The sequence below is a fragment of the Mustela putorius genome, unplaced genomic scaffold (genome assembly GCF_011764305.1).
Source record: "Mustela putorius furo isolate JIRA1106 unplaced genomic scaffold, ASM1176430v1.1 tig00000129_pilon_pilon_pilon, whole genome shotgun sequence".
Lineage (NCBI taxonomy): Eukaryota > Metazoa > Chordata > Mammalia > Carnivora > Mustelidae > Mustela > Mustela putorius.
This window is the reverse complement of record NW_025421290.1, coordinates 47,845,780-48,103,163: the sequence shown is the minus strand read 5'-3', so window position 1 is coordinate 48,103,163 and position 257,384 is coordinate 47,845,780. Positions and strand designations below refer to the sequence as shown.

The 257,384-nt window shown below is 53.5% G+C and overlaps 3 protein-coding genes across 19 annotated transcripts; 2 read left to right on the top strand and 1 right to left on the bottom strand.

Moving 5' to 3' along the window:
* Positions 1 to 29,540: 29,540 nt before the first annotated feature.
* On the top strand, positions 29,541 to 103,426 carry CCDC85C (coiled-coil domain containing 85C). Of its 8 annotated transcripts, none has more exons than XM_045073528.1 (7): positions 29,541 to 30,615; positions 86,114 to 86,187; positions 87,606 to 87,692; positions 95,058 to 95,165; positions 98,419 to 98,514; positions 99,268 to 99,366; positions 100,066 to 103,426. In XM_045073528.1, the coding sequence occupies exons 1-7, from the start codon at positions 29,823 to 29,825 to the stop codon at positions 100,153 to 100,155; spliced, it is 1,347 nt and encodes a 448-aa protein (XP_044929463.1). In that variant the 5' UTR covers positions 29,541 to 29,822; the 3' UTR covers positions 100,156 to 103,426. The 8 variants fall into 8 exon arrangements, with proteins under 8 accessions (XP_044929463.1, XP_044929479.1, XP_044929473.1 ...); XM_045073544.1 differs by having other exon boundaries at positions 29,542 to 30,615; positions 86,114 to 86,151; XM_045073538.1 differs by having other exon boundaries at positions 29,542 to 30,615; positions 87,606 to 87,680; positions 95,061 to 95,165.
* A 440-nt stretch (positions 103,427 to 103,866) lies between these two features.
* On the bottom strand, positions 103,867 to 131,509 carry CCNK (cyclin K). Of its 3 annotated transcripts, XM_004754866.3 has the most exons (12): positions 131,393 to 131,480; positions 129,917 to 130,021; positions 120,665 to 120,913; positions 119,910 to 119,991; positions 118,370 to 118,501; positions 113,536 to 113,641; positions 112,972 to 113,029; positions 112,065 to 112,234; positions 111,485 to 111,756; positions 110,710 to 110,743; positions 107,974 to 108,045; positions 103,867 to 105,219 (listed from the first exon to the last, which is right to left on the bottom strand). In XM_004754866.3, the coding sequence occupies exons 3-12, from the start codon at positions 120,859 to 120,861 to the stop codon at positions 104,594 to 104,596; spliced, it is 1,749 nt and encodes a 582-aa protein (XP_004754923.3). In that variant the 5' UTR covers positions 120,862 to 120,913; positions 129,917 to 130,021; positions 131,393 to 131,480; the 3' UTR covers positions 103,867 to 104,593. The 3 variants fall into 3 exon arrangements, with proteins under 3 accessions (XP_004754923.3, XP_044929451.1, XP_044929455.1); XM_045073516.1 differs by lacking the exon at positions 129,917 to 130,021 and having other exon boundaries at positions 131,393 to 131,509; XM_045073520.1 differs by lacking the exon at positions 129,917 to 130,021 and having other exon boundaries at positions 131,330 to 131,460.
* Positions 131,510 to 131,961: 452 nt separating this feature from the next.
* Positions 131,962 to 212,202, top strand: SETD3 (SET domain containing 3, actin histidine methyltransferase). Of its 8 annotated transcripts, none has more exons than XM_045073492.1 (14): positions 131,963 to 132,116; positions 144,247 to 144,305; positions 146,554 to 146,663; positions 148,454 to 148,546; positions 152,050 to 152,198; positions 154,823 to 154,895; positions 155,196 to 155,452; positions 194,810 to 194,868; positions 196,115 to 196,229; positions 200,953 to 201,027; positions 202,051 to 202,217; positions 203,605 to 203,690; positions 210,027 to 210,187; positions 210,868 to 212,202. In XM_045073492.1, exons 3-14 carry the CDS (start codon positions 146,561 to 146,563, stop codon positions 211,297 to 211,299), a joined length of 1,770 nt encoding a protein of 589 aa, XP_044929427.1. In that variant the 5' UTR covers positions 131,963 to 132,116; positions 144,247 to 144,305; positions 146,554 to 146,560; the 3' UTR covers positions 211,300 to 212,202. The 8 variants fall into 8 exon arrangements, 7 of the variants coding, with proteins under 7 accessions (XP_044929421.1, XP_044929427.1, XP_044929444.1 ...); XM_004754716.3 differs by lacking the exons at positions 131,963 to 132,116; positions 144,247 to 144,305 and adding exons at positions 133,015 to 133,154; positions 134,009 to 134,115; XM_004754717.3 differs by lacking the exon at positions 131,963 to 132,116 and adding an exon at positions 134,012 to 134,115.
* The last annotated feature ends 45,182 nt before the right edge of the window (positions 212,203 to 257,384 follow it).

Here is a 257,384-nt window from a genome sequence, read left to right as displayed (position 1 = left end):
AGATGCGGAGACTCCGTCCTGCCGAGTGGGCCGGGGAGGGACACAAGGGAGCCAGTGGCCGGGAATTCTCACCGAATCACTTAAAAATAGGAGTGCGACAGGGGAAGGGGCAGGCGTCCCTAGAAGTGAAACCGAGACCTAGATTGGGGAGGGAGGATGGGGCCGCTCCCCACCCCAGGCTTCTTCCCTTTCTCCCTGCCTGAGCCAGCAGATTTCCCTACAGCTGTGTCCTACTGGGCACCTCGCTCTCTGTCCTGCAGCCCCTGCCCCTGCTCCTGCCCTACATCACCCGCCTGGGTTATGGGTCCGGCCATACAGATGAAAGAGCACAGGCTCCAGAAGCTTGGAGAGCTCACCAGCCTCACACAGCAAGCTTGTCCAGGAGAGCCTTCCGCGGACCTGGAGAGTCACAGAGAGATCTGCTCACCTGCAGCCAAAGTCTTGGAAGCCAGAAACTCCTAGGATGGCTTGAATGGTCATTTTTGGGAACCGTGGGGGGCTGAGTATGGACTAGTGCCAAGTGAGAGGCTCCTGGGGGGAGGGCCACAGTCCGAAGGAGGAGGCTACAGTTTCGGGATTTGATCTCCAGAAAACTCTGCAGAGGACAAGTTACCCCCGTGAACCGTGAACCGTAGCTTCAGAGTTCTCGGTATCAAAGACTTGCTTTCCAGGGGAAAAGGCAGTACCAGAGACTTATTCACCCTGGGGGGTGGCATTTTCCCAACTCCGACCCCCTCTAAACTTGGAGGCTTACTAAGAAACACTAGTGAGTGTTACAGCCCAAGGACATAAGAAATGTTACAGAACATTTCTCCTCTCTCTTTACCGCCACCGAACAGTCTCCCAGTGTAGTAACAATGGTCACACACTTGATCTAAGGGAATCATAGGATCTCAGGGTCTTAGGAAGTCTCAAAGACAACAGGGGAGACCCAAACAAGGCCAGCAGGGGAATTTGAAGCTGAGAGTTCCTACAGCTATGCCAAACAGAGCCCAAAATGCAACCCCAGCCAAGAAAAGACACAGTCTGAAGAGAAAAAGCATTCAGAGCCAGACTCGGGTTAAGACACAGAATTTGGAACCATCAGAGAATTTAAAATAAGTATGATTAATATGTTATGGCTCTAATGGAAAAAGTTGACAGCGTGCAGGAACAGATGGGAAAGGGAAGCGGAGAGATGAAAACTTGATGAAAAAAACTTAAAAGAAACTATTTCAAAAGGAATCAAAAACACTGAAACAGAAATGAAGAATGCCTCTGATGAGATCATCAGAGGACCCGTCGCTGTCAAGGGGAGACTCAAGTTGCTCACGGAAGACGTGTCAGTAGGAACTTCCTAAACTAACATACAAAGAGGGGAAAAATGTTAAAGAGGCAAACAGAGCAGAACATCCAAGATCTACGGGACCATTTCAAAAGGTGAAACACATGCGTGATTGGAAAACCAGGAAGTGAAGAAAGAGACAATGTAGCAGAAGAAAAATTTGAAGTAACAAGGGCTGAAAATGAAAGTTAATGGCAAATACCTAACAACAGATCTGGGAATCTAAGAAAATGTAAGGCAGGATGAACACCGAACAAATTGACACCTAGGTGTCTCATATTCAGAACCAATGACAAGAAAAGCTTCAAAGAAGCCAGATGGGGGGGTTTGGGGGGAAACACCAACTCCTTACCTACAGAGGGACAAAGGAGCTCCATACCACATCGCTGATGCAAGCAGGAAGAGCACAGAGCAGAAGCTTTTCAGAAACAATAGAAAAAAAAACAAACCAAAATCCACCCAAAATTCCTCACCAGTAGACCTGCCCTACAAAAAAAATGTTAAAGAAATTCTTCATGGAGAAGAAAAATGATAAGAGTCAGAAACTCAATGTATCAGATGATGATAGCATATGGTTGGGTAAATGTGTGACGGCAGGACTGCTGGGCGCAAAGCAGGACATGGAATACTTCTTTACAAGGTACCTGCACCATGCAGGGAACAGAACGGTATCCATTGAAGGTGGACTTACATTAGATAAAAATGTCTATGTCCTACAGGGGAAAATTCTCTGCTGGACTTTTTCTATAAGTCTAAAATTGTTCTGAAATAAAGTCATAAGTAAAATGTAAATTGCATACTCTAGACCAACCACTAAGGTCATCCTAAAAAAGAAGCACAACTGATATTCTTTGAAAGGAAGTAAAATGAAATCATAGTAGTAGATGCTCAATTAAAATCAGGGAAGGCAGAGAAAAAGGGGGAAACCAAGAACATGTGTAATCATTAGAGAACAGTTTGGATGGGCGCCTGGGTGGCACAGTGGATTAAGCTGCTGCCTTCCGCTCGGGTCATGATCTCAGGGTCCAGGGATCGAGCCCTGCATCGGGCTCTCTGCTCAGCGGGGAGCCTGCTTCCCCCTCTGTCTCTGCCTGCCTCTCTGCCTACTTGTGGTCTCTCTCTCTGTCAAATAAAATAAATAAAATCTTAAAAAAAAAAAAGAAAGAAAGAAAAGAGTTTGGAATGGTAGTGTGTTAAGATATTAATCACTTTAAATGTGAATCGTTGATATAAAGCAATTAAAGTTCATAGATTGTCAGAGTGGATTAAAAAACAAGGTGCAGGCACCCTTGGGTGGCTCGGTCATTAAGCGTCTGACTTAAGCTCCAGTCGTGATTCAGGGTCTCAGATCAAGCCCTGAGACAGGCTTCCGCTCATCAGGGAGTCTGCTAAAGGTTGTCCTTCTCTCTCCCCGTTTTACCACTCCTCCCACTCATGCTCTGTCTCTCTCTCTGTCTAAATAAATAAATAGTAAATCAATCTAAAAAAACAAACAAAAAAACGAGGCCCAGCTGTTGGTTATGTACAAGAAACCCAATTTAAATGTAGAGACTCAGACAGGTTGCAAATAAAGGGGTTGAGAAAGATACTACACACTATCATTAATCAAAAGAAACCCAAGTCGCTATGTTAGCTTCAGACAAAGCAAACGTCAGTATTAGATCTGGGTTCTAGGGGCGTCTGGGGGGCTCAGCCGTTAGGCGTCTGCCTTCGGCTCAGGTCATGATCCTGGTGTCCTGGGATTGAGGCCCGCAGCAGGCTCCCTGCTCAGTGGGGAATCTGTTTCTCCCTCTCCCTCCGCTGCTCTCCCTGCTCATTCTCACTCTCTCTCTCTCTCAAATAAATAAAGTCTTAAAAAAAAAAAAAAAAAGCCTGCGTCCTCTGGGGGCGCCTGGGCGGCTCAGTGCTTAAGCATCTGCCTTCGGCTCAGGCCATGATCTCAGGGGCCTGGGATGGAGCCCTGAGTCAGACTCCACGCTGTGCAGAGTCTGTTTCTCTCTCTCTCGGCCCTCCCCCACCACCCCTCATGCTCTCTCTCACAAATAAATAAAATCTTAAAAAAAGAAAAGAAAAGAACTGGATCTTCTAGTCCCTGCTAGACTCACCTCCCCGAGGGCAGGTGTCGTGGCTGTTGACCCCCCCGGGTGGAGCATCTGGCTTGTGCCGAGCATTCTGTCAATTTTATGGACTCATCGGCACACGGGTTGGATGAAGGAAGGAGTGAGCAAGTGAATGAGCGAATGAATGAATGAATGAATGAATGCTCAGACTTTGCTGTCTCCGTGAGGCTTGAGCTCCTCCCACAGCCTTGGGTCAGGTGGACTGGACAATTCCACCCAATGCCTTCTGGGAGTGAAGGATGTTATGGGGACACAGGGAGAGGACACTGCCTGGGAGCAGGGACAAAGCTGGTCCTTTGAGCCTGTGTGTTCGCAAACCCCAGGAAACAACCATGGGAGCCAGCCCCGTGGCTGAGGAAAGCCTCTAGATTTCCCTCCCCCGATACAGGCTTTATGCTGTCAGCAAATGATTCAGGGCCCCTTGGTGCCCATCCAGAGGTAGTGTGGCATGAAGGGGACACAGCTCTGCTGTGGACTCCCCCGCCGACCCCATGCAGGACCGGACTCAGCCCTAGTTTTCCCGCCTCTTGCGTGAGCCCAGGCCACTGCTAGCCTCTCTGGGTCCCAGCCCTTCGGTCCTGAGAGCTGCCTGAGGGTCCAGGAGCTTTGTCCACATTTCCAGAAACCTAGTGGGCACTGTTGGCTGCCCAAACCAGGACACTCAGGCCAGCAGGACACCCACTTCTGTCCAGACTGGGTCAGTTGGGACAGCTATGCCATCAGCTCCTGGCGACCAGACCTCTGTTAATTACGTGGTCATTAGTTCCTTCTCCAGAATGATCAGAAGGCCATGGGCAGCCTGTTCGTCCACTGGGCGACCTGCCCTCCCAGTCTCAAGCCCTGTGTTGAATAGTCCTTTTCTTCCAGGCCCCAGGCCTCCTGTGGCCATCCGCTGCAGCAGAAGAACATGCTAGGAGGCACCTGGCGAGCCCTGGAAATGAGTCGGTCATTGCCACTCTGGCAACTGGACAGACTAGCCTGTGTGGTGTGGATTATGGCTGGACAAGACCTGTGGCCAGCAGAGGTCTCAGACCAGAGCTTAAGGGCTTTTGTAAACATTTCACACCTACAGAAAACTATAAAGAAGAGAGGAAAGAACACCCAAGATCACACCACCAGACTTTGCCAAAGTGACTACTTCGCTGCCTTTGCTCCAGAGGTCCTCGGTCATTTTAAGACATGAGGGTACTGTGAGCCACAGGCGGGAAGCCGTGTGAGTTAATAACCAAGAGCAATGCGCTCGAGCCCTGACTTGGCTTACTGTGACCTTGGACAGGCCATTTAACCTCTCTGTGCCTCGGTTTACTCATCTGTGAAATGGGGAAGGTGGGCGAGGCTGTCAGAAGAGAGCATGGCACAGAGTGTGTCCTCAGTGAGTGGGAGCAATTACAGACCCACGCCCGCGCCCTCCCACCAGCCTCATGGCCTGTTCCTCTGCCCGCACTGGAAGGTTCTCCTGAAGGTGCAGACCACAGGCTACACAGGTCACCTGCTATGTTCTTAAACTTTGTATAAATGATCTCTTGCTGCACTTTTCCTTTTGTGACTCGCTTCTTTGCCCTCCGTCCGGTGTTTGGGATCTGTCCCCACCAGTCAGGGCACCCTCTCTAACTGCTGTCTGCAGTGTCCGTCTTCGTACATGCCGCCTTCTACGGATGTCACAAATCCCCGAAAGGCAGCTCAGACTGTGCCTGAAGACCGGCCTGCTAGCCAATCTGCTGGTTTCTCAGAACCTCTATTTTTAAGTTTAAACCTGGAAAAAGAGGGGCGCCTGGGTGGCTCAGCGGGTTAAAGCCTCTGCCTTCAGCCCAGGTCATGATCCCAGGGTTCTGGGATCGAGCCCCGCATCGGGCTCTCTGCTCAGTGCAGAGCCTGCTTCTCTCTCTCTCTCTGCCTACTTGTGTTCTCTGTCAAATAAGTAAATAAAATCTTTAAAAACAAACAAACAAACAAATAAATAAATAAACCTGGAAAAAGAAAAGCAGAAGACAGAACTAGTGTTTACCACAGACTGTGGCTTGCCGGGGCCTCTGCCCAGACCACCTCCTGCCGGCCTCACACCCGTACTACACACTGTACGGGGGAGCTGCCGGGGACACAGATCAGCCCTCAGGTCCCAGTGGGGCCACAGAAACGGGGATCGTCCTCCCCCCAGATGCTACCCCACCCCCACCCATGGGCTGGCAGGACCCCCCTGGGTCTCCCTTGTTCTTCTGAACTTCAGGGGTCTCACAAGAACTTGGGGGCACATCTGCTGGTGTGCTGTGGCCCCACCATCTCCCTCCCTGCCCCACCCACACCGGGCTGGGTTGCCCCTGCTTTCTTCACCATGTGCAGATGGGGAAACTGAGGCACAGCTTGCTGACAACAAGGAATTGTAGTGGGGTCAGGAAGTGGAGAGGTCGGAATCTGAACCCGGGCTCAGTGGCACGACCCTTCCCTGAGGCCCCTAGGGTGAAAGCCCAGGTGGAGTCACAGAGGGCTGTCACTGGGGCCTGCTGGGTCCTCCCGCTCGCCACCAGCGTGGGGACTCAGGGCTCCAGCCCTCCGTGACACCTCTCAGGACTCAGGCTGGCCAGCATCCGCTGCTTCTTCACTGCTCCCTGTGGCTTTGACCGAGTGGCTGGTTCAGTTACGAGCACACAGGAGGTCTTGGCGCCAGCACTCTCGTCTTCCTTCAGAGTGGGCACTGCCTGCTGATTGTCCAGGGCCCTGGCTCCCCCAGGAAAGTGGCCCGGACACCAGATAGCCCTGAGCTTCGATCTGCACTCTGTTTCTGCCTTGACCTTGGGGGAGTCCCACCCTAAACCTCAGTGTCCACATCCGCACCACCAGACAGCCCAGATGTTCTGGGGAATTGAGATTTCTAGGGTTCTCCTTTGACATTTCCTGTGCTCTGTTCTGCGGACCAAGGGTTCTGGGTCTTCTTATCAGGGGTCGGGGCTGTATAGGGTGTCGCGGTCAGGTAAGTTGGGAATCGCCCCATTCCAAGCACCTTCGCAAGATTCAAGACATACCTCTGCATGCTAAAGGCTCTGAAAAGTCCTGCAGCCAAAGCCTTGTTCTTACATTTATTCAAGTAAGACATCTGATTCCCAGCATACCTATTAATACTCTTCTTCTCCATTGCCTTCATACACAACTAAGGCAGAACTCTCAGAGCTGTGTTTCCTTGTCTGTAAAAAGGAATTTTTGCCTGGCAGGAGCAGAGAAGAGTTAGGTGGAAGATGCCATGGCAGGGGCCCCAGAAGGGGCTGACTGGTGCTGCCTGCCCCCGGCATCTTGAGAGCAGAGGCACCTCCACCCTTTGCCCCAGACAGAGGCCCACCCTCGTTCCTGCACAGAAGCCCCGGGGGAGACCTAATGCAAACTCTGTGTCCTGCTCCATGGGCTTAGGGCTGGGAGAGTTTTTTGGAGGCTACCATGAGAGCTCCTGCCTCCTGGGAAGCCGCGTGCAGACTCCCCATCCTCATCCCCAGGTCCCAAGAGGAGTAAACACCAGTTTTGCTCCTGTCCTGTCAAGGTCCCAGACCTGGGAGCTACGGCCTTGCCCTACTTTGTGCCCAGTGCTCTTCTCACACACTGTGCATGGTTTGCTCAATCCTGTCCTGGGCATGCCGGGGAGGGGGAATCCCAACCAGAAAATAGCAGAGTACTTGTTTCACAACCAAAGTTCCAGGGAAAATCCATGGACATCAGCGCTGGAAAACAGGCTATTAGTCTAAACTTTTTAATTAAGATTTATTTATCTATTTATTTATTTGAGAGAGAGAGGAGGACCATGGGAGGAGGAGCAGAGACCGTTTCAAGCACTGAACGCAGAGCCCAACGTGGGGCTTGATCTCACTACCCTGAGATCACAACCCTGAGATTCCAACCTGAGCCGAAACCAAGAGTTTGACACTTTCTTCTTCTTCTTTTTTTTTTTAAAGATTTTATTTATTTATTTGACAGAGATCACAAGTAGGCAGAGAGACAGGCCGAGAGAGAGGGAAGCAGGCACCCTGCTCAGCAGGGAGCCTGATGCGGGGCTCGATCCCAGGACCCTGAGATCATGACCTGATCTGAAGGCAGCGGCTTAACCCACTGAACCACCCAGGTGCCCCCAAGAGTTGGGCTCTTAACGGGACTGCGCCGCCTAGGCGCCCCCAGGCTACCATTTTAAAGACAGGAACGGGAGGCTGCCTCTTCCCTCCTCTGCTTTCTCTCAGTCTCCCACAAGGACGGGAGCCCCGAGTCCGTGGAGACAGCTCTCCTTACCTGATGATTCAATAAGTGGGAGAGGGAAACCTATTTTAGGACATTTGTCAAGTCTCATCGGATTGTCACACCTCTGCCCAGAACCCTTCCACAGCGACCCATGGGGCTTCCCAAAAGCAGTTTGCATCATAATCCTCGCTGCAGAGAGCCCCTGGCTGGTCTCAGATCAGGCTCACCCCCACAGCCCTGGAGGGCGAGGCGATGCGACACCACAAACTAAGGAGACAGGGGTTTTGGGCAATAAGGCTTCCTCTCCATTGTTACAAACAGGGACCTGCCCCATGTGGGGAGGGTGAGTCCTACTTTGGCCTCAGAGTCCTGGCCATTCCTAAAATTCCAAAAACTGATCTCTGAGTTTGCTGAGAGCTGGAAACATGTCCCCTGACACCCAGAGAGTGCTCAGCTAATAGCAGACAGCTTACAGAGAGCCAGAAGTTCATCCCAGAAGAGGGAGTTTTGAGCAGAGAGATCTGTTCCAGCCCACAGAGAAAGGATCTCTCCAGACCGGGAGTTGCCCAAGTAAGGGGTAAGCTCCCCACCACCAGAGGCATGCAAGTAGTTGCTGAGCAGCCTCCTGTCCGTGCTACTATAACTGGGAGGAAATTCAGTCCCTCCCAAGGTTCTTTTTGTCACTGAAGATCCACGAATGTTCAAATCTTGCATGCATTTTTAAGTACAGGCAATATTTCCATATAGTTCAAAAATCAAAAAGCACAAACTAAACCCAGTGAAAATGGTTCATTCCCACATGTACTCCAGCCCCCCAGCTTGCCCTCCAGAAGCCCGTGGTGATGCCAGCTTCTTGCATGGTCTTCTAGAGTTTATGCAAGCATCTGCATGCTTGATCATTATTTTAAAAATAAATACACTTTCAGGGTGCCTGGGTGGCTCAGTGGTTAAGCGTCTGCCTTCGGCTCAGGTCATGATCCCAGGGTCCTGAGATCGAGCCCCACATTGGCAGCCCGCTCAGCAGGGAGTCTGCTGCTCCCTCCACCCCTCCCCCCTGCTTGTGCACGTGCGCTCTCTCTCTCTCTCTCATGGTCTCTCTCTCAAATAAATAAATACAATCTTTTCTTTTTTTTTTTTTCTAAAGATTTTATTTACTTACTTGACAGAGACAGAGAGATCACAAGTAGGCAGAGAGGCAGGCAGAGAGAGAGGAGGAAGCAGGCTCTCTGCTGAGCAGAGAGCCCGATGCGGGGCTTGATCCCAGGACCCTGAGATCATGACCTGAGCCGAAGGCAGAGGCTTTAACCCACTGAGCTACCCAGGTGCCCCAATAAATACAATCTTTAAGAAATAATAAAAATAAAAGTAAATACACTTCTTTCCTTGACAATGGATTTTGGGCAGCAGCCTGCTAACCCAGTCTCCTCCAGGGGTCCGCGTCTATAACATGGGGTAATGCCCACCTCACAGGGCTGCCGACGATGATGTTTCCCTGGTGGCACCCAGCCAGCTGCCTGGCACAGCGCTGGGTCCTGAGAAAGGTCCCACATCAGGGGATGTCCAGGAGCGAGAGCCTGTGCCCATGTGGCTGCAGAAACTTCTTGGGCCACCAGGGGGCTCCTTGGAGCTGCCCGGTTGTGCTAGTGGCCACACAACCACCGGAGATGGACAACCCGGGAGACTCCTTGAGGGAGGGAGGCACCCCGGCAGGCACCTGGGCTGGGCCTTGGCGTCTCCAATTCCCAGAAGAGTTGCCCTGTCCTCCTCCACCCTCCTGCCGTCTTCCTTGTCCATGAATACGGGGACGAGCCACTGAGGTCCCCTGGGACCCCCTCACTTCTCCTGAAAAGAAGTTCTCAAGCAATCGATTCTGTTGTTGCTTTCATTCAGAGAGACGAAGAAGAACAGGTGGTCTTACCCACACAGCCAGAGCCACCGCCTTGCCCTGTCCTATCCCCTCTGCGACACCTGGACCTCAGGCCCAGCGCTAGCGACACTCCCTGGGGGACCTCATGGCCTCGGCTCTGGCCCTTTGCCTATTCCTGAAACCTCCCTGCAAATCTACCTCTCCTGCTCCTGCTGGTGCTGGTGCCTCTGTCTGGGCGCCCCTGTCCCTCCCAACCCCATGCCTGCCGAGATGTCCCCATCCTGAGGCTGTAGACTCTGCCTCCAAGCCCAGAGCTGAGGCAGGGGAGTGGGCCGTGTCCCAGAGGCCAGGACAGGATCATGTGCTATTCGCATCTCTTTCCCTTAGCAGAACAAGATCAAGCTGGAGCCCTGAAGCCAGGAAGCTGGGAACCTGTTCTGTGGGCTCTGCTATGGCCTTGGGGGATCACAAAGCATGGGCCTGGGTCCCCACGGCCAGCAAGCCCCCCTGTACCCCCGCTTCCCCTAGTCAGAGCCAACACCTGCTGGGGCCGCGGGACTGTCCCCGCCTCATCAGGTACACGGGAAGCCAGCCATTCCAGAGTCAAACTCAGCCACAAAGTCGATCTACAGTCACATCCCAGGGAGCCCCGTGTCCCTCCAGCAGCAGGCCAACAGCTGCTTCAGGGGTACGGCCTGGAGGGGTCCAGATGTATGTCCTTCCTGGACACCAACCAGGCTGGGGCAGGCACAGTTTGAGCTCACCCAGTCCACCTAGGGGCTTTGGGGTGTGTACTGTTGTGCTAGGGCGAGAGGCAGCAAAGTGAGTCACTTGTCCAGGCACACACAGGGAGTGAGCAGAAGCCCCAGGACTTGAGGCCAGGCCAACTGGGCCTTGGTCCATACTCTTAACCAGCAGGAAGCACCGTCTTTGGGAGCAGGGGTGCTAAGTGTGTGCAGAGGGAGGGAGCGGTGCTTTATAAAAACAGTGATTGCCTCTGCTTGACTTTTCCTTCTTCCCACTCACAGATCTCCGCTGGTCTGTCACCAGACACATCCAGGGGCAGGTGGGTAGGAGCGGCTGCCTGGGTGCAGGGTCTGATGGGGGGCGGGGAGAACCCCATGCCGTGACCCAGGCTGCATGGCGGGGACCTCTGATCCTCAGCATCGTCCTGGGGCCGGCTGGGACTGGACGCTGCCCAGTTCTAGGCACTGGCCCAGGACGCGGCCCCAGTGATGCAGTCACCCAGATCTGCCTGCCTGCGGCACTGCCCTCAGCAATAATGCTAATTAGGGCCATCATTAACATTCTATTGGGATGATGGTAGTAACCACGGAGACAGTTTGGCGTCGTGGTCAGGAGACCAGACTCTGTGTCAGGCAGACGTGGCACACCTACCGCTGAAGGATCCTGGACCAGTGATTGGGCCTCCCTCTGCCTCAGTTTCCTCCTCTGCAAGGTGGGATGAACTTGCCGGGGGCGTTTGTTTCTGTGGACCGCCTGGGGCTCCCGGCCAGCCTGTCAGGGACAGAGCCTGAGCAAGGGAGGCCCTGCAACCCCCACTTTGGGCTTTCAGAGTGAGCCCCCTGCATCCCACAGAAATTGCAGTCTCAGAGTTCCCACAGCCTCCGCAGCTGCCGTCATCACCCGATAAGCAATTTCGGGCCCTGAGACGACAGCCCTCGGGCTGATGGCTTACATACTTCATCCTCAAGGCACCTTGCAATTTTAATTAGGTCAGATCTCATTATTTCTCCAGATCCCTTTCCTTCAAGAAGATAGGAATCGGACAGGCTGCCCATGTTAGAGATAGGGTGCCTGAGGCCCACAGGAGGCCAGTCCCTTGCATTTAGCCTTAGGGGCAAAAGCTCAGGGTTCCTGTAAGGATTCTGAACTTGGCCTCCCTAATGTAGTTCCTGAATTAGGCTCCCAGAGAAAGAATGGGACACAGAGAGTGCTCGCACACAGGATCATGGGTGGCTGTCGGGGGTCAGGGAGCTTCCAGAGCCATCCATCCCATGAACAAGGTCCCACTCCAGGCCTGTAGCTCCCACCGTCACCTGCTTTCTCTGCACAGATCCCAAGGTGATCCCACAGGGGACTCCTGCTGCTGCCCGAGTCTGAGAAGGGGCAGGGGTATCCCTGGGCTGGGGGCTGGGGCTGTACATTCCTGAACCTGTGTGAGCTGGTAAGAATACACAGGCTGGGGCTCCTGGGTGGCTCAGTCGTTAAGCATCTGCCTTCGGCTCAGGTCATGCTCACGGGGTCCTGGGATTGGGTCCCGCTTGGGGCTCCCCGCTCAGCGGGAAGCCTCCTTCTCCCTCTGTTTGTGTTCCCTCTCTCGCTGTCTCTCTCTTTGCCAAACAAACAAAAATATAAGCACACCATCCTTGACTTTACCAAGCCTCAGTGCAGACAGGGTGTCACCAACTCTGCATATCTCCTTCGGTCCCCACAATAGCCTGGGGCTGGAGCTCAGCGTCGGTGCCCTGACCATGCCATCTGCCATCCGCAGGTGGGGAAAAGCCCAGGAGGTGAAGGTTGTTCAAGATGCAGCTGGTGGGAGGCAGCCCCACCCAGGAACCCAGGGCTGGATGCCCCCAGAACCCTCGCGCTGCCCTGTCTCGTCTCCTCCTACAGGGAGCCGCGTGCCAAGAAGGCTGGGCCGGGGCTGTCCGCACTCTGGCCCTGCCGGGCGCCTGCCTGCACGCTGACCCTCCGCGTCCTGTCCTACCTCCTGCAGGGGCGGGGGTACCTCTCCCCTCACCAGGTTGCCCCGTGGATCCTAACGGCGGTGTGGCCCGTGCCCATCTCCCGCAGCGGGCACGCCGTAAATCAGTTCCATCTTCCTTTCCCTCAGTCGTCGAGCAAAGCGTTCCCTCTCCCAGACAAAATATTTACGTGTTCAGAGAAGCGCCTGTCCTAAGAAGGGGCAGGCGTGCTGGTGGGATTTGGGGCATGTCTGGCCAGGCGGCAGCTGGGAAAACCGCTCTCTGCTCCTCAGATCCCAGGGGCAGTAGCGCCCCCCCCCCCCCCCCCCCCGGGCCAGGCTCGGGTCCCTGGCCCCTCCCCCCATCAAGGGTGGCCTTTTCATCTCAGAAGGACCACTTCCCCCAAATCAGCCACATTCTCCTGGGCTGAGCTCATGTCACAATTCTGAGCTAATGAAGGACTTCTCTTGACTCATTCCCTAAGGGATTAGAGTTCTCAGACCCAGCCTTAAAGGGAAACAGATGCTCAGAGAAAGGCAGTTAGGTGTTCCAACACCCTTATACCGCTCTGAAATCGGACCCGCAGGGGCGCACACCAGTAAAACGACGGACATCCGCACTGGTGGGGCCGCAGGAAACAGCACATCCCCCAGGCTCTCCTCCTGATTTCTTCTTCCCCAGCTCCGTGACCTGTAAAACGGGGGAGCCCCGCTCAGGCTCAGCCACGCTTCTCCGTGACTGTGAAGCCCTTTCAGCCCCTGTCAGAATCACTGTGCCCTCCCAGAGGTTCCCGGAGGACATTGGCGTGTCCCTCTGCCTGCCCCCCACTCCAGCCACTCTCAGCCATTCATCGGCCGGTGAACACCGAGGTTGTGTGCTGAACACTTCATCGGTCCAGGGTCCTTCCCATAACCCCTCACGTGGTGAGGATCGTCCTGTGACAGAGGAAGAATCCGAGGGTCACTTGCCCAAGCCTTGGTGGGCCCCCACCTCGAGCACTGTGCCTTCTTTCCAGGGGCCTGACCCTGGGGGCACTCAGGAGACCCCGGGATGCCAGGGTGTAGACAGGGGTGGGGCGGGGAGGCAGACGGGGCCCGGCACAGCCCAGCAGTACCGCAGTCGGGGAACCCAGGGGCCTGCGGGAGCCGGACGGGCTGCCAGGGAGCCAGGGAGCAGAACTCGACAAACCTTTGTCCTGATGTGGGAGTCAGCCAGGTGCGGAAGAGGCACAGGATGCCCGGGACAAAGCGAACCCTGTAGGCCGAGTCCTGGAGGTGTGACAGATAATAGTGTGTCTGGGGAACAAGCTCTTTATGTTGTCCTTTCGGCAGAGTGGAAAGTGCAGGCTGGAGAGCGGGGCGGTTAGGAGCAGGTCAGCTCCCTGGACAGGACAGCCAGAGATGATGCTTTGTAAGTCACCGCAGCTCAACCGAGAGTCTCCAAGGGTCGGCCACCGGGCTCAGCCTTCGGGCCTGCCTGCTTCAGTCAAGCATCTGGACCGGGCCGTGGAGGCTTGCTGTGCTGATGTGCCGATGGACGCTTTGCATGGGAACATGGCATTTCCAGGAACCTCAGCAAACGGAACTAGGGACTGACACGGTCACAGTTGAAGAGGGAAAACCAGAATAACCTGCATTTGGGTGCAAATGGCCAATTGCCCAGACTGACAAGTTCCTGCCCAGACTTCTTTCTGGCCCCCATCGTCTTTAAAACGTGCATCTCCCGAGGCTAAGGGGTTTCCTGGCCCTGTGCACAGAAGGTCTTCTATAAAAAGTCTGTGGTCACAGGGTACCTGGGGGGGAATCAGTCGGTTAAGTGTCTGGCTTCAGTTCGGGTCATGATCCCAGGGTCACGGGATCGAGCCCCGCATCAGGCCGGCTCCCTGCTCAGCGGGGCGTCTACTCCTCTGTCTGCCTCTGCCTCTGCTCTCACGCTCTGCATCACTGGGTGTCCTGGCCTCGGGAGAATCCTTCAGAGAAGGTGGCCAACGCCTTCCAGCAGGGGTCCTGCCCAGCAGAGCTAGTGAGGCTCCCGCAGCTCGCAACGGCTGGGGCCCCCCGAGCCCACATACAGGCCCCCACCCCACCCAGGAGGGCATGCGGGCTGTCCCGAGACCTGGCAGCACCTCGGCTGGGTGAACAGCAGCTTTGGGGGTGGGTGTCGGGGGTGACTCCCTTCCTGCGGGAGCGGGCGGAGGGCAGCCACTTTTGCCTGTGATGGACTAGGAGCAGCGGCTGGACGGGCTGGTCAAGGGAGACTCGGGAAGCAAGAAGGCCTGGCACACAGCGGGCGCCGGGTGAACAGCTGATGATTCACGAGGAGCCCACCTGCTCTAGAGCTCCAGGCCTTTCCAGCCCCTGTGCCTGTTTGCTCAGCTGTAAGGGGGCATAAGTACTGGCCAAATGGTGGCGTAGGCTGGGCACTCAGCCCACGGGAACCCCCACCCAGCCAGCAAGCCGTCCCTCTCTGCTTCTGAGACATGTCCACACCATAGCTGTTTTACCTCCAGAGACGGAGAACTCACTCCCTGGAGTCTGAAACACCGCAGACACGGGTCCTGCCTTCAGAGCATTCCCAATCTTGTGCAGGAAGCAAACTGCATCAGGCTCCGTCAGGATGACCTCACAGGGCTGACTCCTCTCGTCTTGATAGGGGGTGTTCCCAGGAGAAGGTCCCGTCTCCCATGGAGAGGCCCTGGGGGAGGGGCCCTCCATGCTCAGGCGATTGCCCAGAGCCTGCAAAGGCTGGGCCCCCAACCCTCCTGTGGGGAGCCAGGGAGCCAGAGCCCCCCAGTGGGACTGTTCCACAACTCACCGTACCCCACCTTCACGTGCCGCTCCCTCAGGAGAGAGCGGACTCTGGGGACCCCCTTCCCCGGGGTGACCAACTAAAGGCATGTTTCAGGGACAGCAGTCAGGGGCTACTCCTGCCCTGCCCTGCCCCGCCAGTGGGGGGAAGGGACGGCCTTGGGGAGAAACCGAAGTGTTGGGACACCTGCCCCCAAGCTGAGGCCACGCTAACCTGGAAGGGGAGGCGGTGGAAGGCCACGGGGCCAGGGGCCCGGGTCAGTGCAGGGGCCTCCTTAACCCTCAGCCCCGGGGCCATCTCCTCCTCTGGGAACAGCAGGTCATTCCTGTCAGGCAGGTCAGAGGGGCCGGGGCCAGAGCCCTTTGTTGTCAGAAAGCACCAAAAATGATCTGCCCACCGGATTTCCAAATCTCCTTTCTGGCCTTTCCCGAAGCTGCCGACAGACAGACACGCTTCCCCAGGGAGCGAGGCACCCTTTCCTCGCTGGCCGTGACCGCCACAGGAGAGCCCATCCCGGCTGGTGAGCGGCCTGGGCGGGCCCCAGGAAGCAGGCGCTGAGTCACCTGGGCCCGAATCGCATCGCCGGAGCCCTTCCAGGAATCGGTCGGTCGTTTCCTCTGGAAGCACCAGGTGGGACGTGCTGGCAGCCCCTCCTTGAAAGCACGGGAAGGCCGATCCCCGTCCTGGGGCTGGGCTACTTTAGGTTTGGGGCTTAGGAGTGGGAAAAAGGCCATCTTCCACTCAGGAATCCCACTTCTGGGAACTTATCCCAAGGAAACAATCCAACAGGAAAACCATGCTGTGCACAAACATGTCCCACACAGGAGTTATTTATAATGGTCCAGCCCCGGAAATAACCCCCGTGTCCAGCGGCGGGGGAGCCGCCAAGCTCTTCAGCTGCTTAAAAACCACAGGGTTAGGAGATAGGGTGAGCTGGGCGGGAAGGGGGGCTTGGAGGCTCTGGATCAGCCCCGCTGTGAATCCTGAAGTCCCCCCTACCCCCCGCATCTCCACCCCTCCCTCACCCCCACTCTGGCACTCCTTGAAGAGCCCTCCCCCACCCCCAACCCGGCACTCCTTGAAGAGACCCCTCCCCTCCCGGGATTCACCCGGAGGGGGTGGGTCTGAACCTCCAGGAAAGGAATCTGGCTGACAAGCATCCCACAAGATTCTTATCACCAGGTATGTGTGAGAAACCCTGGTCCTGGCTCAAATCAAAGCTTCAGGGATGCCATTTGCTTAAGCCTTGTGAAGCCTTGGTGGTTGCATCTGTGAAATGGGCCTAGCTCCACAGCCTGCCCCTGGGGTGGGGACAGGGTTAGCGATGGCCCCAATGAGGCTGGGCTCTGGCAGCTTTTGTCACCACTCACTGAGCCTGTGTCTCCCTCTCTCCTTCCCCCTCCCCCCTCCCTTTCCTGGGGCTCAGTCTCCCTTCTCTCCCTGTCCTGGGACTGCCAAAGAATTTACATCAGTGGGGCGCCTGTGTGGCTCAGTGGGTTAAGCCTCTGCCTTCAGCTCAGGTCATGATCTCAGGGTCTTGGGATCGAGCCCCACATCGGGCTCTCTGCTCAGCGGGGAGCCTGCTTTCCCCTCTCTCTCTGCCTACTTGTGATCTCTCTGTCAAATAAATAAAATCTCAAAAAAAAAAAAAAAGAATTTACATCAATCCAGTCCACCCAGGCCACATGGACTTCTTTGAGGACATCAAATACCCCGGAGCTGTGGGGATGTTTCTGTGGGGATCTCCACCATGCTGAGAGCCCCTGGACCACGAGGGGTGACTCCATGTCTGAAATTCCTGTGTGCCGCCTCTCCCTGGCTCTTGGACAGGTTCTCCACCTGCGTTCATAGGAGGGTGCACCTGCCATGGGAGGGACCCACCACGGACCCCCAAATATGCGCCTGAACCTCAGCTTCTGGGGGTCAAATAGGCATGATGACTCCTGCCTCCCTAGCAGGCTTGCTGGGAGGACAGAAGGAGAAAATGGCCCAGGAGACAATGGCTCTGTGAACTGGACAGCCTCTGGGTCACATGGGGCTCGGTAGGGGCCCTCCAGCAGGCGAGACCCTGTGGCCTGGGGGCCGCCGAGGGGGCGGTCAGGTCTGGAGGCACCCATCAGGGAGCTCTCCTGCTGCTGCCCCTCCCTTGGTCCACATCCCACTGCCCTGAGGTATGTCTTTTTTTTTTTTTTTTTAATATTTTATTTATTTATTTGACAGAGATCACAAGCAGGCAGAGAGAGGAGGGGAAGCAGGCTCCCCGCTGAGCAGAGAGCCCGATGTGGGGCTCAACCCCAGGATTCTGGGATCACGGCCTGCGCCAAAGGCAGAGGCTTAACCCACTGAGCCACCCAGGCGCGCCCTGAGGTATGTCTTTTTGATAACTTAGAGAAATTATATTTATATTGTAAACGAAGTAATGCATGCAGTTAGGTTAAAAACTAAGTCAAAGGACACCAACATGATCAGAAGGAAATGAAACGCTTCCCTAGCACTTCCCTTTCTTTTCTGTGTTGTTGTTGTTTTTTTTAATGTGTTTCCTTTTTTTTTTTTGAAGATTTCTTTATTTGTTTGAAGAGCGAGAGGATGAGCAGGGCTGGGAGTGGGAGGGGAGGAAAGAGGATCCTAGGAGGGCTCCACCCCAGCACGGAGCCCGGGGCCCTGGAGCTCAGTCCCACTCCCCTGAGATCAAGACCTGAGCTGAAACCGAGAGAAGATGAACCAACGGAGCCCCCAGGAGTCCCCCCCCCGTCCCCCTCCCGCCACCTTCCTTCCCTTTCCTGCTCCCGGGAATAGCAGTTTCCACGCATACTTGTTCCCTCTGGTTTTGGCCTCCATGTTTCTCAGGAAGGCATTTCCATTGCTGCTTCTTGATTTTTCGATTCTAGTCATTTCGGTTGCCTCGCGGTCAGGACAAATGAGGCTTAGCTCTCTTCAGCGACCCATCTTCCCCCTCTCCCTCGCAGCCCCTGGAGGGCTCTACCCGCTTCTTCCTTAACCACTAGTCAAGGGTTTTATTAGGATTATGTAAATGTTAACTGGAGGTGGGGGAGTCACCAAGTGGCCCGTGACAGTTCCTTTTCTTGTAGTTCTGTTTGTGTGTGCCCTGCCATTAACGCATGAAAAACAAAACAGAACAACCTCGTAAGGCATTTAAATGTGTCTTAATTTTTCCAGCTGATGCAGCATACTCCTAGAGACAGTGGTGTTAAATGCTCAGGCATGTGGCTATCTCTCTCTCTCTCTCTCTTTTTTTTTCCTTTAAAGATTTTATTTATTTATTTGACAGATCACAAGTGGGCAGAGAGGTAGGCAGAGAGAGAGGAGGAAGCAGGATACCCTCTGAGCAGAGAGGATCCCCGCTGAGCGGAGAGCCCAATGCAGAGTTAGGGTTAGATGCAGGGCTCGATGCAGGGCTCAATGCCGGGACTCTAAGACCATGACCTGAGCTGAAGGCAGAGGCTTAACCACTGAGCCCCCCAGGCGCCCCAGGCATGTGGCTATCTTATCTAGTCTTCACCAGGGGCCCATGCAAGCTGAGGGCTCCTTTCTCTGCTCTGGGGCCTCTGAGCGCTGGGGGCTAGAGCCCAGCTAGCCTTGGGAAGCCCCCCTACCCCCACCCCAGGTTAGCTGTCCTGTTCCAGGGTCTGTTCTCAGAGTCTATGAGGGCATGTGCTCCAAAAGCTTCCTGGAAGATATACAGTAGTGACTTTCTTCTTCTTCTTCTTTTTTTGCGACCTTGCATTTCTGAAAAAGTTTATATCCAGCCTCACACTTGGCTGATTCTCTCTGTGGGCATAGAATCCAGGCAGGAGATCCTTTATCCCTCAGACCTTTAAGGCAAACTGATTGCTCTGGGACCTTCTAGCTTGCAGAGTTTTTAATGAGAAGTCCAATGCCGGGCTTCTTAAATATTTTATTAATTTAAAAACATATGCGCAGAGTTTCAAAAATCAAATAAAATTATATGACTTTAAAGGAAGAAACCAAAATAACCTAGTCCCCTGCCTCCTGTCTCCACCCCGATGTGTGCTTTCCAGAGGCAACTAGATCCTTCTGTGACTTACCCGCATATTTGCAAACAACACACACTGCTCTTCACGGGCTCTCCAGTACAGTGTTAGCACTGCCTTTCTCTTAGGGACCAGGAGGGTTTAGTCAATGCAGGCACTTGCTGTGCCCTCCCCTGTCCTCCTAGGATAGCTATATTGCCATTTTGTCTATGTAGTATACTCTACATATAAACATTATGGCCAACAGAGCCACCAGATGTCCTATGACTGCATATCTTTCCTTGCAGGACTTTCGGGTTTTCCAGGGGATTAATAATTGCCTCCTTGTTTGACTTGCTTGGTTTACTTTTGTGCTTATCACTAATACAACCACCAAACTCCGGCAGCGCTCTAATATTCCTTCTAAGACAGCCAAGCTCTGGGGGGAGCCCATGAGTTGTGCTCCCTTGCTTGGCCAGCTCCTCGGAGAGCCCTCACTCTCTGTCCCACTCTGCAGTGATTGCTCTGGGTTCCAGCACTTTCACAGTCTGGCTTCTCCTGCCCCATGGCTTGGGGATTTCCTGTTTCCTAAATTTCATTTCCTTGAGTCTTCTTATTTCTTGGTTTCATTCCTAATTTTGGAGAAAGGTTGTCCGGGAAAATTTTTCTTTTCTTTTTTCAGGTTTTATTTATTCATTTGAGAGAGAGAGAGTGAGTGAGCAAGAGAAAGAAAGGGAGAGAAAGAACATGAGCAGGGCAGAGGGAGAGGGAGAAGCAGACTTGGGACCTGGGAGTCTGACATGGGGCTCGATCCCAGGACCCCAGGATCATGACCTGAGCTAAAGGCAGATGTCTAATTGGCTGAGCCACCCAGGCGCCCCTTTTCTTTTCTTTTTTAATCTGAGAATGTCTTACCCTACCCCTTTGATGGCGTGGGTACTGACGTATTTTCCTCTGGACACCGAAGGCATCACTCTGTGATCTTCCAGCTCCTGGAGTTGCCTTGAGACTGTCCACGTTACTACGATTCCTGATCTTCTGTGTGTGGCCTCCTCTCTCCATCTCTCTTTCTGGATGCTTTTATTTTATTTTATTTATTTTATTATTTTTTTTTAAAAGATTTTATTTATTTATTTGACAGAGAGAGATTACAAGTAGGCAGAGAGGCAGGCAGAGAGAGAGAGGAGGAAGCAGGCTCCCTGCTGAGCAGAGAGCCCGATGTGGGACTCGATCCCAGTACCCTGAGATCATGACCTGAGCCGAAAGCAGCGGCTTAACCCACTGAGCCACCCAGGCGTCCCTTTATTTTATTTTTTAAAAAGATTTTATTTATTTATTTGACAGAGAGAGATCACAAGTAGGCAGAGACGCAGGTAGAGAGATCCGGGGAAGCAGGCTCCCCGCTGAGCAGAGAGCCCGATGTGGGGCTTGATCCCAGGACTCTGAGATCATGACCTGAGCTGAAGGCAGAGGCTTAACCCACTGAGCCACCCAGGCGCCCCTCTGGATGCTTTTAGGATCCCCTCAGTCTTGGTGTTCTGAAATTTCACAAGGGTTGTCCAGTATGGTCATCCCCCTGCCCCCCCGCCACCCAATTCTATGCTGGCCTTTTGTGTCCAGCAGTCCCTGATACTTGTTTGGTATTATATCTTTAAGACTTCCCTTCCCTCCATTGTCTCCCATTAGATACAGGACAAAGAGTAGGGGGTGTTAAGTGAACACCACAGAGACTCCAGAATCCCTAGCCCCCTTCCCTATCCTAGGCAGCACATTTGAGGATTATGTGGGGGAATTTGGGTAATCTTAGAGAACTATCTCTATATCCACCCCCTCCCCCACCTGAAGTAAGGATGTCTCCTGGTGCAGCCTGATGCCAATACACAAGACCTTGAACCTACGCAGTGCTTCTCCGCCCTGCCCACCAGGCTTCCCTCCTCTAGATATTCTTTTTTTTTTTAAGATTTTATTTATTGATTTGACAGACGGAGATTACAAGTAGGGATAGAGGCAGGCAGAGAGAGAGGAGGAGGAAGCAGGCTCCCCACTGAGCAGAGAGCCCAATGCGGGGCTCAATCCCAGGACCCTGAGATCATGACCTGAGCTGAAGGTGGAGGCTTTAACCCACTGAGCCACCCAGGCACCCCGTCCTCTAGATATTCTGATTGAATTGGTGGGAGGTGGGGCAAGGGCCGGGGACCAAGAACCACTGGGTTGACCCACTGGCCTTGTTTACAGAACCTGACCAGCTGCCTCATTAGGGCCTGACTTGCCTGCAGGGGCTCTGAACATGCAGGATGCTAAGGTGGTGATTTTCCATTGCAAAGCTGGGTCCTGGTGTTGGCTCTTAGCCAGGTTGAGGCTCTTCTTGAGAGAGGGTGCAGCTCTTCTGCTAGTTTTTCTGAGTCTCAAGATGCTCGTCCCATGTGGACTCCGGTGTATTCCCAGGCTTGTCAGCTATTTCCCCCAGCAAAACAGCAACCCACCTGCCTCACTGTGCGGCTTAGGGCTCCCAACAGCCCTTTCTTGTGCATTTGAATTGACTCCAACTCCAGGTGAGATCCGGAGGCTTGGAGAGGGGTGTGACTTGCCCAGGGCCATCTGCCAGCAAGTATCAGACCAGAGACCAGACTCTGAGTCTGGGCTTTTCTATTTAACCCAACTTACCCTCTCAACATTCACTCATTCAATGAACACTCAATGAATTCCCAGGCTCTATGCTGAGAGGGCCCTGAGAAGAGCGGTGACCAAATGGTGGCCCGATAGGACGGGACGGTTGTTAGAGTGACTCATCTCCCATCTTCTCTCTGCCCAGCAGTGGGCTCAACTGGAGGTGGGGGTGGAGGGAATTACTGTTACTGATGGGATTGTATCAGACAGGATGGGGGGGCAGCCTGGAGGGGGCTGGGATGCCGGCCCCGCAGCAGCAGAAGCTGCGGTAACAGTTAAGGTCTTTGCCAACTTCTGTTCCACACTCGGCACTGAAACATTCAGAGGAGATTGGTCCCTGATCTTTGCAGCGGGGAGCATTGCTGCTTGTAGACCCGGGGTGAAGGCAACACCCCCTGTCTGGTGTGCAGGGCACTTGGGGGGATGGGGGCGGGCAGGTGTGGTCCAGAGGTCTCTGACACAGATGGCGCGCCTGCAGACACCGCGGCTATTCCCGGAGGGTCTCAGAGAAGGGCCAGGTTTGTCTTCAAGGAGTGAGCATAGAGTTGGGGGAGGCAAGCAGAAACCACCCATCACGGGGGGACATGCCAACCTGGGCTTCACCCTTCCCAGGACGGTGGTGACAGTCACAGGGATACACAGCTGGGCTCAGAAACCCAGTGTCTGGGACCTGGAACTTACCACAGGCAGTAAACCCTCTAATTACCCTACAGTGTTGCATTGCACCTGCATCAATTCGATCAAAACAAACATTTCAAGTAAGTTACAAGTGTTCAAACCTGCTCTACTGTTTCCTCTTCTGTTGTTTTTGGTTTGTTTTGTTTTGTTTCCTAATATAGTGGGCACGTGGAGTGTGAAATTGAACTGGGCTTCTCATGTGCCCTGACAGCCCGAGGGAGGCGGAGTGGGTGTGGAAAGCACACGAAGGTTCGTCCACCAGAGTGACAACATTCAAGACCCTGCTGGGCGGGCTGTGGAGATGTTTGGCCTCAGCCAGTTGGACAGAAGCCGTGTGCCGTACGACCCAGCCACTCTGGGCCTAGGTCTAGGGTCCAAGTTCGAGCTCACGTACGTCGGACTGTACCAGAATGTCTACGGCGGCGTTGGTGTTTATAGCGAAACACGGGAAACGAATGTCCTTTAAGAGAAAGGTAAAAGTGACATAGGTATGCAGCAGATATTAGAAGAGATTTCCAGCTGGGGGCGATTTTTCCCCGGGCCATTTGGCAAGACCTGGAGGTCATTTCTGCCCCAGTGACCAGAGGCAGCGGCGTTACTACCACCCAAGGGATAGAGGCCAGGGATGCTGGTAGACATTTGAGGATGCACAAGACAGCTCCTCTCTGTCCCTACGCCAAAGACATAAAGTCTAAGATGTCGGCCTTGCTACACAGCCAAGCAAGTGAGCGAACTACAGCTTCTGTGTACCAGGGAAATAATGAGGGAGAAGCACGTGGCCAAAGAACACAGAGAGCACAATACAGTTTAAATAAGGTTCAAAAGCATGAACATCAAGCGGTCTATTATAAGGGGGAAATATAGGATGCTGACGGAATAATTAATGCAACGTTCAGACTCGTGGGGTCAGGTGGGCTGGGGCATGTGACCAGGAGGAGCCCCAGGGGCCTTCAAAAGTGGCAGTGGCTTCCTACGCGGGGCCGCGGCTGCCCGGCTCCTGCTGTGTCTCTGTTTGTTAGAATATAAAATAGTTCTTTTTTATTTTAATGTTAAGATTTTATTTTTAAAAATTATCACTTATTTTTTTAAAGATTTGATTTTTAAGTAATCTCTACGCCCAACAATGGGGCTCGATCTCACGATCCTGAGATCAAGAGTGGTACCAACTGAGCCAGCGAAGACCTTCTGAGATAGCTCCTAGTAAGAATAATGTGGGTTTTTAAAAAAATATTTTATTTGTTTATTTGAGACAGAGAGAGAGAGTGAGAGAGAGCATGAGCAGGGGTGCAGGGGCAGAAGCAAGCTGAGCAGGGAGCCGACGTAGGGCTGGATCCCAGGACCCTGCGATCATGACCTGAGCTGAGGGCAAACGCTTAACTGACTGAGCCACTCAGGCACCCCAAGAATAACATTTTTAAGTGTGTTAAGGTAAGAGGTAGTCCTGCAACGAGCTCCCTGACTCAGTTTCCCTTGTGGTGGAGCCTCCTTCCTGCCTTGCTCCTCAGGGCAATGCTATGAGGGGATGTCGGCAGCTGAAGGGGGAGGGGGGAGTTTCAGGGGCTCTAGCTGGGAAGGGAGGGGTGCCGATGGGGACACCTCCCAGTTGGTCCCTATTAGGGCCTTCCACCCCAGGAACCCAAGGGGATCCCTCTGTGCTGTCTCTGGCTGGCCTGGTTTTGCAGCCTAGCAGCCTGAGCTGACCCTCTCTGATCTGTGCCTCCCAACACACCTGTCACGCACTCTCTACCAAACAAAAGTCTGGCCGGGTTTCTGCTCTAGGACCCTGTGCCTCCCAGGGCCCTCTCCTGGGTTAAGCTGCAGGGTTTTGCCTGCCTGTGGTCCTGTGGCTTCAGCTCCTCCTGTCGCACCGAGAGGTCAGCGCTTCTAGGCATCGGTCCTGTGCCCTGCGGGCCTCCTGCCCCCTGTGGGCACACTGGTCAGCCGTGTGAGTGAAGGAGCCCACCTCCCCCAGACCTCCCACGGCTGCTCTCCAGGGACCAACATCCAAGCACTCTTTGAGTGGTGGCCCCACTTTCTGCGCAGTTTACTCACCTAGAAACGTGGGAGCTGAGACCCTTGATCACAAACTCTTATGTTCTTGAGGTTTCCCCTTTTCTGGGCTGCTCCCATCCTCAAAGGAGGCTGGTGGCAGCCCAGGGCCCCCCCGACATCCTTTGTAGCCTAGTTTGCCAGGGGCAAGCACTAGGTTCCTGGACTGCCCTTGTTTTATTGTACCTCAGTGTTGGCCTCTGGAAAATGGGTGCAAACGTCCGTATCCGAAGACTGTGCTGGTCCAGAGGATGGGAAGAACATGCAGGGGGCAGGGGCATTTTTCACCTTTCCAGGGCTTTGCAAGAGCTCTGCTAGGTGCTTGACACTGGCCCTGCTGGGAAGGGCTTAGAGGAGGAAGCCATGGCTCAGAGAGGTTATGTAAAGGAGTGGCCTGAGGTCACCCAGCAAATGAGCAGTGGAGGAGCCAGGACATGGCGCTCCAAACCTGCAGTGATTTGTCAGCAGGAATAGCTGGGAAGCTCGGACTCTGGCTGCCATCCAGAGGCTTGGGGAGTCTCTGTGGCTTGGTTACAACACGGAAGGCCTGCAGCAGGAGGAAGCGGTGTGGGGGGCCGTGGGCCTGGCACAGTGCAGGCTCCCAACATGGTAGGACCACAGTCACAGTGCGGGATGCCCAAAGCATGTGGCCCACTTGCCTCTCTGAGAAGAGGCAGTAGTGTGTGAGGTCAGGGGCACCCTTGGGCTCAGGTGGTCCTGGGTTCAAACCCCAGCTCACCAGCTTGCAAGCTGTGTCACCTTGGACAAGTGACTCACCTAGGTTAACCTCAGTTTCCCCTCTTGTAAAAGGGGGATCGAGGGCTCCCACCTAATGGGGCTGTAGTTAGGACTCAGTCACATAATCCGCGCAAAGCTGTATAAAACCCTAGCAATGCCGGTACATGGAAAGTGCTCAGTCACTTTATTAATAATAATTATGATCATGGGTGGCTGGGTGCCTTGGTGAAGCGTCTGCCTTCAGTGATCTCAGGGTCCTGGGATGGAGTACCTCTTCGCTTCAGGCTCCCAGCTCAGCCATAGGTCTGCTTCTCCCTCTCCTGCTGCCCTTCCCCTCCCCAGGCTCTTTCTCAAATAAATACATAGAGTCTTTTTTTTTTTTTTCCTTAAAGATTTATTTATTTATTTATTTATTTATTTATTTATTTGACAGAGAGAGAAAGATCACAAGTAGGCAGAGAGGCAGGCAGAGAGAGGGGGAAGCAGGCTCCCCGCTGAGCAGAGAGCCCGTTGCGGGGCTCGATCCCAGGACCCTGGGATCACGACTTGAGCCAAAGGCAGAGGCTTAACCCACTGAGCAACCCAGGCGCCTTACACAGAGGCTTCTAATAAAAAGCAATTATGGCCACTATTCCATGGGCCCTGATTTCTTAGGCACGGAGGCCTTTCAGCCCTACGTGGTGACTCCCTGCTTTCAGGGTCCCCCAGGGTGAGCAGAGAAGAAAGAAACAATCAGCCATCGGGTAACCTTCCCCTGGCTGTCTGTACCAGAGTCCTTGTGCGTACACACGCCTCTGAACATTGCCCATAAGTTCACATGGTCATCGGAACTCGTGGAGACAAGCAAGACAAGACAAAGGACACGGAATCCTAGAAGGACTCACTAGCATCTTAGCGGGTTGCTCTGATCAGCGCATGTGGGCTGGCCTAGCATCCCTGGCTCGTTCTGGGTGCTGGGTAAGTGGTAGGTGGTTTGTTAATATTGCTATTGACTATTGGCCCCCTGTGGGAGAGGCCACACAGGTGTCCCCCTGCAGCTCCCAGAACCCGCTGCACCCCGCTCTACTGCCTCACCTCACGCTGATGCCCCCCACCCCGATCACTGTCACCTACCTTTGGGGTCTGGGCTTGTGTATTTTCCTCCATTTGGACTATCCCAGTGCTCTCCGCCCCCCTCCAAAATCTCACAAACTCCTACTCAGTGTTCAAGATTCCACTCAGGGGGCGCCCGGCTGCCTCAGTCAGGAGAGCGTTAGACTCTTGGTCTCGGGGTCATTGAGTTTGAGCCTCCTGTTGGGAGGAGAGATTACTTAAAAACAAAAAAGTTTCAACTCAGGTGTCACCGCCTCCAGGAAGCCCAGCCCGGTGCTTCAGAATGCTGCCTTGATTGTATGTCCTACCCGTCTCTCTGGGGTACTCACCGCAACGCAGCCAAGAGCATTTTCCATATATGCCGAAGCATATGTCGATGCGTGCATATACTTTCATGGAGACATACTACCGGATCATGCTATGTTTGCGTGTTCAGTAAGCCAATGAAGGGAAGTGACCTTGAGCAAGTCATTTCCCTTCTGTGGCCCAGTTGCCTCAACTTCAAAATGAGGCGCTCGGATTGAATCGGTCACGTGCCGAAGGGTCGTGCATTCACCCTGCAAACATCAGATGGCCTCTGCTCTGGGCTCTGTGCTCCCTTCCCAGTGGGGAGACAGGCTGCTTACCGCCGTAGTGTGGTCTTACTAGCAGTTCCCAGGGGCACAGACCCTGTGTTTTGAAATAGTTTGTCTATTATGTGTCCGTATACTGGCTCTCCAGAATAATTATGTGCTTTTAAATGGACACGCACTGGGAGATTTTGAAGGAAAATAAAATAGGAGAGTCAGGGGTATATCTCTATTATTTAAAAGACCCCCAACTATTTATATGGGGCATCGAGAGAATTCCTGTGCTAGAGAGCCATGATTCGGTTTTACCGTTTTCATGACAAAGCTGAGCTTCTCATGACCGGGAAGCTAGACACCAAGACATAGGACATTTCTGAGCTCATGGCTTGGAGTACAAGGTCTGTTGGACTGAGAATGTTCTAGGGAACTTGGCACCTTTTGCTGGACCGTGAGGGACACTGGGCCTTAGGGAGGGGGCCTGGCTTGACCAGTCCCTCTTGCTTCAGGACTCTGTCTTAGCTTGGCCCTCCCAAGCTCAGCTCAGGGTTACCCATCTCCACCACTTCCCTAGTGAGTCCACACATGCTCTTCTCACCGATCCCAGAAGCAGCTCTGTGCACAGCCTTCAGGATCTGTTTGATCTGGCTTCCTGGGCTAAGACAGGCTTGCAGCCTCCCAGATGTGAGCTGAAGCCCTCTCCAAACCCGGATTCATCCGGGCTGGGCTGGGCCTATGGAGAACTGGGGCTCACCTGGGCCAAGTCATGGGAACCCTGAACACTTCTGGGGCTTCACCCTCAGAGCTCTGCTCCTCCCACTTGTCCCCTCCCTACCACACCCTCCTGAACAACCACCTGGAAAGAGGGGCGCATGGGTGGGGAATGAGGTACTGAATAGTGACCTCTCTGTGCACCTCCCCATCCCTTCACTAGCTGGCCAGAGTGAGCCTCTTAAAAGGCAAATCAGGTCAGGTTGCTCCGCGCTAACCCCCTACTGCTTTCCCAGCTGCCTTAGACTCATGCAGTGTCTCATCTCTCAGCCCTTCCAGGCCCATTCCCAGCCCCACCTGCCTTCTTTGTAAGGGCGACTAACAGGCCAACCCTAGGGCCTCTGCACTCTCCCCCTTCACCTGGAGGGCCCTTCCCCCCTCATCTTTGTCCTTTCTGCTCAGGTCTCAGCTTAGATGCACCTCCTGAGTGGTCCTCCTTGACCACAGGATCTAAAGTAACTGATTATCACTTTCTGTGACAGCAGCTTGTCTTAATCCCCTGCACCGGCACTTAGGAGCCGCCTCCTGCTTATCTAGCGTTTATCATCGCCCTCTCCTCCTCCCAGGAGACTGCAACGTCCCCCCCAGAGGGTAGTGACCTCTGCTGTCCTGCCCTGTGGAATCTCCCGGGGGTTTGGAACAGGGCCGGTGTAGAGAAGGTGCTGGGTGCGCAGTTGGCCAGCGCATGGTTGAGCAACTGGAAATGGGGCCATCAGCTGCTGCGCGGGCGCGCGCTCCAGGCCGTGGTGGCTCCCAGTCGAGGGCGCGCGGGTTTTATCTTATTGCGGGTCTCGGGGGAGGGACGCCCCCCTCGGACCAGCCAGCAGCAGGCGCGCTGTAAACACGCTTCGGGGGACTCGAGGATAATGAGACAGACTCCCAGGCTGGGGGGCAACACCCCGGGTGCCCGGCGAGGCTGCCGGTGGGACGGGGTTTCTGCTGGTGGGTCGGCGACCCCCGGCCCTGCCGTTAAGGCCCCGGTGGGGAGACCTTCCTCCATCCCCTCCAGGGATCTCCTCCTCCGAATCCCTGACTCTCCCTCGAAGCCCGGGGACTAGCGGTCGGGTGAGCGGGGGAGCAGTGCTCTGTACGCGGCTCCGGCCTGGGGGCAAGTTCCCTGTGCCCTCGCCCCCCTGGGACAGGGGAGAGGGTACAGACCGTGCTCGGAGACACGTCTGGCGAGGCCCTGGCCCTCCCGGGCGCAGACGCAGGAGCCACAGCGCTGGGCTGGGGTGGAAACGCAGCCCTTCCGCGTGCTCAGGCAAGGGACGGGAGTGGAGATGGGGGCGGAGGAGTCGGGGACAAGGAAGGGGACAAAGAGCCGCCCTGCCTCCGGGGACAGCGACCCCCGAGTCAGAGTCCCATTGTTCGTCGTGTCTCTCACTACGCCGGGCTCGGGTGTCCGCGGGAGGGAGAAGCGGCGCTGTCCTTCGGCTCCCGGGTATTCGTTTATTTGGGGCGGAGGAGGGTGCGCGGGGGACGCAGGCCGGGGAGGGGGCTCGGCGTCCATTTCCGCGCGTCTCCTTTAAGGAAAGCCCTGCCCTACCTTTCCCACCGTCCCCCTCCCCGCAGCCGTACCTGCATTTTAAAAGCGCCCTGTAGCCCAGGGATTGGCCAAGGCCGCGTCCTCCGGGCGCAGAAACTTGAACCGCCCGGAGGGGGGTTGGAAGCCGGGTGGCTGGACTGTACCATCTCCTCGGCGTCCCCCGCGTGCGCCCCGCCCCTCCCACACACCCCCGAAGAGGCCCAATCGGATGGGCGAGGGGGCGGGACCGAGGCTCGAATGCGCCTCTGGCAGGGCGCCGGGCGGGCGGGCGCACGGCGCTGGGGGACGTCGGGGGCCGGCCGCGCCTCTGCCCAGCCCCTCGCTCCCCCCCGGAGGCGGAGCCGGCCGAGGCGCCCCGCCCCCTCCCCGCCCGGAGTGGGCGGGGCGGCCGGGGCTCCGGGAGCTGGGCCGGGGGCGGGCCTCCGCCTGCTTCGCCCGAACCCGGAGAGCGCCCGGCACGGCGGCCGCCGACGCAGCAGCGGTCCCAGCTCGCCGAGCCCCGAGACCCGCGGTTCCCGGGCGGCCCCGGGCGGACGCTGCGTGAGGGCGCGCGAGGAGGCGCGGGGCGGCCCGCACGCGCCCCCGGCCGCCCCCTGCCCGTGAGCGCACCGGCCCAGCGCCGCCCCGGCGCGGAGAGCGCCGGCCGGGCGAGGGCGCGGGCGATGCCGCGGTGACGGCCCCGCCATGGCGAAGCCCCCGGCGGCGGCGGCGGCGGCGGCGGCGGCGTCGGAGGAGCTGAGCCAGGTGCCGGACGAGGAGCTGCTGCGCTGGAGCAAGGAGGAGCTGGCGCGGCGGCTGCGGCGCGCAGAGGGCGAGAAGGTGGGCCTCATGCTGGAGCACGGCGGCCTGATGCGCGACGTGAACCGGCGGCTGCAGCAGCACCTGCTGGAGATCCGCGGCCTCAAGGACGTGAACCAGCGGCTGCAGGACGACAACCAGGAGCTACGCGAGCTCTGCTGCTTCCTCGACGACGACCGGCAGAAGGGGCGCAAGCTGGCGCGCGAGTGGCAGCGCTTCGGGCGACACGCGGCCGGCGCCGTGTGGCACGAGGTGGCCCGCTCGCAGCAGAAACTGCGCGAGCTCGAGGCGCGCCAGGAGGCCCTGCTGCGCGAGAACCTGGAGCTCAAGGAGCTGGTGCTGATGCTGGACGAGGAGCGCGCGGCGCTGGCGGGGGGTGGGGGCGGCGGGGGCGGCGGCGGCGGCGCCGGCTCCCGCAGCTCCATCGACAGCCAGGCCAGTCTGAGCGGGCCGCTGGCTGGCGGCGCGGCGGGCGCTGGGGCCCGCGACGTGGGCGACGGCAGCAGCACGTCGAGCGCGGGTAGCGGAGGCAGCCCGGACCACCACCACCACATCCCGCCCCCGCTGCTGCCCCCGGGGCCGCACAAGGCCTCCGATGGCAAGGCAGTAGCCACGCGCAGATCCCTGGACGACCTGTCGGCGCCACCGCACCACCGAAGCATCCCCAACGGCCTGCACGGTAAGGACGGCTCCGGTTCGGGAGCGCGGGTCTCAGGACCACGGCCCCTTCCTCCGGGGCGGTCGCCACTCCAGACCCCTCCTCCAGCTGGCATCCAGACCCAAGGGCTGGGGGATCCCGCGCCCACCCGCAGTGGGGTTTTGGGTGACGTTTTTCTGGTCAAGTGATGGAGGCGTGACCCTGCCCAGCTCCAAGTCCGCAGCCGGGCCGGAGACCCACTGGACCCCAGAAAAGTTTCTCTTCTGTGGAATTATCAGCATTCGTGTCGGCACTGCAAGGCCGGCTGGGGAGCCTCATCCCAACCTGGAAATCCTGGTTCTGGAGTGGACAGTTCTTGCGTGGGGGAGGTGCGTGGGGGCGGGGGAAGAAAGGCCATTTGAGTACAGGCGAATTTCCCTCTTATTTGGAGCAACAGGCAACCCCAAACCTGGGCCGCGTCGGTGCGTGTGGGGGGCTGGAATTTCACCTGCGGTTCTCTGTGCCGCCTGCGGGCTGAGACTGCCAGGCAGCCCCGCCAGAGGAACGCGGCCAGGAGCCTCCAGTTTGCTATCAGTCCTGAACTTCTCAGGGTAGACGGACCTTTCTCAGCCGAGGCTCTAAGACTTTCCAGAGGAATATGTGCTTGGAATGGGTCCTGGCTTTTCTTCTCTGCCTGCCTCAGTTTCCTTGATCTGTAGAGCGGAGTTGATCCCTGCCTTGTGGATTTGAGGGGGAGATAAAAATTCTCCCAAGGGACCTGTAAACTGTTGGTCGCCTTAGAGGAAGTGTGGTGGTGGTAGGTGGCCTGGGTGTGGGTGGAGGACCTTTGGCCTCAGGAAAGCTTGGCTAGTGTCTTCCACGCCCATGTGACCTGTGTGGCCCCAGCTTCGGTCTGTAGAGCAGAACCTCCGCTGCCATTCCCAGCCCCCGATCCGTGGCTCCGCCACTCGTGCCTCTCCCTACCTCCCTGTTCTTCCACATTTTTGGTGGCTTGGCTCCCAGTTCTAGTGGCAGTTGCTACTCCCTGAGCTATTTGCCTGAAGGTGGAGATTAAACAGCCCTTCCTGGTTCTCTTTAAAGGCTTTCCTGGTTCAGAGAAAAATGTGTCTAGGCTTTAAATGACTGTTCTTCCCCAGAGTGATGCCTGAGCAGAGGAGGGACTCTGTCTCTCTGGTTTGGTGGCTGAGTGGCCTATGTGGGGTGTTGGGGTAGGAATCGGACCCATGCAGGTGGGGTGCTCCACCAGCCGCAATTTTTCCTTTATTTACCTTCCCAGCCTCTGAGTTCAGAGCAGGACTGGGTTGAGAGGGATATTTTGTTACCGATTAGCAATCTACCACTAGCACTCGGGTTTCCCATTGTAACTCTGTATCTGACCCTACCTCCCACCACAGGCGGCTGGAGGCCAGAGGAAGCAGCTCAGAGTTTGGTGGTTTCATTTGTGGGGGTTTCTAGGCCTGGGGAGTCAGGAGTCCCTGTCCCAGCCCCTCTGGCCTCGCCTTCTTGCAGGCCTCGTGAGGGGCCAGGTTCTGGGCCTCAGTTTCTCCCAAGGGCCAGGAGGGATTGCTGCAGTCCTTGGCTAGGAAATGTTGCTAGTTTTTGGCTGCGTCATCAGTGACACTTGCCGCGAGTGACTCTTGGCACTGGAGTGCCCAGCGTCGCAGTGTCTTTGCAGGGAACTTCTGTCTTGCTTTGGACACAGAGACGTGGCCCCTGTGTGGCTCAGTGTTGGGCCACAGCAGGGGATGGTGCCCAGGGCAGGGGACCAGGGGGTGACTGGGACTTGAGGTGTCCAGTTTTCCTGCAGAGGCTGTGGCCACCCCATAGCCCCCTGTGCTCACTTGGGGTCCCGTGCTCACTCAGAACAGGCCTGCCACCGGTCTAGTGGTGGTCAAGCTTGACGTTAGGAGAGAGCCCTGTTTTCACCAATTTCAGTTACAGGCAGCTTGGTGTTTAGTGTGGTCTCTTCAAGTCGTGCATGGCCCTGAGCTCGTCTCCCAGCAATGTGAACAGGATGGCCAGAAACAAGGAGAGGCCCTTCTCTTAAAAATGCCTTTTAGGTAGTTTTGAGTAGAGGGAGGAGGGGGTTGGAGGTGGGAAAGATATTGCACCTCAGTCTGGGTGATGGGGAAAGTGGGGTCAGATGCTGGGTGCCTGCCCCCTCACCCCCCAGCTGGTCTCAGTTTGTCGTCCCAGGAACCTGGGAGGTAGTAGTAGTCCCATTTTCAGACAAAGCAAGTGGAGGCTAAGGAAGGGTCTGAGCCTTGCCTGGGGAAACCATGGACACGGGCAGTGTCTCCACTCCCCATTGCCTGGGTGGGGTTGCAGCGTGAGCCTGGGGGTGTGTGGGGGGGTCCCCCAGGGTGGGGCTGCTGGGCGTTGGGGGCATTCCTACATGGCGCAGGCTGACAGCTGCCTTACATCTCTGGCCTCTGTCACTGTCTAACACTTAGTCAGCGGACAGCACTGGTGACTCCCTATTCTGGGTTCCTGACCCAGGTTTGCTCTGGTTCGCGCATTCTGGGAAATGTCATTTCCTTATCGGTGACCACTGAGCAGATGTTTGATAACCCTGTCACCCGGAGAGGTCACACCATCTTGCGTGGGAATCCACCTCCTGCTTTTCTCTGGGGACAGGTTTCTTCTCTGGGCCTCCGCCTGCTCTTCTGCAAAGTGGGGCCAAACCCGGCGTTGCCCCCTTCAGCTGCCATGGCCAAGGGCAGTCAGGGTCTGCACGCAGTAAGTCTCAGTAGTTGTCAGAATCTTCGTCATGCTTGTGAAAAAGCAAGAGGGACCACTTTGGGGGCTTGCCAGGCAGACTTTGGTGTTGTCTTCAGAACTCTGCTGTTTAGACAGCTCGCCTGAGTGTTTGTGACCACAGCACCTGCTGATGAGCTGGGGGCCTGTGGCCTGCTAGTCCTCTTGGAATCTGTGGGGTGTGCCTGCAGCCACGGGTTGGGGAGGGAGGTAAGGAGGGAGGGGGTGGGGGTGTGAGGGGAGGTTCCCTGAGGCTGCGGTGGGAGGGGTCCATCTGTATTCTGGGCAGTCCTGGGCTGGGCTGGGCCTGGCCAGCGAGAATGCATATGCAAATGACCTCCCCCTCCCTTGTTTTTGACCAAGCTCTGGGCTGTGCTGACCCAAGGCCTGGACTAGAGTGCTCTTCGCCGTGGTTCTGGTGGGGCAGACTGAGGCAGGCCAACCCCAAACTCTCGAAAGTCAGGTTTGCCCCCTTGAACTGCCAGTTTTCAAACAAAAGCATTTTCAACAAGGTCTCTCCTGCCCTTCCCCCACCCTCCCCTCCCCCCCCGCCCAAGTCCCTGTGTCTGCATCCTGTCCTCCCCCCATTGCCGTGGCCCCGTCCCCTTTAGCTAGCGCAGAGAAACTAGGACCTCCAGCAAGCCTTTGTATGGGCCCTGTTTACTTTTAAAAGTTTGGATTAAAAATTTGAGCTTCTCCAAATAAGACGGTTTTGTCCTCCTGCTTGTGTTTTTGTTGGTTTAAAGGGAGGATGGAGCGAGGGTGGTCTGGACCTTTAAAAAAAGACAGCGGGAGTCGGCATGCTGGCCCTGAATAGGTCTTTCATTAGGGGCCTCCCAGCTCAGCGCCCCAGGGGCAGGATCACTAATAAGGCGGCTTTTCCTAAACCCAGTCAGGCCTGGGAGCAAAGGTCAGTGAAGACAATGGAGGTGGTTTAGAGAAGCCTTTCCCCCTCTCTCCCCAACCTGACCCTGACCTTCCATCCGGGCCCTTGGGGTGTTGGACCCCCGGAGCCATCACAAAAGGAAGACAGGCCTGGAGGGACTCACTGGCTCATCAGCCTGGGGAGGGCCAGGACATCCCCAGCACTTCACACTTATCAGACAGAGCCTCCTAGTCCCCGCTCCATTGTGGTCCAAGTTCCTAAATGGTCCCATATTGTAGATGGGGAAACCGAGGCTTGGAGAGAGCAGTGACTTGCTCTGGGTCCGGTGGGACTGCATGGGGGACCTGGGCTTGGTGTTGGGTCTCCTGTGTCGGAGTCTGGGCCTGCCACCCTGGGCCTGCTGCCCCTCTGGGGGAGGATAGGCTGGGTCTGTTGGGTTTGGGGAGACTCCCGGGGAAGCCCCATGAGCAACAGAAGACCTTCCAGAGCTTGGTCCTTGGCAGGGCCCCGGTGACCTGCACATGGACACGGGGACAGTTGGGGGTTTTGGGGGCTCCAGAGGCTGGACCTGTGTAGCAAGGGTATGGCTCCTTCTTTCCTGGGGAAGCCAGACCCGTGCCTCGTTCCTGCGTTCGCGCGTTCTGGCTTGAGCCAACGTGGCTCATCTGTAGAACCGGGAACGTGGGCTCCGGGCAGGCTTCTGTTCACAGGGAGTCCTTCCTTCCGGTATTTCATTCTCTCACTTCTGCCCAGGCTGGCTTCCCTCCTCCTCCTCCATGGCGCCGCCACCCAACACCTCACCACGGCCTGGCCTCTGAGCTCCTGGGGCACAACTTCATTTATAACCTTGTCCCCGGAACAGCATGATTAAAAGGAAATCCTCTGCTGCTTATAATCTGTGTTTTCCATCCACGGGGATTTTCTGCCCTATGCTTGTCGACGTCCTCAGCACAGAGAATTGAGCACTGTGGTCAGCACTGAGACCTCCGGGGAGTTCCAGAACCTTTGTGGGCCTCTGTTTTCTCCTCTGCACAGAGTGGGAGACTATTACCGGCCTTTGGGTTGAGGGAGAGAAGTGGGGACTGTCTCCCACAGGCCAGTCCCCCGCCCCCTCGAGAACTGGGCGTGGGGGTGGGGAGTGTGGTGAACCTGACCATTCACCTGTTGGGTGGGTGTGGCAGCATACTGAACCTGTAAGCCTCAGTTTCTGCACCTGTCCTAAGGATGTCACCAGAGTCACGTGGACGCCCTGCAGACCGGCCTCCTGTCACATGCTTGCAAGGGCAGCCTGTGCCTGCCCTGTGTCCGAGCCAGGTGAGCCCGTGTCTAGTTGACCAGAAGGGAGGCAGCGTTTCAGCAGGAATAAGGCAGAGGAAGGTCTGCACGAGGGTCTGACCACCGTTGCTGAGGGCACCAGGCCTGTGAGGTGTTCTCATGATGTGCGGGGAGCTGGGGTGGCCCCGGGCCTGGACCTGTGAACAGAAAGAACTGGGAAGAACTGTGGAGCCCCGAGAAGGAAAGCCTTGGGGCCAGGGAGCAGGCTGTCAGCCCAGGGGTTGTGTCCAGCCCCTGGTGCGGGTGGGGAGCCCTGGAGTGGCAGAGACCGTCCTTCAGGGACCATCAAGAAGAGGTCCTGGATGGAGGACCAGGTTGGCTCTGGAGGCGAGCAGCAGCCCGGGCAGCTGGAGAAGGGAGGGCTTTTTCATGCCCATGGCGTTGGGACAGCACAGACAGCTCTGCCAGGGTAGTGGTGCAAGCCGAGGGCGGAGAGGCAGGCGGCGGCGGGCGGGCCCGGTTTTTGGAGTTTGCCCTTCGAGCCGGAAGGGCCGCATCAGCGCGCGTTTATTGAGGTTACTCTGTCTGAGCTGTGGGCGCCACGCACAGTGATTCATGTGGCCTGGCTTGGGGAGTGGCCCGGTCAGGAGCATTTGTCCCCGGCTGTCAGGGTGAGGCCCGGCTGGGAGCAGCAGGGCAGGAAGCTTGGGGCTCCCAGATGGCCATGGTGGTCCTTGCCATGGGACAGAACCTTCTCTGCAGGTTCTCAGATCCAGTGAGGTGGCGAAGCTGTGTCCCCAGCCCCTGTTGGCTTCCTCGTGACTTCTGAGCTCTGGGCTCAGGCTGCCCTGCACTGCTAGGGGCTCTCGCAGTCTGGCTGCAGCCTCTTTCCACATCGACTCACACCTGCTGGCACTCTCTGTCCCCGCCTACAACCTGCGTGCCTGGGACCCGGGCAGGGAATGACTCTGGGATTTCCCAGCGGAGAACTAGGCAGTTCCAGCTTCCCGGAGCAGGATGACAAGGCAACCTAGGTGGCGTCCCCAGAGGTTTGGTGACCGGAACAAGCTTGCCTGCTGAAGGGACGTGCTGCTCCTTCGATCCTGAAAAGTCAGGAACGGTCCCATTCCTAGCAAGCACCTAGAGCTTGTCACGGCCACATATTCCCCTGCCACCGTCCCCTGCCCCTGAAGGGTTCTGGGGCAGATTTGGAGCTGGGCTACTTAGTGGGGGATACCTGTTTTGAACAAGTCACTTATTCAAGTGATGGACTCCAGCTTTCCAGGGAGCAGGGCAGAAAGCTCAGGACCGTTATTGTCTCTCCTCTAAGTGTTCTCGGGCTCACCCGGTGTGTGATGTTTAAATAAAGGTATATTCGTTAAGTGGGAAGTGGGGGTGGGGTGGGGGAAGGGAGGGATGTTGCTGTGTGAAGGTTTGTAAGCTGACCGCTAGCAGAGATCTCTGGATCCCCTAGGGAAGCCCATCAGAAGAGGTCGTAGCTGGAACTGCCTAGGGCCTGAGGAGAAGCCCTACCAGGGACTTGGGGGGGGGGGCGGTGGCAGGTGCAGTGGGAGGGGCTTCACAGATCCCACCTGGCCGGGCCTGTCCACCACGCAACCCCCAGTCCTGCATTCCGCACTGAACCAGATGTGCCAGACAAAGGCCTGCCTCGTGCCTGGGGGCCCCCAGCTGTTCCTTCTGCTGTGCCCGGCCTCTCCCCGGGTCTGTTTTGCCTGCACAAACCTGCTGTGCCTTTGAGGTTCATCTCATCTCCCGATTTTAGCCACCCTGTCTGAGCTGAGCTCCAAGCACCCCGAAGAGGGAGTGGAAGGGACATGACGAATAATCACACCCGCCAAGAGGGCCACCTGGGCATGCGGCCGGGAAGGTTCCAGAGTCTTGCGGACTGGACCTTCTCACCTCACCCCACCCCATACCCCCACGTGACCTAGTGGGACTTGCCTCACTGCTCTGAGCCTTTTCTTGGGCAAAGCTTCGATCTCCGTGGGGCCCAGCAGGACTTGTCCCTGCCATGGGAGCCAGGAAGCGCCCAGCACTGCTCCGGGCATGTCTGGTGCCCATCAAAAGTCATTTTTTGGAAGCTGCCCCTCTGTGCCGAGGCTGTGCGTCAAGAGGACCAGGGCTGCGGGCACACAAGCTCAGAGGTAGATGAGGGATGGAGGGCCCCCGGCAGGGCGGCCAGGAAGGGCTCCAGCTCCCACGGGGCCAAGCCCGGGGCGGGTCCTCTTTCCTTCCAGCTCTCCCCGGTGCCTTACGACTCCGGTCCGTTGGCTCAGGAGTTTCCGGCTTTCCCAGGCACGGCATTTCCTCCACCGCGAGATACCATCAGTCACAGATGCCCTGCGCACTTCCCAGCAGCTCCTGCCGGGAGGGGAAGACCCCACAGTGAGCGGCCGCATGGAGAGAGGCGCCCCACATTGTAACTGGAGGGAAGATGCTTGTTTTTGAATCCAGGAAATAACAAATGGCAGATGGCCAAGGGCAAAGGCCCCCGGTTGATGGGGCAGCCAGAAGGGAGGGAAACAGACCCTCCTCTACTCCCAGGGCCCCTGGGCTCCCTGCTCGGGCTGACACTGGCCCCATCAGCTGACACACTCCCCACATCTAGGGGTTTGAGGACACAGTGTGCCGCCCGGCGCTGTTCTGTGCGTTGGACAACACAGGCGGAGCCAGCGGCTTCGGCGCACTCCCGACCCCACTGTGTGCAAGTGCCCTCCTCTCTCCAGGCCCTCACGTTCTGGTCCGTAGGCTGGGGAGCGTGGGTGGGCTGTGCTGAGGCTGCCAGAGACCCTAGCCTTCTCTGGCCCCTTGACTCCCGAGTTTCCACAATGCACAGAGCCACGAGGAAGGAGCCTCCTGTCCTACCCTCCTGCCTCTCCGTGGTCATCGGTCATATCGTAGCTTCGTGTCTTGCCCAGTGGTTGGTCCTCAGCTTGGGCCAGGCCTCCCAGTTTTGCTTCTGGGGTGATGGAGGTGACCCGTCCAGCGCTGGCTCAGGCAGGCTCCTGCCTGGCCAGCCTGTCCTCATGAAGGGCTGATGGAATTACCTGCTTCTGCCATCTGATCTGCTCTTACGGGACTAGGTAACAGGTTTGGCACTTGGAGAGTATGTGGGGCTCCGGTGCCTGGTGTGGGGTCTCCCTGGGACAGAGCTGCCTGTCTTGGACTTGAGGTTCCCCTACGTGCAGTCCTGTTTCTGCCTGGTTCATCAGCTTCACAGGGACGTCTTCCTGGCATGCAGTAGGCTCTCAGTGTACATGGGGAGAGGGTCGGGGCGGTGGAAGGCACTGCATGTGGTGCTCCTTCTTGTTGCTTTTTTTTTTTTTTTTTTTTTTAAGATTTTATTTATTTATTTGAGAGAGAGAGCAGGAGCAGGGTGAAGGGCAGAGGGAGAAGCAGACTTCCTGCCGAGCAGAGAGCCCGATGTGGGGCTCGATCCCAGGACCCTGGGACCGTGACCTGAGCTGAAGGTAGATGCCTCGCTAGCGGAGCCACGCAGGCGCCCCCTCTCTTGTTGCTCTATACCGACAGTGGTCAACCCACTTGGGCCACCTGCCCCCCCCCCCGCCCCCTTTTCTCCATTTGCTCCATTTGGTGCCAAATGGCCTGTAGTTTCTTTAGGAAAAAAAAAAAAAAAAGCAACTCAGGCCTCCCCCCTGAGGGTGGGGGTTGCTTGTTTCCCCTTGCCTGTTTCTCCAAACAATTACTACCAACTACACGCTTGCGTTTACCAGTCGTTCCTAACCATGGCTGCATATTAGGTATCACTCGGGGAACTTTAGACAATGCCAGTGCCAGGATGGGCACCCCTAGGGATGGGCCCCACTGGTTCTGGAGGCTTCAGTGGCTGCAGAAGCTTCCTGGGGGTTCTGCTGGGCAGCTGGAGCCTCAGAGCCACGGTGGGAGCCACCGTGGGAAGCTTGGGAGAAAAGCCACTGGGCCTGCTGGGGCCACCCAAGCTTGAGATGGCCCGTCAGCAGGTGAGCGGGAGGTGGACGCCGCCCCACGCTGAGGCATGGAAGAGCCCAGCCGGTGGGACTGAGGCTAGTGTCAGCTCCTATTAGCGGTAGGGGAGAAAGGGGCCTGTTTGTGTCTCCCCTCGCTAACCTGGGCTGCGTGGCCTGGAGGGAGTGGAAAGCAAGGATTGAATGGGGATGAGTGTGTCCTGAGTACCTAGCCTGGCCCTGGTTCCCGACACCCCCCCCCCCCCCCCCCCCCCCGCCACTGTCACACTGCCAGGCGCCGCCTTCCCCACCCCCACTGGGGGGTGCTGGCCCGCCCCAGACAGAGTAGGGGCCTTTTCAGGCTGCATTCGAGGGGACAGATGCAGGCAAGGCCGGTGGCACCGAGACAGCAGCTACTGAGAAGAGTCGACCCATTTCCAAAAATAGCCCATCTACTGTCAGGGGAAGCGTCTCTTTGTCTCCCCAAATCAGTCTTTCCGTCTCCCGTCTCCCAGGTTGTAAGGTGGTAAGGAGGCACACTCTTGTCTTGGAATCAGAAGCTCCCCGAGCACCCGCCCCCCGCCCCCCACAAGGGCCCGATTGTGTGCGGGCCCTGAATGTGCCCGCCTGTCCCGTCCTCTGCCTAATGAGCCCGCTCTGGGAGTGGCCCTTTGTGATGGGTTCCGGCCTCGCTGCCTGAGCCAGGGCTCCAGAAGGCTCCATTTCCCCGCTGCCCAGCGTCCCTCGGAGCTCGTGGGACAATGGGAAGCTCCTGGCCTGCCCTTTTTCCTTTTTCTGTGTTTTCTGGAATACACACACACCACTTTTATACCTGGACCGAAAGTGAAGCAGCGAGTTTCTCCCTTGCGTAGCGCCTTCTGTCCTGGTTGGCCAGGGGGGTGCCTCCCCTCTCCGTCCCCCAGCCCCTCCTGCGGGACCTCCCAACACCATTGTCTCCTTCCTCTTGTGCTTCTTCCCCTGCAAACAGGCTCATGTTTCCTCGTCCAAAGCAGTAAACAAAATCCTGTCCCTTCTGTCCTGTCCCCCTCCCCCTCCCCAGACCAGCCTGCCTCTTTCCCACCTGCTGCTGCTTGCTGCTGGGCAGGCCCGGCCTGGAAAAGGTCCGGTGGCCTCTTGTCCTGGCCTCAGGTGGTGTTTGATGCCCACTCTGGGCTTGTCTTCTAGAACCAGGCAGTGTGCTGGTTACTTCTGTCTTCTCTGATGAGCTTCTGGCTCTTTCTCTGACGCTCCTGCCCTGAGCCCTCAGTCTGTCTCACTTGTTGCTGCCGACCTTCAGCCCAGGCTTCCAGTGGCCCACGGGTCGCCATCCTGAGTCGCTGACTCTGCTCTTTGAATTTGTGTCCCTTCCTCTCTCACCTGTGTGCGCATACCCTCTCCCTCACTGGTGGCCGCCCTGCTTCAAGGTTTCCCAGCTTAGGCCGTCCACGAGCCACAAGTGGCTGCTTCAGTTCCACTTAATTAAGATTCAGTAACACGGAAAGTTTCACTTCCTGAGTCACACTGGCCCCTTGCACGTGCTTTGCACCTGCTGACAAAGCACAAACAGAACATTCCCGTCGTTCTGGAGAGTTCTGTTGGGCGGTGCTGATCCAGGTAACTCCTTGCTGGGTCCTGCCACGTCTGCTTGTCCACAGAAGAAAGCTCTGATGCCTGAGCATGGGGTCAGGCGTTCCTCCTGTCCCCCCTCCTGTGGGCTTCAGGCACACAGCAGACCCTTAGGGCTGATCCCCCCCCCCAAATCCCAAGCTTCCTTTGAGGCTTGGGTTAGCCTCTGGAGGTGGACAGTCATGGGGTGCATGGGGTGCTCTTGTCCACTCGGAAGCCTCGAGCCCCAGTAGCTACAGATGCCACCTCTGCTGGTGGCCTTGTGTGGGGGTCCATGTGTATGCAGGGAAACCCAAGTCCAGAGAGGCTACCCGCCCTCCAGGAGGCTCTGAGCCCAGCCACCAGCTCCTGATCCTCCAAACCAGGCCAAGAGGCCTGCAGAATCAGAAAACAAAGAAAAAGAAAAAGAAAATGACTTTTTAATGCAGTAGAGTGCGGTGGGGTGGGGCAGGCGGGGGAATGTACCCAGGCCAGCCTGTGCTCCCCGCCAGCCCCCAAGTGGAAGCATTCTGGAGGGGCTGCGCACCCACCCTGGCCCAGGGGTGACCAAATTTGAGCATGGCTCCCCTCCTTTTGTTTAATTCAAGATTTTTATTTATTTTTTTATTTAGTTATTTCGAGTGCGAGCAGGGGGAGGGGCAGAGGGAGAGAGAGGCTCTCAAGCAGGCTCCGTGCGGAGCCCAGAGATCTTGCTTGACCTGAGCCGAAATCAAGAGTCGGACTCAGACGCTCACACTCACCCAGCTGAGCCACCCCTCCCCTCCCCGCCTGCCCTTCCAGATTCCCGGGCTGTGACTGTGCCAGGTAGTGGGCGGCCTCGCCGCCTCAACTCGGGTTGACGTGAGCTTCCTGTGTCCAGCAGTGGGCCCTTCCTGCAGCCCGTCTCTGGCAGATGTGACTGTGTGTGCCACACCTGGGGCTCTGGGCGTGGCCCCCTGGCTTGCTGTGCCTCCTTGTGTCCTAGTTACTGAGCCCGCTCTGTGTGTGTGTGTGTGTGTGTGTGTAGGGGGGTGTGTGGCCAGGGGGATATCTGTGAGATCACAGCGGGATGGAGCTCTCTGCCCTCTCCCCTGCCAGGTCCTGGGAAAAGGGGCTGATGTTCTGGCTTCGATGACCTTGGGGGCTGGGAAGGTCAGGGGAGAGCCCTTATCTTACTGTGGTAATTCGGACAGTGTCCATGGTGGGAGGAGTTCCGGTGGGTGGAGGACCCTTGACGTCCTGCCTTGGAGGTTCCCCCTACAAGGCTGTGTGAGGGGGTGGGCATTCTCCTGCTGCTGCTCCCTTCCCCGGCACGTCCTGCCCAGCTGCCTCTGCTGCCCAGCCTCAGCATCCCTCCTGCCCACCAGGGGCAGAGAGTGTGATCAGGACACCCTGGGGATGCCCCCGGCCCTCCCACCACCCAGGTCCCCACCCCAAGGGTGGCCTGATGCCTCTTTCATCTCGCCTTTCCCCCTGCAGAGTCCTTAATCCCGGTCTTTGGAGTTAAGCCCTTGCTCCTGTGCAGGAGGGCCTGGCCGTGGACAACGTGATCCGCTCCCCAGTGTGTGGAGCCGACCACACGCCCTGGGAAACGCCTATGATAAGACCCCTCGTTTTTTGGTGCAGCCCCGGGGAGAGCAGAGGCGGAGCAGCCAGACCCCTGGCTCTGCCCTCCTGTCCTGCAGCTCTTTGGCACAAGCTGGGGCCCTGGAACGTCCTAACCTGGGGCTTTATTTTAGGAGGGAGATGCCTGGGCCAGCTCAGAGCCTCATTCTGGCCCCTCAGCAGACCCCAGCTGCCTTCAGGGCAGCTTTGCCCTCCCCTCCATGTGCACCTGTCAGCGGGTGCGGTCACCGACTGGAGTCGTGCGTTTTTCCTGGGACATCACGGCCCAGCTCTGACTGGACTTCTGGTGCTCCGTGGCCTGGGAAAGGCCAGCAACCTCCGTAGGAGGGTTCCTGAGCTCCCTCCCCGCAGCCTTTCCTCCCCGCCTGCCCTCCCTCAGGAGAGTCCCCTCGGGTCCCACATGCAGCGGGGGAGGTGTGTGCAGGTCTCTTCCCTTCAGCTCTCTGGGCCTCCTGGACACGGGTGCTGGTGGCTGGCTGCCTGTCATCTGGCAGGTTTGGAGGACCAGGTCTGTGCCTGCCCCCGGCCGCCCCGTCTTTAGGGGAATCTGCTGATGTTTTCGTGTAAACGTTTGCTTCCTGGACTTCTCACTCCTTGTTTCCGTTTGGCCTTGATTTCTGCCCATTTTCCTGGAGCCTCAGTTTTTCCGTCTGTGAGATGAGGCCGTTGGACCGGGTCCTCAGAGACTCAGAGACGCTGGAAGGACTTGCTGGTGAAGTTCTAGATGCCTTAGCCTTCCCTTGGCATCAGCCTCGTCCCGTCCGTGAGGCTGCTCCCAGCCTGGCCCCTTCCCGTGAGGCCGAACCAGTATCTCTTGGGTTGGGTTGTGGGTTTTTTTTTCTTTTTTCTAGCCCCTCCCCCAATACACCTGTTGCTCTGCAGCGTTCAGAATCGATCGTGGCCCAGTTTCTAACCTCAGGCCCTCTCCATGCAAGTGCTTGCCCGGGTGGGGGAGTGATCTGACCCAGAATTAGAGCCAGCAGCCAGAAGGGGTCACTTGCCACCCTCCCCCCACCAAGGCTTCTCCCTCCCAGCCTGTCCTCTCGCTGGTCTCCCATGCCGCTGCCAGCAGGAGCAGAATAAAAATGGAAAAGTCTTCTCATTTTCTTCTTTTCAACGCGACCTTGATCCCTCCCTCCTCCTCCTCCAGACCGGCCCTCCGGTGACTTTTGAATAGTCCCGCATGGCTCCCTTTTCTCTGGCTAAACACACCCGCGTTGGTGTCTTGTTTGCCTTCATGAAAATGGCAGGCTTGGGAGCATCCAAGGGAGGCCCCGGAGTGTGGAGGAGGCGATCTGGGCGCTGGACTGACCCAGCCAAGGACGTTTGACTTTGAAAGGTGCTAATTTACTCCCATGCTGGCTGGTGTTTTCTGCATCCTGGGTACCGGGGCGGGGTGGGGGTGGGGTGGGGTGGGCAGGCGGGCTCTGTGGGGAGGGAGGAGCCCTGTATCCGCCTGAGATGCCTGTCTCCCCAGCCTCATCCCCGTGTGCCCCTCGGTGGTTTGCCGACTGTCCGCTGGAAGAAGCAGGAAGGAGAGTCCCCATGGGCGAATGCCGCTGGGCAGCCTGGGCGGCCGCAAGGTGGGCAGGGAGGGCTCAGTGAAGGGCGGCCAGGAGAGTGGGGAGGGCCGGGGGGAGATGGAAGCGGTGCTGAAATGGGCTTGCCCGGTCCTCCCTGCCCGCGAGGAAGCTGAGGCTTGGCTCGCGTGTGCTGTGGCTCTGCTCATGGGTGTAGCACACATTTCTGAGTCAGCTTAGGGCCTGGGGCTGCAGGCCGGCGGGACCGCCCGCTGCCCTGTCCTGCACCTGGGAGTGAGGTTTTGGGAGAGGTGGGCTCAGCCCACCGCCACGGCAGGGCCATGGGCGTGGGCAGGGAGACTCTCAGGGCACATGGAGGGGTAGTTCTGATGCAGGGGCACCTGCTCGGCCAGGACCACCTCCCACCAGGCAAGGCGCCTTCTGGCCCGTGGTTCCCCACCACACCAGGCTCACAACTGGTCCAGTTTGGTTGGGGACTCCCTCAGAGGGAGTGGCGAGTGGCAGTCTGGTTTGTGGAGGCCCTCGGAGGGGACGAGCCCGCCTTTCCTCCCCCCTGCCGCCGCCCCACTCCTGATTCTACTTTGTCACCTGTGAAGCAGACCCTTGGGTTGGGGACCCCTAAGGGCCACCTCACAGCATCAGACTAAATCCATTTTTTTTTTTTCTAATACATAAGGAAATTAACAAACGGTCTCCATCAGAGACCTTGAATGGGACTTAGTGCTGACCATTCACATCACTCGCTGAAGCTGTTTTTGGTCATGATTTGTAGAGGATGAGCCAGAAGGTCTTGGAAGGGAGTGACCGACCACAGTAGGGCAATCACACACCCCAGTGCCCTTTCCTCCTGTCCCTAGATTGTATCCTTCTGGTCCCGTGATGATTGGGCTACCTGGCCGGCACCTGAGCAGGTCCTGAGGAAGGGTCCTCACGCCTGAACTCTGATCGCGGGTCCACTGCTGCGATCCTAGACAAGGTAAACCCCCGGGTGCCGAAGTGGCATTTTCCTGGCCATAGCTTCCCTTCTTCCCAAATGACCACCCATTTGTTCTAGAGAACTTATAGAAACAGGCACCTTGGGCCCCAGCCCCGACGCGGCCTCTGTGAGCCACTGAGCTGCAGCCAGTGGGGATACTGTCAGTAACTGGTGTACTGGTGTGTTTCCTCGCTTCCCCTGGTGGACGGCCGTAGAAATGGGCGTGTCCAGGAGATGATCAGGGACATTCTCGTATCTGGTGCAACTTCCCTCCTCTCCGTGGGCTGGGGGGCAGGTGCGGGGACATGGATATTGAGTTCGGGTGAGCTCAGGCTCTGGGGATTTCTTCGCTCTGGGGACATGCTGGGTTTACTTTTGCCACATGACAGATTTCTACTGGCATGTCACGCCTGGGTGTCGTCTCTGTCTTTGGTTTGATGTGAGATGTGTAGTGCTGCTGATTGGTCCAGGGATCCCCTGACAGGGGTTCCACGAGGCCAGATGTCTGCTATGGGAACCCCGCTGGGGGTGGGAGGGGGGTGAGGATGCTCCCGGCTCCAGGCTCCAGGTGTCTCTCCAACAGACATCTGCCCCGCTGGGGGCGGGGGGCCCTCCTGCAGCTGCTCGCTCACCTGGTCCTTCCAGGCTGCAGGCTCCAGTTCCCCCCCACCCCACCCTGTGATTTATCACTGCTGGAGAGGCAGAGCAGCCGTCCCCCCTAAACAATCCATTGCTCACTGTGGAGAGCTTGGAAGACACCGGGAGTCTGAAAATTGAAATTTAAAAATCATCTATAATCCTCCCCTCTGGAGAGAAGTGATGTTAGCGTTTTGCTCTGTTTCCAGATCAGGGAATGCTGGGTCCAAAGGGAGCGCTACACACGTCTTTCTTTAGCTTTTTATTTTGAAATCACTACAACTTCTCAAGAGGTTGGTTGCAGAAGTGGTAGACAGGGCTCCTGTGTACCCTTCAGCCCGCATCCCCCCAGGGGCAACCTCTTAGCGTGGGATCCAACCTGGACCGTGACATCGGCAAGACACAATGGCTAGACGCAGATCTTAACTCGGATGGCATGGAGCTCTCCCTGCGTGTAGTGTGCAGAGTTTCATGAGACCTTGTCACATGTATGGCGTTATCTTGCTCTTTTAAAAATTAACTTTGCTGTTTGCAACTGTTTTTAGATTCACAGAATCCTTGAGAGGATAGGTGGGGCTCCCAGAAGCCTGCACGAGCGTCCCCGCCGGGACCTTCCCGCGGGGCTGTTGCACCTTGGTTGCGATGAATGAACTGATACTGACACATTAGTAGGAAGAGAATCCACCTTCCTTTCAGGTTTCCGTAGCTTTTACCTAATGTCATCTTTCTGTTTCGCATCCTATCTGAGACACACTTCTTATTTTTAAATTTTGTAAAGATTTTATTTATTTATTTGACACAGAGAGAGAGAGAGAGGAGGGCAGAGGGAGAGGGAGAAGCAGGCTCCCCGCTGAGCAGGGAGCCCGATGCGGGGCTCACTTCCAAGATCCTGGGATCATGACTTGAGCCGAAGGCAGACGCTTAATGACAGAGCCACCCAGGCACCCCCAAGACACACGTTTTAAAAGAACAGTTTGCCACATAATATCCCTGCAGTTGGTAATCTCGCCTTTTTTCCATGAGATGTTGAGCATATCTCACCACGTCACTAACTGTTCTTTGAACACGTCTTTGCTTGCTCCTTCCGTCGCGTGCACAGACCCCGCTCCTCTCCCCCTGCCAGGGGAGCTTCCCAAGGGGGGCCGAGCTGCATCTTGGCTTCTTTGGTCATGATAGCCTGTCCTGACAGGGTGGTCCTAGGGGCCAGGTCTGGCACAGCCTTCCTGGTGAGGAGGGGATAGCTTTGGAGGCACACAAGCCCCCTGCCCCCCGGAAGCCCCTGGGCCCCCTCCTGGAACGGCTGAACGTGTGTGAACATGAGGACATGCGTCTGTGACCGAATCTGGTCACTTGGGTGTGGAGCGAGGCGGTCGGGTGGGGTAGGGTGGAGGAAGAGGTCATCAGTGTACGGCTTTGCCCGCACCGGCCCCACCATCTGGGTGTGTCCCGTCGCCTCTGTGAGCCTCAGTTTCCCCCAGGGAAACCGGGCACACTCAGATGTCCTAAACAGCCTGTGGAAAGAGAAGCCCAGGCTGGTTTGTTGGCCGGGGGCGGGGACTTGCCGAGATGGGGTAACAGCTAGGACCGCAGATTTTAAGAGTCGGAGACAGAGCAGCCTCGTCTGTGACCAGCTCCCGAGTACTGCTGCACAGCCCGGAGATTGCTGGGTTTAGAATAGCTACTCCGATGAGGGCCATTTCCAAGGGGTCGTTGACCCTACCCCTTTGTGGCCTTTGAGGGCTGGGCCACGAGCAGCAGGTCCCGCCGACAGGATGTTTCAACGCCAGCCCATTGAGCGATCCCTCTGGAAATCCTCCTTTGGCTCTGGGGCAGGCAGGCGAGAGAATTGAGCACAATGGGGACCACAAGACAAAAGGCCCAGTTGTCGCCCGTCTGGTCAGGGTCAGTGGGTGCCCCGGGCCAGGGTAGGCAGAGCCAGTGGGCAGCTTGTTGGATTTCTGCCCACCAGTGGTGTGGCCACGAACATGCTCCAAAGGAGGAGCAGGCCAGATGGAGGCCAGACCCTGGGCCCGAGGTGCCGTGCTCCGTCCTTGCCTGGCAGCGCCGTCCTGTGACGTGGGGCTTGGCGTGTGACTTCTGGGGCTGTGTCCTTTGCCGGTGGGGTCCAGACCCACTTGGCGTGGCATAACGGGCGGTCTGCTCACAGGGCCCGGTGCACCCCGCCTTGCCCCGGTCCTCACTCTGCCGAGCACAGTGGTGTATGTGGACCTGTGCCGTGGGACTGGGGGGATCTTAGTTGTTGGGCTCACTTCCTCTCTCTGTCCATCTTGGTGCTGGGGTTTCGCCCTCCTGCTCCCATCCTCTGCTCCAGGATTGTTCCCTCCAGCTCTCACTCTGCCCTTCTGGAATATTCTTCTTGAAACATAGTCCCTGCCCTGCCCCCGACCCTGCAGGGACCCTCTCCTCAGCACCGAGTTCCGGCTCCTGGGAGGTGCTCTGGGCTCTGACCCACACTCCTTTTCCACACCCTCTCCGGTCTCTTCCTGAAGCTTCTGAGACCCCAGGCCAGTCCCTGAATACCATCCCGGCATTTCCACACCCTGGGCTTGGTCTGGCCTTGGCTGTCTTCTCCCTGACCTCCAGTTCCCGCCCCCTTCCTTGCTGCTCTCCCTTCCGCTGGAAGATCCAGCTTGTTTTCCAGCTGCGGCTGAAATGCCACCCCCCTTTCCGGATTTCCCCTCCCCCAGTGTCCACACGGTCCTCTTTCCTTTGGCCCCCATGCTCAGGATGGATCTCGGAGATGTATTTCACTCTGTCTGGGTTGTGACTGTTTCAACACGGGCCTCTGCCATGGATTCCGAGGTCGGTGCTGGTCCTGGGGACCCAGGGGTCTGGGCTTGCCATTTCCTGACCCAGTGGCTCTGGCCAACTGGATGGCCAGAGTTCCTGGAAGTGTGGCTCTCCAGTGGTGGCCTTGGGAATGTGAGGCTGGGGCGGGGGCTGGGTGGGTGACTCGCCCCAGCTGCACAGGGGGGTCTGGCCTCAGGCCACTTCGGGGCACACAGCCTGAGAGCCCTCTGTGCCTTCCTTAGTCAGGTGCCGGTGGTGATGTCAGGAGGGGCGAGAGCAGGGGGAGGCTGGTGCCTGAGCCTCACCCCGGCTGCCCTCCCTCTAGTCAGGGCCCCTCAGTGGGGGGGTGGGCGGGGCTTGAGAATCCCCCCCCCCCCCCCAGTCAACCTCTGTCCTACCCTGGCCTGCCTTCAGTGATCCCAAACCTGCCTCCTTGCCTTTTGGGCCTACACCGTTCGCTGTTTCTTGCCTGGGCTGTTTGGGGCTCGGTTCTGGGAAGGCTCAGAGGGGACAGGGGCTGGCTTGCTGCCCCTGGACGTCTGGAACACTCTGGGCCCTTATTGAGTGCGCTGTGGGTCCTGTGGGATGAGCTCGTAGGAGCCTGGGGGTGGGGGGGGGCTCCCCTGCCTGTCCCAAGCCCTGGTTCTCCTCACCTGTGGTGGCGGCCACCAGCTACTCAGAAACGATGAACTGAGCAGCCGACAATGACCGAGGAAGCCGAGGCGAGGGCTGCGTGGCCGCTCAGTGTTCTTGACCAGGCTCCCCGAGAGCAGGGCCCCAGCTTGTCTCCCGCCTGCCCTGTGCCCAGTGCCCGGCCTGGGGCAGGAACCGGGAACGGGTCCCTGGGTGGTAGGGGAGCTGAGGAGGTTGGCTTGGGGCAGACGAGGGGTGGGACAAGGCGTGTGTGTGTGTGTGAGAGAGAGATGCTGTGTGTGAGTGTGTGTTTACATGAGTGTGAGTGTCTGTGAGTGTGTAAGTGTATGTATGAGTGTGTGTCTACGTGAGAATGTGAGAGTGTGTCTGCATAAAGTGTGAGTGTGTCTACATCACTGAGTGTGAGAGAGCATGCCTGTGAGTGTGTGTGTGAGATCACGTTTATGTGTGTAAGTGTATGTCTGTACGAGTGTGTGAGAGGATGTCTACGTAAGTGTATGTGCGTGAGTGCGTGTGTAAGTGGATGTACTAGTGTCAGAGCATGTCTACGTGAGTGTATAAGCATGTGTGAGTGTCTACAGGAGTGTGCACGTGTCTATGTAAGTGTGTAAGTGTATGCATGTATAGAGAGCGTTTTTTTGAGTGTGCAGGTATATGCATGAGTCTGTGAAAGCGTATCTACATGAATAAGACTGTGCCTGTGGGTGTGTGTCTACGTGTGTGAGTATATGTGAGTGCGTGTCTGAGAGCATGTCTCCGTGAGTGTGTGAGTGTGTGTGTTAGTGTGTCTACACGGTGTGTCTGCGTGAGTGGACGTGTATGGCCACATCACAGCTTCTGGTTTTGCTTCCCCCTTCGGTGGACGGCTTGCCACCACTGGGCTGCTGGTGTGTGGCCTTTAGCATGGGAAATGGGAGAGAGCCCCATTCCATTTCTTTTCATATCAACGCTGCTTCTGTCACCTCCTCCCAAGAGCAGAACCGGCCTCCCTGAGCTCTTTCCCCACTGGGCGGTGTGACTGCACCCATGGAAGGGTCTAGGTGACATGTGGTGCTCATGGTGCCCCCCCTTTGTCCACGTGGAGGGTGACCCTCTGCCCAGCGCCCGGGCGGGTGCTGGAAGCAGCACTGAGAACATGCAGCCCTGTCCTCTCTCGTGCTTACAAAGCCTCATTGCAGGTGAGGAAACTGAGGCACGGAGCATGGCGGAAGCTGCCCAGGTCACGCCCAAGGAGCCCTGAGATGCCCCCGGGTTCCAGCGTGTGTGTTTCCCCAGTGAGATGGAGCCCAGGGGGATCCTGGACCAACATGTTGGAGACATGGGGGGTGGGGGCGCCCACCGTGGTGGGCACCATCCTCACTGCCGTGTCCCTGGGGCACAGTCTGGACCCCTCAGCCAGTGGAGGAGGAGGTGCCCTGGGGGTGTGCGGGGGAGGCCGGGGGTGCAGTGCAGATCGGGGTCACACCCCTGCACACAGTAGATTCTCAGATGGTTGTGTGTTCATTCCGTTTACTGAGGGCCTCGCACAGGAGTGACGGCAGGACGCAGGTTGGGAACCACACGGCAGGTGGGCTGGGAGTGTTGCTTCTGGGGAGGTTGGATCCGGCCTGGCTGGGGGCAGGTGCAACCACTTCCCTGGCTGATGTCTTCTTGGGCTCCCCGATGGGGGAGCGGACTCCCTGGGGCATCTGGTCCTTGGTGCCCCCTGTGCCCCCAGGCGGCCTGGGTGTGGTTGGAGAGCGCGTCCGTCAGTGTGGGTAGGGGCTCTGACGAAGGCATCTGGGGTGGTGGAGTGGGGAAGGTGGCATGGGAAGAGTTGCTGACTCGGGCATGTGGCCTGCCGTCTCTGAGCCCTGATTTCCTGCAGAGGGACTGACAGGGCCCCCGCCCCTGAGTCCTCAGTGTGCGGTAATCCCAGAAGAGGCCATGCAGGGAAATGTTCGGTGCTTTCCAGGCAGCCCTCCACGGAGCCTCTGAGGTTGGGTGGGACGGGGTGTGGGCGAATGGGAGGCTCTGCGGGGAGCTGCGGGCAGACTCGGGAAGCGCTCCCACCTGTCCTGGGATCCCATGTGGATATGGATGTGGACTGGGCTGCTTTTTGATAGTCCTCGGTCTCACAGGTTCTTGAAGGTGAGGCTGTCGTGGACAGAGGGACAGGGCCCACGGTGGGGTTCGTGGCATGTGTGTGGCCCTCCCAGGGACTGTGTATTACCAGGCCGAGGTGGGGGTGAGCCCCCCGGGGGCTCCTCCTGGGCCAGCTTCGTCCTGTTCAGAGCAGTTGGGGACGCTATGTGCTGTTTGGCCAGCTCACCTGACTTGCAGTGACCCTGCGACCATGTTTGCTGTCTCGGGGCTTCTGGCCCTAGGTTTCAGATGTGCTCAGTGGGGAGGGCTAGTAGCCACACTCTGAGTTTACTAAGGCGACTGAGCCTCCTCACCAAACATCACAGCTTGACTTAGTGATCCTTCAAGCCCCTTTGATGTGCCCTCATCCCCCTCTGTGGGATCACGGTGTTTGTGCGGGGGTGGGAAGGAGAAGGGACCATCCGTCTAGCCATCCCCACGAGAGGTGCAGGGACGGGGGAGGCCTGTGGGTGAGCGGGGATGACACTGGTTTTCCACTGCTCCTTGCGTTTGGGTGGGAGTGGGGGATCACCTCTGCTCACAGGTATCTGATTTGGCCCAGAGGGTGGCTCGCCTTCCTAATGTCTGTCCTGGTCCCCTGGCCCCTCAGCCATCAGCCGAGACCCATACACTGTCTGTGAGGGTCAGCCCGTGGGGCAGCATCAGACCATCAGTCCCGGTGTCCCAGCGTGCGCTTGTTCTAGAAGCTGCCTTCCCGTTGGCTCTGTGTTACCTTGAAGGCCTGTGAGGGTCCAGGCCAATCAAGGCAAGGCCAGGGAAGCCTGGAGTGGGGCGATCTCTTCTGCACGGTCCTGGCAGCCCGCTGTCGGGCCTGGAACTTAGATGTTTGCTGTGTGCCGAGCCCGGCTCAGAGGGCCTGCAGCAGGCCCGTCTGCCACTTTGTTGTCCAATTTGAGGGGAAGAAAGCCTCCCGCACAAACATTTGTGAGAGATTTCCTCTGATGTTGCCAGCAGGCATTTTTGTAATGCTTTGAGCTCTCCTGAGTGATCACTAGGTGCTGGAGCCTGCCGAGCCCTGCTCCGGTGGTACCCTCGCGACGGAAAGGAGCGGCCAGGGCCCCGCGTGAACAGTGGGGCCCTGATAGCAGAGAGGGGCCCCCAGGATCCGTGCTCCTGAGTCCCGGGGCCTCTGTGTCTCCCGAGGTCTTGGTCATGCCCCTTGCAGCCTGGGCTAACGCCCCTGGAACATCCTAATCCCGGAGTGCTGGCCGAGGGGCAGGAAGCAGGCCCCACCCCGCAGCTCCTGAGTCAGGGAGCTTGGGCAGAACAGGACGGATCCTGGGGCGGTGCCAGTTGAACAGGAAGGAGGAGGCACCGACCGTCCCTGCAGAGGCTGGGACCTGGCCCGATTCCGGGTGAGCTCCGCCGGGCCACCCTCTGGCTGTAGTCCCCACCCCCCAGGAAGCCTTTCCTCCCTGAATCTAGTTGAAGCCATTTGCTAAGTGCCCTTGATGGGCACCCACTTCTTGTTGGGGGGGCTCTGGGTGTTAAAAGTGGAATGACCCACGGGATGGCCAGTGCCCCCCTGAGCGGCTCCCATGGCCCGTCCCTGGGGGAGGACCTGACCTGTGAGCCCATTACCCTCCAGATTCCCCCGCTGCCGACCCTCTGTCGGTCCTGCTCTGCGGAAGTGGAAGTGGGAGCGGGCTTAGGAACGGGCCCAGGTTGCAGAGCTGGGAGTGGTAGGGCCAACAGGCCAGCTGACCCGGCCTGCCAACCAGTACAGCCCTTGGGACAGGCATGAGGACGAACCGGATCACTGCTTGCAGACGAGGCCCCCACGCTGTGCTTGGCACACCGACCGCGTCCGTTCCGGGCTCTCCGCTCCGCGTCCCTCGTGGTCCGTGTCTGTGCCCGGTGGACCTCCCGGGCCTCCTTCAGCTTCCTCTCTTCACTGCCCTGGGTCTGGATCGAGCTTTGCACGGTTCTCTGGGCCTCGGCCAGGGAGGGACAGGGAGACCCTGCCGGGCGTGGGTCCGGTCCTGGTGGGGAGGAAACGCGCTGCGGTGAGATGCTGCCCAGCCGTATCTCTGCCTCCCGGTCCAGGCAGGCTTCCTGCCAAGAGCCCCGCAGAGAGTCCCCAGAGCGGTTTCACTTCATCGAGCCGCCCCGGGGCAGGGCCCTGTAGTCGTCCTCCGAGGCCGTGGGGTGGGGAGAAGTCAGAGAGCGCAGCCGGGGCCGGGATTAAAGAGCAGGATTTCACCGAGGATTTGTCTGAGAATTTAACCCCTGCACAAAGCAGGCAGCCGGGGTGTCCTTTCTCAGTGAGGGTGTCTGGTCAGGATCTGGGGTTTCACGGGACGGCTCCTGCCGGTGGCTGGCGCATCTACCCTTCAGACACCAGGATGAGAGCCTAATTCTAGGGAGGCAGGATCTGGGAGAAGCCCTGGGGCAGCACCCTTGTACCTCCCAGCTTTTTTTTTTTTCCCCAAAGATTTTATTTATTTATTTGACAGAGAGAGATCACAAGTAAGCAGAGAGGCAGGCAGAGAGAGAGAGAGAGAGAGAGAGAGAGGAGGAAGGGGCTCCCCGCTGAGCAGAGAGCCCGATGTGGGGCCCGATCCCAGGAACCTGGGACCCTGACCCGAGCTGAAGGCAGAGGCTTAACCCACTGAGCCCCCAGGTGTGCCTCGCAGCTTCTGAGAGCGTGTGGCATCCTGGGATGCTCTGCAGGTTGGGTCTGATGTGGGTCCGAGGCAGGCATCCGCATTTCCAGAAATCTGAAGCTCAGAGACACCAGGAGTCCTGCTCACTCACTGAGAGGTGCAGGGGGCCCTGCCTGGGTGTGCCCGTCTCTCACCCCTCTGTGGGGGAGACACAAGGGGTGTGGAGGGTCTTGGGCGGGGGGTGGTGGGTGTAAGCACTGAGCTCCCCTGGAGGGCTGCCCTCCCCGCCCCCGCCCCCGAGCAGCCAGGCACAGGGCCTCCTCCCTGGCCACCTGCTGCCAGCAAGGCCCGCGTGGCCCTCGCCTCCGTGGGGATCAGGCCCAGATCTGGGGCGGGGCACCTGACGTGGACGCTGTGGCCTCTGCGGCTGCTTGCACGGCCCTGGCAGCTGACGCTCCCGGTGGTCGGGTGGCTCAGGACTGTCCTCTGTAACAGCTGAGGGTCTGGCGCTGCTTTGTGGGGGACTCAGTAACCTTCAATGGCGCTCCAAGTTGACTTCCCTAAGGTGCGGCCTCAGAGGCAGCACCCTTCTTAGTCTGCTTGTGTTGTGACAAAGCAGCACAGACCCGCGGGCTCACGAGGAACAGAAATGTACTGCTCACAGCTCTGGGGGCTGGGAGTCCAAGGTCAAGGCGCCAGCTCAGTTGACTTCTGGCGAGGGCCCGCTCCCCCCACAAGCCGGGGCCTTCCTGCAGTGTCCGTGCCGTGGCCGGGGCTGGGACCTGTCTGGATCTCATTTATGAGAGAACATCTCTTTTATGAGAGAACGTCCTCCTGGCCTGAGCGTCTGCCCGAGGCCCACCACCTCCGGATTTCGTGGGAACACACAGACCGTTGGGACACCAGCCCACGAGCCCGGCAGAGCCCCATCCTGGGCTCTCCCTTTCTTTGTGGTGTCTTGGCTTCCCGTGCCTCCTTACCCGGCAGGGAGCCCCCAGGATGTCCCATTCTCTGCCCTCGTCTCTGCACCTCTGGTGTTGGCTGATGGATGGCGCTGGGGACATGTTGCACGGTGGCAGCAGGGCCACGATGGGGATGTGGTAGCCAGCTCTGCCTGGCTTCTGGGTGCCCCCAGAAATGACAACGGCTTTGCTTGTCCCCTTCGCCAGCAGGCCGCATCCTTGGGCCTTCCCATGTTGTGTCTCCCACGGTCACCCTGATGCCCTGGGTCTGAGGTCGCCATCATCCCCTCTCACGCGCAGGGATGGGAGGCTCAGAGGTCCAGTAGCCTGGTCGGGGTGGTCTAGATGCCGCAAGAGAAACAGAACGGTAACCTGGCCTCAGTGCCCCTCCCTCCATGGTGTTTGGGGTGTGTGTTCTTTGTCGAGCACGCCTTTCCTGTGGGCTCCATTTCTATGCTGGGATCCTTCCAGAAGCAAGACAGACAGTGGTCTTGTTGGGGAGACAGATGAGCTAGCACTGAGTCTGCGGAGGGACAGCTTTGTACCCTGGTGAGAGCTGTCAGGGACGCGTCGGTGGAAGTGTCTGGAAGGGGAGGAGGGATGAGCAGGGTGAAGGCTGTCATGGCCGGACTCTGGTGACCGCGGGGACGGAGTGGATGGAGCTGTGGGAGTTAGGACCCCATCTAGAGGTGGGCCGCAGGGACACCCCCCCATTGACCCTTCTTGGGGCTCTGTGATTTCCCAGGGGAGCATGGGTATGGGATAGGATGTGCGGTGCCTTATTGGAGGCCTGTGACTTCCTGGTGACGAGGGCACAGCTGTCAGCCCCTTGGACAAGCTCTGAGGAGGAGATGGCCATGGCGGCATGAACACACCCAGCGTTTTGACCTTCGGACTTTCATGTCATTTCTTGCAAAAAACAGTTCATTTTCAGGGTGCTTGGGGGGCTCAGTCATTAAGCGGCTGCCTTCGGCTCAGGTCCTGATCCCAGGGTCCTGGGATCGAGCCCCCTATGGGGCTCCCTGCTCAGCAGGAAGCTTGCTTCTCCCTCTCCCACTCCCCCTGCTTGTGTTCTCTCTCTCTCTGTGTCAAATAAATAAAAAATCTTAAAACAAAACAAAACAAAACACCAGTTCATTTTTGAAGGAGGTGCCGCTGTCTCGCAGGAGCAGAGGCATTGGTTCCCAGGGCGGGCCGCAGGGTGGCCATTCACAAGCCGTCCCCGAGGCACCTGCAGGCTGGCTGGGGTGGCGCCGGGGTCGCAGGAGGTGTCCTCCAGTCCTTGCGGGGCCCACTGCCCTGCGGTCATGAGCCAGCAGGCTTAGGAGGGGATGTGGGGGATCTGACCCAGGCTTCTGACTTCCAGAGACTTCCAGGGGCTGGCTTAAGTTTAGGGCTATAAGGCACTGTGTGGGGAGGCTCTGGGCTCTGGCTTCTGGAGTCACCCCTGTGAGGGTAGGACGCCCATGCCCAGCGATTTCTAGTCTTGTTGCCTGTGTCCCTTCCCCTGCCCCCGTCAGCCCCTCTTGTGGCTCCAGGCCAAGATAAAGGGGCAGGAGGCTGGGCAGGTGTGATGCTCCCAGTGCCAAGAGGCGGGACAGAGGGAGTGGTGGGATCTGTTCTTCTCATCAGCCTGGTGGAGCTGCGCTCACGAACGCAGTCATGGGGCTTAGAACCTCCGCCAGCTCGAAATACTTACATCCGTCAGGTCCCTGGACAGGCCAGAAATTACTGTGTGCTGGGATTCCATTTCCCGCTCACCTTTTTCTCTCTAAGGAGCTCCGGGCATCATAAATCCTGCTGCCAGTGGTGGGGGAGGACAAGAATCTGAGGGGCTGCGGGCTGTTCGACCGGCCACGGCGGGGTCTGGCCCTCTTGGAGCTCAAGGCCTCAGCCTGTTCCCCTCCCGAACTTCTCTGCCCAGGGACACCCCCCGACCCCTGCCTTCCTTGGTCCCCGTGGCTCTGAGCCTCCGTGTCTCAGATGGGCCATGGGTGCCGCTGTCTTGTGCACATTTGGCGCCACATGTATGCATACATAAGGCACTTGGTCACCCCAGCAGGTGGAGCTGGGGTGTGTGTTATAAATTAGCAGCCGTGATTATTATGGGGTGTTGCGGCTGCAGTTGTGAAACGTTGTCATAGTGGCTCCTGGCCGCAGACCTCAGCGAGAGGTCCAGGGGCTGGGGGAGGCTGGCAAGTAGTTCTGGAAAGGCTGGTCTTTGGTGTCCCAGCCCCCTCCCTGGGGCCATATCTCTGGTGGCCTCCATGCCTGGGCTTCCTCTGTCTTCATCCCTCCTCTGTGCAGTTGCTGTCCTGGTGGAGTGGTTTGCTGTGGGGGGGGGCATGCTGCTGCTGTGGGGGGCTGCCTGGGCACAGGTGGGCATGGTGCTGGTGGGAACCTTCCAGAAGGGCCTTGCTGCTTGGAATCTGGGAGGTGGGGGAGGAGGAGTCCCTGTGTGTCCTTCTGGGACCACCCAGACAGCTAGCAGCCTCGCCTAGAGGCGTGTATGCCCACCACGCCGGGCCCTGCCCTGCTCTCCTTTTTGGCTTTTGTCACTCTGTTTGTGTTCAGCCTGGGTCTTCCTGCTCCTCCAGAGCTCCATACGCCCCGGAAGGTCTGTGTTTCCTGCGATGGGTGTCTGGGAAGGTTAATGTTAAGGACCAGATAAGGTGCCACTGGCTCCAGGAGCAGCGCTATCCCGGGCGCCTGCAAGCTGTCTCTCGGGGTCCTGGAATGCGCTGTGTGTCTCTGGACCAGCCTGGTAGGTTAGAGCTCGGTGCATTCCCTCTGACCCTCCCCTCCTGATGAGTTGTCACCTTCCAAGCCTCAGTCTGGTATGACGATCCCCAGCCCCACCCCCACTGCCCGGGGCTCTGCGTGGGCCCCTCTAGTTCCTGCTGTGGTTCCTTATTTCTAAAGCTGAATCAGTAGGAGACCAGTGTCATCGGGTCTGGGCACAGGCAGGGGCCAGGCACGCGGAAGCCCCTACTTTTCTCATTGTTCTGATCCTGCTGGGAGGAAGCTCTGTCCGGGGCCCAACCAGGCTCTCAGCAGGCTCCAAGACTGGCTGCTGTGTGGCCTTGGGCTTGCTGGTTAGCCTCTATGTGCCTCTTTCCTCATAGTTCAGTGGGTGAATGCTAGAACCTTCCTTACGGCAGGGGTGTGGTTAGGCTGCATAGAATGAGTGTGTTAGAGGCTTAGGTGTGTAAGGAGCGAGGCCACGGTGGCCGTGCGTGGACGTCACTGCAGGGCTGGCTGGGTCTCAGGAAGGCGCACTGCCAGCTTTACGTCAGAAATTCCCTCCTGGGAGCCGTCTCTGGGCCCAGATCCTTTTCTCCTTGTGGAGGCCGGCCGTGGGCTCAGGATGGCTCTCGCTGCCTCCAGCGTTAACACACCTCCCGAGTCTGCTTGTGGGTTCTGAGCCCCGCCCTGGGACTCTGATCTTCGGGGCGATGTCGCCCCATCTTCTGTGTGGGTACGCCACGCTTGGCACTTGGAGCTGGCGGGGAGCTGTCTCCGGCTCTGATGAGGCTGCCTGGGTTGCCGGTGCCCCCAGTGTGTGGCCGGATGTGTCTGCATTCGGACGTGGGCTCTGGAGTGTCCTGGCTTTCCCGCCTCGGATGGCCGGGTCCCTGTCACTTATCTTTTTGGAGGCCCTCTGGATAGACAGTGTTGGTCCCCCCGGCTGCGGGTTTGTCCCAGCCCCCGGGGCCAGCCTGTCCCTGCTTATAGGCACCAGGCAGGAGGGAGTGGTGTGGTGCCCTGGGACACGGATGACATTTTGGAAAACTTCCCGGTTCTGCTCAGCGCAGACCTGCTGGCCGGGCGGCTTGTGTGCTCAGGGACAGGAGCACTCCAGAATCCACAATGCTGTGCTGCGTGATCCCCAGGTTCCCGGTTTTTACCTCCTTGCCAGAGGGCCACCCCTGGCACTTAGCATTTGGATCATCCTTCATGATACCTGAGGCCTGGCTCTTGGTTGCGTGGCTGCGTTTGGGGACAGGGGCCAGATGGTCAGGCTGCGTGTTGGGATCTGACCTTCCATGTGTGCCCCCTGCCTCCCTGTGACAGCCTCTCTGCAGCTGCCCCCCTCCTGGAATCCCTGGGACCACCCCCCAGCCCCGTCCCCTGGGTCAGCCCACCTGTGTTTCTGAGGCCCACGTTCCCGCTTCTGTGCCAGGCACCAGCCTCCCCAGAGCCCCAGAGAGAGGATCCCGCCTGCCTTCAAGGACTGAGTTGGTGGGGGGGGCAGCGAGGGCGGGAACTCTGCGGAAGCCCGACGGCTCCCTCCCCCACCCTCATCGGCTCCAGTGCTGGGGATGACAGGGTAATCCTCCCCTTTGTTGCCAGCCTGACTGAAGTCAGGATTTATCTGCCCTTTTCTCGGAGCCTGTGTCTGGATTTTGGCCAAACCACTAATAACGCACCACACAGTAATTCTTCCATTTGTGGGATGTGTGGCCTGGCCTGCCCTGTCCCTGGCCCCAGGAAGGCCCAGGTTCGTCCTCCCAGAGGGCCCTGCCCGTGTCCTCCTCAGCTCCCTTGGTGTTGACACAGGGTCCTGCGGCCGCTTCTCTCCTGAGCAGCGTCCTCATGTCCTTTTAGGGTGCGCCTGCTAGCCCGTCAGCCGGGTGCTGTCTTCTGAATGTTTGCGTGTGTCCAGGGGTTCGTGGAGGAGGCCCCTGGGACTTGCCCCCCGCCCCACAGGGGAGCTGGGGTTTCGGGATATGCCTTGAGATGCCTCAGGCAGAGGTTCCGGTGTGAGGAGGTGCAGAGGAGGTCGGAGAAGCTGGCCTGGGCTCAGCCCATGGCCAGGCGCACACCTGGCCAGCAGCCCCCCACCTTGGGGCCAGAGACCCAGATTGCTCTTCGAGGCCACAGGCCCGTCCTGCAGCTGCACAGCTGTACAGCCGTGGACCTTCCCAGGAGCAGAAGACTGGCCCTCCACTCCCAGAAAATGGCTAAAAGCCCCCCAGTGGCAGAAGCAGAACTAGGCCCTGGACTTTGGCCCCCTGGTCCTAGACAGGCCCTCCTCTGGCAGAGGCATGAGGGGACGGAGGCAGCTCCGTGCACTGATGTGGGCAGGTCTGATCCAGTGGCCCTGCACAGATTTAGTCCCAGGCTAGTGGGCAGCAGGGGAAGGTCACAGACTCAAGCCCTTGAGGTTTCCCATCTCTATCCTAAATGAGCTTGGATCTCTCTGTCCCCGGCCAGGGGTCCCTTCTGCTGTAAGGAAGGCTCTTCCGGAGCTCTCTTGGAAAGCCCTATGAGCCTTAACCGGGCCTTAGCATGGGTGGTTTCTCTTCTGGCCACCCTCCCCCCAACCTGGAGAATGTCTGTCATTGCTGGGGTTCCCCAGGATGAACCCGGGTCCCCTTGGCCATGCTCCCATAGATCCTGTGGGCAGCTCTCCCTTAGCCGTCACCGTGCCGTGCTCCAGTGCGCCCAGAGCCTCCCATGACAGGACTGTGAACGTGCAGGGAACAGATGCCCTCCTCCAGAGAGCCCCACGCCAGCTCCTGTCCCTTCCTCCATATGTCAGCCTGGACGAGGATCTGGGGCACAGCTACCGTTCCTGCTTCTTGGGTGAGGGAGCCACGTAGAGGCCCAGGGATAGGCTGAGCTAGCCAGGTAGGCGGGCACCAGCAGCTCCAGTTCTTGGGGCAGCCGTCTGCGTGGCCTTGGCCTACCTCATGGTATTCTATCTGCGTTGGATGGTTCTGCGGCCCCTGACCTTGGGAGGCCGGGGGGGTGGGGGACGTCTTCTGCTGCTGCCGCCATCTGGGCCCTTCCCTTCAGTGGGGAAGTGACTGAGGACTTGGCCCCCAGGAGTCTCCCATCACCTGCAGGAGGCAAGCACCCTGCCTGGAAGGGACTCCTGTCCAGGTGCCAAGGCGGCCCCTGGGCACGGGCCAAGGTTTGCTCTGAGGCCTTTCCAGGCGGTAGCTGCCCAGCTAGAGGCGGGTGCCGGTGCAGATACCGTGAGGCTTTCTTGATATGCGTGGGTATGGAGTTAATCGGCCAGGCAGGGGAAAGGGCTTTTGTGTCTTGGGGGGCCGAGGGGTCTTGGCCCCTTGCTTACTCTTCAGGAGTGTGTAAAGGCTATCCCCCACCCTGGATTGGGAGAGAGAGGTGAGGAGGGACCCCGTGTGTTCATGCTGAAGAAGAACCTGGCTCTGGGTGGGGCAGTCCTGGATTCAAAATCTTAGGTCTACCAGCTGCCCTTGTGGGTGATGTGGGCAGGTTATCCACTGTCCAGAGCCTCAGTGTCCTCATCTGTGAAACGGGGCACCAAGAGTGCTACCTCAGAGGTCCGAGACAGTTGTTTGGCCGAGTGCCTGGCGTGGAGTCATCAGGTGTGGACTTTAGTGGTCGAGATGGGTGTGGCAAGTTTGGTGCTCAGGAAAGACCAGTTTCCTTTTATTTTTATTTTTTTAAAGATTTTATTATTTGACAGACTGACAGAGGGAACACAAGCAGGGAGAGTGGGAGAGGGGGAAGCAGGCTCCCCGCTGAGCAGAGAGCCCGATGCGGGTCTCGATCCCAGGACCCTGGGACCATGACCTGAGCCGAAGGCAGCTGCCTGACGACTGAGCCACGTGGGCGCCCCGAGACCAGTTTCCTCTTAAGGAACACGCTGCACGGGCGCCCGGCTGGGAGAGTGCGGACTCCCTTTTGCAGCTTCCTGTCTGGCTCTTCCGTGGTTGTGGGCACAGCCGTCTGTCCGCTGTTAGAGCCGTCTCCTCGGCCGAGTGCGGCTGCCTTCCCCGGCCTGGGGCTGGGACCGCCAAGCGTGCCCCTCGAGCATCCTTTTGCCTTTACTTTGGGGTCTGCCTTGGCCTGTCGGGTGCCTGTTTCTGTTTGTGTCTGCTCTGGTATCTTTTCTACCTGAGTTGGGATGTTCAGAGCAGACCCTCTGTTAATGGAAGAGCCAGACAATGGGTTATTAATCAGCAGGGGCTGGCGGGTGCTGGCGTCGCACTGGGCTCCCACGTCCATCGCGTGGCGGGAGGAGGCGGTGGAGGCAGCTGCCCGCTACAGCCTGGGCCGATGCACTCACAGCCCTCTCCCGTGGCCCTGTGAGTCATGGGACCCACGGTGCCCCTGGGTCTGTGAGTGTGGAGTGTGCCACCAGAGTGAATCGGAGGCCTTCAGTTATGCTAGAACTCGCCTTTGTCCCTGGTTAGTATTTCTCGGGTTTTGGATCCGCCCTCATAGGTGTCCTTGGTTGTCCGACTTTTAGGGAGTGATTGAAGTACCTTCTGCCTGTTTCTGCTCTTAGCCCAGTGCTGGGCCTCGTGTGCCAGGGAGGGTGCCCGCAGTACCCGGGGTCAGAGCTTCCCGGCACGTGAGTGCTCCGTGACCCGGGAGGTTGTTGTAGAGCTCGCGTCCTGGCCACAAGAAAGTGGCTGCGGTGGCCACAAGGAGGGGCCAGCATGTCAAGACACATGAATGAGCATAGAGGCCATCTCACTGGGTGGCTGGTGCGGGAAGGGAGGGTTGCTTAGGCTGCTTCCCAAGGCTCCTGGAGGCCCCTGGTGCCTGGTGCAGCCCTTGTTAGCTGAGATTTCAAATCAGTCACTGCCTGCTTGCAGGAAGGTCTTGGGAATGCAGAGGGAGCCCCTAGCTCAGCCCGAGAGCTGGACTCAGCTGCCTTTTTGCCCTCAGTTTCCAGGAGGAAACCCTGGGCTGCCTACAGTCCCATCACCCGTTGGGCTGCTCTGTCCCCATGTGCCAGGGACCCTGGCCTGGGAGCCGGCGTCCAGGGCTTGCTTGAGACCACTCCTGTTTTTAACTTCCGGGTGTTCAGTGAGGACAGAGCTGTACTCTGCTGTGCCATGTGGGCGGTGGTGCTCAGGTGCCCCCAGTCCCCTGTTTTACAGTGATGTTCACTCCAGTTGGCAGGTGGGTGTCTGTACCAGGCCGGGTGATCCTCTCGAGAGGGTCAGTCAGCCTCTCGATGGGGCACGGAGCTGCGCTGGGCCAGCAGGCAGATAGTCTGGGCACAAATCCTGGTGCTCCTGTTCATGCAGTAAACTCGGTGAGTCATGGCCTCTCTCTGAACGTCAGTTTCTTCATCTGGAAGATGGGGGAACATAATAGCAGCCGGTCAGTGGGCTTGTTGTGAGGCTCAAGCATCACGAGGGGGTAAGTGAGCCTTGTCTGTAAGTCCCGACCTTCAAGAGCCATGGAGCGTGCCTGCTGGGCTTCATGTTGTCAGGGGCGTGCACTCCTGCCCCTGTGACGGTGAGGTGCCGAGGGCTGGAGCCATGGGGCCTCGTCCCCAAATGAGGCCCAGGAAAGGTGGGGGTGCATGCTCGTCTCATGACCCCCGATGCCCTCCATGACCCCCCTAGTCACTGCCAGCCCAGACCTGCCCTGCCCCTCGGCTCTCCTGTGCTGTGGGGGCTCCCTTGCCAGCTGAGTCACAAGTCAGCTCCCCCTCGGTGATGTACCTGCACGCTCTGCCTCTCGGGGACCAGGTCTGGTCCTGCACCTGCCACCTTCCTGCAGGGTGACCCTGGGGAGCTAGTGCTAGTTCCTTCCCACCAGATGCGGCATCTTAAGCTGGGCTGTCGGAGGGAACCGGGTGGCAGTGGTTCATGTAGCGTGAGGTGACCAGGGACCTGGGAATAGGGTCCCCAAGTGGCTCTGTTTTAGTGTGGGCTGACTCTCGTTGGCAAAGCCGGCTGGGGGACAGTGTGCTCAGTGGCCTGTGACTAAGCCCAGGCACAGCCGCTTGGCTGCATGCTCAGAGGCCGGAGGCCGCCGGGGGAGGGTCTGGTTTCCCTTTTTTAAAGGGACTGCTTGTCTCCGGTGGCCGCTGCTGCCGCGCAGATTCCTGGTCGTTCCAGAGCATTCTGTGGATGAACGCACGTTCATCACTGACTGTTTTCTCCTGCATCTGCCCCCCTCCCCCTCTGGCTCCCCCTAAGCCGGCCCGATCTGTCCAGAAGGTCTCAGATTGGCTGGATGCCCATCTTTCTGTAAGGATGATTTAATTTGGACAGTCACTGAGGGGACTTAACAGGCTGGACATTGTTCCTGGTATCGTGAGATCGGCCTGAGTGAACCAACCACCAGCCCCCCGCTTTAGCTTTCTAACGGTCTTAACCAGGCACCTCCCACCCTGGGGACCCGTGCCAGGCACCATGCCAGACCTGGGGAATGCAACACACCTCAGAAGAAGAGTTCCTGCCCTCAGGGAGCTCAAGTCAGGGCGAGGAGGCTGATTTGGGGGTGGGAAAACATTACAGGAGGAGGTAAGAATCAAAAAAAGCTTAGCATTGCAGAGGGCAGGTAGAACACATGGCCTCTCGGGGCAATCCTGGAAGGCTCCGTGGAGGAGGGGCCTCAGAGGAGCACTGACTCTGTCCTGCTGAGCCTGACCCTGGGATGCACCTGCTCAGCTGCAAGGCAGGCCCGGGGGAGGTGGGTATGTCCTGGGGTCAGCTGGGTCTTGCTCCCCTGTCCAGCGACTCCAGTCACACTGCGTGATGGGGGAACAAGGAACAGAGGAAGAGGCACTTCCTGGCTTAAAAGACCAGAAAGCGATGAGAGGCAGCATGTAGAGCTCAAAGACCTCTAACTGGCTACCTCCTTTTCCACAAAGAACAAAGGACAACACAGAAAACTTTTCTCATTACATGCTAATGGGAGATGGACGCTCTCATTCACGCTAATGGGAGTGTGAATTCAGTGATTTTTAGAAAATTGCAAAGGCATGTCCTCTTTGGCCCAGCACTCCCGCTGCTGGGAACTTATCCTGCAGGTGAACTGGTACGTGTGCAAGTGGCACATGCCCCGGCCACTCACTGCCAGCAAGTCTGGAGACAGCCCTGGGGTCCCTGCCGAGAGCCAGTGCCCCCCCGCCCGGCATGCGCTCTGGGGGACATCCTCCGAGGGAAGGGGGCTCTGCCAGTCTGGTCTGGCTCTCGCCCAGGAGCAGCACAGCCCACCTGCTCTCTCGTGTGCCGTTCACAGGACCCCTTGTGCGCAGAGAAGTGTGAGGGGGGTGCTGGCCCCCGGAGGCTGGGCGGCCCACGGGAGGGAGTGATTTATTCACGTCTGCCTGTTGGCAAGCACCGCACCGTGTCTTCTGCCAGCGCTGGGGGAGAGCGGTGCCTGGCACGTCCCTGCCTGCTCTCCTGCCCTCCTGCTTCATCCTGATGTCGAACAGAGGCAGAGACACCACTGAGTCACTCGGTCTTTCGGCCTGCTCCCCTGGTGCACCTAGGTGCAGGTCAGCAGTGGCCCTAAGCCACTGGTGCCTGTGAGCGGGGGCCTGGGAGGCAGACAGGGCAGGGGGAGTGTGGTGCAGGCCGTGGCTTGGGCCGGTGCCCAGGTGTCCTGCCCGCAACCCTGCTGGGTCCCGACAGGATGAGCGATTGGCTGGAAGAGGCGGCTCGCCACGCCGCGCCATCTGGCGGGGCCATTGTGGAGAGCATAAAGGAGGGAGCATGGTGGGCCGGGGCCGGGGCCGGGGCTGGGGCGGGCGTGGTCCAGCCGCAGGGGGGAGGACACCAGCCTCGGAGAGCGCACACCGGCCGCACACCGGCCGCACACCGGCCGCAGGAGCCAGGCGAGGCCACCGCTGCAGAGCTGAGGTCTGGGTCATCGCTTCTTGGGGGGTGACGGATGACTCCCTGTCCCCCTGAATCTCAGCGAGAATGCTTTAAACAACTCTGGTTCTGAGCTGATTTATCGCTCTGCTAAGATGCAAAGGCAGTTTTATGTACTAGGTAATTAAGTGGCATTATGGACGGCTCGAGAATAAGTGGCTGCCGTTTTAATAATTAAAATAAATGACCCTTTGACTGCTCTCGACTCGATGGTGTTTTCCCTCAGTGTCGAGACCCTAGAGAAAGAGACGGCATGAGTGTGTGAGTGTGGGCACCTGTGTGTAGGTGCACACGTGGGTGTGACTGCATGTGAGCATACATGTGTGTGCATATCTGTGTTTGTTATGTGCGTGGGTGTGCGTGAGTGTGGCTATACATACCCGTGTATGCATAACCCCGCGTGTGCGTATGTGGGTGTGCAGTGCTGTGATTGTGCATAGTCATGTGCATGCACACGTGAGTGTGAGCACATGCGTGTATGCCTGAGTGTGCGTGCACAAATGGTATGAGTGTATATATGCATGTGTGTGCAGGTGCGCATGTGTGTGTACATGGGTGTGAATGTGTGAATAGGTGTGTGCATGTGTGCCTATGCAGGGGGTTGCCGGAGGGGACTCCTCTCGGATCTCTGCTTTCCAGGACCGCTCCTGTGGCACACACATCACCCCGGGCGGGCAGGGCCCTGTCACCGGCTAGCTTTTGGATGTGGTCTCCTGTGTGAGGGGTGGCCCTGATTCCGACCTCAGCTCTTGGTAACGTGTGGCAGTGGCCGGGCTCGGTCTCAGCACCTGGATAAAGAGGGGACCACGCCTGTCCCACTGGGGGCTGGGCACCCGGGGCACATCAGCTGTCCTTTGCTGATTGAGAGGCGTGCGGACTCCAAGTCTGTGGATGACCCTGGCCCCCCACTGCCCTTGAGGTCTGAGTGACCAGGAGGGGTGCTATGAGGGGACAAGGTCATGGGCAGCAGAGATAAAAGGGGGAGCAGGACTGGAGGCCTGTGGGGGGCGATCTTACCCCCATCCAGCCAAGGCATCTCCACCTGCCAGGGTCGCGGGAATCAGCCTGCGGGAGAATGTCATTGTTTTCTGCCCCAGACTGTCCTCCTGTTTGGAGGAAGGGTGGCCTTCCTCAGACCGTGCGGACCGTGGCACAGCGTGTTGTGCTGGCTGGCCATTTCTGGGCAAGGGTGCCGTTGAAGGCAGCTGGAGCCCCAGTTGGTGGATCTGCACCAAGGCGCGACACGGGTGGCCCCGGGAAGCGGGGTGAGGATGGAGGGGACGCACGGACTGCTGGGGCGCAGGCCTGGTGCTAGGCCCCGCACATGGACCGGCATCTCACCAGCGCTGCTGCGGAGAGGTCTTCCTCTGACAGCTGAGCAAGTGGCAGCTCAGTGACCTTCAGGTGCCCCAGTCACGAGGCGAGGCCGGGCACAATGTGCTCTTTTCCCCACTCTGCCTTCTGGATCCCAGTCCGAGCCTCCCCAGTCCTCCTTCCCAGTGAGGTTTCCTAGGCCCCAGCCCCAGCCGGACCTGGTGCCAGGACCTTGTGGGTCCCCAGGCTGGGCTGACCCTGCATCCTCCCCTCACGTCCCGTGCCCCCTCCCCCCGACCCGGCCGGGCGCCCTGACGGTGAGCTTAGCACCCAGGCTGCCGTTCTCCCGAGCTGTGCCTGCGTGACCAGACAGGCCCCTCCCATGTCCCCGGCCTGGGCTGTGCTTTCTGAAGGCCCCTGGGAGTGTCTGAGACAGCTTCTCGCCTTTGTTGGGCCCAGCCACGGCCATGCTGTGTTTGTGGAGGAGTGTGGCACGTGACGGGCCCCGCCAGGCCTTTGGAAGCTGCTTCTGTCTGTGGGGCCACCCCTTCCTGTGGATGCCTCAGCCTGGTGCCTCCCCTACCCCCCCCCCCCCCGCCTTGGCTGCTGTGAGCTCCTGGGACAGACCCTTGTCTTCCGAGTTTGTGACGCCAGGGCCTGGCACGGAGGAGGCAGCCACGAGCATCTGGGCCTGGGTCTGTGCCCCTGAGATAGCTGTGGGTCCCCGGGCTCCTCCCTGTGACCCTGCCTCTCCGGGGGGGCCCGTCTGGCCCCCAGTGCAGTTTGCCTGAGCGAGTCTCTTTCCAGGCTGGGGACGTGGAGTCATGCCAGCGCCGATCGGCTGCCGGAGTAACTTCCCCAAGCTCACGCTGTCCCCATGCTCAGATCCCAACACGTGGAGGCTTAATTTTGCCTGTCATGTTAGTGGCGCCGTGAGACCGTTGCCCTGGGGTGCTCCGGTTTGCTGAGGCCCCTGGGGTCCGGGGGAGATGGACCTCCGGTGGGCACAGCCCCTGATGCCGCCTGGTGAGCGCTCCTCCCCACAGAGCTGCAGGCTTGGGTCCTCTTCCCCCGGGAGGAAGGGAGGCACCTGCTGGCCCAGGACGGAGGCTGGGGTAGGGGGCTGACCCGACCAGGGCCGCCTCGCACTGTGGCTCCCTGTGGACTTGCTGCCTGTTCTGCTCTGCCCCATCTCTGTGATCCCTGAAGTGGAGAGGCTGGAGGTAGTGGTGGGCCTGGGGAGGTGGGCCCCCGTGGATTGTCCGGAGGATCTAGGACCATGTCCAGTGCCAGGAAATGTATACTGAGCCTTCTCTTCTCTCCCCTCTGAGCCCACGACAAGCAACCATGCTGCTCGAGGCTTCTCTCCCATGGTTGGGTGGGCTCGGGCCCAGGCAGCATTTAGGGGTAAGTGGTTGGCTGCGGGTGGACCCCCAGAAGCCCCTGGGTGGTCCTCGCTTGGTGAGGGGGCAGAGCAGAGGCTGGGATACTCTCAGGGCTGTGGGTCTGTGACCGTGGAGGACCCCACCTCACGTGGGCCTCTCACTGGCTCCCTCTCTGGGAGCTCCCTGTGCTCGTGCAGGCCCTGTGCTTCCGGGCACCAGGGAGGGGACCCCAGCAGTCACACACATCAAACGTGTCACCGCAGGCTTCTATCCAGTGGACGCAGGTCACGTCTCCAAGTGACCGACTGGGGACACCATAGTGGGCAGCCTCGGGAGGCCCGAGGGTCGGGATCCCCCAACGCCCTCTTGACCGGGTGTGGCTGGGCAGGCAGACGGGGCCCCTGCACGCTTGTGGGGGCTCTTTCCTCGTCTACGAACTGAGGACTTTGGGGTCTGCCTGGTTGTAGTGAAGTCTCATCGGGTAGCAACGAAGGTGTCCCAGCCCCTGCGTCCAGGCTAGGTACCGAAGCTTCATGCTGCCCTGATTTTTCCAGTGGGAGGGCCCCGGCCACCCCCTGAGCCACTGGCCACGTGCCGAGCTCCACCGAGGCCACTGGCGGGGTGAGGGGCCTGCTGGTCTCCCTAAGGCCTCCGGGTCAGGGAACATGGGTCTCCCTGCCTCTGCGCTGGGCCTGGGTTGCGTCTTTTCATATCTGTCCTTTCAGAGGCTCTTCTGGCCTTGGGTCCCAAGGGACCATAGAGTCGCCCGTTCGGGGGGTAACTGCCCATTTCTGGCCCCCACCTTGGTCTCATGGTTAAGGTCGATCTCGTTGTTTGTTATGTGATAGAGCAGCTCCTCAGCACCAAGGTGACAGTGACAGTGGCTCCTGGGCTGCGCGGAAAAGAGCAGCAGAGCCCCCTTCCACAGTGCATCCCACCCCTGGGGAACGCTCGGTGCTTATCCCAGTGCCCAGTCCAGGTTTGGGCAGCCCTCCCGGGGCCAGGCCGTTGGGGGCCAGGCCTTGTAGTAGGAGGATCTCGGCCAGGAGTGGAGAACCACAGCAGAGGTCACCTGGTCCAGCCCATGTGCTGGCTGGGGCCACACGGCGAGGGGCGGCAGGCCAGGGCTCAGCTGGCCTAGTGCCGAGAGGCTGCCGATGCTCTTCGGGGACCATGCCAGGGAGCTGGACGGAGGGCTCTGGCCTGTGGCTGCAGTGGGATGTGACCCTGGCCAAGCTGGGTAGCTCTCCAGAACACGGCTCTCTCCCTGGTAGGCTCTTTGGCCGTGGGTTGGGGGTAGTAGCTCTTTGGCCTGCTCCATACAGCTAGAATCCCCCTGAGGTGGGGGCTTGATTTCTCTTTCTGGCTCTGTGACTCCCAGGGAGGCTCAGCTCCTTTCCTGACTTTGGTTTCTTCTTGTAGAAGGGATTTCTCAGGTTCCCATGGGCTCTGGCATTGGGGTAGAGCTGGGCCATGGCTATTGATTAACCAAACTGTGCCCTTGTGGGGTATGTGACCAGCGTGGCCCTTTCTCTCTCTGGGCCATGGGGCTGGTGGTGGAACGGGGCGTGCTTGAGTCCCTGAGCTCCCTCCTGGGCCTTCCAAGAACGCTTCTCCTCTGTATCTTCATGTGATGGGTTTAAATGGCCACATGGAAGGGGCTTGGGCAGGACCCCTGGATGTCCTGAGAGGCAGAATTAGGAGTGCTGGGGGCCGGTCTGGCAGCTGGTGTGATGGAAGACTCTGGAATTGTAACAGGAAGCTTAGTTCCTTACGGCGATCCCACCGTGTGTGTGTGTGTGTGTGTGTGTGTGTGTGTGTGTGTGTGATCATCACTGTTTCACTGATGGGAGAATTGAGACTCAGTGGGTTCATGGGCCATCCTTCCCTAGGCCTGACCTTGGCTGCCTATCTGAGCTGAGACCCCTCCCACGCTGCACGCGTGAGCAGATGTGCAGACCGCGTGTGCCAGCCACCCCCGTGCGCCCGTCTGCTGCCGGGACAGGAGGGCAGCGTCCAGCCATGTCTGCAGAGAGGCTGCTCTTCCCCCAGAGCCCCCGGGACCCCGTCCCCGGGATGGCGGCGGCAGCTGGCGCGAGCGGCTCCTGCAAGGGGAGAAGAGCAGCTCCATGCCGTGCGCCCAGGAGGCCCGAGGCATTTCCTTGCTTCTGAGAGGATGTGCGTTCGCTAGAGACAGGAGGGTTTGGAGGAGTAGCAAGAAAACCAAAACACACACCTAGCGCCGTCCCCCAGCTCCTGCTCTGAGGTTTCCCTCTCTGGTTGAGCTGTTGTTCTCTCCGTGATGGTGTGTTTGGGCTGCTGGGTATCTCGCCACAGGTTTAATGTGGAGCCTGAGTTTTTGTGCTCAATGTGGCACAGACCCTTTCCTCCCTTGGTCTTCGTAAAAGCTTCGGGTGGGCCAGCCAGAACTTACGGACCCTCACCTGTTGTGGGACAAACACGGATGGTCGCCTGATGTACTGGCTGCTCCCTGGTGTCCCCCGGACTGGTTTCCATGCTGGGCCGTCCGCCTCAGGCTGGGCGCAGGTGTGGCTGGCGTCGGGGCTCTTGCCGGGGCTCCCAGGTACCTCCGGGGACGTGGCCATGTGGTGCTAAAGATCGTCGTGGCTGGGTGCGTGCACTGCTTTTCCCGAACAAACGCTTGCGTTCACTCCCGGGGCGACCTCCCGGGGGTCCTCGCCAGCAGGAGGAGCGCCCGCGCTGCTTGCCGGACGCGGAGCTCTGCGGATCCGGCCCCGTCCCAAGCCGCACACCGCGTGCTCTCTTCAGCCTCTTCCCCGCGGAGCCGTCCTGTGACGTTTCCTCCGAGGTTTTGAGGAGCGGGGACCTGCCGGGTGTTTGGTGTGTCTCATGTTGCCTTGCGATTGGAGTCGGAGTGTGTGGGTTTGGGGCAGAAACCACGGGTGGGGACACCGAGGGATGACACGTCCGGTCGGGACGCACCTGGCCTGTGCCGTCACCGGTCCCAGTGGACTTGGTCCATCGGGTTCTGAGGTTTCCAGACGGTCTCCGCACTGCGAGGCGAGCACAGTAGATCTTTGAGACTCATCGGTAACCCATGGGGGCGCGTTGAGACGGCGGTGCCTGGTCCTCACCGGACCCTCGCGTGCCTGCACTGGGTGCCGCTCTGGCTTGTGAGGGGTGACTTCTGGCTCCCCCTTCCCCTCTCTACTTAGCTGTCGGCACTCTGCCAGGAGGGCCTCCCCCCTCTCCACACGGGCGTGTGTGCATGTCGTTTTTATCAGTGTGGACACAGGGATTCTATTTTATCCAACGTGGTTGTAGTCCCCAGCGCTCATTAGGATTGTCATGGTCACCTTGCCTGGGACAGACCGCTGGCTGCCGGCCAGAGAGGAGAGGGAGTTGGAATGTGACGTGTCCTCATAGGGTCACTGTGGGGCCTGGGGTGCCTGTTCTTGTCCTGGCCGTGCCACGGATGGCTTGTGACCTCAGACACGTGGGGTGGATAGTTTGGGGTCCCTGGTTCACCCTGACGTCAGAAGGGGAGGTTGGACAGGCTGACCTTGAAGGCCTCCTTGTCCTGACCCCGCCCCCAACCAAGTTCCCGTCGGGGTCCCCTGCCAGGCCTTGTGCTGTTCTTCTGCTGAGACCTGGAGTTGGTTGTGGGGCAGTTCCTGGTGGCCAGCTGTCCCCTGTCACCGGTGGGAGTGATGACATATTCCTTCGTGCCCCACCCCGCTGCCTGCCTTCCTCCTGGCGCTTCCCCAGCTGAGGGGAGGGAGGCTGGCCTGGAGGGGGTGGAGCTTCCTCTGCAAGACGGAGGCATGCTTATTCTAGTGAGTAACCAAACATTGACCTCACCCTGGCACCTGGTCTCCTGACCTTCGGGTCTGTTCTTTTCCCAATCGTCCTTCAAGAAACACAGCTGCGCGGGCAGGTGGCGTGCAGCAGTGGCCTCCACCGTGCCCGCCACGCCCCCCCCGTGCCTACCTGCGTTCGAAGGGCCCTTGAAGGCTTTCACCGTCCTGGTTGTCCAGAGGGGTGTTCCGGGTCCCAGGGAGGGCAGGGGCCCACCCAGGGCCACACAGCAAGTGGGAACACAGCCGGAACTGGAGCTTAGGCCCCCAGTGCTCTGAGTGCATCCCTGACGGCAGGTGCCTGGGTGTCTGTGTGCCCTTCTTACAGCGACAAGCCTCCCTGGGCACCCTGGTGGGTGTTGGACCCTGCGGAAAAGGCTGATGATTTCCACTTTGTCTCGGGGCGGGGCTTCGAGGATCAAGAGCAGGTTGCAAGGGGGTGAGGTTTGCTGACAGTCCCCAGACCCCAGGAGGCTTGGTGTGTGACGCTGCCCTGCTTTGGACTCTGCCTGGGCTCTGCATGTTTAGGTGGGGTCTGGCCTGCCGAGGCTGGGGGGCCTGGGGGTCTCTCCAGAGTTGTGTGGGAGGGCTGTCGTGTGGGGCCGAGCAGCCCTCCAGGAAGGGGTAGAGGAGGAGCAGCGCCACTGGGTGGAAAGCAGTAGGACAGCTCCATGGGGCAACAGGAGCAAGACTGCCCCTGGGGTCCCAGGTCAGTGGGGGGGGGCGGGGGAGTTGGGGTCTGCCTACAGGTGCTCAGCCCACAGTCCCAGAATCACCAGGTGCCACCCTGGTGGGACCCCCAGTGTGGGCTTCCTCCAAAGGATAGCTCTGAGAACGGGGTGTCCCTCTGAGATGGTGACCCCCAGACCTCAGTGGATGTCCCTTGCTTAAGTGCCATGAGGGGACTCGAACTCCAAGCTTGTGCTTGGAAAGGCTGTGGAAGGACCTGTGAGGAGATTGCCAACCGCCCTCCAAGTTCCCGAGCTGCCATGGTGTGGCCCGCATATTCCAGAGTCCTCCTGGCAGCCCGTGGGGGGCATCACTCCTTCCTTAACAGAGGACGGTGCAGAGGCTCAGAGACGTTGATGCCTTAGTGCGAGGTCACACAGCTGTGATTACAGAGAGGCCCAGCTGGCCCCCCTCCTCTCCTGACCTTTGTCTCTGCGTCTGCCAGGGTAGATCACTCTTCCACTGAGGAGCCCACCCCTGGCCTGTGCTCAGCGACCTGGGGTGACCAGGTGCCTGGCAGGCAGGATGGTTGGCTTTATAACCAAAGAGGACTCTGCTTCAAATATCCTAGGAGGGTCCCAGGGCTAAATCGGATTCATACCCCACTTTCTAAGGTTTGTGGTGACACCCCAGCCTGGCTGAGATCTGGGAACAAGGCTGTAGGCCTGGGTGAGCCCGTGGAGGTGGGCGTGGCCCCAGGTGGCACCACTGTCCCCAGGCTCATCCTGGCTCATCGTGGAGGCGGGGAAGCTTCTGCTCGCCCCTCCTTCCCATCAAGGTCACGCTGTCTGCCTGTGGGGCGTGGAGCTGACACTGAGTGTCTGCTCTGCGCCCGGCCCTGTCCCAGGAGCTTTCCGACCCTTTCCTCTCTCAGACCTCACAAGCCTCCCAAGCTTGGTTTTTATCCTATTTTTAAGTGACACGTGGAGTCCGTGGGCCTGGGTGAATCAGCGAGTCACAGTCGCGACTCTCGGCTCCTGGGGCTGTTGTCACAGACACCCCACGTTGGTGTCTTCACACAGACGTGTTGTCTTCGGTTCCAGAGGTCGCCAGGGCTGAGGTGGGGGTGTCGGCGGGGGCCGTGCTCTTCCTGGAGGCCCGAGCAGGGCTCTGCTTTCCTGCCTTTCCCTCCAGTCCTCGCTCGGGGCCCCTTCCGCACCCTCCGGGCCCACAGCCGGCCTCCCTCCCCGCTCTGTGCGTGGTCACACCACCCTGGGACCACTGCGGGGAGGGCTCTGTCTCCGCTTAAACATTTGGCCCCCAGAATGGGCCAGGCGGTCCCCCCACCTTGGGTTCTGCAGCCTTCGTCCCCTCTGTCAAGTCCCTGCTGCTGGGGGAGGTCACTCCCAGGCTCCCAGGCTCCAGGGTTCAGGTGTGGGCACCTTTGTGGGGACGCTTGTCTGCTGAGTACACGTCACTAGTCCGGGCTGCGATCTCCATCCCAAACAAGTCCCCGGGACGTCACATGGGGAAGTCAAGGCCACGTGGACGGAGCTCCTGGGGACGGGCCCCTCTGCGGTCCTCCGCGCACCACTCTGCCTCGCCCCTGCAGGGCCCTCGGCGGCCGAGGCCACGGCACACGGTGCCTGTTGTTGGCGTCGCCCGCCTGGGTCTTTCTCTGCGACAGACTCCAGGCTCGGAAGGGGTTTGTTTGGTCCTCCGGTGGCAGGAGGGGCGCCGCCTCCCCAGAACTTGGGGGAGCGGTGATGGCCTTGAGCCTGTGACCCTCCCGTCAGTTGTTGTCCTGCTGGGGGTCGTATGTGGAATGGGAGTACGGTCTGCTGTCCCCCGTGCCAGCTCTGTGTCATTGAACTGGACGGCTCCTTGTTGCCCCACCTAATTGTAGGGACGCCGTCTTTGAGGGCTTCTGAGTCACCCCTGTCCTGCCAGGGAGCCCCCAGGACATCTGGGACTCCTGCTCCACTTCTCAGGGGCCTAGGAGGAAGGGGCCTCTCTGAGACGGCAGAGCAGGTGGGACAAAGGGGTCTGCTTTTGTCCCCCAACTAGGCACAGGAGGGCGACTTCCACCTGTCAGCCTCTCCATCCTGGGGACCCCTCCCCTCCCGATGGGCTCCTGACCTGCTGAGGTTGGACTGCTCCCATGGGGTGGGGATGGCCCCCAAGGAGCCCAGGGCCGGGGGCGTTTGGGGGTCTTCTGAGACAGCCTGGTCACCAGGAGCCGGGGAGGGAGATGTGCTGAGCCCAGGAGTTTGTGTGCTGCCCTTTTTCCATTTTACTTAAAAAGCATTATTTATTATTATTTTTTTTTTTTTTGGTTAGGAATTCTACAAAAAGCAAGAAGCTTGGACAATAATGAGGCAACTATTTTTTCCACTGCCTACCTTCCTCAGGTTGTTAAAGAATACATGTCCGCTCCAGAGCCTTTCCTTGCAGGAAACAAGTGCCACAGGTGTCGATGAGGGGCTCCTGTGTCCCCGCCATCCCCCCGAGAGACCCTCAGCCTGGAATTCAGTGCCTATCACTCTCCTGCAGAGCTTTCTACTTCTCGTCCGTCACAGGTCCATGAACCACGTGTGACGGGGAGACTTTGTAGGAACGAGGTCCTTTCTGCACACGGCCTTTCGCTACTTGCGCCCACTGTGCTTCGGAGACCTGTCCCCGTTGGTACCTCTAGCTCTTTGTTTCTACCTCTACTGTTTTGTTGTTGGTTGAAACCAGTTTTTCCTGTTTCCTGGGAAGACATTTAGGTGGTTTCCAATTTTTTGCCGTGGTAGTGGGTGCTGGGGATATGCTCTTCTACCTGTGTCCTCCCGCACCCGTGCCGGGCTTCGCTGGGGGCGTGTGCGGCGTCTAGAGCCCGCAGCCACGCCGGGCGGCTCTCCGATCTGCCGCGCCGGGGGGTACCCTGCGTCCCCTGGTTCTTCAGCGCTCGCCGAATTCCCACGGTAACACTCTCTGCTGCTCCCTTGGCTGCAGTGGCATCTTCCTGTCTTCATTTGCATTTCTCTGATGAGGTGCTGTCAGGTGTCCTGCCGCTTGTTTCCCCTTGTGACTCACCTTCTGTGGAGACTTTGCTCCCAGTACCCGCGGACTCCCGTACTGATCCGCAGGAGCATTGTGTGTCGTCCGTGCGACCCTCCGTCCGCTCTGCACCCGACTTGCACGCAGCCCTTCCCGGACGGCCGCTGCCCTCCTGACGGTGCTCACGGATCTGTTTGCTGTCGGGAGCGGCTGTGATGCTCCCGCAACACAGGCTGACAGCACTTCCTTTGATGGTTTGTGCTTTTGTTTCTTTCTTTTCTTTTCTTTTTTCTTTTTTTTTTAAAGATTTTATTTATTTATTTGATAGATAGAGATCACAGGTAGGTAGAGAGAGAGAGAGAAGGAAGCAGGCTCCCTGCTGAGCAGAGAGCCCGATGTGGGGCTCGATCTCAGGACCCTGAGATCATGACCTGAGCCATAGGCAGAGGCTTAACCCACTGAGCCACCCAGGCGCCCCTGTTCTTTTTGCTTCTTGACGGAGAAAGCCTTTTTACCTGGAAGCAGAAGTTGTCCTTTTTAATAACTGCTGCACTGACACAGAATTCACACAGTTTGTATATATATGACAGTTGAGCATTGTTGAGTATAATCACAGAGATGCGCAACCATCGGAACTAGTTCCAGAGGGTTTTTATCACTCCAGAAAGAGGCTGTACCCGATCGTTGTCACTCCCCAGTGCCCCTTCCCCTCGGCCCCTGGCAGCCGCCGACCGACTCTCTGTCTCTGTGAACTTGCCTATTCTGGACATTTCAGACACATGGAATCGTACCAAATGGGGTCTTCTGGGACCGACTTCTTTCCTAGAGCATCAGGTTGTTAAGGTCCGTTCCGCATGTTGCAGACTGTGTCAGAAAAGCCCCAGTTGTCCCTCTGTCCTTCACGTAGCCCGCTCTGACCCAGCTGGAGCTGCTTTCTGTGTGTGGTGTGAGGTTGGGATCCAATTTTGTTCTCGATGGTGGCCGGGCAGCGGCTGGAGCTCCGCTCACGAGACACTCCGTCTTTCCCCCGCGGGCGCAGAGTGCCGCATGGGCCACATGGCAGGTTGCGAGCTTCTCTGGGTTCCTGTCTGCCCCTCCCCTCCCTCCCCGCCCCCACCACGGGGGTTTGGCGTCTTTCCACGGAGTCCGTTCCGCATGGAGCTCTCCGGACGGTCACCGCTCCTGCAGCCCCACCACCTGGCTCGTGATAATTTATTCTTGTTTTCACTGAATCACGGAAGCCCTGTCCGGAGGGGATGCTGCTGCCTGAGGTCACCGCCGGGAGCCCCCACCTTCTCTTGCTCCCTAGCCTTGGAGCCCCAGTGTTGCTTCTCATGCACGGGGTCACAGCTCTCAGCCTTACCTCTGGCTCCCCAGTGTCTGGGAACAGGGACCTCCTGGCTCTGATGACCCTGCCCCACCTAGATTTTCCCAGTTTCCTGGGCTGGCCCCGTGGGCCACACGTTGCCTCCTCTGCCCATGACTGGAGTCCCCTGGTGTCCTGCCCCCGCCAGCGCCTCCCCCACTGTTCCTGTCTCCTCTGAAGGACAGTTGGCCCCATCATGCAGGGCCTGGCACTCAGGAGACACCTGCTTGACAACGAATGATGAAAACAAAGCCCCTCCTTTCCCCCCAAACTAGTTGAGGTCTCCCTTTCTTGTTACCAAGGGGCTTGGTGTGTAGATGTGGGGCTCAGTAAATATTCATCTCCCCACCCCACTTCAGATGTGAGTCCTGCGTACCTTAGCCCTATCCAAATCCCTGCATTTCGGCGGTGTTTGCAGGGGTTTTTAGGGCCCCCCCCCCAGTTAATAATCAGGGCCCGACGGGGTCCCTCAGAGATGGAGCTGAGAGGCGGACGGTTTCAGCAGTCACCGCTCAGCATAGATCATGGATCAGGGGCTCTCGGCCTCACTTGTGTGTTAGAATTACCTGGAGGGCATCTAAAATGCATATGGACATCCAGGAGCCTCCCCTGGAGTCTAATACGGTCGGTCTCACGGGGGAAGAGATCAGATGTTAGAAAGTCCCCAGGGAGGGTACGTGCAGCTATGCCAGGAGCCACTGGCTGCATGTGCCTCGACCTGTGTGGCTCGGCGACCCTGCCGGACAGGCTGGTAGACTTCGATTCTTGGCCTCTCTCAGTAACTTCCAGTCATTCAGCGTGGAATTGGGGTTGCTGGGAGAGGAGACTCACAGTGCCCGCCACGGGCACACACAGGTTAATTTCTGGGCATGAAATTAACAGGAAGGGGATTCTTTTTTTCCTCTTCTCCTCTGGCTGGAAATAATGGCACGGTTTCATTTGGAACGACCAGGTTTCCCAAGCACTAGACGGAGAGATGAGGTTGAATGTTTGGGCCAAGAACACCAGAGGCTATCAAGCAGATCCAAAGTGGTCACGTTTCCCATCAGCTAAGCTGGGCACAGCCCCCTTGACCTTGCAGTATGGTGGTGGGGGTGGGGGTTGTAGTTTTCCCTGGAGTTAAACGCCAGGCACTCCTGAGGTCCTGAAAAGCAGGGTGCTGATCCACCGGGGTCCCTGGGACTTCGCATGGAGCCAGCAAAGGGGCAGGTAGGTAGCCAGGGGACGGCCATGGGTTTCAGGAGAGGCTGAGAGCTCCCCGTTTTCATTAATGCAATTGTTTTTCACAGCCCCCCCCCCCCCGTTCATTTTCTTTCCTTCGTGGATGGAGAGGGTGGGGCTCCTGTTGTGGTCATTCCCTTTCATCTCTTGCGTTGGGGGAATCTAAGGTTTCCGTGATCCTGCCTGTCTTGGCATGGACGGGTCGGGTACCAGCCTGTTGGCCAGAGGCTGCTGGGCAGTGTTTTTACTGTGTGACTTGGGGCTTGGTACTTAACCTCTCTCTGATAACAGGGCCCAGCCCATCGGCTTGCTGTGAGGATCAGGGGCGACTGTCGGGGTTTTGCTCGGTGCCTGCTGGCATCCGGTAGATGCTCAGTAGAATTTGTGGGTGCCCAGGGGAGGACGGGTTCCCTTCTCAAAGCCCCGCGTGGGCGAGAGAACTCTTAACTGCGTCTAGGGCCCTGCAAGTCCATGCTGAGCTTGTGACTGGCTGTCTCGGCCCAGGCGCCTCTGTATGGGTCTGAGGCAGCTCGGGTGGGCGGCCCAGCAGAGGAGGGGGCAGTGGGGGCCAAGGTGCCCGGCTCGGTACAGCCACTCCTGGAGGCATCCTCCTGGGAATCTGATGTCCCCCTGATATGCCTCCCTCAGCCCCCTTGTCTTCATCCATAAATAATACATGTCTCACGTTCAGCCCACATCTCCAGGGCCGCAGCGCGTGCCAGGAAGCAGACGCTAACGAGGTCGGCTCTGAGGCTCCTGCGCCTGCCTGCCACGGTCCTACCCCTGTGCCTTTGCTTCTGCTGTGCCCTGCTCAGACTTGCCTTCCACCCCACTGTCTGGACCTGCCTGTCAGAGTCCTGTGTGCTCTTCAAGGCTCAGCTCAGATGCCTCCTCCTACAGGATGGAGCCCCTGATTTCTCCTGGTCAGCTCCTCCTTGCCCTCTGCCCCCTCCCCCGCCTGTACCTCTGCTCTCTGCCCTGGAGCACATGTGGTTATTCCTGCGGCTCCTTCACTGGGCGGAGGCATCCTCACAGAGGGGGACCATGCCCCTGGACCAGCAGGTGTGACTGCTGGGCCTGCCGGGGACCGGCTCTATGAGCTTGGGCAGACCCATTCCCTCTGTGAGCCTCTGTTCCCTCCTCTGGAGGCCAGGCTTTCTGCCACCCTCCTGGCAGAGTTCCTGGGAGGGGCAGAGCGAGCCCACTGCCCTGGGGTCGGAAGTGGCTTCTCCTGCCTCCTCACCTGTGTCTGGAGCCTTCAGCGTTCTAGGGGCTTCTGTCCAGCAGAGGCCCAGGGAGTTGCTGGGGTTAGAACATCCTCGGAGTCCTTTAAGGAGATGGACCATTTCCAGCTTCTGCGGGATCCGTGTCTGGGGCCTTGCTGAGGGACACCTAGAAGTGCCCTGGGTCAGGGGCAAGGGCAGCTGGAGCAGGCGGCTCCAAGACCTGTTGAATGTGGTCTGTGGTCAAGGTTGGGGGGACAGAAGCCACTTGGGGACCGAGCACCCGCCAGCAGGACCAGGTGCAGCAGGAAGTGTGGCCTTTGCTGCTGTCTAGAGCCCGGGGCTGCCCTGAGCCCCTGAGCCGGAGGGAAGGCGAGGCCCCTGCGTGGTCTCTGACCTTCCCCTCCCCTGGACTCGCTTACCTCGTCTGGAAGTTGCCCCACCGCCCGGGCCTGCTGTGACGTTTTGACTTCCGCGACCTGACCTGCGGGTACCGGTGGACACTTGCCTTCCCCCTGGGGCTGAGTCCTGGCTGGGGGCTCCGGAGGAGAAGGGAGCAAGCGAAGAAGCCGGCTTTCAGGAGTCACGAAGATGCTTTCAGGAATCCTATCCGTCCTCTGGGGACAGAGATGGAAGCCGGGAATGATGAGGGGGCCTTGTCCGAGGAGGCGTGTCTGCCCCCATGGAGCCCCCGGCCTGAGCCGACCCCTCTTAACGAAGTGGAAGGAGAAGGGAATTGAATCACCGAGTGGCGGCCGGGAAGTGTCAGCCACTCCCACGGAGGAGGCCCGAGGCCGGGTGCGGCTGGCTGTCCTGCTGATGACCTACCACAAAGCCTGCCTGTCCCCAAGACCCTGTGGGCAGCCTCGTTACCAGGAGGAGGCTTAGAAGGGGAAGCAGCTAGAGGGTCAGGCCCTGTGTGTCACCATGCGTCATTGTGCGCCCCCCCCTCCGGCCCCCACTTCTTCCTCTGGTGGGGTTGGGGGCGGTCCTACTTTCTCCTAAGGAGCGACAGACATGGTTGGCACTCTGCCCAGATCCCCGTGGCACTTCCTGCTTCTGTGTCCACGGCCCGCGGCACCTGCTGGAACTTGCTGGCACCTGCCACTCTGGGAGCTCATCCTGTCCACTGCCCAATGGGGCAGTGCTGGGAATTAGCCCCTCTGTCCCCTGTGAGCAGCGCCTCCCCCACCAGTGAGCCCTGGTGCAGGGGGTAACGCTGAGCCCCGCAAACTCCCCAGCAGAATGGAATTACTTTCATCCGCTCCTTCTGGTCCCTGCCTTGTCTCCCACTCCTGCCCCTGGGCTTTCCGGGGTCACCTTCCCCATTCCCTGTGGACCCAAACCTCCGCCTCACCCCGACGGAGACGTGGGCTCCTGGTGTGGCCACTGTTGCTGCCGAGGGACATTTTGAGTGACACTTGCCCTTCGCACCCAGGATGCTGTGCCGTCTGTGTCTCTGGCAGTGCCGTGTCGGGGTGCTCTGTGCGGGCCGTGGGTGCTGTTTCAGGCTGGGCACCTGCTGCCGGCCGGAACCTATAGGCTAGGAGCCTGACCCCTGGCACGATGCCTTCCTATTAGGTCTTCAGGCTTTTCCCACACAAGAGGCTACTACGTGCCTAGAGCGGAGTTGACAAGGAGGGTTTCCGGGGCTAATGGGATGGCGTGACCCGCTCTGGCTGCCAAGTTCTTACCATGAGGACTAACAGGGAGGCTGTGACCATGCTGCCTACCTGAGGAGGCCATCAGGATATCAGAGTGGGGAGCGATGGGACCTGGCCCCAGACTCAGCCTCTGAGAGGGCAGGGGGACTGGGGAGCTCGCAGACCTGCGGGCTCCATGAGTCCCTCCCATCCGTGGGCTGCACGGCCCTCCTCCTTCCCCGGGGAACACAGGATCCTCTAGGAGGCCGAAGCGAGGGCTGACGTTCCGGCGCTTTAAGCAAGAGCATCGCCTGCCCCGGCCCCTTGCTGCCACCCTCTTCCCCCGCCCAGATGGAAGCTGGATTGTGACTCCTCCAGAATTGGTGCAGGGGGGCCTGGGGAGGGTCTGAGGGGACACATTGGCCAGCCCATCCTGGGGTCCCTTCTGTAGTCTCCTCCTTCATTTTCCCTGCAAGCAGCCAAGCCGGGAAATGACACATGCCTCCCTTGGGGCCCCGTTCCTCGCCACTGCAAACCCTGGGATTAATTTAATTACACGCTCATCTCTGAGAGGCTGGGGCTCCGAGGCGCCCCGCGGGATCACGAGTTGCCCAAGGCTGCTGGGAAGGATCATCCTCCCAGGGAGAAGCCCTCGGGGGCCTCCCACCCCTGCCCCAGAAGGCCCGTCTTGCAGCCACCCTGCCCTGCCGCAGGACACCTGCTCTGACCCACGGGTAGCCCGGGATCTGGCTCCTGGGCCCCGGGCAGGGGTCAGAGCCTGGTCTGGGGAGCTGCATGTGGCAGAAGGAGAGGAGGCCCCTCTAGGACATGGGGACACGGGGAGGCAGCCCCGAATCTTCTTCACCTCCCCGGGAATGGGCACACCCGGCTGTCCCTGGGCCTCGGGAGGGGCCCCCAGAGCGGAGCTGGGAGAATTCTGATGGGCTGACTCCGGCCACCCTTCCGCTTCCGTGGTGTCACCGGGGGGCCCTGCACCACGCCATTGCCGTAATTTAATCTTTTCTCCTTTTCTATAAAAGAAAGACTTTCCGCCTATATTGGAAATAGATTATTTGAAAATTAACGAGAAGGGGTGTGAATAAATAAAAACCCCCTTGTTCCCTCCTGTGAGCACCACCGGCCACATGTCCACGCGCCTCCTTCTGGAATTCACTTCAACGCAGAGGTATCTGTACACGTTGAGAGCAGTTCTACCTCTCGCTTTGGGTCCGGAGCTTTCCACCGGCGTGTGAAGGCTTTTCTGTGTTGTCGAGCAGAGAACCTTCCCGAACATCTTCTGAGTGACGGCTGGACCCTCCGCTGCTCCCAGACAAACAGTTATTTCCATTTCTGGCCGCAGCCGTTACACCGTCTTTATTATTAGAATTCGTTCTTTAGGATGGTTGCCATTGGAAGCACCGGGTGATTTAAGATGTTTCCAGACTGCCCCTGTGGTTTGGAAAGCCCACCAAAGCCCGACGGTCTCAAGTGGACTTGGTTCTCTGAAGCTGCTTGGGGTTCGGGGCTGACAGAAGCCGGCGGGTTAGGGACAGCCCCTCAGCTGGTGCCCGCATGTGGCCTGTGAGTGAGGACAGCCGGCCCGTGGGCCCTGGCGGCCGTGGGTGGGCAGGTGGGCTGATGTGGGGTCATTTGTCCCCCACGGTGTTGCCTCTGCCCCTTCCCCTTGCTCCGGCCCTTGGCCTCCCCTCTTCTGTCCTCACTGCCATCCTGGGGAGTGTGGTGGACCCTGCTGGGGCCGGGGGACCCCCTTGCTCTGATGGGACCCGCGGTGTGTCAGACCCGCCTGCTGCCCAGCGAGGGTGCCGGGGCCGGTTGGTGCATCTGCTGACTCCGGCCTGGTCCACGACTGTGGCTGCAGTCCGACCGAGAAAGGAAGTGCTGGGAGCTCCCTGTTGACCCCAGAGGAATTGGCAGCGGATAGCTAGAACTGTCCCTGTATCAGGGAACTGGGGGCAGGGGCAGCGGGCCCCTCTTCCAGTGGCTCAGTGTCCGCACAGGGCAGTGAGTGAGTGGCCGGGGTGCACACAGGGGATGGGTCCTGTCCTGTCCTGGGTCCTCTCCCGTGCCTGGCAGCGTGGGCCCACGGTGGGGGCTGCGGAGAGCGGGGTGGCGGGGGGCGGCTTGTCGTGGCGCCCGAGGACTGGGCAGTCGTGCAGCGTCCCGGAGAGAGGCGTGCACAGGAACCTGTCTTCTTTCTGGGACCAGTGTCTCTCAATGGCTCGATGCTGTCAGCTCCGCTCAGAGCGGCCAGACCCTTGGGGTCCTGAGCACTGACCCACAGGGGGGTTGGGGGCGGAGCTGGATGGTGGGGAGAGGGTCTGGCAGGCTGGGCCCGGGGCTCCCCGGCTCACCTGGCAGCAGGTGGGGGACACTGTCCTCTTAGCCCCCTCCTCTGGAGAATGGGGAGGTCTGCTGGACCCTTGCCAGGTGGGTGGTGGGTCTCCCCTCCCCCACTGGGCCCACCGGAGGGAGACCACGCAGGGGTCTGCTAGGTATTTGGGTCTCCTTGTCTTAACGAGTGAAAGTGAGAGAGCTAGGGATCTTGGTCGTTTTTGTCCTTTTTCCCAGTGGGTGTTCCAGGGAACCCTTCTTGCGGACAGCACGCAGAGGAGCCAGAAAGGTGGGGAACCCAGGCTGCACCCATCTCCCTCCCAGGGCCCGGGGGGGCCTGGCACACCGAGCGATGAGGCCTTTCCCATCAGGCGCGTTCTCATGGGAGCGATGTGGGAAGAAGTGTTTGTCCGTCCCGGCTGGCTGAGTGAACGGAGGCCCTGGGGTGGGCAGGGGAGGCAGGCACGGGGCATGGACTGGGGACCGCCGGCTGGAGAAGGGTGCGAGGAAGGCCTGGCCAGGGTCCCCTGCCTGGTCAGGTGGGATCGCCGATTGCCAGGCATGCACGCAGGGTCCACGCGCGGAGGCCCTTGGGGTCACCCTCCTGCTGCCCTGAGTTGTGCCGTGAACAAGCCCCTTCAGCTCTAGAACCGTGATTTCCTGGCTGTCAGCGGGAGCTCTGTAGAGCTGGGGGCTCAGCGAGGTGGTTTGGGGGGCACAGCCCCCTGCTGTGGGAGGTTCCCCAGCCCAGCTGCCAGATCCTTACCAGTGCCGTCCCCGAGGCTGAGGGTGGCAGGCCTGGTGGGGAGTGGCCCTTCTCCCTCTCAAGAAGGCCCGGCATTCCTGAGTGCTGACTGGTGCTGACCTGGGGCAGGAGGAGCCGGTTGTGTAATTCCCCAGCAGCTAGTGGGTGGGCCCGGCCGCCCCCAATTCCTGTCCCAGGCTGGGCTGCTGCTCCTGGGCCTGGTCCAGCGCTGGGTGGGCGGAGCTCCTGAGGGGCCTTGGATAACAGAGTGCCCCATAGCAGGTCGCTCACTGGGCGGAGGGGCACCTGTGTGCAAAAGCAGGGGTGCCCTCAGAGAATGGCCTTCCCGATGGGCAGGAGCTCTGAGGCCCAGGCCGAGCCCCCGTGGAGTGAGGTCATGGCATTCTGGGCAGGGGGCCGCCAGGTGAGCACCAGTGGGAAGGGCATGACATCCGTGTCCCCAAGGGCCCGGGCTCAATGGCTGTGCCAGCTGTGTGCTCGGGATGGACAGAGTCTTCATTTTCCCGCCACTGCATGATAGCCCAGCGCGTCCTAGCACAGCGCTCATCCCCTGGCCCAGGCCCACCCCGGTGTGTTCAAAGTCCTGTAGGGTCCATCTCCCCAGGCTGCGGTGTAAAGAGGTGGCTTTGGTCGAAATTCTGGTGACTTCTGAGCTAAAAGGCTGGTGTAATGGGCTCTGTGTCCTGTCGGGTGGAGGTGGGTGCAGGAGTGGAGCCGTGACTGGCCCAGTGGACGGGAGTGTAGGCCGTGTGAGCTCCAGTGAGGTGTTGGTATGGACGAGAGGTGCCTAGCCTGTCCCATGCTGGGTGGCTGCAGACCAGGTGCGGAGGTGCCCCGTGCCTCTGGCTTGGGACCTGATGCCCCACCTGCACGACTGCACCTGCCGAGATGGTCTGGTCGCCTCGCCTTCCCTGCGCCATGGTCCGCATCCATCCCTGGGCCCCTCTGTTTCTGGTTGCCCTCGGGTCCCAGCCCAGTCGTCCCCCTCACCCAGCCTGGCTTGGAGCGACTCAGTCCTTGCTTTTCTCCTCTGCCGGCCGAGCTGATCTGGGAGTTAGGGTGGTGGAGTTTTGCCTGCCTGTCTGATGGGATTGGAAAACTGGTCAGTGTGGTGAGGGAGGGTGGATTTCAGGAACCCTGCCGCATTCCGAAACTGGGGCTGCGTGGTTGGGGAGTGCGTCACTGGCTTGGCCCGGGCCCCGGCCCCTGGCTCCTCTCGTTCTTAGAGTCCGTCAGGAAGGATGGCATCTCACCTGCACTACGGACAGCCCCTCCGGCTGCAGGTTGTTGAGACGCTCCTGTGTGTCAGGTGTGGGGGGAGCAGAGGAACCCCGGATACTGACCCAGTATGCTCAGCAGACTCATTTTCCCCACCGTGCTGGGGAGGGGGCTCCCTGGACCCCATGCCCTGCTGGGCGCTGCCCCCTGGCTGTGAGGGTCCCGTCAGGGGATGCTGGGGAGTACTTTCTGGATGTGAAGCAGCACAGAGGCCAAGGGAACAGGCAGGGAACCCCGTCTTTCCTGCAGGTCCTGGAAACCCTGGCCGGGAGGCTTCAGGCAGGCGTGTGGGTGTCTCAGTGGAGACCGAGTTGGCCGCGACTGATGTGCTCCCCACTTGTGTCGTTACAGATCCCTCGTCCACCTACATCAGGCAGCTGGAGACCAAGGTGAGGCTGCTGGAGGGGGACAAGCCCCTCGTACAGGTAGGCCGGCTGGGGGGAGACTGCAGGCGAGAGTGCTTACTGCACCCGGACGTCCAGCATGAGCCCTGCCCCCCGCCCCCACTCCAGGGCCCACCCCTGTCCCAGCTGACCGGGGCCTTCCTTCCCCCCCAACTCCCATAAATGCCCACCTGACCCGCAGCCATCCGAGGCATCCCCTGGAACTTGGGGGTCATGGACCTAATCCTCCCTCCATGGCCTTGGGGTGTCCCCTGGTGGTCTGTGAGCTCTTGGGGCCAGCACTGGGCCTGTCCCAGAGATGGTGTGGAATGCACAGTTGCTGAACAAGGGGCTGTTTTGGCCCTCAGGCAGGCAGATTGAGGCTGGGAAGCGGGTGGCACACCCCCACTGTCACCCACACGGAGACCTCCCTGCTCCCGCCACGCTGATCCTGTCCCGTCTGGGGCGCACCTTGTTCCCTCCTGGGCCTGGCCGGTGCCCACAGGCAGATGAGGCTTTGTCTCATCCCCAGCACGTCTGCAGCACAGGGACGGCGGGTTAGAGGCCGGAGGATGAGGGCAGTGCAGCGGGGGGGCTGGGCGGGGGGACAGCCTGCACGGGGGACAGGCGGCTGTAGTCCTGCTGAGTGTGGCTGGCACAGAGAGGGGTCGCGGCCGTTAGGACGAGGGCCTTCTGTGGTGTGGGTGAGGCGGGGATGGGAGGCTGCAGTCAGCCCTGCACAGGTCCGGGGGCCCAGCTGGCTCGGCCAGCCCCTCCAGCCTCCCTCTCCCTTGTACCCATCCTGGGCTTAATCTCCCCTCCCCCTCCCCTGCCATACCCCCCACCCCCCCATATGTGGCGGCCAGAATGCCCAGAGCGTTTCTCTGGGAACCAACCCTAGGGAGGGCTCAGCTGCCTGGCCCTGTTGCTAGGCGACCGGCAGGCTTGGCGCCGCTGTCCTGGCTGTCCTGCTCGGAAGCCCGCGGCACCCTGTCTGCCCGCTGGGCGGCTGCTGGGAGGCTCGGGGCCCCGGCACGGAGCACGGCCCCCACCACTGCTGCCCCGTGTCTCGCCCCTGCCTGGGCCTTGGGGGCAGTTCCCAGAGCCTAGCAGGATGGGGCAGAGTGCATGGTTCACCCCCGACCCCCACATCCCCGCGGCCGCCGCGCCCTCGCTCAGGTGTAGAGCCAGGCATCGAATTGCAAGGCTGGTTTGGGAACTTTATATGGTTTTCAGTCCTGTGTGGCAGAAGGGCTTGGCCATTGGCATGCTGGCTCCCTTGGCTCCTGGGGGCTGGGGTCTCACCCGGCTGGGGTCTGGGGTACCATTCCACAGGGGCCTGGCATGGGTTGGGGACGGGGTGTGGACTGGGCTGCAGGAGCAGAGGCCGAAGTGGCGCCAGGAGGAGTGGGGGTGGTGGGGGCTGTTGTTAAGGCTCAGGGGCCTTTGCTTTGGAGTAGGTGCCCATCCTGCTCGCTGCAGCCACTGGACAGCAGAGTGGAAGCCAGGACCACGATCTGGACCCGAAGCCTCGGGTCAGTGGCCTTGTGAGTCTTTCCCTGTTGTTTCACGGTTCCCTTGTAGAAGCGGGGTGAGCACCCGAGCCCTGGGTTCAGGGTGCTATTTGCCATGTTGTTCTGTGGTCCAACTGGGCCTTGCTTGTGGCCTCTTTTCCACGAAGACCGGAGTGTCCCTGACCCCGTGGCCCCCGCTGTCCTGGTCACATTGTCCCATTGGGAAAATACACCCCAGTTACCAGTGGTGGACCTGGCCGTGGACTTGGGGGAAATGTGCCCATGCTCAGGCCACAGAGGGGTGGCCCTTCTACTCCATCCTGCCTAGGGGCACCCCAGGGTCACAAGGGAGGCCCCCCATAGCTGTGTCCACTGGTCCCATGCCCACATGTATGGAGGGGGAGGTTGTCAGGGTGCCTGTGTGGGCATCTGGGGGCTGGCAGCTACCTGGGCAGTGGGTTTCCTGCCCGCCCCCCTCCCCCTCCCCCATGCCTGCTCAGACCTGCTCCCAGGGGTCAGATGTGGGGTCGTGGCCCCGAGGCAGCCGCAGAAGTTCTGTCGGCCTCCTGTGCCCACGCCTGGCCTGCTGGGGAAAGATGTCTATCAGACGGAGGGATGCAGGCCCTCGCCGGGATCCCGGCTTGCTGCTGCAGGCTGTTGGGATTCGGCACAAGAACGAGCTTTTCCCTGGCTTACGGCCATGCGCAGGCGAATGCTGGGAGCTCAGACCCACCACATGGGCCCCAAGTCTCTTATTTCCCTGATAGAACTTTCCTTTCTCCTGAATGAACGGAAACTCTCGAAGGCAGGCTGCCGTGATGGTAGTTATGTGGGCTTGTGTGGGTCCTGGGGGGCGGGGCACCCAGGGCCCTTCTCCGGCCTCTTCCTCCGTGGGGCCTCTGCTCCCAGTGAGAGGGGTCAGGGCCACACCCAGCACCCCAAGAAGGGGGCAGCCTCGTGGTGCTGGGGCCTCGGCGCCCCACTCCCCTCCCAGGGCCTTGTGCACCTGTCCCCTTCTTGCTGTGGAAGTGTTGGCCCTCCACCTACAGTCTGCAAAAGCTCCCAGGAGCCATGACCATTGGCAGGATGTCGGTCCCTGTCACCTGCTGTCACCAGAGCTTGGCCTTAAGGGTGGGTCGGTGGAGCTGGCTGCAGAAGCAGGCGCCGCTGTTCTGAGCCATGCAGGAGAGATGAGAGAGAGCGACACGGACAGCGGGGGGCCCCCAGGCCTGCTCCTGGCTTCCTGGTGGCACTCAAATGTCACTTGCTTCTGTATTCCTGTGGCAGCTTAGATGGCACCGCTCTGCTTCCTCACCTGGAAAATGGGCGTGCACATGTTACGTGTAACTGATGGTCCTAGGGGCATGGGGGTGACCAGGCCCAGGCCTGCCCACCTCCTTCCCCAGCTAGCAGGACTTGTGTGCACAGGGGGCTGCTGCAGGCCCACGGTGACAGTCCTGGCCCCATTTTAGGAGAGTCCAGAGAAGAAGGGGTTTACTTTTTCTTCTTTCTCCTGGCCTCTAGCTCAGGCATGGCTTCCTACCGACAGCCTCCCCAACCACCTGCAGGGGGCTCGGCACTTAGTCTGGGTTCTCAGCCCTGTGAGCTGCTAGTTGTTGAGATTCTCCCTTGGGGAGCCCAGCGCCCAGGTCTGCTCGGCTGTCAGCCACTCAAGTACTGGGATGCTGGCTCTCAGTGGTCACATCGGCCTCTCCAGTGCTTAGCACAGCTAGACTGGGGTGGCTACATCTTGGGGAGGCCCTGGCCACTACCCACACAGAGTCCTAGGCAGGAGGGGAGGCTGGCTCTTGCCCAAAATAAGGAAGTTCTGCTTCACTAAGGTAGTGAGTATGCCATCTTTGGAGGTAATCAAGGGATTGATTTGGGAATCCTGGAGAGAGATTTCTGCCTGGACCTCATGGGCCCTGGCTTGTCTGACTTGATGATGCTGGCACATAAGTCTCCTCACCGAAATCAAATTGCTCAGAAACCTCCAGCTCTGCAAAGAGCCGAGAGCACCTCCCTTTTGGGGAAAAGCGGGAGAGAGCAGGATTCGTCTTCGAACCACCTTCAGGGGGCGTGGCTTCAGGGTTTGGGCCAGAGGGCGGAGATCCTCTGGGGGCCCCCACTTCCCACTGCCCCCGCCCCTCCCCTCATGGCCTCTATTTAACTCTAAAATAGCTTTAATTAAAAATGTGCCGGCGTGTTCACAGAACTAAATTACTATATTGCAGTTCGTGTTTTCCTTCTCGCGTTGGCTTTAAAATTTCATCAACACAGCTGCTTCCTCTGTGATGATTCATCTCGAGCCCCCTGCACACGTTATTATTTTTCTGGGGGATTCTGTGCCCGGCTGGGTTGGGGTGGGGGCGGCTGGCATTGATGCTGGGGCTTGGCTCTTGGTTCCCTCGGCCCCCCCCCACCCCAACTGGGCTGATGAATGAAGCCTCCCCGTTTGCCCAGAGGCCGAGAAAACGTGAGCTGCCATGGAAGGGAGTGGAGGCGGCCGCGCGGGTCCACCCCCTTCCTCCTCACCCCTGTGTCCCTAAATGAATGGCTCCTCCATGGCCCTTGTCTGCGTTTTGAGCCATCTGGGCTGGGGGACAGGGGAATAGTCTGCCACCATCTCAGCCTGTGCTGGGACCTACCTTGCTTCTGTCATCTGAGTCCCCGAGGAGGACGGGTGATCCCGAGGGCGGGTTACCTTGCCCAGGCCCTCCAGGGAAGCTGGCCTCCGGCATTTCCGCGGTCGCTGGCTATCCGGCTCTGAGCCGTCCCCGCTCTGCCTGTTTGCCGTCGAGGGTGGTGGCCACGTCCTGTTCCCTCTGTTGGGGTGGGGTGGTCTCTGCACCCCTGGAGGGCTCTCATTACTTTGTTAGCAGAACCTTCCAGCTGGTCCGGCCTCTCCCTGAGCCAGAGAGGAAACCCCTTCTTTCTGGCCTCCGAGCACATGGTCTGCTAGCAGCGTGGGCAGAAAGAGACGGGGAGTTCTACCTCTGTCCCCGAGGCTTAATCATTGTCCACTGTGAGCCCCATGCTGGGTGGCAGAGCCACAGGGCCAGGTTCACATCACCAAAGTGCTGCCTCACCAGCTGGGTGGTGTGGGGCCCGGGGCTTCACCTCTCTGGGCCTCAGTTTTCTCGTCTGTCAGATGGGACACTAAGAGCACCTGCCCCGGGTGTAAAGAGACGGCGATCCCGCAACGCCCGAGGACCAGGGCTGGCCAGCGGTGGGAGCCGTGGGCCACCCGGTGGCCGGGTTCCCTTCTTGACCCTAATTTCCGTGCAAACAACAGAGCCCTGGAAAGCTGAGGAGTTGCCCTGACTCCCCCAGCCCGGGTGGGATTGGGTTTTCATGAGTCTTTGCCCCCCAAATCCCTCACTCCTTCTTGCGGGGTCCTGCGCCTGTCCCTCGCTCACCTTATTGGAACAAGTACTGGGCTGTCATGGGGACCCGTGAGGGCCGATGATGACTGTGGCGGGTGAGACCACACGCTGTCCCGTCAGCCGCAGCCACGAGGTCCTGGCAGCAAACACACCCCTAGGGCCAGAAATGGTGTGGGGCGTTGGGATGTGGTGCCATCTCCCTGCAGAGAAGTCCTATTAGCCACACATGGGACCTCCCCGGCTCGCTCGGAGCACTCTCGAGGCAGAACTTTCGGGGCCCCCAGCCACGTAGCAGCCACGTCCTTGATGGTCTGCAGACGGGTTCTCTGAAAGCTAAGGGAGATTGAGTCCGGCTGGTAGGTAGTAGCAGGTGCCCTTGTGAGCAGCCTCGCAGTGCCCCTTCCTAGCCTCTGCCGGCTGCCATGCCGGGATCTTGGGGCCCCTCCAGGCCAGTGTAGTGGGCTGGCCTCTCGGGTCTGCGGGGTCCCCGCGTGAGCCCTGGGAGGGCTGGGAGGGGGCCAGGTTCCCGGTCAGCCCTTGGAGACACGGGGGTTTCTAAAAACATGGGGGCTCTCCGGAGGTGCCCACCCCGGCCCAACTGAGGTCCCGGCAGCTTTGGGTGAACAGGTATCCGGGGAGGGGAATGGGGAATGGCGGGGAGGGGGGTCGTGGCTGGCATCTGCTGGGTGACACCGCTCCTCTTCCTTCCAGCTGCCCCGTCCCTACGGCCGCCCGAGAAGCTGGCTTCAGGTAGAGCTGCCTGGCGGGACATGTTTGCAGTGGTGTTTGGCGTGGGGACTGCTTTGAGTGCTGTGTGCTTCTCTGTCTTCTGCGGGTCCCCTGCTGTCCCTTCCTGGGAGCTGGCCACCACCAGGGTGCCTTGGTTCTGCCCTCTCCGAGCTGGCATTCACGGGCAGCTTTGCACATAATGGCAGTAGAGCGGGGACCCCCGGCCTCCCATGGCCCTTCTCACCCAGCTCTCCCAGCCCGTGCCCGGGGGTCTGAGTGGTCTCCGGATGTCCCTGCATCAGGGCTCACCCCGGATACCCCACGGCAGTCCCCGTGTCCCCTGTCAGACACTGCCTCCCTGTTGGGTGCACAGTGGAAGTGCTCTTGCGGCACGTGGTCCCACGGGGACCCAAGCCGTTTGGGGGCAGGAAGGAGAGGTGAGGCTAGCTGCCCGGAGTGAGCCCGCCCGCAGCTGCTGCCCAGACAGGAAGCCCCAAGTAGACAGGTGGGGGAGGTGGGCAGGGCCCTTCCCAGGAGTCCTCTGGAAGGCGATGGCTGGGAAGCTCGCTGCAGGACCCCGGGGGTTCAGAGAGGCTGGGGTAGCCAGAGTGCACGGCGGCCCGGAGCCTGGCGGCGGTGCAGTGACAGCCCTGGACAGAGGCTCTGTGTCCTTAAGTGGAGTTGGGAGCCCTGCGGCCACCTGGGTCTCTCCCTCCCTGCCAGAGGGGGCAAGTCTGTCCGCACGTGATGCTTCTTTTACTTTCAAGGATGTGGGAGTCCCGCCACTCTGTGTGACAGATCCTTTCTCCCTGTGTCCTGAGGGACCCATGTTGGGGACTGTGGCGGGGCAGACCTCCTCTCCCTGCTTCCTGAACCACCCTGAGCCCCCCGCAGGTGCAGGCCCAACCACCCCAGAAGGCCCTTTCAGCTCCACTGCCCCTCCGCGTTAAAAACCTCGGGATTTCATTCTTCTAGGGCACCGACAGGCGCATCCCAGGATTTTTAATTTGGGTTTAAGTGCAATTATGGTCCCTCATTTTGATGCATCATTAGTCACATTGCCCCTAATGAGAGAGATTGTGTGTTTTTCCCGCCAGCTTTTTGGGTCGCTAATAAAGTTCTGTGGACGTGCGATATTTATAGATGATCGCTGAAGGCAGGGGTGGGAATTGCACGCGCTGATTTAAACCCTCCCCCCGCCCCCCTGTGCACACACATCCTCCCCAGGAATTTATCTGGTGTGGAGGGAGGAGGCCGCACAAACCTGTTTTGTTTTCAGTAACAGCACGTGAGTTGCTTCTGAACCTACTGGGTCCTGGGCCAGAGGAGCTGTGTGGGAGGTGAGACTGAGCACAGAGAAGGATCTAGACGGCGAGGGGGAAGGGCAGGGCAACGTCCAGCTGTCCCGGTGCCAGGGGCCGGTCGGAGAGAGCGGTGGCTCAAATCCTTGGCCATGTGGCCAAATGTCAATGTGTGTGCGCTGGGCTGAGCCTTGCGCCTGGTCCCTTTCTGCCGGCCTGGTGAGGCCAGTGAGGCGTGTTCCCGCAGAATAGGGTCAGAAGGCCTGACAAGGACCTGGTGGCACTGGACGCTGATGCGCAGTGTCATTGGGTTCAGAACACACACCGCTGGAGAAGAGTTTAGAACTGTCGCAGACGCCTGGCCAGGGAGAGAATTGCCTTCGCCTGAAGCTGGGTTGACGCCCCTGCCCACGGTGGGCGAGTCAGGGAGGCACAGGTGCTCTGATGGGCAGAGGAGCCCCCCAGGGTGGGCAGTGAGGGTCAGCACTGTGGCCTCTTTCTGGTGCCTGGTGATGGGGCGCTGCTAGATCGGACCGCTGGCTGGGCCGGGGAGGGCTAACATGGCTCTGGCTAGAAGCCGTAACCCCGGGGTGGGGGGCAATCACATATCAGGGGTTCTTGGGGATACCCTGCCACACTTCAGGGGCCATCCTTGGAGGGGGCGTCTCCACTTCTGTCTTGTGCCTCTTGGTGACCTCTGTTCACACTCAGGTTCTCCCGGAGGCCATGGGAATCCTTCCGCTCTGGCCAGGGTGCCTGGGTGGGGGTGGAGAGCAGGCGGTGAGGGCTTGGATCTGCTGTTGGCTGTTTGCTCTGGAAGCTTCCAGAGCAAGGGGCACCTGCCTGCCTTGCATTTTTACTCCAGTCTCCCAGACCCTTACAGGGAGCTGCTCTGTGCCCTCTGACCTGGCCCCTGGGACCGAGGGGTCGGGCCTGGGGCTGATGGGGACAGGAGAGCAGATCGCAGGGAGTCGGTGAGGCTGGAGACTCGTGAGACCCGGGTCAGGGTCTGGCAGTTGGCAGGAGGGGAGCAGGCGGGGAGTGCGGCGGAGCGTCTTCGGGGGGAGCTGGTGTGTAGGAGGAAGTGACCCCCCCCCGGGGCGTGGCTGCTGAGCTGTCCTGCTCGCCACCCACCCCTGCCCTCCAGGCTTTGTTTGGGGACTTCCAGGACCTTCTGTGTGTTTTGTCTGCCCCCCAGCATGCCCTCTGATCCTTTGAAGTCGAAAAGGATGTCTGGGCCAGAAACACCCCCTGGGCTCTGAGTGATGCGGAGGGCCCAAGAGGCCATGATGGCTCCTTCTCAGAGGGCCTGTGTCGGATTAAGCGTGACCCCTGGGTCCCCTCCCTCTGCCGATCCCGGCTTCCAGCTCCTGGGGGCATTTGCTTTGCCCTGAGGGAAATCCCGTGGCCAAATAGATGTCCGTGCACTCCTGCCTTCTGTGCCTCCCCGCTTCCTAAGCAGGCCCTGGTTCCTGTGGACATAGAGGGGAGGACGCAGGGCTCACATTTGGGAGCTCCTGTCCGAGGGCAGAGGCTGAGGGCAGCCTGAGCACCTCACAGGGACAGACTCACCTGTGAGAGGCGGGAGCACCCCCACCCCCGCCGGGGCTGGAGGGAGTGTTCCCCAGGCCAGGCGCGGGGGGCCCAGTGCAGGATGCTGGAGCAGAGGAAGGAGGCGGCCGTGGGAGGCCACACTCATTCATTCGTTTCCTCTGTTCGAGAAACCTTGATAAAGCACGCACTGGGGGGCAGCTTGAAGCCCTCCGGCCTTGTGGCACCAACACAGGGTGGCCGTGAGGACCGATGGGGCAGGGAGAGGGGAGGGAGGGTGTAGCCCACTGCCGGTGCTGGGGGAGGGGCAGGCAGGAGCAGCTGACCATGTCCTGACAGGGCAAGGCCGTGGCCCCCTTGGCACAGCCACTCCCCTCTAACTTGTCCCTCGGCACAGCCACTCCCCTCTAACCTGTCCCCTTCCCTCGCAGCAGGCAGGCCCTGGAGAGTTCCGGACGCTGCGGAAAGGCTTCTCCCCGTACCACTCGGAGTCCCAGCTGGCAAGCCTCCCGCCCACCTACCAGGACTCCCTGCAGAACGTAAGAGCCCCTCCCTAGGGCCGCACCACTCACTTGGGGACCCCGTGCCTCCAGGGTCCTTGGTCCACATTGTAGGGCAGGCGAGAGGCTCAGCCCTTCTCGTGACCTGCCGGGGCCAGGGGAGGCCCAGAGGTTCTATAGGAACACTCTTGGGGAGCTGCTAGGGCAGCAAGCCCTTGCTGGGCCCTGGAGGGACCCTCCATGCCTGACGCTGCTGGGGGCCCAGATCTCCCGCACCTGGTGTGTCTTCTGTGAGGTCCTGGGCGTTGGGGGACAGATAGCCCACAGGTCGGAGGATCCCATGGTGAAACGGGTGACCCTGTGGGGAGGGACCTGGACCCCCTTTCTTCACCAGGCTTACCCCGCCCTCTCTACCTCTGTCTCTGTCTACTCTCCCTCCTCCCTGCCCACTTGAGTCAGAGGCTGCATGTCGGCCCAGGGTCCCCGAGCTTTTCCCTGATGGGGGTCACTGGCCAGGGTGCCGTGGGGCAGGGTCCAGCAGGCCCTGGGACTCCAGGCCCCGTGGAAGGAGCTGGCCGCGGGAGGGGGCTGAGTACCAGTCTCCCGGCAGCAGGGGCAAGGCTGTTGACAGTCCCTGGGGGGAGACTGGTCGTCTGCCTTTCTTCTTTTCGAGTCAGTTGACTTTATTTATTTATTTTTAAAACATTTTAAAATTTATTTATTTTGACAGAGGGACAGCAAGAGAGGGAACACAAGCTGGACGAGCGGTAGGAAGGGGGAGAGGGAGAAGCAGGCTTCCCGCTGAGCAAGGAGCCCAGCGCAGGGGTTGATCCCAGGACTCTGGGATCATGACCTGAGCCGAAGGCAGACGCTTAACCTACTGAGCCACCCAGGCGCCCCATCAGTTGACTTCATTTTTGAGGACTCACTTAACTGGTTTTTAGCATATTTGCAGATTGCTGTAGTTATCACAATAGAACATCTCCTTACCCTACAGAGGAACTCTGCCCCCTTTAGCCACCCCTCCCCACTCTCCCCTGCCTTGGCGGGGCGACCCCTGGTGTGCTCCTGCCTCTGCAGACTTGCCCATTCTGGACATTTCTTAGCAACAGAGCCCTGTAACAGGCCACCCTCTGTGACTGCCCGCATCCGCAGGGTGCTGTGTTTTGGAGGCGATGCCGTGGGCTCGAACCTCCCTTTGTGTTGTCGAGCGATATTCCATGGGTGCGGGCACCCCCTCCCCCACCCCTGCTCAGCGGCTGGACGTCTGGGCGGTGTCCACGCTTTGCCCGGCATGGGGAGCACCGTTGCGAATGCTCTGGACAAGTGGTCGTGTGGTCGTGTGGCTTCTGTTCTCTTGGGGACACACTCGGCTCCCCACTTTGGCCACCAGCTCTGGAACCCCAGACCCCGTTTGAGCCCTGCTGTGAGCCTTCTGTCAGACCCATGGTCCTGCCCTCATCTGTCACATGGGGGTGCAGGAAGATAGCAAGTCAGGGGGGTTCTCGGGTGGGGGGGGTGGGTGCTGAGAAAGTGGGAGGTGTCGCCGGGCTGGCCCTCCCGCCGCAGCCGGAGAGGCCTTTGGGAGAAGCTGTCTGTGGGGAGCGCCCCCCGCAAGCTCCAGCCCCACGGCGTTGACCTCTGACCCGTTACCCTTCCGGTGTGGGCTTCGTGGGCAGGACCTGCAGCCACGTGCTCATTGGCGGCCTGGTGAGGCGGGTCAGGGAAAGGCTGTCCGGGCCACTCCTGGCTTCCTTCCTGCCTTTGCTCTGGGAAGCAGCCCCCGGTGCCCTTACGGAGGGAGCAGGCTGTTCAGGGAACCCTACACACAGATTGGGACAGGAGGCGGGAGGTGCCAGGGGCCAGGCATCTGGTACCTCCCAGGGCTGAGCGCGTGTGGCTGTTGCCCCCTGCTGGCCAACGGTGGAGGGCGCCCAGCCTTCACCTCAGACTGTGCACCTGCTTTCCAGCAGGCATGTGCGTGCACGTGTGTGTGTGTGTGTGTGTGTGTGTGTGTGTTTTGCACCCATCGGACAGCGTGCCAGAGCTCTGCACACAACCTGGGACACCGGAACCCTTTCCATCATCCAGATGAGGAAACTGAGGCATGAAGTGGGTTGGGCCCTACTTCAGAGCCTTGCCCAAGCCCACACAGCATGGCTGGGCTGAGCAGGCTCCCCGGGTGATGGCCCCAGAAACCAGTTCACCAAGTCCACCTGGTCACTGGGATTCAGTGACTGAGAAAGAAACTGAGACTCAGAGGAGGGATGGATGTGCAGGGCACCCCGGCTCCCCGGCCTCTCCCCGGCTGCTTGCACCCACGCTTCCCAGGGCGCTTGCCACTTTCTGTCTGGCCTCCCGCACTTGCTGGCTCCCGTTAGACCCACTCCCGGGTCTTCTGACTTCCCGGCTTGTGTTGGCCCCAGGGAGCTCCATCCTCCAGTCCTCCTCCACTGGGGCCCGAAGTCGGGGCCCCCCTACCGCTTGAGGCACACCAACGCGTCCAGTAATTCCATTGAAAAGCAGCTAGGGGCCCTGGGCAGACACAGGTGGGGCCTCTGACACAGGTGCGCCTGACTCCAGAAGGCGGACTCCCCTCTTCACCTGGCCTTGTCCCCTGCTCCCCGGGCTGTGCGGAGCTGGGCGCCGGGTTGCCATCTGCAGTGCTTGCTGAGGGGCGCCTGGGTGGTTGAGTAGGTTAAGTGTCTGCCTTCGGCTCAGGTGGTGATCCCAGGGTCCTAGGATCGAGCCCCACCTCGGGCTCCTGCTCAGCTTCTCCCTCGGCCCCTCTCCTCCCACTGCTTATGCTCTCTGCTCTCTCTCTCTCTAAAATAAATAAACGCACTCATTATTTTATTTTATTAAAAAAAAATGCTTGCTGAATTTGGTGGCACACCTCAGGTGGCCAGACGGGCGGGAAGCTCAGGGCTAGAAGAGTGTCCCCGCGGGGGGAGGAGTCTAGCCCACTCACCTGGAGTCGGGGGAAGGGGGCAAGCCCTGGGGTTTGCTGGGAGATCTTTGCCAGCCCCCGCCCTTCTCTGAGCTGCCCTCACTTCCTCTGGCAAACAGAGAACAGACCCTGCACGTGGGCTGCGGAGAGGAGCCTGCGAGTTGTGGTGGGGTTTGGGGCGGCCCCCTGTCCTCTGCCCCGCACCCCGTCTCCTCACCAGCAGCACTCGGCCCCCAGCTTCTCCGGCGTTAGTCAGGGACCTCTCCCTGCCGCCGGGTGCCCCTCTGGCCACCCCCCGGGGGCCGCTGGGGCCCAGCTAAGCCCCGCGATTCCTCCCCACAGGGCCCAGCTTGCACGGTACCTGAGCTGTCCTCGCCCCCCTCCGCCGGCTACAGCTCTGCGGGACAGAAGCCCGAGGCTGTTGTGCACGCCATGAAGGTGAGGGCCAGGCCCCGCCCAGGTCCCTAGTGCAGTGCGGACCCCAGACCTTCCACACTGCATGTGCTCTGAGTCCGCGCGTGGCGGAGCAGCGGGGCGGTGGGGAGGGGCCCTGAGCCGGGAACACCTTGGGGGAGGGAGTTGGAGGTGTCGGTTGGCAGTAGGTTGTCACCCATCTGCCATCCCAGTGACAGAAACGAACTTGGGCCAGGTAGGGGAGGGCGGGCACCCCCTCTAAGTCAGAGAGGTGGGGGCAGGGTTGGGGTGGGACTAGGCTCCGGCCTCCGAGGCCCGTCCTCGCTCGCAGGTACAGCTCCCGGGGGGGCTGGCTCACTGGGCCACACCCGCCGTGGCCGTGCCCCCCGCCCCTCACCCGCGGGATGCCCCGGGTGTGCAGGCCTGTCTGCACAGATAACAGCATTCTTAAACTGGTGCGGACAGTGACTGGGACACATACACACACACTCACCCTGTGTGTGCAAGTGGGTGCTTGCTGGGGGCCCTCGGCTGGCATGAGCGCACCTGTCTGAGGGTAGTCCCCTCCCCCCAGCCTGTCCTCCCTGCCCCGGGACGGGACGGCTTCAGCTTCACCCCCAGCTGTGATGTTATCTTGGGGGAGGGTCGCTAGGGTGAGGGAGGAGGACCCCCCCATGGGTCTCTCTAGGCCCCTCATGCTGGCTGGGACCCAGTGGCTCGGGATCCTTGGCGTCTGTGGGCAGCCTTCCCCCTGACCCTGGGGCCGGTTCCCCGCAGGTCCTGGAGGTGCACGAGAACCTGGACCGGCAGCTCCAGGACAGCTGTGAGGAGGACCTGAGTGAGAAGGAGAAGGCCATCGTCCGTGAGATGTGCAACGTGAGACACTTCCCCGGGGCCTGGTGGCGGGGCTCTGGGGTCTGGGGCCCGGGGCCCGGGGGGCGGGGCTGTGAGCAGGGCGGGTCCCGGAGTGACCTGGAGGCCTGGGGGAAGGCACCGGAGCCTGGACAGCCCTGGCCAGTCCTCCCCCCATTGCCTGTCCCACTTCCTCCTGAGAGTGGGGGCCCTGACCTCTCCAGGCCTGTCCGTTCCCGGGGCTCTGCCCCCAGCCCCCTTGGACTGGGTCCGTTCACCCTGCATGTCCCATCCCGTGGCCCACAGCGGCCCTCAGTGCCTGCTGGCCACACAGGTGGTGTCTAGACCAGCGGTGCGGGCCGGACCCTCTGCTCTGAGAGCCTGCAAGGCTGGGGCCGCATTTGCTTCTGGAAGCTGGGCTTTCTGTGGCTGCCCGGAACGGGGAGCTCAGCCCTGACCTGCCTGCCTGGGGTGTGTTATCTCTGGACCCTTTTAGGAGGCAGCAGGGGCAGAACCTGGGCCTCACCTGCGGCCAGGTGTTCTGTACCCACCTCCTCTGCTGTCTCCTGCTTCTCTGGGCCTCACGTGGCCTCAGTTTCCCCTCCGGGCCCCACGGCTGTGGGGACTTTTTGGGTGATTTTGAGGGGCCCGAGGCAGTGTGGGTGCCTGGGTCAGCAGGTGGGCTCGGGTGGGCTCTGCAGTCACAGCTTACCCCATCCACAGGTGGTCTGGCGAAAGCTAGGAGACGCGGCCAGCTCCAAGCCCTCCATCCGGCAGCACCTGTCTGGGAACCAGTTCAAGGGGCCTTTGTAGGGCTGCTTCTCTGTGGACGTGGACTGGCCCTGCAGGGCTCCCAGGATGAGTCACAGGCCCCCGTGTTTGTTTCCTGTGGTGAATTGTACATAGGACACTGCCCGCCGTGCCCCGGCTCCCGTGGGTCCAGCGCGATAACAGCCGGGCCTCCGTCTCCCTCCTCACGCACCAGCACACGAAGACAAGAGGCTGCGGCCACGCCCCATGGCAGAGCGGCCCAAACCGCCTCCTCCCTGTTCTGGGGCCCCGCTGCCGGGAGGCTGAAGGCTGTGTGGGGACTCAGGGCCTGGCATCCCAGGCTGGGCCCGGCCTTGGCCAAGGGGCACCTCATCGAGCCTTCTACCCGCTGGCTGCTACCCACGCTGGACAGAGGCCACCGGCAGCTGGACCTGACACAAGGGGCACCCCTTCTCACCCGTCTGCGGCCTGAAGCCCAGCTCACTGAGCCCGCGTCCGATCGTGGACAGGGAAGCTCATGGTGTCTGTGGCCGGCTGGAGGCCCTGAGGCCCTTCCTCTGGCACTGCTGCCCCCCTGCCCTGCCCCGCACCCAGCTCCCTGCTACAAGCTGCTGCTTGGTTTCAGGGTGCTTCCCCCAGCCCCGAACACATCACTCGCTGCAGAGTCTCCTCTCCCACTCCGGGGCAGGTCATGCCCTAGCTTTTTGGGTCCCTCCTGCCCAGGACCCGAGGCATCTCCATCTCTGTGGTTTCACATGATGGGCCAGGGAGTTAGGAGGCTGTGTGGAGAGTCTCTGGGCCGAGCCCCACGCTCTCTCTCCAGGTGGGCAGCACCGGGCCGAGCTGGGCCTCTGGTATCCCCCAGAGCCCGTCCCCAGCCAGGGTCACTGTGGACGGAGCTGCACGGGCTGGCCGGTGGGGGACTTCTGCCCTTTCTGGAAGGAGCCCGACCTGGCTCTGGCTTTAACTGGCTGTGTGACCTTCAGCAAGTCACTCAGCTTCTCCAGGCCCCTGGTGGGAAGACGAGGTCTCAGGTTCTTTGGGCCATGCTCACCACCCGAGGCCACCAGCTGGGTTCAGCCCGGGCCTCCGTCGTGGCCCGCACGCCCGGGTGCTCCCACTGCTGCAGAAGCCGCTGCTGGCTGGGCCGGACGGAGCCGGGGACCGAGTGGGGTCCACTGCCTTGCTGCCTCTTCACAGGTGCTGCCACCTCGCTCTCTGAGCCTCAGTGTCCTCCACTGGGAAGGGACAAACTCAGGCCCTCTTCGTGGGGCTCGGGATCAAACGAGACCTTCCGTGTAAATGACCATATACAAATACAGATGAGATAGAGAAATGTTGAAATTGCTGAGGAAGGTGAGGCCCAGAGGGTGGGTGGTTGGGGCACATTACAGACGAGCTCACAGATGCTGGGAAGTGGTGGGGGGCACCGGCCGTGATGGCTGCTCGCTCCCGCCACCTCTGCTGGCTGGTGGGGCTTGGCTCCATGCCTCAAGCACTCGAAGAGCCCAGGAGGCCACTTTTGCAGCGGGCAGGCCTCATCCAGGCCCGCACAAGGGACGGGGGCCAGGCGAGGGGATGGGGGAGGCCACCCTGTTCCTAGAGCCCCAGGGGGGACTTTGCGCCATTCCCACCGCCTGTCGGCCATCGGTGCCCGTGGGGGAGTTGTACACTCTCAGGGGAAAGGCTTATAGCCCCCCTTGTGCCCAGGAATGCTAAGTGGGTGTGGTGACAGCAACAGGCACGTTCCTCTCACCCTGGGTGTTACAGGGGGCTCTGGGTTCTCCCTGAAGGGAGCTTGCCCGCAGGTCAGGTGGTGAGTGCCCTCTCACTAGGGTGTGCATCGAAAGCTAGGGAACATCCTTGGTCATGGTACCAAGTAGTTCTTGCCCTAGTGGGCAGTGAGCTGGGGGACAGAGGCTCCCCTCTGGATCTTGGGAGTCCAAAGAACCACAGAGCGGCCCGAGGTGGGGGGTGGGTCCATTTTGGGTGGAACCCACATCTGGCAGCCCATCTGTCATGTCTGGATCAGGCCGGCCTGGCCACCACTGAACATAAGCAATAAGTCAGGGCCCTGGTGTCTGTAGGTCTCCTGCACACTGGCCCAGAGAACAGCTTCGAAGGGACCGTCCCCGCCTCAGGGAGGTGACCCTGTCCATCATGCTGTGGGGTACCTGGGGGGTCAGGTGGGGCGTTTCTGCCTGGATCCTCCTGTGCGCCACACAGGCAGCAGAGCCGGGCGCAGACCTCTCCTTCCCACCGCTGCTCGTGTTCCTGAGCCAAGTGCATGGGGATGGCTTTCAAGGACAGAACTGTACCTGTGACAGTCATCTGACGTAATAAGCTGTTAAAAAATTAAATAAAATAAAAAGCCAGCAGCACTTCTGCCTGGCCCCACAGGGCAGGGGTTGGGTGGATGCAGTGGGAGCCCACAGGCTGGAGGGGATCAGAGGAGCCTCACCGCAGGGACAGCCAGGGGCCAGGCAAGCACGAGTCCCAGCCCTGCCAGCAGCTCGGACATGCATCAGGTGATGTGGGGTGATCTCCCCTCTGGAGCCTTAGCTGTCGAAGCTCGTGGTGGGGGACGGGGGTTGCTGAATTCGGTGCCCTTTCACAAAGGTCCCTTTACGTTTCATACTGATTCTAGATCTTGAAGCCCCGTGTGACATCTGGACTGGGGCTTCAGTTCCCACTGTGATGGATGTCACCCTTCCAGCCTCGCCCCAGGTGGCCAAGCCCTTCCTGGGATCAGAATCTGCTGAGCACATTTTTTTAGGGTGGCACATTTTTATCCAAAAGTTATTAGCTACACTACACATCAGTGTTTAAACAGAAAAAGTGACCTTTCATTTTTTTTTTCTTGGAAACTTGAGAAGAAACAAAATACATACTACTGATTTTTTTTTTTTTTAAAGGAAACAAGCGAAATGCATGAGCGGAGCGGTAGAGGTGTATATTTTTCATACTGTGGGTGGGTGGGTGGGGGGTATTTGTGCTGCTTTCTGGAATCGGGCTGGAACGTCTGGTTCCCGGCCCCGGGCCGTCAGCCATGCTGTTTTCTGTGGTGGGTGCCCGCCGTGAGAACCGGGGCCGGCCCCTCGCCCGGCTCCAGGTGGAGCTGGGAGCTATGGACCCCTGTGCCCGTTTCTACCTTCCTTCCACTGAACCACTTTGATTTGGGGAGAGAAAAAGCGCTAGAACTTTTGATAGTGTGGTAAAAACACTGATTTGAACTATTTTAGTAAAAGGAGTAACAGAAGATTGTGATAGTGTATACTTTGCGCTAGATAAATAAAGGCTCTTTGTAAGCCTCTGTGGTGGGTGCGCAGTGCTTTTCTCGGGTTGGGGAGCCGCTGGGTAGAGGGCCATAGCCCTGGGGAGCACCTTGGGCATGGGGGTTCTGCCCAGTGTTGGAGACCACAAACGGCTACTCGGATGGTGCGAGTGGAAAGAAATTTCCAATCCGAGCCCCCGTGGGACCCAGGAGCCCATCTGCATGGGTGCATGTGAGAGCTCCAGGCTGGTTCGGAACCACCCAGGTTCCTCTGAGGGGAGCCCATGCAGGCATGGGGCGGGTCTAAGAGCTCGTCTGTGAGGGCAGACCCCTGGGGGCGCTGCCTTGGGTGACATGGGGTCAGGTCTGGGGCTTGCGAGGCCAATGTCCCTCTGCTGCCCGCCCCTCAGCCCCCAGGGCCAAGGGCAAGAACTGCCTCTTGGGGCCCCACCTTCTGTGCGGAAGAAACAAAACGGTCGTTTCACAACAGGTTTATTTGGATAACTGACCAAAGGAGCCGCGTCTGTAACCAAGATGGAATTCACAGTATGTTGTTGCATTCACACTTAAAAAATATATCTCTATGTACAGGAATTTGCAAATTGATGTAAACATACATTACTTTCCAAGTACATTTCTCCCTTTCTCTCTGGAAGAAAAAGAACAAAGCCATCCAACAAGGCAACCCCTTCAAAATAAGATTAATACAAAGGACGTAAATATCTCTAAATCAAAACTGTGGTTCGTCTGACCTACTGGGTGTTGGGAAAAAACGTCACAGAATGAACGTGATGACAACAGTGTGACTTCAGATGGGACTGGACTATTTAAAATGGATTTTCCAGGAAAAATAGGCACTGATTTCTAGAAGGAAATTCACTCCTTACTGAAGCTATTTCTTGAGCCAATATGGCTGGTTAACGTTTCCATGAGTACAAAGAACCCAGTGCAGGACTCCACCAGCTGAGACCAAATGTGCGGTGGGATCGAGACTGGCGCTGCCCAGGCTACGCTGAAAGCCGCTGGCCCCATTCTCCAGATGTGGAGGACCAGCCCAATTTCATGTCAGCTCCGGTCCGTTTCTTCCCATACTGCAGCTCTCTAGCAATAGATAAGGTACCCTGCTGCTTACCCACTTAAACTACTCTTCAAGTTGGTTAGAAAAACATTTGTTAAAAAAACAAAGGGAAAAAAAAAGGCATCACGTTATCTCATCCAGGCTGCCCGCCCCAGCCCCCCAACGGGAGGCATGCCAGGTGGGGGGATGGGTGGGGGCACAGGTGGCTGTCCTCCTGGGGGGACAGCTGGAGGTGGGTAGCTAGCAGGTGGCAGGCCCAGGCCTGGAGGAGGGTGAGGGGGGACTGCGTGGGTGGGGGGCAGGCGTGGGGGCGGGGGTGGGAAGTTGGGGTTGTAGGTGGGGGGAGGCGGGGGATAGCCAGGAGTTGGGGGAGGAATGGCAGGTGGAGGGAAGGAGGCTGGGGGAGGGGGCACTGGTGGCGGGGGTGGGTTGGGGGGGTAGACATGGGGGTGGTAGGGCAGGTGAGCTGGCGGGCCGTAGGCTGGGGGCAGGGCGCCGTAGGAGGGGCCCTCGGTCTTCATCATGGACTGCAGGCTCTGGTAACCCTCTCCGGACATGTAGGAGCTGGTGGTAGACATCCCGGTCATGTAGCTGGAGGGTGGCGGCGGCGGCGGCCGGTGTGGCAGCGGTGGCGGCTGGTGCACGGGGGCTGGGTGGGCCGGAGGAGGAATCTGGACTTTGGGAAGGTCACTGGCATCCACGGGGCCCGGGGGCTCTGCCTCACCTAAGGGAGCTGAGAGGGGAGGCTTCCGGTCTGCAGAGAAGAGACAAGTTACTGCCTGGCCCTGGGCTGGCTCCTGGGTCTGCTTGTGCAGGGGACGTGTCCACTGATGACCTCAGGGTGGGGAAGGCCGCCCCGGAAGCCAGGAGCTCCACATAGCAGTTCTCGTGCTCTCCCCGACCCTCCCCCACTTTCTTGCCCCCATTATAGCACTGGCAGGGCTGCTGCTCTTCCCCCATGGCCAACTGCACAGAGAACAGCAAGCAGCCGTCCCCTCTGTGGCCGGTGCCTGATCCCATTGCAAAGGACCCCCTCCACGCAGCATGGCCGGGTCTCCCTCCCTTGGTCCTCACCACTCGGGCCAAGGCAGTGCCTGCAGTGCATGGAGCCCCCCTGCTAGTACAGATGGGAGCGGGGCCCTGTGCCTGCCTGTCTCTGCCTCTAGAGACCACGAGGCCGGGGCCGCGTCACCTCCCTGTCTGCAGCACCGGCAGCAAGCGCAGAGCCTGCGAGCTGGTCAAGTGAATGAGGCGACATTTAAAAAACACAATGAGCAAGTCTCTGACATTCCCGATGAAGCCACCAAAGGAGGAATTCTGGTTCGAGTTCACTAAGAGAAGGGACATCAGCCCCCAGTGCGTACTGTCAGGGAGCACTGCCAGGGAGCACTGCCGAGCTCTGGGGGGCTGCCCTCCCATGGCGCTTCCCAGCGCAGCCCCGCTCCCTCCGTCCGCAGCCTCCCTGCACACATTCCCCCTGCGATTCCCCTCTGCATTCACGACCAGACACCTGGACAAGGACACTGGAGACATCCCACCAGGGGAGGCCAATCACTGCGGAAGTGTGTTCTTTGGGTAATTCCTACGGCAGCCCAGAGTCAAAGACAAATCACAGGAGCCAAGATCTCAGGGTCCAGAGAACACAAGAAAGTGAGGGCCATGAAGGGGGTTTTGGGTCTCTTAGCACTTGGCCTCATGTGCTCCCTGGAGCTCGGAGCAGCCCCGGCTGCACAGACACAGATGTGTCACGTGCCCAGGGCGGCGCTGCGGTGTCTGCGGGACCCTCCCTGCTCTCGCCCCGTGCGTGAGGGCAGCGGTTCCGGCTGGCTAGCGCATCTCTCAGCACCAGCCACGGCCCTGGGGCCCGGCCTGAATGAACCAGCACGCCCAGCCAAGTCGGAAGGTCGGGTAAGCCTATGGAGAACTGTGTCTGGGCTCCAGGGCAGGGCCAGTGGCCTCTTAGTTCCGAAGCTGATGAAGGAACAGAGTGTGAACTGGAGGCCTGTGGACAAAGGGTCCACCACCTTGAATTCCTCCTGTGTCAGTCTAGGGCGCCTGGGTCCACGAACACGCTTGTCCATCTTTGAGATGTCACTTCCTGTCACACCGTGCCGCCGCCACAAGTCACCTGTTCACTCGCCTGTCCTCTGTAACCGAACCCGGAACAGTGGTCTGGGCAGGCACCTGCGTGCTCTTCTCCTCGCTCTGATGCCTGCCGCCACCCGCCGCCCTCTGAGACATCCCTGGGGAGGATGTGCCTCCTGCGCCTCATCAGGACCTGTGGCTCCCCGAACCACAGACCCCTGCTCCTCCTGAGTCTTCTTTTCCATCTGCCTCCCCTCGGCCACAGGCCCCTATGAAGCAGTGATGGGACCTTGCGGGAATGAGCCCCTGCGGCCTGGCGCACCGACCCCTCCGCTTCCACCTCCGCCTTCAGCACCTGCAGCTGCCAGACTCCACCGCGGCCCTTCCGGCTGCCGAGCAGGCTCCCACCACCTGCCACCAGTGCCTTCACCCCTCCTGCCAGCTTTGTGCATTCTGCGGGGCTCCCGACACCATGCTCAGGCCACCCCCGCCCCACAGTGTGCAGCTCTCCCTACCTTGGGCTTCCCAGGACCCCACACCCCTTCTCAGCCACACCCCTGGCACAGGGGATGCGGGTCCGTGCCTGCTTGTGGCGGAGACGCCACGGAAGTATAGAAATGACCCACTGTAGGTGTCTTTTTAAGCAGGCTTCATCCTAGACTGAGGACTATAGGATTTGTCCCAAAGTAGCAAATGATGCCCCTACTTTCCCCAATCTTCTCAAGTGCTAGGACTGACCATAAGCAGAAAGAAAGAGAATGCGTGGTACCTCTGCCACAGGCACGTGGCGAGCCCCTGGGTGAGGCAGGCTGGCCCAGCAATGCTCAGAACACACACGACTCCTGCCCACCCCACGGCCTGCTCCATCCTCCAGAGCGCTGTCCCAGGAAGAGAATGCTACATCCCTCACAGGGCTTCTCCTCCAGGCTTACGTGGCACCAAGGAAGCTTCCTGGTTCCCTGAGTCCGGGTGGGAACTCCTCACGCTTTATTCTCCGCTCGACTCCGAGCAATTGCTCCTTCCTCCAAATGCCCCCGGACGGCACCCCGCCCCCAGGAAGCAGAGCGAGGGAGACTGGGGTCTAAGACCCACAGCGATCCTGCCGGGTCAATGTTCCTAAGTTGCCAGGGCTTTGTCTTCCTGAAGCTGATTCTACATTTATCCTGCGTAGCTTAGCCCTTCTACACATGACAGGCCAGAGAATATCCAGATATACCTGGAATTTATAACATCCTCAAAAGATCTGGTTTGTGAAAGACAAACACACACCATTTTTTGAAAGATACTTGGTCACTATCTTCTTTTAAAATTTTGGCTTACCAAGTCTCCCTTCGGTGGACTTGTCCCAGGCCTCCCCAAGTCAGCCCTCTGGAAGAGCAGACGGGAAGGCCGGCCTCCCACACTGCTTTGAGCAGCCACTCACCTGGAGGAGGGTGGGCCGGAGGCAACGGAGGGTGAGCGGTCTCCATCTTGGGGATTTTAGGTGGCGGTGGTTCTAAAAAAGGAAAAGGATATTGACAAACTTACTTCTTCATGAGAATAAACGTGGCATAGAAGACAAAAAGGAAGAAGAAAAAGGGAAATGTGCCATTCAGAAGTGTCTTTGGGGAAACAGAACCAATGTAACCAAGGCTTCAGCAAAGTGAGGGAGGCCTCAGCCTAACCGTGAGCTGCGAATCCTTTCACCAGAACCAAACAAGTCTAACACACATCCTCCAGCCCAAATAATCAGGCCGCTGGCTTCTCACAGCTCTTTCCACATCTACCCAACTCCCTTGCGGACGGTCCTGGACAAGGCCTTCCAACAAGGAGAGAAGCAGAGCACCATCTCAGTTATGGGGAGTATGTCTGTCCGTCTGTCTACCGGGTCTACAGGATTAGAGCACAGCCCTATCACCCAGCCCCGAGGGCTCACGGGAGAAGCCACCACCTTTGTATTCTTCATTGTGCACACTTTAAGTCTATTTTCTTCCTCACAGACACATGCTCCCGATGGCAGCATGTCAGAAGCAGGACATTAAGGACGCCAGGAGAGACCCAGAGGCTGCAGGCCACCAGCACCCACAGCGACAACACTAAGCCAGGCTATACCAAGCCCAGTAGCTGGGGTTTATGAGGGTAGGGAGCAGGGAAGGCACACCTCATGGAAAAAGAACTCTCGTCTTTGTGCTAGCTTGTATGTTTTGATGCTTTCTTCCAGAAGCTCACATTATTCTGGCTTCTACACTGTTCTGAGGGGATTCTGCTCTAGCGTCGCTGAGCCTGTCCTGCTTCCTGTTCCAAACAGGCCAAATATTCAAAGTTCGGGGATATGTCTGTATTCGCTTTCTGGGGGATCAAGTCCCCTCTCCTCTAGGTGGATAAACTGTAAATCTATGCCTCAAGCTGCTCTCTCTCCTAGAGCCGTGGACCTGACTTCTGAGCTCCACCCAGCAGCTCACATGACGCCTTCCCCACCTCTGCTGTGACTGCCGTCACTGTCACATCAGATGCCTACCTGCGACCCTGCCCTCCAGCCAAGCTGAAGCTGTCTAGATCAGTGCTGCCCCCAAAGAGAAGAGCCACACTTGTGATTTTAAATTTTCTGGGAGTCACCTTAAAAAAGATGTGAATTAATTTAATATTTAACCTAATGTATAAAAATTTGATCACTGCAGTGTGTAATCAACATAAATATTCATCAGTAAGAGTTTTTACACTTCTTTTCTTAGTAACGCTTAGAAATTTGGTGTGTATTTTGCACAAAGGGCACACCATGATTTGGGATGGCTACACTTCCAGGGCCCGAAAGCCACCTGCAGCTAGTCACACAGGGCAGACAGCCTGCTCAAGGTCCTACCTGCAGGCTGTGTCCACACCCTCCGTTTGCGGGCCCCAGGCCGTTACCCTGACTGCCCTCACCACGTCTCACTCAGAGACCTGCGAGCGCCTCCGCATTCCCAACCATCTGTCCTATAACTGCCGCCAGCAAATTTTTTAAAATGAACTCAGACTTTGCCATTCTCCTGCTCAAACATCTTCAGTGGCTCCCGCTGCCTATGCAAACATCCACACTCCCCCACATGGACTCTGGCTCCAGTCTGGTTCCAGTCACACTTTAAGTCCCCGCAGAGCTCCTCGCTTTTACCTCTTCATAGAGTAAGACCTCCTGCCCACCTGTCCCGCTCCTGTGCCCACGTGCATCCTTCCACTTACAGGCTCAACCCCCCAGCTCAGCCCCAGGTGCTCAAAGGCCCGTCTTCCTCCAAGGTCGCCACTGGCTTGTTTCTGCCTTATACCGCACACCAGCTCAGCTCAGTTTATATCCACATGGCAAGCAGCACAGCCCGATCTTGGGTCTCACACTTACTTTCTGCCCAGATGGAGCAGAAGAAAAATTCACCTGTACTGAACTCAGCACTTCCCCAAAGACCCTGAGAGAAATGTAGCTTTATTGTAACTTGGAGATCTCACAACAGTTCAATAAATCATTCACTGAACTCCCACCCTGGAACTAAGCAAAAGAGAAACAGAAATGAGTAAACACTGTCCTGTCTTCCAAGAGTTCAGCACATCAGGGCCCAAGACACATGGACAAATGCTTCTAAATTTCTGTTCTGTGATCTTCTAGATTTTACTTGCCCTTTCCATTTGTTTCCGATGTAGAAACAAATTAACCAACTTTGGGCTCTACAAAAAAACCCCAAACCTAAACCTAAGCTGTATTTAAAAGAGGTCTGGCCCACATAAGCAGCAGGGCTGGCACACAGGGTGGTTCTCTGGGCACCAGCATTGCCTGTCACTGCCATCCTGTCCACCCCCCACTCTGCCACTTGGTGTTCAAGATGGGGACCCCAGGCCCCCATCAGTCTACTGCGGTGGGCTGAACCAAACCTCCAGTAAGGAATGCTGCTGCATCCCCGCTCCCTCGCTCGTGGCCACATGTGTACACAGGCTGCGAAGTACACTTTTATCGCTGCTCCTGTTTTTTGATAACTTTGGTCCGAATACAATCTGAACACACAGGGCACTTTTTCTGGCAGGCAGGGTGAAGTTTTGGATGGACCATAATGATAAATTTTAAGGGCAATCTAAATCTTGCAGAAATGTTAACTAAGAATCTGAAGTTTTGATAAACGGACATAGAAACTAAAAAAGCCCCCTTAGAACGGGAAGTTACCTGCTGCTTTGTTCTCTTCTTTGGGAGAAACGACCTGTTACAAGAGATAATACACGCGTGTCAACCAAGACTGGGGGCACAGGGAGGACGAACAGATGACCCAGGACCGAACGGACTCACAGCAACAGCCGCTCCGGCTCCACGCCAGAACCAGCTCCGGCTTAGGGCCGCAGGGCAGAGACCCCTGAGAAACCACCCTCTGCTTCCTCCCTCCTTCCCTTTCCCGGGTCTGATGGGACCCCCGAGGATTTCCAACAGTGGCTTCCGACCAACACTAAGTTTCAGGGCCTCTAATGTGCTGGCCTAAATTCGATCAGTGGTTTGCTGACATGTGTTTGTCCCTCATGGTCTCTCCTACTGGCTGGGCTGTTGCTGGGGGAAGAAACTTCCACAAACTCTCCATATCACTCAGAGCACCAAACAGAAAAGCCAGAGAGACTGGAGAGACTGATGTTAGCAGGTAGCACACAGATGTGATACCCTGCCGGTTAGTGGGACACGCATGCACACACGCAAACACGCACACAAACACGCAGGCAGTGATGGCTGGAGGGGGATGGAGCTCTCCTCGGCTGCCTGTGCCCCGCCCCCCCTCTGACCGCAGTTCTCAGGCTCCTTGTGGATGCGCAGCCAGAAGGAGAGGTCGGGGTGCCCCTGGCTCAGTGTCCTGTATGAGTCCTCAGAAGATCAGAAGAGGGGCTGTGCTCGGTTGTGGGGTTGGCCACTCCCCCACCCCGGAGAGCCGGTTGCTCCCGGGGCCGCCTGGCCCACTCACCACGGCTCGCTTCGCTGGGCGGGGAGGACTGGGCTGTGGGGACGGCTTCTTGGGCTGTGGGGCCTGTTGCGGCGGGGGCTGTGGGGCAGGCGGCTGTGCATCCTTCTGCTGTGGTGGGGGCGGGTCGGAGCCTTGAGGCGGCTGGGGCGGTGGCACTTGTGGCACTTGTGGTGTAGACTGGAGAGGTGGGGGCTGCTGCAGCTGGTGGGGTGTGTGATGAGGCATCTGTTGTTTTCCTTGTGAGTACAGATCCAGGATTTGGTGGCAGATGTCTGAATGGTGGACAACAATTACATTTGTCACAAATTCATCTGCCTAGGGAAAAATCAGCCCATTTCCCTTTCAGCTAGGATTCCCCTACAGGGACCAATGAGAGGGGATCACCTCTGCAATTCTCCCAAACTCTGCTGTGCACAGTGTGGGCAGAGCAGGTGTTAGGAGAGAACTGAACTAATAAAGGTGCTTCTGAAGAATGGCTTACATTTACCTATGTGGGGAATTCCCTTCCTGGGACTTGAGGCTGACAGAGAAGGATCCCCCAAACGTGGAAGCCCCTTAGGAAAGTCCAGCATGCCAGTACCTTCCAGAACATCCACAGGGACATCCTGCACAAACTGCTCCCACCATCTCCTATACATGGGTTTGGAGGTCCATTCTTGTATTTCGAATTTGCACAAACGTCCTGCGAGATACATCACTGCCACTGCTATAATCTCTGGTTCCCACTGCAGTGACAAGGTCGTGCAGAGACTAGTTCAACAAGAAAAAGAGGTGACGTGACTTGGAGCAAACAGCTATGTTATCCAATGAATGGAGAGCAGATGCCACACGTAATGTCGGTTTGCTCACTCCTCTCTAAATGACCACATAAAGAATTAGAAATAAAAGCAGCAAGTTTTAAGTCTTCTAAAGGTACCAAAATAAGTTACTGGCCCACTCACCACTCACCAGTTACTAATACGTTCTTTGAAGAATCAGAATGCTAGTACGTTAAAAAATTGCTGTACCACAAAATACAAATGAACAAGCTTATGTCCGTTAAACTTGAAATCCTCGTCACTGAACTGTGATTTCAGATGACAGCAGCTCCACGCAGAGGCCTTCTGTCCGCACACACCACCTCATTGGACCCCTGGCTCTAAGAACAGCAAGGCTCTAAAACCATTTACAAGGCATTCTATTTGTGCAGAACCAAACGGGTTCTAAGTATTTAGCTGTCACAATTCTCTGGTGTTCTGGACTATGTTTTAAACTGGGGATGACATTTTTGCTTCTTCTATCCAGACATGGCCATGCATCCCTCTGCTGGGAAGCCAAATTCCCGGACGCTGGCCCCATCTCTGCCATTAGCTGGCCCTTCAGGCTGGGTGAGTCAGAGTCCTTGACACAGAGTCCTTGACACAAACTAGGGAGCCTGGATCCAATCAGCCATACAGTCCCTGCCTATTTTAAGAACTACAGTTAGATCGACACTTGAACACACGTACCTGTCATTTACAAATGTCCATGCCATTTGAACCAACTTTTGAATTTTGTTTTTATCACCTAGAAACAGGAAGAAAAAGGCAAATTAGTAGTGATAGCAACAGTGAGAAAGTGCATAAAAAGCAGCATTTAGTTCAAACCCACGCTGCGCTCCGCACCGCCCCAACACACAGCAAAGGGCTGCTGCCTGGGAACAGAGGGCACACGGGTGGGTCTGAGTTCTGTCTACTCTCTTCCCACACGACCTGCGCCGAACCACCGTTTATGGGAAGCCTGCTCCAAGGCAGATTTTATTAGGCTATTTAAAAAACTCTGACTCATTTTCCTGCCTCCTATCACTTGGCAACTGAATCGCAGAATCTGTCTGTAGCTGACAGGAAGCGGTACTAACAGTTACAGTAATACCGGGCTGTCTGGGAGCCTGATGTCCCAGGCGCGCACACGCACACTCACAGACCCAGCTCTTCTGCTTTCGAACTCTTTTGAGAAGCATGATCTGAACGCCATCAAATCATAAAGACTTGATTTCACAGTGAAAAGTTCTTTAAGTAACTTCTCCCCCTTACCTTTGAGTTGTTTTGCATATTTGAGGAGGAACTGGTACGGGTGTTCCACCTGTAGGTCAAACTTTATGGTCTGGAGTAGGATTCTCTCCAGGACCATCACTTCTTCCTAAAAATAAAATAACAACTGTTGGGATAGGATTTCCATCTCAGGTCTGAAGCCGCATTCGGCTTTCCCACTTCCTCTCTTCTAGCGCCGGCTGAGCATCTCTTTTTCATCCCTTCTCTCCTCGGCCCTCCCAGGCTTTCACCTTGCTCAGAGACAAAGAGAAATTCTGAAAAGAACTAAAAGGAGGAAGATGAAACAATCGAAGCTGGTTTTTTAAAAACACTGGAAACATTCTTAGGAATATTATATATAATCTCTAAAAGATTTTTTTAAAAAAAGATTTTATTTATTTGACAGACAGAGATCACAAGTAGGCAGAGAGGCAGGCAGAGAGAGAGGGGGAAGCAGGCTCCCCGCTGAGCACAGAGCCCGATGTGGGACTCGATCCCAGGACCCTGGGATCACGACCTGAGCCAAAAGCAGAGGCTTTAACCCACTGAGCCACCCAGGTGCCCCCAAAGATTCCAATAAATAAATTAATTAATTAATCAATCACTTTTAAAAGATTATTTATTTATTTATTTGACAGACAGAGATCACAAGTAGGCAGAGAGGCAGGCAGAGAGAGGAGGAAGCAGGCTCCCTGCTGAGCAGAGAGCCCGATGCAGGGCTCGATCCCAGGACCCTGGGATCATGACCTGAGCCGAAGGCAGAGGCTTTAACCCACTGAGCCACCCAGGCGCCCCCAAAAGATTTTATTTTTTAAAGTCATCTCTGCACCCAGGATGGGGCTCAAACCAAGAGTCATAGGCTCCCCCAACTGAGCTTGCCAGGCACCCTGGAAATGTCATTGTTCTGCATATACGAGCCCCTCTTTACAAAACAGACCTTCACTTTATAGACAATTTAACTTTAGTTTCTTTCCAGACTTCCATCAAAAACCACAATCCTTCAGGGATTTCTACTGAAAACTTAAAAGCAAACAAGCAATGACGATGAAGCAGATTCACGCAAACTCAGACTCAGTATCTGATACATCCATACATAGCACGTGTGTTTTTACAGAGTATGTCGTCACTTGCTCTTCTAGCAAACTACATTCTTAACCTGTCCATACACACAAAACCTTTTCTGACTACTCGTATGTTTGTCTCCTTCTGTCCGAGGATCAAAGGAATGTCATGTTTGGAAGGGAGGGTGTAATCATTACTCCTTGTTTCGCATGTCACCCCCCTACCTACTTTTTAAGTATAATTTTCCTTTTCCTGTTTCCAGAGGACAGTTTTTCTTCAGTCTTAATAATATCTTGCTTGGCTCTCACATGGGCTTTGGTGGAGGTTGGGGGCCAGCACCTGAGGGTCTACACGGGGTGGAGGCACTTGGTCCTTCCAGGAGTCACGAGAACGATGCCTGTCTCACATAGAAAAGGAGCTTCCTATACAGCACGGGTGGGACAAAGGCACTGAAATCAATCATTTTGGAAATGTCCCTGACAGTGGCAGCCACTACTTTGGTTCCAATAATGAACTTCATTTTTTTTATTTTTAGAGAGGGAAAGAGAGTGTTTGTGCATAAGTGCAGGGAGGGGCAGAGGGAAAGACGGAGTCTTAAGCAGGCTCCATGCTCAGCGAGGAGCTGATGCAGGGCTTGATCCCGCAACCCGGAGATCATGACCTGAGCTGAAATCAAGAGTTGGACGCCTAGCTGACTGAGCCAACCAGGCGCCCTTCCAATAATGAATTTCTTGATGGCACTGTCCCTGGGCACACAATGGGTGCAGTTGGTGTGGTGAACAGGCTGCACGTGGCCACGGTGCTTTTTGGAACAACACTTTCCTTCTTTTGTTGGTCATCTTGGCAGTAATGACTCGTGGCGGTCCCCCACACTTCATTTTGGTATTGTTTCACTTAGTGTCAGTCCAGAAGAAAAGGAAGCTATCAGTGTTCTGACTGGGAACTCATCAAGTCCTAGGACAATTTAGGGAAAATGGAGATTTTTAACTTTGAATCTTCTTATCAAATATTTATTTATTGGAATTTTTTCATTCCTTCAGTGCTTTTAAGTTCCTTCCCTCAGCTCCCATGTTTCCACAGTTTCTTACAAGGCTTCATTCCGGACATTTTATTTTACTGTTGCTGTTGTAAATGGAATCTCCCCTTTCACTGTGCTTGGGAACTAGTTAACACCCACAATTAGGTACCTCCTGAGCCCAGCCTCTGTGCAGCCTGGCCACACCCGGCACTGAAAGACAAGGGGCATCCCAGTCAATGCGGTCTGCGCTGACAATGACTTGTTTACACCTGGGAAGACAGGGCTTGGTAGAGGCCTGAAATCCCATCACCAACAGATGCACAAGTCCATTAACTTCAGAAAGAGAAGAGGATCCGGGAATGGCTTTCACACTGAGGTTGGCCTCACTTGACAGAACACAGACGGTTCTCTCAGATTAACTATTCCAAGCAGCATGGCAGGACAAAGGTTCTTCTACCCTAGCACTGCAAGCATTCTCTCAAGAAAGCTTTCTACCACCTCACAAATTTCCCCACAATATAAAACATCCTGCTAACCTTGGCGTGTTTTTGCCTGGTTTTGTCACCACCTGTTTCCCAGAAGTCTCACCATGACTTCTAAATTAGGAACAGCCTTTCACCAAGTGCACCTACAGGTTTGGAGGCTGTGGCCCATACAGTATTACAGGATAGCCCGAGGCCTGGCCTCCCTTTATGTTTCCCATATTCAAGTAATGGGGTAATGATAGGTCTGTGTGCAGCATCCTTCCTCGGGGAATCTGCCCTCAGCCCCACAACACTTGTCTGGGGGGACCTGTCCAGGTTCCCAGGTTGAACGCCCTCGCTACACTATTAAATAATCTTTTTATAGCATTCACCACAGCTCATAATCAGATAGTTATAGGATTATTTCATTAAAATCTATCTCAACTCCACTACAAAATGCTCAAGAATGGCAAAGGCCACGTCTATTTTGCCACCTCTTTTAGGTCTAGGGCCTCACACAGCGGCTGGAATAAGTATTTGCTGAACACACGAGAAATTAATATGATGGGGGGGGAACCACACAGTTGAAGCAAAGCTAATCAAGGCAAAAATGACCCACACGAGCCCCGATCTTCTTTTTCCTAACCGCTCGCACTGCCTCCCCACGTTCACGGGCCGGCTCACTCTCCTCTCAGGCAAAGGAGACCTCCTCCACGGCGGCTTCACTGCTCCCAGGTCCAGGGTACTTTCGTGTGGCCTTGTACTCCAGATCGTTTCTGGGGAGACTGTGCATGATAGGGAAGAGGGGCAGGTTTCAAAGCCCCTTCGTCCACTTGGGACAGGCTAGGTCCTGCTGTAAAGGTCTGAACCGCACGGCCATCCCCCTTCCCAACCTCTGGGGCCCTGGAGCCGCAGGCCCTCTAGCTCACTCTGTATGACCAGGCCCTAGTTTCTGCGTCTGAAAGTGGAGCGGGCGGGTAAAGGCTGAAGTCAGAGGGGCTTCTCCAAAGGCACCGAGCGTGCTGCACGTGCCCGTGACGCATTCCCACAGCGGTCTGCTATGGCGTCAGAATCAGACACCCACAGGGAACCGATGGTTACATTACTTCTATTAAACTGCATTTTGATCATTGTTAGCAAGAATTCCTAACAGACTCACATTTTCATAAACAGGTGAACAGATTTATAAATCGGTACAAGGAACAGAGTTAGGCATATGGACAATACTTATAGAGTTGTTAGTACTCATCGCAGCCACAATATATGCAAAAGCATTCTGAGCCTCTGTAACCTCCTTGAAGCAAGGAGAATGAACATGTGTTAATACACACACCTATCAGCACTGCTCGGCAGACAGCGGTGTCTACTGTGGCGGGCAACAGCAGCGCGGTAGGAAAAGCAGGAGCGGACGGCGTCGGACCTCCCTGCCCTGGTCAGGTCTGCCCTACCTGCGCCTTTGAGTTTCTCATCGTTCAACAAGCAGCTGCTGAGTGCCCACCCTGCCCAGCCTCTGTGCCAGGCGCCAGGCAAAACAGACATGGTCTTCGCTCTCTCAGATCTTACAGTCGACAAGCGGGCAGTTCTCGGCACAATTATCTGATTAACATCTACCCCACCACCAGCTGCAATCACTGTTGTGAAACATGACGCACAGGAGCCGAAGGGTTACAATGGGGGGACCCTGGCAAGAGTCAAGGATGGAGGAAAGCTGCCCCTGGGCTCTGACACTGGCCTTCTTACACCTAATGACAGTATGTGTACAGCTATCTCAGTGCCATCTCCTGACGCTGTCAGGGACTGTGGGGAAGGGACAGGATGGATGGTATGTTCAACAGCGGTGTCTCGGTGTCTGAAAATAGCAGCAAATGTTAATATTTGCCAATATTCTTAGAAAGCAAAAAGACACACAGCATAGGCAGACCCAAGTGCATGTCCATCTATCATGTGTACTTTCTGCCTGCCCAGAGGCTGGCTGGAGACTGGGCCCCTGCCATCATTGCTGAACTGAAGAAACCAAACCACTTCTGGATCTAGGAGAGCCAGTGGTCATGAGGGGACTTTTGTGCATATCCAATGTGCTCTGGCCCCCCCAAAGTACCCAGCACGGTGCATTAGCAAGTGCTTTAAATGTAGGCCCATTATCTTCCTCCCTCTGACAGAAGCAAGCATGAGCACCCTCTGCATAGGGCCCCAGGGCTCAGGGGAATGGCAGATCCAGGGGCCACACAAGGAACTTTACCACAATGCCGCTACGAGAAATCAAGATTTGAAGGCAAGAAGTTAAGATTCTTACCTTTGGGTCATCTCCAAACTGGCCAAACTGCACATCATTTAATAAACTACGAGCTGTTTTGATGATATCTTTACATTTTTTTGGCGTTTCTTCTACTTTCCCAGCCAGAAAGAGACAACAGGCTCCCGTCACCTAAAATGGAGACAGAATCTCTTGAGATATTGTTAACAAAACTCACAGAGAAATAGAAGCAAGAATTTTTGGCCTTCCCCATTTGACTTCATAAATTATTTTAAATCTAATTTTTTAAAGAAAACAACACGTAAACAAAGTAGATGCCAGGAAGGAGAAGACTCACAGGAACAAACTGTCATTTTATATCACAGTCTTAAAGATAATGGCTCCCTGAATAGTGAGCTTGGCTGCAGAGAAAGAGCACAACGAATGCGTGTCCTGTGGGACCCATCTGGACAGCACTGCCCACACTTGCTCCCCCTGCTGCGGCGGCCCGGACCCCCACGCCGGCCCTACACCGCCGGCCTCTCGCTGCGCGGCTTCTGGCTGTTCTCCGCCTGCGCCAGCCTCCTCGGCACGCCCCTGTCCACGGGACCCTGAGCGCAGTGGGCGTCAGACGCTGCGCGGGGCAGCAAGCTGATTCTGCTACAGGCTCCTTCCTCTAGAACTTCACAAACTAGTATGGCAGACGTACACAAAACTCGGTAAAACTGTAAGAGGAAGGATCTCCAACAGACCAATTTCCCGGTAAGACTTCTGTTGTCTTCCTCCTGAAATCCTTCGATACCTTCCCAGTCTACCTACTAAGGTCGGATTTCCCTGGTCCAGCTTCCAAGGCTCACTACGGGCGGCTCCATCTTCCCTCGCCACCGTTCGCCTCCTGCCAGGCGGACCCCTGGCTGGGCCGACACTGAACAGCATCCTGCTGTCGAGGCTCACGCCAGCTGCTGTTGGACTAACTGCTCTGCCCCATTTCAGCACGTCTACGCCCTACTTGCAGTCAAGGCTTACCTAACTGCCGGCAACTTCTCACTGGCGTTTCCCCCTAATCCCTCTAAAATGTAATTAACCTCTCCTTTGAACGCGCCAACCTTCCTTCCTTCCCTCTCCTGTGGCTTCACTACTGACCGTGTGTTCTGTACATGTCATACTATGCGTGCTGGCTACAGGTTCCCTGTCTGACTCTCCAAAGAGTACGAGACATACAACGTTTTTAAGGAGTAACTGAAGAATGAGTGATACAGCATAAAGAACTTCTCTTCCATCTTAGCCTTTTTTGGGGTGTGTGTGTGTGTGTGTTAATTATAAGCCCAAATTTATCTTGTGAAAGGTAAGAAGGAAGTAAATCCCACACAAAGTACAATATGATTATGGTCCACAGTGGCCTAAATAAAAAAAGATTTAAATATAGTTAATTGGAAAAAAACAAAAAACTCCCAACTTGATTGCTTATAGATAGCACGTATTATATAAAAATAAATACCTTCTGGGAAAATAGAATAAAAAGAGACTACTATAACCAGTCCACTAAACTGTGAAAATAATAACATGTGATAGAAAATTATAATAAAACTCAAACACTTACATATCTTGGGAATTGCTTGAAGGAATGAAACATATAGAAGCGATGAAAATAAATTATTCCAGTTGCCAGAGTATCATAGTGACTGTTGTTCTGGTTAAGTACTTTACCAAGAATTTTTATTGGTTATGTTTTTAGTTAAAAGTAGAAAAATAAAGACAAATAATAAAAACAAACTCAGTGTTAAAGTACATACTACCTGTGGCCAAGTGGGCCGAGGGGGATCTTAGGGTGTCAGACACAGCTATCGTCAAGCTGAAGTTTATACTTACAACAAGGCCGGGCTTCACCTTCCTTTAGGTACCATTTCTACTATAGTCACTGGGCCCGGTGGCCATTCACTCAACGGCTAACTCTACACATTTAAATGATGAATGGCAAACAGAAAACCCCTGAAGAGCCAAGTAAATGAGAAGTAACATTTAAATAAAAATATTTAAGGACACCTGGGTGGCTCAGTCGTTACGTGTCTGTCTTCGGCTCAGGACATGATCCCAGGATCCTGGGACAGAGCCCACACTGGGCTCCCAGCTCTGCAGGAGGCCTGCTTTACCCTCTCCCACTCCCCCTGCTTGTGTTCCCTCTCTGGCTGGCTGTCTCTATCAAATAAATAAAATCTTAATAAATAAATAAAAATTGAAGAACTGTTTCAGTACAGAGACAGTACTATATACTTTGTCTATAATATCTAATTTAATTCTTGGTGGTGGTGCGGTGGGGAGCCTGTCTATAACACATTCCAGGGAGACTCAGGATACAGTCCCAAGCGTGTGCCCACATCGAAGATGAACCGAGCACCCTCTCGGCGGTAGCGGGCCTCAGTGGCCGGATCGAGTCCTTCCAGCTGTGAGGGTGTGTGAGCCAAGTCTTTCTTATCCCAGTACCAACATGGTTTTGTGTGGTCCAGGTTTGCTGAGGTTACTGAAGGGCTTGAGTTTTCTTTATTCTCCTTCATTTATTGAAGTAGACTTGTTCTTTCCAAAAGATTTTCTGAAAATGTTAGAACCCTAAAAGAGAAGCAACAGCAAAGCAGGAAAGGAACTTTTCATATTAAACAATCCTGATTATTATAAACAGTCTGCAGTCACAGATTATACTTAATTTTGGAACAAAATTTCCCAGAGAGGCAACACTACTGAGTGACTGATAGAGAAGCCCAGGTTCACCTCCAAAGCCAACTTAACACCTAAGTGACCCACACCATAATAAATTCCAAATTTCATGGTAGCTTATAAGGAAAAGCATTTCTGTCTCATGTACCTTTCTGCCTTTCTTCAGTAGCTCCAATCCCCTCAACACTGGTCTAGTTCTGTTCTTCAGTAAAATCTGGGCCTGTCTTACCCCACTAAAAAGACTTAGGCTTTAAAATTATCCATCTCTTCCATTTACCACCCAATCAAAATTCTGCTTTTTTGGTTTACTTCATTTCACTTAGAAAAGCCACCCGAGGGGCGCCTGGGTGCTCAGTCATTAAGCATCTGCTTTCTCAGGTCATGGTCTCAGGTCCTGGGATGGAGCCCCACATCAGGCTCCCTGCTTGGCGGGAAGCCTGCTTTTCCCCCTGCTTGTGTTCTCTCTCTCGCTGTGTCTCTCTCTGTCAAATAAATAAAATCTTTAAAAAAGAAAAAGAAAAAGAAAGCCACCAGATTGGATGATTTCAGATCTGCATGAATCAGTGAACTGAGCAGCACAACTCAGGTATGGGTGCAGGGATTCTGAGGGAGCGGGAGGAAAGAGGTGGCCCACAAGGGAAGGAGGAGTTCCTTTAGTATGTTCTAGCTTTCTCATCCTCTTTTTCTCTAAAAGTGTCAGCTGGGGTGCCTGGGTGGCTCAGTGGATTAAGCGTCCGACTCTTGCTTTTATCTTAGGTAGTGATCTTGGGTCATGAGATCGAGCTCTGTGTCTGGCTCCATGCTCAGCAGAGAGTCTGCTTGAGATTCTCTTTCTCTTTCTGTCCCTCATCCAGCTTGTGTGCACACATGCGTGTGCGCTCTCGTGCATGCAAATGGGTAAATCTTAAAAAAAAAAAAAAAAAAAAAAGGGACCCATTGAGAAAAGAAAAGAAAAAATAAGGACTTTCATCAACAGGCTACTGGAATATGTAAACTGTAAATGTGATCAGAGAATAGCAATCTTGAAATAGGCCAGTGGAAGGATTTTAGAGGCCATTAGATCCAGGTTGGTCCGCTCAGCAAGAACGTATCTGTTCCCTACCTTGGGTCTGGGCCAGAGGCATCAGTTAATCTGGAAGCCTAACCTCTTCTGTGTGCTCCCTCATTTCTGCCTCATTTCAGCAGGTTGAGTACATCCCTCCTCTTCCTTGTACTTGGGAACCCTAAAAATCTGATTGTTCCCCCAAAAGGAAGAAATTAAGTTTAAGGAGAAGTACAATCTTCTTCAACTAACATGTACTTGTGTGTGTGACAGAACTGGGCAATGACTGGGGGTTGAGGGGGGTCAGTTAGCCTAGGTAAATATGCAAAGGGCACAGAGAGTTGATCAGTACATATGAAGAGTTCACAGTCAGATGTCATACTGGGATACACTTCTCAACTCGTAGCTGGCAGAAAATCTAAAAGCGTGACTACTCTGTTGGCAAGGCCAGGGAGAAGCAGGCAATCTCATATAGCGCTGGTGGGAACACAAAATGCACCAACTCTCACAGAGGGGAATTTGGCACTACTTAACAAACTTGCATAAGCGTTTGCTCTTTTACTTAGTAATCCCACTTCGAAGAATCCACTCTGGAAATACCATTACAAGTATGAAACAACATATGCACAAGATTCTTCACAAAAATGTCATTTATAATAGCAAAAACTGTAAACAACCCAAATGTCCCTCAATACGGCACTGGCTGAATAAAATACAGTTAACATCAACACTAATGGTGTACCAGGCAGGTATTAAGAGACTGAAAAGGATCTTTCTTTAAGTACTGGTAAGGAAACATTTCCAGGAGCAGCCAGACACAAGACAGTGTAGAGAGTATACATGTAAGAAAAGAGAAGAAATTAGAATAAATATCTCTATTTTTTTTTTTAACTCATTACAAAGAAAAGATTACTCTAGGGAACAGAGAAGAACAGAATGGAAGAGTACTTCTCTGGGTATACATTTTTAGACAGTTTTGACTTTTTAAGGTATCTTTTATTTGAAAATAATTATAGATTTACAGAAGAGCTGTAAAGACAGGAAAGAATTCTTGTATACCCTTCACTCTGTTCCCTCCAATGTTAGTATCTTAAGCAGCCATAGTACATTTACCACAACTACGACATTAATTTTGGTACATTATCAACTACAGCCTTGATGCAAACTTTGAGTTTTTCCAAAAATCCCTTTTCCATTCCGGGATCTAATCCAGGATGCCACACAGCATTTAGGAGCTGTATTAGCATCTTCTGGTAAGAGTTTCTCAGTCTTTCCTGGTTTTTCATGAGCTCACCAGTTCTGAAGAGAACCTAGGGTGACTGAACTGTCTCTGGTTTAGGTCTGTCTGACGTTTCCCAGGAACAGCCTGGAGTTCCGAGGAAGACTGGCACAGATCTGAAGTGCCCGTCACCTCACCTCACATCCCCCTGCTGATATGAAGTTGGGGTTGTGCCCAGTTTCTCACTGTAAGCCACTGCTTTCTCCTTATTGCCATTTTTGATTCCTTACAAATGAATCATAAGATCTAGCCCGGCCTAGAGGGCAGGGAATTAGGCTACATCTCCTGGAAGGAGGGGTATCAAAGAATGTGGGGACACAGACTATCATTACCACAGTAATTAGTAAGCATTTTAGAGAAAACATTTTGCAATGCAAAATACTAAGCAAATTACCTGTTTTTCTTAAAGTTTTGCCTATTAATTTTAGCATCCCTTGGAGGATCTTGCCTGCAACAATTACCACGGTGCTCTAATGATGCCTGCCTTTCTATTTCCTTTCGTACTTCAACATTATTTGGTTTCTTTTTAAAGAAAGATCTGTTCCTTCTCCCTCATTTATTTATTCAATCATTTACTTATATTAGTATGGACTCAATACTATCTGTTTCATTCTTTGAGTTATAATCCAGTATGGTCATTATTTATTTTGCTGCCCAAACAATTCCAGCTACAGCCCCTGGAAGCAGCTCTTACAGGCTGGGTTAGGAGTCCTTCTGCAACTTTGTTTTCAAATCATGTAAATACTGAACATATTCTTGAACTTAACTAAAAAGAAAAAAGCAAACCCTAAAACTCAAAATAAACCCAGTGTATAACAAATTGGAAACAAAACCACCAGAAAATCATCGTAATTCCTGATCTCGTTCCATCCTAAGTGAGATATATTCTAAGGACTAAAGAACTGCAAAGAAATCCTAAACTTTCCCGTAAGTATGTGTGTGTGTGTGTGTGTGTGTGTGTGTGTCTATTGTAGGATAAAGCAAAGATATATAAATGTTAATGTTGTTAGGAATCAAGATTTTCAGCTCAAAGGAAACATATATGCACAAGATCAAAGGTTAAGGGATAATCTGTAAGGTCAAATATTAATTGAAAATATCACAATAAATCATGGCTAAAATACACACACACACACACACACACAGATAGCGATATCTATATCTATATCTTAGCCCTGTCCACTGGAAGTATCTAGAAGCAATGACACTCCCATAGTCAGAAACACATCAGGGCCCACATCTTGTTACCCTCTAAAAGGAACCACGTCTCTGCTCTCCTTTCTGGTTCGGGGTAGGGGTCTGCCTGGGATGAGTTCAGAATAATGGAAGCTTACGGAAAGACACAGGAGTCAGCCATCAGCTCTCACTGGACAAACTCAGGGAATGTGAATATTAAAAAGAAAAACTGCAAGGATTGATTGTAAAAGATCCAAGAGTCTTCTTTGCTAGCACTGGTATTAGTTATTGTGGAAAAAAGTACCTTTACCTCAACAAAAACAATCAAGCTTGGCAAATATCAACCACCTGTGGATTCTTACCTCCAGAAAGCTCAAGCTATATCCAAACAAGCTACCTTGGTTAAACCTAACTTCTAGTTTACCGTAAATGCTGGGAGTAGAAGAACAAGTTAAATGGCACAAGGAAACTATTAGTCACATCCAGAAATGGGACACGACCACATGACTGACCTGGTCGGTTCAAAAGAGTCATGAAAAAGCAAGAAGATGGGAGGAACTGTCCTAGATCTGGAAAGACTACAGAAGCGTAATGTTCAAACTTATATGTGAATCTTGATTGGATCCTTATTTTTTAAAGAAAAAAGAAAGCTATAAAAGGAATTTTGAACAAGTAGGGAAATTTTAATATGGACTGTATATTAGAGGCTATTAGGGACTGTTAACTTTCTCAGGTGTAATAATGATATTGTGATTATATACAAAAATGACTGTTCTCAGGCCGGATGAAGTATTTAGGGGTAAAGTATCATGTCTGCAATTTACTCACAAAAAGTTCAGCGACAACGCAGGCCTGCACAGTAAAGGTAGTAAAGCCTGACCAGGTTTCTGGTCTAGACCACAGGTAAACAAGGAGTCCCTGTACTCTTCTTTCCCTTCATAAAAAGTGGGAGAGACTCAGGTCAGACGGCTTACCAGACCAGGTCCTCCTTATCCCCTCTGGATCAGACTCTCTCAGCAGCCAAAGAATGCTTGCTTATGAATTTATAAATTCAAACAATGTGTAACTGCATTACATTTTACAGAAAGAAAATTTTAAGTGTATGGTTTACTAATGTTCACAAAGTGAACACAATTGTGTAACACCATCCTGCTGAGAAGCAGAATACTGCCAACACCCCGGGCATTCTCTTTACTTCTCTTCTAATCCCGGGTCCCCCAAAGATAACCACTATCTTGATGTCTATTCCCAGCAACTAGTCTTGCAGGTTTCTGAAAGACTGTGGAATGGCAGGGTATCACTCTGTCTCAACTGTTTCCTTTCGATCAACATTATGTTTACCCTCATTGCATAAAGCACACCATTCATTCATTCTGATTTTCAAGGGCAATTTGTTCCCCAAGGACATTTGTCAATATCTGGAGACAGTTTTGGTTGTCATAACTAGGGAGTTGCCGCAGGCATCCAGTGGGTAGAGGCCAGGAATGTTGCCAAACATTCTCCAAGGCAAGAAACAACCCTCCAAAAAGAATGAAATGATCCAAAATATCAAGTGTTGAAGTTGAGAAACTCTGTTGTACAGTATTCATTCTATGAATAAAACACAATTTACCTATCCATTCTACTGTGAATGAAGACTTAAGGTATTTCCAGTTTTTCATTATTAACAGTAACAAACATTCATGCACACTCTTGTGGAGCAGAAAGCAAGTGGCCAAGTGGCTTGAGGGAATCAACATCTCAAACTATCTGTAACTTATTCATAGTACACAAGTAGGGAATACTATGTTAGGATACATTAACCCAACAGTTCTGCATGTAGTTACTCATTCAACTATTTACTGAGTGTTTACTACAAGCCAGGCCTCAAAGACACAGCAGGAAATAAGAGGCAAGGTCTCTGCCCTACCACAAGTTTATGCTGTCGTGGTAGAAACAGAGAGAAAACAACTATGTTATTACTTGTCAGGGAGTAGCAAGTGCCATGAAAAATAATAAGGTATGGTAAGGGGAGAGATGGATGAAGCAGAGGCTGTTTGGAGATTTGCAGGAAGAAAACCAGTTAGGAGACTCGAGCAGCTGTAGGAGAAATGATGAAGGCTTTGTCCTCACAAGATGGTGTTGAAGAAAAGAGGAAGCGCCACAACCGGCTGTGGGGCAAAAAAAGTGGCAAGAGATGATTTCAAGTTTGTTTGCCTGACGGAAAAGGTAATACTAAAAACACACACACACACACACACAAAAACGGGAAGAGAAAGAGTTAGCTTTGATGGTTTTGATGGGGGGACCTGGGGCAGGGAGAAGTCTGTTTCCAAAAATATTAGGTTTGAAGAACCCATAAGACATTTGTGTGGAAACACCCATCAGACAGATAAATGGGACCGTTGAAATCTGAAAGAACACATCTATTTGGGATTCATCTATATAGAGTCGACAACTAAAGTCATGATGACAGGTGGAGGGCTGGAGAGTGAACACAGATGGGTCTGGAACAGAACCGGAGAAAGCAGAAGAATCAGTAAAGGAAAGAAAGGAAAGGAATGGTCAAAGAGGTGGGAAATCTGCGACTTCAACTGCAAGAGAAACCAAGGGATACTGGCCATAAGCCAGATGTGGTAGTCAACAGTGACGATTGCTTAAAAAAATGTTAAAGAACCAAGAATTAAGGAAAGGTTACTTTGGTGATTAGTTTAGAGACAGTGAAAGTAATGGCCGCACAACTCTGTACTAAAGACCACTGACTTACACACTACTTCAAACAGGTGATTTGTATGGTATGTGAACCATCTCAATAATTATAGCAGAAATATACACATGCACAAATAGAATCTTTACAGAAGTGCAATGGGGGAGAAGGAAGACTCCAAGGGCAAGGAATGAATAGGCTATGAAACAGGTTATTCTTGTTTATTCAGCATAAAGTAGAAGGAAGAGTCTGAATCAAGAAGGGAAAGAGCCACTAGGTAGAGGCTGAATAAGCCACTGAGGGCTTCACTCGCTAAGGAATCATGGAAAGCATAGTTAAAAAAAAGTTAACCTTAGGAAGGAAGCTCTGAACCAGAGGGAAGGAAAAGTTTGAGGAAGATACTGGAAAAAACTCAGTTAAGGGGGAGGAAATAAATCATAAAACTCCACTGGGAAGTAGAGTGCCAAGTCACCCACTGAGACGACAGAGGCAGAGTGAGGATGAGGGCTGGGACCCAGTGCGGATGAAACATGGATGGAAGATAATCCCAGTCCCAGCAGATAAACCACAAACAGATTTCAAGCCTGTTGTGCCTGCTGTCAGTGGCCAAACCCCATGCTAATGATCCCGTGTAGGTGCCTTTAGACTCTGGGGCCAAACCAACCAATACCTGAGAGGAAGTGAAAATAAATGTACACAAACAGAATAAAAACAGCCCTCTGAATCATTCATCCCCTGAAAAAGTTCTTACATCAGTTCTATAGCACTGTTCCAGGTTACTCTTTATTTTTTCATGAGACCCTAAAGTTATAGGTTTTCTCATTAGCAGTTCATGATTACCATGAAAATGACAGAGAAGTTTATGAGCTCCACAAAGTAAAAATCTCTCAATAAACAAGTAGCGTGTCAAAGCATTTTGGCAACACTTTTCAGGAATGTGCTTTGGATGTATCATTTTACAAGATGAAAGAATAAATGCATTTTTAAATTTAAAATTATGGACACTTACAATTTGGAAACAACAGTGTAAGTCACTAATCAATCTTCTTACTTAGTACGGAAATTCTCTCTAAAGTAACAGTAATACGGGAAGGCTCCATAGCTCAGGGGTAGAGCACTACTCTTGTAAAATAACAGTAAAATTTGGTCACTAACCTTCATCTGGCCACTTTTATTAATGGGATGTTAATTGTTTAGCAGGCAGCCTATAGCACTGCACCTTAATTCTTGTATTTATCTTGTATTGATCTTTCTACCTTTCAACAATGCTCTGAAGCTCCTACCTTGCTCTCTAAGCCTTGAAAATACCTTTCCCTTATCTGATTGCCTTTTGAATATGTGAAGAGAATTTTTTCATTCCCTTCTCTTCTCCAGGGTAAACAAACATCTCCATTTTCTCAACATGGTTTTTAGTGTTTCAAGATAACCCCTAAACGTTAGCAACCAAAATGGAAAACAGCACTTTTTATATGATCTTCATAGCAAATGGGGGAAGGGAGTTACTAATATTCAGCACCATGTCCACTGTGTGCCCACTGAGACACAGCATGCCTGCAAGCTCTATTTTCTTATTCTCATAATTTATCGCGGAGAAAACAGAACTGAAGAGACAAGAAGCAACTTGCCTAATTCACAAAGGTCTTAAATGGCAGAGCCACAATTTGTCATTAGATCCTTCAATCTGGGGAAAGTCTACACTTCCCTTCCACATATGGAACATTACATCCTAGAATCCTTTTTTTCAAGGCAAGTCTTCCTTATCTCAAATTCATGTAATTGAGTTTCTGTAAATTCAACTTGGCAAATGCACATCTTATTAGTTTTGGTCTATTGTTTCAACTTTTAAGGATTCTTTATAGCTACAAGTTTTGGGTGCATTGATTATAGAAGCATGCCTCATATATTTTAAGTTGGTAATAAGAAAGCATAAGACCAGAGCCCTGTAGGTCATCTCTGAAGACCTCTCTTAAGGCTGACATCAAACCATTAATCAACATTTTGGGTTCAGTAATTGGAAAGGATATAAATCTATCCAAAAAGGCCTTACCCAGGGCACATTTATCTCTTGTGCCTACTAGGAAAGAAAGAGAGATTACGTTCAAGATCCTAAAGAAAATTGAATGGATCCGTGTCTAACAATCCCTCATTCACCACCAGGGTACAGTAAACTTCTAAGAAAAGTAATTAGATGCCAGTTTGAGGGAATCAGCTCTCCTCTCCTAAGTATTCACAAACTCTTTTTGCTCTCCCCAAAATAATCCCCCAAATTTTAACAAGTTCTAGCACCCAAGAGCCATCCATCTAACTGTTCTCTGCAAACACTGAGACATTTACCAGACTCTGGTCTTCTCACTAACTGTGTTTTTTTGATTCCTCAAAACCTATGAATAACAATTTTACAATTTTACCTGCGAATACTCTGGAATATAATTTATCTGACCCTAAAAATATGAACTGGATTTAACCCAGCTTAATATCTTTTTAAAAGATTTTATTTATTTATTTGACAGACAGAGATCACAAACAGGCAGAGAGAGAGAGAGGAGGAAGCAGGCTTCCCGCTGAGCAGAGAGCCCGATGTGGGGCTCGATCCCAGGACCCTGAGATCATGACCTGAGCTGAAGGCAGAGGCTTAACTCACTGAGCCACCCAGGTGCACCCCCCTCCCCCCCCCCCCCGCCCCAGCTTAATATTCTTTCTAATCTCCTAAATTACCTTGAACTTAATTCCTTTTGGTTGGTTGTCCTTACTCCGTTTTTAGAGAAAGCAAACAAAACGTTTTTCTTCCTCAGTGAACTCCATGCTTTTGAACATAATCTCCTGAAGTAAAGTAGTTAATTTAGTAGGCCAGAACCATGACCAGTCTTTTCTTCAGGACATTAAATTTCAGAAGTGGCATTTAAGGACCTTATTAGCAACTAGAACGTTTCTTTATTGCTTGTTGGCGCAAACTACATTTTCAAAATGAAACAAATGTTAAGTATATTTTATGCAAGAATCAACTAAAAAAAATCAACTAATATGTTTGAATAATGCATCCCAATATAATCAAAATGAGACAACAACCTCCCCCACTTAAAAGTAGGTATCAGTAGTTCTCACTGTGAAGAAAGTAAAATAATCCAGGATCACTCTTACATTTATACTCGAGATTATTTAACACGCAAGATCCCAAGGACACTAACGATCTTGACAAAATGTCTACCAATACCGGCACCACCACCGTCATCCAGCGATCCAGAAAACTTACTACAGCTCCCGCGGCGTTCTAGGTGCTCCCGGAGCTTTCGTTCTAACAACATCATGCCCACAAACCTGTAATGAGCGTCTGCAACTGAAAGGCACTAGGCTAGATACCTCTAAAGAGCGATTTAGAGCAAGACACACGAGCTTCATCAAGTTTCCCTTAAAAACACAGAAGACCACCCACCACTCTCGAGCAACTGCTCTTAGAAACCGAGCCTGAAGTCGGATGATTTAGCGAAGGCTCGGTGTACCTGGCGGTCCAAATTTAGGGAGCTCTACCCACCACGCTTTCGTGCTGGTGGTAGTCTAAGAGCTTCTCGACGAGCTCCGGACTTCGGCCTCAACTGGCTCAAGGACAGTTCCTTTATAACAAACCCAACCCAGGCAAGGATCGGTTAAGGGCCGCGTCTCGGCGAGAACGAATCTGAGCGCGGAAGTGCCTTTGCCTTATCCCCAGTCCCGCCCTGCTCCAGGGTCCTCCGGCTCCCAAAGTCGGAGCGCCCCGGATGCGGAATAATTCGCGAAGTCCCAGGCCTCAGCACCACAGGGACCCGCACGCGGCCGAAGAACTGGTGGGAAGCCGCGGGTGGTCCGCGCTAGCGCGGCTCCGAGCGTGCCTGCGCGTGCGGAAAGACCCCCGCCCCTCCTCCCCACCTGCTAGAACGTCCCCGAACCCTAGCCGCCCCTCAGTCCGAGGGTCGCTCTCTGTCGTGAGGGTCCGCGCCGGCCTCCCTGCCTCGCGCCCGAGCCTCAGACCCTCTCCCGAAGCCCGTCCCGCAGCCCCGCCGTCGCCCGCTAACTTCGATTTGCACGGGGGATAGCGGAGCGAGGCGGAATCCGAGAAAAGCGACTCTGCCAGTGGATGGAGGAAAGAGGTCATACCCTACTCCGACCTCCAAGGAAGCGGAGGGGAGCGGCGCCGCCCGCGGTCCGTCGGTCACTCACCCCTCGCCTCAGGCAAGCCCCTTAGCGACGTCTCTCCTCGCCGACTGTGGCCATTTTGGACATGGAATGTCGGGGAAGCACGTCATCGCGCTGCGTCCGCGTCGAAAAACAAGCGACCGGGCGCAGCCCCGCCCCGCCCCCCCCAACGGTTCGGCTAGGCTTCCTCCCCAGCCATTGGGCCTGCGGGCCAGAGCGGTCTCGGCCCCCCCGCCCCCGCCAGCTTCGGGGCCACAATTGGCTGGGCTGCACCCATTCCAGGCGCTGATTGGGGAACGGGCGGCTCAGGCCCCGCCTCCCGTATCTAAGTTCCGTTAGCATGTTCGGTTGCTCCCGAATTCCCTCTCGCCCCGGGGGGCGGGACCGACAGGTTGGACCCCTTGACTGGCTCCTCCTCCGGCCCGCGGCGACCGCAGACCCGCGGGGAGGGGCCTGGGAGAGACTGGCGACACTTTCCTCTTTGGAGAGCTCTATTTTCTCCTGATTGGCTGACGGGCGCCCCCATGCGTCGGCGCCGCGGGCCAATGGGCGGCGGCGGCGGCGGCCCGGGGGCGGGGCCCGGGGGCGGGCGGAGCCGGGTTGGGCCGCGGCGGCAGGGCCGTCTCAGGCCGCCGTCCCGCCCCTCCCGTCCGGCCGCCGCCGCCGCCTGGGGCTTGGTTGAGGCGGACGGTGGGTCCGGGCCCGAGTGTGGCGCCGCCGCCGCTGCGCGAAGGGGGCCACCGGGCAGGTGAGTGCCGGCGGCGGCCCCTCGGCGCGCGCGGCCCGCGGGCAGACTCGCGCGGGGAGGCGGCCCCTCGCCCCGGCCCGCGCCCCTCGGCCAGGGTCCTGCGCGCGCCCCGCCGGCCGCCCGGCCCGAGGTGCGAGGTGCGGGGGGCGGTGTGCGCTCCGGGGGCCGGGCGGGAGGGCTGGGTGCGGGGGCCCGGCGGGTCGGGGGCGCCGCTCGGCCTCTGGTTCCCGGCTCTGCCGGCGCGGGGGGCGCGCTGGCCCCGGCCCCGCGGCCCCTCGGGGCGCCCGGCCCGGAGGCGGAGGCAGGTGCAGGGAGCGGCGGCTGCTGGACGGCCGCCGGGTGGGGCCCGGGCCGCTCTGGCTGGCGCTGGGCGGCGGGCGGCGGGCGGCGGGCGGCGGGGCGGCCGGGCTGTGCGTGCGGCCGCCCGCCTCGCGCTCCCTTCCTTCCTCCCTGCCTGCCCTCGCCGCGGTCCCCCGCGGGAAGGCTGTGGCTTCTGTGCTCAGCTCCCCAGACCTCAGGTGCGCGCCGGGGCGCCGGGGACCCGTCCCTGCTTCTCTGCTCACTTCCCAGTTATAAAAACAGGCGTTGAAAATAGGTCATCTTTCTTCCCACGCGCCCTGGCCGTGGTCCACACGCTCGGCGCCCTGCTAGGGAGAAGAATTCGGGGCTGTGGAGTTTGTCATTCTGGCCGTCAGCTCTTCCTCCTCGCGGCTCCGGCGCTGCAACTCTGCCTTTGCCCGGCTTGTGCTCGGGGGACGCGAGCCGCCGGGCAGCCGGGCCCCTCGCTGCGCGGCCTCGCCCCCGCCGCGCGCCGACACGTGTGGGATCGCTTGCGGGGTGTTGCTTTGCTTTTCCAAAGGAAGGAGGGGGTGTTTCGAAAGCAAACGTACGTGCGAAGTGTGTTGACAGATACTTGTGCGTTGGGAAACCCTCCGAAGAGTTAAACGTTGAGCGATGAACCTGCTCGTCGCTTGATTGCGGTGCACGATTACACAGCTGTGTGCGTGTGTCACCCCGTGTAGACGTGGACACCGAAAAGTGAGTTTTACCTTTTCCTCTCCTATTTCTCTTCTCAGTGGCCCCACTGGTATTTCAAAATTGGAATAACCAGTAATAATCTTGGGGAGGTTTTTCTTGTTATTTTAGGTGAATGCATTTAACTCAAGAATATAGCAAAATAAAAGCAGCTTTCCCCTGTTAGAGTTTGCAGGACTTTTGCTGGAACCATGATGTATTATGTCTATACGGGCTACCATGTATGCAGTCCCGCCTTACCAACTTAGTCCCAGGGACTGCTGTGATTGATATTCTGGTCAAGTTCCAGCAATTTAAGGAGGAGGTTTTTCGCTGGCGGGAGAAAGCAGTTTGCAAAGCCAAGTTCTCAAACGGCTACAGAACCTCTTCATTGGAATTCCAAACAACCTCAGTTTTTAGCCTTCTGCTACCCCTTCCTGTCTGCCCTCCTTTCTCTCCGTGGAATTGGAAGTTAATGTCTGAAGTGCAGCTCTAGCCCCAGAGGGTAAAAGGGTTGCTGCTTCTCATCTCTTCCGTTTGCTGACATCTCTTGGTGCTTTTGCTCCTGGTGGGGGAATGGTGTTGGCTTTGAAGACTGAAACATTTATGCTATGGAAATGAAAGTTTCTGTTCAGTTCTGTCAATGAGTGCAGTAAATCGTCAATAAGAAAGTAACATTTACTGAACTTCTCTTCCATGTGGTGAACGTTAGGCCATGTTTTAAGTAGGTAAATCTTTGCTTTAGAAGCTCCTGGAAAGTGAGGGAAATGTAAAGGTTGTACTCAGACATCTTCCCGTTCTAAAGTTCAACCACTGGGAAACTTGTGGTTATGAGCACTCGCAACGGCCTCCTAAAAACTTGATGCTTTCCTGTCTAGAAGAGCGTGACAGATGACCGCTAGAGGAAAGCGTCAGCATCAGCACAACAGAGGCCTGCTGGTCCTGGAAATGTTTAGCAGACAATGACTGAATTCAGTAAAACCAGGTATGCAGTTTGTACCATGTGGAATTTTAGCAGAAATAGTAAAAATCTTACTAGCAGAGGGCTATTCTGGATACTAGATGTCCATTTACTTTGAGGTTTTCCAGTTTCTTAAAATGTTCGAATTACATGGTCTCCTTTTTTTCTTATCTTTAATCTGAAGTAGCTTTTAGAAATGTAACTAATCATAGTGTATCTTTTTTTGTGTGTGTAGTTTGGGGACTGTCTTGGACTGGGAGGTTTTTTCTTTAGAAACTGGTTTTCTTGTCTCTGGCCGCTGTGCGTGGTGCTTCTGTAGGGACGAAGAGTTTCAAGTGTGTCTCCTCTCCTTGTACCTAAGTCCTGGGAATAAAGCCATGATTTTGTTCCCCTATTAGAGGAGCAGAAGTCATTTATTACTATGGCATTAAACATTTTTAACGAGACAGCGAATATATCTTTGTTCTTACGTCACCCTGGAAGTTGCTTGTGGCCAGTTATTTTCGCAGTTAGCTAACACTGTATTTGGGCCAGTTATTTTACCATTGAAGAGTGTTTTGATTTGCCCTGCAACCTTTTTCTCTTGCTACAGTCGTGGATGCGTTTATCTTGGACATCAGTTCATTCTGAGTTCTCTTTAACCAGTTAAGAGTAATGAACTAAGGGTTCCTTGCTTTCACATGTTTCTAGGTTTCGTTCTTGTTGTGGTCATAGGTGTACCTTACTTGGCAAAAGTGTCTTCTGTACATTGGCATGCCTGACATCTTGTATTCCTATTCCTAAAATTGGGGATGTTAAATGTTTTGATGTGGAAATAGAATTAATTTGCTTCGTGTTTATTAAGGTAAAAATGATTTTTTCACCAAATATTAATACATATATAATCTTTCTACTATAATGGAATTGAGCTTTTTTTTTTTTTTTTAGTCACTTACTAGTATTATGTAAAGAAAGCTTAGTTAGCGGAACTGGCAAGATTAGAAGTCCTACTTTTGTTGTTAAATTTATCCAGTAACTCAAGCCAGAGATTAGCTGTCTCAAGTCTATTTCCATTTGGGGGTTTCCTCTAGGTTTTAGAAATAAACAGCTTTAAAACAAGAGGTATAAACACAAGTATTGACAGTTTGCTACTAAAATATATTTGAATGGAAGAAAAATAATTTCAAATGATTATAAATTCAAATACCAAAGTTAAGACCTTGAAATTCTTTCTTATTTTAGTACTTTCTAAGTAGAAGTTAATTAATAATCAGGATAAGTCCAAGTGGATGACAAGTCCAACCCTGAAGTTAAGATTTTGAAAGGCATCTGAGTGATAACTGATCACCAAGCCACGTAAGACCCTAACCTGTCACTTGTCTAGCTTCAGTGATGGGGATGTGGAGGGGGGGCAGGGAAGAGGGACAAAGCGGAACAGCCGTTCTCATTCTTTTTCAGAGAATGTGATCAGGTGTCCACACAGAACTCTTAATAAATACGCAGGGTTCTAGGCTTATTACCTACCTACGATCCTGACTTTCACTTTTCACTGTTTTTTTTTTTTTTTAAAGATTTTTACTTATTTGTTTGACAGAGAGAGACACAGTGAGAGAGGGAACACAAGCAAGGGGAGGGGGAGGGGAAGAGGGAGAGGGAGAAGCAGACTTCTCTCCAAGCAGGGAGCCTGATGTGGGGCTCGATCCCAGGACCCTGGGATCATGATCTGAGCCGAAGGCAGAGGCTTTAACCCACTGAGCCACTCAGGCGCCCCCACTTTTCACTTTTTTAAGGATATATTTTGTTAGACCATAGCAAGGTCTAAAAAAACTGTATGACAAAGTGATTTAAAGGTTTCAGTCTCAGAAAATAGGCTTGACTCTTCAATATCAATGCTTTTCCAGTGAGTACAGTTAAAAGAAAGTAAGGATTAGTGTTGCAAAATAATCATTAAAGTTTCTTCTGCCATACTTACTAATGATTAACAAAGTTTTCCATTTATGGATTGTAATGACTTAGCATTGCTACATGTCATAGTCACCTAAGAGGTTACTAAGAGGTTACTGCAGTTTCTTTCTTTCTTTCTTTTTTTTTTTTTAAATACTTTATTTATTTATTTGACAGAGATCACAAGTAGGCAGAGAGAGAGGAAGAAGCAGGTTCCCCCACTGAGCAGAGAGCCCGATGTGGGGCTGGATCCCAGAACCTTGGGCTCATGACCTGAGCTGAAGGCAGAGGCTTGAACCCACTGAGCCCCCCAGGTGCCCCTGCTGCGGTTTCTTGATCGACGACAAGAGTGGAGCGTTGCAGATCTCAGCGTGGGCTATGTGGTCTCGGGCAGAAGTTTATTTGGAAGTTTTGCTCATAGTTTCACATTTAAGCTGAGGCCACTCCTGTTTATTTGGACAAGGCCAGCAAGATGGCTCTATACTTTTCAAAGGCCAAGGGGATAAAACCTTTGTGAAGCATGTTTTACAGCTGTAAAGGGAATACTGTTATGTTGAACTTCAGAGCCTTCACAAGTGGGTTGATTTTGAGCTGAATCCATGAAACACTATTGAGTATCAGTAAAGTTTGCCATCAAGGTGTGCTGGTGAGGCTCTATCACCAACTGAGTCTTCATTTTGCATAGAATTTATTAACTTCTCTAAACTTCAGCTTGCTCATCTGCAGAGTGGGTATGACAGCTATCTGTTGTGTAGAACGCTTACCTTCGGTCCCGTTGTAGTGGCTGACTGATGCAGTTATGGTGAAGAAGATCAAGTTCGGTCCTGCCATAGGACTCTGTGTGGCAGGGACGATGGCTTCAGTAGCCTGGAAACAAGCAACATAATAGCATGAAAAATTGCATTTGGGTTCAGACACTGGTTTGATAGAGCATGTCTGTCTTGCTGAAGATAGCTTAGGTGACAAAGGTCTTAGCTGATTACCGTCTTACCCTAAAGGCTGTAGGACATGCACGCATGTGTCACTCATCTGTGCATTTCAGATCAGATGCTTGAGAAGTGTGCACTGAAATGACGCACTCCTTTGTTTACCTGACTCGTGGGAAAGCTAGGGCAGTCTCCGAGTATTATCCCCTTGATAATATCCCTTGATTATCCCTTACCCCTTCGAGTAAGATCCCCTTGGTTTGAGCTCCGGGAGGCGATTCCCGTGAGCTGTGTCCCTCTCAGAGTTCATCTGAAGGGTTTTGTTGCCTTGGGAAAAAGCTATTCACCACAGTGGTTTTGTCCACTTTTGAGAAAGGATACGCTAGGCCTGGAGAAGAGAAGACTTTGTTGGGGGGACAGAGCTGTCTTCTGAAATTTGAAGTTGTTTTGAGAGGCGGAATTGGGAGGTGTCAGGATGATGAACCTTCCGACTATGTGCCGGAGCAGCTCACCATGTGGAGGTGCACCAGCGGCAGCTCGCAGTCAGCGGCGCCACGTGTGGGGGAGCAGGGGGCGCTGCCAGGACCGCTCAGCAGCAGCAGGCCTCCGGGGGTGCACTTCTTGCCCTTGGCCGTGACATTGCTCCTCCCTGCCTCTCCCAGGGGCTTTCAGACTGGAGTTTGCTAGTGGAGAGCAGGGTGCTCTGACACCTGTCATTGCTTCCTGCCTTAGGTGTTGTTATTTTAAACATGTGCGAGCTGGAGGGTTAACACAGCTTACCCCGAAAGTCTCTTCCGAACCTGGTATTCCACAGTCCTAGAATCTCGAATCCTTATGGGAGGAATGTGGGTGGTTTGAAGGTAATTTCTTGACAGATTACAGCTGTTTCTTCCCTTAACATTTTTCTTTTTTCTTTTTCAAAGAGATAATAGGAAATGATTATTCATGATAGCAAATGATTCTTTGCTTTATGAGAGGTTTTCTTTTTTCAACTTCCTTTAAACAGGAGCCTCATTTTAAGTGTATTTACAATTTAATTGAACAGCAGTTTAAACTGAAACTATTATGTATTGAAAAGTCAATCAGAAATAGCTTAAGCGCTTCTAAAATTACCATGTAAGTTAGTGGAAAATTAGCAAAAAACCCTATAGAAAGCAAGAAACATCTGTATTTTGTTAAATCTCAAACTTGTATGTATCTTTCTATCCTTATTCGTCTATCTACCTATTTATATGACAGCCCAAATTGTTCTGTATAGAGATGGAACTGTTACTTAGAGGCAACTTACAGCTTTATTCATCCCCCTACTTAAGTAGCTACTGACTTGAAATTAATTCCACCTTCTTGCCTGCCTGCTTGCCCTGACTTCTTGGTACTTTTGAGTTGTGGCACATCAGCACCTCCTTTGATAGGGACTGGGATGAAGGATGCTAGGTATCTACTTAAAATGGTGAAGTTAGTATGGCTTGAGTTCACTATTAGGCTCTGCTACCGTGTAGAGAGTACATGTTTCTCCTGCATTCTAGTTCCAGTTAACATGGCCGCAGGAGCACAGGTCTGTGGATGCCTTGTCAGTTTCTGTAGGACAGAAAACACTGCAAAAATACTTTTCAGTTTAAGAGTGCTTTCGTTTTCCTAAGCCATCATCCTGTAATTGGTATATTTAATTCAGAGTGTAGTGATCTTATTCTAATGGCCTGCCAGATATTTTAGTGAGATTCTTTTCTTCCTGCACAAAAATTAGGCAGGCTCTCATACTCCCTTCAAGTACTTTTACAGCTGGGTGCCTGAGGTAGGAGGAGGAAGCCATAGGACAGTTCTCTGCTTTAGTTAATCCAACTCTAAAGTAGGGTAGTTTCAGGTTACATTGAAAAACAGATGCTGGGTTAGAGCTAAAATTTTTGGTTAAATTGCCAAATAAGTGTAATCAAAAATGTTTATTCTATTTGTATCTAGTTGAAAGCAACTTAAGAAAAATACTAATTTTTATACTTCTCATTTAGAATTAAAAAAAACACAAAAACTACCCAGCTGAATCATATCTCCCTGTGTTCAGTGTATGTGAGCTAGACTTTCTAACGATGAGTAATGTAGCTCCCTCTCTCACTGCCCCTCACCCATTAGCCCAGTTTCCTGAATGTGCTTTATCTTATTCCTCTGACTTTTTATTCCACTGTACAGATTATACAAAGAATCACTTGCTTGGTCAGAAGTGGCTATTGATTATAGATGCCAGTTTGTATTAGCCAGTAATTTAAATAATTGAATATTCTACAGTTGTACTTATTTTATGGTTTTTAATGTATTTAATCTACTAAAGGGAGAGATTGTTGGTGGGCTTCCTATATAGTTTATAGTGTCTTCAGGAGCCACATATTGAGGATTCTGTAGATTTTTAAAATATCTTGATGATGAAGAAATGTAGATCTGTGTGAAACTCCTGGCTTCCTGTTTATTTTCATAGATTCCCTTCCTTTGAACTACAACTGTAGAGTCTGTGTGTCTAGCAGTCCTATATTGCTTTTTGCTTAGTTTCTTTTGTCTTATGTATTGATTAAGTTCTTTTTTTTCTGTATAGTTTGGTTTGCTCCAGGTAATTCCATAAAGATTTATAAATGGTACCTAATTTCAGTCTAAACGTTGGGGAGAAAACCTTTCAATTAGTGTTGTACTTTTTGGGTAATATCTGGAATTTAACTTGAGTGTGTGTGTGTCTGTGTATACATGTATGTACACATACTTGATTTAGACATCTTTATGCTTACATAAATATTTGAAATAAATATTCAAGGTAAATATTTGCTCTCCATAGGAATTTGATGAATTTCTAATAGGAAGTTTTTCTTTTCTAGTGGGGTATAAAGGATGCTCAGGCTACTGGTTTGTGCATTTGTTGAAACTTGGAATCTAGCCCCAGATCAGCTAAAATCACAATGAAAATTATTCATTGTATGTAACACGTTTTTGAATCATAAATGAAAAGGGCAGGTAGTGACTTCTAATCCATAATGTGGAGGAAATGTTCATTAGCTAAAAAAGGTAGAAGGCGGTTGACTTTAGGACACCACTCAGACTGGATTCTGACACCTTTTCAAACTGCGTCTTAAAGTTTAGTCATTCTTCTTTAACTGTACTTTTCCCCTTGCCCCTCTCGGTTCAGCTCCTTCTCTTGGGTCTTTGAGGAATGCCCCGTGCTGTGAGTCTCGGTTCCCCACCTCATCATCCTTGAAGCCTGCAGGCCTGGCCTGCCTTCATTTTGTGTTCTCCAGCGGCTGGCGTAGACCTAGGCCCACAGATGCAGGAGGGCTTGGGTGAGGGAGAGCAGGCTCTGTGTTTAGAGCCTGCCTGGGTGCCGGGTTTGAAGCTGTGGATGGTGGTTTGGTGGTTGTGGACTCTTAGCCAAGTCACAGCCATGTTGAAGCCCCCCAGCATGTCCGCGAGCAGTGCTGACCTCTGCCAGCTGTGGCCGCGAATGTATCTGGCCACATGGAGCACCCTGGTCACGAAGGCCCACAGAGTTTCAAGCTGTGTTTGGGCCATAACTCTTTTTTTTTTTTTTTTTTTTTAATTTAAATCCTATTGGAAGTGGACTGGTTCCTGCTTTGTTGCTTTCTAAGAGACCAAAGACACTTAAAAAATTTGGGTTTGTGTTTATCAGAAATTTTCTCTTATGAGAATATCTGAAAACTTCTAATGATAAACTGTGGGACTTCCAAACGAAACTGTCTTTTCATTTTAAGGGTAAATTCTGTATATTTCATGTATACATAAAAATTTACATTGTTACCTTTAAGAGTCCTCTTAGTTCTTTAGCAGAAGTAGGTAAATATTTAGGAAATGTTGCATTTTGACTACTGTTTTATTCACAGATGGAAGAACATAGGGAAGTGGTTCTTTGATACAAAATGTTACTGCTGTGATGGGAGGTAAACCTCATCCACAAGTAGTAACACTGATATATCCAAATACGATATGCTGAGATTTTATATCATTTAACAAGTATTTGACCTTCATCTGTGTCCATGGCACTATGCTAGATGCTGTAGGTAATTTAGAGATGGAAGCTTTGGTTTTCTTCCTGCCATGAGACAGCGGGCAAAATAGGCACATCAGTAATGTAGATGGCGGTGGACAAGCCCCTAGAGGCTGCGGAGCTGGGCTCCTGCAGTGCAGGGAGGGCGACCACAGGCATGGTGGGGTTTTGGCGGAGACTTGGACACATGGTGTTCACCCTACGGGAAAGGCATGCAGTCCTCAGTGATGGAGGAAAGAGTGAGGGTCAGGGAATGACCGCCAGGCCAGGGGCTGAGGGAGGGCAGTGTGTAGGGGAGCTGGTGGACTGTGACAGATGTTGGCGTGGGGCAGATGGTGGTAGCGATGGTCTGTGGGATGAAAGGAAGTAAGTATGTATATTTCCAGGTATATTTTAGTTAGTGGTATCTTGCAGAAACTAGAATTGGTGCCAAACCATATCTGATCTAGAGGTAAATGTGTGTCACAGACATGGATGATGGCTGAGCAAGTTCAGAAGATTGGCTGCTGGGCTGTAGAGCTGGGCACAGAGAGCCCCTCCCTTTGGAATCCTGTGTTCACTCCAACTAAAGGCTGGGTGATAAGCCCGTGACTCCTTCTGATTCAGTGCACAGGGGCCCGAGCATGGTGGGGGCTCCCAGGCAGAGCGAGTTCAGGGCAGCTGGGGAGCTTTCTGGGAGGGGTCAGTGCAAACCCGGTTTCTGGAAGGACAGATTGAGACCTGGCCTGGACCTAAGATTCTGTACCCTTGGGAAGTACATTCACTAGGGACAAGGACAGACAACTGCCTCACCTTAATTAAGGTGAAGGGAGTTAACGTCTATATGTAAGTTTTTTATTGCCTTTTCCAAGCAAGCCGCTTTCTCTCCAGTAGGGTCTGTATCCCCGTGGGAGGGAAATAGTCCAAAGAGAATTGCAAAAGACTGAATCTCAAGGTAAGCCAAGAATTTAGCATCTGCTAATCACCTTGAACTTGGCTTGTTCTTACTGACTTTCATGGGTTCCGTCTATGAAATGAATAGAGGAGCCTAGAATTTCCTCAAGGACATTGGGGATGTTTTGGCTGCGTCTTTAAGTTTGTAAAACTTTTTGTCAGGAGGAGACAGAGGGGGTGGTGGAGGATAACTTCTTTCCAGTAAATGGGGGGAGCGAGCAGATCCGGGAGTATGCCGTGTAAAGGGGTGATGGGTAGGGGCACCCGGATGACTCAGTGGGTTAAGCCTCTGCCTTCGTCTCAGGTCATGATCTCAGGGTCCTGGGATCAAGCCCCAAATCAGGCTCTCTGCTCAGCAGGGAGCCTGCTTCCCCCTCCCCTCTGGCTGCCTCTCTGCCTACTTGTGATCTCTGTCTGTCAAATAAATAAATTTTTAAAAAAATAGGGGGTGATGGGTTGAGTGAAGGCAGGCGGGTAAAATGGGGTGGGGTGTGAAGGACCTCGAGGGCTGTGCTGGGGAGGTGGGACCACCCTGTGAGCTGTGCAAAGACCTTGTGTTGAGCAAAAGAAGCCTGCATGTTCATGATGGGAAGTTCAGGAACAGACCAAACTAAGTGATGGCACTCGGGTCAGCACAACGGAGCCTTGCTGAGGATGGCTGTGACTGGGAAGGAGCCTGGGAGGCTCCGTGAGGGCTGGCGCCTTATTGAAGGTGCTGCCCCAGCACTTAGCCGGCAGCGCATGTTATATACCTCCATGTATAAAGGCTGACTGCCCATGTGGTGGGGAAGGAGAGTGGAGGCGGGAAAATGAAGCGGAAGGATGGAAGGAGCTGGAGGTGACGGTTTTAACTGGGTGTGGCTTCGCAGACCGTTTCTCTGAACGGAGCACCCCCAAGCCCCCTCTCCCGCCTTTGAAGGTTATGCTACATGTACTTGCTCTCCCTGGGGCTACTTGATGGTTGTGTTTGGAAATTTGGCCTGCGTTGTATCTCTGTGCCTTTTACTCATTTCTAAAAGCCAGCAGTTTTCTGGCTTGAGGAAAAGAAATTTTGAGAACAGTTGAATTTTAAGCATTCAACACTATAGAGTATTGCTCTGCTGCCAAAGGATTCTGTTGTGTGTTCAAACCACTGTGACCAGATCTTTAATGGTCTCTCACCTGCGATGGGTCTTAGATATGAGCTAGAAGCTTGGGTAGGAGCTTCGGCAATCCATATTCTGACCTAAGAGCTGCCCAAAGGAGGGGATGCTTTTCCCCGGGAGCTCATGAGCCCTGTGCTGAGAGCCTGCTGTGTGCTCGGTTCTGGGCTGGCAGTTGGGGAAACAAATAGAAATAGGACAGGGTGCCTCAAGGAGCCTTTTATCCAGGAGGAAAGCCAGTGTGTGAGCAAGTCTTGCAGTGCAGTGAGATCCAGTGGTGGTAGTGGTGGTACAGAGCGGGGAATAGTACAGCTAGGAGGACCAGGAAGAGGTGAAACCCAGGCTGGGCTTTTAGAGAAAGCTGGTTACTGAACAAGTGACTCAAGTATTGCCGGTAAGGGGTGGGGTGGGGAAGATAGAGGGACAGGGCGAGGAGGCAGGAGAGGACACTTGTCTGAGGGACTAGGTGCCGTTGTTTGTGGTGGAGCCTGAAGGGCTGGCGCAGATGTGGGTGGGAGTGATGGGCTTGGCCACAGAGACCTGTAAGAGGCTAGTGTTACAGTGTAAGCTAGAGACAAATTCAGGAGGCAGGCAGGAGCAGGTGCCGGGCAGTTGGCTACATCCAGGGGGGTGGGCCCTTGGCAGGGTGTTGTTGAGTGTCACATCCAAAGAACTTTCAGCCTCTCTGCCCCCTGCAGTGTGCTGTGCTTTTGCTCTGCATTTAAACAGAGACAGTGGGGCGGTGGCCAGGCTTTAGTCACGCAGATCTGAGTTCCAGTTCTAGCTTCATTTCTTACCTGATGTGTGTGTGACATTGGACAAAGCTGAAGGACTTTGCCTTTCTGAGAACGCCATCTAGAAGATGAGGATGTGATCTGGGGCACCTGGGTGGTTTAGTCACTTCAGCATCCGACTCTTGGTTTGACTCAAGTCATGATCTCAGGGTGGGTGGTGGGACCAACGCTACATCAGGCTCTGCACGTAGGGTGGAGTCTGTTTGGGGATTCTCTCCCTCTGCCTCTCCCTCTCTGTGTCTCATATATATAAATCTTAAAAAAGATGAGGCTATGATCTACTGATAGAGGCCTGAGAAGATCCAATGAGATGTGTCTTAGCCCAGCACGCGGCAGATTGTAAGCACCGCATGCATATAGGGTCGTGGGTGCTGCTTTCATTAATGACCGTTATCTCTGGACAGGTGTCTACGTGCTGGGAGTGACAGCAGCCTGGGAATCCCTGCACGAAGACCGGGGGAAGGTAGGGGACTGCGGGCAGAGGGAAGAAGCCTGTTTGCTAGTGGGTCCCCACACTGTGGGGGCCAGTGTAGGCCGATGGCTGTCTCGGGCTCACTTTCCCCAGGCCTGCTAGGGGAAGGCGAGGGTCCTGGAGTCTTCATCAAAGTGATGTTTTCACATTGTTTGGAGCCTGATATGCAAAAGTCTTGCAGGCAGGGCTGAAGGGCGAGGCCAAAGCCATCACTGGCGGTGGCTGGTTTCTGTGGTTCTTCCTGCAGAGCTGTATTTGGACGTCTGATTAAAGGCCTTTTGAAGGGGGGATCTGGGGCGGGTAACATAGAGGAAGGGGATTAAAAGGCACAAGCCTCCAGTTATAAAATAAGTCACAGAGGTGTAATGTACAGCATAGGGAACATAGTTAATAATATTGTAACAACTTGGCGTGATGACAGCTGGTGGGTAGATTCATGGTGATGACTTTGCAGTGCATGCAAATGTGGAGTCAGTATGTCACACCTGAAGGTAATCTGATGTTGTATGAAGAGCTGCTTACGCTCTTCCAAAGAAAGAAAAAAAGAAAAGAAGAAAGAAAGAAAGAAAAAGAATAGAATTAAAAGAAAAAAAAATCACCACACTAAGAAAAGTCTTTCTCTCTAGACTTCTGGGTGGTTTTAGTTATTTAGGGGTCAGGCTCCACGGGTTTCCGCAGAGAGCCTGAGATCGGAGAAGAGCAGCGGTGCCCCAGTCAGCCCTGCCTGCGCTCTGGGGAGCCGTGTGCTCCTTTGAGGGGCTAGTCCTTCAGTTCCGAAAAAGCTGCTTACGCTCTTCCTCCTCCTGCCCACCACCTCCGTTTGTTTATTTATTTATTTATTTTCTGCTTTTGATCTCAAAGCAACTAATTCCGTGGGGCAGACGTAGCTATTCTTCCCTGTTGCCTTTGATTTCAGGAAGACATGCACTGTGTATCGCTCACTGTTTTAGAAGGCTTATTAGATACATAAAGTTACATGTTCTGTTCCACACCTTAGAGATGGAAGAAACCTACCCCGGCCCTTTGAGGTAGGCGGCTTTCTCTAACGTCAGCACGGGGGCCAGCACAGGGGCTGTGTTTGCATGCCTAGGGTTCCCATACAGTGGGACAGTCTGTCTTTCGAAGCTTTTATCCCATCCTTCATCTCCACACTCTAAGAGTCATTTCCTTTTGCAAAAATAAATGGGTCAGAGTGTGCTTTCTGGTTCCCCTTTGAGGTCACGTGTGACTTGAAGGGCTCCACGGAGAGGCCTCGCGGTGTTGGTTATTAATGAGCGTGTGGACTGCTGCAGTAGCTTCTTGGCTGAGTACCGTCTGTCTTGCTGGGCTCTCAGCCTGGGGCGCTTCTCTCTGGAGGAGGACCCCTCGGGCCAGACTCCTCAGGCAGCACCCGTAGCCCTCCTTTAGGGGGCGGACTCGTAGGGCAAGCTTAGCCCCCGCTGCTCCCCGGGAGCCTCTTGTCCTTGAGGCAGGCGTGGTTCCTCCTGGGGCTCCGTCCGGCCTCCCCCATTCCTGACCTTACCTGGGGATCGCCCTCCCCTTTCTTCCCACATCCCAATCCCTTACTTGCCCCTGGTGGGAGGTGCTGGGAGACCTTGCTCCAGTGTAGGATCTGCCATCACCTTCCCGTGCTTCCCAGGGCCTCGTGCCCTGAGTTTCCCAGCGAGGCCGCCCTGCAGAGGTGTGGTGGCTCTCAGGAGCGGCTCGGAGCTCCCCATGTCTGCAGCGTTTGTCCCCAGGCCTAGTCCACCGCTTGTGGTACAGCCGCTCTTCACGGGAGATGACTCTTCCAAAGAATCTAGTCTTCTGAAGATTCTGTCTCCTCCTGGGGGTAGGAGATGGAGGTTTTGGCGTCCATATGGCAGTTTGTGGCACATGTGTGTATACAAAACCTGTATCATTTCGTGTCATGGGAAACACATTTTAGTATACACAGTAGAATCTGTGTAAGCTGACCAAGTTCCAGAGTAAAATTTGCCTGTACTGCAGTTTGTGTAGGTGAAAAGGAATGAACTTTTCTTCCAGAGACTACAAATTGATTTTTTTTTTCATTTGAGAGTCTCCAAATACTAATATTTAGTACACATTTCTTTTTCTGGAAGTAAACTTCAGACTGTGGCACACACAAGAGGTAAGATATTACCTCTCGAGGCTAAGCCACTGCTGTGCCACATTTTATTATTTGATTTGATTCTCTGGAGATGTAACGCTTTTTGTCTTTCCTCTCTCTTCTCTACAGTCAGAAAATGGGTAAGAAGAGTCGTGTGAAAACGCAAAAATCAGGCACTGGTGCTACAGCAAGTGTGTCACCGAAGGAAACCTTGAACCTGACTAGTGAGCTGTTGCAGAGTAAGTTCTGCCCAGGGCTTCCTGTCTTCCTGAGGGGCAGTATGGCTTCACGCCTTCATGCCTTCACTTCCTTGGGCTGCGAGGGACAGTCTTTGGCGCAGTGAGGAAGTGAAACAGGCTTGGGTTCAAATCCCAGCTTGCTGGCCATGCGACCTGGGCAAGCGTCAGAACTTCTCTGACCCTCGGTCTCCTCCTTCTGTAAAGCCGGGGATATTGGTAGTGCGTAGCGATTAATGAGGGTTGGATGAAACACCGAACCACCCAGAACATGGGCTTCTGGGGGCTCCAGGGACCTACTTGACTACCACGGACAAATCACGCAACCCCTCTGAGTCTTCGTGTTTACAGCAGAAAACCATCTCGGGAGGGGAGGGCCGTGCGAGCTGGGGCACATCAAGGTGCTCCGTGGCTATCAGGCCCCAGGTGCAGACCTTTGGAGCTATGCCCCCTTGTTCGAATGTCTCCCCTTTAGTTTCAGTGATTCAGTAATAGTTTTCCAGTTTCTTGGTTCAAGGAAACTAAGTATCTATTAAGTGCTTGTACTTGGTTTAGTAAGTTTGTATAACTTGGTAACTTCTTAATTGTGAATGTAAATGGGTGCTGTCTAGGTTGCGGACTTAGCTGTGGCCACTCCGCTCACCCCGCTCACTCCGCTCACTCTGCTCACCCCGCTGCCTCCGCTGCCTCGTTTTCCTTGCCTCTGTTCACGTGAGACAGGCCAACCCCCAAATAGAAATTTAGCTTTCTCTCCCTGCCCGAAGCAGGCAGCAACCAGGTCGGGGTTAGGTCTTTCCTCAGATGCTCCTGTGGACCCCTGTGGCCCTCAGAGCAGTGTGGGCCCCCTGTAGAGCACTGAGGTACTCACTGCTTACCGCCTCTGTCCCGCACTGGACTGCGGGCAGCTTGCAGACAGGCTCTGGCTTCTTATAGTGCAGGGCCAGCTGGTATTTGTTGGTGGAAGAATGACTGTTTAACCTTAATAGTTAGGAGTCAGCCCAGCCTTATGACTTGGTGGTGGTAATTATATACCACATGTACTCTTTTCTTCAGAGAACAAAGATGGCCATGGGAAGAAGCCTTTCTCCTTAAACTCACACAGTTGTTTAAAAAGGAAAGATCATGTGATAGGCCAGGTGTCCCGGACCCAGCCTTCCAGAACCACCGGCACCATTCTTGAGGGCTGCTGGTCTTTGCTTCTGGCCCTCCAGCAGAGTCTCCGCTTCCTTTTTAGCAGTGCCTGTGCCATCTCTTTTTGCGACTCCCCCAGAATGCTTAATATAGAGCCTTACACATGGATGTGAAATGTTTGTTGAGTAATTGTCCTTATGTCCAATTTAACTGGTTGCTTTAGAGAGCCATTGTTCTAGGATTTAACTAGAAAGAAACGTTGACTTTTAAGATTACCTTTTTTTTTTAATCCATCCAGAAGAGTTTTTAGGGAAATGTTTTGCATTTTTAGCCTTGCTTTTCAGATTTTCCCATGTTCAAGTATATTATGAGGAAAATTTTTCAGAGCAGCAGGAGGAAGATAGCTGCGGGCTCCGTGCTCACACGTAGGCATGGCAGTCCCAGCACAGTAAGTGGCACGTGGATGGCTTTGGAGGGTTTATGTGCTTTGAAAGTATACCTGGTTTATACTTCCCACGTTTATCATCATGGCTGTGATATCTTTGTCCTTTAAAAGGAAATCAGCAGCAGTAACAAAACCCCAGCCCTCTTAGTGCTGCAGGCTAGCTGGTGAAGTTGAAAGCAAGCAGTGTTTGAGTGCCGCGGCTTTCGTTGTGTTACAGAATGCAGTAGCCCCGCACCTGGCCCAGGGAAGGAGTGGGAAGAGTATGTGCAGATCCGGTCTCTAGTCGAGAAAATACGAAAAAAACAAAAAGGTATGTTTTTTCGAGTAATTATTTTAATAGAATCATGTAAAGACTTGACACAAGTCAGACATGTTTTGAGGTTAGTGAAGGCCTCGCTGTCATTCTTGCATGTGGAAGATCACAGTAGAAGGTCACAGCGGAAGGGGCTCGGAGTTTGGGAGGATGGACTAGGAAGCTGTCCTGGGATCTCTCCCATTTCTGAGGTGCTGCTTCCTGCATTGGAAAGGGTAAAACTGTTGAGCCATAGTGGGAAAGTGTTTGTATCTAGGGGCTAAACTGACAACTTTTGGGGCACCTGGGTGGCTTAGTTGGTTAAGTGCCTGCCTTCGGCTCAGGTCATGATCTCGGGGTCCTGCGATCGAGCTGCACATTGGGTGTCCTGCTCAGCAGGGAGCCTGCTTGTCCCTCTCCCTCAGTCCTCTCCCATCGCTCATTCTGTCTCTCAAATAAAAAAATCTTTAAATAAATAAAATGACACAACTTTTATTTTTTATGAAATATATATTTATTTATTTCATTTATTTATTTATTTATTTATTTATTTGACAGAGAGAAATCACAAGTAGTCGGAGAGGCAGGCAGAGAGAGATAGGGAAGCAGGCTCCCTGCTGAGCAGAGAGCCCGATGCGGGACTCGATCCCAGGACCCTGAGATCATGACCTGAGCCGAAGGCAGTGGCTTAACCCACTGAGCCACCCAAGCGCCCCGAAATATATATTTAGATCTGCTTTTTCCACATTGTGTTTCCTTGAGGGTTTGAGGTGAGTACATAATGCCATAAGTGGTCGACACACAGATACACACTGATAGATTAATGTCTTAGCAGGATTTATGAAGAACTCAAACCTGTCTTGGTTAAATAAGAGATATAGTTCTGTTTCTGAAGCTGTGTTTTTACAGGGTGTATTCAGTAGGCATCTTAATGATTCTCAGCCAGGCCGGCAGTGGGGCCAAGTGTCAGCTTGAAAAAGCCTATTCAATATACCTATTGTTTTTGTTCTGTAAAGCACAAAAAATAAAGATTGGTATGCAGGACCACATGGAAGGTGGAAGGAGAAAACATAATAAGTAGCCTGCGTCTAAAAGGGTGAGAAGAACCTTCTTAGGGTTAGGGTTTTATAATTTTTATTTACTGCTATGAAAGTGAGTCAGAAGAGGGTTTGTTTTTTTTATTTGCTCCCTGAGCTTTCATTGCTCTCCCTTGTACTTCTGTAAACATGCAGTCTTTAGCTTAGATGGTCTTGAACCGCAAATGGTGGCAGGTTCCTTTAAAATGTATTTCTTTGCTCTAAATGGTAGGCTGCCAATCTTGGCTCTCCAGATCTATAGTGTGGCAGTTTTTGAATGTCCTGAGTGTCTATTGTCAGCAGCGACCGCTAACTACAACTCACCCTGAGGTTAGAGTGTTCCTGAGTTCTCAGCAAAGAGTGACTTCAGTCTCAGCATGTCCTGAACAAAGTCAGCTTTCTGCATACGCGGTGTGGTGCCGCCTGTGCCGGGCCGTCCTGCTGCCCAGAGCCAGGTGATGACCGATGGTGGCGTGTTGGCCTGGCCACAGGCACCTGGGCTGGGCTCCACACCCTGCTCCTCACGTTTGTGAAGTTCCTGTTCCTCTCCTTTTGTTTGTCAGATAAACCTGGTTTTTCTTCGGCATGGCTTTTCATCTCCTTGAATATCACAAACATGCCAAAAAGTCCAAAAAATAACACAACGCCTAAGAATCTTCTACCCAAACTGTATTAGTCCCGCCAGTCAAGTTCTCCCTCCTGCCCACCTGCTGATCCGATCCCGGTCCCTCCCTCCGTCCTTTTTTCTCTTTTCATTATTTGCTTTTTCTAAAGATTTTACTTTTTTATTTGACAGACAGAGATCACAACTAGGCAGAGAGGCAGGCAGAGAGAGAGAGGGAGGCAGGCCCCTTGCTGAGCAGAGAGCCCGATGCAGGACTCGATCCCAGGACCCTGAGATCATGGCCTTAGCCGAAGGCAGAGGCTTTAACCCACTGAGCCACCCAGGCGCCCCTCATTATTTGGTTTTAGGAAATAAACGTTGCGGATGTAGCTGAAGCCCCGTGCTTCTGTCCCAGTCCCTTTGTGCTCTCTTGGGAGTTTGTCTAAGTGGAGACTATCGTTCTCTTTCATGGATAACGCCACAAAAATGAAGGGTATCAAGTGGTCTTTTTAAAAAATTTGCATAAATGGTGTGAGAGCACTTGAATTTTTAAAGATTTGTTTATTATTTTAGAGGAGGAGAGTGCTTGCTCGCAAGTGGGGTAGGGGCAGAGGGAGAGGGAGAGACTCTACAGCAGATTCCCTGCTGACCGAAGAGCCTGAAGCGGGACTCCATTTCACGACCCTGAGATCACGACCTGAGCTGAAACCAAGAGTCAGGCACTTAACCCAGGAGCCACCCAGGAGCCCCAGAGCACTTGAATTTTTAAAAACACAATGTTATATTTTGTTACCTTTGTAGATACGTATGATCCAACTCATTTAAACTGTTCAACCATGGTCAGTTGCAGAGCTGACTAGTTCTGTGCTCTCAGAATCAGGCCTGTAGTGCGCCTCCTGTGCCTCCTGTGCACATGTCAGCTACTGATTTCTGTTTTCCTGGGAATTTAGTTGAAGCAAAGCTGCCTGTGAGACTGGGCATGCCGGCCTTAACATGACTACTGTTATGTGTGAGCTGGTAGAGCCTTCCCCTTTCCACCGTGTCGCCTCACCTAGCCCAGCAGTCAGTAGTCCTGTGTCCTGGGCTCAGCACATGCTTCTCCACAGCAGACGGGAGTTTAGGATTGTAATTCACCTTTCCTGCCACTAGTTAGGATGTATACTGTGCTTGGTGACTTATTGTTCTGTTGTTTCGTTTTTTGTTTCCGTGTGATTCGATTCTCCTTTTGCCTCGGGGCTATTTAGAAGTGTTCTGTTTAATTTCCAAATATTTGGTAATTTTCAAGATTTTTTTTTGTTCTTGATTTCTAATTTGATTATGGTGTAATCAGAGAATGTTGTATGACTTCAGTCCTTTTCAGTTTATTTAAGCGGTTTTTTTTTAAAGATTGTATTTATTTATTTGATAGAGATCACAAGTAGGCAGAGAGAGGGGGAAGCAGGCTCCCTGCTGAGCAGAGAGCCCGATGCAGGGCTTGATCCCAGGGCCCTGAGATCACAACCTGAGCCGAAGGCAGAGGCTTTAACCCACTGAGCCACCCAGGTGCCCCTAAGCAATTTTTAAACAATTTATTTTTTAAGCTTTTCTTTCAAAGATTTATTTTTGTAATTAAAGCTTAATTGTCATAAAATATTGTATTAGTTTCAGGTGTACATCATAGGGAGTCAGTATTGCATACATTACAGAATGGTCACCCCCATAAGTCTCTACCTGGTGATGAGTTTTGATTTCAAGATTATAGCATTACCACTATTTTCAGTGCGTGATTTTTAGTTTCTGAGAGCAGAAAGAATGGTATGGGTCCTAAACGTAGCTCTTTTCTGACACATGGATTGAAACAGGTCTGTCTGTTACTTTTGATGGAAAAAGAGAAGATTACTTTCCTGACCTAATGAAGTGGGCCTCTGAAAATGGAGCCTCCGTTGAGGGTTTTGAAATGGTCAACTTCAAAGAAGAGGGCTTTGGTTTGAGGGCGACGAGAGATATCAAGGTGAGTTTTGACTGTTTGGTTCGGGGACCCTCAGCATGCTTGGATTGTGCTACGGGGCAGACACAGGTTGTGGAGACCGGTGTCTAGGCTGATTCTGACCTCATAGGCGACAGGCAGCGTGCCATTAACACTCCGCTTCCTGCCGCGGGGTCTCTGGGCTAACCAGGGGCCTGGAAGAGCCTTGCCAGTGTTCTAGGCAGCCCCCTCTGGTGTATCGTCCCTCGGAGCTGTGCTGTTAACCAGTGAGCTAGGGCAAGTCAGCTCATGTTTCAGAGACTCTATGTTAGGAGACCACAGAACATGCCTCAGAGGATTCTGAGGCTTCAAGAGAAGGATGTGGGCTCAGGCAGTTAGGAGGAGGAGCGCACAGGACCTGTGACACAGGGGATGGGGAGGTGGGGGCATTGGGGTGTAGGCTGGGCAGGGTCTGGGGTGCTCACTGCTTCTGGAGGGGGTAACTGAGTGGTCGGCAGTGCCACCTGCTGACACCGTCCCACCAGAGCGGAAGGGGAAAGGGGAGCAGCGTACGTCTGCTAAGGGACAAGTGCTTTTCCTCTGCTCTGGGTCTTTCCTTACAGATGAAGGCAGCAGCAGCACCCTGACGTTCCCAGCCTCTCTCTGCCCCTCAGTCCTGCCTCTCTTAGTGAGGAGGTGTAACCTAATCTGTCTGATGATTTGGGAAGAAGGAACGGGTCTGGGCCTGTTTCTTGGTGGGAGCTGGTTGCCCACATGCATCCTTTACAGGGCAGGCCACACGTGGGGAGGCCCGTGGGGCTCCAGTTCTGCCTGTAACTAGGTGGGGGAGTCGGTCTAATTCTGGGATTCAGTAGGTGATATTTTGGGTGACCATCTGTTGTCGTCTTGTGTCTCTCTCAGTGGGTTCAGAACTTGGATGGAGGAAATGAGTGTTATTTATTCGGGCCCCCTCAAACCTTGGCAACGCTTTTGGTCAAGTTGTAGTTAACCTTTCATTGATACGTTGATAAAGCATATACCCGTTTACTAGATACCTATCAGATGTCTAGTATGTGAAGAGTACCTTGCTCATTATTTTACCAGCCTTCCAAAAAAACTGCGGTCTCTTCCTTCATGATGTTTATAATCTGTAGTAGGGGAAGAGACACGCATAAACAGAATCCAAATGGTAGACCTTGGCAGAAGGCGAGGGTAACCAGGATATTGCACATTCTTCTCGTATATCCGAGAAGCGTCATATCTGTGGACGCCGCCCCAGTTATCTTAGCTGTGGTCTGTCTTCACCATGTGCATGTTTAAGCTTTATTGAGGTAGAAGGGGGAAACTGCATGTTCAGTGTTGACACTGTGAGGGGTTGGACGTGTGCACATGCTTGTGACATCGTCACCACAGTCAAGGCACTACTCTTTGCATGTTGTAAGCTATACATATACAGCACGTACCAAAAAGAAACCTCTCATATTGGCAAGAAATAATATTTCGGGGAAAAAACTCAGTAAACCAAAATATGTCCTAGAGACCTGTGCTTTTGCTGGTAACCGTTGTACAAAAGACAAGCATATTGAGGAAGGAATGTTCCTCTGGCTTCAAAAATGCAATAGCAGGAGCAGTTTACATAGACAGGTTCAGATTTTTGTTGGAGATCGAGGTTTTGTTTTGTTTTGCTTTTTTTTTTTTTTTAAAGATTTTATTTATTTATTTGACAGAGAGATCACAAGTCGGCAGAGAGTCAGGCAGAGAGAGAGAGAGAAGCAGGCTCCCGCTGAGCAAAGAGCCGGATGCGGGGCTCGATCCCAGGACACTGAGATCATGACCTGAGCCGAAGGCAGCGGCTTAATCCACTGAGCCACCCAGGCGCCCCTTGTTTTGCTTTTTGAACTTTAAAAAACGCAAGTGCGGCAAAGAATAGTTTTGTGCTTCACTCCAAATGGCTATGTTTACTTCAGATTAAAGTTGAAAGTCCCGTTTTTTTCATCTGTTTTCTCAATATATATGGTTAGTTTTTCTTTCTTTTTTAAAAAATATTTTATTTATTAATTTGACAGAGAGCACAAGCAGGGGGAGCAGCAGGCAGAGGGAGAGGGAGAAGCAGGCATCCTGCTGACTAAGGAGCCTGATGTGGGGCTTGATCCCAGGACCCTGGGATCGTGACCTGAACCTAAAGCAGATGCTTAACCAACTGAGCCACCTAGGTGCCCCTATGGTTAGTTTTTCTCTTGGAAGTAGGATTTTAAACCCTGCTTCTACTTATCTAAGTAAACCACAAATACTTACATTTAAAAATACATTTCGGGGTGCCTGGATGGCTCAGTCAGTTAAGCATCTGCCTTTAGCTCGGGTCGAGATCTCAGGATTCTGGGATAAAGCCCCACATCAGGCTCCCTGCTTAGTGGAGAGCCTGCTTCTTCCTCTCCCTGTGCCCCTCCTCCATGCTCATGCTCTCTCTCTGTCTTGCTATCTCAAATAAAATCTTAAGAAAAATAAAAAATAAAAGTACATTTGATAGTTAGAAACAGAGTGCTAATGTGCATCCTTAAACAGTATTTCATGTGTGGTTGTGTGATTGGCTTTCTGACTGCGGATGAAGGGGACTGAAGATTGTGACATGTTTTGATGATTATATGATTTTCTTATTTTTTTTCTCCTAGGCAGAAGAATTATTTTTATGGGTTCCACGAAAATTACTAATGACTGTTGAATCTGCTAAAAATTCAGTGTTGGGTGAGAATAATTTCTGACTGTTCAAGGCAAAATGCAAATGATAAAAATATGAAATTTTATTTTATGGTGCTAAGGACCATATTTGGGTGTTTTCTCAAACTAGCGAAATATTCCCCCAAATTCACATTGTTTGGCATGCTTGTAATGCGACATAGTAGAAGAATGTCAGAAGAAAGTTGCATGTTACTTTAAATATTACAAAACTTTCCAGTTATTTCTGTAACTTTAATGTATATTTTGAATGAATACTTTTTAAGGTGCTTTTTTAACTTAACGCTGGTAACCTCTGGGTTCATTCAGGGCCCTTGTATTCTCAAGACCGGATTCTTCAAGCTATGGGAAATATCACACTGGCCTTTCACCTGCTGTGTGAGCGCGCCGACCCGAACTCTTTCTGGCAGCCCTACATTCAGACCCTCCCCAGCGAGTACGATACTCCTCTCTACTTTGAGGAAGATGAAGTCCGAGACCTCCAGTCCACACAAGCTATCCACGACGTCTTCAGCCAATATAAGAACACGGCTCGGCAGTACGCCTACTTCTATAAGGTCATTCAGGTGAGTGGCTGCTTACTGTTCACATGTACACTTAACAGAGTGAAATTGATGGCCTAAATGTTCTGCCTCACATTTTATTACACATGCTTAAACTTCGTGCTTCTTTAAGGTAAAAGGCATTCTGATTCTAGTCCACTGTCTGTTTTGGTACAGAAATATCCCTGAAGTGTGGTTTGAACATATCTGATTTCCGGTGTTAATATAAGCAGCCCTCGTTCCTAAGTTAGGAAAGTCTCCAAGCTTTTCTGAAAAGGAAAGATTACAACAGAACTCGAGAAGCTGTAAAATGTGTCTAATACAAAAAGGTGCTCCGTGTATAAATTTTCCAGGGAAATGAAAGACCCTTTCTGGGTTTTTCATATAAAGGTTGACATGTATTTTACTAAATTATAGTGACAGTTAATTTGCTAACTTAGAATGCCGAGTTCTTTTGTCTTTCAGAGTGTGCTGTGTATTAATTTTAATTAGTTCTAAGTGAAAGTGTCCTATAAAAACTTCCGTATGGTTGTGCACATTTGAGTTTTACCTGGTTACTCCTTTCTGTGTCTTGGCAGTTCAGCTGGTGTTACCTTTCCTCTCCTGTTGAACTGCCATGAGACGAGTCAGAGCAAGTGTCATGGTTCCCTCCCGAGCTGAGACCAGGGAGTGTCTCTGCCCCGACTCTCCCTTTTCTCAGTTGCTCGAGAACTAGCTCCGGGGCTGCTGTATCTGATACGTGGCAGTGGGGGTGATACTAAACTTCCTTGGATGTATAGGGCAGCCCCCAAATGGGGAATTTTCCAACCCAGAATGTTAGTATTGCTAAAGTCAAGTAATCTTGCTTTGTGGGTATATATAGCACAGAGTGTCTCAGGTGCCAGTGTGATGCCGAAGATTGCCATCATTCCTGACTGATGATCTCATCAGGACCTGACTGAACAGACAGAACTCAGGCTTCGTCGTAAGATGAGCCCGAGTTGAAATCTAGATTCCATATCTCACTTGCTATTGAAATAGAATTTGGATTTACAGTTAACTCTTGAACAGCACGGGTTTAAGCGGTATAGGCCCCCTCATACACGGTTATTTTCGATAAGTACGGTGCAGTGTTGTCAATGTATTTACTCTTATGATTCTCTTGATAACATTTTCTTTTCTCCCTCTTTACTATGAGGATACAGAATATAGTATGTATAACATACATAAACCAACTGTTTAGTTTATTGGTAGCACTTCTGGTCAACAGTAAGCTATTGGTAGTTAAGTTTCTGGGGAGTCAAAAGTTATATGTATACTTAAAAAAGAAAAGATTTTGTTTATTTATTTGACAGAAAGAGAGAGAGAGCACAAGCAGGCAGAGGGAGAGGGAGAAGCAGACTCCGTGCTGAGCTGGGAACCTGATGTGGGGTTCGATCTCAGGACCCCAGGATCATGACCTGAGCCCAAGGCAGACGCTTAACCCACTGAGCCACCCGGGTGTCCCAATACGTAGATTTTTTGATTGGGTGGGGGTCAGCACCGCATCCCTTGCATTAACTTGGAGGTCAGCTCTTGGTGCTTTACCCCTCTGATTGGTTTCCTCATCTGTAGGATTAAAATATCTGCCCCATTTTTCAGTGTAACTATCGTGAGCCCAACTAGGGCTATTCATCAGAGCACCTAAGCGCAGTGCCGGGCCTCGGCGCCTGTGGCCGTTAGGAGTGCAGTTTCCTTTGGGAACCATGAAGGATATCTCAGTTGAAGCCACCTCCATGGGGGCGATGTGTTCCTTGGAGTGCTGGGCCCCAGAGCTGGCCTGCCAGGGTCCAGACCCCACAGTACCTTGAGAGCTGCGCCATTTGCCTGTGTCTCTGTGCTCCTGTTTCCTTATCTGTAAAATGGGATAATATAGCAGACTAGATGAGTATGTACGGCCCTTGATGACAGCAGTGTTTGCTGTAGAAATTCTCAGTTTGGGTTACTCTTCTGTGTCTTGTTCCTTCAGACCGTGTCACTCAGTTCGAGTTCTTTACTGTTTTTCGTGGCTTCTCCCCCTGTGTCTGCAGGGACTTCCATTAGTGTGTGTTAATCTTCCCAACTGAACACCCTCGCCACCAAGAACGATGAAGGGTATTCCTGCAAGATGAGGGTCCCCTCCTCGAGCGGCCCATTACAGACTCCGAATTGCTTCAGAGTCGTGAGCTCTTGTCATTACTGTTGCTGGCTTCAGTTTCACGTTTTAAAATATCAACAGTTCATGCAAATGTTTGTTTGCTCTGGTTTAAAAACCTTGTTCAGTGACATACCATCAAGTCAGGTTGGGATTGTAGGAGAACGGCCCCGGGTTCTCCCGGGACTGTACCTGCCCCTGTGTGTGCCTGGGGGGCCCCCATTCCGGCTTTGCCTGTAGTAAACACTTTTACCCTGACATCGTGGTTCGTCCAGCTGTGGTCCTTTTTTAGAAAAACATGGGACACCCCCTTCACATTAGTAGAAGGGAATCATTACAAACTGAAGTACATCCTAACAAGATTTTGTGGGAAATTTCCTAGTCAGCGGTTTGATTTAAGTGCCAGTTGAGGTAGGAGCACAGGAAGCCTGATGGGGCAAGTAGCCATGGCTCGAGAAGGATCCAGGCTGGGGTGGGGGAGGGTTCCCCTCCCATGAGCATTCTTCACCAAGTAAAACAGACTCAAGCAGAAGTTACCTTTTTAAAAATTAGAGCTTGAGACCAACTGCTCTTCTGGTCTTAGAATGTTCTCATTGCTCGTGGAATCTTCAGTAACGATCCAGTGTAAACACAAATGTTAGCATTGTTTGGTAGGTCAGGTTTTCTCACCTCGGCACCAGACTCTGCCTCTTTCTCATGCTGTCCCAGGACCAGCTGTGAGGCTTTTGCTCCGTTGCAGAGGGTCGCTCCGTCAGTGCGTCGCCACTTAGGCAGAGAGAGTGAGCCGTGTAGCCTCAGTTCCTATCAACGTCTTCCTTGCGGTGACCTGCCCTCACTTTTGTTTTGTGGGGCACCGTGGCTCTTAACCTTTTAAGGGTCTGGCGTCCCTCTCCCCCGAGAAATGGACGCATGCCGTCTCGCATGAATGTTTATGTACCATTTGAGGGAGGGTCCCAGTTCCTTTCCGGTGTCCCATTTACTGTCATTTGCCTGGGCCTGGGCATTGCACCTGAAACCCGTTATTTTTCTTCTGAGCTGAATGCTGGCTCGGAGGTCTGCCAGCCACAGCTCTTAGCCACTAGCTCTGCTCGCACCAGCAGCGTGAGTGCAGGCATGACTTGGTTCCGGGCGTCTGCACCAGTGATCCCCAGACCCTGGGAAAAGGATGCAAAAAAGGGCAGTATGTGCTTCGGCCTTACGTCTTGCTTCCGGTGCTGGAGGGCTTATCAGTGCTTCCTTCTAGTCATTGTAAGTTCCTTTAGGTAGACTTCTCTTCATTGAATTTCGTTATTTTCATGTTTGTTTGTCTTTCTCTTTGGTTGTTGTTAGCTAACCACTAGAAGAGTAATTCCCTGCACTCTTTTCTGCCAGAGGTATTTTCATAGACGAGGGAGTTTTAGAGCGGCCGGGTGTTAGTTCAGCGTACTTTGTGTTCCGAAGTGTTTGCAAGCCTCTGCTGGTTCTCATGGGTAGAGAAGGGGCTTGGGCTTTATGGTCTTTCCAGTTTTTTATCCTGTATTGACATGGTGTTCTTGAGATGTTCAGTATACAGGGTTTCCTTTACGTGTTCAGCAGAGGATAGCGTGTAACCGGGAGCCTTGGACTCAGGGAGCCAGGGGAGCGGACTGTGGACGCAGACAGAGCGCCTGCTGGTAAAGTCTTGTACTGCAGCCCAACAGTTGAGAAGTGTCCCCGCTCAGACTCGGGAAGCTAAATTAGGAGCCGTGGCTCAGCCAGATCCTGGAAAAGGCTCGTGTGGTTTGAGAACCGTAAGGGGTGGTAAAATTTCTGTCAGTCTGTGAAATGGGGACCAGCGCAGGATAGAGGATTAATGGTAGAAGGCAGAACTTGGCCCTTTAAAACCAGGGCAGAACTTTGAACCCGTAAGAGTCACTTAGCAGACCAGGACGTTCGAAAGTTCAGCTCTAAGGTAAGACTCCTGCCTGGAAATATGGGACCAATGTTGGGACAGACATCAGTGGAACAGCAGGGTTTGGCTTAAACCCAGCTCTGAAGTAGTGTAATTGTGTGAAGGGAAGAAATCCCATCAGATTTGACCTGACTTAACACAGATGAACCGTAGCTTGTGTATCGCTTCCCCGCGCCAGTGAAAAACAAATGAACAGGTCCTATGAGTGGACAGTGTGATTTGTAGTCCCACCTGCTGGACCAGGCCCCGCGCTGTGGGGTGCCCGCTTGTCCTGAGGTTAAGAGCTCTCCGGGGACATGCACATTTTCCTGAGTGGCTGAGCCTGAATGTGATGCTCGCGGAAGGAAATGCAACTGTGTGAGGTTTGTTAGAATAGAGGCATATCTGTAGAATGACTGGTTTTCCATTGATCTAATTTGCATGATTTGTCCACCTTACTTGGGTTTTGTCCTTTGTGTCGCTCAGACAGCGCGAGAGGTCGGGCGGAAGGGATGGAGATGGAGGAGCCCACTTGTGTGTTAGCTGCCGTGAGTTTCCATTGAGCGAGCTTCCACTCTGCCTGTCCTGTGCTTCGGGACGGAGTTAGGCGGCCTTGAGTTGGCTTTCTTCCTTGAACAGGCCACTTCTCCCACCTAGCCTGGGCTGTAGTGGCAGAAGATTTGAGCAGTCATACTCACAACTTGGCCGCAAACAGAGCCTACCAAGAGGCAGAGGAAGATGTCACGCTCGGCTCTTGGCGCTCCGTGACGGCTGTGGCCTGGTACCAACAGTTGCTCTTCCCGCTTCTCGCCGTTCTAACCGTCTCTGACGGAGGCACACAAGAGTAGCACGAGATGGGCGTTGTCGGATGGATTTAGCCTATGTTTTCCTGAAGCTCCAGTCCGCTCGTAGACTCTGCTCCTACACAGTGCCTTCGGGGCCGGGTGTCCAGTTAGAGCAGAAGGCTCTGGGCCCTAGCTTATTCTGAAGACCCCGGCACCCAGAGCCTCTCGGGAGACACCCCTCACCACGCAGAGCTGTTTGTAGAGCTGCGTGTAGGTAACGTGTGCCGGAGCAGCACCGAGAGGGAGAACCTGCGTGTGTCCTCCTGTCACTGTCTCCTCTGGCGGCAGATAGCCTGTGGGCAGGCGGCGTGGGGTCTCCATGGTCAGCTTCTCCTGTGCTGGTGGTCCTCCCCCTCTGCCTGGAAACTGCCCTTAGAGTCTTCCTTTGCGGGTACACCAACCTGCCGCCTCCTCCCAACCTTGGATTTACTGCCCTGTCTTTTGTTTTTAGCCTGTGTGCCCGCTGGGTTATTGCATTTTTCAACTGTACTTGAGTGTGTGTGGTGGGGTGGGCAGCACACCTGGATCTCTGGGAATAGAGATTTTCTTTTTTCTTTTTCTTTTCTCTCTCTCTCTTTTTTTTTTTTTTTTAAAAAAGCTTGTATTTACGTTAGATAGAGAGCACAAGGCCGGGAGGAGCAGACGGACGGAATAAGCAGGCTCCTGGCCAAGCGTGGCCCGATGTGGGGCTCGACGCCAGGACCTGAGCTGAGATCAAGGGTCGGACACTCAGATGACTGAGCTATCCAGGCATGCCCAGAGATTTTCTTTTTCAGTGTTTTGTTCTGGAATGGACTTTTAGGCTTACAGAAAAGTTGCGCACGTAGCACAAAGTTGAAAATGGACCCATGAGGATTCTAGCCTCCTGACCTCGTTCCCGTGTGGGTGTTTTTCCTCAGAGGCAAACACGTTCCGAAGGGGACATTTTTGTTCTCAGCCAGCTTCACGGCAACGCCACATCTGTGAATAGCCACATCTGTGAATAGCGAAGAAGTGAAGAGGGAGGGAGCAGAGTCGCAGGTGATGGTGACGGGGAGGGCAGAGGAGGCTGATGGCTAGGTTTGGAGGTGTCGGATGCAAGAGCATTTATTCCTTGGCTGTCATGGTAACGGGCTGGGTAGAGGCTGCGGGATGCAGAGAGACAGGAAGATTTCTGTTCGCAGGTTGCTCGTCTGAGTTGACTGGGGCCTCTTTCCATCAGGTAAGGACTTTCCGTGCTCTGTGCCGCCTGGGACTGGCGGAGGAGGCTGGGCCGGGCCGAGGTGGGTAGGAGGGCTCCGGAACACAGGGCAGGAAACCCTGAGCCCAGCCCATCTCGCTCTCTCTGGAGGACTGTCATCCTTCCACTTACCTGCGAGGGGCTGGTCGCTCACCCTTTGCAGCTGAGGACTCACAGCTGTGAAGGTGTGGGGCAGCTGGCCAGAGCCCCAGGGCGCCCACACCCTGGGCTGGGGTCAGAGCAGGTCTGCTAGACCCATGCCCGTGCCTGTGTCCTTGAATCTCTAAGGTTGTTTCTGGTCTTAATTTTGAGACAAAGAAGTGTTCTGGTTTTAAGGGCAGAACACTTTTTTTTTTTTTTTTAAGATTTTATTTATTTATTTGACAGATCACAAGTAGGCAGAGAGGCAGGCAGAGAGAGAGAGGGGGAAGCAGAGCTCCCTTCTGTGCAGAGAGCCCGATGCATGGCTCGATCCCAGGACCCTGAGATCATGACCTGAGCCGCCCAGGCGCCCCAGGGCAGAACACTTTTATTTAAAATCTCCCTTGGGTTCTCTTACAGAAGCTGGGGGAGGCCTGCTGGGTGTGAGGCCACTGCTGGTTGGGGTCAGGGCAGGAGCCCGCATAGGGCTCACCTTCTGGTCACTTTTTCCAGCTGTAGAGATGCCCCTCCCGGCTAGCCTGTCTCGTGCTGTGCAGAGGCCGGAGAGGCTCCCTCTCAGAGGAACCCACACCACTGCCGCTGGCTTTCCTTGCAAGCTGTGGAGAAGCTGGCACTCCTCTCTTACTGTTATCTTTACTGATTCCATTTGTAATGATGTGGAAAACGTGAAAACACTAGAGCTTTAGGAAATCAGTGCAGCTTGCGGATTCCCTGGAGAGTTTCCAGTGCCCTTCCAATCTTTGTTAGAGCCTCTGGCTGTCTCCCTGAAACGGCCTGACCTGCATCCTTGCTTGTTCCTGATAGCTGACCTTGACCGTTATTAATTTGTGTTAAATGTGCAAGAGTGTTGTCCTTATCATGCCCTTACCTAAGCTTCCTGATTTTATAAATTACCCATTCTAAATGTGTATGTTATTTTCATCAAAAGAGGCTGCAGATAGGTCATTAAAAAATCTAACTTGTGTCTTTAACTCTGTTCACTTGTTTTGCACCCCGTAGAGCAGGGCAGACGGGCGTGGACCTCACCTTCCGGAATCCGTGAGTGGGCCTTGTTTCCTCTGGTTTTTTTCCAGCTTAAGTTTCAGCAGCCTTTGGGGAGCTCAAGGAATGAAGTGCTTTTTCTCTGTATTCGTGGTTCTAATTGTGGAGAGTGGGCCTGATACCCTGGCAGTGGTTGGTGTTCCTGTCTTGCCGACTGAGGGAGGACGTTGCCGGAGGGCGCTTAGTGGTGTGTGTACAGGGGAGGCTGGGCAGCCCCATGTTCCATGTCCTTCTGCTGCAGTTCTCACATGCAGACTTGGCATCTTCCGTCTGCCCTGCTTGCTAGAGCTGCCCCGTCTCCCACCCCTGCCTGTCCCTGCAGCCCTCCTCCCGGGCCACAGCCTCCCTCGCCTTTCTCTGCTTGCCTGACTTGGGATCCTGGGATCCTTCAGAAATCTTCCGTTGTGCCTGATCAGGGTCAGGAACAGAAGTCCCACAGAGCAGACCCGTAAATTGTCCCCGTGTCCTACTTTATGTATCACCCAGGCGTAAGCGTGTTCTTAGAGGCACCTCCACAGGTATGGCGGACAGAGCCACGGGGCAAGATTGTGCATACATGTCCCTGGTGGCAGGACGCCTGAAGGAAGGGGAATCCGCATTTGTGGTCATGCCTGCTGTGTCAGGCACTGTGACGGGGACTTTCTCTCCTGTTACTCTCGTGGTGAGGAGCAGCTGGGAACTGGTGTCTTCCCATATGAATCTGACACAGAATTAGCCAAACTAGATTTCAAAGAAACCCCCAATGCCAGGACCAGGTCCCTGGTAGTTAAATTTGTGTGTGGAGTAGTTCAAGCCTCAGAGTCAGAGACGGGGCCTCGTTCCTAAGACACTGTTCACTGAGCCTAGGCCTCTATGTGGCACTGGTGGGCCAGGGTCCTTGGTGAGGCTCTGCTAGTCCTTCTTGTTACCTCGTCGCTGGGCATCACCCTCTTCGGGGAGGAGACAGGCTGAGGGTGGGAACGCTGGCCAGAGCTGCTGATGGTGAGTCAGGACTGACGCCCCAGAATGCCCCACGCACCCACCCTGGGGGCTGTGTGTCCCACTTCCCATCGCTGCAGACCCGTCCTTCTCACAGTTCCTTCCGTCTTCCGGCCCCGCTTGACCAGCCCTGGCTCTTCCCACTGCTCGGAGCAATAGAACTTTGTGAAATCCCTGCAAGTTTAAAAACAAGCATCAAAGAAAAATCTTTCTTGAAACCTGCTTTTTTCTATCAGTCTCCCCTAAGGTCTGGATTTGTAAATTCCCTCACCTATGGGTTGGTTGGTTTTTTCTGTATGCTGGAGAATGAGACTTGCTCCTGTTTCTGAGACCCAGGATAAGCCCCCTTGTGAGTAAACGCGTTTGTGAGCGCCCTTGTTGGCCGACCCAAGCTCCATTCCTTCCCCGCAGAGCTGTGCTGTGCGTGATGTCTGCTGGCGTGAATGGTTTAGGCTGCAACCGCTGTGTAGCCATCAGCTGCTCTCAAGGAAGGCGACAATATGTACTTACATAGAGAAGGAGATGTATTTTCAGGAGTTCCCTCAAGTAGTTCTGGAGGCTGGTAGCTCTGGAATTTACAGGACGACCAGCAGGGGGAGACCCTGGAGGGAGTGGGCGCTGCGGTTGGATTCCAGAGGTGCTCTCCCGGAGGGTTCCCTCTGGCTTGCAGCTGGCTCTGCGGAGGCCTTCGCTGATTGAAGCCCCCCGCATTAGGTAGGGCAGTCGGCTTTCCTCCTACCTAACCAGTTTACATGTTAGCCGCACCCAGAAGAGCCTTGTAGCAACATCCGGAACAACCAAGTGTCGGGGCACCGAGGCCCAGCCAAGTTGCCACGTAAAGCGAGCCATCACAGTGAGCATACTGTTTGCTTCTCCCACGGCACCTGCTCTCGGATTTATCCATTTCTTCTCTGGAGCGCGAGCTCCACAGGCAGGGCCCTTCTGTCCTGGGCACTGTGTGCCACTGCTCTGCACAGTGCCCACCACACAGGAGGTTTGGCCGTAGCTTGTTGAGCAGGGGGACCAGGTGCCTTCCAGATCTGCACACGGAAGCCAGGTGTGGCCAGGGCCTCTGGGGGAGGTGAGGGGCTGGAGTCTGGGCTGTCCTCACTCCCCAAGTTGGTCTCTGCAGAGCTGTGTCTTTATAGACAGGCAGTTTTTTCTGGTTTGTTCCCTGGCAAACACTCTTCTCCCTGCTGGGACACATGCTAAACCTGATGGGATGGCAGAGGAGCCCACGTGAGGACTGTCCTGTGTCTAACAGAACATTCCTCCCTCTGCTTGAGGCTTCAGTGGCCATGGACATCCCTGTCCTTCCTTCTTTCCTGTGTCTTCCCAGAGAAGTTTGCAGTGAAGGAAAAATTTATCAGATCCTCTGCTTTTACTTAATTTTTTTTTAGAAGATTTTATTTTTGAGAGAGAGCATGAGCAGGGGGAGGGGCAGAGGGACATGGAGAAGCAGACTCCCCGCTGAGCAGGGAGCCAGACCTGGGGCTGGATCCAGGACCCGAGGATCAGGACCTGAGGCGAAGGCGGCCGCCCAAGCAACTGAGCCCCCCAGGCGCCCCTCCTGTTTTCTCGTCCTTACCCCGTGTTCACTGCCTGGCCTTATGCTCGGATTCCAGCAGTTCTCTGAGGGTAGTTCTCCCAGTTCCAACTGGGCCATTTTTCTACCCCTTCTTAGTGGATCTTCTTTTAGATGATGCACATCCTCCCGCCACTGGGTCCCCTGGTGAGCCTCCCCAGCAGGACTTGTGAATGTGCTGAGCCTCATGGGGGCTCTCTGTGTCACGCCAGTGAACCACCCCTCCTCCGCTCTGCTTGGTGACCTGGAGACACCTGAGGCGGGGATGTTCTTCCTGACCCTCTTGCTGAGGGATTCCTCCTGGAGGTTGCTGGGCGTCCCACCTCACGTGAGACTGCCGCAGAGTGCCCCGCGACCATCAGCGCGTGGAGAGCTGTTGCATTTGGCCCCCTCTGTTCTGTAGTCCTCAGGCTTTGCCACATAATTTGATTTGGGTAGTTTTTCCTTTCGCAAGTCAACTGTACTTTTTCAGCCTAAAAGAAGTGAGTTCTAAGGAGTAGTAGTCCGAAACACAGCATGAAAACTGTGTTTATCTTCTTTATTTACACTGAATCTCATCAGGGAAAAAAATTGTAAGAGTCTCTCTTTTTTTAAGTAAGTCCAATAACTATCTGAAATATTTGCTGATAGTAATGGAGTTTTACGGAGTGCCTGGGTCTCCGGTTCAGTGGCAGGTGCTACAAGGAGATCAAAGAGTAGGAGGTCCTTGCCTTTTCAGAGTTTATGTAGAGACAGGAGGCACCCAGTTGGCAGGAAACACAGAAGAACACAAATGGTAAACTGAGGCAGTGACAGCTCTCTGAGCTCTGGGATGCCTGGGCTTGGCTTGAAAGGCAGGACTGTCTGACCGAGGGCAGTACTGAAGGTCTGGATGTGGAGGTTAGCAGGGCGTAGCCAGAGGAGCCTGGAAGGACAGCCCAAGCCCAGGAGAGGCCCAGCCCCCGAGTGGAGGGAAGTCACTGCAGGTTTGTGGGGACCAGCTCCCAGAAGTCTGACGCCTGAACCCCTGCAGGGTGTCTGTCGCTTCTGTGGCTCAGGCCAGTGTGCGTGGGACAAGAGGGCTGTCTGTGGCTTAGGTGGTTGGTCTGTGTGTGATACCTGCTCACATCGCCCAAACTCCCCGAGCCTCAGTTTCCACAATTACAATCGAGCCTGTCCCAGGCTGTCTTTGCAAGTGCAGCTGAGATATCAGTGGATATAAATGTGTTTTTACAGTGCCAGCCTTGGGGCAGCTCATTTGGTTAAGTGTGTGCCTTCGGCTCAGGTCCTGATGAGTCCCACGTCGGGCTCCCTGCTCAACAGGGATGCTTCTCCCTCTGCTGCTCCCCCTGCTTGTGCACTCTCCCCCCCCCCTCTCTCAAATAAATTAAAAAATAAAAAATAAAATGCCAACCTTGCTCTTGGTGTCATTAATGAGCTGCTGGGTTTGAGTGCCCTTCAGCAATGTTGTGAAGGGGATTTCCTGCACTGGATATAAAAAACAAGAAGATGCAACAGAATGGCCTGCTCACAGGAGTTGGGTTGGAGGGCACAGAGGGGTAGGGATAGACAGAAGGAGGGAGTGAACAAGGCTGAAAATGCGGCAGGAGCCCGGCTCGAGGGCTGTTAGCAGGCCTTGGGATTTGTGTCCTCATACGATGGGGAGCCACGGCAGCCATCGGGCCACAGCGGCCTGGGTTTGCTTGCTTGCTGGTCGATGACCTCAGAAGCGGGGAGACCAGAAGACCAGCTAGCCTGAGCAATGTGAGAGGTACTCAGAGGTAGAATTGGTAGCATCTGTGACACACTGGATCCGAGGAGCTAGGATGACCGTGAGATTTCTAGAGTGTGCTGGCTCAGGTGCGTCTTCTTCCCCTCGCTCCTAGACTGACTCTACCAGCCTCTATTTATAACTTCTGTGCTTTAGAAAGGACATTTTTTTTTTAAAGATTTTTATTTATTTATTTGATAGAGAGAGATCACAAGTAGGCAGAGAGGCAGGCAGAGAGAGGGGGGGAAGCAGGCTCCCCGCTGAGCAGAGAGCCCGATATGGGGCTCGATCCCAGTACCCTGAGATCATGACCTGAGCTGAAGGCAGAGGCTTAAACCACTGAGCCACCCAGGCGCCCCTAGAAAGGACATTTTTGATCCTAAATTTCTAACTTACTCTAGCTTGTTTCAACCCGAGACCCACCAGAAATAACTTGTATCTGAGTTTTCCATCCAGACAGCTTTATTTTGTATTTTGGAATACATAATTTATGCAGAAATCTTTTGTATGCAAAAGTCAAGCCTGGAGCAAATGTTTATTGTGAACGGAAAAGCTGGTGAAAGTGAAGGTTTTAGTGGAAGTGCTCGCCCCACCTTAACCGCAGTGGCGTGCACACAGTGGCACATCTGAAGGAAAAGCTGTCCGAAGAGCAGCTTTCAATTTAAATATATCCAGCATCTCAGGACCGATTGTAACGAGTTTTAAAATCTTTGTGCCGGCTTCATGTTTTTTCTTTAAATCATTTTAAAATTAATAAACCAGTTCGTATTTGACAGCGTCTGCATCAGAAATGTTACCGTCGGCTCTGAAGTCTTCACTCTTGTGTGGTCCTACCATTCCCCTAGAGTGAAGTAGTGGCGTGGCTTCTAGAAATGCTGGACATCGACTTCCTGGTAATGGGGGCCAGCTGACTACCCGCCAGACCACCTAGATCCCGCTGCTGTGTCTAAATACCGACACCATCACCTAATGTGAGCCATGCAGTGACAAGGGAGGATTCCAGGGACCGGGCATGGCCTGGAGTTCCCCTGGGTTAGTGAGGTGCCAGAGCAGGGTGCACTGGGGACCTGTGGACAGCATTCCAGAGCCCAGGAGGCTTTGCCGGGAAGTCCGTCTCCTCGCACTTCTCCCGCACCAGAAGTCTCACCGCCTCGGGGCCTTCCTCTGGCAGCTCTGCTGAGACACGAGCACACGTGGGGTGCTGCTGGGCCATAGAGAGCTCACCACGTGGGTTCTGCTTTCTCAGAGCTCCCAGCCTGGTGGAAAGCCCAGTCAGGACAGGGACGGAATGGCAGTTCTGAGGGGCCGGGCTAGCCCAGAGGCAGGGGCAACAGCAGGAAGAGTGGGTGTCAGGAGGGGCTTCGCGGAGGGGGATGGCCCCTGGCCCTGAAGAAGGTCTGGGAGTTCACCAGGCAGAGGGCACAGCCTGGCCGCCCGGGGAGAGGAAGAGAACGTGGAGGGACAGAGGGCAGGGGCAGGACTGGCACGCGGCTGTCAGGGCCGTCTGCATCATCCCAGCTGTGCCCGACCCTGCCAGCAGCCTCATAGGCGTCCGTTGGCTCTTACTCCCGTTTGGGGGGTGACGAAATCGAGGCCCATTGGCAGGTCTGCCTGTTCTAGGACTTAAATGCAGACCTCACTGTCGGCACGCCAGAGCAGGGCTTCGCGTCCGACTCCGCGGTGTCTCCTCCCCCGTGCCGTGCTGACTTCTCATAATTGTGGGGGCCTGGCACTCATCCCGTGACTCTTCATGCCGTGAGCGCTGATCGAGCCGCCGCGCCGTGAACCTGGTGGGTATTTCAGCAGGGGCTGCTGTGATGTTCCAGGCTTCGGCTGCTGTTCTCTGGAGTCCTGCTGAAATGGAAGCTCACAGGGACAGGGGTCGGCCTGTGTTGTTCAGGCACAAGACAATGAGTGCCATCACAGCGGAGGACTCAGCCATCAGCTCCAGGCTGGGGCCAAGAGGGGGTGGTGACTGAGGTCGCACTCTCCGCAATTGGCGACACAATTCTGCATTTTTCTCCAGGGTGGGCAGGCACTGCCTTCTTGGAGAGGCAGCTCTACGTGCTAAAGGACCCTAAAAACAGGACCACGGACCACATCAAATGTGCAAGAAAAAGGCATTCTAAGCCAACCTTATTGACTTTTTTTTTTTTTAAAGATTTTATTTATTTGACGGGGAGAGATCACAAGTAGGCAGAGAGGCAGGCAGAGAGAGAGAGGGGAAGCAGGCTCCCCACTGAGCAGAGAGCCCGAGGATCCCAGCCCAGGACCCTGGGATCATGACCTGAGCCGAAGGCAGCGGCCTAACCCACTGAGCCACCCAGGCGTCCCCTTATTGACTTTTTAATTTAAAGAGGTGCTTAGTCCCAGCAGACAGGACTCATCCAGATTCTGTAGTAGAGTGCTGTGTGGATGCAGTTAGGGAGGGCTGATGGCAGGCGTCAGGCCACAGAGAGGCCCCTGAGGCTGACTTACTGGCCTTGTCGTGTTTAACACTTGGTGGGATAGGGGTGAAGACCTAGGAGGCACGCCGCTCAAGTTTCTGGATGGTAGAAAACCAAGGAGGCTTTGTAAGTGGATCAAGTCTGTCTTGGTTCAGAAAACTCTGATCCGCAAGAAGGATGGGATTGAGCCGGAGTCATTTGGAGGCAGGAGGTGTGGTGGGGGAGACTGGGGACAGGACGTCAGAGCTCTGGCCCCTGTTCTCCATTGCTGGCTCACTTGTGACCACAGGCAAGTCACAAACTCGGCTTTGTGCCCAGTTTCCCCTACAGAAATAAGAGGCCGGGTGAGAAATGGAGGGGAAGGGGTTTTAGATGGGGAGCATTCTACAAATGCGTATTTATTTTTTAAAAAAAGCTTGCGTCTTGGGTGAGGTACGGAAGGCGCTGCTGGCCCCTGGTGGTTCTTCAGTGCATTGAACTGCGGGAGGACTGTCCCTTCAAGGCACCTGTGTGCATAGAAGGCACGCACTTAACCGGTTTCTCCACAGTCCCTAGCTCACAAGCTAATGGGGGAACTTCGTAAGTGAGGGAAGCTGGCAGTACATCAGGCTGACAGCTGATGGCAGTAGGAGGAGTTCACTCATTCGTATAGGATCAGTTACCAAAATTCTAGGGGAAGGTTGCTAAGAGAACTTCAGAATCCGGAAGATTTTAGTGATTTAAGAGTTTACCACATAAAAAGCAGTACTACACTTTAAAGGCAGTAAAGGTCGACAACAGCTTCGCACGTTGAACGTTATAAACTTTTAAAGATAAGATTAATGAACCGTCTCTCCAGACATTGTGCATGGCAAGAAACAGAAAAAGGTGAGTTATGTGTGCCTACGGATGAATGATATCCTGTCAGACTGAGGTGGCTTTGGACTAAATCAGCTATTCTTGAAAATGGCCCATAGTAACAGAATAAATATATTTAGAAAAAAAGCCTGGGGACATTTAGTAACCCCCTGTAGTAAAGAAGAATAGTTCGGGTCATTTTCTGTTGATTTTTGATTGTCTTTAATTGAGGTTTAACTTCCACATGTCAAGTACATGGATTCAGTGTCGATGAGTTTTTATCTTAAGTAACCAAAACGGAGATCAAGCTGTGGCCCGTGTCCGGCCCCGGAGGAAGCCCCGCACCCTGTCCTAGCTGGTACCCACCCTCCCTTGTCGAGAGGGAACGCGCTTCCGGCTGTCGGGCTGTGGCTGTCGGCACAGCTGAGTGTGCAAATGTGAGTGCTCCAGTGGGAGACCCACGGAGGGCACTTGCCCGCCTCTGGCTGCTTCCGTTGCCTGCGCTGTCCGTGGGACTCCCCACTCCTGTCCCTGCTGCACGGCTCTCCATCATGTGCACCCCCCGTCCCGTGTCCACGCTGTGCCTCGGCGTTTGGACGGTTTCTGGTCTGGGGTTACCGTATAGGAAGCTGCTGTCAGAGATCTTGTGTCATCTGCTTGCGGACACGTGTCCCTTTCCTCTGGGCCCTCTCTGGGGAGGGGAATCGGGCAGTCACATGTGCAGTTTCAGTAGAAACTGGTAAACTGGTTTCCACACTAGCCGAACCAGGGCTTACGCCACCAGCAGTGCAGGAACGTTCTGGTTGCTCTCCCCCCGCGCCCTCAGTGCTCTGTTCGGCTTTCTTCTGCATGTGCAGGGGCGTCTCCTCAGAGCTCTGACTTCCCTTCCGTGGTGACTGCTGGGGTCCAGCGTGTCTGTGTTTGCTTATTAGCTACTTGGATTTCCTCCTTTGGGAGTGCCCAATCAAATCTTGCTCATTTAAGACACGATTATAATAATGTATTTTACCTAACTCAGTATATATGGAAGAGTATTCTTTAAATGTACTATTAATATAAAATACTTAATGATACATCCTACATTTTTTATAAGAAAATCTTGACAGTGCAGTGCTTTTTTTTTTTTTTTTTGGCAGGGAGTATATTACATGAAGTTTTTTAATTGTGGTAAAATATATGTAACGTAAAGTCTGCCAATTTGACTGTTTCTAAGAGTACAAGCCAGTGGTGTTGCTTCCATTCATAATGCCGTGTGTCTGTCACCGCTGTCCGCCAGACTTTTTTATCACTCCAAACAGAACCTCTGTAAACACTGGGCAAGGACCCCCATACCCCTGCCCCCTTCTGAATCACTCATTAGTAATTGGTGTTTTCTTCTGGGTCTGTGTCCTTTATGATTTATGCCTGTGTCGTCCTGCTGGCGTGCCCCATCCCTTTCTTAATGAAAGCTTTAGACGATCGGAGTTTCTTCATTTTAACAAAGTCCGGTGTATTGGTTTTATTTTTCCAAATATGGTATTTTTTGTGTCTCTTTAAATAACTGTTTGCCTGGCCCCAGGGTTCTCAGCTGAGAGCGGTTTGCCACTCGGGGGCAGAGACAGTTTGGCTGTCACAGCTGGGCCAGGGATTCTGTTCACCTGTGACGCACAGGACAGCCCACAGCAGAGCATGGTGCAGCCTGACAGGGCAGTGGTGCTGCAGTTGCGAAACTTGTCTAGCATGGGACCATGAATGTGTGCTTCTGGAAGCTTCGCGGCTTCACCTTGCACAGGTAGTCCAGGACCCACCTCTCCTTAGCCCCTGTGTGTGTGAGGAGAACTTGAGAGAAATCTGGATTCTTGCACATCTGTGTCCCTAACCTGTTATTTAACCCAAAATTCGGTACATGATCAGGAACTTTATATGGAATGTAGTAACGGGCAGAAGGGAAATTTGGGAGTTGGTGGCCGAAGAGCAGTGTTTGGAGCATAAATGTCAGTGGAGTGGCATGTGCAGAAGATGGAAGGTTTTCCTTCCAGCGTGATTAGTAAGGACTTGATTTACAGCTTTGTTGTTGCTGCTTTGTAATTGTCAGGTTGCAGCCATAGGGCAGACGCCACCAAAAAGTACAATTCATGAAACACAGTGACCTGCCAGTGTGCCGTTTTCATCAGACTCTTACCTGGTTCTTGGCGTGGAACTGTCGTGGTTAACTAGGCATTTCCCAGACTGATGGGAAACAGTTACTACTTTCCCTGCTGTAGTTCGGTTGTGTGTCTGCTCGTCAGATCTTCTGTACCGCGTGCGCCTAACTGCGCAGATGTTTTAGGATAGTTGGGAGCAGGAGGAAGTACTTGCAGGAGTGGTGTGCTCAGACATGTGGAAGCTGTGCTCCATGAGGATGGCAAGGAGGGAAGAGTTGCTGGAGAACTTTGGCCTCTGTTTGATGATGATGCCGACTCTGTTCACAGCATTCTCACATTAAACTCTAATGCTGGAGCATCGGCAGGTGGGAAACCACCTTGTCCAGATGTGTTGTCGGCTGCTAATTGCTCTTCTGTTGAAACGGACAAGGGGGTGAGTTGATCGAGGGTTACAGCCTTTGGTGTTAACTTTAAAGTCACTAAGAACACATGTTGCTGTTTTGGGGGCATTGCTAGTTCCCCTTTTACTAACAGTTGTGAATGGCGTGCACTAGAAAGTGCTGGGTTTGAGTCACAGCTGTGCCTCTAAGTGACCCAAGGGTTGGCAGGTCACTCAGCCCTCCTCTGGTATTGGTGGCACCAGCTGCTGCCTCATGTTGGAAGTGGGAAGAGTAAATGAGAAGTGGAGATCCCTTCCGGAAGCGCAAACCTTCACACAAATGGAAGGTACCCACCTTGTGGGCCCACCCCACTCTTGAAAAATTTCTCCCTCCAATATGTGTTCTATTTGTGGAGAGACCGCACATGGAGGGGTTCAAGGAATGGGTTCGGAGGCTCCTCCACTTCCCAGCTGGGTGGCTGGCCCGTCATTTATCTGTAGCGTGAGGGTGCTCTTCGTGCCTATCTTAACAGGGTTACTGTGAGGTTGAGAGGTTATCTCTGTCAAATGGCTAGGACAGTTTATGTGCCTGGTGCACACTAGGTGCTCAGTAAATGTTAATTCTTATTTTTATTGTTGCTATTCAAGTTGATTTGGAAAAGTGGAATTCAGGTCCTGCCTCAGTCAGCACTTTCCTCAGTATACTGACCAGTCCACTGAAAACAGGTGGGATTAGCTGTCGAAATACAAAGCTGTGGTCGTCAGCATTGTCAAGTTGAGTAGGGGCTGTGGGCCACGAGGCGTCTGCTGTGGGAGAGAAAGAGATGAGAGCCAGACGCCCAACTTGGCCTACCGCCTCACTGGGGAGCTGGTTCAGGAGCTGGATGGGTCCTTGACACCACCTGCTTGGTCTCACCAGTTTACAGGGCTGTTCCGAGCCCCAGGAAGGGTGAGAACAACTCGCTTCCGTTCTGTTCCCACACTAGCCCGATGTTTGGCACAAAGTCAATGTCTGTTGGATACATTTTGTTCCTTTGCAGGTCAGGTCCAAAACTGTATTCGCGATCTTGAGGAAAAAGCAATGTGGCAAGAATCTTGGGTCATATGGCGTCAGAGACCTTTTCGACTTTTTCTTAATGTGAAACTTTTAAAACATTCTAAACCGCACATAGGTATAACAGAAAAATCTTAGAAAATATTAGTGTAATAGCTTAAGGAGGAAACCGTAAGTCTTACTCTGTTCGGCAGGGTTTCAGTGACTCAGAGCCTCGAGCAGGCTAATCTGGATGAAGGGGCCAGAAGCCCTCATGGGAAATGCAGCTTCTCTTAGCATTTTGCCATCCTTCATATGTGTGTCCGTCGCACATGTGAAGAGCAGGGAGAGGTTTCATCAGATAGCAAAGATCATTCCTGTTCTCTTCCTTGGCGGCAGCTGGCAGTAAACCCAGGTCCTGGCTTCAGCTTGAGTGAGCATGTGTTGCTGGGACACTTGTCACACTCAGTGCCTCCAGGACTCCACTCTCCGAGTCCGTCGGTCTAGACCGCGGGCACAGCTGCAGCACACCGGACATCAGTGTCCTGGGCTGTATGACCTAAGGGTAGCAGGGCTCTTGCTGTCGGAGCCTGTCTGGAGTAGCTTACAGCTTCCTCTATGCTTCATGATTTTCATCTGTTTCAAAGGAAAAAACAGGTGTATGGAACTAAAGAGACCAAAATAAATTCATAGGTATAGAAGGCAGGCCTTATGGAGGCCTTCAGGTTGGCTGTTTTCCCAAGAACTTTAGAAATTAAAGACACTTCGAGGGCTTCTCTGGATTTGAGGCTGCCAAAGCAACCGTCTCTCTCAGTTTAGCTCCTGTGTCTGTCTTTATTCAGAGCACTCAGCATCGGAACCAGAATGCAGAGAGCTCCAGAAGCGATGGCTTTGGGATGGAAATAGTCTTAGTTCTCTGGTGACTGAGTGCTGAGCATAAGTGGGGGCCAAAGGGGTCAGAAATTTTATCACCACATGAATGATGATCATAAAACAGACCAAATGCCGCTCATTCTGAGCAAAGTCTCCTGCCTCTGATTGGAAGAGAATTGGGGTGTCTTGTTACTTTAGCTTCCTTGGCTTCTGTCTGCCCCTCTCAGTTTCCCCCTTACCTGCACGCTTTCTCTTTGTGTTCCCTCTTCTGTCCTGTGCCCACGGTGGTTATCCTGCCCCCAAGTCTTTGTTGTGTTGCTTCCTCCCCGCCCTGCATCAACCTCGGTTTCTCTGGCAGATATGTTCATTTCCTTTTTCCTAAAAGGCACAAGGGCATTAGGGTGTGTTGAGTGCCTGGGGCCCGGACTGAGGATGCTGCAGAGCAGAGGCACAGCTGAGCCATGGTTGGCCTGAGCCGAGCGAGAAATAAAACTTCGTTGTTTGAAGCCCCTGGGATTTCAGAGACATTCGTTACCACAGCAAACCCCAGCCTGTCCTGACTGATACCATATGTATACGCTCCTGTGAATTATTTGCAGAAGTTAGGCCTGGCCCACGTTTGTTTGTTCATTTGTTTGTCAGGGCTTAAAAGAACCCATATTTATAATAAACCCATATTTATTATTTCTGTGAACGGGAACCCAGGCATGGTCTAGCTGGGCCCTCTGTTTCAGGGCCTCTCACGGGCCGTGGTCCCGTCTGAAGGCTCAGCGTCGGAAGATCTGCTTCCAAGCTCACTCACGTAACTGGTGGCAAGTTTCCCTTCCTAGGACCTCAGTTCCATGCTGGTAGTCGGCCGGAGGCTGCCTGGAGTTCGTTGCCTTGTCAGACCCATAGTCTTGATCAGATTCTTGAACTCCACCACGCCCCCCCCTCCCCCCCGCTTTATCTGCTTCGCACCTGTTCAGAGACCCAACTCACATACCTCTCTCCCACAACTCATGGCCAGATCTCTCTCTTTCCAACAATGTCTGCAACCTCTTCTCTGTAATGCCGACACATGTCGTTTATTCTGGTGCGATGCGTCATATTTTATCCATCTGGACTGTCTGCGACGACGCTATTAGCTTCTTGGGAGTAGGGAGCCCATCTTACTCACTGTTCCCCCCACAGTGCCTTACATTTAGCAGACAGAGATGTTTGAAGAACTGATGGATGAAGCTTTGCTAGAATGCATGGAAGGTACGGGAATATGCTTTCAAAGATCTGGGGTGAAAGTGTGGCCCTTTTATGACTTTACTTTTTTATCATTATTTTATATGAAATAATAGCTGCTTCACCTTCACAGCTTCCATAAGACTGATCAAAATGCTTTTTTTTTTTTTGTATTTAAGTTTCGTAACAGTTGTTCCTCTTCCTATATATATATTTTTTTTTTAAGATTTTTTATTTATTTATTTGACAGAGAGAGATCACAGTAGGAGAGAGGAAGGGAAGAGATCACAGAGAGAGAGGAAGGGAAGCAGGCCCCCTGCCGAGCAGAGAGCCCGATGCGGGACTCGATCCCAGGACCCTGAGATCATGACCTGAGCCGAAGGCACCGGCTTAACCCACTGAGCCACCCAGGCGCCCCCCTCTTCCTATATTTTTGCAGATATATTTCATCCTGTAGGACACAGAGCGTCATGGTCAACACTACATTTATTGCATTATGTCCTGTTTTTTTATGGACATAAATTTTAAGCACAGTGAGGAGGCTAAAAGATGTGATTAATTTGGCTATTCTTATGATGCGTGCCTTACGTCCACTCAGCATCAGTGGGCGTTGTTAAATCAAATGTGAAGTTGTCCTCTTCTCTCCAGAGGACATTTTCCTTGTCCGCACCATGTGCCCGTTAAGTTACTGGGTGTAAATTGAAGTACTTAGCTTTATTTTTCAAAGTAAAAGATTAATCTGCAAAATGACCACACTTGGAGTAGTTAGTATAGTAGCAGTAGCGGCAGTAGTAGGAATTATAGTAACAACTGGAGGGAGACAGGTCAGTGCCCAGGATGCTCCCGTCTGCACACTAAGCTCCCCGGATTGCCCGTACTTCAGAACCAGCCAGAGTGTCCCCGGCTCCCGCTGACTGCGCCCACCTGCTGCCCCTGGGGGACGCGGGTGCCGCCCGCTGGAGCACGGCAGCCCATGTGATTCCACTCCCTGTATCTGACAGGTTCAGTGGGAGAGCCCAGTCCTCCCTCTGCTGACCCCCTCCGGCCGCCTAACCCCTGCCCTTAGACCACCTCCACCTGCCTGGGGGCAGAAGCCAGAGCTGTCATGCTCGCTGTGTTCCGTTCCTGGCACAGGATTACCCCCACAGACGGGCGCTCCGTGAATCCTGCGGAGCGATGCCCGGGGCAGCACAGGGCAGTGTGTGATGTGCGGAAGTGGGTACAGGTAGTGTTTTGCCAGGTGTGTGTGTTAGAATTTCAGAGGTCAGGAGGTCATATGAAGGTCATATTAAGCCGTCCGAGGGCTAGTGAATCAGTGCAAGGGGTAAATTATCCTAAGTGGTAAAATAATATCAAATACTAGTTGTGAACATCCAGTTGACCCTTGAGCGACATGTTTGAACTGTGTGGATCCACTTCTATGTGGATATTTTTCAGTAAGTGCAGCCCAGGTGTAAGTGTATTTTCTCTCTCTCAGGATTCTCTTATTAACCTGTTCTTTTCCCTAGCTTTGCCTGTTGTGAGAACAGAGTATATAAAAACATACAAAATGTATGCTCATTGACTGTGTCATCAGTAAGGCTCCTGGTCAGCAGTGGGCTCTTAGCGAAGTTTGGGGGAATGAAAAGTTGGATGCGAATTTTTGACAGTGTGGGTGGGTTGGTGCCCTTAATCCCATCTTGTTCAAGGGGCGACTATGGTTATTTTCCACATCAGATTTTATCAAGGATAAATAAGGTTACTTCCAGATTTTGCAACTTTTTTTAGAAATTGAAGGATAAATCGGAAAAAAACGCGCAGTGGTCATTTTGCCAAGTGTGGAGTCTTAACTGACAAAGCTAATGATCTAGAAAAACCTATGTTGGAAAATGTCATTTATTATATGTGTCTGGAAGTGCAGATGGGAAAACAGATTTTTTTCTTTTTGCAGTGGATTCATTAAGTGTTTGGGAAGAGGCTCTCTTCCACACCTTCCCCAGCCTGCGTAGTTTGAGACTAAATCTGAGCTCCGCTTGCCTCCTGTCTCTCAGGGAAGAGGCGGCTGCTGCTCTTTACTTACAGGCTCGGGCCCGTCTGCAGGCCTGCGGCAGGGCATCTGCCGGCACAGCCCGGGAGCCTGAGCGCCCCCTGCCACCGGCATGGGTAGCGCCGGTGCTGCGGGAATGAAGAACAAATAGCTGGTGACACTGACTGCTTGCACAGAAGCCTCGGCGCTTGCCCCGGTCCTCCGCGCAGCCTGGCCCTGGCTGTGAACGCATGCCTGGGGGCCCGGGCTGGGGCTGTGCGCGCGGTGCTGTGAGCAGGGCCGTGAGTGCCCGGCAAAGGTCCTGCCGGCCACCGCGCACCTCAGAGTGCCGTCTGCTTGCCTCCTGGCAGGCCGACCTGGGGGTGGAGCGCTACTCTGGGGGTGGTGTGGCAGTTTGCCGTCCGCACCGAAGTCACATCTAGCCTGGTTGCTTTTTGTCACTGCGGGGTTTTTTTATTTGCTTTTTTGTTTTTTGTTTTATGATTTTATTTTTTATTTGTCAAACACAGAGAGAGAGAGAGCGAGCACAAGCAGGGGGAGCATCAGGCAGAGGGAGAAGCAGGCTCCCTGGTGAGCAGGGAGTCCAATGTGGGACTCGATCCCAGGACCTTGGGATCATGACCTGAGCTGAAGGCAGACGCTTCAGTGACTGAGCCTTCCGGGTGCCCCTTGCCACGGGTTGGTTTCAAAGTCGTGGGGCATAGTTGGAGAACACCTGGCCTTGCCAAGGACATGGCCAGTCACACCTCGCCGTGGGTGACTTACCGCAGCCTCCATGGTGGTCACCCCACAGCAGTCCCCAGTTTCTCCTGCCCTGACTTCCCTGCGTATTGCTCATCCTCACGGCCCACTTTCTCAGCTCCCGCCTCTGAGGGTCGTGAGCTGAGTCAAAGCTTTTCAGCCCGGCGGAGAAACATGGTGTCTCGGCCTGCCAACCTGGGTCTCTCTCCCTGGGGGTTGTTTCAGACGCCCTGCAGGCTCCCCTCCGTCCTGCTTCTCAGGGGAGACCTCTCCTGCCAACTCTTGTCTCCATGTCGGAGTTGTGTCTTCACCTTCTTTCGTCCGGCTGAGAAAGAACAGCCTCCCCCACCCCGCCAGCCAGTCGCCAAGGCAAGCTGGGGCCCATGCCAGGAGCTCTCTGATGATACTGTCCTAGCTTTGTCCCATAGTCCCTGACCTGCTCTCCTTCTGCCTTTAATGCCATTTATCAAGAATATTCCACACTCGAGAGTTCATCTGGCCCCTGTAGCCCAGGTCCTTCCCGCTGCCCTGCCGTGCCCTCTGATGGGTGCTGGGATTGTCAGTCACCCGTTCCCGCGTCTGTTCTCGCTGCCCAGTGTCCTCGAGTTCGCCAAGTTGCAGGACTCTGGGTCAGGAGTCAGATCTACATTTCAAAACCCAGTTCGAAAATCTCTTCTCACTGTGACTGTAATCAAAAATCATCTTGTATCAAAAGATGACTTAAGTCAACATATTGGATTTTTACCTCTCTGTTCCAAGTGAAGAGGCACTGATTAAACTGTTCCATTGGAGGGGCGCCCGGGTGGCTCAGTCGGTTAAGCATCTGCCTTTGGCTCAGGTCGTGATCTCAGGGTCCTGGGATCAAGCCCTGTATCAGGATCCGTGCTCGGTGAAGAGTCTGCTTCTCCTCCTGCCCCTCACCCTGCTCATGCTTGCTCGCTCTCTCTTTCTCACAAATAAAATTTTAAACTGTTCCGTTGGAAATTTGTGTCCAGAAACTGCTCCATCAAAATAGCATTATTCTAAGGGTGTGAGATTGCATTTCTTCCGAAGAACAAAAAACAGAAAACCAAAAACAAAACAAGAGTGAAATCCATTCCATAACTGTTGATCAGTAAAGCATTTAATTAAGAAAATATAAGGCAAATTGTAATTTTTTTGGAGAAGGAACCAGTCAGATGGGACTTTTCTGCCTGGTACTACTTGGCTCTGCGTGGCTCTCACTAGTCTTGCCCTGACACGGGAGCCGGTAAAGCTCAGGGCAGTCCCTGCATGGCCTGGCCGGGTCCTACATCACTTCATGCCCTACACTGTTTCAGGGTGAATCTAACTCTTCTATTTCTCACGGAAGAATTTTTCTTAATGACATCTTTATTTTCCCCTGGGAAGTGTTAATACTGATGGGGAAATAGCCAGTACGTACTGATGGCATCTTGGGGCCTGGTTTTTGTTTTTGGGTTTTTGTGGTACAACTATGTTTAAAGAGTTTTGGTACCTATTTTGGACTCTAATGAGATGAGAGAGGAAATTTTATCAACCAAAGACAAATATCAGATCTGTTTGCTTCTGAGCTACTCCATCCAGAGTCATGGACACTTGAAATTACGTTTGGTTAGTCAGTGAGTGTCCTGACTGAGTGTGAGAATGTTTTGTTCTGACTCGAATAAATATAATCTTATAATTCAGTTCATTGCAGTTTTAATGGGGATATTTTTTACCAGTAATGTTGAATATTTGTCATATCTCAGGGTCATACTTTTGAAAGTCCTCTTTTCAGGAGGTACAAAGGTTATTAAGACTTCTGAGCTAGACTTTTTATCGGCAACCTGGTTCGCCAGCGGAAGTTCAGAGGCCTCTACCCCTCTCTTCCCTTGGAACTTTTGCAATTTGCTGTCCGACCAGTGACCCAGGGAAATAGTGCTGGGGCAGTTTACAGCTGACACGTCCACGAACTCTCTGTGGATAGAAGCGGCTGCAGGGGCCGTGGGGACACCAACTTCACCTTGGAGCTGGGTTCTCGGACACGCATCCCCACCCTCCTCTTGTGAGGAGGCACCTTTGCCCTAGATTTTGTTGTGTTGGGATTGACCAAGTAAACTTGTGGCAGCTGGTGACAGCATGTGTGGGGACTTCAGTGGTATGCCCGAGAATGTGGGCGTTTCACAGGCTCCGACTGTGGGGGTCCTTTTATGACATTAGGGTCGATTGATCCTGTCAGCGGTTGGCCCATCTTTATCAGAATCCCTCAGTCTGAGCGCTGCGGGGTCTCAGCTTCCAGGCTGCACTCTTGGAGTTCGGCCTTACTCGCTACTTCCAGACTCCTTCAGTTTCCTTTGGGCCTACAGGCAGAACATTTAAGGGGCCAAGGTTCATTTCCCTAACAACATGATAACTAGGAGAGTTGAAAGTAGCCAAAAAGATATTGTTGTTTAAGAACTTGGAGATAGTACAGGTTTAATGATTGATACACCTGTGGGGTGTTTTAGAGGCTGTTCAGACTTATCACGCGAATGATGGGAATTCCAGATAATGGGATATTGGAAGCTGTTGGAACACTAGTGTGGTATAATTCTAGTGAAGAAAATACTGGAAATACTGGAAAGAAATTCCAATATCCAAATAATACCAAATAATATCCAAATAATACCAATTATTTGGTATTGAATACCAATACAAATTCCAAATATAATGCAGGGAAGGGGAACATATGTATCTACATGTATTTGATACACACGTGATTTCTGGGGCCAGCATTCTTCTGTCCGACATGAAGGGAATTGGGCCAGGTGATTTCTGAGTTACTGTCTAGGTCTGGGATTTTATGACAGTGGAAGTTACTTTTAAGTAAATATGGTATCCTTCCTGATGGTTGCAAAATCACAGATTCACTGTCTAGTCTCACTAATATCACTTACCTCTAAGCTTTATATTGTCCTTAGGAATATCTCTTGCATTTTATTTTTATTTTGTTTTGTTGATGTGTAATTGACATACAATATTACATTAGTTTCGGGTGTACAACATAGTGATTCATTTATATACATTACAAGATGGTCACCATGATAAATCTAGCTACCATCCATTACCATACAAATTTATTATAGTATGTTCCCTAAACTGTATGTTGCATCCCCGGGTCTTATTTATTTGATAACTGGACGTTTATACCTTTTAATCCCCTTCCCCAGTTTCATCCATCCCTACCCCTCTCCCCTCTGGCAATCACCAGATTGTTCTCTGTGTATGAGTTTGTTTCTGTTTTGTTTCATTTTTGGATTCCACATATCTCGACACCACATGTGTCTTTCTCTCTTTGACTCATTTCACTTAGCATAGCATTGTCTGGGTCCATCCGTGCCGTTTCAGTTGGCAAGATTTCATTCTTTTTTATGGCTGCATAATATTCCATTCTCTCTCGCATGAGCTCTCTCTTTCTATGTATATGTATATATATATAATTAAAATATTATGTATTATGTTGAAGGGTATAATAAATAATATGTGATCGTATCACTATAATTAATATGTTATAATGGATATTGTACACATACATACACACTACATCTTGTTTTTTTTAGATTTTCATTTATTTGAGAGAGAAGGAGTGACAGAGTGAGAGAGAGAGTATGAGTAGGGACAAGAGGAAGAAGCAGGCTCCCCACTGAGCAGAGAGCCCGATGCGGGGCTCGATCCTAGGACCCTGGGATCATGACCTGAGCCAAAGGCAGACACTTAGCCAACTGAGCCACCCAGACGCCCCTCCACACCACGTCTTTATCCACTCATCTATCGATGGACACTTTAGATTGCTTCCGTATCTTGGCCCTTGTAAATTACGCTGCAGTGAACATAGGGTTACATATATCTTTTTGGATTAGTGTTTTCATTTTCTTCAGATAAATACCAAGAAGTAGAATTGCTAGATCATAGGATACTTCTATTTTTAATGTTTTGAGGAATCACCATACTGTTTTCCAGAGTGGTTGTACCAGTTTGCATTCCTGCCAATAATGCAAGAGGGTTCCCCTCTCTCTGCATCCTCGCCAAGACCTGTTGTTTCCTGTGCTGTTGATCTTGGCCATTCCGACAGGTGTGAAGTGGTATCTCATTGTGGTTTTGATTTGTATTTCCCTGATGATGAGTGATGTTGAGGATCTTTTCATGTGTCTGTTGGCCGTCTGTAAGATTTCAGGAAATGTGTATTCAGGTCCTCTGCCCATTTTCTAATTGGTTTATTTGGCTTTTTTAAAGTATTGAGTTAGGTGACTGCTTTATGTATTTTAGATATTAACTCCTAATTGATTATGTGATTTGAAAGTATCTTCTCCCATTCAGAAAGTTGCTTTTTTATTTTGTTGATGGTTCCCTTCACTGTACAAAAGCCTTTTAGTTTGATGTAGTCCCATTTTGTTTATTTGTACTTCTGTTGCCCTTGCTTGAGAAGACATACCCAAAAAATATTGCTCAGACCACTTGTTCAAGAGGTTACTGCCTGTGGTTTTTTTCTCTAGCAGTTTTATGGTTTCTACTCTTACATATAAGTCTTTAATCTGTTTGAGTTTATTTTTGCATGTGGTGTCAGAAAGTGGTCCAGATTAATTCTTTTGCATGTAATCGTCTAGTTTTCCCAACACCATTTATTGAAGAGACAGTCTTTCTCTCCGATGTGTATTCCTGTCTCTGTTAAAGATTGACCGTAGAGTTGTGGATTTATTTCTGAACTCTATATATTCTATTCTGTTGGTTTGTGCATCTGTTTTTTGCCAGTACCATACTGTTTTGATTACTGTAGCTTTGTAGTATAGTTCAAAACTTGGGATGGGTATGCCTTGTTCTTGTTTCTTAAGATTGCATTGGCCATTTGGGCTCTTCTGTGGCTCCATACAAATAGAATTACTTGTTCTAGTTCTGTGAAAAAGCTTTTGGTATTTGATAGGGATTCCATTAAATTTGTGGATTGCTGTAGGTAGTATGTACATTTTAACAATATTAATTGTTCCAATCCATGAACACGGTATATCTTTCCCATTTAGTAATACCATCTTTAATATTTTTCTAATATCATCTTTAATATTTTTCATCAGTGTTTGTAGTTTTCAGAGTATAGGTCTTTCACCTCCTTGGTTAAATTTATTCTTAGGCATATTCTTTTTTTTTTTTTTTTAAGGTTTTATTTATTTATTTGACAGCGATCACAAGTAGGCAGAGAGGGAGGCAGAGGGTTGGGGGAGCAGGCTTCCTGCCGAGCAGAGAGCCTGATGTGGGGCTCGATCCCAGGACCCTGAGATCATGATCTGAGCCAAAGGCAGAGGCTTAACCCACTGAGCCACCCAGGTGCCCCTATATTATTGTTTTGGATGCACTTGTAAATGGGATTGTTTCCTTAATTTCTCTGTCTGATAATTTATTATTAGAATTTAGAAATGCAATGGATTTATGTACTATTAGTTTATGTGTATTATTTATATCCCAAATACAAATAATTTGTATTTATTTGTACTGAGTTCATTTATTACTACTGATAGGTTTTTGGTGGAGTTTCATGTTTTGACTTCATATTGTGCCTATCTTATTTTGTATATCCTTTGATGAATTATTGTAGGTCTAGATGATTTTAGTACTTTGTTTTTTAACCTTTATATCAGCTGTGAACTCTACATTTACCTTTACCAGTGAGTTGTGTGTGTGTGTGTGTGTGTGTGTGTGTGTGTGTTAATTTCTAGTTATGGCCTTTTCTGTTTAAAGAAATCCTTTTAACATTTCCTGCAAAGCTGGTTTGGTAATGATGGACTCCTTTAGCTTTTGCTTGTCTGGGAAGCTCCTTAGAGATAACGCAGCCTTACTGGGTAGAGTATTCTCGATTGTAAGTTTTGGCCATTCAGGACCTTGAGTATATTGTGCTACTCCCATCTGGCCTGTAAAGTTTCTGCTGAAAACTCATCTCAGAGTCTTAGGCGGGGGCTCCCTTGTACAAAACCAGTTGTTTATCCCCTGCTGCTTTTAAGATTCTCTCTTTAACTGTTGAGACTTTAATTATAATGTGTCTTGGTATGGGTTTCTTTGGTTCATCTTATTTGGAACTCTCTGTGCCTCCTGGATCTGATGTCTGTTTCCTCAGCAGGTTAGAGACATTTTCAGCCATTATTTCTTCAAATAGATTTTCTATCCCTTTCTCTCTTACTTTTCCCTCGGGGAGCCCTGTAGTGTGAATGGTAATGCACTTTATGTTGTCTCAGAGGTCCCTTAAACTATCCTCATTTTTAAATTTCTTCTTTCTTTTTGCTGTTTCGGTTGGGTGGTTTCCACTACCCCGTCTTCCAGACTGCTGCTCTGTTCTGCATCTTCTGATCTGCTGTTGATTCCCTGAAGGGTGTTTTCCATCTTAGTTACTCTATTCTTCAGCTCCCAGTCTTTTTTCTATTTTCACCTTTGTTGAGGTTCTCATTGTGTTCGTCCATTCTTCTCTTGAGTTCAGAGAGCATTTTCATGATCATTACTCTGAACTCTTTCTCTGGTAGATCACTTAACTCTTTAATTTATTCTTTTTCGAAGGATTTGCCTTATTTTATTTGGAACATATTCCTCTATCCCCTCATTTTGCCTGACTCTGTTTATTTCTATGTATCAGGTTGATCAGTTATGTCTCCCGGCCTTGAAGGAGTTTCTTTATGCAGAAGGTGTCCTGTGGGACCCACTAGAGCGAACTGCCATGGTCACCCAAGCCAGGTGCCCTAGGGATGAGCCCTGTGTGGGCTGCCTGCACCCTTCTGTTGTGGCTGGGCTGCAGCTGGTGCGCACCCACTGTGTGTAGGGCAGGTCTCTGGCACGGCTGGTAGCACGGTCCTGGCTCTGGCTGTTGTAGGCATTCTAGTGCACAGAGGGAGTTTCCCAGAGCAGGCTGCTCTGCTGGGGTGGCAGGTTTGGGTTTATGCTGAATTTTCAGTTTGTTTGTTTGTTTAATTTCTATACCCAATGTGGGGCTTGAACTCACAACCCTGTGATCAAGAGTCCTATGTGCTCTTCTGATTAAGCCAGCCGGGTGGCCCAATATGCTGAATTTTACTTTTTTTTTTTTTTTTTTAATTTTGAAAAAAAATTTTTTTTTTCATTTTCTTTTTTTTTTTTTAATTTTTAGTTTTTTATTAACATATAATGTATTATTAGCCCCAGGGGTATGGGTGTGTGAATTGCTAATTTTGAAAAAGATTTTTAAATTTTAAAAGATTTTATTTATTGAGAATGAGCACAAGTTGGGGGAGGGGCAGAGGGAGTGGGAAAAGCAGACTCTGGGCTGAGCAGGCCCCTGAGATCACAACCGAGCCAAAGGCAGACACTTAACCGACTGAACCACCCAGGAATTTATCCTGAATTTTAAATGATAGAAATATTTACCAAACATTTTTCTAGAATTCCATCAAGAAAAAAAATGTACTTACCATATCAGAGCTTACACTGTATTTATGAAAGTAGGACAACTGATTGTCCTTTGCCTTAAAGTAACATCCAGAAAACAGTGGCCTGAGTCTTTCCCCAGTCCCACCAGTTATTACTGGGCAACCTTGGCCATACTGTTCTGTGCCCATCAGTGATGGCAGCAGCACAGGTAATAACAGTGCCTGTTTCCCGACCATCACGATTAAATTATAGTTGGCCCTGGGACAATGCGGGGGTTAGGAACACTGACCCCTTCCACCCCCAATGAAAATCCACTTACACCTTTTTACTCCCCAAGAACTTAACTACCAATAACCTGTTGACAGAAGTGTTACGGATAATGGAGACGGTTGATTAGCATGTAGTTTGTTACATGTATTATGTAGTGTGTTCTTACAATAAAGTAAGCTAGAGGAGAGAAAATGTTATTAAGGAAATACCAAGGAAGAGGAAAATACATTTATAGGACTGGACTGTAAAAAAATCCGTAGATAAGTGGACCTGCACAATTCAAACCGTGTTGTTCAAGGTCAGCCGTAGATAAATACATGTAAAGTTCTCGAAAGAGTTCCTTGCACAGAGTGCTTAGCGAATGGCCACCGCTGGTATCAACCTCCCTCCCTCCCTGCCTCCTCTCTGTCTCTCTCCTGGATGCAGAGAGCCGTCCTATGCACCAAACATGGTACTAGGACAAGAGTTTCTATGCATGCTCTGAGTGTCAGTCATCCCATCAAGGAGATCGGTTTCGCAGTGGTGGTCATAATGCTCTCATCTTACAAGTGACAGGGGACTCTGACCATGCTGGATTGATTACTTTGACCAGAGTCCAGAGTCTTTATCCTCAATCACTGAAATCTGAAATAGCTGAAATGAAACATAAGGTACTAAGAAGCTGATGACGAGGAATTCCGAGCCTGCTTCCTTAATGCAGATGTGTCCTTCGGAAACAATAACTGATTTTTACTGTTCTGTGTATCTCCCCTTTCATTACTGATAAGTTGGAGGAGCGGCAAGTGTAAGTACCTTATCGAGAAGCACAGATTATGTGCTAGAATTGTCTTCTTGATTAGGGAGTCGAGTCCTTAGCTTAATCGGTAGATTGAGATAGGTGGGGAGTGTCAAAAGACAATGAAACAAAGGATTTTAGAACTTAAAAGAAGATAGAGGTTACTTGTCCAGCCCCATTTCCAAGCAGGGAAACGGAGGCGCAGGGTGCTGGGCTGTGGTGCGAGATGACACAGGAAGGGACGGGCTGACCTTTGCACAGGTACGCACTGCTGGGAGGAGGGGTGCTCGTGACCATCCGGCACAGAGGACTGCGCGCGTGGTCCCCTCTGCTCCCTCCTGGACGCTTAGAGCAGAGCGCTCTCAGATAGATGTGTTTAAAGGTAGATTTGGGGGAAGAGTGGGAGGAAGCAAGAATATTCTCTGACCCCTAGATGTTGGGAGACTATCCTCCTCACACTGGATGGGAGGGGGAGGAACGGAGAAGGAAGCTGTGTTTCTGCAGCCTGTGTGACGCCTCTCAGACCAGGAGGGGGAGGTCCCGGTTTCCCTGGTGGGAGCCGCACTGCAGCCAGCTCACCTGGTCCCTTGGCCCTGCCGCTCACCGCCCCCCCCCCCCCCCCCCCCCATGGAGTCATGGTGGTTTGGGAAGTTGTCACCTGTGTCTTGCTTCCGGTCTGGGCTGTTAGGGGAGCCATAGAGAGGAAATCTAATTCCACAAGGTCTGCACCTCCTCTGCCACCCAGCAAAGGGTAGAATGTCTCCTTCGCCCTTGAAGGAGGCAGAGTTCTTTGATTGAAGCACCAGGCGAGCCCCTGCAGAGTCTCTGGTGGTCGGAACAGGCGAGGCCCCTGCCTCACTAGAAACCTGCCTGAGATGCTCTCACGCATGCACATATGTGTGCACACGTGCACTTGCACACGCACAGTCATGGGGCGGCAGGCTGGGGTCGGCCCGGAGGAGGCAGAGCAGGGAGCCCAGGGTGGTTGGTGAGGGTGGCCCTGGAGCGGGGTCTCCTGGCTTGTGTTAAGGGACTCACCTACCTGACTGCCGCTGGGCAGAACCCCCGAGGCACTGCCATGCCTTTTTGTCCACCCGTCACACGGCACCTGCCAGAGCATCTTCCGTTTCACATGGTCAGCAAATAAAATATCTGTTCAATGAATGAATTTCTAGTCCTAACCTATCTTCATTTCTTTTCTACCCTGAGTCAGTAAACATTTGGTGAGTGGATACATGGTTGGCGGTCAGAAAATGCTGATTGATCATGACTGTATTTGGTTCCTGGTTGTCTATCTTCAGGGTTTACAGTTGGTGACTAGTAAAGTTTTTTGAGGAGGCATATCTTTTGCAGTGTTTCAGCAAATTTCAATTTAATTTAAACTGAATACAGGTTACAGATTTCAGTGACTTCTAATAAAAAAACCAATTCTTCCATCTTAGAGTAATTTTGTAAGTTTATTGAATGTTGATATTTTTTCCACTAATCTTATTTTCTTAATTTAAACATTTTTATTTCAAGGTAATACACATTTTTCTAGAAAAATTAAATATATGTATATAAGTGAAAAGCAAATAATTTTAATTTTATGTGTATTGACATATTTATTTGATCAGATTGAGTGAATTCAAAGAACTTTATGGTGGAAAATCCCCTGAAGAATTGAATGTAATCTGCCTTTGAAAAATAACAGTCTTAAAAATCGATTTTTTTTCCCCTCAAGAGCCAAATACACGAGCCCTGCTGTGATTCGGACGTGTGGTCATCCGAGCCAGCTTTTACACCCCGTGGCTCTTCTGCAGTTTGTCCTTCCGTTCAGCTGTGTTGTGTCTGCTGAGAGAACGCAGGGCGGGTGAGCTTGAAAGTGCTGCCCGGGCGGCCTTCCTGGGCCAGACGCGTCCGTGTTCCGTGGAAAGCTCCGTGGAAATCTCGCTTCGGCACCACCGCCCACCCCGCTCTGCGTTTTCCCCTTCCTCGCCTGCTGTCCTCCCCTGCCCTGACCACGTTCCCCTTTTTTTCTTTTTTGTTTCCCTCCTGCCCTGTCTCCTTCATTCCTCCTCCTGCGGGGGAAGCCCTTCTTGTCTTCGGATCACCCTCCGGCCTCCTTCCCTCTGTGACGTTGTGGAATCGCGTCGGAGAGCAGGGGTCCGCCCCCGCGCCGGGACCGGGGGGTAGAGCTGCCTTCGCCTCGCTCTTCTCCTAGTCTGCGCGGACCTAACATTTCTGTGAGCCCGAGCCACGCTGGGCTTAGGGAGGATGCCATGGGGCTGCTCTGTGGAGGAGTCTCTCGGGGCATGGAGAGCACCAAAGAGCTCTTGCTTCTGTGAGGAGGGGTCACGGCCCTCAGACGTGTCATTGTGTCCACCCACAGTTCAGATCTGAGGTGCGGGGACGGATTTTATCCTTGTAGAAATGAGAGAAATGGACCCATCACCAGAATTAGGTGTGACTGCCCACAGCTAGCTAACTGTGGTGTCCCTTTCGATATAGACTTAAGAAGTGAAGCTGAATATAATCTTCATCATATTTTAGTTGGAAAATTTTAATTGCATGCTATTACCTTTTTTTTTTTTTTTTAAATCAGCCTAAACCAGGTACAACTTCTGCATTACGTGTTTTGCCTTCTCTGGTACTGTGGAGCCATTACTGAGTCACTGAACTACCACATATATTTTTGAAATTAACAATTACATATTCTAGTAGGCTATAAATTGTTTAAAATACAGTATTTAGGAGTCATTTTTATGAACTGAGCCACTCTCCTTTTAGTATATTTAAATGCCTCTGTGATTATTGAATGTGTTCAACTTGATTTCCTCATAAAAGTCTGCATAGGGGGAGGTGAGTGTTCTTTAGAAAAGTAAAGATCTGATTTTGAAAAGTGTTTGGTGTTTGTGTCTCAGGGGCCGTTTGTGTGTTTTAATCCTTTTTTTTTTTCCCCTTAGAGGGTTTTGAATCTTTCCTCAGGTTGAATACATTCCTTCGGAGAATTATTTTAGGAAATGCCGCTCTCTCTGTATGTGGGAGCATTTAACTTTGGTTTGGTTTATTTTAAAAATGCTTTCTGTTAGATGTTAAAAAGAAAACAAACTTTAAGTCAAACGCATTTTGTTCGTGTGCAGAGCTGTTGCAAAGCTGTTTCCCATACTAGATGTTTCTGAATCAGGAATTCACATAATAACGAAGTCTGCTTATTTTGGTTCTCCACAAAGGTTTGTTGTATGAGCTTAAAATAAGGCTGCAGCTGATCTGTGTAACACATATTAACTGTTGATTTAGTTTAAGCACGCGTCTGTGTCTCTCATTTCGGATCAGCCCAGCAATCGGCATGCCAGGCGGCAACCATCTTCTTTTCTACTTTATTAAATCTCTGTCAATTATAAATATCAAGGTTTTACATTAATGTCAAGATAGTGCATCAAAAATTCATGGAATATGTGACTTTTTCCAAGGGTATTTAATACTTAATGCATTTGTGTCATTTTTCTTTCCAGAGATATTGACAGGTTTTATTAAGTGTTTGTTAGGGAGATTTCATTTTTATCAAGGGACTATAAAGAGAAGCTGCATGCTAAATCAATTTTTTAAAGCCAGAATATTGTTCATTTTTTCATCTTCAAACTCTTGTAATCCATAGGTTTTATTTAAATTTCCTCTCGGTTTATTTTTGTTTTATGTGACTGATAGTTCAAGACAGAACTTTAATAAGGATCAAATATGCTGACTGTAGTGGTTTTTAATTTCCTTAAGCATAGCTACCAGACCCATGCAATATGGTAAATTCTTCAAAATGTCATACTTACATATTTAGCAATATTACTTCTTTTTATTGAAGCCAAACAAGCGATTTTAGATATTAATCTTTCCCAAACACAGTGATTATTTTGTACTAGATACAGTATTACTGTGTCTCATCTGGAATACCTCCTTTTGGCAGAAAAGGGAGTGGAAGAGGACTTCACTGGGTTGCCTGTTGGCGTAAGGAAACTGGAGTCTTCTTTCAAGAGTAAAAGCTCTTTCGGGCTTCAAGACTGATTGTGAGCTTCGCCACCTCTTTATTTCTCCAGCTTCAAATATTTATAATGCTCAAGAAAGCAAAAATATCAGTCATTTGAAAATCTGCAGAAAATTCTGTGGCTAGTTTCTAACCCTGTCTTTATGGGGGTGGGAGGTGGGGGGGGGAGCGAACGCTTCGGCAGATCCCAGACCTGCCCTGACACTGCGTGGCGGCGCTCCTGCCATCCCACGTAGATCCGGGTCTCGGAAACGAGTCACAGCTGAGACTAATTGGGCACAATGTGTAACCTTTCTGCTTTAATAAACTTTTTTATTTCTAAAGTACAAGTTAGAAATGTGTTCTCTTGGAGAAGATATGTCATGAAAAACAAAGTCTTGATCAGATTTTGCTTTATAAAGCGAGGAACGTTTGTTATCTTGCCTGTAAAGGATGACCTTAAAGACTTACTATCTAAGGACATTTTAGGAGCTTTCAAATAACTTTGGGTTAGTATTAACATTTTTGCAAGATGTGGTTTTAAACCTTAACTTGATCTTCAACAGGAAAAAGACTTGGTGTTTAAAAAAAAAAAATCATTCTGTCCAGAGCTTCAAGAGTGTTTGAAGGAGGTGTTTTTCTTATTCTTGTTCATTTTTTCAGGATATGTGAAAATAGTTCTTTTCAGAGTTCAATGTTTTTCACACGCAAATCATTTTCAGTATTTCAGTGGTTCAGGATTCTTGTAAAAGTATTATACAATACTTTTAAGAGATAGGGTAGGTTTTTTGTTTTGTTTTGATTTTTTTTTTTTAACAAAACAAATTTTGCTTGAGTAAAGCTGTAACAGTAGCTCTTCTAGATAAACCCTAGTTTGGGTATCCTTAAGTTGTTATGTAGGCCTTACCCAGGGAAGGAATTCAGGAATCCAGGAACTCTGCGGCTCTGCCTATTCTAATCTGAGGCCAGTAGGTGGCGATCGTGCCACAGTGGTGAGAGCCTGTTGACATGGACGGCGTTTGCCTTTCTTGTAGTGTCAGATTAAATTGGGCTTCAGCATAACTGTTAAGTGCCTGTGTTCTGTGGCAGAATAGCTTTTTATATCAGAATTACGTGCAAGAGGCACACCTTAATTTTTAAGCATGTAAGAACAACTATTTCTAACAGATTCGGCAAATATTGTGTGGACAGCCAAAATACTTGTCACAATTAATCTGAAGAAAGCATTTATTTTCCCCCGTGAGTTGTCTTTATGACTTCATCAGGACAATGAGTATGAACTTCTGTTTTTGGTAAGAAAGGCATTTAAATAGGAGGAAGGGAAACATTTTGGAGAGTTTGTTTTCTGTCTTTTTGGCCTTTTTGAGGAGGTCGCCTTATTTGAGTAAGGTTGCAGATCGAAAGAGGTTTCAGAGTCCTGAGCGGTGGGAGACCCTTGCTCAGGTCGTTTTGACATTCAGCATTCTAGTTCTGAAAATTGTCATCCTTCCTCTCATTCAGTAAGTCAGACTTTTTTGGGGAGGGTGGATCAAATTCTTAGTACCTATGGGATTTAGTGTTGGAATTTACCAACTCTCAAATACCATAGTGCATTCCACAGTTTAAGTGAATTAAAGCATGTTAAAATAGCAGAAACAATAATGCTTCCCACCTCCTAGAGTTTGAAGAGCGATGGTGTGTGCGCGCCATCCTGCCCCCGTCCGCGGTGGCACAGCTGTGAGGTGTCACCGTGTTGTAAGTGAGGGGGTTTCGGCAGCCGAGGCCCTTTTTGTGGTGCTTCTTACCCGCACAGTGGTTCTGGGTTTGTGGAGGGGCAGTTCTTACCTCCTGAATTTGTACTTTTATAAGGAAAAACCTGAATACTGTTACGGTTAAATTTTATAAAGGTAAATGGACAGCATCTTTAGGGCTCTTAGAACATGGCCTTTGCATTTTCATTCATTACAGAGAAAAGGGAAAGAAGCTTCAGGCTCTGGGATTCTTGCATCTTCGCTGGGGTTGACCAGAGCATCAGGTTTTGGTTTTTATTTTTTGTTTTTCTCTCTCTCTTTTTTTTTTTTAAAAACAGAGGTAGAAAATCCCGATCTATCACCAGCAGCTAGAAATTTACTCTGGGCGATAAGTCATTTTATATATTGACTTGAAACCTACCTTTTTAAATTTCATCTATGTTCCTGCAGCATTTCCAAATTACACACATATAATTCTATATTTTGACTTTCCTTCCGAAGGGTTAAAACTGGGTGAAGAATTAGAGGGGAGCGCAGGCACCTGGGAGCTAACACCCAATTGGCAGCCTTTTGTAATATATAATTTGCCTAAAATTGCGCACTGAGCACAAGCTTTTGTTTTCTAATTGATTTACGGTTTGAGCCACTTTTACCTCATCCCCTACTGTCCTGCGCGCGGTGCCAGCGAGTACATTACAGGGAGCGATGATAAATGGCCGTGCACTTGTGATGCTAATGTGTCAGGAGTCCAGACTGTGTGCACACTGACTCCGAGCATGAACCAGCGGTGCAGAGACCGGACCGCGGGGTCTTGTCGTGGCGCAGAGATGGCCGTGTGCTCCCTTGGTCACTTGCTGCCGTCTGTCTGTCAGACCGGAACTGGAGCCAGAGATTAAAATTATGCTGTTACAACTTTTTTCTTTTAAAGATTTTATTTATTTATTTGATAGAGAGAGATCAGGACCAGGGGGAGCAGCAGACAGAGCAGGGAAGCAGGCTCCCTGTCAAGCAGAGAGCCTGATGCGGGCTCGATCCCAGGACCCTGAGGTCCTGACCCGAGCCGAAGGCAGAGGCTTAACCCACTGAGCACCCCCAGGCCCCGAACAACTTCTAATTTCTTAACTGAAACAAAGTTTTTGTCCGCTCTAAAGGCCCAAGGTGGGAGGGTTGTTGTGATGAGAGAAAAGGAACAGATAAAACATTCTCGTAAGTGTGAGGTTTGGGACATTTTTACCAAATGTTGTTTTGTCCAGAGGGAAAGAAAGGTAGCCAATCTCTGTTTTATCTTTGTCTTGTTTGTAAAATTTATGATTTCACACAGCGCGTTTCTTGATTCTCCGGACTTGAGCCACACTTACGTCTATGATTCATCTGCACATAAGTTGATTTCCGTCCAAATGATTTAAGTTGGAGATAAATGAGAGAAGCCTCAATTTATTAGAGTGCCTTTAATTGTTCCTTTTATCGATATAAGACGAGATTTGCAATGTATTCCTGAGGGATGTGCGGCTTGTTATGGGGAGAAGATTCGAGGAAGGCCAGGACAGCCCCAACTTTGGAGGCTCCCGGTTTCCGTTTGGATCAGATTCTCAGAATGTGGGTTGCCCACCGCTTGTAAAGTCAGTCCACCTTAAATCCTCTTTCTGTGGTGTCTGTGGGTTCTGGTATCGAAATATGAGGAAGCAGATTTATGGCGGCTGCTGGGCACAACAAATTAAGTTGACAGTGATGTATGAGAGCCGGAGAGCATGGTGATCCCTCAGTAGTGCGGCTGGACGCCTCCTGCTTCATTTGGCTCTTGTTAGGATCTGTTAGGCAGCTAAATAATGAAATTCTGCTGACTGATTTCTGTTTTCCCCTTTTCTCTTTGCACGTCTGCTTTCTGAAACTTCTAATTCCCAGACCCATCCTCATGCCAACAAACTTCCCTTGAAAGATGCTTTCACTTATGAGGACTACAGGTTGGTGTGGGGAGGATGTGTGTGTGTGTGTGTGTGTTTATGCGTGTGTGTGTGTGTGTGTGTGTGTGTTGGGGTTTGGCAAGGGATCGATGCGGGGTGTGGTTGTTTGCATCTTTGGTGTGTGTTGTGTATTGTGTGTGTTGGGGGGTGGTTTCTGAGTGATCTGGGGATCTTGGAAGTGGGAATTACTTAAATACTTAAGTACTTACTTGAGTATTAAGTAAGAGGTGACCTGCTGTGACCAGTTAAAGCCCTGGGACAGGGTAGTCTTGCCGAAGTTCTAATGGCAGCTGGGGTAAGGATCGGCATTTTTCTAACACACAAATAGCCCTCCCCTGTAGTGGTGGGGTTAGCTGAGGTGGGCAAGTGATAGTGGAGATGAACTTTCATGTAGGGTGGTCATGAGGACTTTCCCCCTTTATAGACTATTTCAGTGTAAAGTGAATTTTATGAAAATTTAAATTCAGTTAATTAACATATAGTATATTATCAGTTTCAGGGTAGAATTGAGTGATTCTTCAGTTGTGTATACCATCCAATGGCTACTCCACCACGTGCCTCCTTTACGGCCCGTCACCCGGCTACCCCGTGCCCCACGCCCCTCCCCTCCGGCAGCCGTGTGTGTTTCCTAGAGTTAAATGTCTCTTACGGTCTGTCTCCCTCTCTGATTTTATCTTATTTTATTTTTCCCTCCCTTCCCCTATGATCCTCTGTTTTGTTTCTTTAATTCCACATATGACTGAAATGATACAAAAGACTTAATTGTGCAGCATAATAAAAAATAGCACGCCTCATCTGATAGACTCTTAGGGGGTCTCTGGTCAAAAAGGAGTTACGTTGTTTGCCTTTCACTGAGGCTTGTGCAGGTGCAGAGTCAGCATTTGGGTAGGAGAAGGTGGTGTGGGCTCGGGGGCGGGGTTCCCGGCCCTGGTGAAGACCGGAGGCCTGGAGATCTCTGTCCCCGGCCCTCCTTCCAGACCCTCTGTCTCCCTGGAACATCCCCCCCTTAATCCTCACCCCTGAGTTTTCTCTGTCTCCGTTTCCCTTCTGGGTCCCCATCCCTCCCCTCAGCCCTAGATTAAATTTTAAATGATGGCGAAGGCGGGCAGCCATCCCCTGGGGCGCCTCGGAGAAGGTTGTGAGCGTGGGTGAGGCGTCAGGCAAACCGTAGTTTCTGGCTGAGGTCTCACTGCACTGGGCTCTGCCATGTGCTTGCCGCAGTTCACCTGTCTTCTGGTCCTTACAGGTGGGCAGTCTCTTCTGTTATGACTCGACAAAACCAAATTCCCACGGAGGACGGTTCCCGGGTGACCCTGGCGCTGATTCCGTTATGGGACATGTGCAATCACACCAACGGCCTGGTAATGACCCCCTCTGTGTTGTGTTTAATCCGGGGAGCTGGGGTGAATAAGCTTTAGAGGGGACATTCCACCGACAGATCAGGCCCCTGTACTGCCGCTCTCCATAGGGAGCAAGCAGAACCAAGCCGAGACACCCCTCCAGCCTCCCACAAAGAGAAGCTGGTGTTTTTCTCTTTCTGCATTTGCTTAATCCTAAAAACCAGGAACTTGAATCTTACTCCACTTTCAAAAACCACAGTGAACTGCATTTATTTGCTAAGCCATAATTCCAGCCTAAACATTCATTTTCTTATGTTATTGAACCACAGGCTAAACCAAAGTTTTTTTTCTTACTCTCCTTAAAATACTGATGATTGAAGAAAAAAAAAAAACACAACTTTCTTCTTTCTTGTTTTTCCTTTTCTGTTCCTTGTTTTCTTTCTTTGCTGACTACATTCCCGGCTGTGTGCCTTCTCTGATTGCTTCCTGTTCCCTCTCCCTCCGCCTGACACGCCGCCACATCCTCGGCCCGCTTAGTAACCTGCTTTTGTTCAGGAGCCGCTGCTGGTTTCCCTGGTGCTGGGGCAGGAGGAGGCGCGCCGGGGCGGCTGGCTCCTGGCCTCGCCTGCAGCGCTGGCATCTCGGGCGTGGGAAGCATGGGTAGGAGACACTAAGAAAATAAGGGAATTGGGGGATGATTGTTAATTACGATGCGGGAGGGGAGGAAGCCGTGGAAGCTGGCTCCCTGTTCCTCCGCGGTCTTTGGATCCCTGGCAGCGGCAGAGGTTGACGCGCGCTCTGTGCTGAGGTGGTTGTCTGAGATTTCTTGATATCTGCGCCCAGAAATGTGATCAACTTCAGAATATTGTGCATTTTTAAGCATTATGCGGGAACACCAGCTGGGTCACCTTCTCGTTCACTCTGTTCTCAACATCAGCTCCCTTCGGTACTATTAGCGGTCCTATGAACAGGCTTAAAAAATGCTGTGAGTATTTCACGTCTAAACCCACAGAACGGCCAGAACACATGTTAACCTGTGCCAGACACTTGAAGCTAGAATATGCTGGTGCTAATTTGGAAAGGTGTAGCGGCAGGCGCACTCGTGCAGAGAGTGAAGAGACACCCCCCATACTTGTATTCCTGCCTTAGTTCAGCCGCGCTTCACTCAGTCAGCCACAGGAAGGAGCAGCATGTTTTATTTACTTCCATTCTTTTTTTTTTTCCCTTCAGGGCTACCTTATACTGGTTATAAGATCAAACTTTTAAAATTTTTCAAAAAGCTTTTAATGGTTGACTATAGTATTTTGCTTCACTGGGTCCCAAACTTGATTGATCATTCGAGTTTATTTTTTTATTTCTAAAATTTAAAAAGCTCCGTACTCTATTGTAAACAAACAAAAGGAGTTTAACGGATGCTCCTGTGGGAATGGAATGCGGAGGCTCCCTTCCCCGCCAGAACCTGCTAGCACCCGGCCTCCCTGTGGCCCGGGTCCCTCCACTCAGCACCCTGCAGGTACACAGTCTGTGGTTTTGTGCAAGCCTTTCTCTCTGTGTGCATTTTTGCCCTCACACCCTCACACCCATGCTGGTGCTGGTGTTGCTTTTGTGTAAATGGGATTAAACTATTCACTCTTTGCCTCTAAGAGTAAAAAACAAAAAGTTAGTTCATCTCAAAATAAAAATAATGCACCGGGGACAAGCACGAATGCTGTCTTTCTCTAGTGCTGTTCGTGAAGTCTGCGTCCCGCCGCAGAGCTGGCGAAGCCTTGCTGGCCTTCAGCAGGTCTGTGCAGGATGGTAGTGCCTTTCCTTACAGCGGTTGTTTTCCCTGAATGCTGAACTCCGTACACCTCGCCTGAACCATTTTCCGTGCTCATCCCGAGACTTCAAGGGAGATTGTGTCTGATAGAATTTGAGAATCTATTTTAACACTATGAAGTATAGTATATCACATTTGATAACATTTCATCTCTTTTTAAAAATAAGGTCCTTGAAATAAAGGCCTGGCTTTTCAGACAGTCGACTGTCTGTCGTGTGTGTGTCTGTCCTGACATTCGTTGTCTGTCTGTTCTGTCACCGAGGGAGTAGGTAGAAATTTGTAACCCAGCAACGCTGTGCTTCTGACAAAAACCTGGTGCTGGGAGTGGAGATGGGAGAGCCGAGCATGTGGCAGTAATTCCAAACCAGGAGCGGCAGAGAATCGGGGAAGAACAAAAAAGGCAGGGTTCGCACCTGGGCCAGAGGTGGCGGCACATGTGAACCCATTTCCTAGCCACTTGGAGAAACAGATTGACTCAGACGAGTTCATGGACATCATATTAAATTGTAAGATGTGATGTATTTTTCAGTTCTGCGCGGCTGGTTTAGAATTAAGCTGCAGGTTTCCTTTCTTGAGCTCGTTCCATTTGTGCAGAGAGCGACACACCAAGTGGTTTATAGGCCGCTGTGTCCATTCCAGTAGTTAAAGTGTTTTGGAGGAACCAGCCCTTGCACTGACTGTGTAACTCTCCCGGTCGGGATAGAAGGGCGTTGGGAAATTCAAGCAGAATTGAGAGAGTCTCTTTTTCAAGGTCTTTCTGGTTGAGTATTAAAACATCCAAAACATTTAGGTTTATATAAGACTTCCAATCACAAAGACGTGCAGTCTCAGGTTTTTGTAAGTAGCAGACAAGGCTCCCTGCTCAGCCTGGCCCCGCTATACTCCCAACACACACAGCTCTGAGACCCTGGGCTTCCTCAGATGCCAGCACACGCCCACCTCAGGGCCTTTGCACGGGTTGTTTCTGCTGTCTGAAACACTTACTCCTCTGATATCCGCAAGACCACTCACAGAATTCCTCCAGGCAGGCTGCCCTGGGTGCCCTGTATAACATCGCCATGCCTCCCCTTCAGTGAGCCTACCTTCCCGACCTGTTGTCTGTCTCCTGTGTTTCTCCCTATTTTTTTTTTGTTTCTTGTTGGCCCTTCCCTGTCCCTCCTGCTTCCCTGACTGCGCTCTTGCTGTCTGCTGCTCCTGCCAGGCCCCGTGTAAACACACTGCAGCTGCAGACTTTCAGGGCTGGGAGTTCATGGGCGGTTCCTATTCCATCCTTATTATCAGAATCCTGTTTTGAGTGATTTTGACATTGGGCAGGATCTTCACAGAGCTGATTTTATCAAGTGTCTTAACTGTGCTGTGAGTGAAGACGTGCCGGATACCTGGCTGCGTTCATTTGTCGTGGCTTTTGTGTCTCTGTTGGTTTGCAGAGCAGCAGCGTGAGGGATTTCTACGGATGCGGTTCATGGACCCTTAGTTCTGGGGATACTGGCTTTAAGGATGATCGTCACATGGCCCTCCCTCCTAAAAATGCCATGCCCTGGACTCAGAAGTAGTTTTTTGGATCCAAGCTGTTGATACCTTTATTAGCAAGTAGCAGTTGTAATGGTCTGAAATGTTGATTCTCAGGACAGAATGAGGAGGTCAGAGTAATTCATGAACAACGGTTTCAGACAATCTGAGAGATTGGGGGGCTGCTCTGAAGGGCAGATGTCTTAAGAAAGAGCTTTTGACGTAAATCGGGGATCCTGTTCCTGACCTGGTGGTTCACGCATCAAGTAAATATTCTCAAAGTGTTTCAGGTGTCGGGTACAGAGTACTCAGCCCTGGGGACAGAAGTGGCAAGGGAGCTCCAGGTCTGGCTGGTGGGGCAGGTGTTGGGTGAGAGCGGTGACAGCACAGGGGCTCTGGGAGTGCAGAGTGGTTGGGTAGGGGGAGGGCAGGTACCCCTAAAAAAGTCAAGACTCAGGCAAAACAGGTGTGAAAGGTCCTGGGCATGGGGGAGCTGGAGCAGAGGCCGGCGGAGCGGGGGATAGCAGCTCATGAGGCCGAGGGCGACAGGGGCCACCTCCTCCTTGGCCATGCTCAAGAATTTGGATTTTTTTCCTGTGGGTAGAGTGGAGGCCCCGAAAGGTTTGAAGTAGGAAGTCAACACTGTCGTGTCACTAGAGATGCAGGAGGGACAGTAAGGAGTTTGAAGGTAGTTGGAAGGTTTGTGCAGATGATAAGGACCTCGGCCATGCAGGGGAATGACAAGGAAGGAGAGAGCCCAAAGGATAATTTGGGAGTTCAGGTGCTGACCAGGAATATCTTTGTGCCTTATGTGTCAAGATGTGGCCTCGCCTGGCCGCTCAGAACAGGAGAGCTGGGGGAGAGATGCAGCTGCTGGTGGAGGGGGCAGGTCTGGGGCAGGTCTGGGGCAGGTCTGGGGCAGGTCTGGGGCAGCGCGCAGTTCTTAGAGATGCTAAGAACATAGCACACAGCTGGAAGTGCTTCTCTGAAAGTTTCAATTCCTCTAATTTCAGGGTAAAATATGTGCGTAATCTAGAAGTAGGCTTTTCTTTTTCCCTGATTCTTTATCCAACGGAAGACACACTGTCGTTTCTTGGTGGCCACACGTGGGAGAAACACTTGCGAGTCAGCTAGCGTTCTCCAGGAGACCTCGCTTCTATCTGTGGGGCTTGCTTTGTGACAAGTGACTGTGCTTGCTGGAGGCCAGTGAGTGAGAACCTACACACCGCATTCTCCTAAGAGTGAGCCCTTACTCAAGGGGTGGAATCTCATATAAGAATTTCTCGCAGTTTAGTAAGGCATGCGGGGTGCGGGACGTTTGGTTATCCTTTATCTTCTAACTGCCGACAAAGACCCTCATGAGTGAGGGGACCGCAGACCACGGTGCTCACAGCTGTCCCCCACTCCTCTGTCTAGATCACCACCGGCTACAACCTGGAAGATGACCGCTGTGAGTGTGTCGCCCTGCGGGACTTTCGCGCGGGAGAGCAGGTAGGTGGCAGAAGGTGGACTGGCCACTGGGCACAGGGTTAATAATGCGCTGATCGGCTTGAGAGGGTGTTAAGTCAGACAGAAAATGGGGGGTATATGTATTTAGGACTGCTTAGGGAATATATCTTGTGACCTAAAGTTGTAAGAAATGTACTGTGCTTTGGGTCCACAAAGAAAAAAATGGGAACACATGTATTTGCACAGTTGACCTAACATTTGTGATCCTGTCAACTGAAAATAAACTTTGTGTTATGACAGTAGAACACAGTTTTCGATTCCATAAGCTGCATTGTACTCTGTGTTGATTAGAACCTTGTTTATTTATGAACAGGCTGTTTATATCGATGGCAAAAACAAGGGGACGGAGCCGTGGGTCGGGTACTCCACTTTAATCTGTGGATTTTTCTCCCCTAACCTGGGTGGGGGCAGGGCCAAGCCTTTCTGTACGTTTGAAAATGCGCATCTTTGAATGCCTGCTTTCTGCCTGTTGGGCTTATGACCAAGCAGTTAATCCCAAAAAGCGGAACTGACGTCGACCGACGTTCCAACTGAGACAAAACGAACAATCATCCTCTGACAAAGTGCTGATGGGCTCTTCCTGCAGAGGAGTTAGAGGCCCTCCTGCTAGGTGCGACAGCGTCCGATGGACGTTGTCTGACACCTCATTCCAGAAGAGACCCCTGTATTAGAAGGAGGGGGGAGCGGTCGCGTATTGTCAGGTGCAGCCGTCAGGAACTAGTCTCGCTGTCCCGGGGACCGCGGGAGGGGGCAGGCAGGGAGCGCCCCTGGCCCAGGCTCCTCTGGGAGGCAGTCCGGCTCCTGCGGTGGCGGGAGGGGATGCCCTCCGTCACCTGTCTCGGGCCGGGTGGCGGAGGGTCTCGGGACCACAGGAGAGGTACTGTGGTGTGTGTCCCTAGTGGGAAGGCCAGCTGAAGTAGAGAACTGATCCATCGCCCTGCTCTGTATCGAGAATGATGTTAAATTTCTCTTATATCCCTTTATTTTTTCTTTACCGCATCTCAGATTTACATTTTTTATGGCACTCGGTCAAATGCAGAGTTTGTGATCCACAGTGGTTTTTTCTTTGACAATAATTCACACGACAGAGTGAAAATAAAGCTGGGAGTGAGTAAGAGTGACCGGCTGTATGCCATGAAGGCCGAGGTCCTGGCCCGCGCCGGCATCCCCACGTACGTATAAAAATGCGCACCTCTTCCCTGTGTCCCTTGAAGTGTTTCCGGTTGCGTAGTGTTTCGTTGGTTTGTTAACACAACTTCTCCAGAGTGGTTTGTCTCCGTGTCTTTGTCCCTGCTACACAGCACGTTTAGCCAGAGGCGCCGGGAGACTTAGCAGCGTTTTAAGAGAAAGCTCATGGTGTCGCTGGGAGCACTCACGGTCCGTTCCAGGGCACGTGGCCTGAACTCCTCGTTCAGTTAAATAAATACTGTGGATCATTAGTGTCTTTCACCTTGAAAAGGTTAATGACCCGGATCAATTTGTTTCATTTAATTCTTTGCCACCATTAGTTTCTTTTTTTTTTTTTTTTTTTTTTTAAAGATTTTATTTATTTATTTGTCAGAGAGAGAGTGAGTGAGAGCGAGCACAGGTAGACAGAGTGGAAGGAAGAGTCAGAGGGAGAAGCAGGCTCCCTGTGGAGCAAGGAGCCCGATGTGGGACTCGATCCCAGGACGCTGGGATCATGACCTGAGCCGAAGGCAGCTGCTCAACCAACTGAGCCACCCAGGCGTCCCTGCCACCATTAGTTTCTGTAATGAAGTCATGATCCCCAGTGATTTCAAGAATTTCTGGCTAAATTCTTGAGGATTTTCTTGCATTTGAGGTGCAAAATGATAAGACAAGAATTATGATTTATTAGTTCTCCAGGGATTGGAGGAACCATTCTTAATGAAAATGGATTATCCGGACCTATTTTTATTGAACTTGTCAATATTTAATTAATGATTAAAATGTGAACTCAACATAACTTATTGCTAACATTTTTTTTTTTTTTTTAAATATTTATTTATTTATTTGACAGAGAGAGATTACAAGTAGGCAGAGAGGCAGGCAGAGAGAGAGAGAGGAGGAAGCAGGCTCCCTGCTGAGCAGAGAGCCCGATGCGGGACTCGATCCCAGGACCCTGAGATCATGACCTGAGCCGAAGGCAGCGGCTTAACCCACTGAGCCACCCAGGCGCCCTATTGCTAACATTTTTAAGAACCATGGGCACTCTTGAGTCTGTGAGTGTGTTGTGTGCACCGGAGGTGAAGGCTGGTGGAGGCGGCCCCGCCGTCCCCCGCGGGAGCCTGCCCTATGTGCTTCCCGGGCAGCCAGGGCAGTACTGCGTGTGGTTCCGGCACGGGGACAGGCTCAGTCGCACGGGTTGGCGCCCCTCGAGCGTGACCCACCTGTTTCTTGGTTTGTCTGTCTCTCTTGTTTCCCTGTTGTTGGTTTGTCTTGTTTCTTAAGTTCCATGTGTGAGGGAGATCGTACGGTGTGAGTGTGGCGTGAAGGGCTCTCGCTTGCCGGGAGCAGGTGCCCAGGCGGGGGGACTAACGCGGCTCCCGCTTTTGTCAGGTCCAGTGTGTTTGCGCTGCACTCCACCGAGCCGCCGGTCTCTGCCCAGCTCCTGGCTTTTCTCCGCGTATTCTGCATGACTGAAGGTAAGTGATGTCGGTGGGGGGCGGGGGGGTGTTGACTTTTAAAAAAATGAATGAACTGTAAATCATAGATTCAGATTAAAGATACACGTGTTAAACTAGAGCGCTTTTTGGAGAGGGGGAGGATGGCACCGTTGCCAGAGTGGATCTGTTGGACTCTGGAAACGTTTCATTCAATCCTTGATGTGTCGGCAGTATTCATTTGTCATAAACAACGGATTCTCTATTGCGTTGGAAGAAAACTTAAAACATCCGGGATCGCCTGAGTGCATGTAAAACTCTGTGTCTGTGGACGGTAGTCTCTCTGTCACGGTGCGCTGACATCTGTGAGTGCCCCGGACGTCGTGGGGTCAGTGTGGTGTACGGGGGCCACAGGACTTCACTAGGCAACCGGCTCTGCTTTCCACATCCGAAGCTGCCGGTAAGCTTTTACCGTCAGGCATCCTGAGAGTCGTCAACGCCGTAAACAGAGTCTGTTTACATCACAAAATGTTCTGCAGACTCTGATTTCGGGTACAGAAAGTGTTAAATTTATGTATTGAGCCTCTACTTTTTATGTTTGCTTAAGACAAGCCATTTGGGGTTTCTTATACTGAGATTTGACCTCTCGTGGTTGTGTGTCCCTTTTTTTTTTTTTTTTAAAGATTTTATTTATTTATTTGACAGACAGAGATCACAAGTAGGCAGAGAGAGGAAGGGAAGCAGGTTCCCTGCTGAGCAGAGAGCCCGATGTGGGACTCGATCCCAGGACCCTGAGATCATGACCTGAGCTGAAGGCAGCAGCTTTAACCCACGGAGCCACCCAGGCGCCCTGTGTTTTCCTTCTTTGTCTGGAAATTTACTCCCCCTCCCACAAATCCCATGGTCCTGAGGTTTCACTTCAGGTTTCTACTTTTTTTAAGTTCTTATTTAAATTCCAATTAGTTAACATACAGTGTACAGTGGACAACATAGTGGTTTCCCGTATGCCGTGTGCGGTCACAGGTGCACTCCTTAATCCCCATCACCGATTCCCCGTCTCCCCCGCACCCCCCACTTCCCCTCTGGTAACCAGCAGTGTGTTCTGTAGAGTTCAGAGTCTGTTTCTTGGTTTGTCTGTTTCTCTTGTTTCCCTTTTGCCTGTTTGTCTTGTGTCTTGTTTCTGAAGTTCCACCTGCGAGTGAGAGCATATCGTATTTGTCTTTCTCTGACTGACTTATCTCAGTTAGCATTATACTTTTTAGCTCTGTCCATGTCGTTGCAAATGGCAAGATTTCATTCTTTTTGATGGCTGAGTAATATTCCACTGTGTATATATACCACAGTTTCTTTATCCATTCATCAGTCTGTGGACATTTGGGCTCTTTCCATATTTTGGCTATTGTAGATAATGCTGCTGTATACATTCGGGTGCCCGTATCCCTTTGAATTCGTATTTCTGTATTCTTTGGGTAGATACCTAATAGTGCAGTTGCTGGGTCATAGGATAGTCTAGTTTCAACTTTTTGAGGGACTTCTCTACTGTTTTCCACAGTGGCTGCACCAGCTTGTGTTCCCACCAACAGTGCACAAGGGTTCACCTTTCTCCACATCCTCACTGACACACATCGTTTCTTGTGCTGTTGGTTTTAGCTGTTCTGACAGGTGTGAGGTGGTATCTCTTTGAGGTTTGGTGCATTTCCCTGACGCCGAGTGATGTTGAACATCTTTCCATGTGTTTGTCGGCCATGCGTGCCTGTCTTCTTTGGAGAAATGTCTATTCATGTCTTCTACCCATTTTTAAACTGGAATATTTATTTTTTGGGTGTTGAGTTTGTTAAGTTCTTTATACATTTTGGATACTGACCCTTTACCAGATATATTCTTTGGAACTATCTTTCTCCATTCAGTAGGTCGCCTTTTACTTTTGCTGACTGTTTCCCTTGCTCGCCAGAAGCTTTTAATTTTGATGAAGTCCCAGTAGTTCATTTCTGCTTTTGTGTCCCTTGCCTCAGAAGTTGCTATGGCTGATGTCAAAGAGGTTGCTGCCTGTGTTCTTCTCTAGGATTTTAATGGTTTCCGGCCTCACATTTGGGTCTGTGATCCATTTTGAGTTTACTTTTGTGTGTGCTGTAGGAAGATGGTCCACTTTGATTCTTTGGCATGTTGCTGTCCAGTTTTCCCAGCAACATTTGTTGAAGTAACTGTCTTTTAACATTGGATATTCTTTCTTGCTTGGTCAAAGATTAATTGACCATGTAGTTGTGGGTTCATTTCTGGGTTTTCTGTTCTGTTCCATTGATCTTTGTGTCTGTTTTTATGCCACTGCCATGCTGTTTTGATTACTGCGGTTTTATAGTATAACTTGAAGTCCACAGTTGTGATGCCTCCAGCTTTGTTTGTCTTTTCCATGATTGCTTTGGCTGTCCGGGGTCTTTTGTAGTTCCATACACATTGCAGGGTTGTGTGTTCTAGTTCTTGTGAAAGATGCTGCTGGCATTTTGATAGGGATTGCACTAAATGCGTGGATTGCTTTGGGTAGTGTACACACTTTAACAGTATTTGTCTTCCCAATCCACGAACATGGATTGTCTTTGCATTTCTTGGTGTCTTCCTCAGTTTCTTTCGTACGTGTTCACTGGTTTCTGAGTACTGATCATTTCCCTCTTTGGCTAGGTTTCTTCCTAAATACCTTACTGTCTTCGGCGCAGTTGTAAATGGGATTGATTGCTTAATTTCTCTTTCTGTTGTCTCATTATTGGTGTATGGAAATGCAGCAGATTTTTGGATGTTGATTTTGTATCCTGCAACTTCAGTGAAATCACTTACCAGTTCTAGCAATGTTTTGGTGGAGTGTTTCGGGTTTTCTATATATAGTATCATCTCTTCTGCTAATAGTAAAAGTTTTACATCTTCTTTGCTGGTTTGGATGCCTTTTATTTCTTTTTGTTGTGTGGTTGCTGTGGCTAGAACTTCAGGACTATGTTAAATAACCATGGGGAGAGTGGACATCTCTGTCTTGTTCCTGACCACACAGGAGGACCCCTCAGTGTCTCCCCGTCGAGGGTGATGTTAGGTGTGGGTCTTCCATGTACGACCTTTGTGACATTGAGGTTTGCTCCCTCTAAACCTACCTTGTGGAGGGATTGTTACGGTGAGGAGGCTGTACTTTGTCACATGCTTCTTCTGCATCTGTTGAGAGGATCAGATGGTTCGTACCCTTTCTTTTATTAATGTGGCGTATCACGTTGATTGATTTGTGAATATTGAACCACCCTTGCAGCCCAGGAATAAATCCCAGTTGATCATGGTGAATGATTCTTTTAATGTACTGTTGGATTCGATCTGCTGGTATTTTATTGAGAATTTTTGCCTCCGTGTTCATCAGGGATACTGGCCTGTCGTTCTCTTTTTCTGTGGTGTCTTTATTAGGGTAATGCTGGCCTCATAGAATGAATTTGGAAGCTTTCCTTCTTTTTATATTTTTTTGATAGTCTGAGAGTAGGTATTAACTCCTCTTTATATATTTGGTAGAACTCGCCTGTGAGGCCACCTGGCTCTGGACTTCTGTGTTTTGGGAGACTTTTGACGACTGATTCAGTTTCTTTGCTGGTGATTGGTCTCCTCAGTTTTCTGTTTCTTCCTGTTTCAGTTTGGTCATGTCTTTCAGTTACATGTGTCTAGGACTTACCCATTTCTTCCAAATTGTCCAGTTTGTTGGCTTGTAATTTTTCATAATATTCTCTTAAGAGTGTCTGTATTTCTGTGGCAGTGGTTGTTACATCTCCTCTCTCGTTCGTGAGTTTACTTACTTGGGTCCTTTTTCTGTTCGGTAAGTCTGGTTAGAGGTTTAGCAGTTTTACTAATTTTTTCCAAATAATCAGCTCCTGGTTTCATTGATCTGTTCTATTGTTTTCTGTTTTTGTTTTGTTTCTTATATCATTTATTTCGGCTCTGATCTTTATTATCCCCTTCCCTGAGGTTTCACTTGTGTGAGTGTGTGTGTGTGTGTGTGTGTGCGTGCGCACACGCGCGCATGCATGTTTGCTCTTGTAAATTAACTTAAATCCTGTGCAAACCAGATTGGGTAGGAAGAAGTGAGCAAGTGAGTTACCATCTGACTGAACAGTCACTCCTCCGAAGGAAGCTGCCCTAGCGGCCGGGAAAGGATGGACTGGTCCCAGAGGCAAACTGTGGCCTGTGGTGGGGAGTCTGCTGGGCTCTGCGGTCCTCGGGCCCCTGTCCTCACGTCTGGATGCAGGAGAAATGCTGGCCAGTCCAGGGTTTGACATCAGGGTGGAGGTGGTTGAGACCGTCCCCAGACAGAGGCAGCGCAGACGCCAACTACAGAGCCCACAGAGTGGCGAGATGGCACTTGTCCCTTCTGAGGGGCCACATTGCTGGAGACTCACTATCCCTCAAGTTAGAGCTTCGGCGGGTGTGTACTTTGGGGCCCATTGATTCATTTTGGCGAACCCAAGTCAAGGGTGTCCTGTGGGCTCTTCTTGCATACAAGGCAAGGTAGAAAATCGAAGGTGACAGTTCGTATCCTAAAGGAGTTTATAGCTAAGAGAGATGACAGTGATACTCGTCCCTCTCATTTGTGACGGTGCTCAGTTGTGGTGCGGACTTCATGTAAGTTCCCGTCAGGCTTGTGGGGCGTAGGGATTCCCACCGTGACTGATGTGGGAAGTCTGGTTCACAGAGCAGGAGTGACCTGGCCCTCAGCTAGCAGGTGGAGGCCCCATGCCAGGACTGGCGCTGCTCACCCAGAGCCCACGTCCCAAGCATCCCATGTGGCTCCTGCTGGTTTGCAAAGAACAGGATCCGTGGAAAAGATCTGGTACCCCGGGGGTCTAGACGAACCAGCGTTTGACACGGAGCCAGGCTCAGGAGCGAGGGCCCCGCCCACTCTCTGGGGTGACCACACAAGCGCTCCTGTGGTGCTGGGCAAAGACGCAGAGCCCCCGTGGGGACAGAGAGGATCTGTCAGGGCTTTGTTAGCTGCAGGCAAGCAGGGGAAGGGGCTACTCACGAAGCCTCTGGTCACATGGTGACGCGGCCTCACGTCCCCCCGTGGGGTTTCATGTCCCCAGTAGAGTGAACGAGCCCAATTTCATTGTTAAAAGTAGCAGAGAGAGAAGGCTCTGTTCCTGCCCCTTAGTTTTCCAGCACTGAGGGCAGAACCTGGGTGGGCTTAGGAAGAAAACAAAACCGGTGACCTTGGTGAGGGGCTTCTGAAAAGAACTCTCTACCACTGAGGAAGCATGTTTAAAATTTTCAGGGCTTTATATAAACTAGGATCCAAAATATAAAACCCCTGAATTTTATCATGATCTTCTGCTAACAAATGCTACTTAATAAATCTCCTTTTTGAACATTAGATTAACTTATTTTTTCCTTAAAAAACAAACGGCTGGAACCCTTTAGGTCTGCTCATTGTCTTTCGTGTCTCTTTAGTCATAGAAAGACAATTCGTCGTGTCAAGACAGTTGATGTATTCTTCTTTGAATTCCTCTAATACTAATAAAAGTTTGGTTTGCTGGCAGCACCGTCTTCAGTTTGAATTGTAAATAGTGACAGCTGTGGGGCACCGCTCGGAAAGGGGTAGTGTCTCGTAATTACATAAGGAGTCGGGGCGGATTTCCTGAGTATGAGCAGGATCGGCACGTTTGGGTCTCGAAGATCGCGTGCCGGGAGCGGGAGTGCTCCGAGCGCTTGCTCAGTCCTTTCCTCTTCTTAACTATGTTTCGAGGTAATTGAGGTGTTCACTGGTGTTTATTTGTAATTTCTGTTTAAATTCCTGACAAGTGAGGGATAGAGGCACATTTTTCATTAACTAAGGTTCTTCTAGTCCATTTTCTTATTTCTTTCAGTTTGTGGTTTATGTGTTGTCAGAGGAGATAAGGAGCTTTGTCGGGTCCCCTGCTGCCGTGAGCACCAGTCTGACTTAAATTTAGAAGGGTCGCTGGATCAGGTGCTGTCACCTGTTCGTACTGTTGACATTGTGCACCGGGACGTGTGTCTGACCCCGCTGGTGTGACTGAGTGTGTGAGCCCGCTGTGGTCAGGATAGGGGATGTGTCCCTGTAGATTGTCCTTAAAATGTATCTTGTGAAACTGCCTAAAAGCTCTCAGTGTCCCCCATAAAGGCTACGAGGGATGGCGGATTGCGCCAAGGCTTGGTCGGGACCCCGACTCAGGCAAGCTGGGCCTGACTTTCTCTGGAAGAGCCTGCGATGGCCAGGCCCATCATCCGGGGGAGCTTTTCGCCACAGGAGGGTGACGTCGCTGGGGAAGATCTTTTCCAAGGTGGGCTGCTTGTTAAAATGAGAAGCCGTGCTGTTTCCTCCCTCACAGATGGCTGTTTGTATTTCTGCAGAAGAACTGAAGGAACATTTGCTGGGAGATAATGCTCTGGACAGAATCTTCACTTTGGGTAATTCTGAATACCCTGTTAGCTGGGACAATGAGGTCAGACTTTGGACATTTCTTGAAGATCGAGCCTCGCTTCTTTTAAAAACATACAAAACAACTATTGAGGTAATTCGATGGCTTCAATGAGGATTTGAGCTTTGGCATGTTTTCGGGGATTTTTAAGAAGAGATTCTGTCCTAAATGTAACTGGCTTTTATCAGCAAAATTGTTGTATATCTGACATTGTTCATTCAACTTATTAATATTTTCCTACTTAACACATTTATACTTGACCAAAAGAATTCTACTGAGGCGTTGTTGGCTAGAAGGAGAATCTTAAAAATGATTCAACACTTGTCTGGAATTTTAAGTTTTCTTTTGTGCTTTCTAGGTTTACCATTGCCCCACTAACTTCACCCGTTCCTCCGTCCTTCCTTCCTTCATTCAGTCCGTCGCTGAGCCTGGGGCTGGCAGTGCACGAGACAGACACTGGAACCATTTTTAAATAAGTCAAGTTCCTTGTTAGATGTGGTGGGACCCCATTTGATTTGGGCTCATCGTTGTGGTTTTATGATCACTTTCTTGGGATGTAAATAAATACAACACAACGTACGCTTGTAAAGTGTACAATTTGATATAAGCGCATAGTCCTGCAGCCACCGCCACGGTCAAGTTCTAGAACCTTCTGTCACCCCTTGCATTTCCCTGGTGACCCCATCCCTGGCAACAACTGATCTGCCTTCTGTCGCTGTGCTTTTGCTGATTTAGGCTTCTTATAATTAATGTTGCTCATTTTCATTTCCCAGGAAGACAAATCCTTCCTGAAAGACCACGACCTCTCTGTTCGCGCAGCAATGGCCATCAAGCTGCGCTTAGGCGAAAAGGAGATTTTGGAAAAAGCGGTGAAGAGCGCAGCTGCAAACCGGGAGCACTACCGCAAGCAGATGCAGGCGGGGGCCGCGCTGCCCCGGTGCGAGGAGAGCGGCGCGGCAGGCGCCAGGCTGCCCCTGGCCTTGCGGAACCTGGAGGAGGAGGCCGGCGCGCAGGAGGCCCTCACCCTCACGGAGGCCGTCAGCAGGGCGAAGGCCGTGGAGAACGGGCTCGTGAATGGCGAAAACTCTATCCCCAACGGGACCGGGTCAGAAAAGGGAAGTTTAAGTCCGGAGGAAAGTAAAAGAGCGACGGAAAGCACCAAAGAATGTTCTTCGGACAGCACGGAGGGCGGGAGCGCGCAGTAGCCCGCAGAGGGCGCCGGCGGCGGGGAGTGCGGTTGAGCGGAAGTTCGCGAAGCCCTGTACATCGCTGTGTTTTCTTGTTCACTTTCTTCTTTCTGCAGAGAGGAAAACATGTTTTTGCTGCTTTATATAAAAATGATTTTTTTTTAAGTTATTTAAAAAAAATCTAGCTTCCTTCTTTAAGATTGCCATCTTGCTTCTGGGCAAAACAAGTTATCAAGCCACCACGAGGTGCTTTGGAAGATTCTGTAGACCCATTGTGGGCAAATGTGTTTTCTTCCTGGGGAAGAATGCGGTTCTGCTGTCAGCTGTGCTTTTGTGGGCCCGTCATCCTGACAACCGAGGGAGCTGCTGTGCCTCCTGCAGCGGGACTGGGTGGCGGCGCTCTGGGGGCTCAGCGGGGGCGGGGGCGGCGGGCGGTTGCACAGCACAGAACGGCCTTGGGGTTTGGCAACTTGAGGGTCGGGGCAAAACCTTTTGTTCCCCCCTAAAAAAATAACACCTGGTACTGAAAGAAAAGTGAAGGTGGCAACCTTATTTTTAATAGTTTTAAATGTTGATGATAATCCTAATGATATAAAGACACACACACACATCTAGTGATTTCTAAAGATTCATCTGCCTTTTGTGTTTTGTTTTCCTGTGTTAAGAACTTGTCCTTCCTCCTTGAATCACAGTAGGACATGCATCATTCTAATTTCCAGCGTTGACTCTGATTTTACGGTGTCGCGTTTGATTGCCCGCGTCGTCCTGGAGCGGCTGCGGACTGCGGCCACCCCCAGCTCGCCGTGGCGATGTTCAAAGTGAGGCGGCTCCCTGGCTTTTCTGGTTTTCACAACAAGCTAGAGATTTTCAAAGCTACACTTTTGAGTAAAAAGCCTTATTAAAAGGAAAACATGATTAATATTTTCTGTCTATTCCTTTTCTTTAAGTGGGGACAGAGCCTTTGAACTGAGCCTTGATGCAGATGTCCTGCTTGCTCTCGGAGCAGGCTAGAGCCGGTGTGAACGCGGAGCAGGCTAGAGCCGGTGTGAACGCGGCCTGCGCCCAAGCTCTACCTGCCCTGGGGAGGCAGAGGAGCAGGATGGGCCCCAGGTCGCCGCTCCCTGGCCTGCAGGGGGAGGGCCTGGCGGCAGCAGGCACACACCAGCAGGAGGAGCTCTCTCACGTTTTCGGGGAGGCCAAGGCCTGGGATGGCGAGCCCCGAAAGCCCCCAGTTCTCGGGCCGCGGACGGCCGGTCTTCCTCAGCTGTGAGTTCGCACATGGTCTCTGAGGTCCGTGAAGGGCATCACTCCCGTGTGAGTGACTAGCCCCGCCGTCTTGGGACCAGTGCTGCACGCAGGCCGTCTTCAGAATGCGCTCCGTTTCTCCTCGGAGGAGACGCGGTCTGCGGATGAGTTGCTTGATCCTGCGCGAGGATGCGTTGTCTCCCAGAGCCCAGGGGGCGGCTAGACACGAGGGGCAGGTGTCACTCTTCCACGCCGCTGGCCGCGTCTTCCCGTGTGGGCTGACACCCGTAGCCCCTCGTCGACGGGTCTGCAGCTCCGGCCTGCGGCTCCGACCCGACAGCAGACTCGCCCATCAACTCGCATCGGAGCGCTTCCCCAAGGTGCGTGGCGCCTGTAAAACCCACGGGTCAGCTTTTGAGGTGCTGTCTGCCCTGGCGGGGAAGCCCCCCGGAGACCAGGACTTGAATCACCGATACGTAGATATATTTTCTCGTTGGTTTCCAAGTTAAGTCTTGGATTAAATACAACCTTGGAAAAATTATGTACAGCGGAGATGTAAAATAGTGTCAGGAGATTGGGTGGTTGTCAGAATATTCCCCGGAAAAGACGTGAGTCCAGACGGAGCCGGCAGAACCGTGGGTGGGAGTCGGGCTCCGGGTCCTGGCCGCACCGCACCGCTGATGGGGCTCGTCACAGCCCCCGGGACTCTGCTTCTTCTCTTCCTTGCACGGTGATTATCAGAAGCCCCTGCTTAAAAATGTGAAGATTGCTCTGACCACTACCTCCCCCCGTGGCAGGTCTGTTTGTGCAGAAAATTGGACCAAAAAGTGATTATATAAATTAGGCTCTGATTCAAGGACAGTCTTTGCATTTGTGACCTAGAAATGACCCTCATAAGAACTAAACTCTTTTTTTTTTTTTTCTTAAGATTTATTTATTTGAGAGAGCGAGCCTGAGTGTGCACACAGAGGGAAGGGGGGAAGCCGATGCCTCCCTGAGCAGGGAGCCCAACAGGGAGCCCCACCCCAGCACCTCAGAATCATGACCGCTGAGCCACCCAGGTGCCCCAAGGGCAGAACTTTTGCGGTAGGAGGACAGAGTATCTGTCGAGCAACCTCGCTTCCCTGAGTTGGCCGGCCTTGCCCTCTGCTGACGGGGAGGCCGCGGCACACGTTCGTCACCCTCCTGCCCCGTTTGGGCGCCGCAGAGCCAATGCTGGTGCAGACACTTGGAACCACAGCTCAAGCGTTTGAAAATCGAGGAAAAGTGATTAAATTGGCATTGAAGAACCCTCATTGCCATCTGTCATGAAAATAGACCTTTCTCTCAAATCATTTTAACAAAGTTTACTTTTTTCTTAATGCTTTTGGATATGAGGCTGTTCAGGCTAGTCTCTGGACGGATGCCAGCCTCTGCTTCTGTTTCTCAGCTTTGTGTGTTATTTGTGTAAACACTTAGCAATTAGATTTCACCAGCCTAGAAAAACCACCCAGTTTCTCCACGCAAACTGGCAATTGATAGGTGACTTGCCCCAATAGTTCCTAGAGCAGGCTCACAACGACGTATGTATGTATGTATGTGTGTATGTATTTTGAGAGAGAGATAGGGTAAAACATTAAAAATATTCTCATGTTCCCAGTGCGATGCACAGGGTTATGCTAAATTAAGCCTCCACTAAACGTAGTGATTTTTCTGTAAATCGTGACTTACCGTATTTCTTTGGTGGTTAGTATGTACTTGTTGGAGTGAAAGAATTGAGAAAAAAAAAACCCAAACCCCAAAACGAAGAAACTACCTGTGACTTGAACTTAGCACTAAAAACAGGATGGTCCGTAAAGAAAATGAGGAGTCATCGCGGTGTCTGGTTTGGGGGGTGAGTTTTAAAAAGCCCAGATCTTAAAGTGCTGTAACCATGGCTACAGGAAGAAGCCTTTTATGGGATACACTGTGCCGTGTTCATATTACTGATCTGGCAAAGCGGCCCATTCAGTAGGGTGTAGCGGATGCCCCAAGCCGGGATGTGGGCTCAGTCAGCTTTGCCTGTCAGCTTCGGGCAGCACAGAGTAGAATTCAGTCGCCTCACCAGGGTCAGCCGACTGTTCTCATCCGCAGCCCCTTACGTAATGTAGTCCTAAAATCCTGGGTGTAAACCGAAACGGAGTAACTGGGATTGTGTTTCAATGCACTGGCGGACGGGTTATTCCCATGATGGGCGCTGCAGTGCTGGTCCTGGGTGCGCCGGGCTGAGGGGGAGGAAGTCGTGATGTCCCTGGAGCAGGGGGCGGTGGGCTCAGTCACAGTCTCCACAGAGGCACAGCCGGGGCCATTGGGTGGGGAGGCAGAGGGCCCCCGAGGGAGGGAGCACTCTCTCAGGACAACCACCAGGGTGACTGGTGAAGACGGCGTTCTAACCGTCCCGGTGCTCTGGTTGTACTAACGGCTTTGCGGAGGCGTGGGGAGGCCATCCGCGGTGGCTCAGGGTGTGGATTCCAGTAGGTCCGGGCCCAGCAAGTGAGCTCCTACCCAGGCTGGTGACCTGCTGAACATTCAGGAAATGTGTGTTACTGCCCTGCTGTAAGTCTGAGCCGTCATCAGGACGCGGGAAATGTTCAGGGGACTACGGGTAGCAAAAACGATCCCCGCTCTGCCGACACGCAGCTTGCCTCTGTCCGTGGGTTTGAGGAGCTTCCGACCCGGACTCAGCGGGAGCTGTGACCCTGAAGCCATGGCAGCTCCTGTGAGTCATTCGAGATTCCCAGGAAACCCTTGGCTGCCCTCGAGGTGGGGCGGCCGCTTGAACAAAGGATCGGGCTGACCCTGCCACAAGTCATTAGAGGGGTGGACTGTGCTCTGGTATTTGGGGATGGGGGGGGGGGAATGCCAGAGGGAAGACCTCCGACGGGCTCTTCGGGGTCTGTGCACCTTGCGGCGGGGACAGGGACAGCCAGGAGGTCCCCGCCTCCCAGGGAGGAGGGATCCCACAGGGACTGAGTCCCGAAGCCTGTGCCCAGCTTCCAGCAGGGGTTTTACCGACTGGGAATGAAGAAGCTTCTTGAGGTGGAAGGAGGGACGATCGCCAGCCCCGTGAAACACAGGTGCTGCCGCTGGTGTCTCCTTCAGAAGCAGGAAGGCAGAGAGGCTTGTATTTGGGGACTCAGCATGGTTTCTGGAGTCGGGGGCGTTCACGCAGGTTGTCACACTTGTATCGGCTTGACTCACACGTGTTCGTGTGCGTGTGCGTGTGCGTACATTTTATGGTGCACACTCGCACACAGACACGAACGTACGCATACGTGCCCGTGGCTGCGTGTGTGCGTACGTGCGCATGTACAGCACTCTGTCAAGACGCGCATCTACACGTCCGGGCAACAGAGACCCCCAGGCATGGCCCAGGCCCGCCACACCCCGGCTCGCGGGCACGTGCAGGTGGTGCTCCGCGGTCCCGGTGTCTGGCTTAGGAACCGGCCCCTTGGGCGCGCCCTGCACGGCTCCCCGACGAAGCGGACGCCTCCTCCTCCTGCAACCAGGTTGGCGTGGAGTCTCTCCCCTTGTTTCCTTCTGCACCCCAACCCTTCCAGAGTGTTCCAGTAGAAGAGGACTGTGGCGTGGCTTGAACCTCAAAGCAGCCTTTCCTGTCTGAACAGGGCATGGCTCTGAAGAGGCTACTTCTAGGCTAACCAGGGCTGCTGAAGTCGGGGTGCCTGGCCGGGTGGTTGCTCTCGGGGCGTGGTGCCCTGTTTCCTTCCCTTCTGCAGACGGGGCCAGGAACCCCCTCCCCCACGTGCCCCGCCCCCGCCAGAGCTCTTACCCCATCCTCACATGCTGTCCGTCTTTCATGCACGGGACATTTGCTCTCTGGGAAGGAAACCCTCATATGAACGTCTGCTCCGCTGAGGCTCCGTCGTCCAAGAATATCTGCATCTGAACCTACAACCCACATTACAGACCTGAAGAAGCTGTTCGTCCAGAAAACCCGACGGGCGCTGACACTGGGCAGACCTAACGCGGAACCCTGAGCGCTCCTTTCTCCACGGCGGTCTGGGCACCACGGCAGCCTCTTGAGTTCAAGACCTTGATTTTCTTCTCCGCAGCATGGGCTGGCGACGGTGGTTGCCGGGAGGAGGAGCCGTGCGTTTCTGGGGGATCCTGGCGCGGTGCCAGGAGCAGAGTAGGTGCTCAGGGATGCGCTCCGGTGTCATGGACGTGTCGTGGCAGTGAACCCGGGAGCTCCACCGGCAGTGGAACCCCAGGCTCCACATCCTGAGGGAGTGGACGCCACGTGTTCCCATCAGGCCTGTGGTCCGGGAAGGCGGACCCGTACCGTGTGCCATGGTCGCATCCCCCAGGCGACACCCCAACCTGGCACATCTCCCAAACTGACAGCACTTGCTTCTCTCCCACATGCCTGTCCTGAGCAGGGAGACCGTCCTAGCACAGGCACGTCTGACTTTTTTGGCTCTCGGTTCTCAAGTAAACCTCGCAGGCAGCTCAGAGCAAACCCTCCCCAAAGCGCAGGCCCCGTGACAGGTGAGGGCCGCCCCCGAGGACCCCCCTGTGCCCTAGCCGGCTTCGGTCCTGGTGTCGGTGAGTCCCGACCTGCACCTGCAGAAACACCTCCTGCTTTTTCACAAGAGACTTACAGGGCAAGTTTGGGTCTCTTCGGTCCCCGGCAGTAGTGACGATGGCAGCTTCGGGTTACGTCCTCTCACGAATTAAGTATCACGCCGTGGAGGCCACAGGTCACGGCGGTCCGGGAGCGCCGGTGGAACACGCCTCGGGTTTTCCAAGGACCAGGACGGGTGTTCGGGGAAGTCGGAGCCGGGGAGGGGGTTTGGGATTTCCTCCCCCGCTCTGTGCTCGGTGCCGGGCGTCAGGCCAGTCAACCAGGGCACGTTCGCCGCCGCTGTCCCATGTCGCCAGCCGCCTCCCCCCCGGCAGCAGGTGCTGCCCTCACCGTATCGGCCGCTCCGACGGAGGTGGCCTTCGACAGAAGAGCCCTGACCTAGGGCTGTTGTCCCGACACTGGGGTGCTCGGCGGGGGTGGGGTGCGGCCACCTGCTGCGGGCTTTTGGCCGCACGCGCAGGGAGGTGCTGTGGAAGCCGGGACCCCTGCGGCAGGGACGTCCACAAAAAGCCACCAGCTCGGCACCGGGTTGCAGACACGGTGGGCCTGGCCTGTTCGCTAGTAACTGGGGTGAGCGCACGGCGTGCCGGACCCCGGGAACACTTAGCTTTCAGCTCTTACTTCGCCGTGGCCGAGAGGCTGTCTCCTTCAGGGACGCACTGGGCCATTCAGTCGGATGTGGCCAGGGGAGGGGCAGGGGGTGAGGAAGGACGTCCAGTGGGCCAGGCCGTCTTCTCAGGGGCTCGGGACAGCGGGGGTTTAACTGAACAGGCTCGAGGGGCAGGGGCTTCCCCACCAGGACCCAGACAGACTTGACCTGCTGCCTAGGTGGTGCCCAGGGACCCCCACCCAGGTGGCAGAGGCAGATGGCCAAGGCCCAGTTGGACAGACGACAGAGTGCGGGTCCGGTCATGATGTGGAGCTCACAGGTGGGTCACCCCGGGTCTCAGTGCCCTCGGGACTCAGCCCCTGTTGCTTCCTGGATGCACTCTGGGGCAGTGACCAGCAGTGACCCAATACCAATCTGCGCTGGGCGCCACACCACGCTCCGGAGTACACGGCGCAGGTGCTCGCAGACGACCGGGGTGGGGGCTCACGGAGGACCCCCCCGGCCCGGCCCGAGGATGTCACAGCTTCCCTTTTCCTACTCGTAACAGGAAGGAGCCCACCAGGGCTCTCTTTCCACCACCTACAACATCACACATGAGCTGCTCTTTCTCCGTCTGACCTTACCCCTTCCTCTCACTCCATCACCCCTTCATTTCTGTCACCAAACAACAGAGAATGTGACTCTGATTTCTTTTCCCGTCTCCACTTCAGTGCTCTGAGAACGTGTCTCCGGGAACAGGGGTCACCTTCAGGTTTTCTGACATTCTGGGATGTTCAGAGTGAGTGGCGGAACTCCAAGAGGGGACCCGACGTCACCGCTTTAGAGGGACTCCATAAGGGACAGTGAGGTCCCTGTGTGCTTTGCGGAAACAAACGCGTTCCGAGGCTGGCCTGGGAGAGCGTACCCCGTGGGGATTTTCTCCCCTTTTCCCCAGACCTGTCGGCAGACGCCCGTCCCCGGATGAGAGCATTTGAGAAACGACCTGTTGATCCCGCGGGGTGTTGACCTGACTGTCTACCAGTTAATGGGACAAATCACAGGGCCTCCCCATCCTCCACGGACCGCTAACAAGGAAAGGAGAGGGTCTGGGGTCAGCGATAGACTGAGTCAGGCGTAGAGGCTGTCCTCAGTTTCCGCTTCATTCCTGGGGCTCGTCCTGTCGTTCATGGCTCGAGCCACCTTTGGTCGAAGTGGCCAGGCTCTCTGTCCGTGAACAGTGTCTTGTAGTGTCTAGAACCCAAGTGAACAAGCATGCTTCCCTGAAACCAATACAAGACGACTTGCGAAGGCATCAGATAACTGCAGCCTCACTCGAAGGAAGCCGGGACTTCCAGCAGCAATTAAATTGCGTGATTGGATACAGGGAAATTTTTATAATTGCCCACAGGTAGCAATTTATTAGGATAGATGTTACTTACGACATGTGTCAGGAAGGTCAAAGTTTATACTTCCTTGGACATTAACCTAATCTTTGAAACTCTTAAAGTTACACTTTTTGGTCATTAATTTTTTTTACAAGCAGAGATTTTGACAATTAACCCAGTTAATAAAGGTCAAATTTCAATTTTTTTTCCAATTTCTGGAGCACTTAACTTATTCCTTTTTGGAAATGGGCAGATAGAGGATGATAAGTAGTTATTAAATGAGTGCAGGCTGTAGTCCCGCTGTCAGAGTGACGGTTGTGAAACAGCCGATCCTGGGAGAAGGGAGCTGCTGTGTATCTGATGGCCGGGGGTAGATTACAAGCTGAGGAAATAGGAAAATTAAGCCCCAATACTGTGCAGAGTTAGTAGGATAATATGAGTATGTGCGCTTGTTAAATCACCGCCGGGTCCTAGCCATTCAGCTACGCAGACTTCAGGCTTCAACGGTTGAATCTGCACATTTTAAAATAAGCGATTTCTGCAAACTCGCACCAAGTACGACGTGAGTTAAGAACCAGCGTGTCACCTGCCAGGCTGCGTCCTTCAGATGCACCCACAGATGGGCCAGCGGCAGACGAGGCAGCCGAGTAGCCCTGACCAGAGGGCGGGCGCCGTCGGAGCCCTGCGCCCCCCTCCTCCACATCGCCCCCGTGGGCACCCCCACCCCCCAGAACGGACAACGGAAAGCAGAGAGAGCCCACAAAGCCCTCCTTTGCCACCTAAACAAGATAAAGCAAACCGCCCTTCCCGCTGCCATGAAAACCTCCCAGCGCTGAGGCTCAACTCCCCACAAGCCTTCCTGCCGACTCCTACCTGCAACCCCCCAACCCCGTTCCCTGTCCCCTGCTCCGACAGCGCCCCCTGGAGGCAGCGTCCCCGGGACCAACCATCCCCAGGAGGCTGCCCAGAGAAAGGGAGCCCAGTGCCTGCATCCTGTACCCTGGGGAGCAGGTCCCTTTCCAGACGTAGCCAAGAGCCTGACCGGAAGGCAGGCTTTGTTGTTGCTGCCGTTGTGCTGCAGAAATACGGCCTTCTTGGTACCGATGTGCTCAACATTCAAGAACCAGTACGTCAAAAACGCGCGCATCTTGCACCTGTGCAGCCCGCTACACCAATGCCGCGCACGGAGCCAGCGCCCTGCGTCCTCCGCCCGCCCCCACCCTCTGGCCCTCCCCCACGTCCCCACCTGCTTCTCTGTACTTAAACTCTAGAGCAGAGGCCTGGGCTGCCCCTGCGTTGCGCGCTGACCCTTTGCAGTGGCTCTCCGAGGCCCTCCGAGCAGCCCCGTGCTGTCCTTGCATGTGGCGGGGGCCACAAAAGGGCAAAGTAAAAGGAAGTGCAAGTCGTGAGCCCAGCCAGAGGGCGTGAGAGTGTGACTGAAACCAACACCAGTCCTGCTAGAGATTGTTAGGGGTGACGTTGCCTTCCTGCTCTGCTCCCAGCGATGCCACCAGCCCGCGCCGGCGGACGGTGTGCCAGGGCGGAAGCGGCAAGTCCTCGGGAACGGGTGGCATTTGCAGCGAGTGCCACCTGCACGGACGACACAGGGAGGAAAAGCCGGGGAGCAGAGCAGCATCTGCCGATCCCCGAAATATCCCCGCGGGCTGCAGACGTGGGTTCCATCTGAGCGCACCTGATGTCTGAGCCCTTTGGGGGGCTTGGTGTTAAAATAAGCTGTGTGTCCTCGCCAGGAAAGTGCAGGAAAGATGACTTTGGTCTCGCAGTTTCCTTCCTTCGGCCCTCCAGCACCGCGCGGGACCTGCGCTCTGCCCTCCTGCGCTCTCTCCTCCTGGCCTCCTCGGCCACCTCCTCAGCCTGTCCGCCCCACGCCGTTCCTCCTCCCTCTGTGCTACCCCGACGATGGCTCCTGTTGCTACAAACGGGATCACCTCATGGATTTTATGTGACCTACAATTTGCTCAGTGTTTACTGGGACCCAGACTCCCCACCACCCCCTCCTCCCCCAGATGGGACCAGGGCTGGTCTGGGCACATCAGAAGGACAAGGGACCACATGGAGGGTGCCCCACCCCAGCAGAGAACCAGGGCGGTTTTCCCGGTGGGCAGGGAGGTCGGTGGTGCCTGGCCATTCTGGGGCTGGGGGGCTGATCCAGGGGCTGAGTGCAGTAGAGGAAGGGCCCTCCAAAGGGACCCTAAGCCCTGTCACGGGACTGTCCATGCCAGGCAAGCTTGGCTTTTCTCCAGGGAGGGACTCTCTGAACTTCTCTGAGGTCCCTGTGGGGCCCTCTGGTGCACTGGGGGGACTAGGCTGGTGCACGGCCGTGTCTGGGTATCTGCAGCAGTGGACATGGGCAGGTGGAGAAGGAAAGGCCGCCCTGGGGGTTGCCTCAGACCCCTCTTCCACCACTGCCTCGTCGATCGAGGCAGGGTCTTTAACTGAACTCAGGTTTCTCGGTCTGTAGAATAGGAGCGAGGTCAGGAGGGTGGAAAGCACCAGCATGAACCTAAACCCTTGGGAGGAACGTGAGGACTGGCACAGGCGTGTCTCACCAGGAAACACAGCACATTCTTCATGAGGAGTGGGTGTTTCACTCAGTTTTGGCAAATTTACCCCAATCTGAAGTGTTTGTGGAGCCACTGCTGTGAGCCCCTTCATCAGCTCTTCAGAGTCACAGTGAAGCTGCCCCGTCTTCCTTTTCCAGCAAAGCCTCCACCTTCCTCTTGTCGGCCCTGCTAGTGCTGGGGTCCGAGGTGAAGGCCTGTGCGCATGAGAGGAGGGGCTGGGACTGTCCCTCAAAGCCCAGGGACGATTTAGGATGAATAGATGGGACTTTCCCCCTTTAATCTCATAGAGGAAAACTCCACCATAATGAACAAAGTCCAGGGGAGCCTGGGTGGCTCAGTCGTAAGTGTCCGACTCTTGGTTTCGACTCAGGTCCTGATCTCAGGGTCCTGAGCTGGGCTTGGAGTCTGCTTGAGATTTTCTCTTTCCCTCCGTCCCTCCCCACCTGCTTTATGCTCTCTCTCCCCCTGCCCACCCCCCAAACAAAAATAAATAAATCTTTAAAACAATAAAGTCCAAAGTCAATAAACTGGGAGGAAGCATCTACAACATTTGCTGTGAACAAAGGACTAGTATCTCTATTACATAAAGAACTCTTACTTGCATGGAGCACTGGGTGTGGTGCATAAACAATGAATCTTGGAACACTAAAAAAAAAAGAAAAAAAAAAAGAACTCTTACAAATTGAGAGACCGAGGACCAAAAACTTGAAAGAAAGTGGGGAAAAGATGAACGCACATTTTATACATAAAGTCTTCAAACCTGGAAAAAGCCTCTCAACCCACTCATTGTTCAGAAATGCAATCAAAGCAGCCCTGTGCACCGTTTCTGTCCTATCAGACTAACAAACATAAAAACGTGACCACACTCTCTGTTGGCGAGGCTGTGGGGGCCCCCCAGGCATGCAGCAGCATGTGGCTCTCATGCGAATTTGCACAGAGCTTTTAAAGGGAAACTTGGTGACACCAAACAGAACCGCACACGTGTGCGTGGCCACTTACCTCTCGATACTGCAGTCCTACTCCTGGGGCTCGGTCCTGAAGACACACTTGCAAAAATACAGAGTTACACAAGGTGATTCGTGACAACATTGTAGGTGCAAAATAAGGGAAAGAACCCAGAAGTTCACAGATAGGAGAAGGGCTGCGTAAGTCTGGTACCACACTGTGGAGCATGACCCAGCCGTGAAGAAGCAGGGCCAGAGCTCTGTGAACTGATGTGGCGTGGCTTCCAGGACATACCGTTAAGTGCAAACAACAGAGAATGAGGGAGTTCTGTGGCACCTGATCCTTGTAAGAAAGAGGGAGATCTATGGCAGGCCACACGCACCTGCTCATTTGCATACCATCTATATGGGAAGGATAAAATCCACACTAAAGACACGTCCAGCAGCGGGAGGGCTGGCAGGGCTCTGAGTGCCCTTCAGTTTGGGGCTGACTCGCCAGCTGGGCCATGTTTCCTAGCCCTTCACACAGCCCCCCAAATAACACAAATATGCCGGGATGGGGGGCGCCCCGAATGGAGTAAAAGCCCCACCATGAGCCACACAGGTGAATTAGGTGAGCACCCTGGAAGGCAAGGGGAGGCACCTCTAGGTGGCGATGTCTTGGTGGGGACCGCGGGGCCGCGGGCCGAGGAGCCGCACCTGCAGGGTGCACCGCTGGGCCGCTGGGCTCTTTCTCACGGCGGGGCAGGTGGGCCGCTCTGAAACCGCCCTCGAGAGTCACGGGCACTAGATGACGATGATGAGTCACCAAGGGGGGGTTTCTCTCTGTTGGAGAAGCAAGCTACAGCTGCGGAGAAGGGCGCCAGGCCGTGAGTCCCTGTGAACTCACAGCTTGCACAGTGCGCTGTGACGGGCGGACGCGGAAGCACGGATGCGTGTGCCTGGGGCTCCGCGCAGGGCGAGCGCCTGTGTGCCCAGCTCCGTCTGCCGAGTGGCCTGGAAGCCGTGAGCCGCAGGGACAACGGGCACCCCCTGGAGACCTGTCCTGGCTTCGAAGGAGCACCCCCCGTAAGAGCTCGTTGGAGGGGTGGTCTCAGCCTTGGGGCAGCAAAGATACCAGAGGAGCTTGGGGGAACCTGCGGTGTCAGGAAGATGGTGGGGCTTGTGGAGAGAGCACAAGAGGCCAAAGGAAGCGGGTCCCACAGCACAAACGGGGACAATTTGTGCAAGAAAATAAATAATAACAGGACTGGATGAGAACAGACAATACAATGAACAGCCACACTGATTGCATCAGGTCGGTGAGTACATGGGGAGCAGGGACAGTTCTTCCTTAGAGTCAAGTTCCTACGGTTACCAGGAGGGAATGAAAAACAGCCACCATTTTGCAGACAGTATAGAAGCAGTAACTGTTCTGGACAAAATCTGCCAACAGGAGCTAAAATCCGCGGACCAAAGTTTGGGAATTCTCACGGTATCTCGCTCAAGACATTTGTAGTTACCAAGGAAAGATGGAAGCTTGAAGGTGGGGAAGCCTGGCAGACGCCACCAGGGCCGGCGAACAAGGTCATCATCACGGTGACCGCACATGGACACCACAAACCCCGACAGCCAGCATGAGCGAGACACAACATCGCCCCTGTGCGGTTGTTGCCAACAAAGAACCGCCCAGAAAGTGTTACAGCCTTGTGGAGGGGGGCGGGAGACCCAGCACAAGCAAAGTGGGGTCCCCGTGGTGTCTTGGGGTGGAAAAGGACACCAGTGGAAAACCTGTGTTTGCTGACCACACTCTGGACACAGGTGGAAGCTGAGGGCTTGAGAGGTTGCTAGGTGAGGTATGTACGGACACGGCACCATTCTTAGGGCTTTTCTGTAAGCCTCAAGGCAGTTCTCGAGACCAAGACAAAACCCTGTGTCCTGGCTGATACAGCAGGGTCTGAACCCTTTCCTGCCACTCAGCACTGTGCCTCAGGGTCCCCGTCTTGCCCATGGGGACTGGTCTCAGTGAGAGGGCAGAAAGCTCTCAGAGCAGGACCCTGGGCCTGTGGCTGTCATCAGGGTCCCAGTGGTGCTTTTTTTGTTTTTCAAATGAAATGTGGGGAGGCTGGTAGACCACACAAAGGAAAAAGGACACAATCTTTAGGGCACAACTAAAAAAAAAAAATGCAGCCAATAGCCTGCCAGTCTGGTACCGCAGCCCTCCTGCCCCAGGACCTGGGCAGTGCATGGGGGCTGGCTTCTGGTCTCCCTCTGAGGCCACCTGGGTTCCCTCCGTGAGCAGCAGAGACAGGAGGAAGAACTAATTCTGGGACCAAGTGGCCGCCCATGTATCAGGCATTTACGGGGGCCAGGCTCGCCTCTCAGAGGCTCCGATCTCGTTCAACAGCCACGGGAGCTGGGGACTGGCGAGGTCAGTGCAGGTGTGTGTGTGCACGCGTGTGTCCGAGTGTGCTTCTGCCAGTGCACGACACGTGCGCCTGGGACCCAGGGGCTCGCGGCAGAGCCCCACAAGGCACCGCAAACCGGATCACCTGCTTTCTCCAGGGCGAAACTAAACCCCACGAGGGGCAGAGACAGGGAGAGGCCCAGCGGGGCGTCCCTCCAGGGGGCATGCCCTGGATCCAAGCCGCCCCTGGGGTATTAGCAGGCCCTGCGACCATGACTGAAATGATCAAGGAGCACCTTGTGGTGGCCACAGAGACCCTTGTCCTCCAGGATGTTGCCCAGATGGCCCTTCCTCAAAATCAGCAGGTCCCTCTGGCTGCCCCTTCTGTTGGTCTTCTCAGCATGCCTTTGGTGATTTGTGCTCCCGTCTGCCCCCGCCGCCAAACCGGACACCTCCAAGTCAGAGACGCGACGGATGCGGCGTTGACACGGCCACGTTTCTGCACCCCGTGTCCTGCCCACCCCGGGGTCCCACCCCGAAGGCCGTTCGTGTCCGCACCCACGGGTGCTGAGCACGGCGTGGCTCTTGCTGTCCCCCAAGTCCTCGCGGCCGGAAGCCTCTTCTCCTGCCTCCTTCACGTTACAAGCCCTCCTCTGCCCCCACGCCCTGGAAGGACGATGCGAAACCACTAGGCCAGGAGGAAGGTAGATTTTATTACCCCATTTTCTGGAGGTGGAAACTCAGGCCTCAGAGGTCAAATTCGTTCCTCGCATTTGATGGGAAGATGAAGCCGTGATTTGCCGCCTGGCCCCGGGACACTGCTCCCAGTCTCCTTCCAGCACATCGGGACCGGCCTCTGGAGCTCCCCACAGGGCCGTGAGCGCCCGGCCTCGGCCTCCCCGGTGCTACCGGCAGGATGAAGTTCTCACCTCTCTTTCCTCTTCTTCAAAAACAAACGAAACTATTCGTCACCACCCACATGCTGCATCCACCTCTGTTAAAACGCTCCCCTCCTTGGCTGTGTTCTATTACGCAGTGTTGCTTTCCGTTCGCTGTTCATCTTGGAAAAAGAAATCATAATCCTGGAGATGCTTACTCTCCATTAGAGAAAAGAGGTTCAGCGTTTACTATCTAAGTGAGTCCGTGAGACTGAAGTTGATGGTCTGCCCAGATCGCCGAGGGACCGGGGAAGCAGGCGCAGACCACAGGACGGAGAAGGGTTTCTGCGTGGGAGCGCTCCTGCCGAGCACAGAATGGGTACCGGTGGGGCCTTTCTCAGCTTTCAGGGGCAGCTCAGCCCAGAGAGGCCAGCGTGAGGCTGGTTCATTGCAGAAGCTTCACAAGCACACCCCGCGGAGACTTGCGGTCCCCCAGAGACAAGTGGGGGCTGGGAGGGGCCGGCCAACCTGTGGATGAGGACACAGGGCTCCGAGAGGCGGGCTGGTTCTGGACTGCGGGACCCCAGCTCCCACCCGGCTGGGCGGGGCCGATGCCTCACCCTCCTTGGGGAGCTCCTGGACCACGTGGGTCCTGCATCAGGGAGGGCAGGGGGCAGCAGTCCCAGGCCCTCGCGAGGTTCCCATCTGGAGGGAGAATCCTGCAACAAAGCAGTAACAGGTAAGATGCTTCCAGACGACGACAGGCTCTGAAAGGAACAGGAAGCAGGTTGGCAGGTTGGCAGGTTGGCAGGTGGCTGGAGTGGACAGGCCCCTCGGGGAAGGAGGACACCTGGGTGGGAGGTTGCTCAAGCACAGAAAGGCCGTCCTGGCCTCATGGGGGTGGGGAGCGGGCGGTGTGGGGCCAAAGCTCCAGACTGCAAGGTGGGGGGTGTGCTGGGGGGCAGGAGGGGCATGCTGGTGCTGCTTCTTGGGGGGAGGGTGAGGAAGGTCAGGGGGTCTGAGATGAGCTGGAAGGGGGGCTGAGCTGGTGGGTGAGGACTTGTCCCTGAGGTGGCCGTGGGGACCCTCCAGAGACAGAGAGCAGCATTCCAAGCTGACTTCATTCTTTGTTTGCCAAGGACATCATCTGGCTGGGCCGGGAGAAACCCACCCTGGACCAGGGTTCCCCGGGCACGCGGCCTCTCCCCAGACCAGGGCCCAGCTCTGCAAACAGAGCTGGCAACCCCAGCCTCATGGAAAATGCTCAGTAATTTCTGGTAATGACCAGCCAGAGCTGAAGAACAGGCTCTCCCGAAAGGTCACTTCTCCAAGAGAAGAAAATTATTCCTTTTCCTGGAGTCTGTCATCTTTTGCTTTAATTAATATCAAACGCGCCCCTGCTTGGCAGTGGCTTCAAGGGTTCGAGTGGACTTTCCATGACATTTCTAATAAAAAAATGTGAATCTTCTTGGACGAATGGAGGTGTTGATCAGACCCTCCTCGGGGGCAGACAGGTGCCGGCCCTGCCAGGACGGCCCGGCCTGCGTGCAGGCTGCAGGGAAGCGACGGAGCAGGATTCTTCGTCGTGGGATGAAGCAGGATCGCCTGTGGTCGCCTCGGAGCTGCCTGGGCAGGTGAGTCAGCCTCTCCAGGCCTCAGCTTCGACAGCCCCGGAATCACGAGGCTGCTTTACGGAGGACATGGGAGGCGTTATAGGGACGGCTTAGCCCAGAGCTGGGAGCCCACGGACGGCGGTCGGAGCCAATGGTCACTTTGTGCACCCCTGCTGAGCTGGACAGGACGCCCTGCCTTCCAGCTGAGTCTAGTGGTCCTGCACTTCCGACCCCGGGCAGCTGTGGTCTTCCCCCACCTGCCCCCACCCCCGCCGGGGGTCCCCAAGTCAGGGCCCGCTGTGTCGTGGTTGCTTCTGTGTCTGCTGCCTTGACCAGACTGAAGCTGGGACTTGTCTGATTTCCCCTGGTCCACCTGCGTCCTGGGGCCTTTCCTGGGGGAGAGAGGAGCCGGCACGGACTGGGTCTCTGAGGAGTAGGAAGGAGCTTCTCTGGTCCAGGGGTCCAGGTGGGGAACAGCCCCTCCTCTCCCCACAGAAACTGTGACTTTAGCTTCTCTCCACGTAGCTGCAGAAGACCAACCAGTCCAGTTCTGGTGTGGTTTCCATTTTCCCAACGAGAAAGTTGAAACCGAGTTACAGGATTTTGCCCCAAATCACAAAGCTGACTTATTCCTCAAGGAATTAAGAGATAAACATCTGTTCTGTCGTCCGGACACCCCCTCAGCCCACTCGGGCCGTTTGATGCCCCGTATCATTGGCCTTCAACAAGGAAAATCGCACCCAGCGAGGGCCCATCTGGTTTCCCACACCCACGCTGGGCCACCAACTCCCTTCCTCCTTCAGGGGTGAGGGCACATCTACCCTGCGCAGCCTCATCGAAGGGCTGCAGGTCTGAATGTGCAAGAAAAAACCCCAGCAGGCAAGCTGCATATTAAATTTGAGTAACTGTTGCCAAATCGGTCTCCAAAGTGACTTTATCCATTTGCAACCTCACCAGCAGTGCATGAGCAAACTCTTTTCCCTACATGCTCTCTAAAAAACTCGGTGGTGACGCATTTAAATTTTTGCCAATCGAGGGGAGGGGAAATATGTCTAATTAATTTACATTTCCCTTTTTTAACTAATAATTTGAGAATCTGTTATTACGTGTCTTAACCCTTCATAATTTCTGTTCTGCAGCTTGTCTATTCAGATTCTTTTCTATTTTCTTATTAAAGGAATTCTTTATATATATATATATATTTTTTTTTTTAATTAGCAATTCTTTATGTATTTTGGATACTAATCCGTAGTGTGTTACATATGGTGCGGATATTTTCACCTTATCTGCTACTTCTCTTTTGACTTTACATTATCTTTCTTCATACAGATGTTTAAAATCTGTAGTTAAATTTATGAACTTTGCTTTTCTTTAAATCTTGCTTAAGATGCCTCAAGTTCATAAATATATCCTCTTAAGCTTTCTTCTATGACTCCTGTAGGGTTCTTAAAAAAACACTTATGTCTTTATTCCATTAATTTTTGTTAATGGCATGAAGTCAGAATTTTATTTTATTTTTTTCCAGGTAGTAAATTGTTCCAATATTTATTGAACAATCCACATTTTCCCCCAGTGATTTGAAATGCTACCTCTGTTCACATACTAAATTCCGGTATATACGTGGTCTATTTTTTTTATCTTCTATTTTTGTTCCAAGGATCTATTTATCTATTCATGTGCTAATATCACATTATATTTATTAAAATTACTTTATAATATGCTTTGACATCTTGTCGGGCAAAATTCCCCTCTTTGTTTTTTCTTTTCTCAAGCTGTCTTGGCTATTCTGGAACATTTACTCTTCCATCTGAATATTAGAATCAGCTTGTCAAATCTTATTAAAATCTTGATCAGGTTTTGATTAGAATTGTGTTGAATTTATAGATTTATGGGGGGGGTAAAATGGAGAAAAAATATTAATGCTTAGCATTATGATAGGGTCCGGGAAAAGGCTGCAGTGAGGAGCAGGCTCTCTGTTGAAGATGGACAGCCTGAGCCCACTGGGCCTCTGAGCCTATCTCAGGCCCTGGGGCCCAGGAATGAGCCTCATAGTGAGTGGCCCGAGTCATGCAGAGCCACCAGAACTCTTCTCGTGGGATCTCATCAGGATGTGACATCCTGCCCTGGAATGATCGATTCCAAAACCGCTCATTTACTCAACACATGCTAAGTGTCTGCCAGAGGGTGTCCAGGTGCCGGGTGCAAAGATGACCCAGGCAAGGGCCAGGCCACAAAATCGTGCTTTGTGGAGGACGGTGTGGGACCCGTGAGGAAAGAGCCACTGACTGCTTCCTGAAGGGGACAGCGAAGACGGGCTTTACAGGCCGGCTGAGTTTCCCAGGCAGCGCTGGGAATGGGGCTGTGCAGCGAGGGGTTGGATGTTTCGTGCGCGACGTAGCCATGTGGCTGGGAAGTGGGAGGAGTGGGGTGGCCGGCGTCAGGGGAGGGGCGGCTGGTCATGCCAAGGTCAGTCCGGGAGTCTTGTATGCCGAGGAGGGGGTGCCCGGGGACCTGAGGTGGGATGCCGGGACCTGGATGCAGGAGACCTGGGCTGGGTCCCTGTGGCTGGGGACCCAGAGGAGACCCACAGCTCTGCGTGGGGAGTTGCTGAGTCTATGTGCTTCTGCGGCGGATGGAATTTTATTTCCACGTAGACTTCCACGTTTAGGCAGGGGTAAGGAATAGCACGTGCTGACCTGACCTTGCATGTATGACGATGACAAAGCTACTCCAGCAGCCGTTCAGGACTAGGGCCGGCGGAGGACTTTTCCCCAGGGAGGGCTCCTTATCACTGACATCGTGGAGAATTTTGTGAAATATTTGTGTATTATTTGTGAAAATACATATGGTAAGAAGAGTAACAGTAGAGGAACCCTCATGACCCACCACCTAGCTGAAGACAGAAGGTGACGCATCAACGTTGAGGCCGTCTGTGGACCCTCCCCGTCCCGGCAATGCCAGCAATCACAAGCTTTGTGTCATCAGAACAGTGCTGCTTGCACGGGACCAGTCTCCTAGTGCTCATGGGCCAGAGCCTTCGAATTTACACATCCTTGGGTGGGAGGGGTCATGATGTAAGTGTGTCTTCTCGTTATTACATAATGTAAAAAAAAAAAAAGTGTCTTGTAATGTAGACGCCTGCCAGTATGAAGTTCCAATTTTTCATATCAAAAGGACACACCAAGCTTTGGGTAGGATTAGCCTGGGGAAATCCTTAAATTCCAGAGAAAAAAATTTTTTTTTAAGATTTTATTTATTTATTTATTTGACAGTCAGAGATCACAAGTAGGCAGAGAGGCAGGATGAAGCAGGCTCCCTGATGAGCAGAGAGCCCGACGTGGGGCTCAATCCCAGGACCCCAGAAAACTTTTTTAAAGCCTTCAAAATTCCATGGGGCACCTGGATGGCTCAGGGAGTTAAAGCCTCTGCCTTTGGCTCAGGTCATGGTCTCAGGGTCCTGGGATCGAGCCCCGCATCGGGCTCTCTGCTCAGCGGGGAGCCTGCCCCCCCACCTCCTGCCTGCCTCTCTGCCTGCTTGTGATCTCTCTCTCTGTGTCAAATAAATAACTAAAATCTTTAAAAAAAATAAAGCCTTCAAAATTCCAGACAGATGAATAAAGTTAACTTACTAAGGGAATCTAGACAAAAATCAGACTTCTCTTTGACACCCTGTAAGTCAGAAGACAGAAGAAGAATATGGTCATCATACTGACCCTGTAATATAGGTCAGTACTGCTATTAGCCCTGCTCTACAGATAAGGAAACAGAAGGACCGAGTAAGGTCAGAAATCTAGTAACGAATGTACTTATGACTCAGACTTACATCGTCTGACTCCAGAATGTGCACTTTTTTTTTTTTTAAGATTTTATTTATTTGACAGACAGAGATCACAAGCAGGCAGAGAGGCAGAGAGAGAGAGGGGAAGGGAAGCAGGCTCCCTGCGGAGCAGAGAGCCTGATGTGGGGCTTGAAACTAGGATCCTGGAATCATGACCTGAGCCAAAGGCAGAGGCTTAACCCTCTGAGCCACCCAGGTGCCCCTAGAATATGCACTTCTAATTACTATGCTCTTTGAAGTAAAATGGAATATAAGAAAAGTACTTAAATATGTAAAGCCCTTTTACCCAAAACCAAACAGTAAACAGAAATTCTAAAGCCACTACCATTCAAATTAAGACCAAGAGGAGGTGCCTGTTATCACCACAGTTATTCAACACTGTTCTACTTAGGCAACTGGGAAGGAAAATGAACAAAAGCAATCTAGATATGTGAAAAGAAGTGATAATATTGTCTTTATTTGCAGGTTATATAACAGCGTGTCTCAAAAATTCAAGCAATTCAACAGAAAAAGCTAAGGTGGCTGGTTACTAGATAAATAAACAACAAAAAATAACTTTTCTTTATATTAGCAATAGACAGAAATGGAAATAGAAAAACCACATTCACAGTGGGAATAAACCTATTTTTCCAAAATATTTGAAGAAACTCTCTGCAATATTCCATGTATGATAACATCAAAAAGAATAAAATATGCAGGAAATAACTTTTTTTTTAAAAAAGCACACAAAACTACAAAACATTGTTGAAAAAAATTAAAGACCTAAACAAATGGAAAAACATCTCATATTTGTAGACAGTTAAGATTTATTATTGTCAAGATGGCAATTCTCCCCAAATTATCTACAGATTCAGTATAATCCGTAGCAGAATCCCAGCTGACTTCTTTATAGAAATTGCCAAGGTGATTCTAAAATTCACGTGGAATTACAAGGCACCAGAACACCTAAAATAATTTTCAAAAAGAGAATCAAACCTGGAGGACTCACATTCCTGCTTTCTAAAGTCACTAGAGAGCAGCAGTAATGAAGACAGTGTGGTATGGGTATGAGGATAGACATGCAGATAAATGGAACAGAATTGAGAGCCTAGAAGTAAACCCATGTGTCTATGGGGAACTGATTTTTCACAAAGGTGCCAAGACCATTTGATGGGGGACAGTCTTTTTGGTCTTTTTAACCAGTGGTACTGGGACAACTAGATGGTCATGTGCAAAAGAATGAAGCTGGATCCTTACCTCACACCGCATACAACAGCTAACTCAAAAGAACTCTCTGAGTTAACCCAAACCAAACCAAAGCCATAAAACTCTTAGAAGAAAACACAAGGGTAGCCCTTCAGGACCTCAGTTTCAGCGATAGATTCTTAGGTACGACAGCAGAAACATGAGCAACAAAAGAAAGACTAAATCATTTGGTCTTCATCAACATTAGAAATTTTTGTGCTTTAAAGGACATTATCAATCAAGTGAAAAGGCAACCCACCTCGAATGGGAGAAAATATTTGCAAATTATCTATCTGAGAAGGGAACCGTGTCCACAACCTATAAAGAACAGACTAAAACGTCAGCCAATAACAAGTGATGGTGAGGATATGGAAAAATCAGGACCGTCGTAGATGGCAGTTGGGAATATAAAACGGGGCAGTGGCACTCAAAAATCCTGGCGGCGGCTCCTGACTGACTCCATCAGTGGCTTGAGTGACTCTTGATTTGGGGGTTGTGAGTTCAAGCCCTATGTTGGGTGTGGAGATGACTTAAAAATAAAATCTTTTTCTTTAAAGAGTTTATTTTTTTACTTGGGAGAGAGCGAGAGCATGAGCAGGGGGAGGGGCAGAGGGAGAAGGAGCAGGCTCCTCATGACAAGCAGGGAGCCGGATGCAGAACTCGATCCCAGGACCCCAGGATCATGACCTGAGCTGAAGTCAGATGCTTAACCGACTGAGCCACCCAGGTGCCCCTAAAAATGAAGTCTTAAAAAAAAAATAGCCCGGCAGTTTTCTTGAATGATTACACAAAGTTACTGTACGACCCAGCAATTTCACACATACGTGGTTGCCAAGAAGAATGAAAGGATTTGTCTACACAAAGCCTTCGTACAGATGTTTATTCACATGGACTTTTATTGCATCATTATTTATCAGAGCCCAAAAGTGGAAACAACCCAAGCTTCCACTAACCAATGATGGGGTAACCAAATGTGGTCTCGCCGTACAGTGAAATGAATTCCACAGAGAGGAAGGAAGGACAGACACCTGCTGCCACACGGAAGCAACTTGAACACCTGCTGCCCAGTGAAAGCATCCAGCCCCTGAAGACCACAGTCACATGGTTCCCTTTATACGAAATGCCTACAATGGGAAAATCGGCAGAGACAGAAGGTAGGTTAGTGGTTGGTGGGGGGCGTGGATCAAGGGTAAACTTAGCAAGGGGGTGAACAGTATGGGGAAGAAGATGTTCTAAAATGCTTTGTGATGATGGTTGCACATACCTGTGTGCGCACTAGAAACCACTGAATTACATGCTTTAGACGGGTCCGTTGTACGGTGTGTATATTATATCTCAATTAAACTGTTCATGTGTATGCATGTGTGTGTGGTTTTTTTGGTTTTTGTTTTTTGTGTGTGTTTAAAGGATGAGTTGTGGCAATTATACTGACCTGGAGAGATTTTTATGATAAACACTTAAGTGAAGAAAGAAAGTTGCAAACTGTTACAGGTTGAACTGTATTCCACACCCTCTCTCCACGCCCCAATTTATACATTTAAGTCTTAACCCCTCAGAATGAAATTGACTTGGACATAAGGTTGTTGTAGAAGCAATGAGTGTTGATGTAGTGTGGGCTCTAATCCAATGTGATTGGGGTCCTTATAAGAAGGGGGGGACACAGCAGGTGGGGATCAGAGTTAGGCTGTCACAAGCCAAGGAGACACCGGGAGTTGGGGAGGGGTCTGGAGCACAGCCTTCTCCAGCGTCTCAGAGGGAGCAGGGCCCTGCGTGTACCGGATCCCCGACTTCCAGGGAGGCCAGGTCACCCCGAGACAACACGTGTCTGTTTGAGTCACTCCGTCTGTGGTACTGGGGTACGGCAGCCCTCACAGATCCATGTGGAGTAACAGCGGAAATAGAAATGAATTTGTATTAATTCACTTTGTTAACATTGGTTATCTTACGGGATTGCACTGGGGAGAGAAGAGGCTGTTAAGTATGCATTTAGTGTCTGAATTGTTGTAACGAGCCTGTCCCCCCCCCCTTTCCTTTTTGCATTTGTAAAATAAGGATTTTAAAAAAGAGAGGTTTGCTTGCAAAGTTTGAAGACTCTCCATTTTTTCTTTTACTTTCTAGGATTAGACATTTTATTTATTTATTTAAGATTTTACTTATTTATTTGAGAGAGCGAGAGCGTGAGAGAGAGAGAGAGAGCGAGCGAGCATGAGCAGGGGGGCTGGATGGAGGAAGCAGCAGGCTCCCCTCCGAGCAGGGAGCCCAGTACCTGGGATCATGACCTGAGCCGAAGGCAGACACTTTTTTTTTTTTTTTTCAAAGATTTAATTTATCAGTTTGACAGAGAGACAGCGAGAGCGGGAACATAAGCAGGGGAAATGGGAAACGGAGAAGCAGGCTTCCCGCCGAGCAGGGAGCCCCACGCGGGGCTTGATCCCAGGACCCTGGGATCATGACCTGAGCCGAGCACTTAACGACTGAGCCACCAGGTGCCCCAGGGTTAGATACTTGAACTGTCCTCTGTGAGGTTCCTCCTTCCCATCGTCCAAATTGGTTGGCTGTATTCTCTGAAGCAGTCAGGAAAGTTCTGTGAAACACAGGATATGGTGAAAGCAAGGCAGGAGCATGGCTCTTGGTGCCTGGGACGGAGGACCGTCACCGTGGGGTGAGGACGAGGACGATGGTGAAGACGCCGGCGACGGCGATGGAGGAGAGGGGGTGGACTCCGGCTGAGGATTCCGGCTGGCACGCTCCCTTCTCCATCCCCCCGCGTGCAGTGCTCCAAGGAGGAGCTTCCATGTACAGATTTGGAAACTGAGGCCCCCCGAGGTCAGGTGACTTGCGTAGGGGCCACCACCAGCAGGCCGGGGAGTCCGGATCAGAACCTGAGTGGGCCTGGCTTCAGCGGTCTTTGCCCTGCAGCTCAGCTGCTTCCCACAGCGCAGCGGCCCGGGGAGGAGCGGCGCCCCTCCCGCCCACGGTCCCCAACCTGCCCCACGGAGCAGGCCTCCTCCCCAGCATCCTGGGAACCTCCTCTACTTCAGAACGGTCAAGGAAACAAATCGGGAGCCCCACCCCCACCCCCGCCGGCTTCCTATTGCAGGTTCCCGCCAGCCCCGGTAGGTTTGCTGGGATGCGGGAGGCCTGCATTATTCAAGCCCATGGAATATTCAGGCTGTTGGACAGAGCCTAAATCTGTCAGGGCTGGCGGCGCTGCTCCCTCCCAGAGGCCCCCGGGGGCTGGAGAAGCTGCAAGGCTCTGGGGCAGAGACGTCATCCTGGCCCGACCCAGGCAGGGGCCCACGCTGCCTCTGCCACCTGACGGATGTCCTCATTTGGGGAGAATGTATTATTGAGCACAGGGCTCTTTCCAGCCAGACTCCTGGACCAAATGGCGCAGCTGTGTCCCCCTGGTGGGAGCCTCAAAGAACCCACCCCCAGGGGGAGCTGGTCGCTGTGCCAGACCAGTGGGGACCAGGGAGGCAGAGACTCCTGGCTCATTTCCTGCACGGAGTTACCTCTAGCAAGAAAACCAGGCACTCGGGGCAGACACCCTGCTTGTAGCGCTGTGTCAGCCATGAGCTGTGGGCATGCTAGAACCGTCAGGTTGCAAACCCTGGTTCTCTGTGACAGTTGAGCTCTGTGTGAATGGGGCACCCAAGAGAGAATAGCAAAGCCTGTGCTTCCAGAATCACCTTGGGTATGGCTCTCGAGAGCCCAAACGTCATGGCGTGTATAGTTCTGGAATTCCAGAGTCATGGGCTCTAGAATCCCGATGGGCAGTTCTAGGACTTTGGGGCAATTTTCTGAACCTCAGAGTGGATGGTTCTAGAACCCGGGGGAGCCGCCCAGGCTGGAAAAACTGAGCCACACTGTGCGGAGCTCACCTGCTCCCTACTGAGCCTCCTGGGGCAGAGTCCATCTAAGGAAGCCTGGTTTATGGGGCCCCTGGCTAGAGGGAAGGCCCGTGGTTTGCCATTAAAGACACGATTAAGGAAGAAATACTGGAAAGTTCTTCAGCTATGACATAGTTACTTGCAGTCAGTCAGGGCTGTGGGTGTCTCTGCCTTTCTGTGCTGACTTATGGGAGGGGCAGGAGACCTGAGAGCCACAGCTCACTCGTCTGCTCCCTGGGCAGCTGGGGGAGCACACCTCCCCCGCCGGGGGGCACCCGTTGTTCATGGGTGTCTCTCCCTTTCCCTGCCCTCTGGGCAATGGCAGGTTTGGGGGCCTTGAAGGTTCCTACTTGGTGGGAGTCTCACCGTGTTGTGATCCTCTTGTCCTCTTCCTGGTTCGCAGAGGGGGACTCTGAGCTGCCCTGGGCTAGTCCAGGTCTTCTCAAGCTCAGCGCTGAGACATTTTGGACCAGCCAATCTTCTGCTGTCATTCTGGAGTCTTCGGCCACAACCCTGGCCTCGGTCCGTTAGAAGGCAGGGGCTGTCCTCCAGTGTGACAACCAAAAACATCTCCAGACATTGCCAAACGTCCCCTGGGAGGACAAAATCTCCTCGGGTTGGAGCCACTGGTCTAGGGGATGGATTCCTGAGCTCTGCGGTGATTCCCGAGGTGGGTCTCATGGTTGCCCTGGCAACCGTCCTGCTGCCTCACTGGCCCCTGTTCCCGACTTGAAGATGCCCCACGAGGATCCCAGAAGAATAATCGTGGTAGCCCCACTTTGCAGAGAAGGAAACAGAGGACCGGAGAGTTTTAAAAGGGATTTAAATTTTCAAAGTCACACAGCACGTCAGCGGTAGAATTAGGATTCAGACTCCCGTCCGTCTCTTGGAAGTCAAAACACCATCCTCCTCTATCCTGAGCTTGCCTCAGGATAAAGATTCCAACAAATCTTTATGGGGTACATACTGTGGGCCGAGCCCTGTTCCAGATGCTGCAGCAACAGTAGCCAACAAACCGGACAGGGACCCTCGCTCTCATGTCACTGATAATCTAGCAGGGGGAGCCGGGGAGAAACACCCGGCCCGGCATCAGGATGAAAGGGCCCCATGACTGCTCAAATGCCCCCTCTTCAGCTGGGCTGGGACACGGAGCTATAAAAGCTATAATATAACCCGAGGACCCCTTTTCACCCTGCTGTCCCCAGCCACGGGGGCCCTGGGTCATGTTAGCGCTTGGCCTCTCCTCCAGCCCCCGATGATTGGTTTCCTAAAGAACAGGGTGGAGGGGCCGGGTCAGGGCGGCCACTCCCGGCAGACCCCCTCGGGGTGCTTTTCCATTCTCCCACATCCGTTCCTCTGTGAGCAAGCGGGCGCCCAGCCTGGCTGCGCAGACCCAGACCCCCATAAATTATGCACATCGCTCCCATTTCTGGATGGAGAGCCGGAGGAATTATAACTCCCATTAGCGCACATGGCACAGGCAGCCCCGCTGTTTCCCTCACTCTGGCCTTTCCGGGCTGGAGGACGGGCTTGGCTGCGGGAGGGCCGGAAACGCACCGCCACTCTGGGGCCTTCACGCGCCCCTGTTGTCATTCGTTGGCAGAGAGGAGCCTTGCATCCACAGCAGGTACGGCGCTGGGGCCCGGCGAGCTGGGCTGAGGCATGCAAAGCCAGATGGGAGAGGAAGCGGGCACGGAGAGGCCAGACGACAAGGCGCAGGTGCTGCCCGTCCCCCGTCTATATAAGGGGCTGGGAGTGGGCATCTCCTGCTCTCCTGAAGACAGTGCCACACTATGACCTGCCTGCAGAGCTGGGCCCAGTCTTGCTGGGGTAGGTGGGGGAGGGGCGGAGCCAGAGGCCAGCATAGGTGGGCGGTGGTGGGTATGAGCTCTGTCCCGTAGGAGCTGACCCTGTTCTGGAACGCTGTAAAAACTCAGGGATGCCCACATGCGCTGCGGCTCACCTCCTCCAGGAAGGCCACTGTGTAGGAATCCCCACCATGGGTGGGGGCTGAGCCCTGTCTTGTGCCCTGCCAGTGCTCTGGGACTGAGTTTCCCCAGGGTGCTGACACTCCCAGGTGAAAACACCGGGCGTCCCCGGACCGGCCCTCTGAAGTGATCAGAGGCCCAGAACAGGGCAGCCAGCCAGGCACGGCTTCGCCCGATGTTGCCACTAGTGAACTCCGGCGTCCGCAGACAGCCCGGGAGGTTAGATATGGCAGGACGCGGTGGCATTGACCCGCATCAATATTTATAAAAGAGACGGCTGTTTCCGTGCGGCGGGGGCCTGTCTGCTGGCCCTTAAAGATAGTCATTCCCGGGCCCAGGGATGTCAGAGCCGAGAGCCAGGAAACCTGAACTCCCCCTTCACTGGCCGGAGCCGAGCCCGGCCCCCACACACCCAGTCCTCCGCTCACGGGCTCCTTTGTGTCTGAGGGACCCCAGGGCCCTCTCCTCGCACCTGACCTGTATTCTGTGGGCGGCAGTGAGCGGTGCCCCACGGACGGAGTGTGCCCTGGCTCCCGGATTGAACCAGACAATATACGTAAACACTTGAAATACATGAAGCCCTCTTTGGTGAGCTTCCTCACCCTCTTTATAAAGACGGGGCAACGGAGGCCTGCAAAGATCAGGTACCTAAGACCCTGTCTCTGGGACACGGCAGAGCAGGAGCCTGCAACTTGATTTCTGATTCCGAAGCCCGGCTCTCGTGGCCCGTCAGCCCCCCCACCCCCGCGTCGGGTCTGGACGGGGGAGGCTGGAGAGCATTCGCTTGCTCACGCCTGTACGCGCTGGTTCCTCCGGCGCGCGGATCGCACAGTTCTTACAATGTCCTTCTTACGCGTCGTCGTCTGTCCTTTCCTTGTTAACCCGCGCGTCTCCTGCAAAATGTGAGGTCCCCGACGCGAGGCTCTGTGTGTTTTGTGGCCCCCCGACCCCGTGCCCAGCACTGGGCTAGTCCGTGAGAAACTCTGGCTGAACGTTGAATGGATGATAGGAAATTAACAAGTCGAGATCATTCGTCGTGGAACGACTGGGTGCGTGATCGAGGCCGGCCGCGTCCACGCGTGAGTGACCGGATGAGACACGACCCGTCTCTGAGGCTGTCTTCCCCGTGAAGGGGGGAGAGTAGCCGTCGTAACGACTGTCCGCCTCCGGCAGGGAGGGTCAGAGAACACGTGTGGCAGTCATTACGGCTGGTCACAGATTTTCTAGATCCTTCTTTGGGTGGATGAGGAATGTAGTTCCCTGTCTCCTTGAAGTGAGGCGTGGCCCAGTTCAAGGTTTGGTGAATGAAAGGTGAGTGTAAGTGTGTAAGTGAGTGTAAGTGTCTTTTCTGGGTGAAAACTGTAAGAAGCACCAGTGAGACATTCTGTCCCCTCTCCATGCCCCCCCCTCCTTCCTGCCGCAGGGCAACCGGGCAATCACCTGCGTGGCCCCTCCAGCTAATCCCCTCCTGAAGGATGACGCTGGGTGAGCTCGTGGGCAGCCTGTGTCAATGCCCAGTGAATAAGTCAGTTTTGTTGAGTTAAGCCACGAGGGTCTGGGTGGCTCCTGCATCCTCGCGTAGCCCCCCGACTTCGTGGAGTGGACGCACCCAGCCCACGGGGCCAAGGGCAGAGTGGGTGTTCCCCAGAAGGCAGCAGGACTGACCGTCCTGCCCGTCACAGTGAAGGGGGCTTCTTCTTCCCGGATGCCAGGGTCCCTGTCTAGGGACAATGGAGACATTTTTCTCCAGCTCTTTCCCAGTTGGCTCTGCCACAGGAAAACAGAGAAACCCAGACATGAAGTCACCGCTTGTTTTCAGCGAGAGAGCAAGAAAAAAGCTGCCGCAGTATTGTGTTTGCCTTATTAAGGCTCATTTTCTCATTACAATTTTCCCTCCTAATTGCTAATTTTTCCAGCTTCTCCAAGAGCCATTCTACTTCCGCCTTGTTCCTTTCCCCCCTCCAAGAGCTGGTGCTTCGAGAAACTGCCACAGATGGGCAAAGGAGAAACACACATGCTTGTTTTTAATTTACTTGAAATCCTCTTCTCTTGGTGCTACTGGGACGGGCAGCTGCCAGGCTCTGGTGGCCACGCGACTGGGGACTCAGCCCTGAGGACCAGCCTGTGGGGGGAAGGGGCCTAGGCTGGGTTCCCAACTCCGTGCCTCTCCCAAGGAACCAGTTTTTTGGCGGCCAAGTAGCCCTCACCTGACCAGGACTTCTGAGCATCCGTGGGCCTTGTGCTTCACAGAGAGGACGGGGGTTGTGAGTCCTCGGATGGTAGGACTCTCCGAACACCTACGGTGCACCCAGAGAGGGGCCCAGAGCTGCTCCCTTGTGCCAACAGAGCACCCACTGTCCCTGCAGTGGGAGAGAGTCGTGGCCACCTTGTTTTCAGATGGAGATGGACTCCAAGAACCCAGGAGCCTCGGCTATGTCTAGGTCAGTCTGTCTGTCCCTTTCAGGGGCTTCTTTCACTCATCAGCCAAGGAGCCCATCACAAGTGACAGAAACCTGATCGTCTGTGGGATGGGCCACTGCGCCCTGGCCATGGGACCTAAGTAAGTTCCTTCCGGCCTCAAGGTCATGGTTCCCACCTTCTGACTGAGGGCATGGGATCACGTGATGCCTCTAGGTCTGGTATTTGGGACCTGGGGCATCCTGGTCTCCTGTTTCTCCCGACCCTTGCGAGGCAGGGAGGGAGGGACCTGGGGTCCCAAGTAGAATCAGACCGTGAGTGGCGTGGGGAGTGGCCTGCAGTTGTCCTGTGGGCTCTGGCCCCGGGGGAGGGGGCTCCGTGAGTTCGGGCCCACCATCTCCCCTCTCCAAGCCTTGGCTTCGCTGCCCACAAGAGGAAGGTAATAATCCCTTGTCCCTGCATGGAAGGAGGGAGCCCAGCGTCTGGCAGCAGGGAAGTGTTCCTAAAACAGCAGCAACCACCATCATCGTCATCGTCTTTGTTCTTAGATGATTGGAGAAAATCACAGCTGTCATATACCAAAAGGTCACTTGGTCCAGCCTCTATCATTTTAAAATTGGGAAACCAAGTCAGGGGAAGGGGATGCCCGCTCCACCTGGGCTCCACAGAGACGGAGTGGGGCTGGATTCATGCTCCTGCCTCCTCTCCCCTCTGCGTGGACAACCCAGGACACCAGGCTTTGCAAACAGCCGGCGGGATTCATCCGATGTCTGAGGGGAATGACCCTTGGGGCAATGCCTGCTGGACGATGTGCTGTCATCAGAGCTGGGGGAGCCCTGTGCCCGGTCAGCAGAGGCCTCTAGAGTGGGGTCCCTGTGGTCCGCATTGGGGAGCTTTGGGGCAGGGTAATGTCATGGGGTGAGGGAGGGTCCCACCCGAGATGTCTACGGGGACCCCCCCGAACAGGTGGGAGGCAGCTGCTCTTCGAGGAGCACAGAGTCACGTCATTGCCACTGACAGACCGGACTGACCTTGTACTTCTCACAATCACAGCGAGCATGAGGGGGACGGGGCCTTCAGACCCTGCGTCCCCGGGTCCAGCCCAGCGCCTGGTACTTCACCGGGACTCGTCAGGATGCAAGAAATGAATCAGAGGTGGCTCTGTGTTCCTCAGCACGGGAGGCCCGTCTGGTGGCCCCACGGGGCTATTGCAGTTAGAATCCAATAAACTGCAAACGCTCATGTCCTCCGCTGTGCCGGCCGCACTCCCAACGCGGGGTCGGCACCTGCGGCTCCTGGCGGGAGGGGCAGGGGGCTCTTAGAAATTCTCTGGGCCTGTGGTTTCCCATCAGGCACTTGGGATCCAGAGGGCCACCTTGCTGGAGCAGACGGGTAGGCACGAGAGTCAGGAGAAATCTCTCATGCTTCCCCATCATTTTCTAGGAAACAGCACACATTCCCTGATGGACAGGAGGTCTCGAGCCTCCGCCTCGGATTCTGCTCGTCTTCCTCCAGAGCCGGTCAGCCCGGAGCACAGGCCTCCCCAGTGGGCACCCGTTCATCTTCCCACTCTACCCAACTGGACAGATTCTGGCTCTGAGCGCTGTGCTCCCTCATGGCGTGGCCTGTGCTGCCCAGAATCCTCCTGTCGGGCTGCTGGAGGATGGGGGGCCTGCCGCTGCCCATGGGAGGAGCCCTGTGCCCACTTCACCGGGCCAAGCTTTGCCGCAGGATTTGGGGCTCTGCACGTCAGCCCCTCAGGTGGCCACAGTTTAGGGGACCCATCAGAATTGGGCTGGGCCCGGCCTTCGTGGGACCATTTTCTTTTCTTTTTTCCTTTTCCCCTTCCTTACCCTTGGGACTCAGGAGTCCTGATTGGTTTCTTTCTGTCCACCTTCAGGGGACCCAGCTCTGCCCTCAGGACAGGGAGCTATGACAACCAAGGGGAGTCTTTGACACCTGTCCCTAGAGTAGAGAAGAGCGGGACCCCTTTCTATACACCTGGGGAGGGGGTTTGTGGAATTTGAGTAAAGGGTTGCTTCAAAGGACAAACTCCGGGGGTGCCTGGGCAGCTCAGTCGTTACACGTCTGACTGTTGACTTCCGCTCAGGCTGTGATCTCGGGGTTGAGGGGTCGAGCCCCGTGTTGGGTTCTGTGCTGGGCCTGGAGGCTGCCTTGCCTCTCCTTCTCCATTTCTCCCAAACCCCCGGCATCACTCGAGTGTGTCTGTGTGTGCGGTCTCTCTCTTAAAAAAATAAGTAAAAAATAAAATAAAGTAACAAACTGAGAAGCTACTGGTCTTGGTCTTGTTCATCTCCCTTGTTTTACGGGCGGCAACGGAACCCGGGGAAGGGCAGGGTCCTATCCGAAGCCCGCGGAGACCGACGGAGACTGACGGAGACTGACGGAGACCGATGGAGACCGACGGAGACCTACGGAGACCGACGGAGACCGACGGAGGAGCCGGCTCCGGCGCCTGGGCCATCCTTTTAGATTCTCAGGAAGGTATTTCTCAAGAGCGGGTGACCTCACCTTCCTTCCTGACCTTGGGCCCCACCTTGTGCTGATTTTCATCAACCTTAAGACGTCCGGGTGGCTCAGGCATTGAGCATCTGCCTTCGGCTCAGGTTGTGATCCCGGGATCCCGGGATCGAGCCCATGTCCCTGCTCAGTGGGGAGGCTGCTTCTCCTGCCTCTGCTGCGCCCGCGGCTCATGCTTGCGCGCTCTCTCTCTGTCAAATAAATGAATAAATAATCTTTACTTTCACCAATGCTGCGGGCTGCCCTGGGGCCCTTCTCGACAGAGGGGCTGTGAGGACCCTGCCCAGGAGGCTTGGGGCCTGAGCCTTAGTCTTGGGGCAGGGGATGGCTTGGGAATGAAGCATCTGGAGGGGTCATGGGTTCCCTGCCAACCCGTTATCTGCCCAAACCCTGTCCTGCCCTCAGACCCCAAGCGTGATCTTAGACGCCTCCGCTGCTTCTCCTTCCCTCCTCGCTCACCTGCCCCTGGGCGCCAGGTCCTTGAGCACCTGCCCCGCCTCGCCTCTCCTCTGTCTCTGCCTCCTCGGTCCCACCCTCCGCCGTTTGATTTATTGCTACAGCCTTGCCTGGTTCTCTGTGTCTTCCCAGGCTTGCTCCCAGCAGCCGGCGCGCCGTGCTCACATCCAGACCAGACCAAGTCACACCCTGAGGCCAGGGGGTGGGGCGTGCCGCTCAGTAGCTCCCCGTCATGGGCGACAAGGACAGCAAACGGACTTGACCTCATTTCCTACCTCTAGTCAGCCTAGAGCATTAGCCGTAGGAAGGGATCCAAAGCCGTGTCCCACCTCAGTGGGGAGGAGCACGGGGGTCAATTAGAAGTGCCTGCCAGGGGCCTGGGAGGGAAGACCAGTGTGTGTGTGTGTGTGTGTGTGTGTGTGTGTGTGTGTGTGTATGCGTGCGCGCGCGCGCATATGCTTGCCATCCCTTATTTTAGACATTTATCCCTTACGTGGCACTTAGGCCTTTTATGATCTGACCCTGCCCACCCCCCTAGCGCTCTCTCCCCCTGTTCCTCTCACCCCACCATGCACATGACACCAGGCCTATCTTTCCCTCTGCAGCCTGTGCTTGCTCTTCTCCCCCTGCGCGAAGCCCCTCCCTGTGTCCCATGTCCAAAGCCCGCCTGGCTCTCCTGCCTCAGTACCAGCACCGCCTCCTCCAGGAAGCTCTCATAGTCTGTCCTAACGGGCCTCTTCCTTCACGGGGCGGCTCGGCCCTCCTCTGGCCTCCGTGGGCTCTGCCTGCTGTTCTCATCGACAGCAGGTTCCCTCGTCCACGCGGCGGGGCGAGATGAGCAGGGCGTGCGGGTCCCCCCCGGAGCCAGCTCCGGCAGAACGAGGCCCGGTCCAGTTCACGCGCTGCGTTGTGGGAAGGGTAAGGACGCAGGAGGGAGGCAGGGAAGAGTGGCCGGGGTAGGAAAGGCCCCCAGGGCATTGACGCCCCATCTCTCATCTCTGCCCCTTCCGTGTTCTGGCTGGATCCTCCGTCTCTTCCGAACCTTCTCCAAAGACTCACAGCTTAGCAGGCAACACAAGACGATTCTCCCCACCCTCCCTATGGAAGAAAAACCCCAGGGAAGAGCTCTGATTGGTCTGCCTGGGCCGGATGCTCACTGCTGGACCCGTCAGCTGGGGAGCGAAGCCATGGGGTGGGGGACGGAGACCCCGGGGCAGGGGATGGAGGGCTGCCCGCTCCAGCCCTGGGCCCCACACGCTGGGTAGACGTGCGGCTGTGCCCCCTGTACCTGGAGCACAGGGTGTGGGAAGTGAGAGTGAGGGCTTGGGCGAGTGGGCTTGGAGCTCCGGCCAGACACAGGTGCTGCTACTTCCCTGGGGTAGAGACTCTCTGCGTACTAAAGGGCCTGCAGCTGATAATAAGCCATGAACTACTAGCACTTAGGTGTCTCCTCGGGAAGCATTTTGCTATCCCTCCTCCTCAGATGGGAAGAATGGGGTGCAGAGAGGCTGAATGACTTGCCCCAGGGCGCGTGGTTAGCAGGTGGCTGAATCCGGATGCAAATCCAGCACTGTTTGACTCCCTGGCCCGTGGCTCTTCAGACAAAGGAGCCAAGACTTTTTTTTTTTTTAACCTCACAGCTCTGTGGCTTTCAAAGCTTTGAAGGGTGTGGGGCTATGGGAAGGTAAGGTGGGACCTTTCTCCAGATCTGGGGGTCAGCCTGGAGCGCTCTCCTTGCGATTCCTGTTTCTGCTGCCCTGAAGTTTTCTCTGCCTCCGTATGTTAAAAAGAAAGAAAACAATTTAAGGACAACAACACAAAAAAACTTAGATCATTTGAAAAAAAAAAAAAAACACAAAAAGTCTGACTTATGTGAAATTTAATTTAATTTATTTTTATACCAGCAGCTGTCAGTTCAAAGAACAACAACAAAGTAGCCATCTGTGCTTAATTTCATCAATCCACTGCCGATGGTCACGTGAGCGTGGCTTTTGGACTGAGGCAGAGCACGTGGCCAGATCACAGCAACCCCCCCCGCCCCGCCCCCACAGGCCCTCCGTCCAGGTGGGGGTCTAGTGGCTCCACTGGAGCAGGGGGGAGGCGGCACCTGGACAGTCGGGCCAAATTTGTTGCCAACGAGGAAAACCCAGCAGTCTCTTCTCCAGACACAGCAGTACCCCCACCCGACTTTTCGTTTTTTGAACCCTGAATTTTCTTACCGACTCCTCCCCGTGGTGAATGGGCAGTTCAGCCCTGCTGAACAGGTGGGGAAACTGAGTCTCGGAGGTCTGTCTCCCCCCAAGGGCACACAGCCGAGAAACAGATTCAAACCCTGGTTTGCTGCGTTCCACGTTCCAAGTAAGCCTGGCAGCTTCCTGAGCCTGGACTACTGCCCACTTTGCTTGGGGTTCGGGGATCAGAGATGGGCACAGGGCGGGAGGGGTGTCTGGGTCACCGATGGAAGCCACTGTCGCACAACAGGAAGCGCGTGACAAAAATGGGGTGCAGCTTGTTCCCCCCGGGGGGTTCCCTCCGCTGGGAGCTGGGCAGGGCAAATTGGGGCTTTGCGAGGAAGGTGGGCGCTGTCCTTCCCCGTTCACAGACCCCAACCAAAAGCCTGTCCATGTGTGGGGAGCCTGCCCAGGGCATGTGAGGAGTGAGTGATGGACGCAGGGTTTGCTCTTAAATACTGGAACATGGTGCTCATGGAAACCGCTAGAAAGTGGAGGAACAAGAAGCCCAACTGCAGGGCTGATCTCAGGACCTCACAGCCCAAGAGCTCAGAGATCAGCTCGGGAAGGAGAAGGACCTGCCCGGGGCCAGTGGGGTCAGCTGTAGCACACTCCTGGGACAGGCCGCCTGGGGCTCCGTCCTCGCCTCGAGGCCAGCCTGTCACCAGTCATGAGGCCATGGCAGCCTGTCTTCTCTGGAGGGGGCTGGGGCTGGGGGGCTTTGCCAGGCCCCGTTTCTTTGTGATTCAAAGACCCAACTTTGGGACTGAGCTGGTCCCTTCCAGGGGCAGTCACGAAATGGGCGACCTGGCAACCCCCCCCCCGCCCCCATATAAAGATCCCAACCCCCTAGGCAGAATCAGAAGTCCCTGTAGGAATTCCTGGGCAGGTCACAGCTTTATTTACTGCGGAATTAGGAGAAGTAAGAGCGAGCAAGTCAGAATCATTAAAATATAGATCAAGAGAGTCACATTTTTCGATTTGCCATATTAAAGAGAAGGGGGGAAACACGCCAATTGGCTTGTCATCTTCTCATTCAATAACAGATGGCGGCTGAGTCACCGCCCCCGGCAGTCAAGACGCCGCTGTCTGCCGGCTTCCTCGCTGGGGCCCAGCCACTTGGGACTGAAGGGGCCTGTGGGGGCAGAGGAGGAGGCCCACTCCTCCCACCTCTTTGACCAGCCCCATTCCAAGCCCTCACCCCCCTGTACTTTCTTCTCACGGATGGTACTGAGTCCCCGCATGTGCCCACCCTGTGCCCCTGCACCCGTGGAGCCCCAGGCAGGTGGGGGAGATGGAAATTGGGACAAGAATGTGGTACCCTGATGCTAGGGTTGTAGGGGAAAACAACCATGGGAACCAGCAGAAATCCTAACCCAGTCTGAGGGGACTAGGACCAAGGCCCATATAGAACTTGGACAGGGACTTCTTTATCCTAAGGACCATGGAGACAGCCACTCCTGGACCCTCTGATCCCCATGGACTCTGGGTCTTCTTGCCTGGAATCTGCTCCTTTCTACCAAATTCCCTGCCTCCTGCCCCCCATGCCTCTACCCCCCTGTTCCCCCACTCACCATTTCCTCTAGTCCCTACCACATGTGCTTGCTGGGCACCTGCCACCTGCCTGGCCCAGGGGTGGGCTCAGAGACACACAGTCCCTTCCCTGCGGGCACATCCTGACCCCAAGACAGTCATTTGCATGTCCTTCTCCCTGGCCTGCGGTTTCCCATCACTATTGCTCTGGGGCACTTGTGTGCACACCCCACTGCTGCGGATGTCTCCCAGGTGGGCAGTATGTGTTGGACGCCATCCCACAGAACTCTTGGTGGGCTGAGCAGAGCAGTAGCCATGGCTGCAGGGTCATTTGGAGAGTGGGAGAGGGTCTGTGATGGGCCAATGACTTTTAACGAGGTCTCTTTCAAGGACAAATTTGGAACATTTAGAATTTGTGTAGGAGTTGCATTGAATCTGCGGATGGGTAGTATGGACATTTTAACAATATTAATTCTGTTTCATGAACATGGGCTATCTTTCCATTTGTGCCTTCTTGAAGTCTTATAGTTACCATTATTTACAATGGAATGGAAAGGATCTTTCACTTCCTTGGTTAAATTTATTCCCAAGTATTCTATTATTTTGAATTTGAATGGAAGAGTTTTCTTTGCTTCTTTTTTTGATGTTTCATCACTTGTGCATAGAATCCCCACCAATTTCCCTACATTGATTTTTATATCCTGTAACTTTACTGAATTCTTGGGCTAGTTCCAATGGTTTTGTGGTGGGAACTTTAGGATTTTCTATGTATAAGAGCATATCATCTCCAAATAAAGACAATGTTACTTTTCCTTTCCGATTTAGATACCTTTTATTTCTTTGTCTTGCTTAATTGCTCAAGCTGGGACTTCTAGGACCAGGTTGGATAGGAGCAGAAAGAGTAGGCATCCTTGTCTTTCCTGATTGTAGAAGAAATGCTTCCAACCTTTCAATGCTCAGTGTGATGTTAGCTGAGGGCTTGTCATATATGGCCTTTATTATGTTGAGGTATGTCCCAGTTTGTTGAGGGCTTTTATCGTGAAAGGATGTTGTATTTTGTCAAGTCTGCATCTATTGAGATGATGGTATGATCTTTACCTTTCATTCCACTTGGGTTACACTGATTGATTTACAGAGGTTGAACCATCCTTGCCTCCCTGGGATAAGTCCCACTGGGTCATGGTGTATGATCCTTGTAATGTGCTACTGAGAATTTGGGCCACTGGAGATTTGCAGCTTGTACCCCCTGGTCCCTCCCCAGGGGGTCACAGACTCAGCTGGAATCTGGGCCCCATGAACGGAGAGGTCTAGATTTTACAGGACACAAGGCTTTGCCGTGATGGACGATAAATGTCAAAACTCTGGTTTCTGTCACATGCACAGGGAAATAATATCACCTGTGTAAGACAGCCAGGTGCCTCTTACACACCATCACAAGTGCCATGGACACCAATCCAGCTTCATAGAGTGAACCTGGATCTGGGAGTCCCAGCTGAGTTTTAATTGACCAGACATTTCTTTTTTAAGCACATTAGAAATAATAACTTATTTGACCTCCAAAACGTGTGTGGAAATGGGCTTTGCTGGGTCCCAGCAGTGGGAACGAACAAATACCTTCCTTCTCGATCACTTGGACTCCTCTCGAGGCAAATGGAAGGAGCAGTCCCTATGGCCTGAGTTGTGGGGGGACCCAACAATGTAGGATGGGCCTGCCCAGCAGGGGGTCTGGCCCCCTAGAAGGAAGACAGTAGCAACACTGGGTTTTCGGATCACAGGTGTCCCTGGGAAAAGTGTTCAGAATGTCTGGGTCATAAGGCTCCCCCCAGGAGCCCAACGTTGGGATGTTTGTATCCAGATGTTGCTGCTTCTCCATGGCAGTGTCTTTGCTCTCAGCGCTGGTGTCACAGGAGGAGCAAGTCTGACCCCACCTGGCATTGGTTGGTAACGGGCAGTCACTTTCGCCACCCCTCCCCCGCCTGGACGTCCTGCTTGGCCTGGAACTCCGGGCTGCCTGCTCCGGCCTTAATAGACTCTTCAGGTCTCTGGGATGAATTATGAAATTCTTTGCATTTTTTCCTGCAGCGACATCTGGTCTTGTTGACCCACAGCCCTTGATGAATGGGTGATGAAGTCTTTTTTCCCGTCTCCCTTGCTGGCTGTGTCTCCCACCTGTTTGAAATCAATATTCTCTGGTCAGTATTCCTCTGCACTGTGCCATAGTCCAGTCTCACTCCAGACAGCTCCCCATTAAAGCATTGGCGGGCGGGTCCCCTCCCTGCTGGTCCAGCCGGCGACACGGCTTCTGGGGTCTCAGTTGGAAGCTCGCTGGGCCCAGTGTTGGTGGGCATTCCCTCTTCACCCAATGTCCCCCGACGCTGACAGTCCAGCAGCTCCAAAACCTCACCCTCTCTCTCCAGGTCTGCTCCTCTTGGCTTTCTGATTTCTGCACGGGTCCCTACCACCCACCCAGTCACCAACCAAGAAACCTGCATGCCTACAAGGTCACTGACACATTTTATGGGGTTCCATCCTAAACGTTCTAGGCCGCTCCCTCTTTTCTCCTGTTTGTAAATCCTGTTGAGGAACTCTGTGGTTTCCCCATCTCTGACCGCATTCCTTCCTGAGCTGTCCTCCTGACAACGACACGAATAACCCGAGACACACATCTCACACATTCGCCACCCCACCCCCCACCCCCAAAGGTGAAGCCTGGGGTCATGAGCATTGCGTGCACCTTGCTTGGGACCGTCCTTCTGCTCCCAGCACGTCCCACTCGCTCCTGGTCTTGAGGTGGGCTTCTCTCAGTTAAAAACACCCTTTCCACCCTCTTGAGTCTCAGAGATGCCAGTGACTCTTTCAAAATCTGCGTCCTTTCTGGATTTAATCCGTATTCCTTCTGTGTCTTACAGACGGATACTTCTGGTGATTCCCCTCCCTCCAGCTTAGAGCAGAGAGGCCAGGAGTTGACTCAGGGGAGTCACTGCGGTGGGGACTTTCCCAGGCCCCTCTGCTCCTCAGTGGAGCCTCAGAACTAGCTCTTGCCAAGGGACCCGAGGGAAAGGGTGCTGTGCCCTTCCAGGCTTGGCCCCTAGCTTGTAGGACTCCCACCTCTCTTCTGCCCTTTCACGGGCCGATGAGCACAGAGCTCAGAGTCTTGCTGGAAGATGCTAGAACTCCATAGGGGCGCGAGTCTGGGAGTCTGAATCAGAGCTTAGAGGAGAGCTGCCCACTAACCAGAAATGCCTATTTGGGGCTTTTCATCAGAGAAAGAAAAACTTCTTCTATGAGGATGCTTTTGAGTTGGTTTATGGCAGCAGCTAACATTACCCTACATCAAGGATAAGCAAACCACAGCCCAAAGTCCGAATCTGCCTGCCACTTACTTTTATAAATAAAGATTTATTGGAACACCTGCCCGTTCACTTACTCGGGGTCTAGGGGCGCTGTCCAGCTACGACGGCGGAGTCAAGTAGCTGTGACAGAGATCACGCGACCCGCAAGGCTGGAAACTCTCTGGCATTTTACAGAAAAAGTTTACTGACTCCTGCTTTCAACGAATGTACTCTTCTGTATTATTTGATTATTTGATTCAAATCAAGTCGGTGTTGGATTCCTCTACCTGATGAAGCTCTAAAACATAATCAGTGAGTCTGTCTACGTCATGTCCGGAGACCACCTAGCCCGGTGTAGTTCGAAAGAAAACCGTTTCGTGGGTGAACGGATCATGCTGGACGGTCGTGGGTCCCACTGACACTCCACGGCTGAGTCTCCCAGGAAAAACCAACATTTCCTTCCTTCATGCTTTACGCCTCAGATATTGGGCCATGCAGAGGGTCTTCCACGGGTCTGCCAGCCTCCCTCGTGGGGAAAGGTAGCATAACCTGGGGAGAAGGCTTCTCCCACCTCCTCCCAGAACCGTCTGAGAGGCCAGAGGACACTTCCTGCTGGCGCTCAGAGTCCTGGTGCACGGACGGGGGGTATGACGCTGTGTTCTTGCGCACGAGCCTCTGTAGGACCCCTCCAGGAGGGATTCCCCCAAAGACTCGCACGTGTGTGTGTGTGTTTGCGCGTGTGGAGTGGGCTGATTGCGCAGTGCTAGGGCCCCAACATCAGTTGGCAGGAGCAGAAAACAGTGAAATGTGGGCCCACGTGTGTTCACTAAGCGAACATATCAGTGGACGTCTTACCAGGCTTTGAGCACAGTCTCGAGCTGGGCAGGTTGGGGGAGGGGGTTGGGAGCGTGATGAAGCTGGGCCCCTGGTCTCCTGACGCTGGGGTTCAGTGGGGTTAGACCATGGACAGAGGACAGTGGTTCTCTCTTGGCTTAATCCAACCCTTGTCCCTCCACCCGATGTCCCATGTTCTGGAAATAGAAGGCTACTCTGCATACAGAAAAACCTTTCATATTTAATTTGTTCTTGGGGTTTTTAAACAAAGATATACAAAACTGTCTGTGGGCGCTGATGTAACCAGATTGAGGAAGGTCCGCTAAAAGCAGGGTCATGTATTATTTTAGTGGGCTCGAGAGGCTGGAACACGGGTGAGCATTGGACTTGCACTCAGCCCCTTGGTCTTGGTGACTCGCGGCCTCCGTGCACAGAGCCAAGCCCCTGGGTGGGAGAGGAGGGGGCAGGAGGGGAGGGACCGTCCATGAGTCAAGGTGGGGGTTGGGAGTTGAAAGACTAAGAATAAAGGATAATACTATAGGCTTGACTGACCCCGACCCCTGACCCCTGGCATCTCGAGCCCTTGGAATCTACCACATGCCCAGACCAGGGCTTCTGGGTTCCTCCCACGTCCCATCTGAGACCAAGCGGGTGCTCTCTCTCATCTTGTGGGCAAGAGAGAGATCTCCCTTGGGGAGATCTCCCACCAGCTCCCCCAGAACACTGGCAGGGTTTCTGAGAACCCCACGAGTGTGACCCAGGACACCACGTAGAACCCCATCCCCATGCAGGTGACAATATCACGTGTCAAGAAGCCCTGGCAGAGTGCTAGAGCATTCTGTAGTCTTGTTTTGCTTTAGACCTCTAGAGGATGGTCCTCAGGGGCTTACAAAGAATGCATTGCTTAAACAGGGTGATGGAGTCAAAACGGACAGATGGCACGGGCCTCACCTTTTGCATCTACCTAAAGGGACTTACAACTCAAGCCAGCCAGGATGGACCCATAAATGAGCTAAAGCCAGGATCAGCAAGACAGATGCCTCCTCTGGGAACATGAGTGGGTCCACAAGGCACTGAGAGTCAACTAAGGCACAAATGTAATCATGAGTGGGCCATTCTAGATGCTACGATACAAGCCTCGCCACCCACCCTGCAGGGTGGAGAAGGACAGTCGGTGACTTCAGCAAGACGCCGTGCTCCCTGCAGGCTCTGGGACCCCGTCTCTGCACGGCCTCCTCCGGCTGCTTCCCAGGACTCTGAGGCTCTGGTGAGCAGGAACCTGGCTTGCAGAAGACATGAGCGCAAGGAGCCTTGGGGCCAGTCCAGCGGGGCCAGCCTCCCCCTGGAGCAATGAGAAATCAGAGATCGGAGAGAAGAGCTCACCCAAGGTCACCAGACTGAGCCTGCATTTCTCCATTCTCCATCCAATTAGCTAAAAATAAAATCTGAGAACTGCCCACCTGTGCATAGTGCTTAGTGGCTGGCAGGTGGCAAAGCATTCTGCTTCCGTCCTGACAATGATGCTGGGAGGTAATCGGGGGGGAGACTTTCATCTCATTTTGCTGATGAGGAAACAGGTATATGGCGAAGAAACGGCTCCTTGGAGATTGAAATTTCGATGCCAGCGCACAGACGTCCTGGATGCTTCCTCCCTCTCTCCCTTCTCCATCCTCGCCACACCCGGACCCTTCCTTGCTTCCCGCATTAGGCTTATACCGTTCCCACTGAGCTCCCTGCAGACAGCAGAGCTCTCAGAGATGTGACGACATTTGGGGACAGTGGGTCCAGACGCCTTGCATGGAGGATGAGGGCAGAGTCTCGGAAACACCATGTGACCTGCCGGAGACTCCTTGGAGGCCAGGGTCAGGTCCTTGGGTCCTGGTGCAGCCTTCTTTCCATCAACCTGCATGCCCCACGGGACAGACACGGAGGAACATGGGACACTGGGTTTGGCACATTTTCAGGACACACTGATGTGCCCTGTAGTCACATGTGGTCACACTTGGTCACTCCTCTACTTGGAAGCTGGCCGGCCACATTTGCGTCTCGACAGATTTCATTTGCTGAATTCCAAGCTGGGCTCTATGGGTGACCATCATCAGAAGGTGTGACATGTGACCGTCATCAGGAAGGCCCTGGATGCCCCCTCCCCCTACTTCCTTGGGAACTGGCTGATCTCTCTTCAGGAAGAATCATCTCCCACCACCTTCCCGATCAAACGGAGGTGGGAGTTCATCTCCCCACCTTGGTAGCTCCCAGTAGATGCTGGCCTGTGCCACCCCATCCGGGTCTTTCCCTCTCTGGCCACGCTGCTCCCCTGTAAAGGAAGGCTGCATGTGTGAGTGTGCATGTGTGTGCCTGTGTGTGCACGCGTATGGTCCACAAGGGCCCTTCTCGGCTCCAGACTTCCTGGAACGGGCTCTCTGTATTTCTGGGATAAGGTGTTTTGGTGATGGTATTCGCACATGCAAATGTGTCTCAGTTGGCCCCATCACACCCTCCTGCCTCCAACCTGAAGAGGCCCCACCTAAAGGGGCTCAGGTCCCACAAACATTCAGACCCAACCCCGCATTTCCACCTGGAATCGCTCATTTCTCTTTCAGCAGACTGGGCTACAAAAATGAACCCACAGCCGTGTAGGATTTATATTAACCACTACGAGCCCCTCCCGGTGGTTTCTGGAGTGCCCTGTGCTGCTTCCCTTCCTAAAGTCTCCCATCACCATCCAAGAACTGCCCGTGTGGACTCTGCGAAGACCTTGGTTCCTGAGTCCACACTGAAATCCGACTCAGACACTCCCCCTTGAGGCCAGAGGTCTTCATCGCAGCCACTAGAGAGGGATGGCCCCGGGTGGCTGAACCAGACCATGTTCCAGCAACAACCGGTGCCCCCTCAAGAAACCAAGGGTCACCTCGCAAGATCTCTTGTTCCTCACCGTGCTTTCCCCTTCAGGAGTCCCTGGAATTTTCTGTCAGTGGGCCTATGATTGAGCCATTTCAGTACCTGGAATTTTAGTTTGTAAATGGCTACTCATCCGAAAGACTGTTTCCCAGTTTCCCTTGCAGCTAAGTGAATAATTTATGGCCAGTGAAGGGTAAGCATAAATATCCTGTGGGACTACCAGGAATTTCTCTTAACAAGTTAGAAGCATGCCTTTCTTTGATCCTTCCTCTGTCTGGCTGTTTGGAATGTAGATGTGATGGCTGGAACACCAGCAGCCATTTCAGATCATAAGGGTCACACCATAGTAATGGTGGAACAGTATGCTAATAGAGCCCAGATTCTTGATGGCCCTGTGTCCCTTACCAGTTTTGTGCTTTCTACTTCTGGATCTCTTTAAAGTGAAAGAGAAATAAATTTCTCTAGCATTTGAATTACTGTTTTGGGGGGTTTTCAGGCACATGTGGTTGAACGCAGGTCCAATAGATATACCAAGCAAACTTGATTTCTAAACAAAGGGGAACCCTGAGGGTATTTGCGGACCTCACATGTTCCCTTCCCTGTGGTGGCTCTCGAGGCTGTCTTCTGCAAGGGGACACACAGATCCTTGTGTACCTTGCTTAAGAACAAGAGACAATAGTTACAATCTGTTAATCCCATCTGTTTTCCGTAAGAGGGGGAAATGGTTAGTTACATGGTGATAGAAATTCTAAGGCCGGGTGGAGGGGATGTTCTCTGAGTGTCCCCTAACAGGGACACTGGAGAAGGAGAGGACCCAGAGAAGAGATGTTCATGGCACCCATCACAGGGGGCTTTTCATCTGCACTCACAGAGTTTGTAATTTCAAAGCCCATTTTCATTCTTTATAAACATATTAACTCCTCCTTCTCCGTCTCTCAGCGAGTGCTCCTGGTGAGATCAATATTAGGCCCATTTTACAGGGACAAACTTGAGGCTGTGGGGTGGTAAGTGGTGAAGCTGGTCTGCCCGGCTCCTTTTTGTTGTACTTTCTCTTAGCGGAAGCAGAACAATCTAGAAACCACATATCCTAGCCTTCCCAGAAAAATTTAGGTTCATTAAGTGCTGTGTTCTCTTCTGCTCCTCAGAGCATATTTGTTCTGGGAAGAACACACACACAATGAGGTCTGGTTTGGTGAATATACCGGTCATTGGGAAAACTTAACCTTTTAAAACCATCCTTGAAAGTGGCATGCATTTCTGAGAAGCAGAACATGCTGGGGAGTTCAGAAGAAGTCAGAGAAGACTTCCTGGAGGAGGTGGGCTCTGATCAAGGTATAGAAATAATGCTGAACTGGGATGGAAGAAAGGTCTTGCGGGGTGGCTGGAACTCCAGAGAGGAGGTAATGACAAGGAGTTGGTCATGGAAGGTAAGAACATTCTGGAAGAAGGAAGAGCACATGACATGCAAAGACCTTTCTGGCGAAATATCTGTGATGCTTATGAGAAATCTGGAAAGGCCAGGAGGTGAGCAGAGTGGACGAGACCAAGTGGCGGTCCCAGTGAGGGATGGGGTGATGCCACAGAGGGGGAAAAAGAGAGGACAGGAGGACAAGAGGCTGAAGAGGCCTCGAGGAGGCCAACAGGAAATGGTTGGCCTGGTATCGCCGCACAAAATGACAGATGGCTTTTTTTCTTCACGGCGAGGCCTGTGGTCAGCACACACAAATTCATCATTAATGCTGCTCCCCAGGGCCATGCATCTTCTTTAAATATTTGCTTCAAGTTAAGTTTGTGAGCTCAAAGAGAAGGTGATTTTCTATTAATAAAAACTGTATTCAGAAACAGAGTCACTTGCTAATTCTCTTCCAAGTCACTGAAAATTTTAAGCAAACATTTCCTACACTTTTGTTGTTTGTAGTTCTTCTCTGGTCAGCTTTGAATGCGAAGCAGTGTCTTACCTATGGGGGGGAAAAAAGATTGAAAAGGCGTTGAAGTATTTAAGTCTTATCCATGGTTGGGGTGATTATAGGTGATCGGTTATTTTTCTTTGTGTTTCTTAAGTTTCTTTCACCGAGCGGAGAGGTAGTAAAAAACAGGCTCCCTAAGCAGGGAGAGAACACAGGTTGCTCCAGATTTCTCCTCTGATTACTGCAGGATAGAAGCAAATACAAGCTCTCTTCAGACCTTTGAGGGGGAAACGTTTGGGGGCCAGCAGCATGTGCCTGCCACGTGTCTCTTGCGAATGAATGGCACGGGGACATATCCTTAGATAGGCAGAGACTGGGGAACAATGGCTCTTGTCACCTTCCTGGGAACCAATTATCCAAAGACGCCGTAGCCAAGGGAGAGAGAAGTCACAATGAAGACGGTGGTGTCCCGGGCCGGCCCCAGCACTGAGGCCAACCCAGGCGGAGGTATGAGCGCTGTTCCAGGCAGAGCAGCATGATAGAATGGAAAAAGCCCCCCAAAATTCATGAAAAAACATAGATTTATAAAATTAAAAACTATCTGAAGAAGGGACTGGATTTGAAACCCCGAACTGGAGCCACCAAGACTTGGGGGCCAGCCAGGAAGGGAGGCTTTGGAGCAGGACTCCAGGCACAGAGCACGCAGCCAGGCTCTGCTACACTGTTCTCGACGTGGGCACATCTAGAAATAGAAGCCG

Coding starts and splice junctions, on each gene's coding strand:
- CCDC85C (XM_045073528.1), top strand. CDS start 29,823: ATGGCGAAGCCCCCGGCGGCGGCGGCGGCGGCGGCGGCGGCGTCGGAG. Junction 30,616..86,113: donor CATCCCCAACGGCCTGCACG/GTAAGGACGGCT, acceptor GTGTCGTTACAG/ATCCCTCGTCCACCTACATC. Junction 99,367..100,065: donor TCGTCCGTGAGATGTGCAAC/GTGAGACACTTC, acceptor CCCCATCCACAG/GTGGTCTGGCGAAAGCTAGG.
- SETD3 (XM_004754716.3), top strand. CDS start 134,093: ATGACTGAATTCAGTAAAACCAG. Junction 148,547..152,049: donor AATACGAAAAAAACAAAAAG/GTATGTTTTTTC, acceptor GGATTGAAACAG/GTCTGTCTGTTACTTTTGAT. Junction 154,896..155,195: donor TGCTAAAAATTCAGTGTTGG/GTGAGAATAATT, acceptor GGGTTCATTCAG/GGCCCTTGTATTCTCAAGAC.
- CCNK (XM_045073516.1), bottom strand. CDS start 120,861: ATGAAGGAGAATAAAGAAAACTCAAGCCCTTCAGTAACCTCAGCAAAC. Junction 113,642..118,369: donor AGTTTGGAGATGACCCAAAG/GTAAGAATCTTA, acceptor TTTTATTTTTAG/GAAGAAGTGATGGTCCTGGA. Junction 108,046..110,709: donor AGAAGAGAACAAAGCAGCAG/GTAACTTCCCGT, acceptor TTCCTTTTTTAG/AACCACCGCCACCTAAAATC.